This window comes from Poeciliopsis prolifica, unplaced genomic scaffold, assembly GCF_027474105.1.
Source record: "Poeciliopsis prolifica strain line A6 unplaced genomic scaffold, Auburn_PproV2 SCAFFOLD006, whole genome shotgun sequence".
Classification (NCBI taxonomy): Eukaryota; Metazoa; Chordata; class Actinopteri; order Cyprinodontiformes; family Poeciliidae; genus Poeciliopsis; species Poeciliopsis prolifica.
Genome location: NW_026562381.1, coordinates 12,546,545 through 12,762,125, shown reverse-complemented (window position 1 = coordinate 12,762,125; position 215,581 = coordinate 12,546,545). Strand labels below are relative to the sequence as shown.

The 215,581-nt window shown below is 37.2% G+C and overlaps 8 protein-coding genes across 34 annotated transcripts; 3 read left to right on the top strand and 5 right to left on the bottom strand.

The window, feature by feature from the left end:
- The first annotated feature begins 4,806 nt into the window (after positions 1 to 4,806).
- LOC129360684 (testis-expressed protein 11-like) lies at positions 4,807 to 17,929 on the top strand. Of its 2 annotated transcripts, none has more exons than XM_055031032.1 (29): positions 4,807 to 4,924; positions 5,520 to 5,632; positions 6,475 to 6,559; positions 6,706 to 6,785; positions 6,870 to 6,950; positions 7,068 to 7,187; positions 7,386 to 7,466; positions 7,585 to 7,670; positions 7,739 to 7,796; positions 7,876 to 7,971; positions 8,043 to 8,124; positions 8,666 to 8,744; positions 8,863 to 9,014; positions 9,756 to 9,841; positions 9,935 to 10,072; positions 10,832 to 10,934; positions 11,008 to 11,132; positions 11,920 to 12,005; positions 12,463 to 12,516; positions 12,614 to 12,654; positions 13,332 to 13,409; positions 13,505 to 13,575; positions 14,820 to 14,933; positions 15,128 to 15,200; positions 15,279 to 15,428; positions 16,031 to 16,139; positions 16,215 to 16,335; positions 16,817 to 16,984; positions 17,568 to 17,929. In XM_055031032.1, exons 1-29 carry the CDS (start codon positions 4,897 to 4,899, stop codon positions 17,637 to 17,639), a joined length of 2,730 nt encoding a protein of 909 aa, XP_054887007.1. In that variant the 5' UTR covers positions 4,807 to 4,896; the 3' UTR covers positions 17,640 to 17,929. The 2 variants fall into 2 exon arrangements, with proteins under 2 accessions (XP_054887007.1, XP_054887008.1); XM_055031033.1 differs by lacking the exon at positions 4,807 to 4,924 and adding an exon at positions 5,024 to 5,106.
- A 771-nt stretch (positions 17,930 to 18,700) lies between these two features.
- LOC129360682 (disks large homolog 3-like) lies at positions 18,701 to 123,456 on the bottom strand. 18 transcript variants are annotated; one of them, XM_055031017.1, is made up of 24 exons: positions 123,360 to 123,456; positions 119,474 to 119,605; positions 110,765 to 110,850; positions 107,899 to 108,009; positions 69,468 to 69,521; positions 69,065 to 69,115; positions 66,640 to 66,764; positions 65,630 to 65,799; positions 65,405 to 65,541; positions 62,580 to 62,724; positions 60,849 to 61,011; positions 59,993 to 60,118; positions 48,161 to 48,317; positions 46,884 to 46,986; positions 31,376 to 31,490; positions 28,225 to 28,401; positions 28,036 to 28,111; positions 25,946 to 26,048; positions 23,895 to 23,936; positions 22,909 to 22,959; positions 22,466 to 22,824; positions 22,267 to 22,376; positions 22,089 to 22,180; positions 18,701 to 21,457 (listed from the first exon to the last, which is right to left on the bottom strand). In XM_055031017.1, the coding sequence occupies exons 1-24, from the start codon at positions 123,382 to 123,384 to the stop codon at positions 21,351 to 21,353; spliced, it is 2,817 nt and encodes a 938-aa protein (XP_054886992.1). In that variant the 5' UTR covers positions 123,385 to 123,456; the 3' UTR covers positions 18,701 to 21,350. The 18 variants fall into 18 exon arrangements, with proteins under 18 accessions (XP_054886992.1, XP_054886991.1, XP_054886997.1 ...); XM_055031016.1 differs by lacking the exon at positions 123,360 to 123,456 and adding an exon at positions 121,439 to 121,648; XM_055031022.1 differs by lacking the exons at positions 25,946 to 26,048; positions 107,899 to 108,009; positions 110,765 to 110,850; positions 119,474 to 119,605; positions 123,360 to 123,456 and adding exons at positions 24,530 to 24,575; positions 101,925 to 103,281 and having other exon boundaries at positions 22,466 to 22,638; positions 22,723 to 22,824.
- A 292-nt stretch (positions 123,457 to 123,748) lies between these two features.
- LOC129360681 (glycerophosphoinositol inositolphosphodiesterase GDPD2-like) lies at positions 123,749 to 140,031 on the bottom strand. 2 transcript variants are annotated; one of them, XM_055031012.1, is made up of 16 exons: positions 139,493 to 140,031; positions 136,019 to 136,175; positions 133,654 to 133,757; positions 133,454 to 133,547; positions 133,310 to 133,369; positions 133,127 to 133,225; positions 132,055 to 132,145; positions 130,354 to 130,502; positions 129,928 to 130,013; positions 129,637 to 129,778; positions 129,333 to 129,548; positions 129,115 to 129,266; positions 126,568 to 126,715; positions 126,334 to 126,416; positions 126,215 to 126,248; positions 123,749 to 125,453 (listed from the first exon to the last, which is right to left on the bottom strand). In XM_055031012.1, exons 2-16 carry the CDS (start codon positions 136,100 to 136,102, stop codon positions 125,406 to 125,408), a joined length of 1,590 nt encoding a protein of 529 aa, XP_054886987.1. In that variant the 5' UTR covers positions 136,103 to 136,175; positions 139,493 to 140,031; the 3' UTR covers positions 123,749 to 125,405. The 2 variants fall into 2 exon arrangements, with proteins under 2 accessions (XP_054886987.1, XP_054886986.1); XM_055031011.1 differs by having other exon boundaries at positions 126,220 to 126,248.
- A 6,038-nt stretch (positions 140,032 to 146,069) lies between these two features.
- On the top strand, positions 146,070 to 150,971 carry LOC129360679 (PDZ domain-containing protein 11). 2 transcript variants are annotated; one of them, XM_055031009.1, is made up of 6 exons: positions 146,070 to 146,145; positions 146,481 to 146,588; positions 148,681 to 148,821; positions 148,907 to 149,005; positions 149,470 to 149,530; positions 150,036 to 150,970. In XM_055031009.1, exons 2-6 carry the CDS (start codon positions 146,496 to 146,498, stop codon positions 150,068 to 150,070), a joined length of 429 nt encoding a protein of 142 aa, XP_054886984.1. In that variant the 5' UTR covers positions 146,070 to 146,145; positions 146,481 to 146,495; the 3' UTR covers positions 150,071 to 150,970. The 2 variants fall into 2 exon arrangements, with proteins under 2 accessions (XP_054886984.1, XP_054886985.1); XM_055031010.1 differs by having other exon boundaries at positions 146,096 to 146,141; positions 150,036 to 150,971.
- A 991-nt stretch (positions 150,972 to 151,962) lies between these two features.
- LOC129360678 (START domain-containing protein 10-like) lies at positions 151,963 to 156,400 on the bottom strand. The gene is made up of 6 exons (XM_055031008.1): positions 156,112 to 156,400; positions 155,266 to 155,413; positions 154,887 to 154,990; positions 154,681 to 154,798; positions 154,557 to 154,609; positions 151,963 to 153,005 (listed from the first exon to the last, which is right to left on the bottom strand). The coding sequence occupies exons 1-6, from the start codon at positions 156,268 to 156,270 to the stop codon at positions 152,799 to 152,801; spliced, it is 789 nt and encodes a 262-aa protein (XP_054886983.1). The 5' UTR covers positions 156,271 to 156,400; the 3' UTR covers positions 151,963 to 152,798.
- Positions 156,401 to 161,254: 4,854 nt separating this feature from the next.
- LOC129360554 (ras-related protein Rab-6A-like) lies at positions 161,255 to 170,396 on the bottom strand. 5 transcript variants are annotated; one of them, XM_055030868.1, is made up of 8 exons: positions 170,219 to 170,396; positions 168,810 to 168,868; positions 168,401 to 168,454; positions 167,988 to 168,093; positions 167,016 to 167,127; positions 165,652 to 165,745; positions 163,550 to 163,616; positions 161,255 to 163,030 (listed from the first exon to the last, which is right to left on the bottom strand). In XM_055030868.1, the coding sequence occupies exons 1-8, from the start codon at positions 170,295 to 170,297 to the stop codon at positions 162,966 to 162,968; spliced, it is 636 nt and encodes a 211-aa protein (XP_054886843.1). In that variant the 5' UTR covers positions 170,298 to 170,396; the 3' UTR covers positions 161,255 to 162,965. The 5 variants fall into 5 exon arrangements, 4 of the variants coding, with proteins under 4 accessions (XP_054886843.1, XP_054886844.1, XP_054886842.1 ...); XM_055030869.1 differs by lacking the exon at positions 165,652 to 165,745 and adding an exon at positions 165,251 to 165,344; XM_055030867.1 differs by lacking the exon at positions 167,988 to 168,093 and adding an exon at positions 167,450 to 167,555 and having other exon boundaries at positions 170,219 to 170,395.
- Positions 170,397 to 170,850: 454 nt separating this feature from the next.
- Positions 170,851 to 176,263, bottom strand: LOC129360748 (arrestin-C-like). 2 transcript variants are annotated; one of them, XM_055031139.1, is made up of 15 exons: positions 176,141 to 176,263; positions 175,769 to 175,800; positions 174,886 to 174,916; positions 174,682 to 174,742; positions 174,083 to 174,127; positions 173,400 to 173,593; positions 173,252 to 173,311; positions 173,079 to 173,167; positions 172,845 to 172,977; positions 172,681 to 172,765; positions 172,515 to 172,587; positions 171,997 to 172,134; positions 171,756 to 171,833; positions 171,613 to 171,636; positions 170,851 to 171,535 (listed from the first exon to the last, which is right to left on the bottom strand). In XM_055031139.1, the coding sequence occupies exons 2-15, from the start codon at positions 175,774 to 175,776 to the stop codon at positions 171,481 to 171,483; spliced, it is 1,074 nt and encodes a 357-aa protein (XP_054887114.1). In that variant the 5' UTR covers positions 175,777 to 175,800; positions 176,141 to 176,263; the 3' UTR covers positions 170,851 to 171,480. The 2 variants fall into 2 exon arrangements, with proteins under 2 accessions (XP_054887114.1, XP_054887115.1); XM_055031140.1 differs by having other exon boundaries at positions 173,079 to 173,155.
- A 7,807-nt stretch (positions 176,264 to 184,070) lies between these two features.
- Positions 184,071 to 209,590, top strand: LOC129360573 (phosphatidylinositol 3,4,5-trisphosphate 5-phosphatase 2B-like). 2 transcript variants are annotated; one of them, XM_055030895.1, is made up of 27 exons: positions 184,071 to 184,219; positions 186,555 to 186,618; positions 188,120 to 188,258; positions 189,076 to 189,196; positions 191,740 to 191,880; positions 192,560 to 192,623; positions 192,722 to 192,799; positions 193,001 to 193,138; positions 193,857 to 193,971; positions 194,264 to 194,364; positions 194,442 to 194,544; positions 194,629 to 194,825; positions 196,340 to 196,457; positions 196,550 to 196,646; positions 196,737 to 196,875; positions 197,996 to 198,095; positions 198,195 to 198,283; positions 199,070 to 199,151; positions 199,823 to 199,909; positions 199,998 to 200,111; positions 200,192 to 200,280; positions 200,373 to 200,460; positions 201,141 to 201,293; positions 201,705 to 201,786; positions 204,006 to 204,783; positions 204,864 to 204,979; positions 206,740 to 209,590. In XM_055030895.1, exons 1-27 carry the CDS (start codon positions 184,083 to 184,085, stop codon positions 206,831 to 206,833), a joined length of 3,624 nt encoding a protein of 1,207 aa, XP_054886870.1. In that variant the 5' UTR covers positions 184,071 to 184,082; the 3' UTR covers positions 206,834 to 209,590. The 2 variants fall into 2 exon arrangements, with proteins under 2 accessions (XP_054886870.1, XP_054886869.1); XM_055030894.1 differs by having other exon boundaries at positions 192,536 to 192,623.
- The last annotated feature ends 5,991 nt before the right edge of the window (positions 209,591 to 215,581 follow it).

Below are 215,581 nucleotides of genomic sequence, written 5' to 3'. Positions count from 1 at the left end.
GAAGTACAGCACAGTAAAAGTACTCCTAAAAGTACATTTATTCCCAAAAGTTACTGATGTAAATATAACTGAGTAAATGTAATCTCTACCCAACTCTGCAAACCAGTCATTTTATCAGTAATTAGCATTAAAACTTTAACTGACCAGAATTTGAAATTCTTTCATGGATACAAAGTTTGCTTCTGCCACTGATATTGAAGCTTTTCCAGGTGTTTGAAGCTCAAAAAGATTAACTTTCTTAGTAAATCAAGTCAACCAGTGAGTAATTTAGCCTCAGCATAAAGAAGGCTGTTCAGTGAAGGTGGTGGCAGCATCATGCGTTGGGGAGAACATTAGTAAATATATATAAACTACCTTAAACAATCTCCCAGTATTTCCATTTCAGGGTTTAGTTTAAAGCATCAAATGTTAGAATGGCCCAGTCAAAGTCCAGACCTGGATAGAATTGTGTATTCTTTAGCATAATAATAAAAAAATCATGTTGAGTTTGAGCTTTTTTGAAAAGAAGAACGGATTGATTTTTGACAGAGACACATCCCAAAAGACTTGCAGCTGTACAAATATCAAAGTCAGAGATGATTGAAAAGAACTGCATGTTGTTTTTTTTTTATAATTATGCACAATGTTATGTTTTCAATAAAACCAAAGAAAATGAAACAGAAATGTGTAGCAAGCACAGATTCATAGAGCACGTAAAATTTCTATTTTAAAAAGTTTTCAAGAACTTGTATCTTTTCCTTCAACATCACAGCTGCAATCTGCAGAATGTTTTGTATTTACTTCAGTATTTCATTGTACCACAGCAACACAACCTCAGTTTGAGTTGATGATTGTTTTATGATTCATGTTTTGTTGTATTGAAAATATTTTAAAGATTATAAATAAAAAGAGAACCTTTATGAACTCAAAATGTTTAATGCTTTTAGCTTGTGGTTCAAATGTTTTTGTACTTTTTAGTAAAACTGGTTATTAATTGTTTTCTGCAACAAATGTCAAATTGATCAGAAAACATGATTAAAAAACCTTCTAAAGACGTATTATAATTGTGCAGCAGATCAAGACCGAACTTTGATCATTTACTAAGTTGACCTCTGACCTGTGTTAAACAATCAGCCCCCTGTGAAGTTGAGGTTAAAGGTATCATAATGATTTTGTCAAAAGGAGAAAAAAAAACAGTAAAAACCAAACAGCTCTTGTGATTTTGATTCAATCAATCGGCTCAAGCTTTTAGGATAAACATGGGCTGGATTTATTTTTAACTTTGGCAACAGGATACGCTGCTTTTTATATCAAAGTAAATAATCGTCCTTTGTCCAGCAGGACCCTGCAGTGTGTGGATGTGCTGCAGACTGTTTTCTTTTATCACCACAACAATCACTGCAGGTCAGAGTTGGCGACTCTTGAAATAAGAACATCCTTTCCTCGTATTTTCCATCCACATCTGGACTCAGCTGCTTTCTGTGGGAGTGGATGGCGAAACAGTGGACAAGTGCCCCTGCGCCTCTCTTCTATCACTTAACAAGGACAAAAATGTAAAATGTGTCAAGAGAGCATGAGAAACCATTCACCGAATCTCAGCTATGAATCTTTTTTTCTTTCTTTTTTGGGAACATGCAGTCACAACTTAAGTATTTAGATATCCGCACTTCGGTGTTTACAGCACAGATTAATTATCTTTTGACTCATAAAATCCTCTTGAGAAAATCTTGGTGGTTAGGAAAGAGAGTGTACAAACCTCTGCATGGTTTATTTAAATAAAAACAGGAACTAGAGAAGCTACAGTCTGTAGTTGTGGTTATGCAAGAATTGAATACCATTAAATTCACATTTTTTTGGTGAATTAACACACAGACGCTACTATAACTGCAAAATTGACTTAAAATTTTATCAAACCATCAAATCTGTACCTAACCCAATTTTCTCATTTATTTTAGAAACTGAGACGCCTTCTAAAAATATCCCCAAGCAGCATTTTAACTGAGTTTTAATCTTAATGTTTTTGCACAAATGGAAGTATTCGTACCAACATGTCAACACCAGATGATTTATTATTGTTAAGCTACTCTCTGTATGTAACACACCTACTATCAGCATCATTTGTAATTAGCATGCATTATACCAGCGCTATTATCACTATTGATTTTAATCTTACAGGAGTAACAAAATAAAAGAAAATTAAGAAAAAGAAAAGAAGATTTTGAAATTCACAGAAGTTTTTAAGTGTGCCATTTTATTGTAACTATTTGAAAGTAACTGCAGCTGATAAACACAAAATTGAATTGCTTATATTTCCCATCGACAACCATCGACAGGAAGAGGTTATTCATTATATATATAAAAAATGCACAATTTGTTTTTTCATGTGTAATAGCATTTAGATTGCTATATTCAGTGTTATTTAAAATACATGTATATTTGTCTACCGTGTTACTTTGGTGCTCTTAGGGGCTCATAGTGGTGTGGGGGCCCTCAGCAGCCGCTTTGCTTGCACATGCCTTGGGCTGGCCCTGGTTTTAATTGTTTTGTTTTCCCTTGTGTTTAAAGGACAGGTGTCAAACTCCAGTCCTGGAGGGCCACCGCCCTGCAACTTTTAGATGTGCCTCTGCAGAACCTCACCTGAATAGAATAATTAGGTCATTAGCAAGGCTCTGGAGAACCGATCTACACAAGAAGGAGGCAATTAAGCCATTTCATTCCAGTGTCTTGTATCTAAAAACTGCCCTGGAGGACTGGAGTTTGACACTGCTCATTTAAAGCATGTTTTTGTTCGAGAAAATGAGTGAATAAAATAAAAGATGTACTAATTTTTTTTTTTTTGTCTATAAAACTCCAGACTTTGCCGATAATTTTGTATTTTTGTCTGTCTGGTGACAGACAGATAAACAGAGTTGGCTAGTAACTATTTACATTTACTCAATTACATTTACTTAAGTAAAAGAATATTTTTAGTAGTATTTTACTCCACTTTTACTTGAGTGATATGATTATAAAGTATCACTACTTTTACTTCAGTAAATTTCTGGATACTCTTCCCACTTTAAGTAACTTCACTGTAGGAATAAAAAATAAAATGGATGAGATAGTCACACCTAGAATTTAAGTCCAAGTGAGGCTTCTTCTTTATACGCAATCTTTTTTTTATTTTAACGCTATGGTACTGGAAGTACTTTACCTTAATTTGCATTATTGGCTGTTTTAGTTTCATAGGATTGTTTGGTAATTTCATTGGGAAAAGTGTTTCTTCTGGCTGAATCTGTTATTTTGTAATCATTTCATTTAATTATTTAAAATTCCAAAATTTGTAGATAACTTTAAATTTTTCTATCTGATTGCAGTATTTTAATATTAAATAGATGATCTGATAAGTTACTTAAGTACTTAGCCTTGTAATGAAATACGTTTTTTACTCTTTACTTTTTACTTTTACTCCTGAATTAGTGCAACTCTTCCCTGAGAGTTCCTTGATACTCTGCCCACCTCTGCTTTTAAACATTAATATATCAGTATAGAGAACAAACAAGCTTCTCATAAAATTGAAGCTGCATTGCTTGGATGGCTTCTTTTTACTTTTACTTGAAAAAGAATATACTGATGCAGTGCTACTCTTAATTTCTGTCCACTCTGGTTTTGTTTTCTGATTATACAAATATAATTTATTCAGGAGGGAAATTGAATCAGTATGTGAACACATTATACTGAATATTTGTTAAAAATAGTTTAGTGCAATCAAACTGTCGAGTAATGTAAATAAAAATTGGACATTAGGCTACATTTTAAGAGTACAAACAAGCTGGAAAATAATATTTTCAAGTATAAGTAGAATGAAAACAGTAGGCAGATTGTTGAAGCAGAAGAAGAGCAACCAATGAAAGAGTTGAGCTTCATGCTGTTCCTGTGTGTTGTTTTAGAATTAGGCGTCTCGTAAAAGAGAACGAAGGAGCAACAGATAAGTCTCCTTGTGAACAATTGGTGGAAGTTGCTTGCTGAGAGGGTGGATTTGAAGTCATTTATTTTAGATGGTTCTGTTCAAAGCTCGCTATAGGGAACTGACCGGTTCTACACACACAGCATGGATTCTTCCTTTTAGCCCAGATGAACCTGTAGAAACGTTTTTCTCCAGTGGATGGCCCAGTTAAAGCCCCGTAACCAGAACCTCGGCCTTCCAAACAGTTTTATGTCTGGCAGAAGGAGTAAAATGTACATCTGTCATCATCAAAGTTAGGTTTAATATAAAAATTGCTTAGAATGAAATTGAAATATCAAAAGTTGAGTTAATAATGTATCATAGAAATCAAGCTTGTGATCAATCTTTCGTGAGTGAAATGAGTCAACTTTTAGATTATATTTGAATTTATTGACATGCAGTGCCACATCTTATAAAAAAAACATTAAATGTAAGAAACTCACCAAATGTAATCACGTCAAACCATTTTAAACCATCTGATGATGTTTTCACCGAATAGGATACTACTGTCAGTAAAATTAATGGATATATACCATGGGAAAGAACTCGAGGTAATCGCTATAGTAAAAAAGGAGTGAATATTTGGGGTTGTCAATTCCACATAACACTAAATTAATAACACTGATTATGCTCCATTCACTGTTCTTGGCTTGATTCTAGAAATACATCATTTCAAGGTCCAAAAATTTATGGAATCGAAAAACAAAAAAGGCAAGTTATTAAAATTGCTATACTTCAAGACGTTTTATCTTTCTAACTGTAGCAGAAGTATGAAAAATGTTTTTATTGTTGTTATGTTATTGGACTTCCGGAATTCCGAGTGTCTGTGAACGCAGCTTTCCCTTCACACTGATTTTCGCGGCGTTTGAGTTGTCAGTGAAACAGAAACAAGAAACTAACCTGAGGGTTTTCTTTGCTCTGAAACATCAAACATGGAGCATTTTGTATCGACTGTGAAAGGTGAGTCATTTACGACTTGACTTATATTAATTGTAATCAACAAACTTTGTAATAGTGTCATTTCCTGTTGTAACGAACCTAGCTTACATGCTAGCAGGACCGTTAGCCAACAGAGAAGCTAACCTGCGACAACTTGTTGCTTTGGTCGAAAATGTAATTTAATTCCCCCTTGTGCCACTCAGGTTTGTTACCAAATACCTTTTTCGAGCTTTAGATACGCAAGAGAAGACAATGAACAAAGTGATTGGTTTGGATTTTTGTATTTGTAATTAATTTGTAATGTGTGAAACTTTTATTTAACTTACAAAAGCTAAGTAGTAAAGTACCATACTATAGATTAAAAAAAAAAAATCCTGACCACATTAGAACTGGCCCACGTCAAAGACAGCAATATTTAGGCTTTTCAAACGTGGGTGGATTATAAAGAAAATAAAAATACTGAAGCTGGAAAACATATGTGATTAGATAACTTTATTTTCTCAAATCCTCTCTAGAGCTTTTCCTACAGACTCGTTTGCCATCACGCATGTTAAACATAAAATGTATGTCTTTGCTCTCATCCTGTTGACTTGTCCTGTCTTTTTTATTTATTCAGCTCTCACAGACAACCTGCTGCAGACACAGATGCCAGATTTCGATGAGGCCATCGAGAAACTCTTTTCTACTGTGTCTGGATTAGATGTTTTGTCGAAAATACCGCATTCACAGGTAGATTAGATTGTTGGACATGATTTATAGCCAATTTCACTAGTTGACTCTGTTCTAGACAAGTAAATGTTAGAAAACAATCAAAATTTATTAACTATACTTTGTCTTTAGGGAAGGGAAGGGAAGAAGGAAGAGAAAAAAAAGGGGGGAAAAAAAGGAAACACTTGGTATTTTATTCTATGTTGCATGCCTTTGTGTTTTGTGTTTATGATGTAAAGCACTTTGAAATGCCTTGTAGCTGAAATGTGCTATACAAATAAAATTTGATTGATTGATTGATTGATTATACAGTTAGCAATGGGAAACTGGCCCATTTTACAACCAGAGCAACAATTTCAATATTACATTTTTAGAATGGTTCAACCTACATTCAATTGAAAATCTGTGGCAACACATTGTTTTTCAAAGAACGAGGGCGGCCATTTTGGTCTTTTCATATGAAAGCCAGGTAGAAAAATCTCAAAAAGACTTGCAGTTCCATTTCCACCGAAAACAAGGAGAGTTATTTCTAAATGCCACAGTTTTAAGATTTATATTTCTGAAAACAAAAACATTTTCTTTCACCTCACAAGCATAAAATATTGTTTTCATCTATTAAATAAAATTCCAGTTGAGTGGATACAAATCCGTGGCACATTTTCAGACTTTAGTATGTAAAAATGTAAATAACTACACATCCTTTTCCTTCCATTCCTACTCCTACTTTCATGTAAAATATGAAAGTAGTAACTGTAAGACTTTTTTCTATGTTGTTTGATTCTGACTCAGTTGCATGTATTAAATACTTTATAAAGGACTGTATTTGTATGAGTTTCATCATTAATTCTCTGTAACTTTTCCAGCTTGATGAATGTGCCATCCAGTTGTGGAACTGGTCGGTGACCAAGAACGCTGGTGGTGCTCTGAGTAAAGTCCAAAAAGCCAAAGGTACACTTCTAATCTCATGATCTGCCTAAATATAAGCTTTAACAGTATTTATGCTGATAGATGTGAAGTTCAGACTCAGAAGGAAGGCTGTGAAAAGAATCAGTCGCAGTAATGTCGCATCATATTTAAACATTTCCATCACACAGTTCGTCATGCCGCATGCAGTCTGCTTTACTGCTGTGAACCTGAGAATCCAACAGAGGGCGCCATCCGCAAGCAGATCCTGGTGAGCAGCACTGTAGGCCCTCCTCGACCAGCGCTCAGCATTTCATGAGGAGAAGGCCCATTTATCAGTGTCTAATCTTTACAGATGGCCAGCAAAACGGGCAGAACCTGGCTGGACTGCAAAAATCCCCAGATGGCAGATCATTTCTTGAGGCTTGCTGTCAAGGTGAAGAAAAATGAACGCACAGATTGAGAGAGAGAGCTTCAGTCGGTGCAAGTTTAGAGCAAACAGAAACATGGTGTTTTTATGAAAAAAAAAAAGCTTTGTTTGCTACGTCTCTAGAGCCTGGAAATCCTCTACAGCCAACTGATGTCCAGAGGTGACGCAGCAGCCGACGTTACTTCCTCCAAGGCGGATGTGGAGAAGGACCTGCTTCGAATTCTGTCATGCCAGGCAGAGTCGGTGAGCGCATGTGATGTTCAACACCTACGATGTGAATATTTGTTCTTGTGATATTTGGCAGCTCAGCAAGTGCTGTTCTGACAGACTTGCAGTGTGAAGTGTGAGACAGCTGAAATGTGAACTGAGAAACAATGAGAGGGGAAAATCTTTAATATCTGACAGGGAATAATAAAAGTTAAAGTCTGACCTCGGTTGCAGGCCGTATCCCAAGGGAATAACGGAGAAGCCACAGTCTACATGCAACGATGTAAAGACATGCTGCAGCGGATACCGAAAGATGTAAAACAATCCCTCCATTTGCACATTTACAACTCTATTTACTGATTTGTCACATTCACTGTGCATATTGTTGCTGAAAGTGAGGGGGAAGCTAACTGTGAACTCACTCTGAACACAGACGGCGTACCTCTCCCTAATGTGCTACAACTTCGGTGTCGACACCTATAATCTGAAGAAGTTTGAGGACAGTACTTTCTGGTTGAGGTAATTATGATATTTAATGTTTGTGGTTAAAAACAGAACAGAGGACAACAGTAACTCTTCTTTTCCAGCCAAAGCTACGACATCGGTAAAACAAGTGCGAAGTACGGCCCTGGAGCAGACGTTCTGGTGAGACTGAAGTTCAGAGTTCAGAAAAATCTGAAAAATGGTTACAGATTTAAACTTTGTTCCATTTTTATCAAAATAGGCCAAAGATTTGCGTCTGCTTGCTACAGTATATCTAGAGTGGGACTGTCAGAGGTTTCAGGAGAAGGCGCTCGATGCCGTCATCTTAGCCAACAAGGTAAGACACGAGACTGTGATTTAGAGGACAGTCATACTTTGTGTTTGATTGTCTCTGTGTGAATTTGACAGGAGTGTGTGAGCACATCTGGGCTTTATTTAAAGATAAGAATCCTCTTGAGATCCGAGGCCCCAGACAATCACATCAGAGCAGGTTAGTTAATGAATTATTTATACAGAATATTATTAACAATGGACAGTGGGGCGTCGCTACCTCAACATTCAGGGAGTCTTTGAAACTACTGGGAGGTTTAAGATGGAGGGACAAAAGACTTCCTTTGTATTTTTCACTTAAATTTAAGCTACAGCGACATAATTCAATTAAATTTAATCATTACAAAGTGGTGCATAGCAGGGTGGTGGAAGGAAAACTTATCATTTAAGATGCAAATGGATGTACAAAAAATGAGCAAAATGTGAATAAATAAAAAGAATCAGTCTTTCAATTCAAATCTTTATATCCAAAAAATTTGTAGCTGAAATTAATAGAGTTTTGATTTTACTTTCATTGTTGATGCACATCTCAAAGATAAAATTTTTATTTCTAAAAACAAATTCTAAACCAGGTGTAATTTCTTGTGATGCTCAAACCCAAATAAAATATGATTATATTTGTGGTTTTATTGTTACAAAATGTGAAAAAAAGTTCTGCAGATGACTTTGAGATTCTCAGCATTTTGCAAACATTTTTCCAGGACTTGATGAGATGCTGGAATCACAAGTTCCTCTGGAAGTCTGTCTCAGTGCAGTGAAACTTCTCATGTCTGAAGACAGGTAAAAAAAAAAAAGAGTCTTGTTTTCCATCTTTGTTTACACCTAACAATAAATTGACATGTATACATTTATCACCTCCTGTCCAGACTAAAATGGGATGCTTTTGTGATTATTGTAGAGAAATGCTGGCGTTTGACTATCTGAAGCGTGTGTGTCAGCACTTTGGCTCGTCCCCTGACCTGGGCGCTGCTCTTATGCTGCATGTTGAGCTGCTGCTGCAGAGAAACAAAGAGCTGCTGGCCAAACAGAAGATAGAAGACATCATCACCGGTGCTGTTGCAATCAAATTATTTTTAATTATTGCAACTGTGCTGCAGTTTTTTATGCAGATGCTTAAAATTGGAAATAAAGAGTTGTAAACAGATGTTTAAATATATGTATATTTTTTCTCACTGTCTGAAGTTAAATCAGACTAAACTTCTTTTGTTTTTTTTAGAACTACCAAATTTATTTCTATTTGCTAAATGCCGGAGAATTTATCATTGGCAGTATTTTATGTTTGATTATTTATTATTCCTAGTGGCTTCATAACTTACTGATCTGTTTATTTACTAACATAAATGTTGGGTAATGTTTTAAACTTTAAACAAAGTTATTGAAATTGTGGATATTTTTGTTAAATTAGTGTTTTGTTCTCTGACCAATGAAATGAAAGATTTCAAAACATATATTTTTTTATATTCTAGTTAACCGTATCCCTGCTGTAAAATGTAGAATTTATTTCTAAAAACAAATTCTAAACCAGCTACAGTATATCTAGAGTGGGACTGTCAGAGGTTTATTAATTATTACTATTAATAATGTCTCAAGACATTATTAATAGTTAATTAATAATAATGTCTCAAGACATTATTCATAGTAATAAATTATATTATAAAATAGTGAATTGAAACTTATCTTTTTTTTAGTTTATTTGTGTTGAAAAAGTTAAAGTAACTTAACTTTGAAAAGGTTTGAAAAGTTCTTGAATTTCACTGGGAAAACTGTAAAAATCAGTTTTACCTCCCACAGGCCACTACAGTGGTAAACAGCTCACTCCTGATGCGCTGACCAGTTTGCACGTCATACTGTGGGATCGGGCGTCAAAACATTTTGAGGTGCGCTGAACTTATTTTACAAAAGAAAATCTGATTTATTACCATTTGATTAAAAACCTCTTCTGGCTGATTGTCTCTGCGTTGCCATTTCAGGCTGGTGACTATGCAGAGGCTCTACAGTGGTATAACTACTCCTTCAGCTTCTTCAAGGCAGGTCAGATGGAGCCAAATCTAGCTAAGCTGCAGAGGAACAGAGCGTCCTGCCTGCTGCACCTGCAGCAGTTAGAAAAGGTAAAATTACCCAAGCATCAGCTGCTGTGATTGAAACTACTCTGCTGCAGGAGTTAATGCAAATCAAATCAGTCGATTTTTGTTAAATGTGACTTATAATTCTTACTTAAACAGGTTAGGGTAGGTCTATGGATTATACAAAACATGTTCATTAAATTTTTTTGCACAAAATTATTCTTAGGTAATGAGATTTTAGTCTAGTCAGTTCTGCCTGTTTTGAGCTCTTTTCAGAATGACTCATTTTATGGACTCTTGTCACTAAATACAAATTAGCTGCTTTTGGCCAATTTTTACACTTGCACATAAAAGTAGTTGCAAAACGATGCAACCACACATATTTTGAAAAGGAGAAATGGAGCCTTCTGCACAACCAACAAGAATGCATCAAATGGTTTCTGAATGGTAAGTCAAAAACACAACACTTGTCTTTTCTAGCAGCCATTGTACAGCAGATACAGTGGTAAAATTAGCTAACCAAAAGGTGCTGGTGCTCAGTTTTCTGGGTAACGATCTGGGCTTTGCTGGGGTTGCTTCATGATGTTGCATTGTGGAGGTTTTTGAAACGGCTCATTTTCCAGTTTTCCAGACACCAAAAAAACCATTAACTTATTGCCAAAAAAATGGCTGGATGTTTTTTTTTATAAAGCATTTGTTCTATCATTAGAAACAGTAGAGATATAAATGAAAGTATTAAAAAAAGCACAAAATGTTAAACATCAATCGTAATTTTCTGAAAATTGTTTACATTTGTGTCCTCAGGCTAAAGAAGCAATTAAAGAAGCAGAAAGGTCTGATCCTGAGAGTATCTTCACTCAGTTCTGCATTTTCAAGATCGCTGTTCAGGACGACAACGTCCAGAAAGGTATCTACATTAAACTATTGAGACAGTTTTTTTTTTCCTTCAGCAAATGATTTGTGTTGTTTCTTTGCAACAGCTGCAGAGGCGTTGAATGCGATGGGAGCTCTGTCCAAGTCGCCTGTATCCAGCGAAGACAGGCTGCTGCTATCAGAGAGCGCAGCTTCCTGCCTCCTCTGTCTGGCAGCTCAGATTGCTCTGGAGGTAGAATTCATCACGCCGCTCGTTACTCGTTCCAATCACGAGATTAGGTCAAATTGAAAATTCATCACATTTCCCAGGGCCGTGGTGTTATCATGATGATTAGAGCGCCTCATCAGTGCTACTTGCAGTTCGGACACACGTTCAGTTCAACACAAACGAGCGTGTTCATGTGTAGGACGGTGATGAGGAATCACAGTCACTTGGATCACATGTTGTTGGACAGGAGTTGAGAATTGACAGAAAATAACGTTAATCAAATGTTTTAATATCCAGCGGTCTTTAGGTCCATATCATCAAGTATACAAAGACTTTTTCACATTACCAAGACAGACTTTGATAATTATTATGATTATTGAGTAATGACATAAAAAACCTGATCAAATAAAACATTGGTAAATTCTGCTATTTTCAGTATTACTACCGGATCTCAACATTGGCAACTCAAAGGCGGAAGAGAGAACATTACGCAACATAAATAATCCCCCGACCGCAACATGGTACACTAATAATAAAACAGAATTTAATAAACTTCGAGGGGGGCAGTTTTCCTCTACGAATTTTTATAATCGAGGTACTCGAGTCATTCAAGGAATCGGTACATCGTACTTCAATGAATACATATTTTTATTTATATAACACTTCCTTTCACAATTAATTGCTTTTTAACTCATAAAAATTCACAGGATATGAACAGGTTTTTCAGACAGTATCACAGTTAAATAATGTCTGATTGTTCTCAGTATTCATGATGGGAATGTTTGTTTGTTTGTTTGTTTGTTTGTGACAGAATGGAAGACAGGAAACCGCAGTGAAAGCTCTGGAGGTTTTATGTGAGAACTCAAAAGACAAAGCTCACGTTCTGATGGGTCTTAGGTCAGTAAAATATATTTATGAGGAGATTGATGTATTGTTTGCAACTTTTATTGTTGATTTAATGAATACAGCCTTGAATGTTTTTGTAATTATTGAGTAACTTCTTGCTCTCTTTTCACTTTTCATAGTGGATGTTGCAAAGAATGTTATTTTTCTCATTTATTTTCCTTCATGAACTTAAAAGCAACAATTCAATATTAAATAAAAATGATATAAAATGATGTCAGGTATAACATTTCAGTGCTTTGTGGGTCTGTTGCTGGATTTGCATAAATAAAGTAATTATTTTTAGCTGGAGTGCCTTACAAATTGTAGTGATTCTGCTTCTCGGTCACCTCCAATGATCCAGTGACCCATTTTCTCCAGCTTTCCCACAGAAACTGTGTTTCTGTTTAACAATGTTAGTAGGTGAAAGAAAACGAGGTCAGTGTCGGGTTCTTTGTTTTTATTTTCACAGGTGTTTGGTCCGACTCGTGTTCTCCTCAGCAGAAAACTCAGCCGACGGGTTGAGGTGAGGCCAAATGTAAAAAAATAAATAAAAAAAATAAAAAATTTTATAATATAATGTTTGGTGAAGGTTATGCATCTAAAACAATCAAGCCTTGCAGGGATGTGAATCTGGACAAGATCCTGCTGTATCTAAAACAGGGTGAGCAGATTTATAAATAATAAACATCTGAAACCAGATGGGTTTACATTTATATCAATAAATCTGTCCAGTTTTTCACCGAAAAATCCACACAAAATCAAATCCCCATATTTTTCTGCTTTTACTGAAATTCTTTCTTAAAATTGTTCAAAACTTGATGTCAAATTATCAGTCAGTATATGACTGATATGGCGAGTAATAAAAAGTCACATTTTACATGATATCTTAGCGCAAATATCCTGAGAATTCCTCAGGATTATTTCTGAATTAAATTGTCTCTCTAAATTCTCCCTCAGTGTGAGTGTGTCTGTCTCTGTGTTGCCCTGCGACAGACTGGCGACCTGTCCAGGGTGACCCCGCCTCTCGCCCGCAACGTTAGCCCCAGAGGCACCAGAGTCCCAGATGATGGATGGATGGATATTTCTGAATTACCATCACAAAATTTGATTTTGATTACAAAATAAACCACAAGAACAATCACAAAATCCTGCAAGGGCAGCTAATTATTAATATTTTAACAGTTTAATGGGTTTTATCAATACATTGTGGCACAGCTGGACCTTTAAGAACATTTCGTGAGTTTGACCCCTGCTGTATGTAAATATCTGGTTTCAGCCGTTTTACTTCACATTTCCTCTAAAGTCTCTATAACCCTGAAAGTTTTCTCCTCCCAACAGCTCTGCAGACAATTTCACACCAGTCTAATATGACTGCTGAGCGGCGCGCCGAGGACGCTAACTGGTTCAGAAAGATTGGTACCGACTCTTTCTTTCCTTGCCACTTTAATATGACACGCTGTGCTATCACCTAAAATCTTGCGGCAGCCTCATTTAGTGGTGCTTCTGTTCAGCCTGGAACTCGGCTCTGCAGTGCGAGAGCAGACCTGACAGAATGAGGGATTTCTTTGTGCTGTCCTACCAGGTAAGTGTGCCGGTTGACCCCGCCATGGCTGACTCAGGCACAATTAAGGGATTAAATGTTGCTTTGACAAAAGAGACAGTTTTACCATTCACCTCTTCAGCATTATACACAACTTACACCTGTTTGTTTACAATGCATTGTTAACTTAATAAAAAAAAAACTAACATACAGGAGCACCAGCGCTTGGTTCAGTTCCCCCAAAAAACTTTGGAAAAAGAAAAAACTATTGATTGTTAACTGGAGTGTGCAGGCTCCAAACATGTCATTTTCTGCTACAACAACATTGAGAACAGTAATTAAGCCCAAACTGTACAAAATACATATTGAACATTTTACACTTCAGATGAAAGCAACTTTGTAAATATGTTCGACCAAAAACTCTTTCAGTGGTAAAGTTTGAACTTGAACTGGTTCAAATTCACTAAAAGAATGTGAGGTTATTGCATAAGGCAATACATTTTTTATTTTAAAAAAGTAATTGAATTCTGTGTTTATATGCATATTTAAATATATTTCTACTATTGCATTAACAGGGTTAAGTGGTTAAAAGCGGTTTCTACATCATGTCATTATTTAAAGAGACAATAATCTCTTTAAATATGTAAACTTCTGATCTTAAAGACATGAGTAAATAAATCTCTTAGAGATTATTCATCTGAAAACATAAAATTATTTATGTTTCAGCAAAGATAAATAATTGTGGTAGTTAGAACTGACCTAAAACAAGAGAAGGTTGGTCGGATTTGAGAAAAAAAGTTTAATTTTTATCTGGTGTACATAAACTAGGGGTGGACCATTTATTGATGCCAATTTTCTTATTTTTGGTAGATTGGTGACCAGCTGATACTTAGACGTGACGAGGATCTAATCCACCTCAAAGATCTAGAAATTAGCCGCTGTCCTCTTCTGCTCTGCAGTGAAACGTTTGACTGACAGACTGTTTGAAGTCACTCACTGTTGTCAACTCAGCAGCTTTCCTGCTATATTTGGCAACATTTCAGACAAACAAAAAAAAAATCGGGAGATCAGAATCTGCTAGAAAACAACAATCGTTTTACTCCTATTGTAAACCTCCGGTTTCAGCTGGACAGTGGTTTCATTTTCCGTAGTTGCTAAAATAATTTCATCAAAGTATAAATGTTTTCTCTTGAGGTTAAACCCGCAGCCTTTAGTTGAAGCAGTGCATTCCTGTTTTCCTTCAGTTGCCAGAGATAAATAATTTGTTTTTCTGCTTGACCTTAAAGCTCTCCCTGCTGTGCCCTCCTGACCGCGCTCTGCTCATGGGCCAGCGGACGTCTCTGCTGATGGCAGCTGCTGCCTCTTTGGAGCTCTGCAGGAAATCTCCTCACTCCACCCAGGTGTGCCACCCACTCCTCATCCTCTACATTTAGCACGCTCACCATCAAAAAGGATGGAAATTTACCAAGACCAGTGGAGAGGAGGAGAGGTGACTAACCACATTACCGGCGCGGGCGTGGGCGTCTTGCATCGGGAGGAGAGCCGGACACTAGATGGCGCCAGTAAATCCAGAATCCTTGTGTTGGTTTCACAGGCGGAGGATCTCACTCTGGCTCTGGAGCACATTCAGGCCTGTTGGGAGGTCTGCAAAACCCTGAAAGCATCAGGTACAGCAAGCGAAAATAACAGAAACCGACAGGAAGCGGGAGTTAGGTGAACAAATATTTCTCTAAATGGATTTGAAGGCAACCTTCCAGCGGACCCGACGGACTCCCTGCTGCTGCTGTACGAGTTCGAGGCTCGTGCAAAACTGAGCGATCCGAAGGTGGAGACAATACTGGAGTCTGTCCTGGAGCTGGAACACATTGAAACCAAAGTGTTGGAAACCATGGCAGGTTAACAAACACTCATTTAATTACAGAAAACTAACTCTGATTTTATCAATAGGTTTTAAAGATTTAAGTTTTGGAAAATCTTAATTCTTTTTTTTTCATCCATGATTAAATTGATTAAATCTATGAGCATGTTGTGACAGTGTAGTACCAGACAGATAAGCTGTGAGAGGACAGACCTCATCTGCCTCAGCCCTGAACTACCATCGCCGCTCCAGTCCAAAAACAACCAATCAGAGGCAGGAGGCGGGTCTTAGAGCTGTCAATCAATCTTGTGTAGTGTGGAGAAACAACTTACCTCTGCAGAAAAATTGTTTATCTGCCATCATCTGTGACTACGCTAACAAAACTGAGCATACAAACTGACTGTACTAGCTACAGCGTAGCATAAAGCAAGCAATGAGATGATTGACAGCGCTAAGACCCGCCTACTGTCTCTGAATAGTTGTCTCTAGTTAGCACTGGGAGAAGGCAGAAGAGCTGCTTTTTTTCACAGATTTTGTTCCTCATATTCTCACAACAAAGAGAGTTTCAGCAAATATTTCTGATGAAAGTTACATATTGCAGATTAAAGTATTTATTGTTGTTTTTTTTTCTTAATAAAGGCTTAGCCATGGAGCCTCCAGCCCACTTCCCTCAGCTCTGCAAGAAGGCCCTGAGAGCCGCGCTCTCCCTGCACAGGAAGCAACCCCAGGCCGACCCGACGCACTGCAGGCAGCGCTGCGCCGCATGAAAACACGCTGCCTTATTTCTGGAACCATAATTTCTAATTGTGTGTCTCCGTCTTAGTAAGTACGTCCACAGCCTGATCAAGCTGTCCCTGCCGAGCGGTGTGTCCGAGGTGGAGAGCCGCGTGCTGCAGGAGCTGTGGGATTACTTCGAGGACGCTCTGTCCATCATCTCAGCCGCGGTGAGCCAGCGCCAGCAGAACTGCTCCATAATTAACCCCCTCTCCTCCACTCTACCGCTGCCTGCTGTTTCTTGGAAACCTTTTTTTTTTATCAATGGGCTTTCAGCCACACTTCAATTAGCAGATGCTTCCATTCACCACCCCTTCCTGCCAATTTGAATGTTAATGTTCTACAGAACTCGTCCCACTGCCGGTGATCAGCGCCTCTGAAAGAGACGTGGGATTATTGAAACATCACGCTGCCTTTCAGGCGCTGCGTATTTCCCCTTTCAGAGGCAGTTATTACTTGAAAGCTGTTGAAATCTTTGGATCAAAGTAAAGGGACAAGATTAAAAGTGTTAGAGAAAATGAATGAAATTATTAAAACAAGTTAGTAACCGGCAGGATTTGATGAACGTTTCTGATTAAAGGGAACTTTAGTCGCTCAGGTGGCCGCTGCTAAAAAGCCTTTTTTCTCACATCTTCCTGCTTTCCTCCGCAGCCGGACGGTTTTCCAGAGATGGAGACGCTGTGGCTGCTGACTCAGGCGTGGAACGCCGGGATTCTGCTGTACAGCCTTGCCCAGTACCACGAAGCCGAGAAGTGGTGCGGCCTCGCCATGAGCTTCATCCGACACCTGGGGTCTCTGCGGGAGAGCTACGAGATGCAGGTAGAGAGAGGATTGGAGTCCTCTATGGAAAAGGATTAGGTCCAAAAATATGATAAACTTCAAACCTTTTTTTTTCTTAAATTTGTCATTTTATGTCAAAATCAAAATACATAACCAAACGAAGGTATAACTTCCATTTTATTTGGTAATTAGAATCTGGAGGAAGAGTGGAGAAACAGAATCCATGTTGCTCGTTTTTAAAGTCAACGTAGCCGTTTGTGAGGAGGTTTTAGAGCACTTCCTGTTGACAAACCTTAGAGATATGACTTGGTACCGACCCACAGTGTACCAAAAGCTGTTCCAATGCCTGTGATGGTACCTGCCTGACCTTTGACCCCACAGGTAATCTTGAGCCACAGACTGATTGCCTCCATGCCACGCTGCATTAATGCAGTAATTCATGCAAAAGGAGCCTCAACCAAGGCCAACAGTAGTGGGAAAAAAAAAACATTTCTTAGATATTTCTTTGAGAAGTACCTGTGTACTTGTGATGATTAATGAACAGTGAACTTTTTGTGATTTGTTTTCAACTCATGATGCTTTAAGAAATAATAAAAATAAAGTTAAATGTTTGTTTCCACAGATGACTGGGCTCTACAGTAAAATCCTGGACAGACTGGACAAAGCGAAGAAAAGCATCCACACAGAGGAGTAAAACGTTCGGCTCCTCGATGTTCTGTGTCGTGAAGGGGAACCGAGCAAGTTCATCCCATCAGTTTGTTACAGGTAAAAGTTCTTCAGATATCCGGGCTTCCTGGTCGACGACAATATATATTGCAGCCTCAGTTCAAAAAGTTTGCTGACAAGTTTTCATTCATTTTCAAGTGAACTAGTAAACCTTCCTGTTTTTTCCTCTATCTTTGTCTGAATATAAATTCCATAAAAACTTGCTAGATTTTGAATTGTTTTATATGGATACGAATGTTTCCATTTGAAGTTTTTTCTTTGTCCGGTTGACTCATTAAAAAACATTTTTTAAAATTTTCATTCTTTTGGGTTCAAATACGCGACAAATGTCATGCTCCGTTTCCCATCTGGTGGCAAAGGGTGGAGAAATGTCAACTCTTAAAACTTTTTAAACAGTGTTTGCCAATTGCCGGTATATGGAAGGCCAAAAGGGACAAAATTAAATCATGAATTAAATGCAACATTGAAATAAAGGCTTAATGTAATGTTTTACAATTTAAGTATAGAATCCAAACAGACCAGTTTTAGCCCCGCCCCTCGACTTTGATTGGTTTGACAGAAAATTAAATCTCTTCATCCACCATTTTAAGTTTGCATTAACCATTTAATTGCATTTATGAAATGGTAAAATTAAGCATTTGTTTAACTAAATGTATCATGCAATTATTTAAACAATGTATTTCATGGTGCATTTTACTAATGATTTAATTACATATTTGTTTGATTTTGTCCCATTTGTCCTTCCATACACACAGGATGGAAAAAGTGTATCAATACATGTTTCTATGGCATTATTTATAGGAGATTCTCTTTTGTGTCTAAAGGACAATTTCCCCTAAATATTAAAATTGATTGAAGGAAGATGAGTAAAAACAAAACTAATCACTAAAACCATTTACAAATTTGAAAAACATGTTATGTTCGTTAAAGACTTCTGATTTCTATGGCCAAATTGAAACGAACCCCACGGTTTAAAATTTGCACTTGATTGCCCGAGCCACTTAAAGCAGAATAACAAGCACATCAAGATTATAACTGAGTCACATATTTTATTTTCAAACAAATAAACTCTTGTCAAGTCCCAAAATAAAACCCAAACAAAAAAAGTTGCAGGACCGCGTTCCCTCATGACTAGGACAGGGAAGACCATGAGGCCGAGTGTCCTGATAGGCTGTACCACCTGCAGTGACAGGAAGGAAACTACTGTACAATCAAAGGGTTCATGTTTGCAAGCACTTACTGCACAATGTGCCAGAACAGAAACATATCATCACCCCAAAGTACAAACAAAAAGCCTGAGCCCCTTCCCCAACCCCTTCCCCCCATAAAATGAAATAAAATAAAAATAAAACGCATCATGTCTCTCATCAGAACGTCCCTGGCCAGTTATACACACACAGATGCGTTCAGGTACCGTTAACCTCAATGGAAATAGGAGTGATATTGAGTTCTTTGGGCTTTGATGCGGCTGACTGAGGTATGAATACACACGTTATTAACAGTCAGCTGGATGTCCGCTAAACACCAGAGAGGACCGACTTTAAGCGTCTAACGATGGAGGGTTCCGCCTTCCTTTTATTTTACATCGTTTTTGAATCGTTACACCCAGACACGTCGACGGTTCCCTACTCCAGGGAACTGGATCCCCGTCTCGCTAGCTAACCGTTCCCATGAGAAATACTGACGTTACAGCTTGACGCTCAGACTTTTACTTACCTGACGTCTGCGGTCTATAAAACCTGTCTGAGTTTGAGTCACACATGCAAGGAGCACAGGTGAGGAGGGGATCTGTGGGGGAGGGGCTTATTTACATTGTTCAGCTACCACACCGTTTTGAAACAGTCTGCAAGCAGTTTATAAATGGCTCTGTTCCCTTCGGTTATTCCCTGAACTCTGGTTTTGACACAGGTAATGACAGCTGGTTGAGCAGTGGTGCCTGGCAGGTGGGCACACCTGATAGGAAAAAAACGCCTGCAGGTGTATAGGTTCTGTGTGAGCTGGAGAAAGAGAGAAGGGGGATCCCCAGACGTCTAGGTTCCAGTCGAGATAAACGCAGAAGAATTAAAATATAAAAAACTAAAAAGGCTGAGAGGGTTCAGAGGTCACGGTTTCGATCGTTTTCAATGTCGAGCTGCGAGTCCTGCAGGAGAGAAGGCAATGATGTCCAGTTAAAAATGAAGCAGGAGTGGCCCTCTTTTAGAAATCTGGCGTCACCTCTAAGAGCTCAACACAGTGGCTCAGCGTCAAGGTTTATAGATACACAAAGCATAAAAAGATTTACTCAAACCAACTTTAGTGTTTTCTCATTTTGGCAGAGGGGGGGAACAATGCAAAAACAGGTTATACTGACTTTTTAATTGTTAGAACATCCAATACAATTATTGTCTTGTTCTACCCGTTTTTTAAGGCCGCCACACACAGCGACGGCTGATAGGACAGTACCATGTGACCAATCAGAGGTGAATCGTCCTGGAAGGCAGAGAGTGTAATGGGGTCGTCTACTGCTCAACATGAGTCATGAGGCTCTACCTGGCTGGATCGGAAAAAGCCAAATTGTTTGATTACGCAGAAAAAAACTGAAAAAAAAAAAAAAAAGTAAAGGGAGGCAAGACTTGATATTTGATCTATTGCACTTAACGTCTCATCTCCTGGCTCTTTGAGGGCACAAAATGTAAAGATATCGCCCTCTTCGGTTGCTTCCAGCCTCCCTTGCAGACAACAGGTAGTCACAAAACAGAATTTGTATTAGATGTAAGGCAGTTTGGTGTTTTGCAGAGAGCCCGGTTACACTTCTCTACCCCCGTCCTTTACAGAGCAGCTAAAAACCACAAGCCAAAAAGTAAAATCGAATTAAAAAAAAAAAAAAAATCCCACAAGAAAGGAAAAAATCTAAACAGCCCTCCGAACGACAGTTCTAACGAAGTGTAAAATGTGAAGTTTTCAATATGCTGTAAAATCTCAGAAGGACTTAATGATTTATCTTGTGATCTATAATATAAATGTAGATTCACAACACATTTCTTCCTCTTGATCCGCCATCTTTCCCGACGACCAAACAGTGAGCTGGTTCGTGATAAATAGATCACCAGTTTTTTTGTTTTTTTAATAGGCTCCTCCGCCAATTTCCTCCGTCGGTATAAACAAGAGAGACGACTCGAACAGTACCATCAGCAGGGCTCAAATTTGATCCAGTCCGTTTAGAAAAAAACCCAAAAAACTAAAAACAAAACCTAATTGTTCTTCAACCTCCTGTCTTGTCTTTTTAAATGTGATCTGATGAACATTTACAAAGTATTCCAACTTGGTATGATTTGTCTTTATTTCTTCTTTTTGAATCACTACTCCTCCTCCTTCCTGACGCCCAGGCAGTTCCTAGTCCACAAAAGGAAGTTGATCCTTTTCCCTTTCTGCTTTCGTTTGACAAATTCTTTTGGAATGGCGATTCCAGTCTTGAATGGTTTTGTTGAGAAACTCATGCAGGGGTGTGCACAGTCACAGTAATGGTGATAAAGACTTCTTTTTCATTTAGAGAGTAACATAATGATGACACTAAAACTGGATATGAAACATATCTGCAAAAAGGAGGTGAGGAGCGGGGGCGAGGGGTTGGCATGTGGACGTGGGTGGGGTCTGTGGGGGGGGGCAGCTCTGCGCCGCTGCAGGTTGGACGGCCGGGAGCTCAGAGCTTCTCTGGGGAGGGAATCCAGATGTATGGCCCGGACTGCTCCTCGATGATTAGCTTGATTTTGTTGTAGATCTCCTCTAGCGAGTCACCCTGTACAATAGCTGTAAACAAAGAAAGAAAAAAGATTTACTTCCTGATTTTATGTGAAATGAATCAGTGTTCCCATCCATGGTCCTTGAGGAACGCCACAGAGGTTGGTTATCAGGACTGGACGATCCGACTTGAATATAAAATCCCAGATTTCTTTCATAATCTATTTTTTTCTACTTCTCGTAAAGTTGCTTTTATAAAGTATATTTGTCACATACTTATTAAAGTTATCACTATCACCACCACAATTTAAAACAACAGTAGCAGATATTAAAACGTTGTTAATATTTTTACAACACATTTACTAAACGTCTATGTTACCATGCTGCAAAAAGGCAACAGATTCATTTATTGTTTTTGAAGGTTTTGGTGGCACTATTGGCCTTTACTCAATGTGCTCTACCACAGAAGATAAAATCCTTGGTCGTTCTGATTTTTCTACCAATCTTCAACTTTTCTTTTGAATATTTCAGACAGGCTCTTTGGAAAATTCAACCCACTGCACATAGAAAGCATTTTACCCACAAATTAAGACAGTTTACGTAATTTCATTCGATTACTGTATGAAAACAAACATGGAAGGCTTTAAATCTTTCATTTATAACGACTGAGACTAGATAAGTCAAAAAAGCAGCAACTAACCTGTGAAATACTCTCCAAAGTCTTGTTCCAGCTTAACCGCCTTGTCGAAGATTTTATTCGCCTGCTCGTACGTCTGCCGCTTATTCATTTCCCTGAATGGAAACAAGTCAAAGTTACTCCAAAGGGCACAGGAGCTGCTGATAGTTCAGTCGTGTGGTGTTGAAGGCCTGCAGCTTACATTAGCGCTTCAACGGATTTTGGTTTTATAAAGATGGCGATCGGATAAAGTTGTGCTTGCTGCAGTCGTTTTATGGCGTTCCCAGACACATCCAGAATGCAGTGTTTCCCCTGGAGGCACATTAGGACCAATAAATGCCCAAACATCGACACTTTACTGCTTCACATACTGCTGAACGTTATGATTTCTTGACGCCTACCCGCTCTGCCACAGTTCTGACAGACAAGATGCTCGTCCCGTAGAGGTTCTCATTAAACTGGCCAGCCTCAATAAATTTATTATCCTGAATATCTTTCTCCATTTGCTCCCTTGAGCCCACAAAGTGGTAGTCCTGCCCGTCGATCTCGTTCTCTCGCCTTGGACGGGTTGTGTCTGCGGAGGCAAAACAGAACTGGTTGGTTTCTACGTCTGATTCAGAGTTTGCCACGCCGTGCACAACGTTGGGTCCCAACTTACGGGGAACGCACGAGCCAAACTTGTGGGGGAACTCGGAGATGAGGTCGTCGTTTACTCTGTCCTTCATTGGGCCCAAAATGATCACAGGCCTCGTGTAGTGGACTAGAATTGAAAGAAGAAAAGTGACTTGACACGATGATAAAAGACACCGAACATTTCTCTAGAGCACAGAGAGTTTCCACTCACTTTCCTGCCGAATGACTGGCTCGTAGGAGAGGATCGTGTCCTCTTGACCCTCTAAGAAAACAAAGCAAAGGAAATGAAAATATGAAGAATTTTTACTTTCTGAAGATACTGGTGCCTCACATCCTTTTTCTCATGTTACAACCTCAAAATTCAGTTTATTTTTATTGCAGATCAACACAAAACAATGTATAATTATACACTGTGTAGAAATCTAAATATAGAAAAGTGTGTTTTATATTAATATCCCCAAATTAAATCCTGTCCAGTTAATTGCTTTAAACAGAGTGGCTGTTGTTTCAGCACTAGATACATAAATTAAAGACTTAAGAAACAATTAATCGGATTAATTGTAATGAATAGATTAGTGAAATGTTCGTTAGATAATTTAGTAATCGATTGATCATTAACTCAAACACACAGACTCACAAAAGGCGTCTTGCTTAAAGAGCAGGTTCAGATCAGTAACTTAACCAGAACTGTACGAGAAATATGATATTTTGCATTTAAGATAGAAAAACTTTCAAAATAAGCAACCCAGGTCTACGCAGGTGGGATAGTTTTAGTTTTACCCCATTGAAATTGTGTAAAAAAATAAAACTGAAATATATATAACCTGCAAAATTAACCTATAAATGCATACTATGCTAAAAATGTGGAATCGTACACTATAGAAATGATATGTTATTGTATTTAAGCAATAAAATGTTTATTTTCCTATTTATAAGGATTAATTTTTGTGCATCTTTTACTGTATTTCTAATGTATAAAATGGCTGAATAAAAAATGTGCAGAATGTGTTAAATCATGAGCAGAATATCAAAGTTTTGCACACATTTTTATGGAAATGCAGCTGATGTGTGAAGCTGGTTGACTTGCAGATTTCATTTGTGGAAAACATTTTTTCCACAACCACCCCTTAGTGTTGACCTGCCTCATAAACTCCTAAAACACAATGAATCACTTGATATAAAATTAAAGTGACTTACTTGAACTACTTTCACTGTCACTGGTGTTGGATGTCAGGCATTCTGAAAAGCAAAACAATGAAAATCTCACATCCAATTGTCATTTTTAATTCATTTAAAGGTTTAATATGCCTAAATAGCCTTAGCCCACCATGTTTATCAACTGTTGGGCCTTTCAAGAACAAAAAGAAAATAAAAGGGCAGAAGGGAAATAAAGAAAGCAGAAGTTCTATGTGCGACAGTCAAGCTTTTGCAAAACTAGGGAAGTGGTTTTTAGGTGCAAGCAATAGGAAATTAAGTGTTTCCTGTGACTAGAGCCAGTATTCCCAGTCCAAATGCTTTGAATTGGTCGCCTCCAAGCAGACAGAGTTACAACACATCCATCGTAACTCTGTGACCTTAAGAAAGAAAACAGAAAGACCCCCAGGAGACTGAAGAAGTGTCACCCTGGCTCCCATAGGCTCTGTACATACTGAGTCTGAGGGGTGTGTGTGTGTGTGTGTGTGTGTGTGTGTGTGTGTGTGTGTGTGTGTGCGTGCGTGCACGCCCTCTCCACCCTCTAAATGTGTGTGGTTCTCGCATTCCCAGCTGGGTCTGCAGTGACAAAGCGTTCTCTCTGGGGACAGCTGCTTGACACGGTGCAACCACACACTTACTCAAACTCTTTGATCCATAAAAGTCATCGCTTAACCCCGGGAAGTCCTAGGTGTCCCGACAGGTGAGAGCAGAAACCAAGAGAAGAAAAGCAGAGGAAGAAGAAGAGGTTAGTGAGAGTCGGAGTGGGCGAGGTAGAGGAGGAGGAGAGGAAGAGGAGTGTGCCCGCTGACACACGGTGCTGTCATGCTCATTAAGCCTGAGCTCCACTTTGTTCATAGTGAGCCACTGCTTTTCAATTACATAGGCCCAATCCCATTAAAACAGGATTTTGACCTGCTAAGAGTTAAAGCTTCAGCCCAGTAATGAGATTCTCCTTGTTCTGGGTTCAATGACTGACTGGAGAATCGATCAGGACTTAAAGTTGCATCATGTAACCTTTTGTACATAATTGTTCAAAGTGTCACCATGTCGTGACAGTAGAGTGTGAGACAGATAACAGGCCGGCCACAATAACAAATTTAGCTAAATTATCCCAGTAATTGAATAATATTGACACCATTCTCCGGCAATATGTTGATGATATAATTGAAATTCACCCTCTTTAAGATGAACTTTAATTTTGAAAAGGACACTTCACACAGGAACTAAAAATGACTTTGAATATCCCAAATGATCAAAAACAGTAAAGGAAACAGAAAAAACCCACTTAGAACTGAAGACATAAAATTAATTATATCTGTAAACAAACTAACCCTTCAGAAAATATTAGAATGGAAATTATTGACCCTGTTTTAATTGATCTGATGAATAAAAAAAGAAAAATCTAGCCTGTTTTCTCTTGGTGCCAACTCGAAACAAATACTCTAATTGTTGTTAATCATGCTCATGTATCCGGCTTGCTCTAAAACAGTTTCTCCCCATAATGGAGACTTCCTTCTCTGCCATTAGCACATTTAGTAGCGCTTCAACAAGGTTGATTGACAGCGCAGAGACCCTCTTGTGGGCTCTGATTGGTCAGGAGCTGTTAATTTCTTCAGACCGCTATAGGAGCACAGAGAGGAGGTGGAGGAACTCCTTGTTTTCACAAATCATCTGTCTCATATTAAACCGTCAGGACATGGTGACTTTTTTCTAACAAATATGTAAAAAAATTTTTTATTTATTTATTTTAAAAAAAATAAAAGTTACATACTGCAGTTTTAAACAAATAAATACTAACAGCTGGCAGCACAAACGCAGCTTGACACTCCTCTGGAGACTAAGCGGTCACACCAGAGAGGAACCCCACACCTCCTCCTGTGGGGAATCTCTCTGGGAATGAGAGTGGTGCCGCCACACACACCGTCCCTGAAGGTGAGCGGAAAGATGAAAGACGAAAGAAGTGAAGCATGAAAGGGGAGAAAGGACCAAAAAAAAAAAAAAAAAGCAGAGAAACCCCCCATACCCGCCCCTCGATCACACAGCTCCATACTCACGTTCAGTCTCCACCAACTCCTGCACAATATTCTCCTTGCTCTTGTAAAACGGGAACTTGCGTGAGAGGTTGAAGCTTTTTTTGCGCTTCACTTTAACTTGCTGCTGATGTGTAGGTGAGAGAGGGGAGGTGGGCGGCGGGTGAGGAAGGGAGGGCAAAAACAATAACAACAAAAGAAAAACAGACGAGGTTTCAATGAAGGTACTCCACAACCATGCAAAAACAGGGAGGAGGGGTCAAATGAAATGCAACGCAATTCACATCAAATGATGAACATGAGAAACAGGTAATGGGTGAAACCGAATGGAGCATCAATGTGAAGGAGACGGCCGACTGCAGACCAAATCAAACATCTACCGTTTATAAATAAATTACCGTTCATAATCAAATTCATGCTCAAATTCAATTCTGCAAGATAAGCCTTGTTTAGGTGCATCTTATTGACTCAAACCATCAAAAAACATTGATTTATTTCAATAATTCAGTTCAAGAATTAAAACTTCTGATGCATCTTTTACTTTAATCAAACTCTGATTTGCCTGGAAAGTCCAGTTCATTACTCTGATATAGACCAAAAAACCTCAGTCTCTGTTGAAATGAACTCTGGTGTTGCTTTGAATGGATATCTGAACGCCAAGCGGACTGTAGACTCCAAAAGCAGGAAGTGAACTATAGCACAGGGCATTCTGGGTAAATGTAACCAAAACAAATATGCAAAATTATTCGGAGAAATTCTCCATCGGCTAAAATCTGATGCCACTATCTTTTTATTTATATTTTATGTAGGAGAAAGTTGCCCTCAGTGTCGTCTTCTGCGGTTTTTATGTAGTTTCCTTCAGTGGTTCTTGGTGCAGCGCCTCCACAGGCGAGGAGGGGAACAGCTTTGTGCAGTGAAAGCAAAGCACCAGCTAAAAGTGGAACAAACGCTGCAACTTTGGTCCCCAGTCGAACCAAGTCTACTGGACTATCAGCTGTGAAAATATGTTTAATTACACAGTGAGTTTTCACTAAGTATCTTTGTTTGCGTTTGTTAATCCTACAGCTAATGCATTTATAAAACTAAGTCACTCATAAAATGATGGTGGACCTCAAACAACATGGATTCTGTCTTTTCACTTTTCCTTCAATGACGTCAAATTGCTCCAAAGCAGCTGTGGCTACAATCCAGTAGCTTCCCATCATCAATGTGTGAATGAGAACGAAATGATTTTTGAGTGTCCTAATAAAGAGCTATGCAAGTCTGATGTCATTTCATTTCATTTTCTTCAGACCTTTATCTCCAATTTTAAAGAAAAAAATACCTTCATCTGAAAAGAAACCACTGAGGAACCGTTCAGTCCTTTTGTGTGTCTGAAACTTCTTCAAGATGTTAAATACGTCTCTGATGGCTGGAGTTATTTCTTGTGAGCATTTCTCTACAACCATATTTTTTTCTTCAACTCAACTTTAGGAAGCATCTCAATGCAATACTCCCATTTTTGAGAGCAGAATTAGTTTTTTATGAGCTGCTCTTTAACTAAAACTGTGTGTTTTCAAGCTGATCATGTCTAGTTTTATTTGAACTGAATCATTTAACTTAAGCAACCTTTTGATGGTATTCGGTACTTTACAACAAATCTCCCCTTATACATGGGTGGTAATACTTTATAGACATGTTATCCAGTCATTTATACATTTATAAGTAATTAATAACTGTTTATTATGCATTAATTGTCAGATACTATGCCGAAATTTTACATTTACCAAATGACTCAAGATAAAATATAAAGGTGAATAGACTTGCTTCACTCTTTGGCAAACTGGTGGATTTTGTCTCCTTGATAAACAATTATTCATGATTTATAAAGTGTTTATACATGAATTAACATATTTATGACCTATTTATTAGACTTCTGTTGTAAAATGGTTCCTGATATTCTAATTTACAGAAAAGTGCCTGTGAATGTTTTGATTACAAACAAATAGTCTCCAGGGAGATGCTCTGTAATCAATCGGGTAAATTGATCGCTCTCGCTGCGGTAAATAGGTGCTGGTCCCTTTCCCACTCGGCAGGAAGTGGCATGTCTCCCCCGCTGTGGCCTCCACACTTACCCTGTTGGACTCAATCATGCCTGTCCTGGCGTGGAACTTGACAGTTTTTAATCTGGCTCGCTCTTTCTTTTCCACTCTGGGGAAGAAAAATAAATAAATCGTTGGGTTTTTGGACAATATTCCTGAAGCTTTCTGTGGCGCTTTGATGGAAATCAAAACACAAATGGAGGAAACGCAGGAGGAATGTACCTTTTCTTGCTTGGAATGACCCCGATCTGCTCGCTCTCTCCGTGCGGAGTGACGAGCCTCGCCTGCCACCACTCATCGTCAGAAGCGTTGATGACATGAAGGATATCGCCGTAGGAGAAACTCAGGCCTTGGCTGGGCAGACAGCTGTCTCGCGCTCGATCGTAGTCAAAGAGAGCTCTACAAAAATAATAAAAAACAGATTTGAGTTAGTTGAACTCTGATCTATTATATCTGTGCATAAATTCTTGGACGATTGGCTGTTAAAATATTGGGGAATATGTGCACGGTCCATGAGGGCGGATCTATTCTGTCTAATTCTATGCTTTGTGCTCTGAGAGACGTCATAATTTATTATTTATCTTACATTATATTTAGAATTTCTAATTGCATTCTTTAAAACAATTTTAAGAAGTTTATTTTTACATGTTTTACCAAAGCAGTAAACTTTTTACATTGGTTGTTATAGTCCTCATTACATTGACTAAACAAATTAAAGTTTCTTTTACAAATCTTGTGGAGCTATTATGGTGCATTTTAGCGTAGCACACTTTAGCTAGAAACAGCTTTGTGACTTTGTAAAATAACGGCTCAAAGACGTCGGTGAGAGAGTTTTTGGCAGAAATCCTTTGCAGTGGATTAAAACAGAGACTGAGCCAAACCGTCTCATCCAACATCAGTTACTGACCTCGCATAACCGCATGCAATTGAGTGAATACTTTTGCCAGTCTGTGAGATGTGTCATTATGGCAGCACTTTGAAAACCTACTTGTCAAACACAAAGGCGATACTTGCTGGAAAAGCTTACTCTTACTTAAACTTGTATTTGTTAAAAGTATAGAAATAACTTGCTAATTTCAACACATTACAATGCACTATTAGAGCCACAAAGAAAATGCAAAAAATAAATAATGGAAATATTTTATGGCTTTATTTCCACTTAAGTCTGATTATTTTGACTTTTTTCTCTTAATACTATGACTATTCTCAAAATATTATGACTTTATTCTCTGGTATTTGTTTCTATTTTTTCTCAGTAAGACCCTGATACTCTGTCATACATTATGACAATGAATTTTTATTTAATATTTCCCCTCATAATGATTATAAACCGTTTCAACAACCATCATGCTCATATTCCTGCAGGGCCTCACTGCCTTATGTGACACGTAAACCAGCAGGCGTTTCTAACTGGAGTAACGTCTTGTTTTACTGGTTCAGGTTTTCCCAGACCGAGTAGCTAACATTTTGTAGGTCATATGTCACAGGAGACTGTAACCCAACCATCCTGTTAATCGGTTTTTAAGATTTCAACCTGTCTACATAATCCTGCTAACCGAAACTAGAGCCGGGAAGACAAACAACGGTGAAGCGATTATGCTGCAATTCAAGACAAGCTCGACAAGTCTACTGTCAGCACAGGCAAATTCCCAGCGTTATCCGTGTAGCAGGAAAACACGTGGCCTCTTTTCTGTGCACCTTACAGGCTGAAGGCCTCCGCATTCCTGGAGCTGGACAGGGAGGATAAGGCAGCTCCTGCTTCACTCAGCAAACTAGACAGCTTTCCCAACATAACCGTGAGCTTAGTCACCAGCACAGGAACAGGATTGGCTCTACAAGACTCACAGGACGCCATCCGTACGACAGTCATGATTCACACTGGTCAGCACTCCAACAAGATAACATCCACAGGTTTTCATGGAAACTCCTCAGGCATGTACATTAACTTTACAGCATGAAACTAAAATTCACTTTGAATTTATGGCAAGTGGGTATCCAGTGGGATTGGTTAAATATGAAACTTAAAAGAAAAGAGAGGAAGGAAGGAAGATCACAAGGACAGTAGGAGGAGGAAGGAAGCAAGTGCAAAACAGAAAGGAGGTAAGGGCAAAAAGAAGGTGGAGTTACATCCACCCAGGCATTTTGTAAAGCTGAATGGTTGCCAAGGAGGTTAAAGGATTTATCAAACATGCACTGAAAGAATCAAAGCAAATCTCCAGGTGTATTTTTGATGAGGGACTAACATTATAACATGATGTAAAGTCAAAAAAAGTCAAATTTACATGATACTGCCCCTATGAGTGTCTGCAAACTCCCACCTGTAGGGGGCAGTACTTCTTATATCTACTACACTGCTGCTTCAGGTTAACTTGATGTCCAGCTATAGTCCGTGTTTGGTAGGGCGAGTAATAAAAAGCCAAATTTACAGCATAGAAAATTGCTAAATTTCTTACAAACATTTGTAAAGTAACACAGTAAAATCAAATTTTAATTTCAACCCTCCCTTAAAAAAAGCTTAAAACAATTGCAAAACATAATAAGTAATAAAAAACAATGACTGTTCGTTGTCCATTACTTTTACAATATTAGTCATAATGGACACTATGTGATGTACATAAAACTGCATGTTATTTGTTTACATAAACATACATCAATATAAAACAAAAAAGAACAAAAAACCATTCATCTAGTGTTAAATAGTAAGCAAAAACACCAGGATTCATATTTTAATATATGTTTTTGTCCAAACCAGTCCATTAATTGTTAAATAAATTTTTCTTTTAATCCAAAAATACATTCACAACTTTAAAAAGATAAGACCTTTAAGCTGAGGTTAGGAGAAGTGCATCAGAGCTTCAGCAGAAATAAAAGGAAGTACTCTGACTATGGCGTTACATCACATGGCCGTTTCACCTTGAACCTTGTCCAGCCTTTTTCACTGTGGCTGTGCGAACAAAGCGCCGCCACCTGCTTTCATTTCTAAATGAACCTCCATCCAGTTTGGCAACTGGCCCAAAGTGTCATAACGCGAGTCACTTGACAAGCCCCTCTGTCAATCTGCATTAAAGGAAGCCGAGGCAATGTCATCCCAGGCGTCAAAACAACAACACGGGATGTCCGTCAGCTTTTACAAGATGAATGCCGTCAACCCGATGCCCTAAATTAAACGTTCTCTCACTTACAGCACAGCTTAAAATACAAAAAACAAAAAAAAGAGTAAAAAAGAGCCATGTGTGCCTGCTTTTAAGAACACGTGCATTCGGGCTTCTTTCACCCCCCACAGACAAGCCGAGGTTTGTTATGCAAGAGTGGTTATTTTAACAGCAGATCTCTGAATTTGATGTAACGAGTGCAGCTGCGTGTTTGTGTGTACCTGACATAGAGGGAGCGCTTCTCGCTGGTGCGCAGGGAGCCTGATCCTGAACTCATGCTGCTGTTCATCATCTGCTCCCTCAGGTCGTGGATCTTCGACTCAAAGCGACTGTACTCTGCCGTGAAAGAAACAAAAACACAGAAATGTGTCAGCATCATCGCAAAAATAGGAAACGGGGTCTTGAGCAAACAGGCTGCCACTCTGTGTTGCAGTAGTAGGGCTGTCACAATAAGCAATACATCAGTTAATCAGACGACAAATTAAAACGATGTCCATTTTTATGATTTCCTCTTTTCTTTCTATCAGACACTGGATGACAAGAGTCTTGGATCTGGTGTTTTGGCCCATTTTTTGAAGGACAATTTGTTCGTAATTCATCCGTTTAGTTTTTCTATTTTGAAAAAACTATTCTGAATACTTAAAATGTCTTCATGTTTTAAATGTTCATTAAAATTAAAAGTTTATTAATCTTTGAGAATTATTATTATGCCATTAGCATTATATTCCTCAAAAATGGTCTCAGAGCGACAATATTATCGTTTATCACAATAAATCAATCACTTAAGTTTATTTGTGTAGCTCATTTCAGCAACAAGTTCAAAGCGCGTGACATAATAAAAACACGAAAACTCATAAAAACAAAATACAGTCACCAATTGAGGAACCAGTAACAAACTTTACATTTTGTCATGTAATGAAATAAAATTTGTTGGTCATTTTTCCAATAGTTGTTGTTCAGAAGAAACTCTGAACAGATGGGTTTCAGCCTTGATTTAAAGGGTCTCAGTGTTTCGGCTGTTTTGTAGTTTTCTGGAAGTTTGTTCAATAACGTCTGGGTCAAATTTGTTATCGTGACAGACCAATATGGTAGTATTGATCAGTTTATATAAAAGGAGCCCACTGAGTGTTATTTTGCTTTAGCATTACCATAGATTAGAGTTTTGTTTAGCCCAGCAGTTAACTAAAGTGAATAGAGGAAAGGTTCAGAGAATCCTTAAGCTGATTAATGACCCCAGGTGCAGATGGTTTATCACAGATCCGCCTTACACATCCTGTAATGTCTCATGTCAGGTAATTAATTACACTGATTAATTAAGTTCAACATGGGCTCTTTAGTGAGGTTTAAAAAAGGGGGGAAGGCCTCCAAGAATTTCTCGTGCACAGCCATTTGTCAAAAGTGTGTAAATCCAGCAGCATCTCTTTAGCTCAGGGATGATATATGAATCCACCTGGACCTTCTCATTAGGACGGCGCTCATTAGCCTGCTGGGCGCAGCGAGCTTTTCGCCGAGGCTGCTGGAGCAAGTAAGGCCACCTCACCAGAGAGCGATGGCAGATAAACAGATGGGCAGAAACACAAGGAGGTGATCGCACCGGAGACTTAAAAACCCGAAACATTCTCTTTATTAAGCACGCCTTGCTAATAAAGTGCAGGTGGGCTGAAACAATTAATTGGATTAATCGATTATCAAAAATAATTGCCTACTAATTTAGTAATCGATTCATCGTAACTGGAGAATAAAAACTGAAAAATCAACATAATCAGAGCAGTGAGTAAGCTAAAATTGTACAACTTAGTATAAAATGTATTTTATATCTAATGTATTTTAAGTGAAAAATACATACATTTTGCATTTAAGATAAAAAAAAAAACCCTCCTTTATTTGCAAATATGCTCTCCCCAATAGTCCTTAAGAGGCTGTTTTACTTTTTCCTGGTTCAAATTCTGTACAAATCTCCTATTAAGCACTTTGTTCTATTTAACTATTAATTAATTGGTTAAGATTTAGTGGTAAAAAAAAAAAAAAAAGCAGAATTTGATGCATCTTTTTCTACAGATTAATTGATTGTCAGAATAATTAATAGCATAATCTGTTACTAAACAGCCCAGCAGGTGATACAGTTACATAAGTAAACAATACAGATGCACAATTTTTTTTTAAATTGAAACCAATATCTGTCAGTTTTCTCATTCCAAACATCATTAACCAATAGTCGAAAACACAAATAAGGATACGAAAAAAATGTAAGGCTGTGACATTAACACTCTAATCAAGACTAAAACTAGTTGACTTACTGAAAGATTTAAGATTTTAAACCAAAAAAACTTTTCCTTCAACATTTTCCAAAATACATCACAAACTGAAAAAAAAAAGGCCACACCACCAGATATGTTATTGATTCTATTTGTTATGATATTGAACAAATTTTGTCATAATTAATTTTCAGGAAAAACTCAGAGACATTTGACAGTGATTGTGTTAACCTGAATATTTGTATCCACTAAAGTGAAGGCCTACCTATTTATCTATCAGTATGATATAATTTGCATCACGGGAAAAAAAACCAAAAAAAAAACCTGTGTGGATGGGGGACCAAAACTTGCATTAGCCCTGAGGCCCACGACCTTCTAAATCCGCCCCTGGTTGCGACACAGACTGAGGAAGTTAACAAAAACATTCCTGAGGAGATTTTTGGTCCATGTTGACATGATGAGATCACAGCAGGTTTTTATCAGGAGGATCTCATTCCACCAACTTGTGCAAGCCGTTAAAACACAATGAACTATTGGTCATGGTCAACAAGCCAGTTTGAGGCCATTTAGAGATGCACTGATCTGCAGGAAGTAGCAATCAGAAGATGGGTACACTTTAGGGACAAAAGGACAGGCATCACTGGGAAGTTTTAAATGTGCTATTGGTATCAAGAGTCCTGAATAGAGACAGACAACTATAGTATCCTCATTTTATTGGAATTGAGAAATCTGATTTGTCATCAAGACAAACTCGACATGATTACATGATGATGTTTGCTAAAAAATATTGTTACAGTTTTCCCAAGTATTGGTTACACGTGAGAAACAATAAATATCAAAATACGATCAAATTAAGTTATTGTGCACCACTTGGCAATTGTGATTGCATAAGTTTGCAGTGGAATGCAGTCAAAATCATTTAACCTTTATATCATGACTTTTATCATTATAGTAGTAAATGCCACAGAATAGCACAATAAAATTTTAAGCCATACTGCACATCTCATAGAAGGATGCAAGGTTGTTGCAATGTGAGTAAATTTTTTCACAATATTTTGTGGTACTTATTGAATACCAGTAAAATAATAGAAAAAATATTAAAAACTTATTTTCAGTCTTTTTTAGGTGACTAAACTCCCACAAAACCAAATATTGCTCCTTAACTTCATATCCATTTTAAAACTCAGGACACTGAGTGTGTACAGACTGGTCAAACAGGATGGGAATGTAGCAGTTTTTCTAAGAAAACAAAACAAAAAAAATATCTGTATTCACAAAACTGTGAGAGTTGTAATTCGTGTAGGAAACATTTATACCAACAAGCTACTCAAGAACAACTTCCTCTTTTAGGTCTAAGATCCAGTTTTATGAGTTTCAAAAACTCATAAAACTGGATCTTGTGACGGAGACTATTAGTAAATATTGCGATGACGATATCAGCTGCAATAAAACACGTTTAACTCACCCAGTGTATGACAAGCCTGATGGGCCACTAGGCGGAGGATTGTTTGCTTATTGATTTTAGTTCTTTTTTGTACACCAGCAAAAAGAATCTTTTTGGTGAAACGGTTGGAAGCACAACGGAAACGTAGCTTGGTCAGTTTGTGAACTCAAAGGGAGACTGAGGTCAGGTGACTTTTTATTCACCGGCACGCTGTGACCACTTCCTGTCCTTACCGGTCGGCACGCCAACAACTTCAGCTAGCAAAGTGACAAGTCATGGATAAACAATCAAAAAATGTGGACACTTTGAATTAGGATGAAAGATTTATTTTAATTGTATTTTTTTAAAATGTTTGCATTTTTAAGAATTTATAGTAGCCATTTCTGTGTTCATGTTTTCCAATAACAATTATCTAGTGATATTTTACAATTTCCTTCAATGCCCGTTTTTGTTGTTCCTGTTTTATTTATCTGTTCTGGATATTTTAAAATGACTTCCCTTTTCCAGTGTTTAATACTCATTAGAATTTTTATTTTATTGATACTTGCATTGCCATTACCATTATACTACTTGAAAATGGTCTCAAAACAATATTATCATTCATCTTAACTTCTTGGACTGTTTAATGTCCAGTAAAATTTGTTATTATGTCAACCCTGGGGGGGCTGCTGGATGACGCCTCTGGTGCCCCTAAAACCAGGCGGGTTTTCTGGTGGAAACACTCCGGTAATCAGAGCTGCTGCATTACACTTTTCCAGACAAGATTGCCAAAGAGTGTCACATTTTTTAATTGCTAGATTTGATCACAAAACATTGCAACAAGTATATGTCTTAATTGTAATTAGCCGACTACCTTACTGCTTCAATCGCTGAACGCAGGAAATATTTCTTGTAAGCCACTTGAGACCAAAGTCCTTTTACTATCAGGCAAAGACAAAGCAGCCTAATCAAAGCAAACACTCCATGACCACACAGATGACTTAGCTAAAGTTAGTCCCAAGCTCCTGGAAAACACAGAGCAGGTGTAAAAACAAGACCCAAATCACTCCCTGCTGAAAACTACTGCGCTCTCAAAGCAAACACGGATCCACTCCAGGCCTTGCCTCGGCTCTCCACCCTTTTCTCTGCTCAAAGGGTTAACAATGCAACAGAGTGACGCTGCAAGGTGAGGTAACCAGACACTGCCTGAGTGGCTGTAACCAACAGCAACCATCTAGCACTCCTTGAAACGGCGTTGCACAGGCGGAAGCAGCCATTCAGCTGCGTCCAACTGGCTTTCAGGCACAGGAGAGCAGGGAGCAGAGCACGTGAAGCAGCTGCTGGGGAGCAGAGGGACCGCAGAACAAGACAGGGAGTCGCTGAATAAAAGGGAGCTCCTTTAAAAATCCCTCCTTCACAACACCACCAACCTGACAGCTCGTCCTCAGAGCTCTCCCAGCGAGACAGAACAAGTGCAATCAGATGCACAGGTGGTGATTTACGTCCAAATGACTCATCTAAATAGTGGAAATTCAGGAGGAGCAGAAAAGAGCGATGCAATCAGTTTCAAGCCGAAGCAGAAAGTTGAAGCCGTAATCAGAAGATAAGCACAAACAGCCGCCACACCTTTCTGGTAACAGTGACATCAGACCACAGGAGGACTGCAAGAGTTCAGCATAAATACAGAAACTCATCATGTCAGTGTAATGCAGAAGGTAATGGAGGCAACTGAGCATCAGGGCTGAAATGATAAATCTGATAAATCGGTTATTGAAATAATTCTCAAATAATTTAATCATTGATTAGACAAAAAAAAAAATCCCATTTGCTGATAGATCAACATCTTCACATATAATATATGTAATTTAAATGTTTAATTTAAGATAAGAAAAAAACCTGTCAGTAAAAATGTTCTACCCAGAACTCCTTAAGCTGCATTACAATTATTAATTGGTTAATCACATTATTGGAAATGTTTGTTTTGGTGCAGATGCATCCTCAGCTACATACATTAAAGGAATTCCATGCTATTGCATTTAACCAAGATTTTTTAATTTTCTCATATTAAAAAATAATTTATTATTCATTTATTTGTATCTTATTGCATTTCTAATATTGTATAAAAATGGTTTAAGCAGTTAGATGAAAAATCTACTGAGTGTGCCACTTTTTTATCTGATTAAACATCAGAACAGTTTATTAAAAAAAATAATCACACCTTGACAATAATAGGAATACAACACATTACCTCTACCAACTATTTGTCTACATGCAAACATCACAGTAATGCAAACAACTCTCACTGCACTGTAGAAACAAAACAATAGCAATTATTCAAGTTATCTATGCCCCTAAAAATTAGATTAGTGTTTTTTTCCTCAAGTATCAGTCGGCCTTTATCAGCCATGTGACAAACTTCAGCAGGAGTTGTTTTATTTGCAGAATGGTCCTGCACTGTAGTGGGAAGCTTTGATAAGGATGATGCGAGGGTTAAGCTCATGATAGCATTACCGGATGGAAACCTAATCATCACCAAGCGTGAGCTGTGTTAAAAGACAGTTTAATGTTGACAGTGAAAGTCTCTTTCCTGTCTCTATGACTGAGGAATGGACTTTTTAGTTAAAAACATCTTTATGAGCAACGTGTCAGAAGAAAGCTGCAGAGATGTTTGAAAAAATATTAGCAAAAAGATCAGCGGAACAAACAAAGATTTAGTTTTGAAAACGCACTAATCTCGAAGTTATGAAGGCATTAATACAAATAAAGGAGTTGGAAATGTGGTTTAAGCCCTCGTACTGGCTCACTCTGTTTCTTCTCGCCTTGGCTGAATGTGACAGATGGGATTTGTTATTTCTGTTGTTTTATGTATTTATTTTGGATACTTAAATGTTTTCCAGTTCCAGTTTATGAAAATTTGAAGTTCATTTATTATTACCATTATTTTACTTGAAAATGGTCTGAAAACCACTAATATTACTGTTTATCACAATAACTTCTGGGACAATTTATCAAAATTTATTGTGACAAGACTAACTGTAGTGCCTGCATCATACAACATCCCACGTCATAAATGTTTCCCTGACACAGCAATTCCCTCTCACTCTTCTGCAAGACCAAACATAAAATCACACAAGTGCTAAACAAAGTGGGTGGAATGGGCCCAACGAAGTCATGGACGTCCAGTGACACAAGAAAGTTGCACCTTAATCACAAATGAGAGGCAGCTAATATCTTACTCATTGCGAAGAGGAGGATTAAATTATTCTACTTTCAATTTGTCTCATAAATCGAAGCTGGGAATGATATCTAACCCCAGATGAGGAGAAAGGGATTGGATCTCAGCAATAGAATACAGTACCATAATTTTCACCATTTCCTGCTTTCAAATAAATATTTCACATGTGTGCAGTTGGCTTAATGAGGTACAAACTGCCAGCTGTGCTGTGAAACAACCATGCCTCCAAGTTTCACGACACGACTCAGCAGCCATATTGGATACAACTTGGAGTTGCTAGGCAAGGCTCGACTTTCTGAGGCGTTCTTGTACTTTTACCGACTGGGGATTCAGAAAAACAACTAATGGAAAATAGTCTAACATCTGAGAGCAGAGAGAAACATAAATATAACTACAAAATCAATGGCTGCTTGCTAAGAAGTATCTGGTTTTAGTTACAGTAAATTACCGTAAGTAAGTTGCTGGAATGCGTAACTTCTCCTGTCGGAGATGTGAGTGGTGTATCAGGATTCGTGAGCTGCGTCCTACGAAGAACCAGACCAGCCGATCGAGCATGAAGACGTGAGGCGAGCGGCCGCGAAACTGGATAGCCTAGCCTTTAGCTTTCTTAGGTTGCTAGGCGTCACGGTTGCCTAGCATTCATGATTATACATAAACTGGTTAAATGGTGGTTGAAATGTTCCTGAGCATTTTTGCCCAAATTTTATCTTTTATTTTTACAAAAATGATCTTAAAAAGCATGTTTGCAAATTACAAAAGCCAAACACGATGAATTTAACTTACATGTTTGTACTCCTTGATAATAATTACATCTAAAACTGAAATCCCACTCCATTTCTTGTTGCGTCATTACAATAACAAAAACGTCCCGTTCGACCAGCAATGCATCTTGGGATAGGGTGGGCTAAGGAGGATACACCAAACTCGTTCTTCTACAGAAGAGCCTTTGAATTTGGACAGACTTCGTCCAAATTTTGTCCAATCACTGAGATGTAATCACTTTACAGATAATTTCAGAGTAAACAGTAGAAACCCAGAGTTTTATTTTTTAACTGTGAGAGGCAGCCGACATGCCCAGATAAAACTAACACTTTGTAAAACAACAACAACATGCAAATGACACATTTTAGAAAAAATCAAACCCAAAACTTTCTTACTCTAAGAACTGCAACACTGTTCAGCTCACAGTTGTTCATGTTGTTCAAAATAAATTCAAGTCCACAAGCATTGTTTTGTGAACACTGCGATTTCTGTCCAGAAAACCGTTAATGAGGGACGTTAAACATAATTAGCTTTGTACAAAGCAAAGTGTGTTCTTGTGCTTTGCACTGTCCCAAGTTCCTCTAACAGCTTCATGGGAGCATTGCTAGTGTTTATTTAGCAATAAACCCCATGTGGGTACATTCTGTTACATCTGAACTGTGGAAGCATTTTAACCATAAAAAGATGCATGTTTTAAAGATATATTGTCTCACTTGAAGAACCATAGTTTCCCAAATGATCAAACCAGCTTCTGTGACTTCTCTATAAAAACAAACACACTGTTTTGACAACAGTTTTAAAAAGGAGAAGGTTCTTCCCTCCTCAGGTGAAAAACACGTGAAGTACTGCATGATTCTGTTGACTGATGCATTCTTGACAGGTGGTAAGTTCTGCATAAATGATTCATTAAACAGCAACACCTTTGAAGTGCTGCAATCGTGAGTGATTGCATTTATTATGACACTGAAATTCAGGTCCCTTATATCAATTAACACTCTGGAGCTGGTCTGTATTTTTAGGAGTGACCCACAGGAAGAAAAAAAAAGAAAAAGCAAGAAAGACAGCTAATGGAAACTGGGACTAATCTGTATCTCACTCCCACCGTGTGCCCTCATTAGTCGTACAGCTTTTTATTTTATTTTGGGGGACGGAGGCTTCTGGTTTGATCCGGTTAGGCAACACTGGATGGGGGGGGATGTGCTTGTAACGTGAGAAAGTGCAATGTTCTCAGGGACAGTCAAGCTAGTCGATGCTAACGCTCCATGGTATAGTGCATTGCAGACGGCACGTGATCAACTTCGCTTAAATGTGTTTACGAAAGTCTCAGATGCACAGTGCTGTGAGTCTAATGAGGGTGACACATTTCCTCCATAGTACTCCTCCCATTTACAACATCCAGAGACTTGGAGCGATTACATTCTTTCATGGTGTGGCACAACAGCATGCACATATACAACCTGCTTTTTTTATTTTTATCAAATTTAAAGAGCTGATGATGGTTTAATTATAAGTCTGCAACCTGGGGCTTTAGATAAAAATTATAAATAACTGAAGTTTCTAAATATAGGTACATAAACAGAAGCATATTTTAGAAGTTTTTCATTGTTTTTGTTGTCTAAAGGATGTTTATTTTTTCAAGATCAGATATAACATGTATGTACCCTCTCTTTGCAAAAGTTTTCAACTCCTAATGTGTTTTTAAAATAAAGAAATAGAAATAGAATTTTGATTCTTTAAAAATAAACTCATTTCCTACAGTACATATTTAACATTTGCAACTCTAAATTAGTTTTATTTAGCCGGACTAATGTCAAAAATGTTGAACTGTCATTTTCCTGTGACAGTTTGCTATGAGACAGATACTCTGTTAAAAAGTTGAGTTACTCTTCCTTCACCAAGTGCTAACTAGGAACAACCAATCACAGTCAGGAGGCGGGTCTTAATGCCGTCAATCATGGATTAAGACCAGCAGAGCTTGTTGTGAATGCTAAGGCTAGTTAGTATGGCCACCAATGTCTCATGAGTTGTTTCTCCGCCAATAGCACATTTAGCAACCATTAATAAGGGAGATTAACAGTGACACTCTTCCGGGCCCTGATTGGTTGTGTTTGGTCAGGAGCTGCACATTTCTTCAGACGGCAATAGCAGAACATGGAGGAAGAGGAGAAGCTGGATCTTTTTAGATTGTTATAATCCTGTCACAACAATGATGGGAGTTGTAACAAATAAAAAGCATGGTTTTATATGAAGGTTACATAGTGTAGCTTTAATGTTGCAGAAAGCCACCAACACCCAGGCAGGCCTCTTGCTGGAGCCTGTATTTTGCACTGTGGCCCCTCTTAGCGAACTGAGCTGGCCTTCGATCAAAGATCCATGGATGCCCAGTTCCTGGCCTCTGAGGAAACTCTGCAGGCATTTTGCCTGGCATAAACTAGCACTCATCTTCCACTCGCCCCCCTCTGATTGACTCGTCCCTGTACAGCTCATTGGGGGTTCCTTCTGCTCCAAAGTTAAATGAACAGCATGTCACACACTCCCTTTAAGATGCCAGTAGAATTGCTGGGCACAGATCACCAGAGGGAATGCAGGAAGTCAATCATTTGCCAGCACTTGGCATGTTGGTCCAGAGTAGTTAAGGACTGTACACTAGCAGATAAGTCCTTCACTGAATAACAAAGAGGGCACAGAGCTGACAGTAGGATCATTTGGTATGGAAGACAAAGCTGCCCTTTAACAAGCCGCGTAATTATTCAAGATTCTGCCCAACTGATTTGGCATGCAAGACAACATCAACTCTCAGAGCCAAGTGTGAACATGCATTATCTGTTTTAAGACCAGAAAAATTCAAACTGCACTCCTGTCATTTTTAATCTCAGTCAGTGGGGCTTTTAAGCTCAACATGTATATTACTTGACATCTGATGGTAGAGCTTTTATAGAAAGAGTTACAGTGGAAGAGAGAGCATGCTACAACTTATGCCCTTTTGCATTCCTCACATAGTCTAAATCTGAAAGCCTAGCCAAGATGTAAAGCTCACAATATCTTCAGTAGTGTTGCTACAGTATCAGCACAACATGCTTGGATACACAGAACAACAGAAAGAGCCCTGAATGTGTCCAGACAGCTGCAATGCAGGGCAAAGCTGGTGGAGCCATTTTGTTGAATAAACTTTAAAAACAAAAAAAAAAAAAAGAAGAAAGAAAAGTGAGCAGCTCTTGTAATTTATTCAGTCAGCAGATAGTGTGGTAAAGTGGAGAAATAAAAGTCATACAACGTCAAGATGTAAAGTTTACAACCTACAGGTGAGGTCATCAAACACTCACCTGTCTGACCACACCTGTGACCTAAAGGTTAAAGTTACACAAAGACAACTGTTGAATGGCTTCTGCTGCTTATAACAGTAACGTGACTCCACTGTCTTAACCCAATGGGAACAGGTTGTTTTTAAAATCATCAGTTAACTAAAATTAGGTCATAAAATTACCAGGTAATGGGAGGCGCTGACAACTTTAGTAAGGGTGAGGCTGTCAAATACGAGTTTAACCTTCATTTTTATTCTTTCTCTTCTCTACAATAACTCTCAGATACCTGAAATATGAGCTTTTCTTAAGGTGTGCCAGTATTGAAGCTACAGGTTACTGAGAAACGTCCCCAGTGCAGTAACAGGTAAAACGAGCATTTCCACTCACGGAGTTTGTTCCTGAGTCCAGGGCTCGCTGTTCTCGACTCTCTTCCCCCTTCGGCTCACCTCGGCTCAGTCAAAGTGTGGCTATTGTTTCGCTGGGGCAACCGGTGGTTTCTTCATCCAGCCATTAGGGACTTCATGCGGCTCCGGTCGTGCTGCTGCTGCTCCTGCTGTTGTATCCGAGCCCATCCCCCATCCACACCGCCGGGGAGAGACCGATAAAGTTTACCGCTTTCCACCTTCACCGTCAGCACATTCAAACTTTCCTCCGGTGCCTCGGCGGGAGTAGAGCCCGGTTAGAGTCCCCTTCCCATCGCCGCCCCGGGTTTGTGTCCACAAACTTCTCGTCGGGGGCTCGGAGCCTGAACTGGGGCGGACGGGAGGTATTATTTTACCCGCCTTGGATCTGGCTCAACTCTTCAGGCTGCTAATACAGGAGCCCGCCCCTGAACCTGAATACCTTGCAGCCGACCTATCCGAAACACCGCCCCCGTTAGCCGCTTAGCATCACCGGATACACCTCACTGCACGACCACGGCCCGCCGAACCCACCCAGAACCACACTTTAATAAGGTTAGACAACTTCCAGAACATCTCCATCTAAAAAGGAAAGCTGGAGAATGTCTTCTCTGTCAGCTGTGAGCCTGCCATAGTAGATCCTACATTTCCCACAATGCAACGAGGAAGCAAAGCTGTTCACACACATTCTTTGGCTAATTAATAGACGTAGGTAGAGTACCCACAAATTGTACTCGAGTAAAAGTAGCACTTCTTCAACATATTTTACTCAAATAAAAAGTAGCCGTCCAAGAAATTAATCAAGTAAAAAAGTATTTGGTAAAAAGTCTATTCAAGTACTGAGTCACTGATCAAATTATTAACCAATGTTTAAAAAATTACATCAGATTTAAACATGCTTGTTTTTCAAGGGGTAGAGCATCCAGAGAATCTTCTCAAGTAATGCCTGTAGGAGTGATAAAAACACTCTTCAAAGTAAATTTTTCAAAAAGGTTACTCAAGTAAATGTAATTGAATAAACAACTAATATACAAGTAATCATTTCCAAGTTGATAAAGCGATAGTTTTAAAAGATGTTTTGGATCTTTTTTTCTTAAAAAATAAGCGGTATGTGAAAATTACATGAAAAACAACAAGAACAAGCAATTTTAACACAAATGCAGTGGTGTCACTAAGACAGATTGGGGTTTGGGCATGGGGGAACCTTAACATTTTATACTTTTACTCTTTTATTATTTAATACTTGAACTCAAAAGAGAAAATCATAAATTTCCACAGTTGCGACACTCATTTATAATTATAAGCTGTTTATTTTTGTCTTTTCTGTATACCCTAAAAATAATAAATACAGATCGCATATTTATAAAATCAAAGTCACAAAATTAAGATTATTTTTAAAATATAGATCAAATCAGCTTGCTTATTTATTTATTTAGCTTTTTTATTTTCATAGGAATGTGTGTTCAATTGAATAAAATGACACTTTACAATTTAAAAAAAAACATTTTTGCAATGTCTGTCCAAAGTTGGGCTTTTACTTACATGAAAACAGATTATTGCACAAAATTTAAATTGCAAATGCAATGCAGAGACAAAAGCTATCACTGCTTCAGTCCAATGATACAAAACCAAAAATATTCAGCCAGATATTATTTATCTGACTATTTCTAACAATTTCTTACAATTTTCACAGAAGCAGCAGCTCTAAGTGGAACTGAAAGGTTGCTGAACACTCGAGGTGTCGTACCACGTGAACAGTTGAATGTGGTTCTAAAATTTAATGGCATTTTCAAAGTTCATCACATTTGGTTTCTTAAGAAAACGACAGCAATGTGACCCACAAGCCGTCGAATCCAAGATCTTAATCATCTAATTATGTATCATTTTCAGTGATAACCGTAGAGCAAATGAGAAAAAATCAAATGAATGCATGAAAATATTTGCAGCATGAAATGATAAACAAACTCTAATTAGTCTGAAGAAAGAAATGTTTGCCTTTGCAAACTCTACTATATCTATTAAATATCTTAGTAACCTTTAAAAGAGGATCAAAATGACATCAAGATATTTTACTTCTAATTTGTTATAAGTGACAGGGAAAAAATATTTGCCTCCTTCCACATTTTGTCTGGCTTTTGTCTAAACTTTCAGATAATCAAAAATAACATAACTACAATAAATTCAAACGTCAACATTCTTAAATGAGGAATTAATTTATAAAAAGGGAAGAAACCCAATCAGTCCATGTGTGAAAAAGCAATTGCCTCTCAAACCGAATAACTGGTTTTTCCGCTTGTGGAGGCAACAACCAGTATAGAGTGTTTGTGAGTCATTTTTTATTACTATGGAGGAAATTTGGCCCACATTCTTTACATTATTGTTGTAATTCAAACATATGAAAGGGCTTTCAAGCATGAACAACTTATGAGTATCAGTGACATGACTTTTGTTTTCATTATAGAGTAAATCTGCTCTCACATGTTCTGTCCCACTCAGATACAATCCGTTGAGCTGCTGGATTGTTGGTCAATAAACATTAAAAGTTGAGAAATAAGAGCAACTATTCAGCATTGGTGTGGCACAGCTTTGAACTTTAAAACAGAATTTCTGTTTGTATTTCCTCTGGCTTGTCCTTCGTAAACTTCCCATATGTTTATGAGTAAACAAGGGAAAGATGAAAGAACTTTGACAAAATGTGTTTACAAAGGCATTGGTTACTTTACATGATTGTTTCTAAAGCCTGCTAATCTGGATGTTTGGTTTGTCATTTCCTCATATTTTACTGTTTGGTTACGACAAAACGAAGAATTAGCGTGTTTCAACTCAACATCAAATTCTTTGAAAAAATGTTTTTTCTATTTTTGCGTTCTTATTCTAAACAAGGCTGTCCTTTAGAGTCATTTTGAGTAAAATAGTATTTAATATTTGGATTTGTCAGGTTGCTCTGAACAGATCGTAAGCCCAGCTACATTTACAGCTGCATCTGAAAATTGTTTAATATGACTGCAGCCGTTCAGACATCTTGAAAGGTGAGACGTATAGTTTATGTGTGTCGACCTGGTAATTTGGTATTTGACACCTAAACCTTCAGTTGCTACTGGGTCCTCGTCATGCAGTAGATGCATGACGGGAACTTCGCCCACATATGTGAAGGCAGATGTAAAACTTAACTTTGTGGTGTTGTTTCTTTGGTTGAGAGACTTCCAGGATTGGGCAGAGGTCGCAAAAAAATACTCAAGTAAGAGCATAACGACTTTGACATATTTTTACTTAAGTAGAAGTAAAAAGCAGCCTTCTGAAAAATCACTACAGTACGAGAAAAAAAGTCTACTCACATACTGAGTAACTGATCATAGAAAAATGAGTGTCTTTCAGTAAAAATCTTACAAAACTTTAAGAAAAACAGCAGGTGTGTGTCTGTGAAGTTTTGGTTGAAACATTTAATTTTCATTTAGTGGGTAAAAAATCCAGAAATTTTACTAAACAAAAGCAGATACTTTATAATAAAATAACTCAAGTAAAAGTAAAACGTACAGCATAGTAAAAATAATCCTAAAAGTAAATTATTTTCAAAAATAATACTCAAGTAAATGTAATTTACTCAATTTAGTAACTACTGGTAGTTACGTCCCAACTCTGGATACGTTTAACAATAACAGGTTTGTGTTATGCTTGCAGGCAGTCAGACCAGTTTCTGTACTTCTGCTTAACAAACTGCCCTCTAAATGCTGCAACTTTCAAAACCAAGGTCACAGTTATTCTAATTTCAAGGAAATATTCAATACCCTTTTTTTCTTCTGCTCACCAAATATTGCAAAAACCAACAAGTTGCTTTACAAGACTGTGAACAAAGAAGTAGACCTTCAACAAAGTGAAAAACCAGTAAATCGTTCTTATGAGTTTCATTCAAAATTGTAAAAAAAAAAGAATGGTAGCCTTTACTTTACATGGTGGAATGGCAAGTAGCTGTTCTACTAGCCAATTTTGCTAATAAAGCAAAAGACTGTAATTGATTTTTTTGAATTGAGGCCAATCTCTGTGGACTTCTAAAACAGATTAACTTTAAATTAGCTCCAAATAATAGACAATTTCCAGCTCTAATGGGACTAATCTGTTGACACTGCTCACTGTTTTACAAGTGAAATTATAACAAGCACTTAATGAGAACTCAAGCGAAGATCAGTAGGGCTGGAAAATTGTCCACCCTACGACTCATTTTGAAAAAACCAACAGCTGTTAAAATAAAACTCTTCTGCCATTTTCACCAGCAGGATTCATTTAAAAAGTATAAAACTGACACACATTTGTGATAAAGCATATAAATACTTGAAAGATGACAGTAATTGCCTACCTTCAGGCCTGTACTGAGCAATAATGGTGACAGTCTGTCCAGCTCTCTTCAGGGCTGCAGCCGCCTGTTCATGAGTGGCGTTCCTAAGGTTCACTCCATTCACCTGCAAAAAAAAATTAATTAAAATAATTCTGGGAAAAATAGAAATGTTTTCAGCTTTATGGATAATACTCAATTTAGATACAAAGCAAAAGTCCTCAAACTTATTTAATAAAAAATTTATTTTGTTTCAGCCATAAATTTCAGTTTATTTTATTGGGATTTTATGTGACACACCAACACAAAAGTAGGGGATAATCATGACGTGGAAAAACAAAAATAATTAGATTATTTTGCAAAGAATACAAAAGTGCTTTTTAAAAATGTTTAAACATGGTGGAGACACTCCAAAACATCTACAGCTACATAAAGAAGAGAATATCGAGTACAAATGCAGGGCATACTTTCCTGGGATGTTTGGAAAAAAGGTAGCAAACCATGTCTTAATTTCCTTACTATTTACTACTTTGAGTTCTTTGTGGTTGTAATTAGACTACATGTCAAAAAGCTTAAGGAGTATGAATATTTTTGCAAATCAGTTCTTGATTCCAACATTTTAACAGCTTTAATCTTAACCTCTAATATATGATGAGCTCCCAGATTCCTTCATATTTAGATTACATTTCTGATGTCTTAAAGGGGACCTACAATGCAAAACTCACATTTTAACATTTTAAAACTAATTTAAATCCCTACTGCTTCTAAAAGCAGCCTAAGCATAAAAAAACAAAAAACACCCAGCTGTTTTTTTGGCAATAAGTTAATGTGTTTTGGTGTTAGAAATGAGCTGTTTCAATAACCTCTTAACAGCTCAGAATAGGCAGAACTGAGTAGACTCAAATCTCTTTAACTAAGAATGATTTTCTGCATAAAAGAGTGGCAAACATGTTTTGTATTGTCCATGGACTTATTCTAACCTGTTCAAGGTAGGGTAATAGGTCATGTTTAAATATTATACTTAATGTGTTGCTGGACTGAACTAAAAACAGTCATATTTTTAAGCATCATTGGATTTTGTGCAGAGAGCAGCTTGGCTCCCTCAGAGTTGTCATGGATTTAATGTCTTGCTCAAGGACATATCTGCGTGGGCAGGTGTTTGCAGGCTTTCTGAACGCCAGGCCACCTTTAATTCTATCATCATTATTTTGACAGCAGGAGCTGGTTGAAAATCTCACTTCCTCCAGCTTGTTACAGTTGTGGATGAGGGCAGACAGGAAGCTTGGAGTTCAAATACTGACCGACAGGATCCGGTCGCCCCTCCGCAGCTCGCCGCTCAGGTCAGCTGGCCCTCCAGCCAGGATGAAGGAGACAAAAATCCCCTCTCCATCCTCCCCGCCGACAATGTTGAAGCCCAGTCCGGTGGAGCCCTTGTGCAACACCACCTTCCTCGGCTCCCTGCCAAAGAGAAAGAGACGGTGCGAGGGTGAAGGACAGGATAGAGTAAATAGACAGAATATACCACAGGAGATCGATATATGCAGGGTGTTTTCAAACAACAGCCATCTTTGCTTTGACTGTGCATGATACCAAAATGTTTAGAACACTCAATATTGGATCTACTGGCAGATCCCTCAATCTGGAGCCTTTATTTGTATTGGGAATGCTGTAAACAGACCATTTAAGTGATTGGGGTGGAGGGCACCACACACTGAGTAACTCTGAAACACCCATGCAGCTGTCGTTATGCTACAGAGGCATGCAAAGGTCTGCGTGTCCCAAGTCTTTACAGTAGATACTTTTCTCCACCAAAACGCATTAAATACCTGTTTGATTTCTCACAAAAAAGCAAAGTTTGACCAGTGAGCAGCTGAAAATTTCACTGTTCAAAAAACACATTTTTCTTCTATCTTCTGACATTAAATCAGACAAAACTTTTACAGTTTTAGATCAGTTTGCATTGACAAACGCATTTTTATTTTTAGTTGAGGGATTTCTTTATGCTCAAATTATTATATGCATTGATATCACTTGAGTTAAATGGAAGTATTTTCAGGCGACACTTAAAAGTTGCTGCTTCCTTGTGGAACCTCAGGGAGAACTCTAGAAATCAGACAACATTTCAGTAAGACTTTTATGGACCTTCAAATAATCTAGTTAATACAATTTCCAGATGTTGCAGTTCAACAAGTTTTGGACTGAAACACATGAATCTGCTGCAGAACTAAAGCTAAACAGCCTGTAAAGATTCTGGCTGAAGCTGGTGAGAAAGCATCATTATGTACAAAGAAAAGAGTCTGGAAGAAAAAAAAGCCAAAAATGAAAATCATCAAAAAGACAGATTACAGTTTACTGATGGATTTAGGGGAAAACAACCTCATTTTTGAAGACATATTTAGAAAAAATTAGAATGAAAAAAACTGCTTGGAAAGCTAAAAAAAAGTTGGGCGCAATGCTACTAGAGTTGCTATTGGTTGTTGTTTGAAAGCAGCCAATCTAGAAGCTCCTTTCATTTTCCTTGACCCTGATTGGCTGTTTCTCCAAGAGCGGAGATACAGGAGATGTTAGCTTCTAAATTTGTGTTAAGATGCTTTCCGCTGCGCATATTAAGGTATATTTGGTGTTTGAGATATTAAAATTAGCAATGTTTTTAAAGATTTTAGCTATTTATGGTCGCTAACCCATGTGAATCCTGGGAAATATGTTTAGATTTCTAAATTCTAAGAAACCAAACGATGTATCTAAACTTCTCTATTCGCTTTGGCATTCAACTATTAGAAATAGCTAGTCAGGTGATTTAATTCCAGATCATTTAAAACAGAAAGTTTAATCAGATTTAATGTCTGACAGTGAAGAAAAACGTGTTTGTCTTTTCATGAATAGTCTAAGTATTTGGTAGTTCTTTAAGACCGACTTCTTTACAGTTATTATATGAAGAAGCCACTTTGAAAACATATTAAAAAATGTTTTCCAGAAAAAGTAAACTCTTCCTTATATACGTATTGTATATATTGCATTTTCAGATATTTAATAATAATAAAATAAAATAATAATAAAAAGAGAAAAAGATGTTGCCTTTCTGTATCAATAATTAATGCTTACTATCCTACCAGTACTAACATCTGTTTAGTATTGGTACTAAATATCGTCACAAATCTGGACAAATGTAAAAACCAAGCAAATGTCTGACAGAGAATAATACTGAGTGATAATGAAACCATCATGAAAATGTTTTCAGTTTGAAAAATAAAATAAAAAACGTTGAAAAAAAAAACAATATAATACTATTTAAAGGAAGTATTACTTAAAGTTGTCTATGAAAGATGTGTAATTTTTTGATTAAACTATTATTTTCTATTATGTCTTATTAGTGATTTACAGTATATTTGACAGGTTGTACTGTGCACTACATCAGCAGTAACACCACTAGGTCCAAAGAGCTGTTATCTACTGATAGCAGCACTTTCTGCCTATGCATAGAAATATTCACATGCATACACACACAAGCATGCAGTGAAATCAGAGCACGACAATAGGCCACTACCCAAAGCTCTCCTTTAGCCTATGACTCATCCTCCAGCAGGCTGCCTCAGCTTTAAGATGCAGGAGAGGCCAAACCGCCGCTTCAGTACAGCAAAATCACACGCCACACATGAAAATGCAGACTCTGGGAAACCTAACAGTTCCCTCTCTCTCTCTCTCACACACACACACACACACCCACGCGCACACACACACACACACACACACACACACACACACACACACACACACACACACACACACACACACACACACACACTTTCAAAAGATATTAACCACCACAGTGCACAAAAACACACACAATTTCCTCTCAACAGAAAAGACGGCATGTCTCCCATTAGTGGTCTTCCCAGCCTGCGGTCTACAGGAACAATTTCATCTCATTCCCTAATGGCTGCACTAAGACTCCAAGTTAAGGCAGCTTTTCCTGTTGAACGGCGGCTCAGAAAGCAGTTCAGACTCTGAGGTTTATCGTAACAGTGACTGACTGGGAAGAAAAAGAAGTTTGGAAACAAAACATTTTTTTTCCACAAAATTATTCATAGACAATAAAATTTCTGTCTTGTCATTTTAAATTCTAATAAGCTGCTGCTGGTCAAACTTAACGTTTACACTCGACAGATTTGCAATTATACACCCGTATATCTTTGAAAAGCAGAAGTGGAGCCCCTTGTACAACCAGCAAGAATGCAGCACATGGTTTCAGGATGGTAAGTCAACAACAAAACACTTGTTTTTTCCAGTAGTCATACTGGAAAAACAGCAGTAAAACCAGTTGACCAAATGTGATGGAGATCGGAAAACAGTAGACAGTTTTCCGTCAACTGTGACTCAACAATCGGGAGGTTTTTGAAATTTTCCAGATACCAAAAACATCAACTTATTTCCATAAAGTGGCTGAATGGGAATTTTTTAAAGCAGAATTACAAAAATGTGTAAAATGTGAATTTTGCATCCTATGTCCCCTTTAAATAGCTGAACTAGGAGACAAGAGGAGATTATAACAACAACTGTATCTACAACAAGAAGACAAGAGAAATGTGGTAAACAGAGAGAAAAAGCTTTAAAGATGATTTCTGTGGTGCCTTTTAGTTGCCCTAAAGCCAACAGTATGGATGACAGTGTTTAACGCTGGTCTTAAAGTTTTCCACAGCTTCAAAAGAAATATCTGTAAACAAAAAACAGTGAGCAGCTACTGCCATTAAATATGCTAAAACAGCCGACTTGCCTTCGGTTAACTTGGACTTAAAATAACCCCACTTTCCATTTTGAGCTTTTCATCTCAGCTTCAAAGGCACGCAGATCTCCATGGTTACCTTAGGATCCATATCCGGTGTGTGCTTCTGAAAGAGCATTTCCCCGCTGCGCGTTGAGGCAGCCTCTTTACCAGCGACATGGAGGATGAAATGTTCACCGTGAACATCTCGGACACGCCGTTGCTCCGGTGGCCGCTCTCAGACTCTGACCCTCCACACAGAGGAGGTCCACACATTTAGAAGCTCTTTTCTGGGGCCTCCTTCCCCCTATCTCATCCTGGTGTGCTGTGATGAGAAACAGCTCCGAGGCAGGTCGCCATAGTTCACCCCAGTGCTCCACTTCCAGCAGGTTTTTATCCGTTTTGCAGAAACTGGAAGAAGATTCCAGCTCAGATTTAATCTGCTGTGATGCGTTGGTGTCTCCAGGTCTCTGCGGAGCGGCAGACCAGCATTCCTGACTGTCAGCTCGCCCCTCCGGAGACTAGACAGATAGATTCCCAGTAACTCCTGGATAACTTGCAGAAGGTTGAGCGGGCTGAGGTACGCGCGGATGACCTTTCGTCATGTCCAAGCCTTTGATTTGCTGATCTCATAATCAATGACCTGATTGACTGCTGGTCAGCAGCAAAGATTTCCCAACAGCAGGATAATATTTAGACTACTGTGAAATATTTCAGCAGATAAGACCACCTTATCTGAGGAGAATGTGTTTCTGTTTGTCTTGTGTATAACTTTATAATCAGAGTTGTGAATGTTAACATGTTAGTATGCGATTAATCTAAAAAGTTTAACATACTAATATCACACAATGCTACTAAGAAAACATTACAATTCAGAGATTATACATGCTTCTTATTATTGAACATGGGAACCAATATGTAGTTTTATACTTTTACTATTTGTAAACTAATTATTTCGCTCTTGCTTTTCTTTTCTTTTGATTGTACTTTCTTTAACTCATGTAAAGCACTTTCAATGGCCCTGTTGCTGAAAATGTGCTATATAAATAAAAATACCGTACAAGAATCAAGTCATATTACAAAAATAAACTCGTCAGAGAATAAAGGCGATCAATACTACCAGTATAAACTTGTACAAGAATAAAGTCATAATATTAAGAGCATAATCATAGTATTATGAGAATAATGTCAAAATTACACGAGAATAAAGATGTAAAAGTATAAAATTTCATATTTTGAGTATGAAGTCATAATATGACTTAGATCACCTCAATTGATTTGTATTTGATGACGATTTTGACAAAATGTAATATTTGTTGCTTGTTTCATTATTGATGACTGTGCAAACTCGACTTTATTCTCATAATATTATGACTATATTCCCTTACAACTTTATTTATGTAAAATTATGACTTTATCCTTACAATTGTATTTTTTCATTTTCTTAGCTGGTTTAAATACCCCGTCATTTAATTCAGATTAATCACAGTAGCGAAGTTGACCTAAAAGCCTCTCTTCCGTTGAGGGTTACTCAGTTCAAAGCAGCGCGTTACATGGTCTTGTACTCCGTTCAACAAGGTGGTTTTACAAACGTGCCTAAAAAAATGAGTGAGGAGAATCGGACTCGTGTGCTCAGTAGCAAATTTCACTTAAAAACACAGTTATTAAATCAAGCGCCCTGCATGCAGAGAATTATGTCCTGAGTTCAAATCTCGTCCTCAGATCTTTTGCTGCATGTCTCTGTCTACTTCCTGTCATGTTACTGTGAAATAAGATCCACTAGTACCAAACATTCTTACAAAAACAAAACAAAACATGAATGTTTCAATAAAACCAAGGTAGCATACTTAGTGCAGCAGGTAATATGCTTCCTTGCTGCATGCTTACCTGCAGCAAGAAAGTTTGAAAAGGTTAATAAGTAAAATGATGTTTTATTTCCAATATCTATTGATGTTGGAAATAACATTCCTGAATGTGATGCTTGATTTCAGAAAATAAAGCATTTATTTGAAAACGTGCATTTTCACATTGCAGGCATAGTGAGCAATCAGTGTGATTAATCGATTGACGGTGCTATTTTTAGTAGAAAATAGCTGTGAATTCCTACTATTTCAAAAGCAGCATTAGAGCCTCCACCCTGTATCACAAGACCTGCTTCCCCTCCCCTCCGCCTTTTCATCCATGGCAGGAATGTAAACAGTTGTGGAGCGGCAGAACCCTTTTCTCTTTATAATTCAGAGCCCGCCTCCTCCTCTCTCTGAGCCTCAGTGTGCTGGTTGGCTGAGGCTGCGGCGGCTCCGTCCCCAGGCTGTGAATGGATATCTGGGCAGCAGGGTCCGGCAGGTCAGGCTACCCTGGACGCAGCGTAGTAATTGGCTCTGCTTGGCTGATTAATGGCGGACACTGCAGATGGACGCCATTTCCAGACACTTTATCTCTCCCTTCCTCAAACAGATGACGTATGTACTGTACTGTCTGCGCTTCACTGATTTAATTCCCCCCATACAATTTCTCTCTGCTGTTCTTTTCCTCTAACTTGACGGTGACATGTCTGTTCACTAGCAAGGGGAAAATTCAAACACTGTGTCACCGTCTGTGACCGAATAGAAAATCAGTGGAGAATGATTAACACCTGTGATGTGTGAATCTAGTTTAATTAGTTTTATTTCAGTCTCCTTTTTTGCGTTTTTGCAGCCTTTAAATGTGCAAAGCAAACATCAAAGCGACTCTGTTGGGTGAATTCGTTGGCAGTTGGAGGTTTTTGTGTTTGCAGGAAAAGGGAGTTACTGATTAGATCACCTGCTGCTGTGGGACTCAGGCTTGAATCACTGTTGTTCAACTGCTGTGGAAAGGATCTATGCATTCACAGCACCTTGCAAAAATGCTGTGTAGCGTAAGAAATCCCAGTAAAACTCACTCAAGTTTGTGATTGTAATATCACATTGCTGTCAAAGGTAATATGTTTTCAACATGTCTTACTAATGCCTCCTGTTTTATTGGGTATACATTGGCAAAGAGTTGGAAATTATTCTGATGCTGTATGTCCGGTTGTTATTTACAATTATCTTTACTATTATTATTATTATTATTATTATTAGATTTATTTATTTGTTGATTCAGTGCATGATAGAAATATTTCAAAGTTCTTTCAAACTTTAGGAGGATCCACTTCCTGTTATTATAATCCTGGTTTTATATTACGAGTTGCCTCTGTATCACAAACCGAATAGACACAGACCAACGATGCTGCATGAAAACGAGCATTTTGACATTGTTGGAAAATGCACGTTTCCTGGACAGATAAGAGTCCAGGAATCCAAAGTTTCCATAATATTTGTAGACAGAATCTGCCGTGGAGCTCGGAAGTATTTGCAGAGGGGAGCTCCTTGTTTAGCGATAGTTAACAAAGATGCATTTTAAACATGCGTTATCTCCCATCAGCCCAATGTGGACGGAAACCAGAAAGGGGCTAATATCAGATGGAGAACTGCGAGGGGGTTGTGCAGCCAGGAAAAAGGCCGAAACAACCTCCAGGTTCAAAATCCTCAAGTAAAAAATAAAAAAATAAAAACCTAACAGAAAATGTTCTGATTGTTTTTGTTTAGTTTGGTTTGTATTGTAGATAAAGGATGTTCGTCATCATAGATCCAAAACTTTAAAATGATTTTGCTGTGGTAAAACAAAGGCAACTTATTTTGAAATTCTTTTGGGCTGGATTGAATACACACACTTTCTGTTTGTGACTTGAGTCACTTTCTTTCAAAATGCTTCTATATTTAGCCAAGTATAATAAATCAAGTAAAAATTTGGATGTTAATCCTCTCATTAATCATTTATCATGATTCATTTCTTGTCATGATAAGAATTTGGATTTGGGTGCAGCAAAGTTATCTTTTCAGGAAAAGTCTCTGGATAAATGTGTATCTATCTACATTAAGGGTGGGTGATAAGGACTTAAACTTTTATCTCTATAGTTTGTGGTAACAATTAAGATTATGATAAAGAAAAATGTATTTCTTATTTTTTAAGAAACTGTATGATTGTGACAGCAGAACACAGCATTAATAGCACCACGAACACAAAACATTGTTCTTGAAAAGCATTTGTTTTAAATAGGCTTCTTCAGGATGCCAATGAGTTTTTTAAAAAGTGTGATTTATATCACTAAACTGCACACAGTAACAACATTTAATCATATTTTCACATGTACTTATATTTATTGAAGCTCTCGTGGAATAAACAGAGAAAATAGCAAAAACTGTCAGTTTAGTTTTTTCATTCACTATCAATTTATCATGACAACAATAAATTATTATTATTTTTTTTACAATATGATAAAAGCCCACCCCAATTTTACTTATTATGAAGGTTTGGTAATAAAAACATCAATATTTTGCGTCATTTTCCATTGTAATATAATAATATCGGTCATAATTTCACTCTGATTATAAATAAAAAGTCTCTGTCTGCATTAACCGCCTGTGCTGGACACATCTGATTTGTATTAGTCTTGAACTGCAGTCGGGGGCCAGAAAAAAATCACACCAGGGGCCACAAATGGCCCTCGGACCACACGCTGGACACCCCAATCTAAAATAACCTTGCTAGTTGGAGCCAGTGGCTGGTAGAAAGGAAACGCAGTCTGCCTGTTAGTCTGATTCAGCAAAGATGCTCATGTGCTGTGACTTGCTGTCAGACGTGACGTCCTCCGAGACGACGCCATGTTTTGGGGTCTTTTTTCTTGGTTGCGCAAAGGTGTGCGGACGGCGGCTGTGTGGGCCGTTCTCATCTGTGCGGCTTATTTACGAGGTGTGCGGTGCGCCGGGTGTATCCTTCGGCGAGGCATCTCCCGCTGTCACAACGGCGCATTGCGCTTATCTGCGTGTTTGTCCGTTTGTCAGCACGCTATGAGCAAATGTCTCTGTGTACAGTATGCATGTGTGATTGGAGCTGGCAGCATGGGTGATGAGAGGGGTAAGACCGGAGTGCGTGGCCTGATTTTCCCAGTGTGCTGATGAATCATGACAGCTGCAGGATTGTCTGCTACTGCTGTTCGTCTGCTGGTCTGTACCGGATCACAGTTTGCATTCATGGTAGCCTCTAAAGTTTTACCCTCGCGGATCCTAATCAGAACAATCAGATTTTTCTCTCTGGCTGCTGCGCTCTTCTCCATCTCCTCAAACATGCGTACTGGAATCAGAGCATGGACTCCTCGTTACACAATATAGGCTAAATTTAACACAAGCAATGGCTCATATGGAAACATTCTAGCGTTCATCCATGTGGTGATGCACAATGATCAAGGCTGTGAAAAGAAAATCAAAATGCAGGGGGGCCCTTTTGCACATTTAGTGCTGCCAAACAGAAAATAACCCACAAACCGCTGCCATAAATATAACGAGCAGCACCGAAAGCAGCGAGGTCTGCGATATGGGCTCGGTTTTATCAATGCCTCCTGACAGATGGAGTCGGGCAGCTTGTGGGAGCAGGAAGCCCTTTCGGCTGCGCTCCTGTGGAGATGTGTTTGTGAAGAGCAGGTAGGGCTCCATTTTACACTGAAGCAGAAAGTGTTTGAATTTCAAGAAGGTAGATGTATTATCTAAAACTTAAAAGGAAGAGAAAGACAACCATAAAAAAACCCTAACAGAAATAAATAATGATGATGTAACTTTTAATGCTACATAAGGCTGCCCTTTAACATAACATAAACATCAACATATCACAGAGGAAAATGCATTTTCTTTCTCTGTGATATAGAAATAAATGGTTGGCTCTTTAAAATTAAAACAAATTTCAAAGAGATTTTTTTTAAAGATTATACAACATGTGGCTCTAAAGGAATTTTATTTAGCTGAATAAATGGTTCTTTGAAATATAAACATCACAGACTCTTAATAAAGTTTAATATATTCTAATGTAATCGTTTGGTATTATTTCTGTAGCCTCTTAAGTGAGAAAAGTAACTTGTAGTTTGCAGTGCCAGAGAATCTCCCAGTAAATTCTTGCAATTTGGAAGCAGTATGGCATTTTTATATCGTAATTGTACCTTAAATCTAAATCTAAAGTTAGAAGCCTTAGACTTTTCGATACAGAACACTGAGAATTATAACATTTTCTTTGGCTCTTTTATGGAGTTTTCCTCACTTAGAAGAAGTCATTTAGTTAAAATGTTGACATTCCTCTGGCATAATGAACCAAAATGCATGCCAAAAATGTTCTATTTTCACATTTTCAAAATGTATTGAATATTCTAAATTACTAGTAAAATTACTGTGGAAGTTAATAATTTTAAACTTCAATTTTTAAAGGTCGTTAACAATACAAAACTGCTGTTAAATGTAAAAATGCAACCATTTCAACCATGTGACAAAAGACTAGAAGACATGTAAAAATAAAAAGGTGCAACATGCATCCTGTCTCAGTGTGCATACCCCAAACTCAGGCACTTATTAAATCAGTTTCAGTCTTCACCCTGATTAGATACACACCTAACGTTGATTATTGCAGTTATGTTGTGTCCGTAGTTAAGGTAAGCAGTTTCACTGTAATTTTCCAGACATTTTCTCTTTTGAATCATCTAGCAAAAGCCAGAGGCAGAGTGGTTACAAAGGATGATCTCATTGCACACATCAGTGAGGAAGAAGTCAACACCGTGGCACGATCTCCTGCCTGGAAAAATCAGTAGGATTGCAAACCAGCAGGGATTTACCCCCTCAAAAAACATTACAGATAAACAGCAGTGGCAGCATAATGAGTTGGGGTGAGTTATCCTCCAATTGACCAGCTTTTTTCCAAGGTGAAGTAATTTATAATCAGGTCAAATTGAAATATAATCTGACTCAAAAGCTTCATGTGTCTCTTTATGGGTGAAAATGAGGAGGGATTTTATTTTCTAGCACCAAAGTAAGTCCAAACTTACTATACGAGAGGAAAACTAAAGATTTGTAATAGTCAAGCCAGAATACAGAACTAAATCCAACATAAAAAAGAGCCTTGATCTAGAGATGCTACTTATATCAGCTTAACAGTGTGCACACTCATGCAGTCAAGTTTATTTTGACATAATTTTACATGTGATTTTCTGACTTGAGGTGGTGTGCACTTTTGTAAGTCAGTCTTTGTGGAATTGGATCAAAAGTTTGGTTTACTTTATAACTTCTGTGCAGAAAGTCAGTCAATTATCAAACCCAAGCTGTTGCAGGAGCTTCAAAAAGTGTTTGATCAAACAGCAACTATATAAGAAACAACAAATCAAACAGCAGATGTGAGCAGTGCTGGACAATAAATCAATCACAATATACACTGAGATAGAAAGGTGATCCATATCAATATATAACACATCTAATAGAATATTCAATGATTTCACTGAACTCAGAGATAGGACAGGGGAAACCTTTGCTTCTTTCTGCTCCCTTTTTGAACAACTTGCATTTTGTTTTACATAATATTTTGCTGGAAATTTTAAGTTGTTACTAATGTTTTTTTTTCCCGTGTATTTTTTTTTATTGTTCGAAATAACGAGAGAAAGAAGTAAGGAAAGAAAGAACAATCTCCAATCCAAAACATGTAGGCAGAGGAAAGGCTTCAGTCAACCACTCACGGCCAGCGAAGCAAAGTTTGTAGAATCAACTAACTCACTCGCTCTTTGCTTACCTAACAACAACCTGCAGAGGAACTGGTGATTACCTTGCAACTACTTGTTGACTAACTTGCGCTGTGGCAGTTTAAGGTTTCTTCACCGTGCCTCATAACTGCTTAAAATAAAAATTAACAAAGTGGAGTGAAAACTCTGGATAAAACAGGAAAGATCACACCACCAGTTATTCAGATATTTAAAACAAAAAAACTAATAAATAATTATCAATATCGACTGATATTAAATGCTTGCATGGAGATATGTTTTTCAGCCATTTTGTAACTCATTAAAGATGCATCTTCCACTCCAAAAATATGCACCGAAATCCCAAGTCACAATCACAGTGAATGAAACTTTCCGATTGGACTCAAACATCCCGCTGGTCATAGAAAATAAGAGGCACTACCACACGTTGCACCAACATGAAGCTGTCACATACACATGAGGTAGGGAAACATTCACATGCAAACATAAAGAGAACTAAAACAGGAAATCACAAAGGTCACCCTGCAACCCCTTCCAACCCTCCCCTCTCCTTCACATATTTTTGTCGTTCTTATCCTCTGAGTCTGTCTTTGCTTGCATCATTGTGTGTTTTATTACACAGCTGTGGCAGTATTTACTGCTGATCAGGAAACTTTCCTTTTCCCTGGTTCTACTCTGTCTTAGGCCAGATCCAGATGCTGAGGTACAGAGAGGAGGGTTAGCTAAGTAAGGCGTGGTGGACTAGGTTAGTACCTGCCAGAGAAGGGGAGTGGACCTTGGCACAGGGGAGCAGGGGAAGGACAGAAGCCTCTGTAGTGGGCCTGGGGCGCCTTGCTATCCCCAGGTTTGTGGATGACACTGTAAATAGGTTCAGCCCTGCTGTGGGGTACAGGAATCACAGTGAACGGGACAAGTGTAGGACACAAAGAAAGCACACATACCAACAAAGAGCGACAAGTACTCATACGACTCATGTAGACAGATTGTACAAGAACATAACAAGAAAACATAACAAACATTCACCCGGGAAAACACACACGCACGCACACACCAATAAACAGGGGTAATACAACCCTCTCTCCCCAGAGCTCTGGGTTAAGCTGACTCAAAGCCTCGTGGGACAGTCCAATCAGGCCCTTATGAATGCTACTTCTGATCCACTAGCTGGATATGAAGTCAAAGGTTAAAACACAGTCATAACAAGTACGAGAAGTGACAAGGAGCTTCTCTCAGCACACAGCCACCGCACGCTGTCCAGCTATGATGTAGTGTGCACCGCCACGGCCCCAATGAGCTGACATTTGGAAATTAAGCCTGTGTTTCTTTTTCCATCGTCAAGCACTTCATGAGGATATTTAAAACTACTGCTCAAGCATGTATCATCAGACTCCCCATGACGATACATGTGAAGCAAAAACAAAATGGAGGCCACTGGCAACTGAAAAAAACCCAAACGAAACATAAAAATTCTCCCTAGAGACATGAAACAGGTGTTCTCCACAGCCATGTTACACCAGGCAGACACAACTATGATTGGTTCAGTTATTGTTGTGAAAGCATTAAAAAAAAACGAGGGAATCAGCCGTGGTGGGGAAAAACTGGAACTTACCTCGTGAAGTCTTCCTCCCCAAGCATGTGGCGGGGGACGGGCGAGTACCTGGACGGGGTCACCTGGGGAGGCGGATACACCGGCTTTGGCTCCATCGCCCCCATGTAACTGTGGCTGACGTGGTTGTCCACCATGGTGGGAAAGGCTGGAGGGAGGGCCAGGCCAGTAGGGGGAAAGAAAGAATGATTAAAACAAAAGCGCTACAGGAAGTAAAACACTCTGTGAAAAGTCAAGACGTATTTTAAAATAAAAAATACCATCTATTGTTGGTTAGGTAAAGATCATTTCACAAAATTGGCTAAAACTTTATTTGAAGCGGTGTGTGTATGTATGACATGACACTGTCATAAACACGATGGAAAATAATGACACTTTTAATACAAAGTTGCATTAAAAGTGTCTTTATTTACCGAATGATAAGTCATGACAACAGTTAAATATCCATTAAATTAAATGTTTATAGGTATTTGACATTAAGATCTTGGATTTTTATGTGATTGTCATTGTATTATTTGTAAAATGGTCTCAAAACAACATCATCATTTATCGCAATAACTTCTGGGACAATTTAAAATCCAGTAAAATTTGTTATCGTGACAGGCATTGCTATTATTCTAATATTTTTTGGCTATTCCAAGTGTTAAAACTTGTTTTTTATGCTAATTTGTCCAACTGTCTAAAATTTGGACAGATTCTCAAAATAGCCAATGCTCACACAGGACAAAGATAACGTTGCCCAAAATCCCAAAGGTCACAGATAAAAAAAAGATAAAAGAAATAAAAAGGCTCATATCACACCTAATGACATCTTTGCAATATTTACCAATATTATCGCCAATGCAGTCCTAGTGTAAGTAACTCAAGGTCATAAAATAACAGTTTTTATCAGTCAACGTCTCCAGACACACAAAACTTTCTCTAATGTTGTGCTAGAGCAATCTGAATTGAGATTATAAAAGTAACATTGTGAAGCTTCAGAGCAGCTGCTCTTGTGTGCAAAAATCTTGATCTTTACTTATTTACAAATTAATCTAATTCTCTATCAAAAAATTTTTAAGCCATTTCTTCTTGAGGGTTTGAAAAAAAGATACATTATAAGCCTGATGTGTATTTGTGACAGGATTTTTTTTTTACCTTACTCTATTAATATTTTCGTTCTTGCACAACATTTCTTTCTTTATCTGAATACAATCATTTAGAGCAAAGAATGCAACTGTACCAATTTCAAACAAATCTAAGTATTAGGAAGCAGATCTGGTTGCTGCTCTAAACCAAGGCTTTGCTGATTGTATTAAATGCAGTACAACAGGATGATGTGCAATGAAGACAAGACAGGAACATATTAAGAGAAACCACAATCAATGAGAGTCCCACTCTGGTCTCCTGTAACATTAAATCACTGCTCTGCTGAAATCTGAGAAGCTGCAGCTCAAAATCGTGGGCTCTCATGAGCAGGTGGGATGTGAGAAACTATCCACACTCTGTGGGTGGCAGAGAACTGTGCTTGTCGTTGCTGTGGGAGAAACTGTGTGTGTGTGTGTGTGTATACAAGCATTTACTACATGCAGTATGTGGGTGCCTGGGCATTGCAGTTTTAGCAGAGAACAGTGATCAACTAAAAACACAAAAACTTTCATGACAAAGATGGAAAAAGATGCAAGACGTATTGTGAAGGTCTTCTTTTTGGACAGGAGCGGAGGATTCAACCAACAAGTCGATTCAGATACGTACTGCTGGAGTAGTCTGGAGGGGCATACATGTCATTCAGATGCACGGGTCCCGGCTTGGCCACCTTGAGATAAACCATATCAGAGGTGTTCTTCAACGCAGCTACCGCCTCCTCATGACGCACATCCTGCAGCACGATGTTATTCACCTGTATGTGTTGGCCGCCAGAGAATAAGAAAAAATACGAGCTGTGACAACATCACAAAGCCATCAGCAGCTAAGACAGTAATGATTCATAGCTGGTAGGTAATATGAGAGTTCATTTCATCAGCAAACGGAAAATGAAATACATGCTGTGTTCTGTGGCATTGACCTAATTTAAAAGGAGCATTTCTAAAGTATTTCAGATGAGACCAAAGTTTTTCATTTATCCCTCTTATTATAGTTTTGCTATTACTGGAGCAAAAGGGTTAAAGATGCTACGGAGAATGCAGAAGAAGTCCAACAGTTCAGTTTTAAATTTCACATCCATGTGGATTATACTGATGAGACTCTGGGATTTCAGTGGGTAGCACTCAACTTTCTGCATATTCAGAAATTCAATGTACTGCTGGAAATGTTTCTTCAGTAGTTTCAGAATTTTAATCAAATGCATCTGCATGTCGAATGTGTTCATAGAAACAGTAAAGTTTCATGATCTTAATCTGATTTTTGTCTTAGTGAGTTAAAACAACTGATACTTTTTGACAATATAAAAACATAATACATAAAAAGTAAACTTATAAAATGTAAAATAATATATTTTTATAAATACAATGCTGAATAAATGCTTACGATTACTGACAAGAGTCAGTAATATTTGAAGCTGTTTTTCCAGACTGATTTAGCATTTCAATTAAAAAATGAATACTCAACACCGGATCCTAAAATATGATCAACTCCTGACATTTTACTAAATGTGAATGAGTAAAACCTGGAAAGACAGATTTATGAGCTTGTAAAACTGTGTTTGTAATAAACTAATTTGATACCGTATAATTTTTCAAATCCATTTTGAGATGTTTTCAAATATAGTTGTTTGAAAGCATGTGCAAAGAAGTAAAACTTCTATTATATAGATTTATTTTGTATTTGTATTATAAATTCTGGACAATTTTTGACGTATGTCCACAAAAGAAACTTTATTTTAGATTTCTTTAATGAACTCTAAATTACTAATAATAGTCCTCGCAACCATTTCCAGATTGATGAACGCCTGAAACAGTTTCTCTGAAATCACTGCTGACGTGTTTCGTCCTTGGCTATGTGTAACGAATACTCAAATGGTCAAATGCAATAGATCATCTGCATTCGCCTGCTACTTAGAAATATTATTCCAATAAAAGGAGTGAGCAGGGAATGAGCTTTTCATTTATTGCTTTGGGATTTTGTTTAGTTGTTTCGCATAAAATTTGTGATGTCATGAGCGTTTACTTTCACACGACACTCGGCAGTGCAATGAAAAAGTATTCCCCCTCTCAGATCATCAAACAAACTTTGGTATCAAGATAAAGGCAGTTTTTAAATGGAGGGAATTGTGTGAAAATATAACTACCTCCCTTGTTAAGGGAATTAACTGTAATCAACCACAGTTTATTGTATTTTAAGTATCTAACGACACCTGACAACTATCAGATCTGTAGAGTTTAAAACAAAAATGCATAAAACCTCTCTGGTGATATGAAGTGGGCTATAAAATCTCAAAAATGGCAGTTGGGAAAAGGAAACAAAGCCATTCCTAACATTGAGACTCGAGTAAACCACAGTGAGAGCCACTATTCAATAACAAAGAAAAACACAGAGGTCATTCTTCTCGAGAGAGGCAAGTCTACCAAAAATACTCCAAGAGTTCATCTGTGACTCAAGCAGGAGGTCAGAAAACAACCAAGAACATCTTGACCTCAACAAGCCTCACTGGTCTCAGTTAGAATCAGTTAGAGCTTTGATCACCAAGACTTTTGGGAAATAACCTGTGGACTGACAAGACGTAACTGGAGAATTTGTGGATGTCATGTGTTACGTGTGGTGAAAAACCCCCAAATAGTTCAGCAAAAGGGCATCAATGCTGACAATGACAAATGGTGTGGGTAGTGTGCTGGTCGGCAGCTGCTGTGCTGCTTGTGGAGCAGAAACATCTTGCCATATTGGTGGAACTGTAGCTGAAAATCTTGAAAGAAAATGTCTGGCTATCGGTTCCTGACCTGAAGCTCAAACACCACTGAGATATCCAGGAGAACAATGGTCCAAAATCTCCAAACAATTCCACCTCTGAATGCCTGTGAAGTGGCTTCATCAAAATCTGGACCGAAATGCATTTGAAACGCTTTGGCATAAAATTAAACAGTTAGTTTATGCTCAAAACCCTTCCAAAGTGACTGAATTAAGAAATAAATTGAATTCTCATTTGAAGTTTTATTTTACTTCCTAAAAGGAAATTAAATGGAACTAATATTAATTCAAATTTCTTCAAAAGTTATTGTAGGTGAAGATGGATGTGGCCAGGAAAGCTCTCCTTTAGCAGTCTGCATTACATTGAATTTGAAGAAGCCTCTGACTAAAGACACTCTGTTTTTCAAAGACATTCTCATGAAGATAATCCAGAGGTTTGTCTATAATTGTATTAATTTTATCTAAAATACTTTTATTACATTTATATCAAATTGAAAGCAAAAAATAAATAAATCTGTGAGAGTATATTCACCTAAATAAATAAAATCTGGTTAACAGCCAATGAATCTGATTATGTCATAACAGGTAGGAATTTAGATTTAAAACAAGCTAGATTAAAAAATAATAATAAATTAAGTATTTTGGTTTGAAATGCATATGTGTGAAGTGTATTCTCATACAGCTAGCAGTCGGTCTCCAGTCTGCAGTCGTCCATCTTTCTGGGCGGCTCCTCCTTCTATGATCTTGGTGATATAAATGCTATTGTCTCCAGGAATATGCTGGTTCCCAATTCCCCCAGCAATGCTGAATCCCAGTCCTGTTCGGGACACACAAAGCGGGACAGTCACCGCATGTACAAATAATCAGCCTCCCAAGAAAATGTTGTTTATGTTCAAGAGTCTGACCTTTGGGGCCCTTCAGCAGGTTAACCTCCAGGATGGTCTCTGGGGGGGCCTGCCTCCGTCGGACCAGCAGCCGCACCACAGGCCCCGCCTCCTTCAGGGCTTCCACCGCTCGGCTGTGAACCACCTCGGAGACGTCCACTTCGTTCACACGCAGGACGCAGTCGTTGACCCTGAGAGAGGTTCAGATGCACGTCACAAACACCCAGAGGTGGACAAAGTAGCACTAATTTAAAATATTTTTACTCAAGTAAAAGTAGAAAGAAGCCAGCCAAGAAATTACTCATGTAAGAGTAAAAATGTATTTCGTAAAAAGTTTATTTAATATTTCAGAATTACATTATCAGACTGACTAAAATATAAATTTAAGTGGACTTTTTATTTTTTATTTTAAGGATAAAAATGACAATAATTTATATAAGTAACAAAAAAATTACAAAATCAGACAAAAGAAACTTTTTCTAAATCAGTTTCTTTAACAAAAAAACTTATGAAACTTTAACAGAAACTGTCTGGGGAATTACTGGTTAAAACATGTTTGTTTTTCATTCTATCCATAGAAAACTCAGAAATAAAATTATTCAAGTAGAAGTAAAAAGTACAGCACAATTCTAAAAGTTTAAAAAAGTTACTCAAGTAAATGTAATTGAGTAAATGTAACTAATTACTACTGTGTTTGATGCATAAAAGATAGGGAGATCAGAGTAGGGCTCCTATAATCAGAGCACTCCATGTCATAATTATTTACATCTCATAAATTTTCTGTTTTTTTTTTTTTTGCTTTGTTTTTGTTTCTTGCATTGAATCATAACTTTGAGGAAGCACACAGAGCCAAGAGGCAGAGAGCTGAAGAAACTCTGCCTCCCACACAGCGCTGGCTGGCGGGACACGATGTTGGTGAACGCTAAAGATGTGAGCAGAAAGGTTAGAGCAGGAGGAGGATGGAGAGAGCAGCTGAGCTCAAAAAGAGCAAAAAAATATGAACGAGGAGGGGAGGAACGAGGTGAACTCACCCCAGTCGTCCGTCCATAGCAGCTGCTCCTCCAGGGATTATCTTGGTGATGAAAATCCCCGGATCATCGGGAATGTGGGGATTGTCTATTCCTCCAGCAATGCTGAAGCCCAGGCCGGAGTTCCCCTGAACACAAGTTGGGATTGTTTTCATTAGAATGCAGAAGAAGAAACAGCCCACATCATGTTGGCTTGTGTAAAAGTATTCATACCACTATAATTGTTTTCACAGGTTTGTCATATTATGTGGACCCCTGAACGACACTGGGGAAATTTTTGCTTCTGTGTTGCCTCACAATCAATATTGCATTCCACTGCAGAAACACAAAATGTTAACAAGTATTTTGGTCTAGTTTCTAGGACAAATATCTTAGTACACTTCAAATACAACAAAACTAACTTACAAGCAACTTTTCAGCAAAATATTGGGACTTCTTTTAAGTCAAAAGTTTCTTAATTTTGACGTTTCTACTGGCAGATTATTTCCCTTATAAAATGGGGAAAATTTCTTGTCATAAGTGAAATAATCTACCATCAGATCTAGTACTTTTAAAATCTATATTCAACAATTATGGACTTAAACCAACTGGAAAGTTTACTTCTAAGTCAGTTTTTTCTTACTTCAGGTGCACTAAGATAGTTTCTCTAGAAACTTGATCAAAAATACTTGGCAAAATAGATTTATTTTTCTGTTTGCAGTGCTTGCATTCCTTTCCAATTCATTCTCAAATACACCTCAGTCTATTTTGTATGCAGTCACAGTGATGACGAATGTTAATTTAAAATTCTACATACACCTTTAAAAGATCTTCAGTGAAAACATGTTTATATTCTTAACACTTGTACAGAAAACTGATTGAAATTTGATCTTTTAACAGCATTTTGTAGTATCTTTCGATGGAGATGGGATTGCACATGAAAACGTCTCTTTTTCAGATTTTAATATTGCAATGTCAAAATAACTCACAAATAGTCCGAATAGTTTTGATTTCTTTCTTTACTCATTTTCTCCTTTTTAAATTAAATTTTAGCTGCTTTACTTCTGTATTTTGAGCATCAATTTGTTGCATTTATCCAAAAAAAATAAATAAATAGAACTTCAGATAATTTGCAAACAAGATATTAACATATATGACATTATATTGCAACAAAAATACTTTCAATATTCAAGATGTCGCATGAATTGATGACTAAATAAATTATTGCGAGGGATCGTAAAGTCTTGTATGGGAAAAAAGCCACAAATTTAAAGGATTTTAGTGGGAACACAAGCAGTGACAGTGGAAGAAATATTATGAATGCTTTTCAAATATTTTTATCAGTAATAAATTGAAAAGTGTGTTTATTTGTATCCAGCCCCCCCTGAGGCAACACTTTGCAGAATCAACTGCAAGTCTTTTGGGGTATGTCTGTCTACCAGCTTTAGATCAGGAACCTGAATGTTTCCACAGTTTGTGTCTCTAACTAAGGATGCCTTGATGTAACCTTTTCACTTCCAATATGTCAATATTGCAGTTTTGAGCGTTGGCTGATATTGATACTGACCTGACATGATATCAGCCCGGCTCATGCGTAGTTTTATTACTTATTTTGTAGTGTGTAGCATGCATTTTTCTACAAAAGGAGATATTTTAATCTCTTTACACCATACAAATAGCACATATAGCCCAGTTAAAATAATTTCTGTTGCATGACTGAGTGCCTCTAGGTCTCTGAAGTAGACCGACACTGCCACCTCCAGCTATTCTCATCCCTTTGACTACACAGGCCCCATTCGGATCCATGGGGCTGAGGCACAGAGCTTTGTCTTCCAGCCTTGGCCGCAGAGATAGGCAGCAAACAAGACAGCTGAGAAAAGACTTCACTTTATTATTTTCTATAATTAATGAGAAACAGTCGCAACAAATTAGGACAGAGTGGGGCTGAGGCTTCACAGCAGTGCTGCTCCAGAGCAGGAAGGAGAAGCCGTACTGGACCACCGAACGTTGCACAACCACAGACCCTGAAAGCTGCAACTCTGCATGCATGCAGAAACGCCACTTTAAAGTAAACGGGCCAGAAATATGCTGTGCAATTATTCAGAGGTGCATCAACATGGAGGTGGAATAATCAGTCGAAATGTAAAGCTCCCCCACTTCAAGTTGAACCGCTCCTGCTAAGAGCAGCAGATAGGAGAGCACTTTTCATTTCTCCTGTCTGCAGACGGACTATGTAAAAAGACTTGCCTCTTACTCGCACCTAAGAGTCATTTACTGTACTGATGTATGATCAGCAGCTCCACAAACATGGTTTTCTTCTATGTGTACACACACGAAGCTTTATGTGAGTTCTTCAAGTTCATTTGACAAAGAATGAGCTGCGTGCTACCACCTAGTGGGGAGAAATCCCTTATGCAGAAAATGCATCAAAGAATAAAATATAACTTACCCTCTCTAAAATGATTTCCTCATATTTATACATCCCGTCGCTTCCGTTTACCTGTTGAAACAAAAACAAAACCATCACAATAAGGATGATGAATATTTAGATCTTTCAGAAAAATAAAACAGAAGCAAGAAATGTGGGTGAAATCTTTAACAGCATCTGTTTGTAGAAAGAACCAGAAATAATTTATTTACAAATCAGAGTGAATGCATTCTCCAAATGGTGTTACCAACAGACAAAATGGCATATGTGACAATGGAGAACGCGCTTTAAACAGAAGGCATTCACACTATGAGGGGGAGGGCTTTTCATCCACACACAAACATACAAACACATCCATGCAGAACAGAAAGTCAGAGTAAGACGCATCCTTACTGTACAGCAGACAGCGAGAGAAGATACTTACATAAGGGCCTGCATCTAGTGAGTCTGCGTTGACAATGATGGGGGGAGGGTTGGCCTGTGAATATGAAGAGAGGCACATTAGCTCGGTGTGCGAGGCTGTAAGAGGCACAGACATAATGAAGTATGCACAGTAGTGTTTGGGATGCCATAGGAACCGCCAACGAGGCTCGGTGGGACTGCGAACGCAGGAAGGGACGAGTCAGAGGAAGGTGTGAGGACCGAGAATGAGGACTGGGCTGGAGAGACCGCCGTTTATTACCTGCCACAGCCAGATGCGCTGCACACACCTCATAAACAAACCCGCTTGTGTCTCAGCTTACGGTCCGACACGTTTACATGAGTCAGATACATGACTGATATTGTGATTAATTGTGATAAAGTCACCTTTCTCACCACCTGGTCACTAAAACCTTTATCAGTTATGAACAGCAAGCCAAACATATTATTTGCATGTCCCACAAAACAAAACAGATGACCAAATATTCCATTCAAGCACACCTTTATGATCACAGTTCATGTTTAATTGAGCTCTAATGATTCAGTGAGTAAAACAAAATAAAAATATTAGTTTTTATTGATAAACTAATCCTTCAAACTGTCATTTATTGATATTTTATATTGAACAATCCACCATTTATTGAAGCTTTTACTTTTACTGTCGCCTACTTGACAAACATTTTAAGGTTTTTCCACTGAATGACATTTTAAATGTATGGTAATAATTCTGGTGGTGCAAATTCTGGTAATAATTGTAAAGACTTTTAACTGTCTAACAGTGCGTGTAAAGGAAATCTATAGTTGGAAAAAAACGATTTAGTCGGTAATGATTCAGTTGAATTAATATTTATACATACAGTTTCAAACACATATGGAAGTACAGCGCCAGTGTTAATTTGGAAGATGTATTTGTGGATTTAACTTCCTGGCTTGATGTTTTGAGATGTTTCTTTAATATTTCCACTTAATTCTCTTTTCCCTCAAGCAGTAAAACACCCCATAGAATGATGCCTACAACAGAGATAGTGTTCTGAATCGGAGTCTTCCACATTTTCCTCCGACTCTAACAATGGTCGACACTTCAGAGTTTTGTTTCATATTGCTTAGGTTGTTATCCCTGAGCGAATTTCTAAACTGTACATTGTACAGTGCAAACCAGCTGACCAAAAACAGTGAAGCTTTTGAAATGACTCATTTTTCAGACACCAAAAAACATTGACTTAAACAATTTAAACAAATGGGTGGTAGTTTAAGCAGTTGGCCCTTTTTTGTGGAAACCAAAATATACGTATAATAACATGCAAAACGTGAATTTTGCATTGTATGTCCCTTTTAAGACTTGGGAATGGAGAAGAATTAAAAAGTTATTGTTCTCTTTATTTTGGCAGTTGAAATAAACCTAAAAAGTGTCGGTTTAAATAGTGCATGAAACCATCTGTTTTCAACAACATTCAGCTTTTGAACTGGTTGAAGAGTAAAAAAACAAAAGTATTGGGTAATTTTTTTTCAGTCAGGAGGTTGAGACCATTTAATTGTCTCGACTGGATCTTTTAAGGTCATCAATATGTCACACTGTGATGAATCTTTTGCTCTGTTGTTATTGTTGAAACTAACCAAATATCAGATTAATCAACAACCCTCATTCTTAGTCATACCCCTGCTGGTAACCTTTATTTAATTCTGCTCATGAAATTTTAATTTAATGCATAATATGCTGATTTTTTTAATTGTAATTTCTAAACCCTCTGTTAGACTCCTTCCATTTTAGTCTTAAAGATGATTTTGGATGAAGTATAAATGTTAATCAGAGTTTTTGTATTAATTTAAAGGCACCGATTTTTCACTTTCAACACGCAATTTCATCTAAAATCAAGTTCAGAATATAAACTTTAAAAAAAAAACAAAGAAACAATGACGCTATCAGCTTGGCTCCATTGTGCCACCTGGTGTTTGTGTTCCCGTGTGGGGCTGCAGGTTGACCGCAGAGGGAAGCAGCAGAAATGGAAGCAGAGGAGAGTGAGCTGAATACTGGATGATTTAAAAACAGTTTACATCTTCCAACTGGTTAGACTTTTCCTTGACTGATTGGGATGTTGTGCTTAATGAGATGCTGACAGCATTGCCTGGGGATGATGGGTCTCTGGAGGTCCAAACCAGATATGTACCGATCTTTCCTTAAGTTTTCTCCACTGCATTCAATCTTACCCTTCACTTTCAGTAACATTGTAAGTCATTTCTATACATATGGATTCTCCTGGTAAAGATAAGTAAAAATGCTTAAAATAATGTAATCTTACACTGCAGCAGCATACTCAACACGCGGAGCAAAAACGTACATTTATTTACGAGGGAAAAAATATCCCTTCATGAATTTAACAACAATCAGCAGTTCCTCCGTCTTTGCCAACCACAATCTCCCTAAAGACAAATAACTTTTAAAAAGCATATGTATGCAGCTCTGGAAAAAAATTAAGAGGCCACCTAAATTATCAGTTTCTCTGATTTTGCTCTTTATAGGCATATGTTTGAGTAAAATTAACATTGTTCTTTTATTTTATGACATGTCACTAAAAGTCCAAGCAACATTTTTTTATTTATTTGCAGAAAATAAATGGTCAAAATAATGAAAAAGATGCAGTTCTTCCAGATCTTAAGTAATGCAAAGAAAACAAGTTCATATCTATTTATAAACAACAATTCCAGAACAGAAATCAATACTTGTTGGAATAACCAGGAGGTTATCAAAGGGGTTCTGTGCCGTGCCCTCTTCATTTTTTCCAGTTATGTTTTTAAAGTTGATCAAAGGGTCTACAAGATTTTAAGTAGTAATGGACAATATTAATCCACTTTTAGTTTCAGAGAGGTAAAATACGAAGTGACACAGAGGCTCAACGCTTTTTGCCACTCTTCAAATTGTAAAAGACAAGGGAAATTAATTGTTAATTGAATTTATACACACAGTTTGTCCCTTTTTTCCTTCTTCCACTTTGTGCACAAACAAACAATTGTGTATCAAGTTATTTTGCATATTTATTACAACCTTTACATTAAACCTTTTCAACTTTTCAGATCTCTTTTTTGGAAAGGATTATGTCATAAAATAAGATGAATCAGGACCCCTGATCAATCCAAACAACCTTGGAGTGATGTTCTGCTGCCAGATATTATTTGTTCAAGATTCATAATCGTATTTTATTTAGAAACCAAAAAGGACAAAATGACTTTAGAAAACCGCTTCAGGTAACGGCTATAGTCTACTGCTACAAATAAATATGACACAGGTTTCTTATTATTTACAAAGCATTTTATGGACTTCTTCTCTGGCAGTAATTGTGGAAATTTCTTTTTTTCAAACAGTTCAATATAACTTTTTGAATGATCTCATTTTGTTTTCAAGAGATGTTTTCAGTTACACTTAAAGGTCTGCTTTCCTCCATTAATGTCAAATACTCATTAGGTCCAGACAATTAAGCAAAGCAAACTATGCAACATGAGTTTCAGTTGATTGAAATAAAATTTAAAGCACATTTGGGATAACATAAAGTAAACGACAATTCATAACATCTGTCAGTGAAGTTCAGCCAGCTAACATGAACTCAGATATTAAAGCTAAAGACAATTTTGATCAACCAAAGTTCATCACTGTGCTACTTTCTCCCTCTACTCTCCAATTTGCATTATTTGCAGTTTATTAACTTCAAACTTTCTTTTCTCTCTCAGTTTTTTTTCTGCTCAATGACTTGATGCAATCTGCTGGACTTCCTACGACAAAAAACTTTGAAAAATAATTTGAATAATTGGAACGTAAGGCTGATTGAATTGAAAGGACTTTTACGATAATGTTTTGTAAATTGGCGGTGTATAAACAAACTGAAATTAATTTAATCAAAATTTATTTCTAACTCAACCTCTTCCTGCACACACCTGAAAATAAATACACACTTTCTAGATGAAGCACATTTTGCAAAAAAACAAAACAATAAATGTTTTAATAATGTAACTTAGAGACACTGAGAATGTAAAAAATGTTTCTATGCTCAACTAAAGACTGAAAACATTGAATGAGATCAGTGTCATCAGTGTATGCATATTATCTTACAGTGCTTACACTGTGTTCACTACAGGATGATTCACACTATTTACTGACTGGACATGTACAAAAGCCATAGAAAACTTTAAAATAGTTCAAATGGAGCGATAAATTAATTCAGTGACCACTTCTGCCACCCAATCAGCACTAGAAGTTGCATTAAAAGCCAATTAAAAGTGTAAACTTTGCATTATTTGTTCAATAAGGATCCTTTTAATGCAATATGTTAAGATTTGCATTAAAACTCCATTGAAAGTGTCATTATTTGCCGAAAGACACTTCATGACAGCCGTAGTAAACATTCATAAAGATTCCTTCATGATCATGCCTGTTGTTATGCCATGTTTATGACAATGTCACATCAGTCTTATGCACAACCATTCAAATAAAGGGTTACTACTTCAATCGATGGCTGATTAACAGGGTTTTGCTGAATTGTCATCATCTGAATGGTGTGTGCTGAAGCAGAGGAACATGTAAAACATGCAGGTCAGTGTGTCTTGAGGACCAGGGTTGGGAAACACTGCTCTAAGAGATGTCATCAAAGGTTTGCTATAAGATTTTCCTCCATTTCTCCAACCTTTCCCTCCTCTCTGTGTGGAACTTCCTGCTTCTGAAAGTAGCTGTCAATGGAAATGTGGGGTTGTAGGTCTGGCCTGCTCCACTCAGTGGTGAAACGCAAAGATTGCAGACAGCTGCGGATGCCTCCCTCCCCAAGTCAGCACAATCGGGTCTTCGCTGTAATCTGCATATGGACTAACAGATGGTCATGTCTGCAGTTGTGCTTGTACATTTCGGTAAAGACCCCAATCGGATGCCCCCAAAAATCCCAAAGTGATTTTAATCTTGACAACATCTGTAGCAGAAGAGTTTATGACAGCTGGTATTTTAAATCAGAACAATAAAACCAAGTTGATACGGGGAAAAAAAGAGAGATGAAACAACGCCTCAGGGCTACACAGGAAACAAACTGACCACTGTTGTCCCTGAATGACTGACAGAGTAAGCTACTCAGTCCATTACTGAGACAACATGTGACAAAACACACTATTGCAGGATGATGGCTGCGGTGCTTATCCCAGCAATCATACCGGAGCACTGAAGCCCTGTGGGATCACCGCACCTACATGCAGCAGCATTATACCATCCTGGGTTTGCAGCTTAATCCCGCTACCTGATTCCCATGTAACAAGCAAACAAGCAGAGGGGAATAATGCAATGTAATCTCAACAGCAGCAATCACAACATGGGTTTGTTTAATCATTAATGTTCATGTGTCTTCAATCGTACTGGAAAGGTCCTCAATCCCACTGCCCTCATGGCTCTGTAATCCCATAAAGAGCATAAAGATGGCTGACTGACGACCATAACATCTGACCGGTTTATTAGAGAGGCTGTGTTTAAATGTTCGCTCAGAGGACGACAAATTGAAGACAGAATCTGACTGAAATGATCTTAATTTTCCTGCCAATAGGCTGGATCAGGAGAGGATAGGGATGTTTGGAGTGTGTTGCAGGTGAATGTGGGTCAGGTAACATCAAAAAAGCAGTGGCGAAAAATATTACAAATGTAGGTCAACGCCTGAACAGCAAACCTGGACTTTACTGAAGTCTCTGTTATGTAATACTACAGGTTCATCTCATAAATGGGAATTACATATAGACACTAAATAATTTCAGTAATTCAAATCAATAATTAAACTCATTTATTATATGATATATTTTGAAAGTTTATGTTAATTTTGCTGATTTTGGCTTGGAGCTAATGAGAACACAAAATGTTTGTTTATATTTACATTAAACCACTAAAAAGTGATTTTTAATCTGGAGATTTTGTTTGAAGCTTCAGAATCCTGGGGAAATCTAAAACTGTTCAGCAATCAGTCAATGACTCCCTCCAGAAGGCAAAAGATCACAAATGAGGATGGATTCAGAAAGTTTTATCGCTGCATGTTGTAAGTTGAGTGGAGGGAAAAGCTGTGGTAGAAAAAGGCACACTAGAAACAGAAAATCACAGTGTTGAGAGGATTGTAAACAAAAGTTTGTTCATGAGTTTGGGAAAAATTAAGTCTGAAATATTCTGACTTTTCTTTAAAAAAAATATTTTTAATGGTCCTCTGTAATTAGTTGTAGCAAAACTAAGTAGAAATGCTTAAACTGTATCACTTAAATATAAAATAAATCAATATGTCAGTTATACTTAAACTAAATTACTAAAATGAATTTCCTTCTTAATAATATTCTATTTTGGATGATAAACCTAAATTGATTTCCGACTTTTTCAGATTAAACACTTGATATCAAAACAACACATTTGAATTTTTCACCAGTAAGTATTAAGTGAAAATATTAAAAGTGGTTGAGATAAATCCCTGTTTGCCTCAATGAATATAAGAACAATGTCTTTCCTTCGTCAGCAGCTGCTCCTCTCACCAAACTGCTAAAATATTCCTGACTTGACAAAATGTATAAAAGCAACATGTGTCAACCTGAAGAGACATGCTTGAAACACCACCATTGTTGCCACCTTTTTACTGAGACTGTTTATTTGAACACAAATATATCAGCAAATGATCAACTGGACTTCAACACCTGGACTGTCTAATATTCTACAGCAGACTACAAACTAATAGAACTCCAGTTTAGAAGAATAAAGCTGCATTAAACACAACCAACCTGATTGGAAATCTGTTAAGCTACATGTCCCACCTGAGGAGCCAACTTCAGCAGGAACATACTTTCTATATGATTTTAGCAAGCCCTGATATCGCTGTGGAATAGTTCAGGCCCAATCTTCTATAGGGCCTTGGTTCACTTCACTGGGATTTGTTCGCAGACATTTCTGCTGAATTCACACCAGTGTAACTACTATACAAAGTCTTTTGTTTTAGTTCTGGGGGCAATTTGAACATTTTGCACAAAATCATGTTCATCTAGGAGCAGAGACTCTGTCTTTGTCTCCAGCCAAAACTGTCCTCAAGTAAGAGTAGCAATACTTTAACATATTTTTACTCAAGTAAAAGTTAAAAGTAGCTGTGCAAGAAATTACCCAAGTAAGTGTAGAAAAAGAATTTGGTAAAAAGTAGAGTAGTGAGTAGAGTGACAGTAGCCATACTTGATAATGAAATTATTCAAGTACAGTATAGTAAAAAAATACTCCTAACAGTAGATTTTTTAATAGTTAGTATCCAACTTTGTTTTACATTGAAGAGGTTTTTGTGTCTTTTTGTGTTGTGTATGTAAATATAAGCACCAACAATATCACTGTGTACTTTTTCCTTGTCACCAGATCTAAATTTCCACTTTAGTTTGGTGAATTAGTTCACTACAACCACCATGAATCAAATACAGAAACACCATCAGTCTAAGTCCTTCATGTTTGTCTCTTTACAAGAACAAATGCTATGTTGCAGAACGTGATGAAGCAGCGTGACCGCTTTAACTTTCAAGACAGATGTTTTTCTTAATAATGCAACCATAGCAGATGGCAGATGGCAGGAATTTACAGCTGGCTTTGATCCAGTCACAATGCAAGACAGCTGATCCAATCACAATGGATCTTGCGAGCGTTTCTGGCTTAACAATCATTATTTCTTCATCAGATAGCAATCACATGTTAACTGAGAGACGTCCCAAATGATTTAGCATCAAGGATTTGTGAGGGACAAACAGATACTCATTTTTCTAGTTTTTTTTTTTTTTCTTTCCTTCACTTGTAGGATTACAGAAGCTTTGGCACAACATTGTGTAAACACCCTGGGCTGAAAAGCAGCTGAAGCAAGCGAGCATACCAGACGCAGAGACCTCATGTACAGACAATAACAGTAAGTCCAGACTGCTTCCCCAGCGTGAGATTATTACAAGTCCCTGCTGACCAACAGGAGTGATGAAAGCACTCTCTTTCTCCTGCTCCTTAAGTCCAGTCACCCATCTGTCCAACACACTTCTCTATTTATCAATCTCATGTCTCGTTAGCGGGGACCGTCTCTTGTCTTTTGCCGTCTCCGTGTTTGCATACCATGTCCCGCTCACGTTGCATCATGCGGCGCTCGCTTGGCTGCAGACCCTCGGGACAGTAAAGCGACAAAGACTCCCAGTAAACCTTGGCAAGCGCAGGGCAGAGGCTTCATCCAAAACTGTTAAATAATCAATGCGTTCCCATGGCAACCAGCGCTTCTATGGTATTGGCTGGGAAGCCCGTTCAGCCACCGCCCCTTCCTTCATCTCTCCAGCTTCTCGCTGCTGCCTCACTGCAGTTAATGCAGCTCAGACATGAGGCATAAAGTGGATGTTGCTCGTCGTCTTCAGGGCTTCCCTACTAAGATCAGATGCACACATGCAACAAATCCTGAGTCTGTCTGCCCCTCTTTAAAGGAATATGTAGAAATTAGTATGAAAAATCTGGTAATGTAGTGAGGAAAACTGGCTAAATTTGAGTTTTCTGAAGATTTGAATCAAACCATGCGATGCACATATATTTAGATGGTAAACTTAGTAGACATTACTTGCATTGAACAATCAGGATAATCAGTATTAATCTAGAGCTGATTAATACCGTGGATGACACTTATTAAAATAAAAAAAACTTTTTTTTTGCCATCTTGGTTCTATACTGCATAAAAGTTACTCATTGGTGGATCTAAATGAGTTTAAACATCCAACTCACCCAATATTTTAGCAACTGTAATTTGAATACTTCCCCACATTTTGTCAGTTTACAATCAAAAACTTGAGTGAGATTTATTGGGATTTGATGTGGCAGATTTATACAAAGTAATATTAAGTGAAGTGAAAGGATGCATTGTTCTCATTTTTGGATGCATAAAAATCTTAAAAAACAGTGTTTTATTTTATTCACCTAAACTGAGTCTGTACTTTTTTCATTTTTTTTCTCTTTTGACAAGTTTTTCTGTTGCTATTTAAAAAGTAACTCCTCATCATGATCCTGTCACCATCTTGTTTTAAAGAGTGAGTTTGCAGTTAGGCCAAAGAGTGTCAGAAATAGGGCCACATTCTTCAATCTCATTGCTGTGTCCTCTGTATGGTTACATGCAAAATTCAAAATGTTTCATCCAAAGACTAAATTACACAGATAGACTCTATTTATTATTTCTGAAGGTAACTACCTGCCCTGAATTTTATTTAGGGTTGCAGCATAAGTGCATGCTCTATTTTATGTTTATGTTATAATAATTTTTGTATTTATATCCAAAACTATAAAAATGACACAGGTTTAGAATGAAAAAGAGAAACAGAACAATAAACATTTGCGTGTGCCTTCTGTTGTACAGAAGGTACACGCTAGACCCTACTAGTAATAAAACTAATGGTTAATTTTTAATTTTCATTCCATTTTACCACATTTTTTTGGTCTATTCTATCATGTTCCATTAAAACAGATATACGTTTTTCCTTGTAACATATGAAAATGTGAAAAGCTTCATGGCTTGATCTCTTGTTGCATTCCTGAACTAAATGACACTTGAAAAGAGTCAATTCATTAAAGATAAAGCCTCACTTTCTTCTTGAAGACTCAGCATGATTTCTGTCTTCCAGTCTTTGACTTTGTTGCAGATAGAGGGGAGGAAAAACAAGAGTGCAGGATGTGCACACCAATGGCATGCTGACGGGGCAATAACCCTTTCCTTCTTAGGGAAACATTTACATATCAACTCTGTTCCTACCGAGAAGTGATTGGCAGTGCATAATGGAAATTGTTCCTGGATGCTAGTTAGTAACCACTCCTACAGCACAGTAAGACATTTGTATCTAAAAAGGCACTGAATTATGTTTTCCAGCAGAATGTGGGATGAGAGACGCAGTCAGTGCTGCTGCTCCGATCTTCCAGCTCCTATTGGCCGATCATAGGCCACGCTGCAGTCCAATCAATAACTACTAAATTACCATGCACCCAACATCTCATTCACGCTGAAGCCCCCACTCACCCCAAGCCTGCGCCTGGAGGGACGGCAAGTAGTGAGGTGAGCAGAGGCCTGACAGATGGACGGATTTGAGAGCGGGAAACAAATGACAGCAAGAGATGTTCTAAGCGCACAAACTCAATGTCACCGACAAAGACGGCATAACGAGACTTAATAAAGAAAATCCAAAGCTGACAAAGGTCAACTGTTACTTTTTTCTAGCTAAAACACCAGCGTTTATCTGGATGAGAAAATTAATTAGTTCACCCATTAAACAGCAGCGTTAAAGCTTAAAGTTTCCAGATTTGATGGCTGTGATTGAGCATTCTGACTAAGCCCCCCCGCCTCCTCCCAACACGTACATCCATGAAGCTCTAATTAATAGCCCGTCACAGCTGTCAGCAGCGCTCCCTCTTCATCTTTATGTAATATCACAAAAGCATGCTCTGGCTTACCTCTCCGTCATGCTGAGCAGCTCCGAATGGGAGCCAGCTAGTTTGACCTTCACAAGTGCAGCCACACAGGGAAAAGTACTTAGTGTAACGAATATTCATAGCAGCGCTGCTCCAGAAGCACCGTCGACAAGTGTGCAGACAACAAATCAGATCTGAACCCGACTGCATGTATCCATCTTTGACTTACAGCGCTTAATGTGCGCACACTTTGAAAGTCGGGCTGGACGAAATGACTGAAAACGTATCATGATATAAGCGTTTGATAATCAATTAATAGTTTTTTTGTTTTAAAAATGTGAAATACTGGTGACAAGACCTTTCCTCTTTTATCCACAATTTTCATGTCATTCTTTAGTTTAAGTATCGTGAAACTTAAACTGCTGCTGTGCCAGTTACTCAACAGGTTGTTGCTAGGTAACCATTGAGTGACTGAGTTGCTAAGTAACCAAACAGCGGGTGAGTGGGTTGATTCCACCAACCTTGAGAGAGAGTCAAACCTTCAGCAGATAACAGGAAGGTTAAACAAAACAAAGCTAGAGTTTCTGTCCTGTGCCTTTCAGTTTTCAACCTGTTTCTGTCACTACATTTAAAAATGTTAGAGACACACAACATGCTTAGGCTTCACCGCACTAACTGGAAATTTGAATCCATTATGTCACATTTGGCTGATCAAATCACTACAAAAATTGGCCACGAGTTGTGATTTGTGCATTTTTCACATAAAACAAATGGAGTTGCACAATATAAGAAATGTGTGCATTATCAATATTATAGGCATGTGACCTTTACTGACAGCATGTCCGCACATGATATAGTCAAAAAGAATTGTAAAATTTTTAAGATTAGTGGATTTTCAATAAACCAAACAAAAGTATTTGCATTTTGCCAACACAAAATTACAATTAGAGAAGAGCACAAGCATAATATGACTGTTTCTCTATGAATGATCGCATTCCTGATTCCGGCGTATCGCAGTCTGACTTTCTGATCATACGGAGAGATCTAAAGAGGAACGGCAAAAGCCTGTGAGTTGCATTAGCAGAACAATAAACAGCAAAAACATAATTTCTTCCACATTAATTTAACCAAACCTTTTATTTGCAGGTTTTATACCATTTTAGGTTAATCAGGGTTTCAATGATCATCTCATTAGTAATTCAAGCCTTTCTGTTACCCTGTGGTATAAATCTGAAGTGACACAGAGACCTATTTCTTTTAGCCAATGGCCCCAAGGGTGAATACCCATATTTATTTATTTATTTATAAGCGCTTTATCTTGCTAACACTCTCAGTGAGCAGGGCGGTAAAAAATATCCAGAGATCACTATCACAGAACTGCAGCAAAGCGAGGTCACCAAGTCTCAACAGCAACCATTAGACACTGTCTACATGCTCAGAGGTTGTTTGGGGGAAATGTCAAGAACTATTCAGTGAGTATAGCATAGTGGAGGACCTGTGATGCTGTGGGCTTGTTTTGCTTTCAAAGCCCCAAGGTTTTGCTGGAGTATTGGTAAATGGCTCATTTTTTGAGGTTTTTCAGCAAGATAATGATCCAAAACATACATTATCTCCACATCGACATGGCTGGTCAAACATCTCGCTCTACATGCTTCAACTTTGTGAAACAGTAGAAGAGAAGCGATGTCTTAATATCAAAAATAGGATGGTGCAAAGTATTTAGATATAAAAAACATTATGTTCTAACTCTGGATTATTCTTCTAAAGAAAAAAAATAAGTTCAGACATTTTTTTTTATTTTAGATTCTGTACAGTGATATCAGGCTTCTGCAGTAAAAGTTGTGTTGCCACATCTGTTTATCTGCATGTAATAAAAACTGTTGATACTTTGAAGCTGAAATGCCAATTGTGGACCCAATTTTTTTTAGAAACTGCAAAAAAACTGCAGACTGTTGGTTTTATTTTCTGATTTAAATCCATCAAGACATTATTTCAATTCACATTTACACAAAAGGCGAAGCTAATAGTAAACATAACCTGATAAATGGACTTTATCGAAACTGTATGAGATTTGCTATTTCAGTCTAAAAACTGTTCAGTGTGATTTTTTAAATTTGCTATAGCTTACTTCACATGTACACAAGTCAGCATGACAAGTGGTGCCTCAGTGTTATTTTTCTGAGTCATTCCTTTCAAATGCTGCTAACAAGAGGGTGACAGAGTTTCTCCCTGCTCCGCCTCGTGGCAACACCAGAGTTTAAGGTTCTAACATATATCTGTAGCCAGTCCCATGAAAAATACTGACTTTCCCCACATGATGCAATATTAAAATGACCTGCTGCTTCATCCAATTTGCATCAGCAATCAGCGTCTTGGTCACACAGCCAACACCAGGAGGCTCAACAGGCTCGAGTCATGTTGTTTCTGAGGTGAAGCTCCAATCTGCAGGGAAGCCTGTCATGTGTGCCATCAGTATGCTTCACATATTTCCACCCCCTCTTCTTCCTCTACAGCAGAGGTCACTGCAGCATGTCAGCTTTCCGCTCTCAGATAGTTAAAATCCTTTACTTCTTGGCTGAAGGAGCTACTGAACTGACGCCCCACTATTCTCTGATATTTTGGAAAAGGCAGATTGTTGCAACTGTGACGTTAACTGATTAGTCACATCTTTGTACAAAATGTCTCTCTTCAAAATTACATCACATTCTTGGTATGTCTGAGAAAGTATATGCCCCCTTGCAGATTTTTTTTTTCACCTCACACCTAAATGTTGTCAAGTATTATCAGACAAAAGAAGCTTCAACTAAAACAAAATGCAGTTTTTAAACAAAGATTTCTGTTATTAAGGGGAAAAAAACCCTTCAAACCATTTGAAAAAGTTATTGTTTCCCCTAAATCGAATGCAACTGGTCAAAGTATTTGCAATAATTCTTGGGTGAAGCAGTAGTACACTTATTTGCTGAATTTCTTTAATAAAGCCACATAGTAGAGTTTTCAATTGGAATTAGGTTCAGACTTTGACTAGGCTTCTCCAAAACCTTTATTTCTGCTTTTGCAACAGTTGAGTTGCTGGTGTGCTTTGGATCTTTGTTCTGCTGAATAACTCAAGTGTGCTTAAGCTTAAGGTGGCAAACAAAGACTCTTCTTCAGGATTTTATAGCATTCATTTCTTTGAAGTGCTCTTGGAATATTTATTTGGTAAGTTGGCAAACCCTGGGAAGGCTCAACACCGTTCCTCACCGCTCCTCATGTGGATAATCACACTCACTGTGGTTCTCCGGAGTCTCACAGCCTTACAAATGGGTTTAAAAACCTTTATCAACTAGCAAGTATGAATAACTTTGTAATCTGATATTAAATGTAGTAATCTAGGGTATGACCTGTTGCTTTTTAAGATCTTTTAGCCAATTCATGTTGTTCTATTTAAGTGACTTCTCAACTGTTAAGGTCTGGTTAAAAATGTGGTTGATCACAGTTAATTTATGATTTAACAAAGTGGGCAATTACTTTGTCATATAGCTCCAGATTGGTTTAGATAACATTTCTCCTTAATAAATAAAATCATCCTAATCTTTTTTCTGTGTTAAAATGTGTTTAATGACCAGAATCATTTAAATATATAAAAAATATATTTAAATCTTAAAGAGTATTTGCAACTGTACAAGGTGCAAATACTTTTTCACAGCACTACACATTGATAGTGCTTATGGATGTAAATATGGAAAGATGCAGCTAAGTTTTGCAAAAGATAGCGATGGCATTCATGATCCTATTTATAGTTAATCCATCTGAGTTTCAACATTTCAGACAATCAAAAAAACTATCAATCCAAGCTTCTGTTGAGCTTCTGTACAACAAGAGATATTTAAGACTTCCTCACACTGTTGCAGATCTTTCTTGTGTTACTGTACCACATGAAGACACATTAGATAAAGTATCACTTTTTTATGAAGATGAAATTATACCCAACATGATCTCAAATTAAGCCAACATGCAGACATTCCCAATGTCTGCATTTTCTAATTAGTTTAGCTTATAATTACCACTTGCAGTGTACATAGCTTGTTTATTATGTCCTATGACTGAAGACGACTAGGCAGTTCTAAATTATGGGTAGAAAATAAGTATAACATCATCGAAAATATGCATTTTTACACCCATAATTGCAATATGTAGACACTGTACTAACTGTTGGCACATTATGAACGACATATGGACAAATGGCTCCTTAGACCCATGTAGAAACAGGCAATTTACCAATATCAAGCAATATTTTTTAAAACATTACAGCTTTAAAACTGCTAAAACATTTTCCACAGTCTCGTTCCTATGTATTAAAATTATTTTAACAAGATGCCAGTGAAAGTGCCAGAGTAATCAGAGCTAAAAACACATAACTATTGTTTTTTCCCTTAGTTATTTATAAAGAGAAAACAATTTCAGATTTTTGGGAATATTCACAAGAATGTGGCTCTTCACTCTTACTAAAGTAACATACAGTATCATTAATATACCTCAGTTTATACCATGATGCAGTGAAACTGATTTATTTTTATTCAAGGTTTTCATATTAGAATCTCATATTGACTCACATCCAAACCCACGTTGAAAATGTTTTCAAACATGCCAACACACAGGATTAGAAACAGGGTAAGAAGCTTAAACCTCCCAAAATTCAACATAAACTACGATGTTTGATGATAATATAGCTTCTTATTAAGCATTATGTCTTGACTGCACAAGCTGTAACCTAAAACTGGTCTACAAAATATATATAATGTTGATAATGTTTATATTCCAGATAAAACTCTGCTCCAGCAGTAATTCCTTTGCAGAGCACACGAGAACAAACTATTCACTGTCCCAATTTCAAGCCTTTTATAGTCATTTTAAATATTTAACAGCAGTTCTGTTGCAATATCCTCAATAGTGATCTTAAACTGTTGTGGCCTTTTTACACGACTTCCTTCACAAAGGAACACTGTTTGCTTGCTTAGATGTGACTTTGCATTATTTAAGCTGAGATAACCAGCTGTTCAGACGGCGCTTGTCTACAAATCCAAAGCTAGAGACAACAGACAGATAAAAATATCTGAATGCTTGGAGATCCACTTTAATGACATTAAAGTGAAAAATAACAAAGCTAACACTGACCCACTGGCCTGCTCGGGGTTCCACTTATCTCTACTTTCAGCTGCACAGATCGAACCGTTTTGGTTGAGGCTTCATGCTTCGCTATAAGCTCCACTCAGGAACACCCACACATCTCTCCATTCACTTCCCTTACTTGTGAGTTTTGGCTCACAATAAGTGTAGGTGTTGAAAGTGATGAAAAATTACAGTAAGTAGGACAAAACAACAAAACAAGAGCCATGCTTCTAGTTTCCCTCTGATAGTTAAGAATACATGAGCACATTTATCCATATGCTTATGTATTTAGTGCCAAACAACAGAAGGAAAAAAGAACAGGGCATTGTTTTAAACGATTGTAGCACTTTAGCAGTTGCCAAATGATTCAGCCCTATTGTGGAGGGCAAAGACTCAGAGGCCCCTAAAGAGAGCAGCTAAGCCAAGATCAGAGTCGTTGTCTTACTAAACTGGAGAGATGACACACTGATCTGAAAACACTCTGTCCTTTAATACGCTCAGACTTCTAACATCGTTTTTATGTGATTCAACGCTGTATACCTGCTGGCTGTCAAAACACAACAAACTGTCCAACTGTTGGACAGAGACGAAAAATAGTGGACAGTGACAATCCTGACTCAAAATGAACGCAGCAGCGACAAACACAAATGTCCTCAGCTTCAGATTGTGTTGCTGTCAAGATAAAAGTTGGTTTGAAGTGTAAATGTTTATGAAGGCAGGTGAAGAGAATAACTGAACATTTTGAAATCAAAACCCAATTATTTCTGCTTACTGCTGTCATTAGGTGAGGCACACCGTGGACACAGAGATCACACACACACTTAAGATTCAGTTAAGCTAACATCGTGTTTTAGAACTGGAGAGAACCCACAAATTCTCCAGGAGAATATGTAAAATAAAGAAATACTATTTTAAAAAGTTAGATCTTTAAGTATTGTTATATCAGCTGGAAATTCAATGAAGTAATGCATGAATCTTCAGTTCGCTTGCTGTGACTCCCTCTGCTTCATTTTGTTTTCGCAGTATTGTGGTGCGATCATAGTATTATGTCTGCTTTCAAAATACAGACAGGATGTCAAAACTGCAGGGGTGTGGCATATGACATGACACCATCAACTGAGCATGAAATGTGTGTCGTTTGTGATTCACACAACCTTTTTCCCATTTTTAAAAAAATGAGAAAATAATTAAATACAGAATATATACACAGGTAAAACCAGGACAGATTTATTTGACTCTGATTACAGGTTTGTAACGTGTTATGTCTTCTTTAATGGGCTTCATATATTTTTTACATCTTTACAGGCTTAATAAAGCACCAATATAACTGCAATAATTTACAGTTCCATTTCTTAATGCAAAATTTTAATGACCATAAAGAGATTTAGGCGTTAAATCCAAACAGATTTTCTTAATTGTTTTTCTAAATTCCACATGCATGAATTGTTTTTGTCTCTTTTATGTCACACGAGTGGTTTCTCTATTCCCATCCCTGGCTCCCGCCTGTTCAGATGTTCCAGTGAACATATGCAGGCCTTCGGATTTGGCTGATTACATAATTGGACATTTTAACGGTGAATATCAAGCCACAATGGCCCATAGTGGGGTTTTTTAAGCCGGCTGCTCATGATGTGCAGGCTCTTGTTGCACAGCAACGTTCTCGACTAGAAGTGTTTCTTATTTAAACAAGTGGCATGGCTGACACCACTGAGGAACGGAGTCAACGTTGAATAAATCTATTCACATAGCAGTAGCCCATTTTAATTGTTTTATATATAAATTGATGCTTTTATATCCATTGCACATTTTTGTTTTGGTGAAAGAGAAATTCTGCTTTCAGTAGTGCAGCTGTATCAATATGGTGATCAAAAGACGCCTGCAGAAAACCAGAGAGCTTTTGGTTGCCTGCGTATCAGCACTGCAGTCTGTGGTAATTAGCGAGCTGAGCAGCGAAGCTACTGTGCAGCTCTGACTGAGCCTGCACCATGGCAACGCACGGGGCTGTTTCTGAGCACAGCCTCCTCTCCGCTTTCCCTTCCTCCCCCTTCTTTCTCTATTTCCTTTCCTCTTCTTCACTGCTTCATCCCTTTCTTTGCACCAAACCTCTCATTTCTTCACCTCTTCCCCCCATCCCTCCTGCTGCTTCCCCTCTTTTCCTCTGCAAATCCCACTCTAATGCATCCCGTCCTCTCTTGCATCATCACAGCCCAGATCGACACGACATAAAAGGCACTCGCAGAGGGCTCGCCGTTGCTGCTTTCCTCGACGTTCTCGAAAAACAGATTGATATTTTCATGACATATGGCTTCCTGCATGACGTATTTATACATTTTTAATTTATTCTGGACTTTACACTGTACATGTTAATCATAATAGCAAAATGTCGTCGTCTGATGTGTCTGAAGGATGCCAATGTAAGGGCTTAGTCTATTTAGACTGAACAAAATGAAATGCATTTACTGAAGAATAAAGTATGTGTCTTTATGTGCTGAATTTGAAGAAGATGTTGCTTGAAATGAAATTACAGTTTGAAAATACACTCACAGATCTTCATGATAGTGAAAAACAGGAAAGCTTGAAAGTTTTCCAGCCCCTGTCAGCTTCCTCCACTGATATAAGGAAGTGGAAGTATCGTGTTATGGGGATTTTTTACTGCAGGAAGGACTAGTCCACTTTGCAAAATAGATGCTAGTGGACAAATAGGTCGAATTATGCCTGCAAATTCATTTCAAAAAGGCTTAACAACAACAAAATTAAAGTTATTAGACTTGACTTCAATCCCAAAGAAAATTTGTGGTTAGATTTCAAAAGTGTGTAAGTAAGCCAGTTCTGCCAGGAAGAATGGGACAAAATTATAGCAAATATGAATGAAAACTCAAAATGTTTTACTCAAATGGAAGCTTAAATGGCAGATCCTAAAGGGTTGTATAGAAGAAGCCTGTCTGAAAACGGAAACATTTTCTGCCTGATTTAAATCCCATCAAAGTAAGTGAGCAAAAAAGGTTATGTGAATTTTTGAATAATGTATGGAAATCCATTTTAACTGTATTTGTCGAGACACGTTTCTTCACTACAATTTCACCATTGTTTAAATATCACACATAAATCTACTATTGCTTTTTTCTTTACAGTTTCAGCTGTATGACCCGCTTTTCTTTCTTTAATCAGAGTGTCTCGGCTTTTTTAATGTGTACATCGAAGTTGAAACAAATGATGTTAAAAGCAACCATTAAAGCCTAACCCAGCTAACCCTGTTAAAGCTTGAAGGGCAATGTGCTGAAGAAGGGTGCGCTGCAGCTGCAATGTGTTATGAAGAAAGCAAATCCCTCTTCTAAGGCAGAAATTAGTTTGTATTTAATACCTATGTCTTCAGACATAATCCTCACTGCTATGCAAGACACAACAAAGCATTTCCTTTGTTCTCTCCTTGCATGTCTCAACTTGTGTGACATGAGCTTAAGGCAGGAAAAATAGTAAGTGCAAACCTTTCAGACTGTGGTTTTTGATAATCAGAAAGAGTCCTGTGGAATGTTTACAATATTTTAAGATTTCGTGTCCAGATGCAAGTACTATATCTTTTTAAGGAATTGCTTGTTTTCTTCTCCTTAAAACTAAAGAGCTTAATGTTTAGATGTAAGAAGTTGGTACATTAAAATGTTTATATCAGAGTAAAAGAAGAGAAAAAATATCAGGGCTTTAATTTGAACTCAATAGTCGAAAATCTCTTTATCCACAGCCAAACAATTCCTCTACCGATATTGGCTGAAGTGTCGGTAGAGTTTCTAGTAGAGTTTTCTAGAAGAGGCCATTTCTCAAAAGGGAATATAAAAAGCCTAAGTTAGAATTTGCAAATGGACCCGAAAACAAAGATGGAGATATATTTAGTTTGATGAAAACAAAATTAAAGTCTTTAGTTGTTACCACAGTCAAACATTTTAAAAGGACGCTTCAAGCTTGAAACGTGAGATCAGCACCCAAATGTGAAATTAGGAGGTGCATCTAAATGTCTGGTTAGTCAATGCAAAATCACTTCAGTGTTAATAGCCTGGATATTTTCTTTAATAACCATCTACAAACATCTTAGAGGTTTAAAGCTTCACAATGTAGCATTTGGATGAGTTGCTAAAGTGGTTTTGAAATGTTTAATCATTACATGAATCTGCTTTTGACTTGGGCCCGCCCATGCCTCACATTAGCTCCATAATGACAGGAAATCTATGTTAATCCCTTTAAAGGCATTTAAATGATTCAAAAGTTTATTTGTAATTTCTGCGATCTATGATGATTACAGGTTTTATGTGACAGGTTTTATCACTTTGGAATTTTCCATAAAGATGAGCTTTCTTACTGTATCATCCGTAACCATTTTTATTTTATATATTCCTTTATGAACTCATGTCACTATGATAAGTGTCATCCTTAGTACCATCCATGCTCTTGGTATTCTGTAATTACTTTAAAGCAAGCATTCAGTCTTATTTTCAAGAATTTGGACAAATATTTGTATACTTATATTATTAGACTTTTTTATTAGAATTTAGCCTTGAATTTTTAATGTACCACTGGGTCTGTTCACTAAATGCTCATCATTCAAATGCATACTCAAAATGAGTGTCTACAATCAAATCTCACACTTAAAATGGACCACAGCATAAATACATTATCAAAGGACTAGGTTTATGTTGGCTATAAGTAAAGACAACAATATAGGCATATTATTTTTTAATAAAACACTAGATCCTGTTTAAATACAAGTGGAATTTACAATGAAACTTATTTTATTCCCCTGCTCATTAGAATATTACAAAGTAATGGAATGAATTAAAAGTTTGGTTTTCATCTGAGCTGCAAGAAAATGTGCTACATTCTGAAAAAATACTAGAAAAAAATGTAAAGACACACACAGCAAAGTAATGAAATCCCTGAAAACAAGTGCAGAGTAGAGACATTATACCAAAAGTGCAATACAATCTGTGATATTAAGTTGGGACTGCTTGTAGTGTTTATCTCCATGATACACGACCCTTCTTTATCGTTCTGTCTCGGAAACTGGAGATGTGTGCGTTCTGTTTTTGTCGACTCTGGCAAAGTTAGGTCATTGTTTTTTTTAAGAGAAACAACCAGTAAAAGAAGGAGGGACCTGTTTAAAGATGGACTGCTCTGTGAACAGTAGACAGACGTAGCTCTGGATAACATTAGCTGTCTAATCAGAGGGGTGGGGGCAGGAAGTCATGTGAGCCAAATGTGCATGAAGCACTGTGTGTTACTCCTGATATTGTTTCTTTGTAGATAAAAACTTCCATTTGGACAGTGTATATTTATTTTTTTATTTGAAGGATAATGTAAACGCAGCTGTCAGTTAGCAGATGGGTTTTTTTGTCAACTATGTTTGAAACACACAGCTCTGCTTTTTCAAAAACGCCAATCAATTTTCTCTAGTTCTGACTTGCATATTTATGCTGGTTTCCCACCACATACAAGCAAACTGCATGAGAACAGAAGGATGCCACGTTCTGAATTTGGAAAACGATGCTCAACAGAAAAAAAAATTGTATAATGTTTGAAGAAAAAGTAGAGGAAGAGGAAGACGGGAGCAACAGAAATGAAGAATCCTTCAAAACACCATCCACACCCCTCACACAGAAATAAGAGGCCAGACCAAATGGCTGAAGGGTTGCTTGGATAATGCATTAGACAGAGATGGCACTCAGAGCAGCTACACATGGTAAGAAACGCACTGCTTTGCCAAATGTCTTCAACACACACAAAGACAATGAATGATAGAATGAGGAATCGAGAGTCTGAAAGATGAGCTACATGAGAAAATGCTCAAGCTCATCATCAGGCAGTTTGTGAAGAGCAGCTTTTAAATTCTTTCAGCTCAAAACTGAATGAAAACTGGAAATATATTTATTCTCCTGAATGAAAACTGGAAATATATTTATTCTCCATGCACACACAAAAACAAACAGCGTTAGGAAGCACAAGGTGATCTCCATTTAGCACCACCAGGTGCTAGAGGTGTAAGGATTAATCAATCACTCCTGATTTCCTTAAGTTTTGGTGATTGGCGATCGACCGATACGTACATGTGAAACCAATCTTATCCATTGACCTTAGGGAGCATTCACACCAACCATGTTTAGATCCAGTACTTCTCAATTCCAGTCCTCAGACTCTTCTGCTCTGCATGTTTTAGATGTGCCTCTGTTCCAGAATGACTGCACGACCTCTTCTGTAGCGCCATCAAGTACTGCAGAAGTCTGTTAATCACCCCACAGATTCAATCCAAGTGTGGCAGAAGGGAAACATCTAAAACATGCAAGTCAGGGAGGCCTGAGGACCAGAATTGAGAAACACTGGTCTAGTTCAATATTCTAGAAAGTCCAGTTCATTTGGGGACGTATGAATGAACAACCAAACCCTGGTATTCCTATAAACCTCTGTCTCGATTTGAATGCATATGTGAACAGCAAGCGGACCAGAGACTGCACCGAAAACGCGGGGGACTCTGAGCCGGTTGTTGAAGAGTTTTTGTTTGGTAAATTTTCCAAAGACTAAAAAGAAATCCTACCACTGCTAAAATCTAATGCCACTCCATTTTTATTGACATTTGGCGAAGAAGGAAGTTGCGCTCAGAAGTTCAGAGGTTTTTATGTCATTTCCTTCAGTGGATCTTGATGAGAACTTGATTTTCAGTTTGGTTTGTTTGTTTGTTTGACACATTGCAGTGTGAAAATGAACAGCAGCAGCTGAAAATGTAACATATGTTGCAATTTTGTCCCCAATCAAACCAAGTCTACCTATTAGGTGTGAAAACTTATTTACATTTAAATAATGGCTGCATCTGGGCATTTTCATTTCGCACTACAAGGAAAGATTGAACTCAGGTCACTGTATTGGTGGTTTGTTTGTCCTCAACTGACCTCAAATCCTATGATTTAGTAAAAGTCAAAACACCTCTGTACACATTATTTTCAGTAGGAGGCTAACTTGTCGTGCAAGTTTTGTTTGTTTATAAAATGTAAAAAATTAAATACTAAAGAAAATGAATTCTTAATTTACTTCATTTAGTAGGATTTTTAACAGCGGCAGTTCTTAGCAAAGTTAAATATTTTACATTCTTAGAACCAATGGGAATATTTAATATCAATCTAAGTTGAGGGTATGACAAAATAAATGAAAGCAAATTCAATATTTTACTAACCTCTTAAAAAAGAAAAGGTTTTTAGAAAGAATCAAGAACTTAGTAGCTATGGCACAGAAAATAAAAGCTACTTGTTAAATAAAGTAATTATTTGAACTTACAGACAGCTGGAAATTGAAAAGTAAGCCCTATCTGTACATAGTAGCGTCACATTTACAATCATCCTCTATGACGGTTTTATTGAGTTAAAGTACTTTCATTTACCAACGTTTCATCTTTAGGATTTTATCAAATGAAAGTGAATTACTGTAAAATTAACTACACATCGCCCGCAGATGTGCAAGTTATAAGTGAATAATTCCTTAATTTTGATGAAAAAGTGCTTCTTCCATTGGCAGATAAATTAACTTATAGAAAAAATATCTTGCTATAATCTGCAAATGGAATTAGTAGTTTTTTGTCGATATTAAGGAATTATTTTCTTAAAATAAGTGCCTAAATCTTGCTAAAAAGTTACTTTTAAGTTAGTTTGTCTTATTTCAAGTGTACTGAGATATTTGAAATAAAAACTAGACCAAAAATGCTTGGTCAAATTTTCAGCTTTTGCAGTGAAGAATATCTACAATAATACAATTAGTATTGGTAAATATTTCTCATAAAATATAGTGAGTGATGCATGATGTCCAATTTAGTAGAAGAATATAGTTATTGAGCATTTTAGCCCAATATAAAGAATTCCTAAATAATTTAACCGCTACACTAGTCTTTCAAGGTTAGCGACTAATAACCATAAATATTTTAGTTACTTGAAAAGGCCGTATGCTGCTGAAGAATAAGAAATTCATAAGTTGCTCAGCCTATTTCGATTATATGTATCGTTTAAATTTTCTGAATTTAAACGATACATATATGAGAAAACAGCTTTTAAATAATGGCCCACTTCGGTGCCTCGAGAGGCTCAACATGCATTCATTTTGTTTCTTTAATTTCTTAAACAAAACAAAGGTTTAATTAAACTTAAATAAAGATAAGTAGCAACTTTTCAGGTACAATCTGCTATATTTTTTAGTTGTTTCTTTTTAATATTCAGTGCTTGAATTCTGTTTGAAATTGATGTGCCTCTTTCTAAGTGTTACCAAAATAACAGCTGATATGGCAGTGAAATAAAAGCAATAACTGCACAAGCACTGTTGAAAGCACCCACACACCCCCACGAAAATGAAGAGGAGTCAGAAGGCTCCGGGACCAGCTATTCACTGATATTGATTGGATATACACATATTCCATGGTAACATGTGGGTGATGGAGCTGCTACAGTTTGCAAAGGAAGTCGGTGCATTCTTGCAAACAGAGGTTGTAGAAAATAACAAACATCAATTTATACTTCTACATGCTAAAGCGACAATTAACATTTAAAGAATGAAGCGTGAAAGATCCTGGTGTGCCCTCTCTTTTAGCCCCAACAGGAAGTCTCCCGCTGATTCAGGAATCCAGTCTGCCCTGCAGAACGCTGTCAGTTTTCTAGGCCAATTTCTACTGTGATCAGCAAAAACCTCTAAATAAAACAAAGCAGGCAAGCAAACAAACAAACAGCACCGCCTATTCTCCTGTCCTGACTGGCAGTGGGAGCCAGAGTGGGGAGCAAGCAAAATGATATGGGGTTGAGCGCTGGCCAGTCCTCTGACAATGACCATATGGATCACAGGGACATGGCAGCCTCGACTTCCAGCGGGATACACACACTCAGTGTCATCAGCCTCATACTAATTCACCTGCAACACTTGAATAAAATCCTACATAAACCGTAAATCATCAGCTAACATGAAATACATAATGAGCAGACACAGACGTTGGTGTTGACATTTCCTCAGAGTTTTCCAGAAAAGACGTCCACGTTGAAACAAAATGTACAAATTCAGACTAAATGTGTCAACAATGCAACAAAGCCACTGATTTAGTGGAGGCTTTTACATTAAATGTAGGGGGTGGGATTCAACACAGTTCAGCCTCCAGGTCAATATTTAATATCTTTGTTATGAATCAAGACCTCCAGCTTCCACAATGTGAAGGTTTTTGCAGCCCAATGATGTGAATATCTGATTTGCATTTTCTCACGAACGTCTCTTTAACTGCTTGCCTGTCAGTGAACCTTTGTTAACAGTGATAAAACTAAACTGTGTGTGTACACACAAAATTTAACCCACAAACTTCAATTTATTCCCTTTTCTTTCTGCAGATCAAGAATTTTTGATTTGTGTCTAATTTATTAATTTTTTTTTCTATTTTGGCTTCATGTTTTGTTTAATACTGACAAATATAAATCTGCCATGTTTGTTCATACATGTTTACACTTGAGGTTAGATTTAAATAACATTGAAACTCAGTAGAGACCAAAATATGCATTAAAACACTAAATTTCTTATTGCCATGGTTGTAATCGTCTGAATATGATTATTAACTTGAGTTGCTGCCATGTAACTTCTTTTGCAAACAAGATAAACATTACTAGTCCTGTAATTAGATCATAATGGTAAAAACTGTGAACAGAAATGCCATTAGAATCAGATTGAATATTTTCTGCTGTAAGATAAAAAGTGAGATCTTTTTCTGGTTTGTGAATAAAGAAAACTCTAAGAAATGTTTTTCATAAAAAAGTTCCTCACACATTGTATAAGGTGTGTTTACAAAAACACTTCACTGTTGAAGATGTTACTAAAGGTAGTAGACCATAGCAATAAAGATAAAATGAGGCACAAATAAAGAGTTTCAGCCTGTTTTTATGGAGACGAAGAGCAAAACAAGTTCTGAGCTCTGATCTCACAATCACAAATAATGAGATAACAGAGAAACCCTAGATCTCCAGTTTTACATGCCTCAGTTTGAGAGTTAACCATTACTTTATTAGTTTTAGCTTGCTTGGAAGAAATGCAGGAAAGGATTTATTTGATGCTGAAGGACTTGGTATTTTTGAAACATATTGAAGATGATTCAAAGCAGAGAATCAAATTTATGACATATTGTCAGTAGAAGAAGAAAACAAATGCAGCATTGGCCTGCTAAAACGTCTGATTTTATTCCAACCATGAAGAAGTGATAGGAAAAAACAGAAGATAAGTTACTGTTACTAAAAGTGATAGTACAAGCCACTGAATTGAAGGTGAATTAAATTTTTCATACTCTGCTTCTGCATTTCTTAAATTATTAATAACTCATTGGATTATGTCCTATTTAACTAATTATAAGATCTTGTGAGAACCACAAGGCTTCCTTTCGTCTTGTTATTGCAGTTTGTTTGGAGTCAATAATTAAATCAATCAACTTTTTATGAAATGTTTGAAATCTGAGTTATTAATTGAGTTAGTTATTTAATACACAGCCCAAAGTGATGATCTTTAATATTCTGTTTACTCCCAAACATCCCAAAAGCCATATAAAAATGAATTAAATATTTACAACACAAGCATCAGCTTTTAATATTAGACTTTAACAACCTTAAACAACACAACTACCATGAAAACAAGGTAAATGAAAATGATAACTGACAGGAGCATTGACCACCAACAAACAAAGAAAAGGTATTTTAAATTTAAAGCCTCTAAATTTTACAGTATATCTACAATAAGGTATCCAATAAACATTGCACAAATCAATAAAAGTGGGCTTGCGTTATGTTATTAACCATTCGTTTTTAAAATTTACTCATCTTATGTAACTACTCAGTCCAGAAAAGAGTTTGAGTTTAACTTTAAAGAAGGAGGGAAACGGCTTGCATTACCCTTAAACACAGAAATCCAACAATCTTCTTTTGACATAATAAACATGTAACAAACAAAGCAGCTTCTTACAGAAAGCAGCTAACCCGTGTTTCAATAGTTAGGGTCATCTGGCCTGTCTACAAGAAATTTCTATTAAATTATCTTGAAGATCCATCTCTCTTTAATCAAGTTATTTCCCTTTAATTTACTACATTAACTTTCCACTGGATCCTATGACTGTTCCTGATTCAGAATGTCAGTGTTTAATAAAGGTCAAAATTGTATCAATACTTTTTTCTACAACTAAATTGACATGATTTTGTTTTCAGCCATCTGGATTTTGTACATAATTTGCAGGCAATTTATATTAATTATTGCACTGGGGAAACAGAGCTCAAACTCTTCCTATATTAATTTTAATCCTTAAACAATAGTACTTTTTCTTCTTTTTATTTCATATGTACAAGGAATCAGATTAATAATGCACAGAATTACAAATCAGTTTTATTGTAAGAAACTCAAATTAAAAATCTAATTTTGAAAGCGGTAACAGCTGCAAAACATTGCAAAATGATACATTATATGCATGAAAGGTCGTTTTACTTAAGATTCTCCTTCTCGCATATCAAGCGCTTAATAATCAGGGTCCATCATGCATTATTTTATATAGCTTAGCTTATCCTGAGATGTCTCTGTAGTCATATAGATTCACTTGATCTGAAAACTAAATAAAAACTGAATCAACTTCAGCGAACACCAAAATACGTGTTCAGATGAGGATCGCTTGACAGATTAAAGCACAGTTTTGAAAATAATCTTTAAGCAAGCATTAAAAATTTTCATTAATCTTCATCAGAATAACATTTCCCTATTAAAATATTTTGTATTGGTCTGATGTGATATTCTAATCTTAAATGTCATGTTTTCATTGGCAGAAAATCACAATTACCAGAAAAGAAAACATCTGTCTGTTTGTAATTCATTTACATAATGTGGTTCACTTAGTGGAATAAATTTACTTTTCGCTAATGTACATTCTCTAGAGCACATGTGTCAAACTCAAGACCGGGGATCGTAACTTTTTATGCAGCCCTGTTAACTACAAATTACACCAGTAACAACCAAATCTGCAAAATTCACACAAAATCAACAGTTTTTCCTGATTTTACTGCCATTTGTCTCAAAATTGGTCAGAAACACCAGGTCTGCTGCCTCAGCTTTACTTCATGTCCAATTATAGTCTGTGATCAATATGGCGAGTAACAAAAAGTCACATTTAACATCAAACATTAGCGTAATGTATGGTGGGTATGTAATATCGTAAAAATCCCTTAGGAATATTTCTGAATTAGCACCACAAAGTCTGTGATTTTGATTACAAAAAGACACAAAAACAATCAAATTCCTGTAGGGACAGCTATTTATTATTATTTTAATAGGCTAATGGGTTTTATCAATATGTTCTTTAGGAATGTATTAATAAAATTCTTGTGGAACATTCAGATTTTTGATAAACTGAGTTTCATTTATTCCCTGCTCTGGAGAATACACGTGGACCTTAATGACTCTTAATATAGGACACATCAAAATGTTAACTGCATAGTCATTAAGTTTTAAAACATAAAAATAAGTTTTATCAGAGAGCCTTTTACGTGTCATATAAAGTCGCCTCTCCTCCAAATATAAATATGACTCCTCATGACAAGAAGGCCAGAAAAAACTGGGTAGAAATGGAAGAAATGAAGTTACCAATCACACTGTTCATGGTCTAAGTCTTATATTTAGAAAAAAAAACTCCCTTTCTGAGAAGTTCTCAGATAAATCTTTTTATCTCCGAACTGATGAGAATATCCCTGGTTTAGGACGGATCCTTTTAAGATCGCAGTGTGTGATCCAGCTCAAGACATTTGGACGTGTTGCACTTGTAAATCCCATCTGCTAATACTCTACAGGAAAGGCAAATCAAATCCACCCCAGCAAAATCTCATCAGACAGATGTATAGACCAATGACACCAATAAATCAATGTGACTGTAAAAATGCAAGAACACACACACACACACGCACAGGGACACACACGCATTCTGATCAAAGCCTGAAGGCTTTCATGTAGTAATCACCTATGGGAGTGTTAAGCAAGGAACGCCCACTGTGTCTGTGCATTCATTTAATACACTACTACACAGTCTGTTATGAGCAGTACTTCTGGCAGAGCACTTTTTAACTGAATCTTGATGCTAATAAATAAGGTAAACTCCAATTAATATTTAAAGCTAATCATAGCCACAGAGTTGGAGAACAGACAAAGACAGATTGGAGCCCGGCGGGAGAAAGAGGGAGCTTTCTAACGGATGATCCCAGTAGACTGAGGTCTCTACTTTCCTCAGATTTAAATTCTAAAGCTCTTGTTTTAAAAGAATGTTCTGACAATCCCAGCTGAAATCAGCCATAATTAACCTAGCAAGCTCCTAACAAAAGCAGTACAATCATTTTGTAAATAGACGACAAGGGGGGAAAATTAATAAAGCATCATCATGTGCCAGGGTGTTTCCTCACATGTACATGAAATGTTTACTGCTTTAGACTTATTTAGGAGAGGCAGTGATGCTTTACATTTGTCTCTGAATGAATGAGGATGGTTTCAACCTTTCATCATGCTAGATTGCAAAAACATGGGTAGTTAACAGGGAGGGACATTACCAGGGACAGCTGGTATAAGTGGGCTAGTAGGGCTAAGCCCTCCCTGACATTTACAATAAAGTTAAAATAAACAACTTAAAATTAAATACCTAAAAATAAATAAATTTTAGAAATAATGTATCACATTTTGTTACATTTTCAACAAACCTGGTGTCCCAGAAAAGTCGTCAGGTTGAGCTTCTCTTTAAATGAGGTAGGCCTCATTTAAAAACATATTGTGTCTTGTTTCATTTTATCAGTGTGATTTTACAGAAGCACATTGCTATCATGCAGGCAAAATAAATTCAAAGCACTATCACTTTAAAACGTGATATGTATCTTGTTTAAACGTGATAGTTATCTTAAAACAAGATAGTAAGATAACTATCACGTTTAAACAAGATCCTTATCACATTATAACGTGATAGCTCTTGGATTTATACAAAAACATATATATCTATATCTATATATATACCATATAATGATATAAAATGCATATTATATATTATAATATAGAATATGATATTATATATTTATGGAGAAATGAGTGCAATGCATTGCCACAGTGTGAGCTTTGAGTCTTCCTACAGATTTTCAGAAGGATTCAAGTCAAGGCTACTGAATGGAAAAGTCTATCATTTTTGTTTTGAGGTCCGAAACTAATTTATTTCTTTGGCTGTGTGGACTCAATGTCTTAACAAAAATCCATCTTTGTTTCATTTTCACACTTGTGTCAAGACAACATTCAGCCCTCGACTAAAGGCTGACAACCAGCACCACACCATGAGGTTCCTATCTACAAACCGACTTGTTGGTTGGGTGTGTTTGGAATTATTTGCACTTTTACTCCTACTGCAAAAATATGGTGCGTTTAAATTTTGGTCTCATCTAACTTCACTATTTTATTAGCCTATTTCTGCAGCAAACTTTAAGCAAGATCTAACAAGCTTTTTCTTCAGAAGTGAAGTCTTGTGCTGCTGACCAAAAAATCATTAGCCATATCATATAGGCTAATGATATGTTTACTGTAAAACTGTACCCCTGCAGTTCAATGACGTGGTCTCTGGGTTATGGATGTCAAGTCTTTTAATTGTTTTATTCCTCTTTCAGGAATCTTGTAAGAAACACCTGTGATAGATTTATAATGAAATTATGTTCTTTTAACTTGGTTCACTGGAAATACTAATAATAGTTTAGAAATACATCTTTAACCAATAATACCAACAATATCTTTTGTAACAGCAAAGATTGCAAAGGTATTGAGAATTTCAGGTATTTCAGCTAATTTCTTGCCTTTCTTTGCCCTTTTGCAGCTCATTTTCTTTGAGTTTAATAATCACTTCCTGCATCATTTCATTTATATTGTTTATTTTATTTTTATTTGTTTGCATGTGTTAATTACTTGGCTTTTTTTCTGACATATGCTGTAAATTTTATATAAATAGCTCACACAGAAATATTTGATCCACCAGTTAATGACAACTTTAGTAAAATTATTGACTGATAAATGCCCTGTTCTCCAGGAATACTTAGAGAAAAGAAGAGCCAGATTTACGTTTTCCCACACGGATGAGCAACATTGACAGATCGTAGATGTATGTTTCTAGCCATGTCATATTGGACGCAGACAGGAGTGGAGACACAAACTGGACATGTACATGGATGTTATAGAAGACGGAGGGACAGATGTTTTCCCGTAGTGTCAGTGTCTCTCCAGCTCCTCTCTCTGACAGCACCACCAACTGACTCCTCTTACATAACCACACCCCCCCTTTTGGGCTGCCGCCTGCCTTTATTGGCTTATTTCTCCCCTTTTCAGCCTTTACATTTTTACCCCACTTAACCCTGCAACTCATCCCTAACTGCTCATCTGAATTTCAATCTCTTTACGTCACAGATAAACTATAGCTACTGTTGCACTCAAGGCACATGCGCCACGTTAAACAATTCATATACACGAGGTGAAAATTCACATCGTAGAAAGATGCAAAGATCCAGTACAGAGGCGTTTTCCTCTGTGGTGCATTTTCAACCAACTCAAGACCCCTGAATGAAAAACAGCACAACTTAAAGATATTTTATCAATTTCTAGCCAATTTATGCTGTGTGACTTTAGTAATGAATGAATTTCTTGGCTATAAATGATGGAGTCCACTAATGGACATTAAAATGCCCATATAACAATAACTGCTTACATAATCACATTTGTTGTAAGCTTTTAAAATGCCTGATTGGTCTGGATGAAGCTAGAATGTAATGTTACAGAAACTAAAAAACAAGACACATTCACGGCCCTAAAGCTGAAATCCCTCCTATTAGCTTTAATCTGCTAATATCAGCAAGCTTGCGGCTCAGATGAAGGCTCCATTTTCTTCTTGCCTTCCATATTCCAATTTTTCATTCTCAAATCACAATTGAACATAAACGACATCATTGCAATGCAAACAATGCAGATGGCTTCAGTTGCCGCGAATGCAAGACTGCATAAACACATACTCATGCACAGTAAGAGCCATTTCTTGAATCTCATGTTCGCCAAGCTGCCCTTCCCCCCGCCCAAAGATCTCTCTCATGCTCACATACGTGCACCTTGATTAATTAAAGGCTGAGCTTCTGAAACTGTCCTGACCTTTTCTTAACCGTCATTTATGTACATACGTGTAAATAAATTACACTAATGGAAACAAAATGGAGCCCACTGGGGGAAGAAAAAGCTAGTTTCATTCATTCTGTGCAACATGTAAGACGCAACATTTAGAAACAGGCTGATTTCTTTTGTTACAAAACAATCTCATTACGCCGAGGTTGTTTTAATCACAAGGCCTGCCTAATGAAAACGACACTGGTGTCAAACATCGATTTCACTATCAATTTGCTAATGAGACTTTATTCCTTACTTAGCTGATCAGAAACAAATCCATTTTTCCTTCATCTAATTTCGAAAGTTGGACACTAATTTCAGGGTAGAAATCTAAATTTGAAAGCATAAGAAAAAACACAATCCTTTAGCCTATGGCATCGGCATCAGTGTAAGCCTTTGACGACACACAGTAGGTGTGTTAAATCTATAGGCATTAGTCATCTGCATTACTCCCAAACATGCAGATCATCTCCATGTACGTGCACTGAAACCAGATTCATCCTGTTCCAACAGATGAACCCCAGTCAACAAATTTAAGGGGGGGGGGTTGAGGTGACTACTAAATTAGAAGTATCTTTAATTACCTGAAGTAGCTGATTTTATTTGTCACTATTGCAATCACTTCTGTGATATCTACAAAACCCTAACAGAGTGAGGAAAGAGGATTACCTGGTCGTACCACTCCCGGTTGGTGCAGGTGCACTCAGGCCACCATCCTCCTTGTCCACTGGAGTTGTTGCCGTTTACTTTGGGGCCACACTTGGACTGGCCCTTTGGGTTTGGGCCTCCAGGGCCTCCACCAGACATAATCTTGCCCTTACTTCTCCCCAAAGTGCCACCTCCACCACCTCCTCCTCCACCCCCGCCACCTCCTCCTCCTCCCATGCTTCCACCCCCTCCTGAGGCTGGAGGGGGCAAGGTCTGGCCTCCCCCGTACCCAGGTGGGTATCCATAGGGCTCGGCCTGCCAGTCTCCTCCGTACGCTGGGGGGTCCATCCTGCGCAGAGCTGCCATACGGGTCACCTCATAACATTCTGGGCACTTGCAGCAGTGATGGTGTTTGTGCATGCTGGCTGTGCTGGCTGGGCTGACGCTGGGATGAGCGGCGTGGCACTCGGTCTCTGCTGCCTCCTCAGATCTCACACGGCACGCGGCGATCAGCTCGCAGAGCGCTAGCGCCGAAGGAAATAACACCAATCACAGGAATTTGTACAGATTTTCCCCTCTGTCGTGTTTTTTTTTTTCTTTTTCTTTTCTCTCTCTCTTACTCTCTGTTTTGGTCAAATCCGGTTGCTTTATTCCTCGTGGATGTAGAGAACAAAAAAAAAAAAAGAAGCTGAAACTGAGATGGATGGGAAGCAGCAACAGGAAAACAAAAAATACAAAATGGGCACGTAGTCTTTGTCCTCTTGACGTAGAAGATCAAAGGAAATATTTAAGATATTGTATGCCAACACGCAATCAGAGACCAGCCCTGATGATAGAAATTTCTTCTTGCTTCTCTTGGTTCACAGTGATACGCATATAAATTCATAGATATATAGATTCTTTTGTTTATATATCATATATATTTACACACACAAATACATATAAAAATATTAATATAAACAGACGAGCACAAATACAGATATGTACAAGGATAAATGTATATTTATATATATAAATATCTATATGCGTGTGTACAAATATATATATAGATATATAAACAATATGTATAAATAAATGATATCCGCAAATGAAAATCTTCCTTGGTTGATTCTGTATCTTCTTGATGTGTCAAAAAAAAAATTCTCACGTTTTTTTTTTTTTCCTCCTGCGTTGAAAATCGTTGCCTTTTGCTCTCTGTCTCTTTTCTCAGGCTGCAGAGAGGAGCTGAGCGCTGGATCGCCTCTCAGTCAGCTTGCCCTAGATGTGGATTATTCAGAGGGATGCGAGCGAGCAAGAGGGAGGCTGGTGAGAGAGATAGAGAGAGGAGCAGCAGCGAGGGAGGAGGGGGAAGGATACATAGCAGCATCCCTCTAGCAGCTCAGTCCTGACAGCCACAGCCAATCAACTTGCAGCGTCGCCATCAGCAGCAGCAGCACCAACAGGACTGAGCGCTTCACTAGCTGCTCTTAAAGGGGCAGCGACACCGACGCCTCGCTGCTGCCCGCTTTGGGTGAGAAGACACTTCTTCACAAAGTACGCCACAGCAAAAAAGAAAAAAAAAAGGGGGGGAAAAAGCACCGCGTGTGTTTATTTTCTTAACATTTTCAAGAGAAAGAGCAAGGGAGTCCTAATCCGCAATCAGTCAATGACAACCACAGACCGTAATCCATCAAAAGTGAGTCTAATCCATGTTTTTCATCAGGCCAGTGCAGCCAAAATCCAACTTACAATGAGCACCCCTGTCCCTCCAAATGATCACTGGCCACCTCCCCGGTCATCTCCAGTTCAGCTGCAGACTTAAAGCCTGTCCTGTGCTATCACTGGCCATCCTGAGGCTCTGTGCCACGACACACATCTGCATATAATCTCACAGAAGAAGCATAAGCATAAGACAATCACAGAGTTTTTACATTTCAACCATTCTTTGTCTTTTTTGGAATTATTCTGCAAGACGTGGTCAAAAAGAGCACAGTGGGAGAAATCTGCCCTCGTGGATCCTCATTTCAGAACCATAGGGGAATTATTTCACGTTCACAATGATGACATCAACACATGTGTACCAAACCAATAAGATTACACGCTTTGGCTTTCGAGTGGGTGGAGGAAGAGATTGAGAGTGTGAACGTGTGAAGGGAAAAGGAGAGAAGGAGAGCCTATATGGCTTTCATGTTGCTGTGGCAGTTATATTTCAGTAATTGGATAGGACTGCCTGGGAGCCGCTTTACATGCTTATAAATTTGTAGTTTGGTCACAAACTGGATACAAAACATCCTGACACAGAGTGAAAGGTTTGTCTTCACAGGGAGCTGATGGAAAGTGTTACAGTGTCGCCATTAAAGCCCTGTACGTATGCATTATTAATGGGGACCAGAGCTGGGTGTGTCATTGTGTGTTTATATGTAGCCTTGCATGTTACGGCGCCTATATTTGAACATGGTGTGCTTCAGATTCAAATTCAACATCAGAGTAGCATTCTTATCAAACCGAACAGGATCTTAAAACGAGGCCAAAAGTGGCTCACACAGCAGGCTCAGCCACACTTAATTACATGCAACAGTAACTCACTTCATTTTAATGATATTCTTTCACTCTATCCTTGTGCTTCCTTCAAGAAGAAGGAGAGATTTGTGCAATTTTATGCAGAAGCAGGAAACCGCGAACGCCTGGGGATGCAGCCACAAACTCTTCCGAAGTCAACGAGAGCGTCAAGGCGAAGGTTTGAAGCAAAAGATGTCGGCATATCGATCCAGGCACACATGACCACGCACATGTGGCAACTAATCCTTCCCGGTGTTATTCTGTGGTTCACTTTAAAGCCATCAGAAGAGCAAACATAAGCAAACAAAACAGATGTATATTGATTTGCAAAATAAAGAAAAATGAGGCAGTCAGAGAATTATTCAGCAACAAATAAAGATCCACATACAAGATCGTTTTGCTGTGAACGCCAAGCAAAATTCAAGAGAAGAAGAAAACAAACTTATATCTAAAGAAGTTTTTCTGCATTACAGGGAGAGCTGAAAAGACAAAAGGGTGATAACAATTGTCATCTCATAATAATAATAATGACAATAATTATGATTTATAAAAACAAAAATATAAAAACTGTTACTAATATTATGAATTCAGAACTGTCCATTTGTGTTGCCAATAAAACAAAATAAAAACAAAAATTTATTTCAAATTTATAAAAGCATCCAGTTCAGTTAATTGTTAAATATTCATTATTCTTTAAATATTCAAGTACTGCCAAAATGTAGTAGTTTATAGAACCTAAAATTTCACAAAAAAAACTAAAATTGGCATTATTACATAATAATGATCAATGAATAATAAATAATAAACTTAACTAAGATATAATAAAAAAACATTATTTTTAAGCCAAATTCAAAAAGTTCAAATTCATATGAAATTATATACATTCCAGCTTAATCCTGATTAATGTTACTCAAACCAATTTCTTCCTTTATTGTATTTGCAAGTACCAATTATAACTGCATAAATTTATGAATGAACCACTCTATAAATTGATTTCTATTTGAAATAAATGTGCCCTCTAAAAATCTACTGGCAAATGTAAAAGAAGATGCATTAAATTAGGAAATAATTTTCTTCCTTGCAGCCCTTTCAACACTATCAGCTCAGAACCAGGCTGCACAGCCCTTATTACATAAACCCACCTGGACATCCTGTAGCACACACACACATGCACACCCATGCACACACACGCACACATTCATGTAGTCATAACGAGCATTACAAGCCCCAGCCACTGCACAAACCGTGCATTGAGCTTTTCAGTCATTTCTAGGCATTTCTCTGAGAAGCTGTGTGACTGCTCCTTTGTCACCTGACAGGATGTATGACCATAAAAGGACAGTCGGTAGTGAGGCAGTCTTAAAGGGGCAGGTTCTTAATAAAAACACACTAAGCCTCTGCCGGGCCATTCAGTTATTGCAAGAAAGAATGAAGAAGCAAGTTGTATATGTGCAAAAAATACCAGTCTACATGCTACTTTACATTTATTGCATCAAACTTTTGTAATGTGGGGTTATGCATCATTTCATGACGAAATACTGAAAAAGAAGATGGCAAAGACACTATTAATTAGAAAAAAGCAGCTGCTCAGCTATTCAAGCTAAATCCAGCACCACCAATTGATAGAATAATGAGAAAGGGAAATATACCCGCTGTGGGAAGCTAAAATTGATGGTTAATGAGGGAGATTTTATCAGAGCTGCACCACTGAGAATGGTGGATTTTGTGCAAGCATAAAGGGAACGAAGAAGAAAACAGAAGAGCTATGAAAAGGAACGCAAGTAAGAGGTTAGAAAGACCAGCTAAAAACTGACAGGAAGGTGAGGGTATTTGGAATTATATGATGAAGGTGCTGCAGGTCCATGACAGATGCCATGGAAGAGGAGAGATGAAGCTAAGGTGCCCTGTGTGTGGGCAGAAATGCAATGACTAGAGGGGGCTTTACTGAAGCATGGTGCTGAACAGAAGGGGAAGTAAAAATAGAGAGATGCAGAGAATACAACAAAGTGCCTATGCATCTGTGAGTGCAGCGGAATGCTAAATAAACTGTAATTGCCTATTCACCCAGCCACAGAACAGTGCAACGCACCTGAAATCAGTGTGCATGCTGTGTGTGCATCGACGCAAAATGTGCAAAACCGCACGCGCCGGAGAAAGAGAAGAAAGAAAGAGAGAGGAATAAAAAAAAGAAAAAACAGACACAAATTAAAAGAGGAATGAAAAAGACAGCATGAAAAACAGAGAAGCGAGGAGAGAGATAGAGCGGCAGAGCAGTCTGAAGGGATGCAGGCGGGGGAGGAATGTGGTTTCCATGGTAACTAGGGGGATAGGAGGGGAGGCTGAGCTCTGGGTGTCCGTTCCAGCTCCGCACTGCACCGGCCCTCGCCTCTCAGCCGCCTTGCTATCACTCTCCAGCCTCCCCCTCCACATCTTTCTCTCTATGCCCCCCACCACCTCCTCTCCTCTCCTCTCTTCCTCTCGCTCTCTGCCGTTCCCTGCGCCTCACCTCACCTCCCTCCCCCAAAGTGACAGTGGGAGGATCAAACATGCACACAACCTGTGCCGTCACTGGATTCTTATGCAGCCATTATCATCCATGCACACTGAACCCATGTGCTTACCGCCTGCACCCCTCCTGTATTTTGTTTTTTTTAACCCCCTTCAACTCCCCTGATCCTCATGCTTACACCCCCACCTCCACCACCCACTCATTGCACTAGATCTGGGCGCAGCTGAGGAGCAAAGCGCCTGCAGCCACTGTGCTGCCATGTGCCACTGGCCGTGTTGTAATGGGGAACGCATGTGAACACAAGGGCCTGTAAAAGCACTGAGGAAAATGGCAGGCTACTGAGATGCCTCACGAAAGACATGGACCGATCCGATTGCTCATATTGGCCAGCCTCTGAAGAAACTGCCAAACATCTGATTTATCTAGCAAAAAGTTGGTTCATACGAGGCCAAAAGCAGCAGCTGAAGAACCGAGATCCTTTCGTTAAGCAACTAACCGACACTTCAAAAAGTCCGACACTTGAAATCCTAATCCGAAACATTTATTGAATGACAAATTGACATTCTGAACAAAAGTACCCCTTCCTGGTGATATCGATTGGTTATTTTAAATTTTTTAAATACATGCAGTGTCTTGCAAAAATGTTTGTGCCTCTTAAAGGTTTTTATTGTAACACATCACCATAACCTTCAACATGCTGTAAAAGGATGAAATCTAATAACAAGAGCATATGTATGTATTTTGTCCCCTGATTTAATCATTTGTTGAACCACATTCAAACAGATGCATTTTAGGAAAGACACTTAGATTGTTTTTTGATGGCTTGCAGACTCAAATAGTTCAAGATGCTTTCTGCGATTCCTTACAGAATAATATTAAAAGAAGATGTAGGTATTTGTGTTTATTTAGCAAGTTTATTGCGAGTATTTCTGTCATTTCTCCTCTGACCTTTGGCATCTCGACGAGGGAGCGCGCCACAACACCGGAGACTCGCTCCACTTTGAGGGGACTGCTCCTGCTGGTCACTCGAACCCGAGACACACCTTCATCCTCCTGGTCCTGCAGCAAGCACAGATGTTTGGTCTTATATTTCATAAAATAGATCTTTTTGCAATTCTGCATAATAGGAATCCCTCCTGTTCCCTGCCATTGTAAACATGATGAAGTAGGCACTGAAAAGAAGAAGGTTTATAGGGCAACAATAAGATACTTTTTTTAGGATGAAAATACAATATTCTTGCCAATTTCAAAATGATCACTTTAGCGAAACAGCTTAGTGACTAGATAAAACCAGATATTTACACACACTATAAAAAGACAAATAACCTTTGTTTTGCAGTTAACTTTTCATTCTATTTCTCTTTACATTTTTAAAGTTTAATTCTGATTTAAAGTCTACCAGTAAGAAAAGAAAGTTACGTGTCTATTTCTGATGTGCATAAATATTTGGTTTCAGCTGAAATTATTTCACAATTCCATATAAAATGCTAAGTAACACATCAGAAAAAGAAGACGAAATGTGGGTTTAAAAGAAGAAACCGACATTTGCTTTTAACTTGCCTTCACTTTCACAATTTATCATTAAGAAAGTGTGATTTAAAAAAGATGAAATTGGTGAAAAATTATTCAAACCTTTTTTTTTTAAGACAGTTTGAAAAACAACTTCCAAAATGTTGCCACAAACTTTGATTGCAGTGTGAACATAAATTAAAACACTGATTAGTAAGTAAAAATAAGAAGACTACTTGCCTGCTATATAATACTGACATTACTTTGGAAACCGTCACCTGCTTGTGGGGCTCAGGTTGTGAACTGTTTGCTTGATCTCGTCTTGTAGGACAAATTCACATTAGACATCTCAGTACAGCAGAAGACTTAAAGCCAAACAAACTTCCAAAACAAATGCAATGCAGCATACGGGGCTGCATGGTGAGCTTGCATAGTTGGAGTCTTTCGTACCTGAAATGTATGCCCACCAATGCTGCAATTTAGAACACAGTGTCCAGTCAATGACACCAGAAGGCAGCCTTTAGAGCAAGTCATCAATAGTAGTAAGTTTCAAAAGTAATTACTATTAATAACAGCTCTGTATAAATCCCCCTATAGCACCCGAGTGAAACAACATCTACTCTCATTCTCAAGTCACAAAGACAAATGTTTATATAGAAACAGCCCACAGCCATAAGCATGCAGGCTGCAGTACTTTTCCAATAAACAAACAGGAAATAGATACTTCTGTAAATTTATGTTATGTTTGAAGCCTTTTCTCAACAATTTCTTCAAATTTAAAACAAACAGACCTTGTGCTATGTCAGAGATGCTGAGCGCATTTAGCTTTGACAGCTTTGTTTCCTCATGGCAGAGGTGACAGGCAGGTCAAGTGAAAGCAAAAAATGCTCCTCCCAGTTTCCTGCTAAGCTAACAGGTTTTCCATTCTTCATCCAAAGAAGGGGATTCCTCCTCCTCTCTCACCTGCTGCTCTGCACCAAATCATTGAATTTGCACTCATTTAGTTTCCCTCCCATCTTCCACTCATGTGACAACAGGGTTTGAATATAGATGAGCACTTCAGTGGATATACATGAAGTAGCTTGCTTTTTGCCTTTTTAAACTTCCCAACAGGACCACTTCATCTTTCCAACCGGTTCAGGATTGTGTCTGTGCCCTACAGCCAGCTGGTACCAAGGGAGGACAGACCAGGAGCCACACAGCACCGAATTAGAAAGTCAAGAGGGTGGATCACAGGGGTACTGAGAGGAGCTAAATGACGTTCAGAATGTGGTCATAATTTAGGGTTTAGATGTTCAAACTGGGAATGGACATACTCTGAACACGTGGAGCTTGAATTAACCACAAAGTAGCAGTTCATGCTTAACTAATCCAGTAATTCCCAAACAACTGCAAAACACTGAGGAACCGCTTAATAAGGTTTGAAAAAAAGAAAACAAAATAATCAAAAGAGGGAATTTGTTACAGAAAATAAGCACATTTTATAAACTGGTTTAAGAAGAGGCAAAGCCATTCAAAATTTCAAGCTTTAAAAACATCTGACTATCAGTAGTCAAAGATTCACGGAAAGCAGCTGCTAAAAATAAAGAATCAATCCTAAAAACTGAAAAGCCAGAGATTTGAAACTAAATTGGGTCAGTTAACCTACCAGAAGTTTCCAAAGTTATGACATTATCATTTCTTTGTTTAATGAGATGTTGAAGACATTATTAAATATATCTCTGACAGACTCTTTATCTTATTATTGTGGTGCTTAGCAAATAAAAATACTTTTAGTTATTCTAATTGACCTATGACAAGACATGTTTTGTCTGATTTAAGTTCAGACAGTAAAAAAAAGGTGCACGTGTCTTTTTATTCAACATTTGTAAACTTCTGGTCTCAACTGTACATTAGAAAGTTACTTCAGCTGGAAAAATATTATACTGGAGCATCTTTGGTGTGTAAACAACTGTGGGAGTCGTAAAAAATAGCTGTCCATCGCAAATGTGACAATAGTTTAAAAGTTCATAGAGAAGTGTTTGTACCAAACCATTCTCCCTCCATAAACCCCCCAAAATGTCGTAGATGTCAGGAAAAGATTCCTGTGGTTCAAATAGTTATGTGTGCCTTTCGTCACCCACATGAAGCCAAAGCTCCCATGACTCATGGCAAAATGTAGAAATCTTAGGAACGCAGGTAATGACATCGTGTTTCAGCTGCCAAGTAAAAGCAATTCACACACAACACAAGTGGCATCTCATTCAATGTAAACATAAAGCACATTTTCTCTGATCTACAATAAAATGTGAAGCAGTAAAATTACCTCCCACACATCCTGCCCGCTGTCTTCCTTTACAACAGTTTGTTCTGCATTCAACTGCAAGGTCACCTCGTAACACTCTTGAATATCTGCGGGGGGAAAAAAGAAAAACAATAATGATTTTTTTTTTCTCTCTTTACTTGGCAAACATAATCACTTCTCAGTTATATTTTGTTTCTGCTGATAAATTTCAGGAAGCTCGCAGTTTTCATTGGGTAAATTTGGAAGATTGGGATTAAACTGTTTACATGGAAGTTATGTCTTTACATTTCCAAACATACACCATATATTCATTTGCTGAACTATGTGACTCAGGCTCAGTGTATCAATCAGTGTCTGAGAGAATGACATAACAGCTCTACATAAAAAACAACATTGTAATAGATTATCAAAGATCATGACCCCTGCTGACACCAGAGTATGAGTAAAGATTGTCTCGATTACCATGCATTGATGTGCCCCAGAATTTATTCTGTATATTTTAACCACTAGAAGGTCAGTAAAAGCCAACACAATCAGTTATAAAAAAAGTTTTCTGTTTATTATTCCACACACATCACATTTTCTTTCTGATTCCAGACATCTATGATTTATTATTGCTTTTTCCATTACAGATGAGAGAGCTAGAGAATAACTTCATGGTTCTTTCTCATATGGTGCAGTGTTGCTTAGTGTAGGTATGCAGGTAAGCCTCAATAATAGCAAAAACACTCAAAAATGTTATGATTGTGCTTGTAGCCTGGGAATAATACATCTCAAAGTGAATGATCTATTGGTGTAACTCAAATTCTCCTTTTTAATTATATTTCTAGGAAAGTACCAAAAGCAGCTATGGCTCAACACAAGGTTAAGTTCATATTAATGTGATTAGTGAGTAAAAGCAATTAATTAATAGATGGATGGATGCATTTTCAATGATATTTCAGAGCAGAAAGTATAAAGGATTTATGGGCCAAAAGAAAAAATGACTCATATTCTCACCTTTTCTTTAATTGTTGAGCAAAACCAATTAAAAACAAACTTAAAATGCAATTGGCAATTGTGCAGTAGAGTCATGAGCCAAAGTAGATTGTGTATCAAGAGACTCCAAAACGGAGAACATAAATAATAAGCCTGGTTTGAGTGCCAAATAAACTGAAATTATGTCAAAACAAGTGTCACCAAACTCTGAATGATTCTGTTCTTGGATATTAGACCTTTAATATTCAAAAAGTCAAGTTAGGACTGTAACTCTACCAGCAACATGACGGTTGATGGTCATAGCAACAGCAGCTGAAAGGACTTTGTTCCAAGTTTTTAGGATTGAAATTTGCCAGTATAAATAGCAGTCTTAGGATTAAGGCTCAGTCTACGCCTTGGAAAACCAGAAGACAGAGTCGGAGCAAAATGAATCCAAGACTTTCAATGCTATGAAGCAAATTTGCTATCTCAGAACAAAGGTGAAAGATCTGGAAAACTGTGTTTGAAGAAAAACAAAACTGCTACTGATCAGTCTTCGACAGGGAGACAAAGCTGGAAACTGCGGAAGTTTATTTAAAACTGCTACAGCGTTGACAGATTTTGTCTCCTGGAGAGAGCACACCAGTCTCTAGACCCATCAAACCAAACAAGAAAAGGGAAGTTCTTAAGATCATCACTTTGTCTGGGGCTCAACAAGACAGTGGGCCATCACATATGAGAGAAAAAAGTTCTTTCATCTGAAACTACATAGAAAAGCTCTGATTTTAACTCAGCCAAAAAATGAATTTGTTGAGAAATTCTGTGGATTCCAGTAAAACTTTTATAAAGTAGATGAAGTGAGGATGTGGAAAAACACACCTGTTCTGTTTAGAATATATGACATGTACACAGGCATGTTGAAAACTGGGTTATGTAGGTTTAGATGTAGAGAATAAGATGATTTTTTGCTTATATTTGATTGTGCTTTCACATTCAAAGATGTGAAAGCACCTTTGATTATAGGTATGCCACTTTGAAGCTCTCCAGGTCTGAATAGTGTGTGTATGTCAAAATAAAGGGTGTGTGATTTAGTATTCAACTGTGCAGGGACAGGGTATATTGCTTTTGCCAGTGTTTTACATTTATGAATAAACTGATTGAAGGATAATGAAATTAGTTATTTGAGTGGCCTCTTCAGGCCTGATAATTGCATCCATTTCACTTTAATTTTCAACCAGAAAGAATGCAGAGCTGAGTGGAGCATTTGGATCTTGTACTGTGAGATTAGGGGAGGTTTTTATGGGGTTGAGTTGCAGTTGTACCGACTCAATAGCAATGGTGCTCATGTGCAACATTAATGGTATGTGGACTGTAGCAGCTTGGCTTATATGCTGATCAAATGCTATATATATATCCCACAGAGTCAAATGTGTAGGTAGGAAATGCAGGAAGGATGTTTTTGATCCTAATTCATCACGTCTTCCTACGCCTAAGTAATAAAAGGCAGATACACAAAACTGTAACAGGTGAACACAACACCTAATGAGCTACTAATGAAAATTTGCCAAAAATCTGCAGAATATCTCCTTTATAAAAAAAAAATTAAAAGAGGAAATGTTGATTAGGACATATTTTTAGTTAAAAATCAGCATTATGTTTATTCCATGCATTTTTAGAGTGTTTCTTAACTGTGCCACACTTTCTCCTTTCAGGTTCCTTCTGAGTGGCAAGCATTTGATGAGAATATACTGTGACATTTTTGCTGATGCCAAACACAGGACTAGCAACTGCAACATAAGAAAATGACAGGAGAGTTCATCAGCTTTCAAAAAAACAGGTTCACTAAAAGTTCAAGTCAGGTTTCAAAATTCTCTTGAAAAGAAGATCTTGTAATTTTCCAAAATCAAAGATGTCATTTTTGTTATAAAAACTATACAATTCTGGCTTCTGTGTGTGTGCTTGAGACAGAGACATGAGCCAGAATGTCCCAACAAGACAATGTGGGAACAAAAGTGTAAGAATGGAGCATTTGACTCATCTCTGTGTCTGAATGTGGAGGAGTGAAGCCATGTGTGGGAAGAGCAATTTGTTGACCAGCTGACTAAAGAGCAGCCTCACTTAGACAAACTCTCATGTACATGCAAACACACACATACCTAAGCTGAATAGTTCAGATATTGTTCCATGCTAATGTTTTGTTATGTTTGCTGGCATTTATTTAATCTGTGGCAACAAAATTTGAATATTTAAAGTGAGGAACTCAATGTGAAAAAACATCACAGCCTTTTTCTCAGCATCACCAAGAAGTTTTTGGGCTAGCTGGCTAAATCTAGTTGTAGAAGCATATATGTTTAACTGATCAGATAGTAAAGACAATGTTGTCATCTAAACAATATAAAGATGTGTATTAATTCTCACTGTGGTGGAAAGGTGGTAGGGATTGAGCCAATGGTCAAAACCTGACTTCAGCATCTTTGTTAAATATAAACTTTGGCAATACCCAAGAAACAAAAGGCTTAATTTAATATGCATTTTTCCAGGCTAAATAAAGACATACATCCAGTGTTAGGACTTCTGTCATGCCTTCTGCAAAGGCATGACAGAAGTAGTATGTCTCTGCATACTACTTTCTGTTGTTAATAATGCCTTTTATATCTATATTTACTTTTTCATTGCACACAGTTATCCACTACACACAATCCATCCATTTTCTCTACACCCATTCCCCACTGGGGTCGGGAAGAGTGCTGGTGCCTTTCTCCAGCGAATGTTTTGGACGAGAGGCAGGATACACCCTGGACAGGTCGCCAGTCTGTCGCAGCACTACAGACCATGACTTTCTCATCTTTTTCATCTGCTGTAAATAGTTTTTTTGGAATGACACTTTTTGACTGTCCTCTACTCCTCTACATTCCTCATTTTTCTAAAACACAACCAGTGCAATGTGCCGTTCTTGTCAGAAATAAAACTTAACCAAAAAACTGGTGAAAAAGCAGCCAAGAAGCCAACATTTTTAGGAGACTTCGGAAAGCCAAGAGAATATTTACTAAAGATTATCAGAGAGTTTGGCTGATTGGAAGCAAATCTGAAACACATTAGAGGTGGTTTAAAGGTTTCACACAGTTAAATACTTTCAAAGATGGTAATAATCATCTCCAGTCAACAAGGAAGTTCTGCAACAGATGGTGCAGCCTCCACAAAGCCCTGATCGGCATTAAATCGGTCTGGAACACCAAACGACTTGACACAGACTAAATATGTAAAAGTGGAGGCAATTTCTCCAGGATACTTGCCAAGCACCTTAAAATTTGAACAAATATGTCTCTGCATACTACTTGCTGTTGTTAATAATGCCTTTTATATCTATAGTTACTTTTTCAGTGCACTTTTTAGGATGTAATCAAGAAAAACATCATCTTAATAAAACATCCTCCTTCTTTTTAGTGTATCATCAATACATTTAGTCATATGACCTGTTTTTTTAATAACATAAGTGCTATTTCTACTTTAAGTGTAAAAAAAACCCTGCATCTGAGAAGTCTTGCAGGATTTGCTCTATGCCTGCATCTTGGGCACCTCGGTTTCCATTTAACACATCTAATTACTTTTTCTGTTCCTGTAAAAGGTAACAAGCTCTTCGGAAGGTGCTCGATCACCTCTCCTTCAGATGTCAGCGTTCTCATTTTCAGTCACATAAAGTACAGACAGCTTTTCTGTTTGCACATCTTGTGGCCTTCTAAAACAGTCTCAGCAATGCTCCACGTCTGGAAACCACATAAATTCCTGGCCAGGAGACAAAACACACAATTCAAGGCAGAAGCCACTCTGACTGAACTTATTCTAGATTTATATTTAGATGGGAAAAAGTTTGCATTATATTGGTTGGAGTCTGTTTGACACAATTGCACCTTTGACAAATGTCTCAGTGTAGGATCGGGGAGCCACAGACCTCTTCTTTTTGTCATATGTACCTTTTGACTTGGATTGATTCAGCTCTCCACTTCCTGCCAGGGTGAATCACACACACAGACAAAAATGTGCCCCTGGATCTTTACATGATGACGAGCAACCCACACGACACTGATGGAAAACTAGGTCACAATTTCAAAGCAGGGCAAACAATTCACCCCCTTCTCACAGCCTCAATAAAACATTCCTGAGGCATTTAGGGTCCTCTGTAATGTAACGTGTGTCAGTCTCAACTCCCGGTCTCCCCCCCAACCCTGGTGCTCTGCACCATTTGCTTGTGTGCTGGAACAAAAGGACGGATGCACAGTTAAGGCAAGCTTTGTTTGTGACAGTGCAACCATGCAGACATCCAATCAAGTGGCCAATACCCGACCCTCCCACGTTGGATGCAACACCTCGATACACCCACAACAGAGCTTAGAGATATACCTTACCATCATGTTGACACATCAATCCGAAACTAGAGTTAATTATTTTCTTCCTCAGCTTAGACGGCTTTGCTTTTAAGCCACCGGCACAGTGACAAGCACAAAAATGCTGTAACTGAAACCAGCTCGCATGGCCCTGAGCATGTGAAGGTAAACACACTAGGACCGGATAAAAGAATGACTAATGTTTATATTGCGCCGTGTTCTGATTATAGAGCTGTGAAACGACTGCACCTGCAAGCCGCCCTTTCTCCATGAGAACCACATGTTGAACGAGGGTTAAAGCCTCTCCAGCCCTGCACCTGAAACAAAACGACCACAGGCCTCTCTTCACTCTTCTGTTCCCTCCCTTGTACGCTGCTTGGTTGAGCTGGAGAGCTGTGGAGGAGGTTTGGCATGGTAGCCAAGAGCAATTTATTTTCCTGTCTGCCTCAGGCTCGGCCTTGATTGAAGATTCTTTGTGAGGAATGTTTGGAATCCTGATTTGGAAAAGCTAATCCTCTCTGAGTCTACCTCGTTTCTATAAATACGCTGCTGTGTGTCAATGAGCTCGACCAAAATTACAAACATTTTCAGGCTTATGAAATTCACATTAACATTTCATTGAGCTAACTGAGGTCTGTGGAAAGTATTATTACAAGTTTGGACAGGGCTGCACAGTGGGCCAGATGTTGACCGGCACCTTAAAGTGGCTCTCCAAACTCACCCCGGATAAAATACTAGATTTAGTGACAAAACCAATTGTAAGATCCTTAACCCATATACAATTATTAGAAGATCATGGTACCTTGTCTATCTTGGCTATTTCAACTAATTTTTCTTTGACGTCACACAAGAAAGTAGTGTCTTTGAGGCGCTGCCTTGAAATACATCTCCAGATATGCCTTTAGAGGGGACCTATTATGCAAAGTTCACATTTTCAATCTTTCTGTATTTTCATTTGGGTCTGAATTACTTCTAAACACAGCCCAAGTGCTTATAACCCCCCCAGTCCTTTCTTGACAAGTTAATATTTCTTAGTGTCTGAAAAATTAGTTGTTTGAAAAACCTCTCAATTGTTATGTCACACTTGATGCACACTTCGCCGTTACCTAGCAACCCAAACAGCTGGTTTTACCGCTGTTTGCCCTGTATAATGGCTGCTGGAAAAGACAAATGTTTGTTGTCAGCTTATCATCCAAAAACCAATCGCTGCATTTGTGTTGGTTTTGCAGGAGGTTCAACTTCTGATTCTTCAAAGATGTTTTGTTGTATAACTGAGCATCTCTTTGCAACCATTTTCACAAGCAAGTATAAACTCTGAGTGGGGAGGGAGGCTAGTAGCAGCTTATTTGGATTTAAAGTGACAAGAGGCTCTAAAACAGTTCATTCTGAAAGGAGCTCAGAATAAGCAGAACTGAGCAGACTAAAATATCATTATCTAAGAATGCTTTTGTGTAGAAACGGTAATGAACATGTCGTATCCTATTGTAATATGTTCAAGAAAGTTTAATAGGTTACCTTTAATTAACTCAAATATTATGAATTAACCTGATAGACAAACAAATCCACAACATTTGTATGTTTCTACTACAAATGTTGTACTTGTATACAGGCTTATTTAAAGGCAAGGTAATCTAAATAATATTAGCAATGCTAAGTGACTTAAAACAAGAACAATCAATATGATTTTACATCAAATACCAAGAACAAAAGGTGATGTTTATTCACTGTGTCTAAGTGTCTGGTTGCAGTTACATATGATAAACCATCTTAAAGAAGAGTCACGTTTCCCATTTGAAGATTTGAACTAGTACCAGAAATTAGTGGCAAAGTGCAAGCATAGTGGTAATACAATTCAGCCTTAATCTAAAAAATAAATAAATAAAATTAACCTATTTTTTCTTTGTTTTTTGTGTTTGTCTTTTAGTATTATGTTTTCAATCAGGATCAAAGGGATATGAATGTTTTTAACAACTCAGTTTTCAAAGTATGCTGTATTCCAGGGCCAAATGTATCAGATTACAGTTGCTGTAAAATGGAAGATGTCAAAGTTGTTGAAGAGATTTAAAGTCTAAGGAAATAATTATTTTTCTTATAATACACTGAGGCAACCAGCAATCAGAGCATCACATATAACATCTCTGATTTACCAGCATCCCCACCAGGTACAAACAACACTTGATTATTCTGGTTTCTATTACTCATCTCCTACTGTGGCTCTTTGCCTTCTTCTGTGATGAGGAAGATCACCTCCCACAGGCAAAATACCCAAAGCTCTCAAGATAATTCTCAAATATACACAGCAATGAGAACAATCCATGCAATTTATTAAAGGCGATACACCAGCTCCTTGGTCTGCGTTAGTGTTATACTGGAGCTGCACAATCAAGCATTGAGACAAATACAGACATATGCTCTTAAAATCACAGGAAACAGCAACTTAGCCTCCACTACAACTTCCTGTCGTCAAACAAGAAGGGAAAAAATAATTCCCAAGACCTTATGCCTGGAGTTTGCATCAATCTCACACAGGAAACAATATTTTAAATTCCCCTCCATATGCCATCACCAGAAACAACAGTGTGCTATATTTCTTTTAACTGCTGCCTGAGTCATGGCACCCTCCCCCTCAGATCCCCAGCAAAGAAGCAGCAGTGGGTCAGCAGAAGCAATAGCAGAGCCGAGGGCGAGGATCATTATAACATGGCTGTGGTAATTAGAGGGACCACTGAACCATTGGTTAAAAGGATGCAACGTGTTTTATCTGCTCTACAAAAAAAAGAAAGAAAGAAAAAGGAAAGCTAGATTCACTCTGAACCCTCAAGCTCTTTTTCTTTCCAAAAAAACTAGTCATGAAGGTGTAGGTGGTTACAGCAGATCTTTATATGAGAACACTTTAGGATTAGCATTACCAACAATGACAACAGCAATTATGAAAACTTAATGGAAGACTCAAGTGAGTTCAGTTTCACAAAGCATACCGTACAAAAGAGAATATATGGTCAATTCGGTGTGAGAAATGTACCAGAATGTCCTGGATTAATACCAATTAGTGTATATATAAACTGCTTTTGGCTTTCGTAGGGTTTTGTTAAAATCCAAGGATGCTACAAAGTTGGGGGTTGGCACAGAGCAAACCTTTGTGGGGGACACTGAAAGGCCTCTTTCATAAAGCTTAATTGGGAAATGTGTGGACTCAGTTAACGTCCCATAAAAATGAATAAAATGTGACCCTGTTTGCTTCTTTTCGGTTTGCCGACAGCTGCACAAATTAAATAAGTTGTCCACATTTAAAAAGTCCATATTGAGAAACAGCTGTAAGTTCAGCTAAAGAGTAAAGTTTGGAAAGACTTGAATAGTGTCAAAGTACACTGCTTTGTGTTGTTTTCCTTACCGAGAAGAGCTTGGAAAAGCTGGCTGCCCAAGATGGCAGACACTTTGCCCACACTGGTCTTCAAGGCCTGCTCCTCTGGGCTGGTCAGGTTGGCCTGGTATTGTCTGAGGAGCTCCACCGCCCTCTCTGTGTCTGCATCACAAAACATGCATTTCTTAAGAGCACTTTTAAATTGAAGTGTTCATAATTTCTCACAATACAAACACTGTATTTTACTGAGGTTTTATGACAAACGAACAGGAAGGAGGGTATATTTGAAAAAGGAAAAACAATTATGCGTGTGTGGTTCATCACTCTGACTCCATACATTGTAGTACAATTTTTTTTTCTTTTGCAATTATTGGTTTGTCTCTACCAGCATTGCATATCTTTGCTGAATATCTCTGCCACATTGGTTTAAAAATATACATATATTGTACACACAGGATCAGTTTCTGAAGTTTTTATACCGATAAATCAACACAATCTGCCCCTGAGTGTTAAACATGCCAAACCCTAAACTAAAACCTATGCCATCCAATCAAATTGCTTAAAACCTACAACTTCCCCGTAAGAATTAAACATGGAGACAAGAGGTTCATTTAAGTGGAAAGATATACGAGTGGAACTATCTTTAAATTGTGTACTAATGATATAAAGTTAATAAAACACAAGGCAAAGTTGATTGGCAAACATATCAAAGTGAGTATTTGGATACAGTACATTATTTGTTGCAGACTAATGCATTGGTCTTTACTTTCCTATGAAAGCACAAATACGAGTTTTCTCAAATCTTGGTTTTGGTCAGAGGTCTTATAAATAATATTTCTAGTTATATTACACTGAGTTTCCGTGTGGATGAATGGCAAAACACACATCAAAATGTATTTGTTTCCCCAAATATCCAGCGAAGTGTGAACTTGGTGTCAGGCTGGGCAGAGTCCTCCTGCTTTAATATGCTTATTTACAGTGTTAGCTTTTCTCCATAGACAATGTGTTTCAATTAAGTTCAGTTTTGAATTCATCTTATCAAAGCACCTTCTTGCTGGTAGCAAACATAACTTCTTTGTGCTTTCTTCCATAGGTGTTAAGATTTGTAGTGTTCTACCAATAGTTGTCTTCTTGACAGATTCTCCTACCTAATCTTTATATCTGTGCAGCTCCTCCAAAGATACCAGGAGCCTCTTAGAATATCTCTTAGATGACTCTCTGATTATCTTGCCAGGCCTCAGGGCTTATACAGACAGGCATGTTTCTTTAGCTGAGCAGTTGAGCTGAAGTCTTTTCCATTTCCTAATGATGTATTAAGATGCTCAAAATTTGGGAAGCTGTTTTAAATTTTAAAAATCCAGTATTGCGATCACAATATATAATTTAATATTTAAAAATGATATCAGCACAGACAAAAATAAATAATTATGTGCAAATTTTAGCATTTAAAAGACTACAGTTATAAAAAAAAAGTCATACATTTGTATTTATTTTCAAATACACTCCAGCTGTATTCTCCAGTCATATTGTTTTTTGTTTATTGTACTACAATGCGGTAAACTTGCATTTAAGCTGAGGGAAAGAAACCCCGAAAGGGAAACATTTATATTTTTGTCACTGACAGAAATAAGTTGCATATATTTCAGGCAGGCAGCTCTGTGTTGTTGCTGAACTCGGTGGGTGGTGAGGGCAGAGAGATGATGCACATCACGAAGGTAAATCTGCTTGCAATACCTGAGCCTGAACACTGATCGAGACACACACACAAAAAAAACCTCCGTTAGAAATCATTCCCAGTCCGGAAGTGGAAGTCCCCGAGATTTTTTTTTTCTCTCCCTCTTTTTAACCTCTAGGGGCCATAAATAGTAATTCGGGTTGCTCCAGAGATTTCAGCTGAGATTAGAGAGACAAAGACAAAAACGATCGCAATGCGAACCTGAAAAAGTAACACAAACTTACAGGAAACACCAAGTACAGAGATGGAGAAGTACTTACCATATTTATGCACCATGGAGGGCGCGACTTGAAACGTCATTTATACGAAAGATGTTTTGGTTTTAAGATAGAATTGCAAAAATAAACACTGCGCTTTTTTAAATAAAAGTTACATCTCCAGTTCAAAATCCACTCCCAGTTTGCCAAACTGACTTTACCAGTATGATCCACTGACTGAAGCAGGGATGTGCCTGGGTGAGTCTGTTTACTTCATGTTAACTTTCCCAGAAGTTTTGGGCAAATCGGCCCCTAGTCCATGTCACGTCACTCCTCCCATTGGACACATGCCTCGCCACGATGCCGAAGTTCGCCTCTGATTTGTGTTTTTAATTTGAAAGCACAGCTGCCTATGAATCTGAATCATTCATAGTTCTCTAACCTGGACAATATAAATTTACACAAGTAAATGTCCTTTACAATAATGTCAGTGCTTTTGTTGTCACAACAGAATATATCTATATGTAATAGACGAAATTGCAGCTTTCAAATTATTATCATAAAGTAACCTTGAGCAATCAATTATTGATTTTTTTTGAAAGCAGAGTTTACTACCCAAAGCTTGGCCTGAAAATCTGCAGATTCACAGACCACACTGGTGAAACGCAGTTCAAAAGATCTCGAATGCCTTGCTTTAGAAACATTTAAAAACAGAATGAGAAACAAAGTAATTGGCATTTGTCAGCATTGCATCAACAAGTCCAGGAAATCATTGATGGGTTTCAGATGCAACCAATAGAGGCAAAGACACATTAGCCACAACACATCTTAATGACCAAGACTTAAAATATTCAGTGTACTGACAAGACATAAGTTTAACCTTTTAGAAAGTCTGCGTCCTGTTACATCCTCAATAAAACAAGCACAGCATTAAAACACAGTCAAACATGGTGGTGATGCGATGATGGTGTGGGAGTGCTTTGCCATTTCCAGCTGCTATAATTGATAAAACTACAGGTTCTGTTTCTAGCAGAACAGAATTAGTTCAGGCACTCAAGCCAACTTGGAGCAGCAGAACAAATATCTCAAGAACACCATCAAGTCCAACTCTGAATTACCAAACTAGGTGTTAGAGTGGAATAGTTAAAAGTTGTATGTAAAACTGATTTAATTAAAACAAATACAGCAAGGTAAATAATATTTCATATACCTAAAGGCAGATGTTTCCACCATCACTGGGTGTAAGGTCTACTTTTTTCACCCTGTCAGAGCAAATCAAATTTATTCTACACCTAGTAGTACATGTACACACTGAAAACAGATTCAAAGCATAATTTTATTGTATTTTATTGATCGAATGTTTCATGAGTGTAGAGGTGGTGAGGGTGTCAAATATGCATGGATGGCCATTTCAAAATAGAGTAATGCTTTTACAAAAGGATGTCTTAATAAAATATAGTCCAGGTCTTACAAGTCAACTAGTTAGTTTTTAAAACAGGGTTGAGCGTTCTCATATTCCTCTAAATTTGTGAAATAGTCCTTTACTCTGAATCCGAATCAGAAGCTAACTTCAGCGTCGCTGCCTCGCCATCGTGGAAAAGATCCGCTGACTCAGCCGTACGTAAGAGTTTAAAAAACATAGTCAACTCTCTAATTTACATTCTATACCATGTTTTATCCACTATCATCCGCGGTAATTAGCCTTAGGAGGGCTGAGCGGTTTTTATTTTGACCAACATGAAGTCGACTCGTTAACATCTTCTTGAAGTGCGCGCCATCTTGTGGCAGCATAACGTGGTGCTGAAATAAATCACAGTTTAAAGGAGAACTCCACCGACTTTACGAACCTGGCTGGTTAGCTCCAGGAATGAAAACGTTAACTGGTAAAATGGCTCAAGTGATTCAACCGTAGGTGGAATCGTAGACTACTACAGGTTTAAAGTGTCAGATAAAATATGTCAGTAGTTTAAATAAGTTTGCTTACCAGTGCTGTTTAGCCGGTTCCTCATCCCTCTTGGAGGCTAGCGGATGGAGACTACAGTAGCCGCTACCATGGCAGCTACTAGCATAACACACCCAAATCTCCACACAACGGTTGGTAGCAGCGCTGCATTCTGGGTAATGTAGGCACGAGGACTAACATCTCGGATCTTTTGGTTTAATTTAACATTCTAGTCATGCTCTCTATCCCATTTTTAATATTCATGTTGCTTTATAAAATATATATTAAATATAAATACTTTTATTACAACTCTGGAAATATATTTATATACATAGTTGCAATAACATTAATGAACATGTTTGGATTATACTTTTAATAAGCACTATAGCCAGATCTTCAATAAAATTACAAAAAGCAGAAGGTGCATAGCTATATTTCAGAGGATCTGGTTATTGTTTAAAATGGCGTAAGTATTGGTGTCCAATTCACTGTTTTGTGTTTTTTGTATTTTTTATGTTACTTATTTTTCTAACAAAATAGAAATATTTTGTTGCCCCACAGAAGAGCTCAAGAAATCCTAGTGTCACAGCACCAAGTTCAGTGTGAACATTTACATTTACACAAAGGTAAAAAAACAGTATCAACAAAAACAATATTCAATAAGGAAGGACAACATTTACAACATGAGAAAATAATACTGTGCATGAAAAACACCATACTCTGTATACAAAGCTTTAAATCAATTAATTTTCCATTTTATTTTAAATTTGTAAGAGGCTTGTTATGCAAGTACCATATCTTAGAAGTATGTAGAATTCCACATTTAAAAAATATAAACAGCATTTTAAAAAAGCTATTCCACCAAATGTATGGAAATTTTGCACAGTAATTCAGTGTAAAACATGTATTTAAATGAAAATTATACAAATGTTATTTCCCTTTAATATATGGTGCAAAAAATTTGAAAAAAAGACAAAAACAAATTATCTTGTTATTAAACCTTTAAACACTTTAAAAAGGAATGTACATCACAGTTTTCTAGATTCATTATTCTTTCTGAGTTCACTATAAATTTTCAGAAAAAGTCACATCTCTGCAAACTGGTTATATTCAAAGGTTGAAAACGAACACGGTTTATTACAATGTCTTTATTTCTGGTAAATCAGATTCAAAATAAATGAGTCCAGTTTTTCTTTTTTTTTTTGTCTGAATTTTACACAAGAAATGCCACATTGAAAAGTGAAAAAAACATTTTTCAAGTGTTTTATTGTAAGTTTTCTATGTCTGAAAAATCTGGTGAACATTGCATCCAAAAATAATAAACTCCATATTGGAGAAATTTTGCCTGTTCTGTAGTTTTCATACTTTCATAACTCATAAAATGGATCTAGTTTGGGTTGTTGTTTATTCCCTGAGAATAAAGTGTTGGGATTACACACAGAATACAACTCAAACAGCAGGACACTCAAAAAAACAACAAGCATTTTGGTTAATTTGGCTCAGGTTACAGATATGGCAGAGAGGAGCTGTAGTTTAGCTAAAAATGTTCCATACCCATGGTAGATTTAAGTTTAAAGTCGTCTTTTAATTTTACCAGCATGTTTTTTTTTTACTGGCATTAATAATAGTGTTTTAGACTAACCCAGCCAGAATCTCTTATTGAAAATCTGAGAGGGGAATCAGGGTGACAACATGGACATTTTAACTCTAATCCAACAGGTTATGAAACGTTTTAGGCTCATTTGTAGCTTTCCTTAAATTGTACAAAAATATAGTGCAAAGAGAAAGTAGTTCAGATCTTAATACAATCGGAAGGTCAAAGGCACTGTATTTTATTTAGTAAGAAGATAAACTTTAAACGTAACAACCCTTGCAACCAAATGCCATCCAGTGGCATATTCATGATATGTAAAGAAAATCTTTCAAAAATTTCTGTAAAATTATTTCTTGTTTCACAGCTTAATAAAAAATCTGTAGTGATGACACTTTAGTTATTTCTTTAGCCCTGATGAAGCTTTTAGCTGCTGTGGTGGCCCAGAAACAGATCCAAGATGGCTTTAAGGGTTCTGAAATCTGTCAAAGTTCAAACTAAAGGTGCGATTTCGAGCCCATCAGCGACAAAAGCGTTGATTCTCCCTGGCACAGATAAAATAAAACAATCAATCAATACCTGTTATTGACAAGGAGAATTATTTAAAAGTTTCAGCCACAAGAAAAATTAAAATGCTTAAGTACGCTTAAGGTGGGAATATTACCTGGGCTTAAAGATGCAGAATGTAACTAACAAAAATGTGTTTCTTCCATATTTATTAAAATTGTCACCATTTTGAGACAGAATGTTATAAGATAGATAATCTATGAAAAAAAATCAAGCTCCACCTCCTTCCAGTGCTACTTCTGCGGTCTGCAAAAAAGGCGCCGCTCCTTGTTAAAAACAACCAATCAGAGCCAGGAGGAAGGTCTTAGCATGTCAATCAAGCTCAGGTACGCGCTGCTAAGTGTACTGCAACTTACCATTACAGTGAAACCAATTATTATCCCCCGTCATCGGTGGCCATGCTAACTAGCCTTAGCATTTGTAGCAGGCTATGTTGTGGTGAGAAGGCAGCATTCAAAGGGGGGAGAAGAGCATGAGAGTGATTGACAGTGCTAAGTCCCTCCTCCTGGCTCTGATTGGATGTTTCAGACTTAGTGGTGTATTTCTTCAGTTAGTACTGGGAGAACTGGTAGAAGGCAGAAGAGCTCAAGTTTTTCTTAGATTATATTTTTTAATAACTGCAGCTTAATCAGTTGACATTCATTTATTAAAATAAAACAGGCAGTAGATTAGTTGATATTTAAATGAAGTAATGGTTACATATGTAGGATATGAAAATGTGTTGATTTTTTAAACTCACTTTACCTCCTCTTTGGGGGGAACTTTTGTGTTTCCTGCCACACACACAAAAGAGATTAGTTCAAAATAAAAAAAATTTCAATAAAAAAACAAAACAAAAATAAACTGTAGTTAGCTTACCAGTGATAGACAAAGACAACAATCATTATCAAAATGGATGCAGCATCTACTGAAATCCATAATTTTATATAAGTAGAAGGAGCCTGAAACATACAAACCAGGGTCACAGAGTTCAGAAAGAAACAGTACAAAACAGAACCGTGAAAGTCTTCAATGATCAGTTGACAATTAAACCAGTGGAGTGGGAGGAACAAACAAGCAGCCACTGTTACTCTATGTGTGCACATCACTCACCATGATCCAGTCAGGCTGCTCCATTTTGCTTAACACCTGGCAGTTGTTAGTAGTGACTGAACTGGCTCCTGCACACCACAGCAGAGAGAACAGCCAGCGCTCATTCACCACATACAGGTTCACTTTAATGCTTTTATTTCGAAGTTCCCTGTTGGATATAAACGCATCATGAGGTACAAAAGAACATTCAGGACTATGATATTGTAAACACATAAAGGCAGCAGATGGGTTATAACATAAAATGGGAATAAATTCAAAGCAAGAACCATAAATGCCCATACTGTGTGTGTATTGATGTAAATATATGTTTGCAACTGTGTGTAAATGAATGACCCAGCTGCAATATTAAGACCATCTGCTTAACACTGTGTGAGCAGTTTCTTTGCACAGTGACAGTGCTTATTATCCTGCTGTTGCTATGGGGAGGAGTGTTTGGTCTGCAGCACAGTGTAGGTGGATGGTTCGTGTCACAGTAGCATCAGCATGAATAACAGCAGCACCCAAGCTTGTCCTCAACAATAACCCAAATCGGCCCTCGGGTGTTGAATTTTGACAATATTACATTGTTTATTGCAAATGGAATTTAAAAGTGCTGTTAAATACTTTCTCTTAATCTGATATAGGAATCCTGTTGAAAGCGAGCAAAATCCTGTTTTACAGCATTGTGCACTTCCTATTGTCTTTAAAATGCTTCAAATTGGCACGTCTATATGTAATTTGGCCTTTTAGTGTCTCAAAGACTTCTATAAATACATTAGAAAAATGCAAAGAAAACCACCAGGAACTAACCCATAATAGGCATGATTATGTATTTTATTACCACCTTTTGTGAAAATTACCTTTTTTAGATTTTAACACAAACTTGAGGAAACTGTAGAAGAACCTACAAAATTAGCTTATTAATAAAAACATTACATCGTATTGTCGTTTTTGTCGTTTATAGATCAATTCTGAAAGTATAAGTTGATATAATTTGTTGACCTCTCTCAGGTTTAGCCTGCTGCTTTACAAACATGCCTCTTGCACTGTTACCTGGAGTATAAATACAGCATCATCTTAATAACAGTCTTAATTTATGAAACTTAAGCTTCCACCACCCGGCTGTGTTTTCGCAACTATCAATTGCCATAGTTGTCTGACTCATAAGTGAAGAAAGAGTAGCTGCTTTACTCAACGCCGACAGCAATCAGATGTTTGGAATCTCATTAGAAGGACTTATAAACTCTACGTACGCAATACTTAATGATGGAAAATTTATTTTGTAGCTTTGAAGGCATAGCTATTGCTTTAGCATCATAAACAACATTGATGCCAGATAGTGGATTAGTGGCTTTTAACCAAATGTTTCCATCATCAGCTGAATGTGGACGATATCATGCTCAGTGAATTTTGGTTCACAGCATTTTACTTCTGGACTATTGAAACTATGGTTTTCCCTGACATCCAAACTATGGTTTTCCCAGAGTGGATTTGCAGTAGTGGATAGAATCACACTACATGCCGTCCAAGCAATGCGACTCTCATCATCCATTTTATAAAAAAGTTCCTTGCAAACTTTGCATGTATTTAAATCTAAACTTCTTACCAAAAGATTGATCAATATTTTTCAAACTGTTTTGTTTTTGTATCAGTCTTTTCCCAACATTTGATAAAGGTTAAGGATGTACTGATATACTGAACTAACCGTCCTTGGCCAGAAGAGGGCAGTAGCCAGTGTCTCTGTCATGTTTGGTTTAAGTTGGATCCAAATGAAGATTAAATGAATGTGTAGACATTGAGACTTATTATTCCTTGTGATGCTAAAGAATAAAATAAACTGTTTGCATACCCTGAAAGATGAACTTTAGCAAATTCTAAGATTGTGTTAAAGAGATCAGAAATACTCATTTCAGTTCTGTCTGTTCTGAGATAGCTCTTAGTCAGCAGGTGGATTTCCTCAGCCATCAACCACAGTCTGCAAATTCACAAAACATCTAAGCCAAGCAAGTCATGCCTTTAAGAAGAGTGAAGCTCTTTTAGAAATAGTCCTCTCATCAGTGGCAATACTTAAAATTGGCCATATGGGCATTTGCCCAGGGTGTTTATCAACAGGGGTGCACAAGCACAATAAGTACAACTAAATGTAAATGTTTTCAGGCATGACTTCTCACTAGAAATGCAAATGTAAACATGACCATAATAAGTTTTGTTATATAAATGTAAAAATCCAGTGTCACAAAGGAATGCAGCGGTTGATGTTTTTTGCTGCATCAAAACACTTCCAAAAAGTCAGTGAACTGTTCCGATTCGTGAACTCCTTTAAACATGTTGAAACACTGTTTTTCATTCCTTAGTAAATGTTTTATGACTGCTCAAACACCCCAGAAGGTTCGCGACACTATTCGTCTGGATTCCCTTGAGCCAAGTTTCACATGTAACGCACTAGCATCCTGTCCAGACATGCTTCTACTCACTACACTACTGTGCATGCCAACCCCAATAAAAACAGTACCTGCAAACAATCTAAGTGTTTTTTCTGTTGGTTTTGATCTAGTTTTTAGGTCTTACCTGATTTCACGTGTATTCAGGTGACTGTATTTAACATTAAGGTGAGTCACATTTTGTTCATCGATCTCTGATGTGTTTGTAATGTTGTACACCTGGATGAAGTTTGAAGTCTTCTTCACATATTCTCTGTTTTCTGGTGGAAGCCAGTAGATCTAGAATAAGACAAGACTTTAAAATCCTGCGAAATGAAATGTTTTCAAACTCGTAAGGACATTTACCAATTCGTGGCTGATGCTTGAATTCAAGATCTCTTTCACAGTGTCCTCAGTGTCATTACTGCCATCACAACCGTCGGGACGATACAAGTCAAACATAATGGCGATATTGTGCCTTTTGGAAAGCTCTAGAAGCTCCCTCAGTGAGGGAACAGTCTGATTTTCAGCTGTCTCTCTCTGGCTTTTGTTGAGCAGGTCAACAGTTTGAAAAGGATTGTTCTGGAAAGACACCAAATATTTGAGTGTTTTTTGCTTCTTTTAAAAATTCAAACTTCTAGCGAGGCTCACAAACAGAGGCAGCACTCACCTTTATGAACCATTTCCCAGCATTTAAAGACTTCAGCTCACTAATGTTCATCTGATTGCCACAAGAAATATTGTCCGTGTCTGTTGTTCTTTTGAGGAATTTGCCCTTATGGTCGTGCATCAGAAAGGGAATTCTGTCTTTGCTAAATGAACAAGCAATATTTATTGACACCCCTGTAAATGCTTCCTTTTTATCTGTTTACAATCAATTCTCACAAAAGCATTGATGATCAATTACAATAGACATATTAAAGGGCAAAATGAATACAAATGGTAAACAATTTCACCCTACCTGAGCTGCACATCAGTCTCAAATACTTTGACTTTGCACTCGGTTGCACTCCTTTCAAAGGACATCAGGGTGTTCTCTGGGGCCAGCTGAACACAGTCAGAACATATGAGTGAGAAACTGTTTTACAGAAACTACCCTGAGGCTGTGAGAGTACACAAAACTCAGTGCACTATGTTAAATGGAGCTTATTGTTGATCTAGCAGAAGAGCATGCCAACACGGCTACAGATGCAGGCCATATGGGGCCCCTCACATGACTTGCAACGTCGCAACACTTTCGAAAATAAGAAAAAATGCCATGTTGTTACCCAACACGTTAATAGATTTATTCTTAAGTACAAAACATGATTAAATTAAATATTGCTGCACGTATTTCCATACGGGTTGTTTATTTTGAAGTTTTTGTCTTGTTAAACAGGATGCTCACCATTGGTGCTCCTCTGTGGCCCCAGAGGTCTGGTTTAGTCAAATTTATTTCCTTTATGTCGATCAAACAAGGTGAGTCGATGAGCAGGGGACACAGATAGATGAATGCCGACAACAAAAGGAATAATACTGCAATCGGGAACTTTGCTCCTGGAAAGAAAACAAGACAATCAACTGTTTATGCTGAGTAGGTTGGAAGGACTAGCAGCAAGATGTCAGCGTTGATTTCATCTTTGTAATATACTGTCTTCACCACTTTTCACTAAACTCAATTATTAGCAAAAACAATCTTGAGCAACGTCAAGTCGTCATTTTATTATTAGCTGCATTAATCAAAAAGTAGATTGACATATAAACGTTTCCATTTTGGCTTTTACTTTGATAAATTAAGACATTTCTGTTTGTTTAACACTTAACTTTAGCCTGAAACACTTAGAAGGTTGACTATTCAAATGTAAATCACTAAAATTCATAGAGAGTTTTTGTTGTTAATTTTTTTCCCCCAGTCTGTAAATGAATCCACAATCTTTCTAAAAGCTACTTACTTGTTAAATTAAATGTTTAAGTATTTCAATTCAAACAAAATCCATTTCTATATAAAACATAGATGAGTTTAAGTCAACCAATGTTTCCGAATTTTAGAGAAAAAAAAAACGGAAATCCACGTTTGCTAAAGGTTTTTGCGTTTTTTTTTTTAACAGTTAACCTTTTCAGATCTCGAACTGCAGTCAAAGCTTTTCCAGATAATTTTATGGCAGTTTGTTCATCTGCTCCTGAAGACGAGCTTCATTTGTCACTGAGAGGTTAATCGATTGGAAAACCTGCTAAACATGAATAAATGTGGTAGCTGTTCATCAGTTAATCTCCATGACAAAATGTAAAATGTCATGTTTTTTGACAAATGGTAAAAAAACAAACAAAAAAAACACAAACGACTATTTAAAATCTCATCTTACAGGTTGAAGGAGGTGCTGTCCTATGTTGAGCAATGCATCATGTTTACTTTGGCTCCTGCTGTAACTTTTGGCTCAGCATCAGAGTGAAACTGTGACAGATTTCAGTTTTTCACTGTTTACTTTCAACCGACACAAGCAGCCATTACTGTGTTGTTTGAAAAAGGTTTGTCCATTGAAGAGTTTGCTTACTAATGTGCTAGGAAATGAAAACTGCTGGTTCAACTTTCTTTCTCATTCTGATAAAAATAAAGAAATGTAACAATAATAAGTGAGTATAAGCATTGGGATGAAGAATACCTAATTATTGTTGTAAGTTTTTTTTATGACTATACATATGGATTAAGTGGAAAAATAAACTCAAATGTATTTTGAACTGAAATGTATTATTCCTTTAAAAATAAACACCCACATTTGTGCTTCATTTTTTAAAAGAATGACAGAAGTTGTAAAAGATTTGAGTGTTGCTCTTAAAGAACATTAATTTTCTTTTCTTAGTTTCATTTTGAACTAAAAGTTTTGCTCCAATGTGTAATAAAGCAGATCTAAAATGCATTTTCACCTTATCTGGCTCTAAATGTTGCATTTGTCCTCACATTCCCTCACATGCGCAATCACTTCATGATTCATAGCTATTACAAATAATTTAAAGACTAACCCTGTAACTGAATTTATGTGTGATGACATCAGTCTATGCAGTGGTGCAAATGGATCATGGGTTTATATACTGACAGGGATGTGCAACTCACGTTTCTGGTCCCGGTGGAAGGCCCGGAAGACCAGCCAGCTCAGCAGGGTCAAGGCTCCAACAGCACCGAACTGTAAGAAAGGAGCTGTGTACTGCGAAGAGAGAACAAGAAAATAAGATCAACCAAATAAGAAGTTCAGATTGGAATCTGGAGTTAAACCTCGACACTGTGCCTGGCAATAAAAACTATTTCAATAGTTTAGTGAGAAATGGAAAATGTAAGTGATTATAATAAAGGTAGGCTTTAAAATTCAATAAAACACATTACATATGTCCTTTAGGCTTTTTAAAAGGTGGAAAAAAAAACCCCGCAAACTGAAATGTGAAGTCGATTAGAATTTTCCGGTCATACTCAAACATACCTATTTGCATTTTGTACAAATTACAGTAATTTCCTACCATATTTGTTTCAAACTTGGCAGTTTTTTTATCTCTTTTGAACAGTCTTTCAAAATGAAAAACTGCTGCAGTTCCTTCTTTGTTTGTATTGTTTGCTAAACTTCCAAGTTAAAAGTGTAGCATTAAGTTTATAAAGCAGGAAATTTGTTCTTTTATCTGCAAATCATTAACTGTACAAGCCCTGAAATATGTTACAGCTAATTTATCAGGAACTCATAAAAACAGAGAAAACATGCTAGTGTCTGCAGCTTTCATCTGAAGACATAAAACTACTCCAACTAACCGCATATCAGTTCACTGATTTCTATCAAAGAAGATTGTATGCTGGAAATGAATCAAACTTCAATCAAGTTTTAGTTAGGGGTGTGCATATTTATGCAACTAAGTTATTGTAGAGTGTTTATATCCCCGTCAATCAGATTTTTTGTTGACTTTTACAAGATATATGGCACATTAAAATGTGGAAAAAAGTTACGAAACAATCACTGAGCCAATTTTTAAAGTTTCATCAATATAAAATGATAAAAAGGTGCTCAGAGAGTCAAGAGACATTGCATTACTTCTCTCATGTCAATGTAGTAGCAGAAACGACAAGTATTGAAAAAAATGGCAAAGAAAAAGAATAGCTTGATCGGGTGAATCCATAATTTTCACAATCCACATACTCACTGTACCTGGAATGAAAGAGAAACAATATGCCATTCTTCCCGCCGTAATTTGGTGATTAATGAAATCACAGTTATGATGAGTAGCATTCCCAAACTTATCAAAACCTGCATATCAGAAAAGAAAATGTGACAGTTAGTACTGGGATTAAATCCGATACTCTATTTTGAACAAGTGAAAGTTTATTTTACCTTGTGGATCCAGTGCAAGTCAAGTTTTTCTTGTAAGACAACTTGGACCAGTGCAAAAAGCTGCAATCAAGTGAAAATGTTTAAGTTTAGACAGAAACAGTTGACGAAGTCCAGTTTTATTCAATTTGATCCGAGGCTTCTCACCAGCAGCAGAACGCAGTAGCTGGCAGACAGGGCAAAAATGATCATCGCTACCATGAAATAGTTCCCGTGCTTGTGAAGATAGGAGAATAAGAATCTGATAATAGAACATAAGAGATTAGGACTCGGGTAACAGAGTAAACGTCACCACTAAAAACAAAAAAGCAAGAGTGGATGCTTGGTTTCCTGTTGTGATCACTCACGTATTAAAATCATCTCGGTTGTTGTAGATGACCAGCCAAATGTAAACCCAGCAGACAGAAATTAGGGCCCCAACAGTGACTATTATGCACCAGCAGGTTGAGCACTGTGGAAAAAATATGATAAGATCGTTATTTGTTAGGTTTCCAGATGAGAATCATGCAGGTCATTCAAATAAATGTAGTGAAAGATTTCGAACATTCTCTCCTTGATTCTGTGCTCCTTTCTATGACAGCTCAACAAAAACAAACCCTTTGTATTTTCTCAGGTAAACACACCTGCAGTTTTACAATGGAAATCCTACAACATCGTCATCCTCCTTCTCTTTCAACTCCAGATAAATCTATCAAAGCCTGTCAAGGCTTGTAAGTTTATGCATTTTTTTGGCGCAAACTGGAATCATTAATCATCACATCTTCACCACCTTTTTATTAGTGTTTTATCACTCTCTGACAAGCAAAACAGACAGTTTTTAATTTAAAATGTGATAAACAGAAGACAAACTTATTTGTAATCTTTTTTTTTTGAAGATTTCAGCCTTTAATCTGTGATTAGTGGGAATAAAAGTTCTGCTCAACACTATAAGTTAACCTTAATATTAAAGAAACAGCTAAAGTGTGTTAATTTATAGAGGTGCAACTCAATATTTTAGAATATAACTAAAAAGTTTATTTCACTTATATAAAAATTCAAAAGGGGAAAGCCATACAAATCTGACATGCAGATTTTTTATATTTCAAGCTTTTACTTCTGTAGCATTTTTATCTAAATCCCAATGATTTGGTCAGCAAATTATTAGAATATTACCATAAATGAAATAAAATAAAGAAGACTGTTTACAGAGTGCTGTATGAAAGTATATCAATGTAAAATTAAGTGGAAGAAAAAAATGTGGTTAAAAAAAAGACCAATACCAAGGAAGCAAGCAAATTTAAAAAATTATTGATGGAGTTTCAGGACAGATGCATCAGTTATGGACTTTCTAGCTGGATTAAGTGGTTCAAGATCCATTCTTTGAGTTATATCTCTCCTGAGCCAGAGACAACGTCACAAAAGAGAGGTCCAAATGTGAGATTTAAAGAAATCATTGTCCTGGACACAGAATCCAAGCTGCACCATGTTCAATAGGACGTTTCCTACTTAGACGTTTGATCTGCTGACTTTAATCCACTTGTTTTACCAAGACACTTTATGTTTCCATCTTCTGTCAAGCTTTATGCTGATTTTGTTTTCCAGCAGGAGGTGGAAGTTGCCCACACTGCCAAAGATGCCAATGCTTGTTGTAACTATCACTGTCCTTGATCGGCTAGCAATGGAGTATTGTCAGCAGGAAGATGAAACACCAGACCCAACAATGCAGAAAAGCTGCAATAGAAACCACCCTCACTACTCCAGCAGGGCCCCAGGCCTCCATGTTATGTTGCATCAATGCAGTAATCCATGTCAAAAAAGCCTGAAACTGCAGAGTTTTCATTAGCTGTAAGCCATAATCAAATTCAAGAGATACAAGAACATGAAATACATTACTCTGAATTTGACTGCGAGGCAGCTGTTGCTCAATGGGAAGTGTAGCTGTTTGGGTTTTTGAATCTGTGTTTTGATTCCAGCTTCTTTCTTGTGCCACATTTAATGTGGCCCAGGGCAAGAAACTCAAAGCCAAGTTATCCACTGGTCTATGTATTGTGGTAAACATGTCTGGGTTTGTGCATGCAATTAGGTGAAATTGCGTCTCTAGTGTAAAGCACTATGAGTCGTTGGTAGAGAAAGCTAAAATAATAAATACATGTTCAACATTTTATTTTTATTTTACTGAATTACTGTATATTGGTTTTCTCAAGTGACTAACAATGAATTGATAAGAACACTCCTGTTGGTGTCTGAACAAATACACCGCTCCCAACCAAAAGCAACCAATCAGAGCCAGGAGGAGGGTTTTAATGCTGTCAATCAATCTCATTTCATTGCTAAATGTGCTAATGGTGGAGAAACAACTTAATGTAACTGTAAGGAGAGGAGGCAGGGATGAGCAGCGCCACATGTAGGGTGATTGACAGCAATAAGACCTGGCACTGATGGGTTGTTTTTAATTTGCACTGGGAGCGCTGAAACAAGGTGGAGGAGCTTGATTTTTTTCCCCAGGCTGTTTCACACTATATTCAACAAATATGTAAAAAAATATATATTTTTTTTTTACAAAAGTTACATAATGCAGTTTTAAGGATGACCAGCGGCGCCCTCTTCTGGGTCGTGGGAAACTACAACACTAAGAAACGGTAAATTGCTTGGAATTCATTTTAATTTGATAAACCATTGATCGACAGTTTATTAAATGTTTGTATGGACTTGAAATTTTTAATGTATACACACCTTGTTCTCTTTGTCCCTCTGCTCCTCCCAACGGCAGCTAAAGAAAGCTCTGCTGAAATCTCTGCAACATCTGCTCAGGGCCATAGCAGCGCTTTAAATTCACAGTGAGGAGGATGGAGGAACTTTTCTAAGGATGGAGGAACTCTTCTAATCCTTTCTGTGGACACAGAAAAGAAAGGCTAGTTTCATTCATCTCCCCAAGCTCATAGAGCAATGAGGCAGGGGATAGAAAGCAAATGAGGCAGAGGTTCTTTAGATGCGAAGGCAATTTCTCAAAGGAGTCTGTGTACAAAAGAGGGTATAGTCACTAGCCTACAATGGCCAACACCATGGGGTATTGAATGCTGCACAGTCCGGCCTGGGAGAGAACTCCAGCTTTTTGCAGCACAAACAGTCACAGTGACAGGCACAGCCAAGCACCAACAGCCTATGCAGGAAACAAACTGCCAGTGAGTAAAAAGCTGCAAGCAGAGAACAGCTGGACCTGCAAAACAACTAAACGTGTTTAAGGGATTAGGCTGTCCATCATCTGCTTTCCTGAAATGGGTCGTATTACATGATAGTCAACATGTTGGGACTCAGCATCCTTCAGTTGTGCCAGGTTTCGGTGGCCCGCACTCTTAAAGACATGGGAAACGGTCCTGTCACTCCAAGAGGAGTTATTTAGGGCATCAGTTGCAAAAACTACTGCTTTACAACCCATTTCTCGCTAGACCTGCTTTCACCTGAGATTCTGCCAGTTTCCTTTTCACTTGAGTGGTTTTCACAGTTAAAGCCCTCTGGGTCTTCACCCGAGGCGTCAAAGTTAGCTGATAGGATCAAGAGCAGAAAGATACATTTTCATGTTGCATGCCACCCCGAACAAGGTTGAACTGGTGGTCCAGGTGATTTAATTACTTCAAAAGCACATTCCATTCATCACAGCATTGAAAACCGCACATCAACCACTGTAAGAGCTGTATCATTTTAAAACGTTTCCATTTATATACTACTTTAGGTTTATGCCAAGTTAACAGACAGAATACACATTAAGCTGGCATGTTTTCAGCGAACTTACAACAGTGTGATGAAATAAGTCATGCTGCCAAATTGGCATTAGTTATCCATTGGTGACCAGTGAGTGGATAAATAGACAGAAAACGGCCCAAATTTAAATGGCCGGACATTGTTACAATCATTATCAAAGTAATTTTGTTCAAGGTAAGATCATTAGCTCTTAATGAGAAGAGACGAGTTCCTCTAAATAAGACAGACATATTGATGATGAACAACAACAACGGAGTCGGGTTCCTAAAATATAGGTTTTCATTAAAGAAAAAAAAACTGAATTCATATTTAGCTTGTAAAGGACGGATGAACCATCATTTCTTCATGCTTTGGTCACAATTAATTATCATTAACATTAATATCACTGGAAAAATGAAACACATTCAAATTTGCTGTAATAAAAGCACTATGTTCATACTTAACATTATTATTGTTTTGATTTATTTTAAAACGACCTAGACATTAAAAAAACTCTGCTAGAAATAATTTGGAGGAATAGAGTTAATGGGGACGTGTTGTGGCAAGTCTGCATACCAGGTGAAACCAGGAAGTCTTGAGTTTGAGCAGAAAGTAAAGAGCTAGTAATGTAAGACTAACCACTTTGTCAGTTTATGACACGGTGACAAAAGGAGACAAATATGTGATCGTTACATGAGAACAATACACTTCTTTATTAAAACAGTCACACTGAATTCATGAGTTCATTTGTTCTGCAATATTACTTTCTTCCATGCAGTTTATGTTGGGGAAAAAAATAATCACCTTCTGGCAGAGTAAATTATCACATATAGAAACAACTTGCAATTTGTCTCTCAAAGTTTTTTTTTAATGTCTTCATCGCACATCATGCAACATATACTTAAAAAATTGTGGATTTCTAAATGAGCTTAATGAGAGATGTTACAGAGTCAAGTTTATACTGCTGGATAGATGAAACGAGGTTTAACAAAACAACTTCTCCCTTAAAATGACATTTTTCTTTGTTTTTGAATTGCTGCAAATGAGTTTACAGTGAGAAGAATTGTGATAGAAATCTGATAACATAGTTTGGTTTGTTGCTGTTTTGCTTTAAACATTTTTTCCCCCACTATTGATACTTGAGAATGTCAATAAATATAAATATACTTGAAAAATGAATAAATAAAATTCTATTGGTTTGCTTAGAGCAACAAATCCAACTGGTGAAGGGCCTATTTGACAGAGATTGAGTTTTATTTTAAGAGACAAAATGTTAAATTATTTGCCCTGAAGTTTTTTGTTTTGCTTTGTCATTATTATCGTTTTTAAAAAAAGGTTTTGTGGTAGACTTTTTTCCAACAGTAGCTGCGTTGACAGAAGGAGAGCAAAGGAAAAGACATGAAGCAAAAGACGTGTTGAGGATTGTACCCTCTGCATGTATTTGTAATTTTGTGTTTTTAAGATGTAAAGCACTTTAAACTACTTTATTCCTGAATTGTGCCATATAAATAAACTTTGTCAGATTGATATATGATGCACCTGATCTGTCACTGAGCAACATGGCAGCTAAATAAAATAAATAAATAAAGTGTGATGAATTTCTAAACATTTTTTTTATTGTTATCAGAATAAATGGCACAAAATAGATGAAGTATTGTGAGGTTGAGTATTTGATGCCTATGCTCACTCAAGTTGTCAATCTGAGCAGTTTTTCACCAAACATCTAGAAATACTTCATATAGGTCAAAACATTTTAACTCTTCAATACAGACGACCCATTTTTAGATTTCAGAGAAGCTTCTTTGTTAGAAACCTTTTCAAATTCATCCACTGTTAAATTTTAACCTCCAGCAACCATTTCCTTCTTCCCCTTCTCATTGCGTTACTTGGAAAATACTTAACAATAAGGTCACCTTTTATTCATTTGAATTATTAACCATAAAAACTCCTTTTATAATTTTCCATCTAAAAACCCTAAAATATCAATAGAATCTAACATTTTCTTTTGAAATTGATTTTTTCCTCATCATTTTTCTACTTTAATTTCTTTTTTTTAAATTTGAGATTAGAGAACTTTTTTGTGTGTTTTTATGTACAAATTCAAGTTTGTACATAAAATGTATATTTAATGTACAAACTTTACTGAACCCCCTAACTCCTCTTCTTTTTGTACTGTTCACCAGATTTTTTAGAAATGTATTAAACATTGTTCAGAGTTAAGTGTTTTGTGTTCACATAAATACACAGATACATATAAAGGGAAAAATAGAAATGAGAGCGATAAAACCTTTTGGCTTCAGCCTGTTCACTTCATGGCGAACCAATCTGATTAAAGGTCCTCTCCGCTGCATTAAGGAGACAAAACCCTCTAATATAAGCACTTAATCATGCTTCTCAAAGAAAAGCACGCTTAATGTTTCCACCTATTACCTTCATTACCAAAAATGAAACCACGAGTGACACACAGACCTTCAATCCGGCTCACAAACACGCGCTCTCCTTCGGATCCCGTCTGCGGTTTTCTCCTCTACATCTCTGCGTCGCTTCCCGCATCTTTTTGTAGGCGGTCTTGCTGCGTGGGCTGAATGAAAATTGGTCCTGATGAATGAGTGAAGGGGCTCGGGAAGAAGGAGAGACAGATAGAGAGAGAGTGAGAGAGAAGGAGAGGGTGGGAGGATCACGTGTGCGCTTGCGCAGGTAGACGCGCTCAACAACCAATTTAAGCATTTAGGTTTGTGAAAATATAGTGCCGGTGTAAAAAATAAGAAGAATGGAGCCATTTACTTAAAAGCAGCAAGAAAGTCATCGGTTCTAAACCCGACCTGAAGTATTTCTGCATTCAGTGTTAATGCTTGGATTCTCTCCAGGTACTTAAAACATAACGTTAAATTTGTCTGAGGTGTTTCTGAGGTGTGTGTGCTTGGTTGCTTGTCCTGTGCATCTCTTTTTTTGCCCAGTGATGGACTGGAGACCTGTGTGTCCACAACACGCATCCCGCCTTACTAGGAACCTGCATGGAAAAAAGAGGAGCCACACAGTCAAACCCCTGCTGTTCTTCTGTTAGCTGACTGTACTGCAGATAACATCTCTATAAAGTTACTGTGAGTCACTCTCCAAACTAAATAAAGTTTTGAATCATTTGGATTACTCACTCAACTGCTAAAGGAAAAACCTGTTTCATTTTTTTTCTGAATGACACAAAAGTAAATGAGAAGCTCTGAATCACTTGATGTTAGTGGTCATTGTAGAGCACCAGTTGCTCTACAATGCTCTTTGGTGGGTAGGTGATGGGGAGGTCTACTTTTTCCTGACCAATTTAAGCTCGTATTACTTTTTGTCTGTGATCACTGTTTATACCTGCGAATCAATTTGGACACTGATGTTTTGCCTTGGATTTTGATAACACTGATGAAAATAAAACCATCCGAACTGCAGTTTGGATTTACGTTTTGATCAGCTGGTGAGTCGACAACAATCCCCCCTAATCAGCAGCTCAGCAACCTTATTTTACAGTCTTTAATATTCGTCAGCAAGAAATGGACGGAGATTCTCACACAGCTGGAATGCCGACGCCAACCCAAACACCACTGCCACTGCACCAACGAAAGAGGATCGCTTGACAGAGAAGAAGTGGTTTGAAACCTGAATGTTTGGGGCTGCGTATTGCTCTTTTAAAAGCAGGTGGAGCTCATCAGCCTCATCAGAGTAATAGAAGAGCGGCAGAGTCTTCCCTCAGTGCTGGGGGATTAACATTTACAAGTGGTCTCTCTAGCCCTCTCTTGTAGTTCCTGTCCATTTGCCAGAAGTTTTATAGTCCTTTTGTTTGCAGCTTCTAGGTTGTCTCATTGGATTTCCATGAAGAATCAGTTCCATTGTTTCTCCCCCTGTTGATCTACCTGCAATTTACCTGCAGGTAGATCTAAGTAAAATCACCTGTCAAATCTCAGCTGGATGAGTTAATGCACCTGTTCAATGATGCCAGTTTATTGCATGAATCTAATTCTGTTTGATGAGACAGATAAACAAAATGCATGGTTTTCAAGCATCACTAAATACAATAAGGGATTTATTGAGGATGTTTAAATATGGTTTTCTGAAATAAATAAATGCTCCTACTGGCCATCCTCTGATGCATTACGGTCACAGGAAACTCCATTAGAAATGGAAGTTCAAGATCAAATGGAACCTCAATTATCTGCTAGTCTCCAGCATGACATTCATTAGGATGTGTTGCCATCTGACAGTTTCAAATCAAAGAAGCAGGTGAAGCTCCAAAGTATCATCAACTTCATCTGCACATCTCAGGGCAGAGGCTGAAATGGCTGCCTTGCTCACATGTCAAAATATGCTCAAAGAAAAACTGAAGAACAAGAGGACACCAGAGGAAAAAGGAAAGTTTCAACTTGAAGCAGAAATCGCTGCACCTGCTGCAAAAGTAAAAGTGCTGAAAACTGGATCTGCAGTGCAAAGCATTCATTCTGCTCTACACTGCTTGATTCTTCTGCTGGTTTGCTTTTAAACTTATTTAGTTAACTTCAGTTCACATCTCTGGATTTTCAGCCTTGAATGTTGTTTCTGTAAACTACGTTTTGTCTATTAAAGGCCTTTTTTTTTGCTCCTCTTCTGCCTACATTTGGTCTTCCTTTTGAGACAAAGAGAAATGATGAGTTAACTTTTATGATAAAATTATTTTAAAAGATAAAGTTACGCAATTACATATTGTGTAAGTTATCGTTGCGGTAAACTAGCTAGCAAAGGTAGAGAAGAGCCTGGGAATTAATTAATAAGAGGCAATAAATCATAAGTGATTTACGAGTTTTTAACAATTTGATCAAGAGTTGAAAATCACTAAGATTCAAGAGCTGCTTGCAGAAGAAGAGGCTTAATCAGAACTGCATCAAGCCACAAAGATCTGCTTCATATCATAACTTTGGGTGTTTTTAAAAGTCCAGTATTTTGGAATAATTATTCCCAAACTGATTTTATTCCAATGTAGTACATATGCTGGTAAAAGTGGACGTGCTATCAGATTCCACATTGCTGCTCTTCCTGTTTGACGTGTGCCTCTCACAAACTGCTACAAAAACATGGCTGTGCTCTCCAGGGGTGTGCATGTCACTTTCATTGTTTCATCAGGAAACTTTAGCCATAAATCATGTCAGTCTTCGTCTTACTTTACTGTTACCTTAGACTCCACTTGTGCTATTCAAATTAATACCAAAGGTGTTTAATGCCACCCTAGTCACATAATATTTCCTAAGGCAATATCAGTACAAAGTCATATATTTCACCAGGTAGAACTCAGTAAACCAGTTTAAAAAAAAAAAAAAAAAAAATCTCACAGAATTATTCTGTTGTTGTGGTTAAACAACTCTCAACAGACCAAGAACCTAAATGTAGTGGAATCTGAGCTGCTTTCAGTGTTATTCTAAGTTATTTTCTTACTTTCCTGATGAGTCAACTGAACTATGCAGAAGTAATCCACCTGGGAAGGTTAGCATCTCAGACATTTTCTTAATTTCTGCAAAATGACTCTCACTGTGTTTCATTGAAGTTCCAATATCTTAAAGGGTACAAAAAATTCAAAATTCACATTTTTGTACTTCCATATATTCCATATATTTTTTGGTGTCTGGAAAATGAGCCGTTTGAAAAACGTCCAGAATATGGATTCACAAAAAAGCAGGCACTGCCTCTCATCCAGCAACCCCAACAAAACATGCAATGGACATGTTCAAGGAATGTAACTGTAGCGTTCTAAGTTCTTTATTTTTGCGTTTCTAGTTTTTTTTTTAGCTTAGAGATTAGATTACGCCTCCATACACACGAATTAAACCCGTGTAAAATTGAGGCAGTAAGAGTCCGTTAAAGGTTTCTAGGTCATCACCAGTTTCTTGCACAGAAAGACAAGATGTTAAACAGAATAGCTGCAGAAATGAAAAGCAAACTTGAGATCACCTCCATTGTTTCGTTTGGAATCCAGGAACATCTAGCATCATAATGTAAAAGTAAACCAACAACCTTTTTTTCAAAAGGAACATCAATGAAGGTGCATTCAAGACATTGGAATCCACAAACGTAATGAAAACAAAATGAAAAATAAATAAAAAGGCTGATAAGATCCTTCTTCAGGTGTCAAAGCACCAACTTGTCCTTTATGCAATGTTTTTTTTTTATTTCCAGCTCATTTTCCACTGCTGAAAGATGTAGATCAGAGATATTATTTTCCAGCAACACTATTTTAAAACATCATTATAGAATCTTATTTTCCCAGAAATGAGCCCCAAACATTTTAGAGAACAAATGTCAAACCTACCAGCATCCCCACATATCCATTTGACAGCAACTCTTCACACAATCTCCATGAACCCTTTGAACTGCTGACATCCAAGCCACAGAAATAAAAAGGAGAACCACCAGACTTCTGCGAAGCCTCTGCTTAAAGATGTTTAATCTTTTTAACAATGTGCTTTTAACAAAACAACTGGACTGCTTTGAAAGCGCAGTGCACAAGACACAGTCCTATAAAAGCAGTTGAAATAAAAGTTACCCCCATGGCCCGGAAAATAACAATATATATTTTAAAAAAACCACTTTCATAGTACCTGCACCAGCTGCAACATGTAGAAGTGAAGTTTAAGCACAACCCTGCATGTTTAGACCATCTGCTTCGCATCAGAGCTTGTAACAACGAGGGAGGCCAAATATTTTTGTACCTCAGGCATATTTTAGATTTAAATCTATTTATATTTAATTAGGCAGTTTGTTTCTGACAGGAAATGAAAAATATGTCTCCAAACAAGATAAGACAATAAAAGTAGGATATCATATTAGAAAAAATGTATTCACATTTAAATTCTAAATTAAGATATTTCTATCTTTTGTGGAACAATTTAACAAACAATTTATTTAGCCTTTAAACTGATTAAACTCTTCTTTTTAGTGCTGACCAGCGTTTTGCTTGTATCCTCTGGTATTTTGATGATTTATGTTTAATAAACTCCAAGTCTGAGTTTGGTTTATTTACACATTTGTGAAACCAAATAAAATCAATGAATGTATAAATAATTGCTTGTACAGTTGTAATTTTTCTAGTCTCAATATCATCTTTAATTAAAAGTAATTATCTTTAAAAAAAAAAAACCTCAAATGAAGACTGGAATTGTATTTGAGATTATTCCTGAACACCATAATATGGAAACATAGGAATTTGAAATTAATTAATTCTCAATGTAAATGCAAGTAAAATCCCAGACAATAATTAATTTAACAAACATCAAGGACTTACTGAGTTTCCCATGAAGAAAACAAGCAAACTGATATTTAAGGAAACTAAATTATAATAGAACAGGATCCAAACCAAACACATCAGTTAAAATGTTGACAACCAACAGGCACTGAACACGAAGCCGAGGAGTAAAAAAAAAACTATAGAGGTGGAAATAAACTCCTACATGCAGGACAGGTGTAGAGATAAGCTAATCTGAAACAGATGGGAGATTAGAAAGCAAACCAGGACAGGGTCTGAGTTGGTATTGAAAGACAACCAGGCATTAGGCAAGACGACATAAGAAATGGTTCAAATGACTAACAGATACTTACCAAACTAATTCTTATTTCCTGTTAGATTGGCTGAGTAACATGACCGGAAAGCTGGAAGTGAAATATGAGAAGATGAACCAGTCTAGTCTTCACTTATTCCTTTTTTTATCTCATTAAACATCAGAAATGTATATTTTTAAAAGTAAGATGAGACAGAAATTCTTATTTTACAGTTAAAGATTTGCCATTTAGTGATACACATCTGAAACTGTATTAATCAGGATGACTGTAGCTACATTTTATTTCAGAAAATCAAATATAAACAGCAACATTAACCTATGACCAAATTGTTGTGTGGATGAACTGCATCCAAATGTAAGCAAAACATGAGTTGCTGCAGCTGATCCAGAATGCTGCTGCAGGCATTCTCACTGAAACTAAAAAAGTAGTTTCAGGAGTTTTAGAAAAGATCTGTATAAACCTCAAGAATGCTTAAATATAAGGAAATTTAGCTTTTTTTCCTACTTGGTTCTACATAATATTTATCATATTGCATATCTTTACTATGGGAACAAAGAAGCATTGTCTCAGGTCCTTCCTCCCAGCACCTTTATGACTTTGTAACCATCACAGCTCCAATTTCCCTGAATTTCTCAACTATCATTAGACAGGCTTTCATGCAACATTTAATGATGCACATAATCATTATTTAGGCAGTGTATTGGCAAGATGTTGGGAAACAAAACACAGTTGGATTTTCTTAACTGGAATGATGACAATGTGTGGCATTAAACTATGAGGAAACTTAAAGAAGAAAATGTTCTTAAAATGTCAACACTTCATCTCATGTCTGCAAACCGTCCCTCTTGTATTTGTTGCTTTTTCCAAGAAGCTAAACAGAAGAGCAGTTGTCATTGTCAGGAAATGTTTGGCTGAACTTGTGCTGTGCTTCTTGGGAATGTGGGTGGAATAATATGCAAAAACAGAAAAAACAAAAAACCCCAAACAAACACCAAGGCTTGTGTTAAAAAAACAAACAAACAATGACAGATTTATGTGTGTCTTATAAAAAAACCTGGACTGATGAGAGGAAATTAAAAAATCTGTAAAAAAGAGGAGTAAAACTTCCTGGCAGTAAGATATATTACTCTATTAAAAGAAACAGTGAGTATGTCAGAAAATTTAAGGAGAAAGATGAAAGGTGATATTAGTCATGCAAGCTTAAATTGTAGTATGAATCGAACAGTAAGGCATCCTACAAGACTCGGAGTGTGATTAATCACAAAAAACAATAAAGTATGTAATTATTAACATGTCAAGAACACATATTCCCCAGTGTAAGTCTCATTAGCAAACAGTACAACTGAATTACTTAGTTTTAATACTTTTTTTTATATGTGAGGGCGTCTCTTTTCGTTATTTTTAAAATAAGAACTTGTTAGAATAGGTTTTCTTCATATTTTAATAGAAGAAAAAAGTTGATAATGATTCCTGGCAGTAGGTGGCGACAACGAGCTGGATTCCTCTAGTGACGCAGGAGAAGAAGGAGAAGAAGCGCAAACTGTTAGCTTACCAGGCAGGTAACAGAAACTTTCATCTTTCTCTTTTCATATTTTTTCAAAATATGCTATGCAATCATTTAAGAAATTTGGGTAACAATGCTGAGATACAGATTAGAAACTGAAGATGTGGTTGAAACGTGTTGAAAAGTTGGTTTGTCCAGCCGAAGTAGCTTGGGTTAGCATCTATTTTGTAGCAACTGCTAACTGATATGAGTTTTCAGTTGTTTTTAATAAGACATAAAAGATGTTTTACTGAACTCTGCTTAGGTTAATATAGTGCCGATTTCTTACGAGACATTTCTGGTAGAAATGAGCAGTGAATGTTAGATATTGATGAACTTGTGTATCGCTAGGAGTTCAAATGAACGATGGATCAGAAGATTCCTTATGATGACTATCAGCTCCCAGTGGTTTTCCTGCCTTCATATGAAAACCCACCGGCTTGGATTCCTCCTCAGGAGGTAAGACGAGACATAAACTATTGAAATAAATATGCCATTTGTAGTTTATTTTTTTAATTAAAACTATAACTCTTTTACTTTCCAAGTTTGAACCTTGGTTATTCAGTAGTTTCTTCTTGTTTTCTTTGTTTATTTGCATGGAGACAAATGTTAAGTCTAAGCAAAAACTAAACACTAACAGTTATAGCATTAGGTAGTTTGCAATGCATGTCCCTAGATGGACCTTAAATAACATGAAACAGTTTAAAAGAAAACAAAACAACATGTCAGGATAAAATATCACACACAATATAAATCATAACATTAACCTAAAACTAAACACTTATCTTAAATTCAATTTTTAAATCTGTGACACCTTTTCTTCTGTTTGTGAAAATTAATAATAAAATTATGTAACAGAAATATGACTAAATTTAGTAGTAGTTCCCAAGTGCTTATTGTGCAGAATCTTAACTGACTTTGTCTTTTAAGAACATGTCTCGCACACTGCGTGTTTCTGTCATGGAGTGAGACAAGAATATTATGACGATTTTAGGTAGTTAATTAGTCAGCTGTTGGCTAGAGTACTTTATTTAACAGATATGACTAAGTGTAATTTTAAAACTGTGTTGCCTTATAAAGAGTGATGGATGAAGTCTTTAACACAAATACTTGCTGTCTGAAGTATTTGCAAACTACCAAATCTGTCATTCTTGTGAGTAAGAAAAAAGTGTAGGAGCCCATAGGAACAGTGGGATACTGAATTTTTGCCAAGAGCTAAGTTTACAGTACTGGTTTTAAAAAAAATAGCCCTTTGCCCAGCTGCTGAGCCGAAAGAAAATAACTGGTTTCTGATTTTAGCAGGCTACCAGAGCATGGCCAGCTACAATTACAGCCCCTGGGGAATAATTAAGGATCTGAAGATTGGAAAAGGGCATGCAGATTATTTATTGTCCAGGCTACAATTACTTTCCTTGACAGAAAGGTAGTGACATTAACTATTAGCAGTAACTCAACCTATATGATATAGCATAAGGATGTTTTATTGAAGAACCTTTTGATGAATTTATTTAATTTATATGTAAACACATCAAAACTTATTTTTTTTAATTTCCTAAGAGTTTTATTACTTCCTATCTCTTTGTATACAGTGTTGACGTTTTCTTTTGTGTCTAAGGATTTACTAGAAATTACAGAAAATCTTTGTTTTGAAATATAAAAAAGCCTAGAGCTTCACAAATTCAGTCAAACCACTTATTGCATGAGTCCATTTGAAATTTGAAGGAAAATTAGAGTGGAGAAAAGCATGCATTATTAAATTAGTCAAATAAAAATACTGAAATGCACTGAAATAAATAAAGTTGATTCGAACCAGTAGCAGAGAAGCATCTGTTCCTAAAATTCAACAGAATATCATCTAAGACAAGTTTCTCCATCAACGTGGAAATAAACATCAACTTTAAATGGGTCTTCTACCATGAAGACATGTTTAAAACAAAGCTTTCAGTTAGTGAGAAGAAAATATGTCAAAGGACAAGTTGTTGGTTTATAAATTGTTGATAGTTTCAGCTTAGAAAGAAAAAGACAAACTCAAAATGTTCAAATACAGACGGACCAAAGGCAGGAGCGATGTATGACCTGACACACAGGAAACAATATTTGTTTTGCTGCTTCAGTTCAGTATTTAGAAGTCAACTGACTTTCACCTTTTGCTGAAAATATGACGATGTCTTCAAATATTATCGCATCTGAAAGCTGTTGAACTCTGGTAAGGATGTACAGACAGACTTAACGGTTTCTCCTGGTTGAGTAACATTTGGACAAAGACGGTAACGATAACAGATAATAGTAACTGATTATCTTGTGTGTCCTGCTTAGACTTGTTCATTACACTTTTACAGTTAAATCAGTTAACAGGGTTAGTCTTGTAATGCTACCGTTTTAAATAAGGTGTCTGTTTTATTTCATTTTTTTTTGTTAAACTTACATCTCTAAAACATCCAACTTAAATGAGCAATTCTCTTATTATTCTGTCATATAGCAACTGCTTTAGCAGTCACACCATGTAGGTAAGTTTCTGGGCTTCACTGTGTATTTCTTGGTTCCCTGTTAGAGGGTTCATCACCCAGACTACAACAACGAGCTCACCCAGTTCCTCCCTCGCACCATCGTGTTGAAGAAACCTCCAGGAGCCCAGCTGGGTTTTAACATCCGAGGAGGCAAGGCGTCGCAACTAGGGATCTTTATATCCAAGGTGTGTGCAGGCGTAGTGAGCGTGCCTCCTAAACTTTTATTTTGTTGTGGTAATGAATATTATTTTGTGTCTTTTGTGGTGCCAGGTGGTCCCAGATTCAGATGCCCACAGAGCAGGATTGCAGGAAGGAGATCAGGTTCTCTCTGTGAATGATGTGGATTTCCAAGACATAGAGCACTCGAGAGTAAGTCACGGCAGATCCAGTGGAAGTTGAAGTTTCTGAAATGTGTTGTTGTAGTTTTTGTGCATTTTTCTTCATGTTATCTGGTCTGAATTGTCCACTGGTTCAGTTGCAACATATTTGGATTATCATCTCACTGCTTAGGTTTGACAAAAGACAATATTGATATATTTAGTCTAAAATGTAAAGTCTAATGTTTTTAGTTTACGCTTTTTTCATTTTTAGCAGTTGCCAATACAATTGCCCCAATTTGCCCTCATTCAAAACTCCTTCCTAGAGATCTGTGGTGAAATTTTATATGAGATTGTGAGGATAGAAGATCATTATTTGTAAACGTGGATATAAACTGAGCTGTGACAAAGCTTCCATTCTGTTTAAGCACGTTACATTTTAAAAGTTTGAGGAACGAGTCGTGCAAGTCGTGAAGTAAATCACCAGTCACTGAAAACGTTTGTCGCCCTCTTTAGGCGGTAGAGATTCTGAAGACCGCTCGGGAAATTGTGATGAAGGTTCGCTTCTTTCCCTACAGTAAGTGTTTTGTTTCATAAATACAAAGTAAGTTTACAGATTTGGTTTGTCTGGTTTTATTCAGTGAATGTTTTTGCAGGCTACAGGAGGAGTAAAGAATTGACATTATCAGATAAAATGTGTGGAAAACCCTGTTGTAACACTGATCTAAGCTGTGATAACATAAATGTTTTTCTTTGTACTCAAACACATTCAACTAGTAATTTGAACCCTATCCAGTCAACATGCTCTATCTTGTTTGGCTTTGATTAAATCTTCCATTTTCCTAACCTGCCTGAGCTTTATGTACCTTTTTCTGCATTTGAGTATTTTGAAAGAAAAGTATATCTCTCAGGATTTGGATGATCCTCAGCAGATATCATCCTGCTGTAACACCAGCGTATTAAGATCAAAATCTGTTGGATCTTAAAAAGTTTCAAGAAGAAAAACATAAATGCTTTCCTGAATTCTCTCATAATGATTCGTTTTTCAACTGAATAATGGTTTTCTCTGCTCCTCTCATCAGACTACCAGAGACAAAAGGAGAGAACTGTCCACTAGGTGGCAGCAGCGTTCCTAAAACACTTCATTCGACGTCATTTTCTGCTTCTACTGACTCCTAAGCACTTCATCGCAGCTTCAAGATGACAGATTGTTGGTGTCATTCAAACTCCTCCATGTTCTCTGGTGTAGTGGTGAAAGATGGTGAAATATTGTCAGATGTACTGCGATATTTCATCGTTTCTGCCACATTGTGGTCCAATCATATAGTGTTATGCTTTGCATTTGAAAATGTATCATTTTAATCTCCATTATTGTTTTTTTAAAAGAAGTTTTTAATGTAATTTAGTACTGATAACATCTCATCTATGTTTAATAGCATTTTGAAATCCCAAATGGCACAGTTAGTGCACTAATCTTGACATTAGACACTAAAACAAAACATTAAAACACTGACGGAAATAATAAGAGCAAATTGTGCGAGACTTCTGATAAATTTTTTATATTTGTGTTTGCGTCACCTTACAAGTTTTTGAGTATTTATCAAATATTGTAATTGTGTAAGAAATTATAAAAACTGTAAATACGAATACTAATTTTAACATTATGCCATTTTTGTACAGTTTTTCGATTAAATATACATGAACAAACTCAGGAGCCAAAAGGTTAACATGGCTTCATAAGACATTGTTATACATTTATTATGAAATGTTCATAATAAAGAAACATTCTTTAAGAATTTCAGTGCACTGCATGTTTAACTACGTTCATCTTTCAGTATCAATGTCCCTTGTGTTTCTCTGGAGGATGTTGACATAAACTTTGCACCAGGTGTCGTAACAGCCCAGGTAATCATTACATGCCAGGAATTTATGACAAATGAGCCAATTAGATATTTTAACACAGGGAACAAATATTGTAACTTATTTAGTACTTAGTAGAAAGCCTCATTTCCTCTTTGGGATGATATAAAGTAAAATTCTCTTCCAAACAAGGTGTACACTGACCTCCAAAGAGTTAATCTGATCTTATCTGATCAAACTACACATTCCTAGTACTTTTTTTTTCCTGGCTTGTCTAAATTTTCAGCTATATCCCTTAAAGCAGGGGAGTCAAACTCCAGTCCTCAAGAGCTGCTGTCCTGCAGTTTTAAGATGTGCCACAGGTACAAAACACTGGAATTAATTAGCTCCTTCTTGTGCAGATCAGTTTTCCAGAGCCTTGCTAGTGACCTGATTATTCTATTGAGCAGAGGCACATCTAAACATTGCGGGGCAGTTGCCCTCCAGGGCTCGAGTTTCACACCTGTACCTTAAAGCATACTTCTACATGCTTTTTCTTCAGCAGAGGAGTCTTTTGCAGTGCGGCCACAGAAATTAAGTGATACTTTCAGGTTCAGAAGTACACTTTAAAAAAATTGTATTATGTGTTGCAACAATAAGGCTGCAAAGATGTTGAGAAAGCCCTTAGTTGTTACCAAATATTACATGCTTCATGTGCCAAAGTAAGGTGCAGAATTGATTTAAATACTTGAAAACGGTTGCACACAGTTTGTGGAATAATTTCTGGTTTCTTTGTAGATTAATTGGATTGATACCAGTATTTGTTAATATCAAAAGAAAAGTACAAACAAAAATGTTTGCCACTCTGCACTAAGAAACATTCTGTGCATTACATAAAAATACAAAAGTTTGCCAAGCATTTGCACAAACTTTTATTAAAACTGTAATTTTGGGTTCATCATTTAAACTTGACTCATTATGATTTGCAACGTGGCATGTAAAACATGAATGACCAGGGCAGGAAGCTTTTCTGTGCACTGGAAGAACCGGCACTAGATCTGAAAACGAACTGGTTTGTTCCAGAATGAGTCGCAGAACTCGCTCCACTCGGTCTGCAGAGAAACCGGCCTTATCAGAGGAATCCAGTCAATAGAAATGATCACTGTGGTATGTCGAGCATTTTTAGTTTATTTTTAAAAAGTCAACCTGAAATATTCTGAAAACATAAAAAAAAAACTTCAGCCAAACAGGCATCATTACAATCGTGGCTTCATCAGTTTAGTGTAATAAATAAATACAATAAAATTCCAATCATGGCTTCAACCACACTCAAACTGTTAACCGACATTGCTATTTACATAAAATGTTTCTCTTTGAGGGAATGACTTTGGCATATGTTACTCCATTGCACTTCATTACATATTGAAAGGGACAAATCTAACCATCAATAATGAAATAGTACATGGTATTTTCCTGAAAAACTGGCAAATTTCTGTCAACATACTAACACAAAACCTGCGTTGTATCATTTTAACTGGCCATGAGTTTCGAAAATAAAGAAAGTCTCAGGTTCTAATAGAAAGTTGCACTTTAGGAATTAAGCATGGTCTAATCTTTAGTTTACAGACACCAACAATATGCCAACATTTAACAGTCATACTCCATTTCCCTTCACATTAAACTTTGTGATTTTTTTCATAGGTAGAAAATAAATACCCTGGCCACAGACCCGTTGTGTTGTACTTCTTTAAAAATATCCACCACCTCTGTTCCTGCACACAAGCTTAGACTCAAAGAGGTGAATGGTACCTTGATCAGAGCTCTTTTCTGCATTAAGACTTTTGTAAACACTTCATACTCCTACAAGGCACACTGATATAAAGCTGAAGGATCTCGGTGATATCGCAGAAAGCTGGGAGTCTTAAAGTCTCTTTTAAAAAACATTATATACAGGTCACCCCCAATCTCTCTTTTCGGCCACCTTTCCGTTTTCACTTGTGCGACTTTTAGCTGCTGTCTTCAGCGTCCTGATCGTCCAGTTTGGAGCTTTCATCCACGTTTTCGAGAGAGTCCGCTCTCTGTATGGACAGCAAGGCAGAGTTAATGTAGGGGAGCTTGTTCTGCTCCGGGTTGAGCCAGGCCTTCACGTCCGGAGAGTTCTTCTTTTTCCATGCTGGGTAGTTCTTTCCCGCCTGGTGCACGCTACTCAACACCTGGAAAGATAAGAGATGACGATCAGAACGGCTGCTTTATGACGGAAAAGATTTCTGCCACACCTCCACTCTCAGCAAACATTGCTGAAGGTAAAAGGTTTACGTATCACTGCGACAGATTATATTGAAGGTGGCTTAGTCAAACGAGAAAGACTGAGAAACTCACTCTTTCACCAAGTGGAAAAACAATTACACATATTCTAACTGGCTTTAAAACTGCGCAAAAGGCAAAAATGAATCTCATTAAGCACCCAGCATTTATATATTTGGCTGCTTTGTAACATTGTCTCTTTTTGATCAAAGACATAAAAAAGCAAATAATGGTTTTATGTGTGATTCAACACTCATAAAACCTTTACCTCACATAAACTTTACCAAAGATTTCACTAGCCAACTAGAAAGACACACGATCCAAAAACTTAATGCATATACTTTTATTTTGGAACTTGTTTTCATTGTTTATGGTTCTGATCCCATAAGCAATGATCTGATCCCCCATTTATCAGATCAGGTTAATGATCAGATCCATATGAAAGATACAAAACTATGACCTCTGATCACACCAAAATAACTGAGCAGCAGCAGTAAACCATGTTTCCTTGCAGCACAGTTAACATACAGCAAATTAAATTAAAGAACCTGAATCAGTTTTCAAATGAAGTTGTGAATATCCACATTACAAGCAAGAACTGAAGCGAGGTCATTATATTTACATACGCAACTTTTTGGTAGACCAAAACTTTAAAATAAAGAACTGCAAACAGGACAAGGACTCGTTTGAGGGTTTGCAGAAGTATAACTTATGGTTGGTACTAAATGTCCAGTTTCTCTGGCAAAAGCTTTAGAAGTTCAAAATTGTCATGGGACAGAATGACCAGAATGTGATGCAGTCATTAGAAAATGTCTTGGTTTCATACATAAAATGATTAACACTCCCAATGAATCGAGTGTTGAAGTGCATAAATGTTTTCTGATTTATCTTTCTACTGATTTTGTTTTGTTTCTGCTAGAATTACAACGAGGCTGAAGTTGACATCCTTTTTGTTTTTCATGCTAGCTATGACGCCAAAGCTCACAAAATGCATTGTTTTCTCATTTTATGATTTTATTGTGCCAAGATTTTTTATCAGCTCCTATTCAAAGTATAATGCCTCCCGTCCTCAGAAAGGGGGACGCTTGTAGCTCTGCATTTCTGCTTCGCTCCAGGCCATAAGCAGCTCCAAGAACTTTTAAACGTGTCTAAATAATTTCAACAGATGCAAGATCTGAAACCTGGGGAACGGGTTCTGCTGGGCGACCAGGAAACATCTTGAGCTGAGATTCTCCTTTGTCAGCAGCAGGTTTTACCTGGACCAGGCCCTTCAGTTGTGTTTCTATGGCTACCATTGTTGCTGGAGACACATGAGACACGAACTCAGACCTCTCACACGTGTACGTTTTATGTTCTCGTAAGGGACACACACCCACATCTGCAGGAACGCCGATACGCGTTTTGCGAGCCGATTTAAGCTGTTGCGGTCTTGACCCGTTTAAATTTGTGGCAGAACTCACCCGAGGAGCGAGGACCTGGGATGCTTTGTTCACCACCCATTTCGGTAGAGAACCTTCAAGAAAAACACAAAAATGAGATACAAATGTCTAAGGATTTTCAGGGTCTGGCTTGGTGTTTCCGTACCTTTTGGGTCAGCTTGTGAAAGATAAATGAAAATACAGCTGTTTGGTCCTGTGGCTTTGACATAATAACCGGTCAGGATGGACACTGCTCTTACAAATTTGCTTTTTATCGGGAAGTCCTGCAAGCAAGACACACAAAGTTGCAAAAATAGTGAGAAAAACAGATGTGTGAACATTAGATTAAGTTGTTTGGAGGAAGATGCATACCGGGTGTTTGACAGAGAAGTTCATAACAATGTACTCATCCCCCTTCACCTGCCATGAACGCAGAGTCACCACGTCTCTGTTCTTTATCGGCTTTGGACAGCGCCCTGCATATGGAGGCGAAAAAGTAAAAACATAATATTTATCATTAGTTTTTCGCTTTCATGTGTTGTGACAATAAATAGGCTGGTGAGACAAGAAGCCACTCAGTCAGTCTTCATGGGAAAGTCTGAACAGGAGCAACAGGTTTGTGGAAAGAGGAAACGCAGTGGCGATGTCTCACACAGGAGGCTACAAGTGGTGGTTTTAACTAAGGAAATCAAGAAATTGTAAAACTGTAAAGCAAAGCCTTCACGTTAAACGAACAGCAAGGAGTACTCACATGAGTAGTAGCCCACATCCGCGTTGCCAGAGAGCCGGCCGATGTCGTAACTCTCTATCATGTTGGTGTCCCATTCCTTACGGTACTGACCGTCATGAATAACGTCGTACATGGTGGCAGCCGGCACATCATCGATGTTTATTCTACACTGAAACGGGAACGGCATTTATTAAAACGTATACTATGAAACATCTTTCTAATCTTTTCATCTTCCACCTCACAAAGAAGCAGAGTAAACATTACTAATAAATCAATAAACTAGTAAAGACATCTTTTTGTGCCATAAATGTGTCTGTTCTCTTATCTATTGCATTGCATATTACGGCTTGTGTTTTAATGAAACTCTAGAGGTTACGTTCTGCAACTTGAAGACGCTTTTGTGGAACTTGCATGACATGCTCAAAAATCTTGCTTGTTTTTTATCAAGATAAATTCTTGGAAGTTTTCTGTACCTTTCATGTAAACAGCAAGCAGCTTTCCTGGAACTTACATGAACTTAAACTGATCTCACGTTGAGCTTATCTGCTACATACCTATCATTTCTTTGCAGCTATTATTAAACTTACCTGTAATTTAGGATGCTGAAAAGTAGTAATAAGTCCCATGGAAACGCCAGGTGAGTTTCATGACAATTACAGATGCATTTTAGAAAAGCTTCTGGCAAAGTGTCAGTAGAGCTCCTGGACACTGGACCATGTTTTTTATTCACTGCTGCCCATTTTTGCAGTGCACTTCATTTCTGAAGAGGATCTCAAAAGTTTGCTGATTTGAGAACCACTGGGGCGCATTAGCTAACAATCTGGCTTAAAAAGGAGCAACAGGTAATCAGCATTTAAAGTAACTTACCTTGATTTTATGGACTTTGGGTGAGTTGATCCCCCTGTCTGGAAGAACTTCGATCCAAACTTGCTTTCCATTACTGTCATATTTACTCAGCCAGTTCTCGGAGGCCAAACATTGCCTCTTGAAGTCCTCAAATGCCTCCTCCTTGGGTAAAATACTCATTTTATAATAAAGTAAATCTCAGCTCCGTTCAGTCCAGTAAGAGATCCTTCGCCAGTCGGTCAGGGTTGCTCTGCGGCTGCCTGTCTCTGCCTTGATGGATTTATAGGCACCGATCGAGTCGGGCAGGATTCCTGAGCCATTCCTCTGAACAATGACAGCCTCTCCCTCTGACGCGAGCGCGCTTCCGGAATCCAGGTGTGCGTAAAAGGAGAGAAAAAGGGCCAGGCCCCGCCCTAATACACAGGTCTAAGCAAAGTGGCAACAGGCGCCATTAGTTAAACAATAAAAGAGATTTTCTGCAGGGGGGAGAAACTAAGAGCTGGATTCTTTAATTGTGGGAGGCTTTACACAGTGGGTGTGTGAGGATTACTCAAGGTTGATGTAGCCACATCACGACTTTTTAAAAAGGTAGGCGTACACTGAAAAAACAAACTGTTAGAACCAACCAGTAAATCAAAGGAAGTGTCTTTAAATTATATTTTCACAAATCAAATCAGGCATAATTAAAGTCTAATAAGCTGTAATAACACCAGGATTGTGTTATAAAGACTTATTTTCCCCTCCAGTTTGGCTAAAAAACCTCATTTAGAGCCGACTTAATTTTTGTGATAAATATCTACTGTAGTAATTTGTTATTGTTTAACAAAAACACATTTATATCTATTTTTAGGTTTTTGGAATAAAAAAAGGGACGGAAAAAAGTAGTTAATTTCCAACCAAGGGATAAGAAAAATAAATCTAAAAAACTTTTCCTGGTACTTTTAGTGATGTTTTATTATGGAAATTCAATGCAATTATTCCAGGAAAAACTTCTAAGTATTATTTTATCTGTATTTAAAAATATTAGCTGTTTATCATTTTTGTCAAGGTTATTAAGCGTCAAGGTTTTACACTCCTCCACTAAGATTAGGAGCATACTTATTATTTCCAAGTCAGAATAAACATTATTCAAATATTTTAAACCTACAAGTTAGAGCAGTCAATACAAGATACATTTGATTAATATAAATACTTTCATAACTACAGCAGTAGAACCAATCATCTTTATATTTTCTTCTATCTGTTGTCTGTTTAAAAGAAACGTTACGTAAATAGTAAAACTGCCTGATTTCAGGAAGATAAATAACTGAACTACTACAGCTGCAATAATGATATTTATTACAACTGACCCACATTTGTCTGACTCTTTTCTTTGTTTAGCATTAAGCAAAGTCCCCACAACAACATTCTGACTGTAGACAGTGAGGACAGAGTCGGTCCAGCTGGCCGAGTTTATAACCATCATTAATGCATGATTCATGAAATATGATGCACCGCATCTAAACATTATTTTCTGATTACAATATTATTGACACTGCGATGCAATTTGATATATGTTGTGCAGCTTCATCAAAGGGCAATGGATTTATTTAATTAATTTTAATGTTGTGTCATGTAAACGTTTTCCTCCTGCCTGCCAATATCTGCCGTTTACCCTGAGGCAAAAACTTCCTCTGGGTGAAAAAGATCAGCAACTTGATTTCTTCTGCACAAGAACTTTTTAAGTTCTTCCCAGTTCCAAATGTTCCTCTATAAACATGTCAGCACATGAAATGAAAATATCAGCTGACTGAAGCAACATATTCAGTTACATTTTAATCAAAATAAAGGAGTTAATTCTATAGAATAGAACCTCTGGTGGATATAATGTTGGGTTAGTTATTTTTGTTGTATTTTATTGACTTATAATTGACATTCCTGCAAAATCTGTTTTTATTGTGTAAATTGGGCTGGAACTGTAAATAAAGCAAGGTCATTCCTCTGTCTTCTGTTGTACAATGAATCAGAAAAACTCCCAAATTACTAATCTGAACAACTTTTCTCTGGCTGCTTAAGAGTTATTCTAACAGATGGTAAATCATGGCTTCAGTTGTTGACAGTCTCTAAAGACTCTGGAGAACCTGAGCCTTTTATATGCGTCAGCTGACTGCAAGCTCACAAGATAATTTACCCATTTCTTCTTTTGATACAGGTACACACATCAGCTTATAAAGTAACTAAAAGCATCTCCAGCTTGATTCTGACACCTTTGTTGTCATTACTCTTAGAAAAATGCACATTTTAAGATGACTTTCCATAGATTAAACTACTCACTATGTGTTTTTCAAAAATAAATTAAATATAATGTGTGATTTTATTTCAGATTATATTGTTTAGCCAAAATTCACATTTTCATTTTGCAAGGCATGCTATTAAACATTTCCCAAAAGTTAGAACTAATGTACTGAAAGGAAATGTGCTATTCAACTGTGGACTTTAATGATAGTAAAAAAAATTAAGGGAAAGATTAAACAATATTTCTGTAAAAGTGCAAACAATGTAAATTTCTGGTTGTGATTTGAATATAACACTACAGTCAATTATGCATTCAGCCTAAAGTTACATATGTTCTGCCACATTTTCTTCCATGTCTTGTTTTACATTTATTTCATTTGTAAAAACTGTTCTAGTGACGTAAATCACACAATGTGTGGACAACACCTTCACCCTATCAGAACAGCGGGCGCATTGCTTCAGCTAAATGCGGATCTGAATTAAACTAAACCGTCTTTCATTATGGAAATGAAACATGGTTGATTTTGACCTTTTTCCTCCATGGTTTGTGTGCAAACTGCAAACATGCTTCCTTCTTACCTCTCCTCTATAACGGCCAGATTAGTGGAGTTCATGACTAATAGTCTTGCTTTCAGCTGCATTGCACATCGTCACGGTCCCACGCTTCCACACAGCTCTGAGAACAACCCATTCTTTCACAAATGTTTGTAGAAGTCAGAATGTCAAGGAGCTGCATTTTATCCACACGCGGTTGTGGAAATGATCACCTGATTTAGGTGGTGTGGAATGGTGACTCAGCATATTGTTGAATCACACATAAGAATCCTTGATTTTCCAATCATTTGAGGAAAACCTCCCTTTGCATCTTCTAGGTGTGCTTTCTTGAGGCACACCTATAAGATGCAAAGGAGGTCAGAATAGGTCTACAGGCCATACAAAACAAGTCCATTACATCAGAAAATTTGATTTTAGTTTGCTCAGTTCTGGCTGTTTTGAGCTCATTTCAGAATGAACTGTTTTTAGGGCGTCTTGTCTAATCGCAATTAAAAACACACCTGTTTAGAATTGTTTTTGAAATGTAATATGTAACAATGTATTGTCTATTATATGTTGCATGATTTTGTGTTCTTGTGTTTATGATGTAAAGCACTTTGAAATGCCTTGCTGAAATGTGCTATACAAATAAAATTTGATTGATTGATTTAAATCCGCTGCTGGCCACGCCGACCAACTCAACGTTTACACTCGCATGTGAAAATGGCTTCAAACTGATGCACAGTTGTACAATTTCCATCTGTGAAAAGCATTAGTAGAGCCTCCTCCACAACCAAAAAGAAAACAGAAGGTGGTTCTGAATAATAAGTTAACATCAAAGCACCTGTCTTTTCCAGCAGCCATTGTACAGCCCATACGGCAGTAAAACCAGTTCACCAGCGCTGGAAGTCAGGGTGGGTTTCTGGGGAACAGGCAAATCTCAGCTTGGGTTGCTACGTAACGGGTTGGGATTCATTGAGCTTGTTAGGTGAGAACCAGTTTAGGTACCAAAGGAAAAAAAACATAAACTTATTTCCAAAAACTGTCCAGATGGAATTTTTTAGCTCTTATTTACTTATACTTACGATATTTGTCGTGGCCATTTATGTTAAATTTTGTGAATTCTAATTTGTAACAATTTAGTTTTCTTTTTTGGGTAGTTAGAATATATGTAAGTTGATTTAGAATTGACATTTGTAATATCTTCTGCATTTGGAATTGTTTAGAGTAAGACTATGTTAATTGTTAGACCCTCCCATTAATTTGTTTGGTGCGAGAGAAAATTTGTTTGGTAAATGTCTGGTGTGTTGAGGGGAGGTTGTAAAATGATTTTTTGATCACTTTTCTGGAGCATTTTGTTGGACACCTTTTTAAGAGTATTTTTCATTTTGACTACGTTTTAAGACACTTTAATTATGTACTTTTTTGTCACTATTTTTTCCAAGAAATAAATTATATTTTTTACAAACATTGAAGAAGTGCGTTCAAATCACTGCCTCTTAACACCCACAGCCTTGAATGGAAATTTAGATTTTTTTGGAAAATAGAAGGCCGTGACAATATTTAAGTGAGATAATGATACAATATTAGAGCTCTACTAAAAGATGCATATAATTAATTTTGAAATGAAACATTCTAATGCTAAAAATGCAATAACAGCTTTTCTTTAGTGAATGCTTGATCATTTGTAGCTTAAATTAACATTTCATCAGTGTTAAGTCAGCATGTGCTTAACATGGTGACTTTTTTAAAATCAGTTAATTAATAATTGGATAACCAAAGGTACTTGACAGGATACTGTTTAATTAATAAAAGATTAACTAAATTAGCTGATGATTGATTAGTCACTATTGATTGTTGTAGCCCTACCGGAAATGGAAATAATTTTGACACTCCTGGTTTATGTCGTAGTGAACATGGGTCGTAATTAGGTCACCTTTGAAGCCAGTTTTATTTTAGGGTATCAGAGTAAATGAGAATCCTGATCTGAATTGAGATGAGTCCTCCATTGAATTTAAAGTATAAACAATGACATTAAACTGAATGGCTGTCCACTGGTTCCTGTGTTGGTGTACTGATTCTGAAAAACACACACTTCAAATTTATTCAGAAGAATTAAAGCAAGTTCATGTTGGTATTTAGCCACTCCCCTCTGTTGTAAAACTTCATACCATTGACATAATGAGTGGTTTCAGTCACACACCCACACAGGACAGGTTTTTCACATTCAGTTCAGGTGCCGCAATTTGTTCTTGGGAACAGAAGCCAGGAAATAATAAAGCTGGTTATGACCAGTAGTTTACTGGTTATGACAGCTGTTTAGTTTTTTTTTTAATACCAACAAGAACATGACAAATTTTACATTTTGGTGAAATATCTTTATTTTATTCCATGTGATAGGCCTACACTTGTGTTTCAGTAACTCTCCTTTTTATACATAAGATAAGTAATAGTACATTATTCACACAAACGTTGCTAAACACGAGTAGACATCATATCTCAAATAGACAGACACAATTCAGAATAGCACAAAGCTGAGTATTTAGTCAGTGACAAGTAATAGAAGAGCTGCTCAAGATAAACTGTTTGTTCGTGAATTAAATAAATACCTAAACCTTCGAGTCCGTTTCAAAACGCCCACAACCCCAGACAAGCATCATCAAATGACCATTGTCTTTTGTTGTGGTCCTGCTAGTTAATCTTGCTAATAGACTGTGTGTGTGTGTGTGTGTGTGTGTGTGTGTGTGTGCGCGTGTCGAAGCGATGCCACCTTTACCCGGAGCTCTAGCGGAGACACAATAAATAAAGCAAACCTCCAACATGCGTGGCAGCGTACTTTTGGTCAAGCTCAAGAAGGTCATCTGTAAGTCCAAGTTACAAAATAAATAAATGCATAAAACCAAAAGGGTCCCACGCAGGCAATAGCAACACAATAAAGGATGCTGCAACTAACTTCTGTGCACCGTGTATTTTTTTTTTCTTCTTTTTTAACAGCGAGGGTGTTAGTAAGCCGTATCTGAGGACATCTACCTAACTATCAACTCTACAAAAACATCTAGTGAAGCCATGAACCAGTCAACAGGCTCCTCTGATAATTTACAATATTGTGGCTTGATTCAGTGCACAACATGGTGAACAAACAAGCAAGGCATCTGTGTTCTTATCCATAGAAATCCTGCATGGTGAGCATGCTGCATGTTCTTACAATAGTGTGATCAGCACAACACAAACTGTTGGTGACGTGGCAGCTACCTCACATCGCGACCAGACTCTCCACCAGTAGCTTCCTCAGATGTGTTACGTTAGTAAGCGGGCAGCAAATTGAACAACACTGAAAGCTGATAAGAGTTTTAACGCGCAGCTTTGGGTTAATAACCAAATAATTCCCTTTGATAGAACTCTCTCATTACTTTTTAACTCGTCCTTTTAAATTTGACTAATTTGGTCACAACTGGTGAATTTGGCAGCTTTGACAGAGAGATAACTGCTCCACTTGTCTTTACTGTGAAAGCCTAAGTTTAGTCAGATATATCATCATGGCTTGAAATGATGTACATTTATGTTTGTACTTCCTCAAAATGTGACAGGAAATATGAAAAATGAGCTGTCCGAGAGATGAAACGTTTCTTTCTCAAATAAAAATAATAAAAAGGGGCGGAGAATTAAACCTCAGTCATTTACATATTCCAAAGCAAGTTAACTTTACAACAACGAGAGAAACAGCACTAACATCCTGGACTGTGCATAAAGTCAAGAGCAGTTAACTGCAGTCCTATATAATGCCATGCAACTGGATGAAAATCTGAACAGATTTAACTTATTTGCCGTTTTTAAATATTTGTTTCTGAACTACATTTCCCAAGGTAATCAAATTCATTACAGTAATGCACATCCACACGGTTACTCTGAAAAGTCACTGAGTTGAGAAGGGGAGGAAAACAAAAACCAATAAAAAAAAATAAAAAGATAGGTCCTCCATCCCAGTGGCAGAGTGCCAGGGGTGGAGAGTGGCCACTGAGAGACAAGCTGTTGGTGGGGAGGAAACAGGCTGGGTGGGGCGAGGTGTACTAGCATGAGCAGCTGCTCTCGGTCACAGTCATCTCTGGCTGTTTCTCCAATTTGATGTCGATCACTGGGAGAAGCCGAGTTAAGCAACCATGACTCAGATTCTCAAGAGCACACTTTATCAGAACAGAGTTATCTGACCCGACCTCTGGGTTTTAAACGCTGCCCATTGGGTTGGATCGATGCAGATTGGGTAATTTTGCTTGTGTCCTAATTTTGTCAAAAAGCCACTTTGAGATTAAAGCTTCCCAATACTCTTCAAAATAAAAGTCCTCTTTTAAAGCTGCAATATAAGATAATCTATAGGGGAATAAAAGGTTTCTCTGCCTAGAAACAACCAATGATAGCCAGGAGGAGGACGTTAGCGCCGTTAATCAGCTTGTGTATGCACTGTGAATGCTAAGGCTAGTTAGCGCAAACTGAAATTTTAAATATCAGCCTAAAGCTGCTGCAGTGAATTACTCCTGGATTGGTTTATGGGAAGGAACTTTTTTGTTTTGTCAAAAAAGTTTCTTATTGCCACTTTTTCTGGAAAATATGTGTTGAATAATGATTTTTTTTGTGGAAAGTAGCATGAAAAGGATACTGTCCTCTTTACTTTTCTCTGGTGTGCTGTCCATCCCAGGCAAAGCAGCAGCGACACGTCGGAACAGCTGTAAAACAAGATTAAAACTAGTTTAATAATGATAAATATACTCATCTTTCAAAATTCAATAAAATTCAGCTTGCTTAATGAGTCTCAAAATGATTATATTTCTGGTGATTTTGTACAAATGACAACACTTCTATAGACTCCGGGAAAACTACTTTAGGGAAATTTCACACAACTTTCCTAAATTTTTAGAGAATCTGCTATTAAATAAAAGTTTTTTAGCCATCACATTAAAATTAACATGCAAACCAAACTAGAAGGATGAAAGAAGAACATTAGAAGATATATTCACTCCAGAAATTGAGAGTATTTCACCTTATATCCAAATATAACAAACTACTGAGCAAACATTACATGCAGGGATTTCCTAACAGTGTCAAACAGCAGATTTCCCAGAAGTACAGTAACAAATCTTACACTGTTTTACCACAAACTCTTTATAAACTGTTCATAATTTATTTTGGCAGCAATGAACACAAAACAAAATTATGTATTTATTTAAGAGATATAGGGTTCTAAAATCTGAACACTAATAAGGTTTTTTTTATATTTCTTTGCTACAAATTCCCCAAAACATAAAAAAAATGTTTTAACTTTACAGAAATGCAGTTAGAACCTCATATTTACATATGAAAAAAAAAACTTTTTTCTCTTTTTGACATTAAATCAGACTGTTGACCGTTTCTCATTACTCCAGCAAATGCTGGAGCAATGAGAAAAATCTATATCACGGCTTTGTATACGTGCATTTAATTCACAACATTTAAGTTGTGTGACTTGAAAAGGAAAATACACCAGCCAACACAGAAAACCTCCAGATGCCTGAATTTGTGACGTTGATCTCTTAAAATAATTATACATTGAAGCCATTACTCCAAATAGCCTGATTACAGGTTACAACTTTATTTTTGGACACCTTTTCTATGTATTAAGTTAAAAATATATTGTTCGGCCTTCGTAGCTATTGCTACATTTAAAGGAGGAGAGTGGAAGATTGAGAACATGGTCTGTGTTGTGTGGTGATCATCAGTGTCCTGATCGCAGTCACTTAAGAAAGAGATGAAGAGTTGTGTGAACCTAGAAACCTGACTGAGTTACACCAGTTCTGTCAGGAGGAATGGGTCAAAACTCCAGAAAACTATTGTGAGAGGCTTCTGGAAAAACACCTAAAATGTTTAACTCAATTTTATGGAAATGGATGTAAACTTTTGAATTAGAGAATAGAAATTGCTTTAGAATTTAGTTAGCTGAAATAATTTTGATAATCCTAAATAGTAACCTAAAACAGGATTAGCTTAGTCTGATTTAAGGTCAGGTTTTGTTTATTTATACTTAAATATATGGCTCTAGGTGTTTTTAGAGCGATGACTTCTTTCTGGAAAATCAAACAAGCAAAAATACCACTGCATCAGTGCACCTGCGTGGAAGAGAGAAAATGATAGTAGAAAAGAGAAAAAATGATAGTAGAACCTCTAAAAACAAAATATGCTGAAGTGGAAAGGAAACAGATACGATCACAAGTTTTGCACGACAAGACAAGCACAAGCCAAGCTGTGGCGTCAGAGGAAACGGTGATGGGAGGAGTTACATGTTGATTGTGAAAGCACAACTAGCCCGAGGAAACAGATATGCTACCTGTTTGACATTGTAGCCAGTCTTTGCGCTGGTTTCAATGAACATGACATTCAGTTCTTTAGCTCTCTGCTCGCCCTCCTCCGTGGTGATCTGTCTGCTCCGGCAGAAGCAGAGGTGGGGAGATGAACGAAAAGAAAGATATGGAAAGAAACATCGCAAAGAGGAAGAACCAAAAGGAGAAGAAACGAAGAAACAAGAAGAGCTCAACATAAGGGATTAGTTCACAACTGGGACAGAAACAGACAAAAAGAGGTGAAGCTGAAAATTGAAGTCCAATAATTAAAGGAAAACATGGAGGGCTTTACATCCTGAAAATCACAGGCGGGTGCCACTGCCCTACGATACATTATGATCCATTCAGAACCGTTTCAGGATTGCACCTGCAGCTGCTGAACACCAACCTGTTTGACGTTATAGCCCGCCTTGGCACTGGTTTCTATGTACATCACATTGAGCTCACGTGCTTTCCTCTCTGCCGCCTCAACAGAAACTTGCCTGCCATGGGCCCAGGGAGGAAAAAGCGGGGAGCAAAAATATGGTGGAGAGGAGTGTTGAGGGATAATCATGCATGAAAACAAAAGAAAAAAAAAAAACTAAATCAAAATGAGGATCAAAACTAAACATAACAGACATGAAAATCATAAATATGGCAGTGAAAAAAGACATAAAATCAAATGGGGAGAACAGAAATGTGTTCAAAATATACAAAATAAAAATACTTGAACCAGTAATAAAAAGGTAAAACAATGAAGCCAAAACTGGGTGAGGACGCACTGATGGGATCGCAGGCTTTGGCAAACTTCATTTACTGATAAACAACTGGCTCTTAATAAATACAACCGAATTACATTATACTTGAGTTTAATGAGTGAAACTGAAATATTAGATCTAAACAACACACAGAGTAGGGCTGGAAAATATGGCTTAAAAACAAAATAAATCTACAATATTTTTAATAGTTTTTCTTGCTTTGTTTTCTAAATTAGAAATAGCAAATGAAAATATTTTCAAAAAGTGTTTTTATTTCAATCATCTCTTCTGTGAGTTTTTTATGACAAAATATTAAAGCCAGGCTACAAGGATTTATGTTTAATTATGAGAATATTGGCATACTATCAGCAGCATAAAGATGCAATTTTACCAGAAAAAAGTCTTAAAATTATGAGAAAAAGTTGTCTTAGTGAGAAAAAAGATTTGATAAAGTTATCAAGATCAACATGACCAACTCAGTAAATCCATGATCATTTCAAAGTCAAAGTATTTCTATTAAATTTAATCTGTAAAACCTAACTTCACAAGATGTATCATTTATTTTTTCCCATGTAGGAGTTCTCATAAAATTACCACTTTATTCTCCTGATATTTATTCAACCTTTCTTGTAATTTTAACCTTATTCTCATATTGTTATGATTTTTGTCGTATTCTTTATTCTCTTAATATTTCAACTGTATCTGGTAAAATTACTACTTCATTTTTATAACAAAAGAAAAAAGAAGAGCCTTAGCCTGGTCCAAATACTCCGTCGTAGAGTTGACCATAATTTAAAGTCCAAATAAACAGAAGCTGAATAACAAATGGTGCATCCAATGAATGTCAAATAAGACAGCGAGCCTTAGGAGTGAATTAGTGAGAAAACGCCCACATTTTCTAAAAATTATATCTTTAAAATGCAAAAATCACTGATTCAGAGTTGCTTCAGCAAAATTACCTGATGCAAATATAATGAACAGCTAATAAAATACTAATTTTGTCATGACTGTGTACCTTTTATCTGCCAAGTCTGTTTTGTTTCCAACAAGCATAATAATTACATCACTTCCCCTCTCTGTCCTCACATCATCAATCCATTTGGAGGTTTGCTGGAAAGAATTAAGATCTGCAAATAAAAACAAAACAAATTTACTGTTCACATTAGCTCCTGCAAATCCAAGTCACAAAACATGTTCTTCTACATATATTTAAACGTAAGCATTGGTTGTTGTTTCACCTCAGGACAAAAGCTAGATTGTTTTTATGCAAGCTGGAAGTCATGTTAATAAGCAAAAATATTTTAAAGAGAAGCTTAAAGATGGAATATAAACACACAGAGAAAAAGTTCTGAAAATATTGCAGAAATTAGAATAGATAAGACACTAAACAGTTTCCTTCTAATTGCTCTCGGCCCCAACAGGAAAGTTATAAGCACAGCCCTGACTCACTGGTGATGTCATAAACAACCACAGCAATGGTAGAGTCACGGATGTAGCTGGGAATTAGGCTACGAAAGCGCTCCTGTCCAGCAGTGTCCCAAAGCTGGAGCCGGACCTGAAGATTGGATCGTCGGGAGAAGAGGACAATAAGAGCAAAGAATAAAGAAAGCCCAGGAAAGAACAACAAGGTGAAGAACGGGACAGATATCAAGAGTCTGCTAGCGAAGCGGCAAAGAAAAACTTTATGAAGCGTGGAATCATTTAGGTGCAGAAAGCTTAGAGATGACGACTGTTATGCATATAAGACATGCGAAAGAAAACCCGGCTGGATTATTCTTTATCTGAGCACATGAAGTGATGCTGATAGATGCTTATTCTATCAGCCAGGTTTAAAACAGCTGTCAGAGGCTTTACTTTATAATCACAGCTGATGCAAACAGTCTTATCATGCTGCCTGAAAATGATTTGTTACTTCAAATGCTGGGATGTTTTGCCCTTCCACGTCATAAGCGAAGGACAATGAAAGAGGCAAGGCCATGATACCTACTGGCTATGTCATAAACCACCACAGCAGCCGCAGAGTCGCGGATGTAACTGGGGATGAGGCTGCGGAAACGTTCTTGTCCGGCTGTATCCCAGAGCTGCAGCCGAATCTGTGGCCAGCCGTGATACAAACGCGGCACCGTGTGTGGGTGAATTTCATGAGCAAGCCAAGGGATGGAAAGGAAACAAAAATGTTTTGAAACGTAACGATGGGAACTAAAATATGTGATCACAAATTTGTATTTTTTTTCACAAATAAAAATGAATAACAAAAATCTCGGACAGTGTAATAACAAAATGTGAAATGATGAAATGGAAATAAATGGTGGCTACTGAACAGAGAGCAGATGCATGCTTTTCTAGGAGTTTAAGAACTCTACCAGTGGGAATGATGAGAGCAGAAAACACAGGGCTTACCGTGCGATCTTCTAGGTACATGGTTTTTGACAAAAAGTCAATACCAATTGTTGCCTGTAAGAGAAGAATGGTGTAAATTAGCTCAATCAACATTTCTCATCCAACATTGTAGACAGGAAAGTGTTATATTTTATTAAAATGTGTCAGCATGAGTACTAGTTTTCTACAACGTAAATATGTTCTCTCTCTCTTTACTACTCAACCAACCGTAAGAATAATCAATATAAGAGTACTAGATTACTAAAATATTCTTTTACAACAGCCCTACTTCATCTTGATGTTCAATTTGAGTTTTTGTATTTGGGTTTAATTTGCCTGCTGTGTGAATATAGACTTAGATTACCATTTTTTACGCAGAAAGTCAGATAATCAGGAAAACATTCAAATTATGCATAGTTTTTCCATTTACCTGGTAAGTGTTGTCGAAACTGTCATACATAAACCTGGTGATGAGTGAGGTCTTCCCAACTGTACAGATAAACACACAATTTAGTGATAGTTGAAAAATACAGACAAAACAACAAAGCTCAAGTCGTGGTGTTAAAATAGAGACCAGACATATATTTTTGTTCCGTCATTATTAAAGAAGACAGGACCTTTTTGAACCTGAAGTTGCTAAATTGGGCTTGGTTTTCTTTCTGACTGAAACCCAGTGATTCTCTCCCAATAAAGCAAAACATGATTGCTAGTTTGTCCTCGCAAAGAGTTAACTCAGCACACCCCCAACACACTGACACCAGTGTTTTGCATAATTTTGCTGTTGCTTAAGTGCAAAGCCACTATAAATGCATGCATTGATGTTGCTTAGAAGCGGCCTCTGTTTTCCACAGCATATCGGGCTTTTCCGGGCTTGTTTTCACAGAGCTGGCTGGTTGTTTTTCTCGCGAGATGTAACAAAATCGGCGACAGCATTTGGTGAGTAAATTCAGGAGTGAACCGCTGAACCCACACGCTGAGTTGGCAATAAGGGTGGAGCCACAAAATTTAGAAAATTTAAATGGCTAAACTTGGGATAAACGGCCCGCAGTACGCCACTCTACAGATAAAGCAATCAAAAATATTTCAAATATTAATATTGCGGTTGAGGTGTCTCCCCCAAAGGACGGAGGATAACCGCCGGGAAAGAGGCCGACTAGTTAGCAACTGGGCGACGTGGCTCTGGCAAAAGCTACCAGCTAATTACTAGTAGCTATGTGGTAATGTGGCCAATACATATACCAAAAAAAATTTACTTGATCTTACTGAATTATAGAGACATTATTGGAAACATTAAGTATTCCTCAAATAGCTGTGAAACTCAAAACTCTGACGGGGGCAGTGAACGTCATTATTAAATAACGTTTCTAGCACAGTTAGCTAAGATACTGCTTCTTACAGTGCTGTGCTAGCTACCATTAAACTGGTGAAATAGTGCACAAGGAATTAACTACATGTTTGATTTAGTTAGACGACAGGGCATTAATTATTTCCCAGTTAATTGACACAGCAAATCTGTTTCCATTATATTTTATTATTATTTTGTCCAACTGTAAGGTGTTTGGCTAGCTTAGCAGGACAACTTAGCTACTCAATGACATCACCAATGTCGAAAAAACAAATGTTTATCATCCTTTTTACCATTTCTACTTGCGAGCATTTTAAAAACGCATTTTCCTACTTATTTAAAAATAACATATCACTGTTACTTTGCGATGCTGATGTGCAACTTTGTCAGCGAGTGACGAGCTAACGCGAAGCTAGCTGGTGAGCTAATCTTGACACTTTTTTCTACCTTTCCTTAAATCTGACATTAACAGTTAATTAAAGAGTCTCGCTTACCACTCTGTTCACCCAGAAAGACCAACTTAAATTTCCGCAGAGGGTTGCCAAACTCTCCGCCACCGGTAGTGGTTGACATTTTGTTAAAAAAAAATATATAGAGCTGAAGTAGCAGAGTCGGCTAGTGATGTGATGTCTAGACTGGGGACCAAACCGAGGATCTTTATCCTGCACTAACCGAAGCTTTTGTTTTCTTAAACTCAGAACAGTGAAACAGCGCCACCAAGTGGCAACCGGGGAGACAGCAAAATGGTAACATTCAGAATATATATATATATTTTTAACATATTTTAAATATTAACTAAGTTTAAAATGTTAAATATGTGCTTTAGTTAGTTAGTAAGTCGTGGATCTTACAAAAAGAGATTTTGATATATGTAGAAATACTTGTTTTTCCAGATGCATAATTATTCTAAGTATACCACCAATTTTAATTTCCATAAATTAAGAGTTTTTTTTAATACAATTTAAATCAAATAACACCAGATTAAAATAAAATGGAACAGTTTTTTTGAGTATATTTGTTTATTGTAAACATAACACATTTATCTCACACCTGCAAGTTTATTCTTTGCTCTAATGACAGAAAAATCCACATTAATAACAAATTAAGGTCTACATTTTTCTTTCAGAGAGTCTGTAGACTCTATACTAAGGGACAATTAACAATTTTCCAGGTAGATATATTGACATTCAGAAAAAAGTTACACATACTTTTTCCAGAATTGAATGTACATGTAATTTACAGTAAAAAATTATATGTACATGGAAAATAGGAACATTGCTTTGCTTGCATGAAACAGTGCTGTCTGTGTTCTTCATTGGTGAGGAGTTCCTTGGTTTTCCCTGTTGATTTTTCTTTTTTTTTATGCTTCCACGGCATCAACTGCGACATCCGTTCTGTAAATAAAGTGGATACCAAATTTATATGTAGAATATGTGCAAAAATATTTACAAAAAAAAACAAAACAAACAACAACAAAACTTTTGGTATTTTCACAATAAAATGCATGTTTCTTTTCCATTACTATGGTGTTTTTTAATGCATTTAGTTTTAGGGGTACTTTCTTTAAGTATGCAAATTTGCTTTCAAACATGTAATTGCATCATAGATGTTTTTTATTCATAATTTGGGGTTGAAATGAGACTTACATTTCTGCTCGATGAACCACAACAACATGCAGTAAATGGGACAAAAAGTGGAGAATGATCAGGTTAGTTGTCACTAAACATTTAATTTTCTAGTTCATGTAAAAAATTCACTAACCTGCAGGTTTTGGGGACATCAGAGTTAAAGGAAGTTCCACAACAACATCACTGAAATTGGAGCGCTTTGTTAGAAAAATACTGAAATGTGAATTATTAGAAGACAATAAATGAGGGAAACTATTTACCTTCCAGTCAGGCCGCCGAGCAATCTTTTTAAGAGAGAAAGAATGAAGGAGAGAGAGCAACAAAGAAACGGTTATGGTTTAACATTTTTTTTTCAAAGCATAAAACCATATTTGTTCCTATTCAGTGCTCAGAGATGCCTTACCCTCCTCCAGACGCTGTTACGGTAACTTTGACTTTGTAGTGGATGATGATTCCCTGCATCTCCTTGTCCCCTTGGCTCCTGCCAGGAGACAGGAATAGTTTACCTTTTTAGAGCTTGAGGATTTATGTTAAGTGGATGACACAGTGTATATCTGCATCAGTGCCACTCATTAAGAGGATGAAAACCTGTCCTAGACACACACTAAGCTCCTTGGTTCAGTGAGAAAGTAGATTTGTCTTACAGCGTTGTGGATGCAAGGTTGGTGTCCTCATCTTTCAGCTTCCCATCGACGGCAAGCCCTCGTTTTTCCTTATTGTTCGACAGCAGGGGGGTAATTTGATAGGCCTTCTCAAATGTAGAGTTTGCAGTTATGTTCTCTCTGTAAGAGAAAGAGGAAATAAATCAGTTGCATTGCAAATGGAACTTTTTTGGTAAATATAACATGGAAAATCCAAATTATTTCATCTATCACAGCATGTCACATATAGTAAATAACATAGAAGTGAATGTAATTAGCTTGGCTATTCTAAACAAATACATCTTTCCAATTGACATAATAAACCACATTTGATTGTTCAAGAATTTAAAAATGTCTATATTGCTGGATTATATTGGATTTGAACATATTTCTGCTTGTCTTACAAAGTACCCTAGGCAACACTGTAGGTAATCTGCTCTATATAAATACATTGAACTGAACAATAGTATTTATTGATTTGCTTATATTTTTATATGTTTGAACATGGGTTAAAATCTTACCCAAACTCCTCAGAGCAGACCTCCTTGGTGTAGGTGTCAGATGAGTAGAGGACAACGCTTGTTAGCTGATCCACTAAAAACAAACATTTTCACTGTCATTTATTTACTTCTTTTAATTTCTTCATCCTGCACCAGTTACAAATATCAGCTTTGTGGTGTTTCTCACCTGCGACTTTGATTTTTTTGACAGTCTTTGGGGTTTCGTTGTTGATTTTCACAGTGACAGTGATTGCGTCTCCATGGTAGTAAATCTTAAACACAACAATGGTGTTTTCTTAGAATTATTTACTCCAGAATTCTAAACATCTTAGCATAAAAATGTAAGTGTACCTCTTTTTCAAGAGAGGCCTCAATATGAATTGGTTTGTCGCTCATCATAAACTGTTTGGAGAGCTCGACCTTCGGTCCGGCTTTGTTCGTCGGCGCGAACTGTATTTTGCGAATCATCAAGCGGCAGGTATCCCTGAGGGAAGGGCAGGTGCATTAAATGGCAAGCATGGACCAATGCATGTGTTCTGTTGCACTTCTGGATGAAATGATAGAATCACCAGACAGAAAACTCACTTTTTGTCAATGACTTCATCTGCATTGCTAGCTTCTTTGGCAATGTATGCTTTGACCTCAAAATCCACTCCACAAGCCTGTGACAGAAACTAGTCAGTTTAAATCATAAGCAGAAGAATTGCCTGGGTAAGTAATACATTTAAAATATTACAAGAGAAAACTGGTTATAGTACCTTGCCATTATCGTTCGGCCCTGGATGTAAAGAGACTGAGCATGGAAGATTTGTTGGCATCTGAAAAATGCAGGGATTGTTGCAGATCAGATTCTGAACACTGAAAATAATGAAAAGATATAAAATTTTGCATAGTAAATTTTACTACCTGGAAAGAGAAAGGACATCCTTGCTCTCCAACTTTTTTCAGGAGGGATTCCTGCATTGGCGTCTTTGTCGGGTTTCCATCGGCAGCCGGATACACCTGGACCTTCTTCATCCAGATGTCTCTCCTGAAGGAGAGTCCGATAACATCCAGGTCGTCACTTCCATAGCGGAAGGCACAGGCGAGGTAGACAAATACTGCAATGGAAAATGAAGATCAGTCCATCTTCATTAAATGCATTGATTATAAACCGCATTTGCATTGTTTGAGGTCTGAAAGCATTGCTGCATCTTCTTCATTATTTTGACCATTTCTCATTTTCTGCAAATAAATACTGAATTTTTGCTTAAAATTTCAGAGACATGTTGTCAGTAGTTCATAAAATAAAAGAACAATGTTCATTTTCCTCAAACATATACCTATAAAAAGTAAAATTGGAGAAACTGATCATTTTAAGTGGTCTCTTGATCTTTTTTCCATGGGTGTGTATTATATGTGACAAATTTACTAGGTAAGGTAGCTTGTAATTAGGCTGAAGATATTCTATACATATATAGATAAATATATATAATTATATCTAATTTTCCCAGGCACCATATCTTGCTGTATTATATTTAAACATCACTTGGCTTTATTCTATTCTATTCTATTCTATTCTATTCTATTCTATTCTATTCTAAGATTACCTTTTCTTCCATCTAAACCAGAGGGGTCCACCTTAACAATCCCATCTGCAAAAAGAAAAATTATTTTCATTTCATTTCAAAAAAATGTGTTGATGTACATAAGCCCAAAATCCTGGCAGATTTAGGTGTAAAATAATGTTTAATTTTACAAACATTTCTCTTCTGAATGGAGGTAATATTAAAGACTGTGATTGGCCCAGTCAGAGTCCATGAAAAACTGAGAAAGAAGCAAAAGATGAGGGTGATGGCAGTGAGGCTTTCCAACCCCAACGAGTTGGAGGTCATTGGTGAAAGCTAAAAAATCTACATACCAGTAGAAACATGCAAAAAGTTGGTCAGAAATTATAAGAGCAGAATGACTGGTGTAATGCTCATAAAGATTTTTTCCACTGATTGTTGAGGAGGATTTATATTGGCTTCATGCTGCGATTTTCAAAACTAACACGACTTTAACTTGTTTTATTGTCTTTTAAGCGACGTATGTCTCATTCACTACCCGAAACAAACTTCTTGACAGATTGAGAATAATTTTATATCTGATTTTCCCAGGCATATGAGTTTAACTGCAGAGTGTATATTTCATTAGCCACAAAACACACCAACTACGTCGACACGATCCACATGGTCCACAAAGTCTCTCTTCCCCAAGTATAAGGCGATCTAGGAGAAACAAATAAAAACAGTCAGTTCTCTGCCAATATTCCTAAATATTGAAAATTTTAACTGTGGGAGGTGGAAAAACAAGATAAAAACGATGTTATTATTAGCCCCAAAGTGGCCTCGTTATTTTTAAAACCACTTACGGTTCCATTCCCGCTGGTCTTCTTAAACACTCTGAAAGGAAAAACAAAAGGAAAAAACATTGAATCAAACTAATTCTGTAAGCTTTAATCATGATTAGGCTTGTTTAAATATTTAAGAAAAAGGGTCAGACTGTCCAAACCCACACAAGTTATGCTGTTTTTATTTAAACGACTTTGCAAGTTGGTAGTCTGTTGCATTATAATTTTGAAATGCTTAATTCTGACTTTCTTCTGACTATTGTGTTATATCTCACATGAGGCAATAAAAAATGAAACAATTACAAATCCCTGAAGTTTGATATCACTTTGCGGTCCTACCCTAAAACTTTTCTGCATTAAAATTGATCTCTGTGCGTATGCTGTAAACAACAACGTAATCCTTAAGTTGGGTTTGCCACTTTCTTGTATTTGCCAAGTAATCCAGTTTAATCCCTCCATTTGTCTCGTAAATCTCTCTTCCAAGATTAAATCTACGTAATCCACCTTAATAAGGGTTTATCTATATCCCGGACAAATGATTACAAAATTGTAAAATAACGAAAGTGTTGCAAGAGCGAATTAGATGTCAGTATGTTGCAGTTAAGCCAATTATCGAGGTTCTTGTATATTTAATCCTGCATTAGCTGCTTTTTCTGACTTTGAGTGAACAACAAAACAACAGAATATAATCTAGTTTCAACTTCTGCTTAAAAATAGAACAAAAACAATTCAATCATTTTGTTTTTGTTTAAAAAATACACCCAACTAATTTTTAACTGTCACTTGAGCACATAAATATTAACAAACGATTTTTCTCGAAAGCTTTGTGTTTATATCTAAAGTACATATCTGCATTTCAGAGCTTTTGTGTAATTTTCAGCAGATTAATAAATAACTGACTTACTTTGACATGACTGCACCAGATATAGATCCTTTCTGCAAAGAATAAAGATACAGCAGTTTGGTTATAAAGATGTGTGACAAAAGATCTTGAAGGAGCAACAGAAATTTGAGGACATTTGTGGTTCAGTAAAAAAATCTTGAGCTTTTATTAGTCATTACATCCTCTAAAACGTCACTGCAGAGTCACTTTCCTTTTAAGTTGTACAATTCAGTCATATAAAATAACCCTGAAAGCTTCACTTCAGCTTTCCGTGACCTTAAATATTGTCTTGTCTTGTAAAGATCTTCAGGTATTCTCTTCTCATAACATAAAATACATTTGGACTTCTTTGTGTCTCAGTCTTTGTCTTGAAAGTTGCAGAAGTTGACTCACCGTGTCTTTGGCTCCACCAGCAGCTCTTCTCTGCTTCCTTCTCTAATCCGTCACAGTTGATGGAGTGCGATTGCCAATCACTGCCGTGCGCTTTGCTTTTATACAGTGACCCCCGCCAACCTTGGAACCCTCTCTTCAGCTTACCCAGCGGTTGTTTTGGAGCAAATCTGATTAATTTGTTACAACACTACTGTTTTAGTCTGCTGCAGAGTTAAAAATAATCATTGTGTGTGCAAGTCAAAGAGAATAGGCTCAGGGCCTGAGCCTATTCTCAGCCTCTTTGGTAGAAAGAGGTCATTTTCTACTGTAAAAGTAGTTCAAAAATATTTTTAGATTATTTGTTTTTAAACTATATATACTTTCTATCGACTCTGAAATGGTTAAATATGCTAATAGATAAACAAATGGGCATGCCAAAGTCATTTAAGCTTTTTAATAATGACTGCTAAAGTGGTAACCATCCAGAGGATGAATTTTATTTGGTCGAACAAGAATCAATCAATCAATCAACTGAATTTGTATGGCACATTTTGGCAACAAGGAGGTTCAAGGTGCTTTACATAATAAAAACACAAAATTACAAAGTAATAAAAAAAAAACATGCAGTCAGAAAAGAAGAGGAATGTGGAAGGTGCATACTGCAGAATTTATTTCCAATATTTTCTGAAAGAGTTTTTTACATGAGTAATTTGGCTTGCGCTTCAGATTCTTATTTTACTAATTCACTTTTAAATCCAATGCCTTATGTACGAGAATCTTAAATCATGTTCAACATTTTGATGCAAATACCTTCAACCCATTTCCAAGGCAAAAAAAATCAAGAGATTATTTTCAGAAATGCCTTTCAAGACGTTTAAACCTGAGTGTGGACTGAGATAAAAGACATCCCTGTGAATGGGTTCCAAGGATTTCTCTTCCTCATAGCTTAGACAGAGTGGTATTAGTTGGATTTGAGTTGTTGTGGAAGGCAGGACAACAGATGGCTCTTCTCTCCAGCTCGATGCAATCTGGGCAAATGGACGGTTTACAGAAATGACCTCCTGACTTAATGCCGTGCCATAAGTCATAAGGATTTACAGATAACAATAGTGGTTCTACAAAATCTTTAACATACGGTTATGAAGAAGGTTAGCTAATTCACAACATCCTGTGAAAATGATTTTTGGTCTTTGGCAACCAATGCAAAAAATGAGAAAGGATAAAGGAAGAGTTTTGGAGTTACATCATAAAAAGGTTACAACAAGAGACAAATACATGATGTCCTCTTATTAGTTTGGTACCTTAAGTTACCTTGATAACTTTCATCTTTATTTGAATTAAAGAGACGTGTTAGTTTGATTAGGAAGTGCACTTTTTTATTTTATTGAGATAACTTTTAATAATAAATAAAAGTGAACAAGATGGCCTTTTGTCGTGTAAGGTCAAGCAGGGCACAACATAGGTGATGACGCAAATATTTTAATCCACGAATCCGCCTGTCTACCAGCAGTTTGTTTGTACAGACTTACAGATGGACGACACAGAAACAGACTGAGGCAATTAGGAAGAATTTCTTAACTAATAATAGATAAATTTCCACTGAGAATTCAGAATGATATACACAACTATTGCCATATTTTTTTTAGCAAATAGTAAAATTGATACTCAGTTCAAATTGTTTTTGAAATCTTGAGAAAGATTCAGCTTTAAATGGTTAAGTGTAAATAATTTTGTATCAAAATCTCTCATTGGTTTCAATCAGTTTGAGCATTACTGTTAGATTTTTTTGGAACCAGATGACCAGATATTGTTTTAATTTTTTATTTGACTTGCTTTTTATTTCAGCAAAATCTTCCTCAGTAGAAAATAGAAAGGAAAAGGACATAAACAGCCTTTATTGTGCTGCAAAGGGAACAATTCAGATATGACAGCAGCAACAGATATAAAGGTTCACACAAAAAGTTTTTAAAGTGACAGTGTTATGTAAAATGAACATTTTTGAAAATTGTATCATGTTGTGATGTTATTCCCTCATCACAAACATACCTGGATGGATGTTTGAATTCTTTCGTGCATGTTTGAGAAATCCTTTATTCACCATGCCAACCATTCAGCTGTGCAAAACGCCTGGGTGGACCTAGCCCCGCCTCCAAAACAAAACTCCTCCTCGGAGCTGCAGTTTCCAAGCCCTTCTCCACTCAGCTCCTTCAGACTAGCCAGCAGCAGTTAGCAAATACCTGGTGGAACTGCTGAGCTCATCACAGAAGCTACTTCTCAGTAAAACACTAGTAAAAATAGAGGTGTTAATAGAGGTGCGATGTTGTGAAAGTGGAGTGTCTGAAAGTGGAGTGTCAGAGAGAACAGAAGTTTTTAAGGAGACAGAGGACCAAAGTGAAGTAAAATTGACATATATCATGCTTGATATATGTAGCATTTTATGTGCCTGAGAAATACATAATACTGCCCCTTTAAAGACTTAAACGCAATACATAAAAAAGAGTAACAGTAATGATAATATGCTGTATAAGACTACGACAAAAAGATACTGTGAAGTTATTAGAAATAGATTAATTGGACTCATAATCCAATATGGAATTGAGTTGGATCGCTTTTTAGAATTGTACTTAATGAGCATGTGTGTTGAACCTGAGTCTTTCATGATATGACAAAAGCTGCCTGAATGTGACTGGCTGCTTGGTTTTGCGACGTCGACACGGGTTTAACCCAGCTTTAAGTTGGGTTAAACCAAAGCACCCACATTTATCTCCATTGATCTTCAGAAGCTGAACTCTCTCAACTGTCAACAAATCCATGGGGGGATTGATGGAGGATCCTTGAGTTTTCTTAGCCAAGAGTAATTGATTGATTAATGAGGGGTGGTGGATGATTGGTATTTTGAATGGATTGTCTCACCTTGCCAGCAGGGGATAATGAATCAGATTGGTTTATGTTTACACTGTCCTCACTGTAAAGTGTCATATGGGGTCAGGGTTTGAGATCTCTTTAAAGCTCCCCAGACCAGGCAGCACCGACGTGAACGGCATCACCGGATCATCAATCGCAGAATCATCTTCACCATCAGATTTAGGTTCTCCAGATCAGTCAATGTTTGTGTAAAACCTGCAGGTGGGATGCAGATTTTTGTAGTCATGAACAATGAGAAGCAAATTTAGTAAACTACTCAGTTTCCAGAATCAATGATGTTAAAGATTTAATTAGATTTTCTCTTTATACAAGTAAGAAAAAGATCTGCAGCTGCCTTTTGCATAGCTGTTCATTCCCTTTATACACAAGTGGCAATGTCAGACTCCAGCCTTTCAGGTATTTAAGTCGATTTTGTTTGAATGGCACAAAACTGAATCCCATTTGCACTTTTTTGCAAAAGCACACATTTTCCACCAAATGCTATGTGTCATATTTTTGTGGGAGTGCAATATAGAACAGAACAAAATCACTATAGAGTCTGTGAAACTGAAGGTTTTTTTCAGAAAATGTTGAGCTTGGATTTCCCTTTCTACTGGAACAATTAGATATTTGCAAATTGACTTAGTTTATACATCGTATCATGTTACAAACACGTTTTTTATTTATTTATTTGATAAGAAACTGGTGCGGTAGACCAACTCAAAGTTGTGCCAAATTGTGAAGTTGAAGAAAAATTATGGCGTTTAAAGAAATTCAGAAATAAGTCTTAAAAATGATCCGCATGTACCTTAAAACTTCTTTACTCTGAACCCTCTAAATAGCAAATATTACAAATAATTGCCTTCAGATGTAACCTAATTTGTCATTTAGCCCTCTTGTGTTTAGTATAATCTTACAAACAATTCATTCTTTGCATGAATAGAAATGTTCTGCTAAAGCATCAGAGATTGAATAGTTTGCATTACACTTGAAACCATTACTTATGAACCATTTTTAAAAAGACCTTTGAATGTCACTTAGTCACATTTGTGGAAGTAGATGGTAATAATTTAATAAACTATGGAGAGAAGGTGTTAGTTTATTTCACAATAACTCATTGTTAGAAAATGATGCAATTTAGTGGGAGTGCAGATTTGTTAAATATCACTGGCCTCTTAATGTCCAGATGGGCTTTATATAATAGTCAGTTCAGAAAAACAAAGAAATTAAAAAGATAATAATAATAATGAACAAAACTTTCATATCCATTTCAAAAGGAAGAAGACAAGTCTGATTTAATCCTTCCCACAATTGTCTCATCCCACATTATCCATATTTACACATCTAATTTTTACAGTTTCTAATCTTCCCAAATTATTGGAGTACAATTAATTTATGTTATTCTCTTAACTTTAAAGAGAATATCTTTAAAACATGCTGTTTATGTTCTAAAAACATGATAATATCCCTTCAAAAAGAGAAAAATCAAAAGACAAATGAGCAAAAATGACCTATAATTTGCGGCATTTTGTCACTCAAATGTTGCTTTTGTCTGGGACTTTAATCCTGTGGTTATAAGTAGGACTTTTTGTGAGTTGAGTTTCCATTACAAAGATGTTGTGTGCCAATTTTTTTTATCAGCCTGGAACAACTACCCAAACAAAAGAGCCTTGAATAATGCTGTGGCCTGGTCTCCTTATGGTGAACTCCCTATTTTGCCCGTTTCATCTCTGCAGGCCAATGCGGAGTCATGTAAGCCCCTTACAGCTAAGCTGCTGCCATTTTAGGCAGGCGATTTGTATAGACAGCCAGAATTGTCTCAGTGAATTAGAGCTCCATTGTATTACAGCCTCTTAACAACACAGCCTCTAGATTGTGGCTAAATCGAGACAGAGAAGCAATATCCTCTATTTAAGGGAACCGGCGAGTCCTGATATGTTGATGTGTAGTATAAGACTTCTGAAAATGACAACAGGGCCGAGTTTAGTTATTAACTCAAACTTGAACTCTGATGAATTTCAAGGCAACCATGTGCTTGTTTAGTGTTTTGCCGTCTGTATTCTGCTCCTCCTGTTTGACCTTTACTGAGTTGTGTTTTTAGCTGGGTTTCCACAAACCGATTCAAGCCACATGAGGCTGCAACATTTGGGTCAACAACCTCAAATGTTAACTTTAATGAAGAATGTTTCTTAGTCATTATTGTACAAAGTCTTACTAAGTAATTTTGATCTAGTTTCTCATGCAACCATGTTAGTTGCCTTGAAATAAAACAAAACTAACTTACAAACAAGACATAGGAGCTAGTTTTAAGTCAATAACTCCTCTATATTAATGAAAAAGTACTTATTCTATTAGTAGGTTATTGCACTTGTAACTAGATGTGTTTCTTATGTTATAAGTAAAATAATTTGCCTATGGAACAAGTGCCTTTGTATCAATATTAAGTAATTATTGACTTAAGACAAGCTCCTATATCTTGCTGAGAAGCCACTTGTATGTTAATTTTATCTTATTTCAAGCACACTAAGATACTTGCACTAGAAACTAAACCAAAATTACTTGATGAGATTTTGTGGTTTTGCAGCACAATACTAAATTGAGATGCAAAATGATCTAATATGAATTTTTTTTGGTGTAAATGTGTATAAGGTTATTTGTGCTGGCGTCTCAGTGTTTTCCTGTTCTGGACTGGCGACCAGGACACATCACACCGTCACTAAAGTCCTTTTACTGGATCCTTGAAGCTGAGGAAATGAATGTTAAAATAATTTTGTTTGTTCAGAAATCAGAGAATAACTTACTTCAAAATACATTAAAGATCTGTTTTTATTTAAACTTTTCAGACAGGTCGTCTGGTGCTGGTATAGTTTGCATTTCCGGAACCAGAACCAAACTAGTAGAAGCAACATTCAGCTTCTTTGCACCACAAATCTGGAACAAACTTCCAAAAAACTGCAAAACAGTTAAAACCCATTTGTTTAGAGTTACATTTGGTTAATTGATCTATTTGATGTATTGATGATTTTGATGAAGGCAATTGGCAAAATGTAATGTTTATTTTACAATTGGTGATTATAATGTAAAAAAAAAAAAAATTAAAAGCCATATTTACACAGACTTTGCCATATAAATACAATAAAAATTTCCTGTAAATTTCTCCTATACAACAAACATCTGAGAACGGCAACTACTGGCATTTTACTGCAAATTGGACACATTTATATTACAGAGTATGCTTTTTTTCATGATGTAAAACATTTTTAATCGTTTTTAGGGGTTCTATACAAATAAACTTGACTTGACCCAGTAAGCTAATGACTGCTGGAGATAAACTACAAACTATTTTTGGTTAATTTATTCTATAAATTGTTGCGTTCCTTTATGAAAAAAGTTAAAGGTTTTATGATTGTGTCTGCAAGGTGATGTCTGTTTGTCTGGCATTTTCGGTCATGCCCAAATGTGTAAAAAGCTAATTTCCACCACAACCGTCTCTTTGAAACAACTGATCCTAAAATGAGGGGTAAGAAGATGCGTCAGATTGGGATGGACTTGTTTCTGTTTGTTCTCTGGAGTCTGTGGTTGGTGGTCGGTGAATTTCTGCTGAGTAGTGCAAGACAGAGCAGCAAATGTGAGCTCAAATAGCTTCCAACACGGTTTTCTGCTCCTGCTAATGGAGTGGGAGGGACGTAGGAGGAGTGAATAATGGGCAATGCATGAGGAGGGCCAAAATAAGAAAGCAAGGGATGATCATAACCATATGGAGAGGGTGTTTGCTGAGAGGGAAAGACTGAGCAACAGCAGAAAGAAAAGGAGGGAGACACAAAGAAAAAGATTGAATTTTAAGAAAGACAATGTGTTGTCAGAGGATAAAGACGTTTATAAGCTAAGGCTCAACCAGATGTGAGAGGACTTGATTGAGGAAAGCAGTGTTTTGCTTTGGAAACAATAGTAAAGAGTCAGGAAGAAAACAGACAGGAGGCAGAAGAAGGAAGTAGTTTGCTGTTTCACGCGCTGATGGTGTAGCTGAGCCCCTCACAAGAATGCTCCTGGCTCTGCCTGCCATCTGGAATGTCGAGTCACTTCCTCTGTCTGTCCTGCGCTTTAACAGGGTTGTCCTCTGTGTCTCTGCTCCCACCCTCTGCTCTGACAGCAGTCTGAAGAAGACCACACCACTTCGGAAAGGACTATCCTTGTAGCAGCTCACACACATTAACTCTGAAAGTCAGACCCCTGCACCAGCCCACATCCTTCCAGACTCACTCTTAATGGAACCAGGACTTGTGGGGGGGAAACAGAGAAGACTGCAGCCATCAACTGAACGTATAGTGAGGGAGTTTCTTTTCCTTATATGGCAGCAAAGCTGGGAAGTCATTTGAATTAGTCTGGTTTCTGTCTAGTTTTAATGCTGACTGAGTTCCATCTGGTGCTTATGTGTGTGGGTGGCGTGTGTGCAGCTTAATTTGTTTGTTTTGCCATTCTTGGTTCCTCTTTTCCAATTGTTTGCATGCAGGCTTTTGTTTTGGCATAAGAAGGAGGGCTTGTGTTTGTGGTTTAGCTCAAGGCAACGTCATCGCTTCAGGAGTGGCTGCTTCATTCAGACTTCTTCTCTTCCTTGCTCCACCGTGATAGTCTGTGTTTGTTGGATCAACACACGACGCATACACACAACTGGGTGGAGCAGCTCACAACTTAAATCAGCAACTGGGGCTCCATAGAGAAGGATACTACCAGGATGGAGGACTGCAGCTTTCGCTGAGAAGTGGAGGGCGTGTTGGAGTGGAATAACCTGGAGATAACATTTTTTCACATCTGCTTCCTTCAGACCAACAGGATGGGTGACCCAGAAGCAACCAGAAAGGACCCAGGAAGTGCTAGAATCATGGGGAGGCTTTAAATACTCAAGCAGACCACAGCGGTTTTCTGATGCTGCTGACTTGCAAGAGAGACCTCTGGTGCGAAGAAATCTCTGCAAGTGTAAAGCAGCTGGAAATGCAACCTCTGCTGCGTTCATAACCTCATGTGGATTATTCTCTGAGCATTTCTCTCCTCATCGATTGCCATGGCTTCAGCATCATGGTACCATCGTGACATCAGCCGTGTGAGAGCGGAGGACTTGCTGGCGCGGGCGGGGAGGGATGGCAGCTACCTGGTGAGAGACAGTGAGTCAGTGCCTGGAGCCTATGCATTGTGCCTGCTGTGAGTATAAACACACATTACCGGGTCCAACACACAGCATGTTCAAAACTGTTATGGTAAACTCATATGTCTATGGACAGTCATGTCTAATGTCTAATCTTGTAAAATATAAAACTTCACTCTATGTAGTTTATGTGGAAATGTGTCTATTTGTACATTTAATGTGGCATGTCCATTATCATTTGCCACCTGGCTCCAAGGAAGTCATCAAGTCAGAAGGTTCTGTCCAGAGCCATTAACTTCAGCAAATCAAACCCAAACGCATGACTACTTGTTTCCCCTATTTAACCCCCCTTTTCAATTCTTGGGCCCCTAAAAGTGGGCTGGAGCTCCGGCAACCACACTACGCTGCCTGCTCATCGGGCTGAAGCCAGAAACATTCCTGAGAGCTGAGCCTGGCTGCTTCCAGCGCAGCCTCTTTCCTTTCATTCTTTTCTTGGTATATCATCCTCTCTTCTAATGTCCTCCACATAATTTACATTTGTCAACCTTTATTCTTATGTTCAGAACAAATTTGATATTAGAGTAACTTGAGTAAAGACAAAAATGCAGATTTTAACTGGTGATTTCATTTATTTTGACTAAAAGCTTGCATACCAACCTGCATCCTGAATCATGATTCATTTCAAGCATTGTTTTTGTAAATTTAACTTTAATTTCACAAACCTGCTAACCAGCAAATCACTTAAATAGAACCCAGCTGATGAAGCAGGCAACAAAATCTCAAGAAGTAACACCGCAAGTGCGAAATTAAGTCAATACAGATGAGAAACGACGTCACGAATCAGTCTGGATCGAGCTACTGAGCCTTTTCTAAGAAAATGAGACATTTTTCAACAAGTGGAGAAAACAGAGGACAGGTGTGAGTCTTTAAATTACATCAAAGAATCATCCACAAGATAAAAAAAACAAAACAGAGTAACATTTAAAACAGTTTTCTTAGTCAGAGATTTTGATTTAATAAAAAAAGCCTCTATTGGAGAATTCCTAGGTGAAATTATTTCTTATTAAAACAATAATCTTATACACTTGACTGATTCCCGAGGCATTAGGGATAACAAGTGTGTTCATGTCTGTCTTTAAGCAAAAACAGCATTTTAGTCAAAGAACATCAGACTGACGGTCAAACTCGGCGGTGGTGGTGTGATGGTCTGGGCTGTTTAAGCACCTGGATGAATTTCTATAAGTCCTGCTTTGCAGTTGGTAACTTGAAACTCATGAACGTTTGAGTTTTGCAGCAGGACACACAGAAATTATGCAAATTGGCCTCATCAATGCTTGGAAAATTATAAATTAAACATGTTTTAAAACAGATAAAAATGTAAAAAGGTGAATGTTTAATTGTAATCAGCCCTCCTGAGTCGCAGTTTTTTTAAAACCATGTTTGAAGCAGGTCCAGTTGCAGTTGTGTTGTGTTACTTCACCCCCATTTTATTTGGGGGGAGAAGCGAAGTAGCTCAAGCTCGTTCAGGATTTTCTTTTACAGTTTTCCATGCTCCACTAATCTGAAACAAACTTTCAGAAAACTGCAAAACTGCCAAAACACAGTTTCTTTAAATCAAGGCTGAAAATCCGCTTGCTTCAAGCTGCTTTAGATTCATAATAACTGGTAATTTCAGTCATTTCCAAAACATTGTATCGTTGTTATGATCGAATGGTTGCTCAGTCTCTGTCTAACATTTAGGAAGTCTGAACTAGTTGATTCAGACTTTTAATTTTGTTTGTGTCTTAAGGAATACAATTATGTCTTTTTTATAATGTTTGTAAGGAATTTTTATTTTATTCTTTATCCCTCGAGGACGAGGGATCTTTAAATAAACAAATTTACTTTTTAGCATTTGAGTATTTCCTCAGACAGCTACTTTTTACTTTTATTTGAGTAAAAATATATTGAAGCAATGGTACTTTTAGCTGAGAATTTTTTTTTGGTGACAGAAAAGTTTAGTTTTTAGACATATTTTAAAGCACATAAAATTTGTTTAAACTTCTCTATAACTTCCTCCCTGACCTGCTGTGTTCCTTGATCTTCAACAGGATGTGGAAGATAAATGGTGTTAAGTAATGCTCTCTAATAAACACCTGAGGCTTTATCAGAACAGTGTTAAATTACGTACTGGTTGCACTGGACTTTTATTTAAGGTAATGATGGAAAAGATGTTCTTCCAATTGATAATCAGGTGCTGCTTTGTGTTAGTTAGTCACATAAGGTCGAGGTTTGTGGTTGTACAACAACAAAATCTGAAAAGGTCACTGTACTGCCTAATGAATGCCAATCTCATTTTTCCTTTGAGTGTTTGTTTTTTGTTGAAATCACTGATTTTTGTCTTCCAAACAGGTTTCAACGTCATGTCCACACGTATCGCATTCTTCCTGACCCGGATGGTCTTCTGGCAGTTCAGGTAAAAATATCACTGCCTTGCTAAAAATAGAGCTTTCACAAACAAACAGACACCGGTAAAAAGGAAAACTACAAAATATGCCTGAAGCCTTGACAGAGCTTAAACAGCTAGACAGAAACCTCTCTGGGCAGATGGAGTTAGAAAACATCAAACAATGGTTTGTTATTCCACGTTGCACCGAGAACAGGAACCTGTTTGTGTTTCTCCTCTCTGCAGACTCTGCAGCCACTTTGTTGTTTGAATGGCATCCCTGCCATGTGGCTGCATGTTTGCAGCACAGAGGAGAAATTGTTGTCATGTCTCGGAGAATCCTACTCACTCACTAATTCAATGGGTGTGTTTGTTTGTTGCACACATCTACAGAGGAGTTTGCATTGAATCGTAAGGGATGTAAAGCTGTTTGAGACAGAGATGTGTTTTCATGAAGGTGTGGACTTGTTTATTGAAGTCTAATGCATGCAACAGCAGCACATAAAGTGAGCTTATATACATGTATTTATTTTTTTCTTTCACGGTGTTTTAAAGAGCAGTTTAATGCTAATTATCTGGCAGTAGCTTTTAAGGCTTTGACTTGGAAAACGCCTCCGTTTTCCAATGAGGACATTTAGCTCTGTTGCTATTTCAGTTGTTTTTTCCACTGCCATCAGTACAAACCTCCAGTATGTGTTTTCCCCCAGACTGGATTTGCTCCACTAACTCACAAGTCGCATGCTCGCCCTTTTTTGTTTTTCCAAGAAGGCCGAGGAGATATTTTTGGGGCGCTGCCTCGTATGCTATTCATTTCTTTTAAATGACTTTTCAAGAGATATTTGTGGTTAAAACAAAATACTATTTAAAGGGTTTTTGGCAGAACGATCAAGCAGCCAAAGCCAAAAAACTGGTTTCTCTCACCACAAAATGAAAGTGAAAAAAATATAAAAAGAAGGCACAGGAAGGAGCTGTTCGCTCTGCAGTTGTGGTCTAATGTACCATGCTAAGCTGGGCCATGTGAATAGTAGCAGTGTGAGCATGTAAGCTTATTTTCTGTCTCCTTTAATGTATCAAGTTTGATTAAAGGGACGTTTGGTTGGCGTGAGAACATTCAATATGTGAATAAAAAGCAAAAATGTTTCTCAGAGTCATTTTTTTAACATGCTCAAAGAGCAACCAATGATGTCACCGCTTATCATCCCTTATGATCTGTGTGTGTGTGTGTGTGGAGGGGTGCGTGTGTGTGTGTGTGTGTGTCCTGTCATACAAATACATATGCTCTATTAAAAGAGAGACTGTCAAACATCTGTGAAAATAGATCTGTTTTTAAAAAAGTTATAAAGCTTATAAATGTTTCTGCTCATACTTTTGGTAGCAGCTTTGGTGCCATTTATTATTTAAAAAAATGAAAGTGACTTATCTAAAGCTGCTTGTAATAGTACGCTTTGCTGCTATTTTCTGTAAACGTAATGAAAGCTTCTGTGCAGTTTCCAGTTTTCACATGCAATAAATCTGTTGTGTTTGCATGCAGACAACCCAAGGCGTGCAGGTGAACTGTTTTCGGACACTGGAGGACTTGGTGTTGGGATACCAGCAACCCCACAAAGGCTTAGTCATCCCTCTTCTCTACGCTGTTCCTTGTGACACAGACGCAGGGGATGAGAGCTCAGGTGGGTCACAAGCTGCCATCATTTCAAAACATCTTGAACTGAAACTATTTTCTAAATGGACAGACATGTTTCTCAAGGTTTGGAGTTGTTTCAAACTGTAAATGCTCTGTAAGATGTTTATCCCTCATCTTTTGGCTGTTTCTTGGATTTTGTGTTAATGATGCTGTTTTTCCACTTGTGCTCCCTTTACTAAAAACACACTGCAAAAACACAAATCCTACCAAGTATTTTGGTATAGTTTTTTCTTGCAACTATCATATTGCACCTGAAATAAGACAAAACTATCTTATAAGTAACTTTTCAGCAAGACATAGGCACTTCATTTGAGTGAGTAATTCCTTAATATTGATGAAAAGTGGGATTTCCACTGGTGGATTATTTCACTTATAACATGGGGAAAAAAAAAATCTTGTGATAAGTATATGTATACTAAAAACTAGACCAGAAATACTTGATATGACTTATATGTTTGTTTTGCAGTGGACTGGATCTTATTGATGGTGACAGTATAAAGTTAGTTGAATTCAAATTACTGCCACTATTTAAATTTTATTTAAAATAAAACCATGTATAATTATCCTTCCACTTCCCAGTCATGTGTCAGTTTGTGTTTTTTTTTGGTCTGTCACAAAAAAATCCTCACATTTTGAAATTGAATGTTTCAATTTCAGATAGATGGATGTGAAAAAGTGAAACATATGCAAAAGTATGCAAACATAGTTAAACTGCTCTGTAATTTTACTCAGAATGAATTGTCAACAATTACAAATTCTTCTAGTGATACTGAGTTTAATTTTTGTTTCATATTTATACACAGACGATGAGAAGCCGTCTCTCATCCAAGCCCCGGTCAACACAGTGTCACCCGTGGGAACACCAACAAAACCAGCCCCTCATGCCTTGTTCCTGGAGAAGCTGCTTGAGATGAACACATCTAAGTAAATAATTTATGACCTAAGGCGACGTTTAGATTCTTAACCACATTAAAACTTTGTATACCCTTCCATTCATGTTAAACAACCACTGATACCTAAAGTCAGTTTAGAAAAACAAATGAAATAGTTTTTCTTCTATGAAAAACCCATTGTTATGAAAACAAATGGCATCGGAATATATTATGGAAGCGATAAAATCCCAGTGAGCATAAAACAAAATCACATCAGAGATGCAGAAGAGAAGTCCATGAACAGTTAACTTATTTAGTAACTAATTACATTTACTTGAGTAACTTTTTGGAAAACAGTTTACATTTAGAAATATTTTTACTACTGTTACACTATAGGTCATATTTTTGGGCTGAGAGGAAGCCGGGGTTCCCGGTGAGAACTCATTCATGCACAAGGAAAAAATGCAAACTCTATTAATGAAGAACCCATGTTAAGATTTGAACCCATGACTTTTTTGCTGTAAAAACAACAAACTCTTTAAGTTCCTTCTACAACCTGGACAATCCCTTTTAAAATCAACTTGTTGGATTTAACTTCTTCTGATTAATCATTTTACATTTGTTGGCCACTAATACTTTTGTCTGAAAATACTTTTAACAAATAGATAAAACAAATTGGATATGATACACACCAAGGCCAATAGGGATAATGGCTTAAAAACGTAAGACTACAAGCTTCACTACTACTGATGAACACAGTATTAGAAAATCTATTCTGGGTAAGTGTTATATGTTCCTTGCTAAATTTGCTAAACAAAAGGACATGGGCTCTTGGGGATGAAGTAGGACCAAACTTTGACCCCAAAATGGTTGATTTTTCTTCAGAAGGTTATAGGATATACCAAAAAAAGAGTCCCTAAATAGGTGGTATATAAAATAGGTCACAGATCATGGTGACATACTTTTCTAAATTAACACTCATAGCTTCCCTGCATGGTTTGTGTTGGATCTGCCTTTAGCTGAGAGCACAACCACAAACCCCAACCTCTTAACGTTTCGGTCGGATGGGCTGCATTTACAGCCAACTAAACCGTTCAGTTAACGAACAGAAAAACAACTTCCTGTGCGTCAGTTTTTGATGATTTACTCATAGTTTAGAATGTGTGACAATGGGAGTCATGTGAAACAGAACAAATATAATATCATATAGGTTGCTTTTCTACTGATACAAATTTAACTTAATAATTAATTTAAATAAAAACTGTGATGATACATAAGCACTTAGTGTTTAAAAAGATCTGTAGCCTTACTTAGCTTTTTCCCCTAAGCTTTTGATTTCAGTAAAATCTTTTAGGTTTCCTTTCAGTTTGCTGGGATTCTGGCCCATTTCTCCTGACAGAACCACTGTAACTCAGTCAGATTTGAGGCCTGCCTTTCTCACTCTTGTTTGCTATTAGGACTTTCTGATAAATACTCCAAAAAACCCTGACTTTGTTGCAGCAAAACACCTGCACACCATGATGCTGCCATCCATCCTTCACAGTTGGAGTGATGGCCTTTGACCCTGTGTGCATTTTCAATCTTACCTCTTGGTTTTTGTGCTGCTTTAGGAGAATATTAGCGACTTATAGATGGTAATTTTCTCTTAAAAGTTTCAGTCAGTGTCATCACCAGTTCTTTACAGAGAAGAATGTGTTTTGTATCAAAACCTGGGCATTATGCATTCATATGATTGTTTAAATAGACGAAAGTGGCAAAAAACCTCCAGATCTATTCTTATACTGACATTGTTTTTAAAAAAACTTTTATTTTTCCATGAGATCATGCAGCAAAGCGATGTGTTTTGAGGTTTAGATCTAAAGTTGTGGCGCAAATGGACTCAGATGTTGTGAATTAACCCAGTTTACAGTTTACAAAGCCGCGATATTAGCTTCTGGTGTTCCAACACCGTTTAATGGAATAGTAATATTCTAACTTTGAGAAAGGCTAACAAAGATAAACAACTATAAATAATTCATATTAATTTTATAAAAACTAAATTAACTAACACTGCAAATGTTTAGCCTGATTTAATGTCAGATAGCGTGAAAAAATGGTTATATAAGCATCTAATTTCAGTCATATAAATGTTCTGGTCTTGTTAAAACCTAAAATGAAGTGCACAAAACCACATGACAGATTCCCACTAAGTCATTATTTCATAAAGAAACATTTGTAAGCTTCAAATGAGTACAATAAATCCTCGAATGTAACAGCGGTTTCAGTTTCGTCTCACCAAATCATTAAAACTTTTACTTTAATCACATTACAGAAGGAAGTTTGTTTCCACGGCATCCTGTTTTCCATTTATTCATTTTTATAGATACATGCACCTGCTGGCAATCAAGCATTGCAGCTTTAGTGGCCTGTTCCAAGTGGCTGTTCAGGTCCTAATAATAAACAGTGCTGTTCTGCTCAACTACCCACAAGTTTCAGAAAGTGTTTTTTTTTTTTCTCTTCTGAGGCAACGTCTAACTTCCAGCAGCAGTAATAGTCAGAAAACCAAAACAATGGGGGTCAATTACATTATCTGTGTTTTATTGTATGTTTTTATAGCATTGCAGGTGAAGTGATTGGCCTGCTCAATGACTACCTCTTCATTGATTTGCCCCTGGACTTGGAGAATGTGCATAAAGGGGCAACAACTTTATATCACCTCAAGCGCACTTTGGCTACAGCCTGCCAAGGCCTCAACAGGTTAGCGTCCCTCTTAACAACAAACAGTAGATGCAGTTTTACATATTTTTGATTTTGTCATGTAACAAAAACGAGTCTCAGTTAATTTTGTATAGATTTTATAAAAATGGTGTGAAGTGGAAGGAAAATATTACTTGGTTTTCAATAGTTTTAATGTAAGAAAAAACATGGACTCATCTCCCCTCGTCAGCTCTTATTACAACCAACTTATAATTAAAATTCAACAGGAAGTGTTCTGGGATTTGTTTATACCAAATTTGCAGACTGAAGATTTTGCAAATCAGTTTGACTTTGGTCTGGTCTTTGACTTTGACTATTTGTATTTCCTCTCCAGTTACAATTGGCCTTTCAGCAGCTTTTCTGATTAATACTCCTCCAAATTGTTTAGGTGAAGAGCCATGGTTTGCAAAAATTAAAGTAAATCCATGTATTTATCTTTAGACTTTACAATTATGTCCTGTTTTCTGTTGGTCTGTGACACATAAAAAGGCAATTATATTAAACATTTGTGACTGTAACATGACAAAATCTGTAAAAGGTAAAGAGATATTCAAACTTTGACTGCATATTAGCTAATTTTTATTACAGTTTTGATTGAATTTTTTATGTTGAACGGTGACAATAAGATGAAGTGATGCCTTTATTGCTTTTACAGTGAGATAGATCTCACTCTTTCCAGTCTAGAAACCTTGGCTAAAGTCTTCGACCATCCCAGCTGCTCTTTAACTCCTAGCAAGGCACAGGTACTAAAATAAACCATGAACTACACTTGGAAATGTATCACTGTAGTTTGAGGATTCATACACTCATCATGGCTTTTATCTTGTGTTTTGGGAACGAGGGTCCAGAGAAGGAGATTGATAGCTTGTTGTGTAAAATCTCAGCTTTGATCAGCCTCCTTTCTTCGTTGGAGAAAAAGGTGTGTTCTCAGAGTTAATAAACTGAAAAACTGTTGAAATCAATACATTGTGCTTGCAAATTGCTATTTGGAATAAAGCAACATAGTTCATCTTTAGCAATGGTTTGCAGTTCCCATCTGAATATGCAGCTAGACAAATGAGGAATAAACATTTCTTGCTTGTGATGTAAATGTAACAGTGCTTTATTTTTCCACATCTAGGTTCTGCAAGCATTACAAGATGCTGTGACAAACCATAACCTGGCAGTGCAGCCCAGCCCGCCGCCTCCTGATCCAGCGCCCACCATTGTAACACCTGCAAAGACCAACACAAGGCAGCTGTCTGTGCACTCCTTTCAGGTGAATCTGTTTTAAAAAGAACCCTCTTGTTATGTTTAGCCATAATTTTTACATGAATGGTAAAGCAAAATCAAGAAAAACTTGCCAGTCTGTTAGGATTTCAGATGGAAAACAGCAGCAATGTTCTTTCAAGAAAGTGCACTCAGTAGTAAACCACCAGCAGGTTCAACTATTCGCAATTTTTTCTCTGCAGCGCGACTCTAAATTCTATAATATTAAAATATTTGAAAGGGAATTTAGTTTTTGGAAATTGAAGCAACTAAGCTCATACTACCTTACACGTTATTGGCTGATGTTCGTATCGCAGCCAATCCAGGAGAGCCATTAATTTTCCTTGGCGCTGATTGGCTGTATCCCGGAGCTAAGGAAGAGTGTGGATGCTAGCTTCTAAAGCTAAAGCGGTTTCTGTTGTACGTTTTGATAAATATGAAGTTATGTATTAACTATTAAAATAGTTAATGCCAGACAGTAAAATAGAAGATTGTTTATTTTACAATAGTTACATTTCTGGTTTCACTTGTATGCTTGATCTCTTAAAAAGGGAATAATCAAGTTGAGGAAATGGCCCAGTCAAAGTCCAGACCTCAATCTGATGGAATGCTTTGTTAAGAGCATAAAAGATTTGTGCCTAAATCAGACTCTGAAAAGCTGTTGTATCACTAAATAGATTTGATCATTTTTGGGATCACACAGAACAATGAATGATGTTTTGTTTCAGGTGAAGATGGTGAGGTACGGCAGACAAATTGTCTCTGTGGATGTGGACGCTGGAGTCCTGCTGTTTGACAGGAAGTCGAGTGCATTTGGTATCGAGAAAGTATCTCAAAACAGGAGTAAGAAAATTATTCTTTTTAGAGCTTGGAACATTTCTTTTACATTTCATGCCATTATGTTGGAATAAGTGTCATTTTCAGCAATAGATGGTTTAATGGTGCTTAAAGGAGATTAAACATGCTCAGATTTTACTGGGCACTTTCATGTAGGGAGGATGTTTCACTTGTAAATTTCTAAGTATAATCAAAACATCTATAAACATGTGTTTGTTAGATTCCTATGTACCTGCCTTTTAGAAGGATGTTCTTTACCAATACTCTGCAGAAAATGTGATATTTCCCCTTATATCAGTTCTTCAGATTGTTAAGTTCCAAAATCACCCAGCCAAGATCCGGATGGTTGTTGACAGCTACCACAGCACACCGCGGGAGATGACATTTGAGAGTGCACGGGTAAGGCAGGATGATAAGATTAACCTTTCAATTAAATTAGCTGCTTCCCTTACATGTTTTCGTTTCATCTCTGTCAGAAATGCGACTCGTTCTGCCAGCTCCTCCTGCTGATGAAGTCCAGGCACTCTCAGCTGGAGGAACCTGACATGGTCTCTGTGTTTGTTGGCACCTGGAATATGGGTAATATTGTGTGCTGACACTGATTTTCACTGTTTCTGAGAGAAAACTGAGCAGGAGCCAAACTTCCTGTTTTTGTGTCTGCAGGTGGTTCCCCTCCTCCTCGGACCTTGCAGTCGTGGGTGACCTGTTGTGGTTTGGGACACACTCCTGATGAGTCGACCGCTTTGCTTCCTCACGACATCTATGCATTAGGCACTCAGGAAAACCCTCAGGGGGAGAGAGAGTGGACAGAGCAAATCAAATCAACTCTTCGCAGCTACACTCAAATCGACTTCAAACTCGTAATTATCTCCACACCTGGTTTATGAATTTGTATTAAGAGTGCTATCTACTTCATTTTTTAAATAGCTGGTTATAAACCACGTGCATAACCATTAAATGTTAGGACACGTCTGTAAATACTTCCCCTTTAAATGCAATCATAAATCTAGGTGTATTTTAAGGCTTTTCAAGATGTCAGATTAATCAAACACCATGAGAATGTCTTCATACTGTTCAAGGTGAAACAGTATGAAACTTCTTTGCAACTCCAAGATAAAAACAAAACATTTTGCGAAGATGCTATCCAAAACGTGTAAGAAATTGTCATTGTCAATAGAAAAGTCCTGTGCTGACATGGGCTGAAAAGTCACGCAGAGAGGAAGAAGCCAATACACCAAAAGTAACAGAAAAAGACAGATTACAGTCTGTAAATGTCCTGCGGTCTGATGAAACTAAAATGGAAGCGCTTGGCCTTACTGGTATGAGATGAGGAGAAAAAAAAAACACATTTGGAACATAATCTAAACATGTATTTACAACATTTTGTTGCGTTTGGATGCAGTAGGCACTAGCGCACTTCACAAGGTAAGACTTCAAATTCAGTTACTGAAGCAGCTAAAGAAAATAGAGTAAAGTACACAGGAATAAACAGAAAACAGGTTTCATTGAATGAAAAGGATGGTATAAATAAGAATATAAATGCAGTGCGACCAGCTTATGCATGTAGATGACGTCACAGGATTCTTACAGTAGGCAAGGAGCCTAAGCCCACTGCCAAATTAGTTACAAAAGGGCTAAAGGTTAGCCAATAAAACAGTCAATACTTTAGAGCAATGGTTCCCAAAGATTTTCTGGGCCCTTCTATGGATTACAGGAAAATCCCCCCCAAAAATCAACGTGGCACACACATCGTTCAACCAGACCTAAACTGAGACACATATTTTGTTTTCAAACTCCACAAAGTTTATTTCACTGTTCAGGTTGCAACAAAACACACTACAAACCATCTTTACAGTGAAATGCTTCCCCCCCCCATTCATCTATACCGCTTCCTGCGCCCCCCTGCAATGGCATGGCAGGCCCCACAGGGGGCGCGCCCCACACTTTGGGAACCACTGCTTTAGTGTAATATTAAGGATATCTATGGAAATTTTTAAATAAAAAGGAAAATTAAATAAAATAATAATTTTTCTCATTCTTGTGGCATTTCAGAAATAGGAATAATTATGGTAATTTTAGCTGATCAAAAACAGAATAAACCTTTGTCAAAACAAAATGTTATGTATCTTCTCATTCAGTATATGTTAATCTCTGTTGTCAAATACATGGCCCACGGTGTTGAAAAACGCACGTTGGGTTTATCAGGTTGAAATATTTTTTATACATATTCATGTATAAAAAAAATTATGAAAATTATTTCTCACATCGAAGATAAGATCACAGCATGCATAAAAACACAGAGCCTTAGAAAACAGATAAACGTGTTTTTATACTTGTAGAAATATGTGTTGTAATGCAACCTCTTGTCCTCCAGGTGGCAGTGCAGTCCCTCTGGAATATGAGGCTGGCTGTGTTTGTAAATCCGGAGCATGAGAGTCGAGTCAGCCATGTGAACACAGCCAGTGTAAAAACTGGTCTTGGAAACACCCTGGGTAGGATTTGTGCATTTTCTCTCCATCACACAAATCAAATGGGAAAAAATAAAAACATTTAAATTGAGGTGTGATTGTTTGTGTTGATTCAGGAAACAAGGGAGGAGTTGGAGTCTCCTTCCTCTTCAATGGGACTTCTTTTGGGTTTGTGAACTGCCACCTGACCTCTGGAAGTGACAAAGTGCTAAGGTTCAGAAATCAAATGTCTTGGAGAAGGTTTAGTTCACTTGATGTTGTTTCTGTTATTTATTTATGTATTTTTCTATATTATAACACCAGGAGGAATCAGAGCTTTGTGGACATCCTCAGACTGCTTTCCCTGGGTAACAAACATCTCTCTGCCTTTGACATCAGCCTTCGTTTCACTCATCTCTTCTGGTGTGGAGACCTCAACTACAGGCTTGACCTGGATGTACAGGTCAGACTGACTTATTACAGCAAATATTGACATTCTCTAGTACAAAAGAACACAATCCCATATAGAGCAGAAACAGTAAAACAGACAACAAATGTAAAAGAAATCCCCCAGTTCATTAACAGGGATCCTAACCAGCTGTTTCAGATCGTTTAGTAAAAATCTTCAAGGGAATATAAGTTGCTTATTTACAGGCCTTTTTTTTCTGACTCTGGAGAAAAGATGAATTGTAAAATACAGGAAAAGTTACACTTGTAAATAACCCAGGTAAAAAAAAATCTAAACTTAATTTTATTTACAGAAAAAAACATCTGATGTCTGCAGACAGCGAATATAAAAAGTATCCGTTCCGCTTAAATTTCTCTATATTTTACTGCATTATTTTACACAAGGTTTTTTTCCAACAGTGCCATTCTCAGCTTTTTTTATTTTTATTTTGACAAAGAAGCCTCATTTTGTTAATCATGAATGATTTATAAAACCAGTAAAAACCCTTCGTATTTATTTCCATGTGTCATGTTCAGCTGAAATGTTTTCTCACGTACAGTTTGAATTTCTTCTAAAAAGGGAACCAAAGTTTAAGTTTCAGTTTGGAAAAAAGACTTTCATTATGAGTCTAAATACAAATTCTCTTTGATAATGATATTTAGGGGTTAGGGTAAGGTCAGGGTTAGGGTTAGGCTTGACAGACTGTTTCAATTTGACCTGAGGACTTTTTGAAAACCAATTTTTTCCCATTTAAAATATTATAACCTTTGATTATCCTTTATTAAAACAAAGGAAGTCTGGCACACTGTACAACATCTATTTTCCAGAGTAAAGAAATTGAGCTGAAACATAATAAATTGTGTCATCTGAATAAATGATCACAACGATGTTGTATGTACTGAGAAAAAAGAGCAGGCATCTTAATATGAATCTCTGGTGAACTCCTTTAAATACTGTGGAATAAAGTACAAGCGTGCAACATTGTGGACACACTGATATTAAACTAAAGAGTAATTCTTAGAAATCATGTAATTGATTCTGAGAAATCAAATACATCACACAGGTTGTTACACACAGCCTGTGTGATGTAACATTAGGGAATATCCTGCATCTTCATGGTCTATATCATCTGCAGGACATCCTGAAACATGTTTCCAAAAGAGAATTTGAGGAGCTCATGTTTGCAGACCAGCTGACTCGAGAAAGACAGAAAAGGAAAGCATTTTTCAATTTCAGTAAGTTCCAAGCAAAACAGATTCAACATTTCGTTTTACTTAGGTATAATTGTAAAATATTTGACTTTTCTTTCTTTGTGTTTGTTTTTTGTGATTAAGAGGAAGAAAAGATTGCATTTCCACCCACCTACCGGTATGAGAGAGGCTCCAGAGACTGCTATCTTTGGCAGAAGTACAAGACGTCAGGAGTGAGTTTTTTCCCAGTCAAATAAAAAGCACATCAAAAAAATTGATGGATAAAACAAATAGATAGGCATAAAAATATAGGTAACAATTGCTAGAACAGATGCAAAAACAGAGGACCATTAGAAGAACTATTCTACGAAAGTAAAGTTATGAAAAACACCAATCTATTTTATTTAACAATTTAGAAGAATATACAGTCTGTGGTACTGTGAACAAGAAAGATAGATTAATGTGTAGAGTTTGGTTCCAAAATCCACAGATTGAAACTTATTAGGAAACTGTGATGTGAGAACAGGATAAGCCAAAGTAAGATGTCCCAGCAGCAGATAAGCTTCGAAAGCTCACTAGAATGCCAAAACACCAGGAGCTCGAAAGAACTGATTGTTGATCCCCTGACCTTCAGATCAGTAAGCCAGAGTCCAGACGATTGAAGCACCACTGCTCAGTTCCAAGTGTATACTTCTTAAGATCATTTATTTGTAACTTAATCCTATTTCAGGAATTTGTGGGGATAAGTGACAGCAGCTCTCGAATCGCTAAAAATAGACAGTTAAGAATTAACTTTCTGTCTTAAAGAGGAATGCCTGTTGTGAATGGAAGGACACACACACACACGCATATATATGTGTGTGTGTGTAGGTGTGCACATATACAATGCAATAGACATGCATCCAATTACTCCTCTGGGTCATTGGTCAGTAAAGGCGTTAAAAGCTGAAAAACTGATGGCATTCAAGACAGAGAAGGCCATGTTGGTGTTTCTGAAACTTTGCATTCTTTGACTCCAGGTGCGAGTTAATGTTCCATCGTGGTGCGACCGGATTCTGTGGAAGTCCTACCCAGAAACGCACATCATCTGCACGGCCTATGGTGAGAATGTGGTTGGGAATTTCTTGGAAGAATAAACTTTGGGAAAAACCTTCAAATGGGTAAAACATAAATATGAGCTGCAAAACATTTACAAATGGTCAAATGTCGACGTGGACATAAGTTTTTATGAAGCAATTATAAGGTTGAGTAGATGCTTCCAAGTATTTCTTTTAAATTGTAAAAATGAAAGTAACATGAGCAGCACGAATGGCATTCAACCTGGGCTGTGGTCCACAAATGCAGAGTAATTTCCTCAAATTTATATGTAACTTGTGTTTCTGTACAGATAGACAAGTTTCCTTTTTGTAAAAAAATTGGTGTGTTGATATATGGTGATTTGCAAAAGCATTTATACCCTTCAAAGTAACTCAAGCTCTATCAGATGGGGGGGAAAAAGCACCTATACACATATTTTCAAATCCTTACTGCAAAAATACAAAATTCTACTTAGTGTTTAGTTTTTAGTGCAGCTATGAACTTGCAAGTAACTTTTGAGGAAGATAAGGGTGTGTATGAATTATGAAACATTTAAGGGATATTAATAGTGTTGCAAGACCCTGTCACACTGACAGCTCTTCTTCTTCATCATGCTGTCAGTCACAACATATATAAGGTGTTTTTGTAGTGATAATAATAATAATAATGCTAAGAAAGCTTTTTGTTGTTACCAGGTTGCACTGATGACATCTTCACAAGTGATCATTCACCTGTTTTTGCCACTTTCCAAGTGGGAGTGACGTCTCCGTGCAGCAAATCAGGTGCATCTGTAACTGTAAACCTTTGGTTATAAATGGTTAGAATATGCTCTAACCATTCTTCTTGTGTTTTTTATTTTTTATTAAACAGATTCAAACTCCAGTGTGGAGAGAGCCTGGATTGAGCTGGAAGAAATTGACACCATAGTAAAGACTGCAAGCAAGTCCAAGTTCTTCATCGAGTTTCATTCCTCATGCCTTGAAGGTGCAGAATGGTGTCAAAACGACCCTGTAAACCAAGATGCGACTCGGTTTTCAGAAATTAACTCCTGAATTTACCTGCAGAGACACAACGATCCAGTGAGAATAATTTACAAAGCTGTGATGTTCCTGGGTTTCTCAAACTGGGCTGGACCTGCAAACAGCTCCCGAAGGTCAGCAGCGGCTACAACCAATTGAAAAATGGTTCTAAAAAAGCATTTATTGTTGTTTTTCCTAACATTATTTTTGTTTACATCTGCTAAAGCTCATTCCAGTCGTGTCTGACCTGGAGTATCTCCAGGATCAGCACTTGCTGCTGTCTGTGAAGTCCTGCGATGGATATGAATCTTACGGTAATCTGTGCCGTCACAAACATCACATCCAAAGAAACCTCACCCATAAGTCATTTTTGCACTTTACTCTCATCACAGCAATAAGTTCAGAGTATTATGCTTTAACTTGATAAACAAGGCCTACAGCTCTGAGATAAACTAGTCTCTGCACAAATGAATCAGCATAATTAATGGAGACATGCAGTGCTTATGCTTACACTTTATTTAAAAAGTCAATGTCAAATGGTGGTTCAAAATTTTCTTAGAAAGAAAAAGCAGCTGGAGAGATCAACACATTCTTCAAAATATGAACTGCAAAGTCAGTTACATCACAGTTAAATGTCTCAGGGAAAAAAATATGCCAAAAAAGATTCTGATTGAGATTTCTGTATTCGTCTGTAGCTGAAGCTGCAAAATGCTGAAGTTGTTTCAGGATTGAAGGCTGGTGTTTTAAAGCTCTACTCATAGACATAAAAAGTAAATTTTCCCATTATTGATTTCTTTTATTTTTCTATTTTCTCAGGTTTAAACGATATGGATCATCGAAAAAAGATAACTTACAACAGGCATGCATTAGATGAATATGTGTAACTGAATAACATTTCAGGAAAAATTAAGCTTTGTTTGCATGAGATGTGGGGTTACCAACAACAACAAAAAAAACACTTTTGGGTAGTTTTTGACTGAAATGATTTCCGTAGGTGAATGTTGTGTTGCTCTGCGGTCGGTGATGGGCTCGTCGCAGAAATTTGAGACATTTTTGACTCATCGTGGTGAGGAGATGGGCTCCATACGAGGACGGGTCAGAGTTCACGTATCCAAGGACAGGCGAGGCGCACGGAAGAAGATTTATGGTGGGTCAGCTGACACTCTTCCATTGTGAATCTTTGCCTTGGTTGCACTATCACTTCCTGCTAAACCTTCATCTCCACTGTCACTGTGCCCTTCGACTCTTCTGTGAGCCTCACATCGCTTCCTCTATTTGGTTCCTCAATGATCCCCTGGCTTGGCTTTACACACTTGTATCTCTCGACTGCTTCCTCTTTTGGCTCCTGACTGACTGACCCTGACCAGATGCATCCTGAGACACTGAAACAGGACATTTGGGTTTTAGGCCACCAGGTCAGGCACAACACACAAACACAACTTTGCTGTTTTACTGCAAACTGGCAGCAGTCTTTTGCATGCAAGGAACACACAAACTTAGAAGAAGTTTTGACGATTGCAGAATTAGGTTTTCATTTCTGTTAACTTTGCTTTTTCAGACTTGTTCTGTTTTGAGAAAGACGATAAAGGTCCTGGAAGGGGACACGTGTCTCATGCAGCAGCACGGATCACAGTGACTCGGTATGAATGTCTCATTGTTTAAATGCAATGCTGTAAATGAACAGGAAGGCTTTAACACTCAAGTGCAAAATGTTCAAATTAATGGAAGCAGTGAAAAATTGCATTTAATTTAAGAGTTCAACCTTTTTGAATCGTTTCCTGAATGTTAAAAGCAGCTGTAGTTGCAGGTAAGCAATAAAAGAAGAGGAGAAATCTGCATTTGTGATGACAAAGCAGGTCACATTACATACAGTTTACCCAGAACATTTGTTGTACAGAGTTACTGAGTAGTGTTATATCTTACAAAGAAAGGACAGATAAATTAAAATTAAAATTTTGTTACATTGGCTCTGTATGAGTGGCTGAATAAGTTAATTCTGTTTTTACTCAGAATTTTCGATTTTCCATTTCAAAGTTTGAAAATGAGAAGAAATGGAAATTTGGAGGTTTTGTACTAATCTCAAATTCCAGTATGGCTGCCTTGCATATAATGCACTATGAAAACAAATTTGTCCCTTTCAGATTATTCTGTTTCTTTTTTTTTATATGTTCATTTTTATCACACTGAAATGCTGCTGATCAAAAACAAAACTAACTTGATCACATGTGAAAATGTAATTCCCCCTTAAAATTGAACAACTTTTTCAGTCTTTGTTGCAAAATGTGTTAATTAAACAGCAGAGACATGGAGAAGGGTGACTCCATCAGACTTAAGTCTGAACTTTAACTAGGCCGCCTCTATGTAATTGGGATTATTCTCCTCTTAGGTTCCACTTTATTCGTGTCAGTCCAGAGAATATTTCACCAAAAGCAAACCTTTTTTCAACAGGAATTTTCACCTTAGAAGCCATTTTTGCCCTCTATTCCTTATGTTATGGCCTCTTTCAGCCTACTTCATGTCACCTAGCAGGTTCTATTTAGGTGATTTCTTGCAAACTACAAATCTGGCAGTAATCAGGAATGGGTCTGGCTACACGAATTAAAATATGTCCCAAAAAATGTGGTAGATATAAGTTATTTTATGAGTTTCATGATTTGAAAACTGTAGTTTGTATTTATGTCCAAAACCATTAAGGAGAGGAAGGGCAGTAAAAACGAATTTATTGTCTTGGTTTTTCATATACAAACTCCTTTAGTAGCAATGCTGCTGTGATGCATAATACAGATAAGTATTGCAACTGTGTTACTAAGAGTAAGTTTTGTTTCTCTAACTTGAAACAGGAACATGATAAAGTTGATTTTTGTCGTTTTCAGATAAGTTTCTCCTTTATTGTAAATGAAACCACTTTTTACCACCACGTTTTTGTTTTAAGATCTATCTGAGGTGGCAACACTCAATGTGATTGTACAGCTTCTCTTTTTAGCAGTCGTGTTTAGTAGCGTTACATCACTGCTGATTTGTCCACGTTTAGTATGAAAATAAATCGGACAAACTTGTGTCTGATTATTTAATTCTGCTACCACTTGGTTTAATTTAACTACAGCACTTGGTTTATTACTACACAGCTGAAAGTATCTAGAATCCCATACAAATGTTTAACAATTGAATATTTTAGTACATGGAAGTTTTTATTGATGTTTTATTCAGTTCCTTTGTGTTTGGGAGGAATGTAACATGTCAGTAAGTCTTAGAAAGCAAAATCGCCAGGACTGAAATTGCCTTTGATTAATTAAAAAGATCCAAAGTGTTTAGTTGCTTAAAGTGTTTTTAACACAGCAGGTTAGTTTAATAAGAAACATTTTCTTCTTTGAAAAGCAGTTGTTCTGTTCCTGTTTTTGATTAGGTAAACCAACAAGAAAGTAGTTTCAAAAGAAAACCACCTGCTAAATCCAAGATGCTTAGCAGTAGACTGTTACTTTCACCATCACCAACCTCTGACAAATGCATTAAGTATCTAAAAATTGGTCACTGAAGCTCTAATTTGATGGTGCAATTAAAGGTGTTAAGCCTGTTCCTGTAGAAACAGAAACATGAAAGAAACAGATTGAAATAGACTGAAAAACACAAAATATTAGAACGTATTTTTGTTTTGGTTCTAGTTTAATATCTAAAAGCAAACTCATATCTATATCTTGCTGGAAAGTTACCTAGAAGTTAGTTTTGTCTTATTTCAACTGTACAAAGACACTTGCGCTAGAAATAAGACTCCAACTGCAAACTTGCATTTTTGATTCAAGCCATTCTGACTAGTTGCAGTGAAACCTGCTGTTCATGTGATAAACTGTTTTATTTAATGTAGGCCATCAGGAGTGCCTGTTAAACCTACAGTGAGCAGCTACACCAATCCTGCCTACTTCATCTTTGAAGGCGTATCAGTTCCACACAGGGTGGAGGAGGCCCTTCCTCAGCGAAGGGACCCCCAGGTCATCTGGTCTGGAAACGAAGCCCTGCAGCTTCCAAAAGTGTCAGTGCGGCAGGGCTTCGACAGGAGACCCTGTCACAGATCAGACTTTACCGAAATTGAAATCCCAGCCATCTTGTCCCAGTGCAACCTAACCAAAGACCTTCATCCGTCCCAAACCAACTCGTCCTATCAGCTCTTTCCAGCCCAAAACCAGGCTCCAGTGTCTCCTTCCCCAAGAAATCATGTCCCTCAATTCCAGGAACCGACGTCACAAATCGGAGAAAAATACCAAGGAAAACTAAATGTTCATGACTCCATGCAGCCTGAAGGCAACATTTGCATCAACCACTCTGATATCACACATAAAAATGCCATAAGAGATAAACGCCAGCTTCAACCAAGGAGGAGAAATGCCATGCAGCCAAAGTCCCCGTCCCTTCTGCCTTACACCCCCACCTCTTTGACACATTGTCAGCACTCTGTTTCCTGGATCGTTGAGAAGCAACCCCCGACAGGAGACAACTCCCTCACCGCTTTGCAGATTGCCAAGTCCCTCAGTGAGGTCGACTTCTTCCCCTCAAAGGAAAGAGGCCCGTCTGTAGTCAGACAGAGGGCGAGTTATGGAAACGGCCCGTCCATGCATGGAGACCGAGGCTACGTCTGGGATAAAGAGGTAAAAAACGCAGACATTTAGTGATGCCACGTTTATTGATTCCTTGTTAAATAAAGTTTTTCTACTGAATCTCAATGCAGGTGTCTGTCCTGAAAGGTGCACCAGAAACTGTGCAGGAGCTTCTCAGTACTTTAGGTCTTCAAAAGTACACCCTGGGACTCAGCCTCAGTGGTTGGGACGACCTGGATTACTTCAGGTAAACAATTGAGCCCCATTCGAGTAGGAATTAGTTACATTTATCTAGGGCTGGACAATAAATCAATAACGATAAACGCGGAATCAATGTCGATAGATAATGCGTCTGATACTAACTTGTAAATACATTTTCAGCTTGTTTTAAGTGAATAATTGCTTAATATTAATAAAGGAGAACTAGATCCACTAGCAAATTATTTAACTGGTATTTAGATTATTAGAAGTAAAGTAATCTGACAGTGTGACTAGTTATTTTTTATTAATCGTAAAGAATTATTTTCTGAAAACAAGTTGCTATATTTAGCCTAAAAGTTACTTGTAAGTTAGCTTTGTCTAATTTTAAATGTGCTATTTGCGGTAGAAACTCGACCAGATTTCAGCGGTGAATATTTTGACCTCATATTTTTCAATATTCGATGTGTAGAAAATGATCTGAACTGTGATGCAGAACCGCGCAACATTCTGGGGCATGTAGGCAGAGAAAATGCTTTAGCTTAGCGTTTCTCAACAGGGCGTTCGGAGCTGTGATTCACTTGTCTGGTGTCTGATTTTGAAATATTCTATGTTTTATTCAGGATTTTTGTTCATATGTCTTGGAACTGCTGTGATCATGTCAAAGCAGCAACTTATATTAAAGTGTTTTATTGACTGTGTGGATGCTGTCCACTGCCATGGGAGGACTACAGCATATCGCTCTTATAAACATGCAATGACTAAAATCACGTTACTCTCACTGTGTATCCCTCTGAAAAGTGAACCCATTTAAATAAAGAAGTCCTTCCACGCAACAAATACCAGGAACACCAGAAGTTGTGATTCTAAATTTTTCTGTCGCTAATAGAACTGTATTTTATTAGTTTTTATTGTATTTCTATTAAATTATGCATAATTTAACATGGTGGTTACATTGCAAATATTCCTCTGACACATTAAAAAGTTCCCAAGTGATTGATGGGACTTTTGCTTGGGAAGGTTTTACTGTGTGAAATGAAATGTAACACACTAAGAGAAATGTCTCTCAATCATTGTAGACAATTTGCCTCCAACCTCCTTGTTCTCCATCGTGTTTCTCCACCAAGGAGGGAAACGATCACAGAGGAAGTTTTGTACTGAGGGTGAAGACACAACAAACTAAAGACTGTAATGGTTATAAAGCAGGAGAGCCAGGCTGTAAAACAGTCATTAAAGCAGATGAAAATTGTAAAAAAAAAAAAAAAAAAAAGCGTAATAAAACAAATGTAGAATTTTTTACACATTAAAACTGTTTTTTTCTTTTAACATTTGCAGTAGTTTAAATTTTGACTGGGCTTCCACAATGATTTTTCTTAAAATTATTATGTTGCATCATATTATTTTTTGCTGTTTTGTGACATTTCTCTTCTTAAATGACTGGTATTGTTAGTATTGTTTTTGTCTACCATCCTTTTGTCCTAAAGGATTTTGAGGGAAACTTTTTTTTTTTTTATGAATAATTCAGACACAACAGTCTCTGAGTGCCTTCAGATAAAGTTTAGTTCACATGACAGATCAGAGAGAAGGTGGATTGTTTCAGGGCCACAGAGCAAGAAATCTGTACAGGAAAGAAAACATTTTTGGTTTTTGGTACATTTTGTTTTAGATGTGTAACACTTTGTTAGGTAAATTGTTCTACTTTGTAGATTTATGAAACTCCAAAGTTACTTGGGATGTAAGTTCAAGTTTACTTCAATGCTGCGATTTTCTTTTTTTCTTATTTTCTTTGCTCCTATTGTTCTTGTGCAGTGGGATCACAGAGGAGGATCTGTGTGCAGCAGGTGTAACAAACCCGTCACACCGGCGCAGGATCCTGGAAAACCTTCCCAGGAACTGGAACTGACAGAAAGCCAGTGCTGCAAACTCCTGAACTGTCTGCTCTTAACCTGAACTGGAAAAACTTTCAGAACAGATCTCTCTCTGATCTGAAGCGTCACATTTGCTGGACACCCGTCGTCTTTTAATCTGCTCTATTAAAACTGTAACACAAGGTTATTTGTGCCAAAACAGAGAAGGAAACATAATGCATGAAGTACTTATTGCACATTATATGTTGTTCATCTGGAGCTTAGATAACTGACCAAGAAGTGGAAGAAATGATAATGACATTAAAGCCTCTGTGAATTGATATAAAAACATAACTCTCTTATTTTCCACAGCTCATTTGAAGTCCAGGTTTACCATCTGTTTTCCACTATGTACTATTTTTTTTTTACATTGCTACTATTGAGCCACAGTGATCAGTGTTATAATAAATCAAAAGAGCATAAACTCCAACCATATCTACAGGAAGCCTGCCTGGAAACCTCTCTAGAAACCATCCCATCTCTTTTTTATTGTTTACTCTGTCCTAATGTTGCTATCAAGTCACGTAATCAGTAGCTGCATCTACTGCACATGTTTATAAAGTTGATAAAGCAACACTTGAATGCCACCAAGCAATGATGTGTCTTCTCATGCTTTCAAGCAACAGCGAGGAAGATATATCTCCCATTTATGACCTCTAGTTTCCATTTCAGGGCTCTGCTAATGTCCTGTATTATCCTGCTCATACGTTGTTTGATTACGCTAACTTGGTGATGTAGTGCTGCTAAGCCACATGCGAGATTGACCAAAAATGTCAATATTTACAAGTCAATTAGGAGATTTAGACTGAGGTTTGGAGAGAATGACTGTAGTTTTTTTTTCCATCTGTAAGATTCCTACAATGATATGGTGGTGTCTTCTGTCAGAGTCCTCCAGATGTTGGTGAGGTGATGCTTCAGCAATGAGACTCTGCATGCATGACTTTGATTAGCAAAGTTTTGTGACAAACTGCAGCACAACTAAATCGTGAGGAAATCTTGGCCCAATCATAGTGAAGTCCCCTTGATCGCGAGACCGTTCTGGTCAACACAAAGTAGATGTTATCACATATATGTTCCAGATATAGGCATGTTTGGGTGATGGCAGTGGATCGTTTGCTACTGGAGTCCATAGATTTGACTTGTTTTTCAAACTCTGTGTCTCTTGGTGGATCTTCTCCTTCCAAGTCCTCCTGTACAATCAGACATTACAATGTCCATGTCCATAACATCACCTTATGTTTTCCATCTCATCTCACTTCTATGTAATGACAGACTGCAGCAGGGAAAATCCAGTTCCTAAAAATAACCCCTGGATATTGTCTGAGTCTGGCTGTGTTTTGTGTGCAGCATTCAGTGGAGGTAGTTACTTATTAAGGCAGCACCAAACAACTCAGCTGACTGCAGGTCTGTGTCAGTGACCGCTAAGTCACTGACCCGCTAACCATGAGTATATCATCTGTGGGAGTGTTGTCAAGTTTTGGCCAAGTTAGAATCAAATGAAGAAGACCTAAATCCTTCAACGGAGTTAATTTGGATTTTTGCACTTGCTGTTGCATTGTTTTTATAAGCTGTAATGTTGCATGATTTATTTCCATCCAGTTTCACATTAAGTTTTGTTGAAATTTCATAAAGTAACTTCATGTCAAAGCAGTTGTATAAGAACAAAAGGAGAAGCTGTGAAAGGGTGAAATGATTTGTGATTAATTTTCTTCTTGTGTTGGCAATGGTTACCTGAAATAGCTGTTCACTTGCAGTGAACAGGGCTTCTTTATGTCCAAACTTTACAAGCAAACTCCAGGACAAAACCGGCAGAAGGTGACTAAGCCTATCTGAATGCACAATGAGGAGCAAAGGCTTTTGGGTGACAGTTTTGTGAGGAAGATTTCACACAAGCTGCATCTGTCCAAGAAAAAAACATCAAGACCAAACAAAATTTCTGCAGGAGCAATGACAATGGATGTGATAATCCTGATTCTGATTGTTTTTGAATAAGTTGCAGAGAAGAAACGGTGATGATACTGAAGCATCCTGACACAATCAGAACAGTTAATTGGATGCTTCTGATCCAAGAGAGTAACTTCATATTAAGAGTATCAAATCATGATATAAAAGTACTTTCTCAAGAATTCAAACAGAATTTGGTGAAAGCAAAACATAAACGGATCAACCTCAAGGGCGTTGAAGCCAGGAGTGGGTCACTACTGGTCAAGATTGTCCCAGTACTTACAAAGATTTCTGTTATACCAGAATGAGTAGCAGAAATTGAGAAGGTGAAGGGTCAACTCTGTAAATACTGACTATCCACTTTCATTTAGTATCTTGCAGTAAAAGCTTTTGACAAAATATATTTGATCTTTATCCAATTTACCATGAGAACCAGCTGCCATATTGTTTGACTAGAACAGCAGTTTGGCCAGTGTTGCGTAGTAACGAGTTACTCAATTACATTTGCTTGAGTAACTTTATTAAAAAAAATATATACTTTTAGTATTTTTACTTCTTCTTTTACTCGAATAATTGTATTATGAAGTATTGCTCCTCTTACTTGAGTAAAATTTCTGAATTTTCTACCCACTGAATGAAAAACAAACTTGTTTAAACCAAAAACCACCAGACACACACCTGCAGTTTCTATTAAAGTTTCATAAGTTTTTTATTGAAAGAAACTGATTTGGAAAAATTATTTTGCCTGATTTTGTAATTTTTGTTAAATATATGAATTATTGACATTTTTGTTCTTAAAATGGCAAAAGTTCCACTCATCTTTATATTTTGATCTGTATGATGATGTAATTTTTAAATATTAAATCATTGGTAATTTAATTGATAAGTTACTCAGTCTTTGAAGTAGATGCTTTTTTATTATTTTTTTTTAACTAATGCTTTTTTACTCTTTCTTGAGTCATTATTTTTACTTTTTCGTGGGTAAATATATGTTCAAGTGCTACTCTAACTAAGTACAGTTTTTGGGAACTCTATGCAGCACCGAGTTTGGCAGTAACACCATGATTGGCTACACTTGTTAGCTGAGTTTTGATCAAAATGAATGAATTAAAATCTACTGAATCAATACAAATGAGAAGCCTTTATAGTTGTAGCACTGATAACCTGTCCCTTCAAAATGCTGACAGTTTCTGGGCCACCCACTTTGCTCCAGAAGACATGCAAACACCTAGCATGGCTTCTTTAACAATGCAGGGAAGTGTGTGGATGAATCAGTTGAAGAAACACTGAAGAGCTTTGCAGAGACGCCAAGGTTAAAGCTGCTATATAACTGCAAATCATTAAATTAACATAAGCCAACGCAGGTCATGTGTAAAAATGTCACCAGTTCACATGAAAACGCTCTTCGTCTTCGAGCAGAGCAGTGTTTACAGGGAAGCAATTGTGCTTCTATTATAGAGGTGAAAGAATCGAGCACTTTTCATTTCTTTCTTCAATGTTTTTCTTGAGGTTACCTTCCACTTGAGTGATTTATTCTTTCTATTCCTCCTGATGAATGTTACAACTTCTGTATCAACTTGTGAACTGTACGTAAAGCAAAAGGCTGTTTTCACATCAACTCCAAACAGAAAGATTTGCAAACGGCGTTTGCATTAAAACGCCGTTTTACTCCTTGTGTTAATTAATGCTTGAAGTGACAATTTGAGTCTAACTGGCTATCTTCACAATCCTAACTTTTCTTTCTTACAAATGAAAATATGAGTGTAGTGTTCATTCTGTATTTTACAAATCTCTTGATGAACCTATAGCTGCACATACTAATATTAAATGATACACAACAGTACTCTATCTCATTAAGAAGTAATTTATGGAGGCAGTTGGTTGCGCTGGTGTGGTGTCGTCTGTCAGAGTCCTCCAGATCTTGGTGTGGTGATGCTTCAAGAGTGAGACTCTGCATGCATGACTTTGATTGGACAGCAAAGTTTTATTACAAACTGCAGCACAACCGAATTGTGAGGAAATCTTGGCCCAATCAGAGTGAAATCCCCCGATCGTCAGTCAGCATCTCTTTTTTAGGGTTCCAGTCAACACAAAGTACACGTTATCACATCACAGTGTTTCTTATTTCACAATATGTGAAACAGTGGTGTATCAATAAATCACAGTAAAGATGGCAGAATCTAGCAATAAAAAATTCAGCATCAACACTTTCATTTGGAGTGGGGACATTTTACGATTAAGGCTGGAGAGTTTCGAGATTGGCAGTCAAAAATAGGAGGCACTGTCCAACAGAAATTTCCAAAGGAACATTTTTAGAAAACAGAGAGACATTATTCTAGAAGCCTGTTCATTGGATGCAGTTTCCAGTGTTCATTTTTTAGATGACTGTGGTCAGTGAAATAAGAGTAAAAATAGTTTTAACTTACGAATCTGTTGCAGTGCAGAGGCTCATACAGTTTCTCTGTCTCACATTTTTAATTGACAAGATTCTAAATATTCTGTCAATATAGTCAAATGTTTAAATTCTTAATGGTTTTACATGTTTTGACACATTTTTTTTCTTTTTTTGCAGATGGTGCTGAAAAGGTTTTCAAATTTGTGAAGATAAATATTTTCCCACAAAACGCTCAACTCACTGATGATTCAGCTCCTACAGTTTTACAACTTTTTATTATTTTTTATTAATGCAAGTCAAATGGGATACAAACTAATAAATCAATTAGTTTGTGGCACAAAATTGAGCTGATGTCAGATCAAAAATATTTCAGAGAATTTTGGGAGATAGAATGAGAATATTTTTTTACTTTATAGATCAGTCAATCAATAAATCTGTCTTAGTTTCAAAAACTCTTTTCATACATCGAACAAAAACCCGCCGCCCAAAGAGACGTCCCATGAGCACCCGCTAAACTGCAACCATGGCAACAGAGGAAAGCATTATAAACACTGGCGATATAAAAAGCCACAAAGAAATAAGTAAGCAAGAAAGAAAACAGCAAACTAAGTTGGCAAAACTGGCAAAAGCAAAAACGTTCAATATATTAGCAAAAAATAAGTCAAAAATAATCGTCAACTGACACCGAAAAGAAATAAATGGTTAAAAAAAATAGTAAAGATCAATTACAAAAACACTCAGTGGTAGACTTTGCTTTAAAGACGTCTTCTTTTGGAGGTTCCCTAAGGAAGATGGTTCCACATGCTGATAGCTGTAAAACAATACACCTCTCTACAGGGGCTTGTTTTGATTTTCAGGGATTAATGAAAGAGCTTCTGGGGATCAAAACCAATTTGTTGACCCCTGTGTGGCTTGGACATCAGTCAGCAGCAAAATTAGACAAATATTTTAGACTCAAACCATACAAAGCTCAACCCACCCTCATCCCCCCATTCATGATAATATAATTTAAATAAATCCTGAAAGGCACTGGAAGCCAAAGCGGAGACCTTCCCACCCAATTCCTGCCCATTTCCACGCCCACATAGTGAGGAACACATTACCGAAGGAGACACTTGCAATTTAGCTAGAACTGAAACAGAAATCATCGGTTAGAATGAGACGGTAGTGGAGAAGTGGCTTTAATGATGAAAGTGTGGGTCTCTGGCTTGAGAGAGAAACTGTCTCGCTCCTGAAATGGTTTTTCAGGTCAAAGAATGATACTTTTGTTTCATTTCTGTGTGATTTTAAATTTAAGATAACACCAAGGTCCTTCACAACCCCAGAGGGGGTGGTGTCAGAACCAACGCTGACTAATAACTTGTGAATTTGCTTTTTTCAGGCTGAGCTGTAGAAAGTCTTCCACTAACCACCTGCTGATGTCAAAGATGCAGTTGGAAATGGGATCTAAGGGTCTTGTGGCATCAGGACACACAGTAATATAAAACTGTATCATCTGTATAACTATGGGCATGTGTCTCTTGATGACATCCCCAAGAGACCGGGTGTGCAGTGGAAAAGAAATGGAGCCGTATATTGAGCCTTGGGGAACACAGCATTTAATTAACAGCTAATGAATTGTAATTATGCAATTATCTTCCTCTGGTTCTGTTTGGTTGGTCTCAAACGAGACTGAAACTTATTCATTGACTCACTCGATCAAAAACAAGTTTCTCTAAAATCCTCCTTGAAAAAAATATAAAGTAGACTCGATATTTTTTTTCTTTAGACAGAACTTAACCATTTACATCCATATGGAACTAACAGAACAACACTATTAAAATGGGTCGACTTTATTCCCACTGTGGTTCATATTTTGTATCTTCTTTATGAAAGTTATAAATCTGTCAATTGTCATTACAATATAATCATTACTATGAATGTGATTTCTGATTTACTGCCTTATTGTTGATATGTAGCCAAAGATTCTAACAATATAACACTTTTATCACATATAATGCTAATGTAAATGGTTTGAATGCTTTACTGTTAATAACATCAGTATAAAACAACGTAAATAAATGACTATTATTATTATTATTATTATTATTATTATTAAAATGAGTGAGTATTTTCTGCTCTTGTCAGCATAGGTTATTCCTACACTATGTAAAACCTTTAAGGTTCATTGCATATAGGTCACTGACATTTTAGTAACTTATTAATTAAACCTTCAGAGTTAATCTGAGTTTATTGTCTTTGGCTGCAGTGCACATCCGGCTGGATTTTATTTCTTTATGACTAGACTTTATCATCCCACGCCTTGTTGTGTGAATCTTCAATAAAAACCTAAGATCTAGTAAATAACGCAGATACAAGTCAAAGTGGCACAACTAAGTAAATGTTTATTCATATTCAGCTCAGGCTGTTTTTTGGGGGTAACATTTCTGTAGTATCAATTTAAGAAAGTTTTCATTGCAAATTGTTTCACCCTGTAGCAAATGACACCAATGATGAACTCTTTTTCCACTGGTTCACTCAAAGAAGAAGAATCACAAGACAAAGCACAAGCATTACCCAATAGAGTTGTGAAAGTTTTAAAATTAGCAGTAAAATGTGCTGAGTATGTGATGTAAGAAAAATATGTTAACTTAAACTATGGGGCTTTGTTTATATGCTTCTAGCAATTTTGTTGGTTTGGATCTCTTCAGAGCTAAACTTCATTGTACATATTTGAGATATTTCCTTTTTTTTTTATATTTCACAACTTTCTCCTGGAAAGTTTTGTTTTTCACCTCGCTTCAGCTAACCAGCTGGATTTTATCATGTGGACACAATGTACTCCCAGTTTAGCCAAAATGAAAAATCTGTCTCAAAGTAACAAGTTATTCTGTAAAAAGTATAAATGTTTTTGACATACCAAACGGTTGTTGTACTTTAGCGCTTATAAGAAAATCGTCTGCATTGGACAAAACAAGAGAGCTTTGGTAACTTTAGGTTCCCTTTCGCTCATTGGTTGTGCAACGTTGCGTGACTCTTTCATTATCTAAATATCTGATTGTAATCAGGTGCCCATCTATGTCGTTGCGTTTCACATCAAAAGGTTTGTTTGATGTGAAACAAAACTCCCACTCCAGCCGGAAACTGGACCCGACTGAATCACATGATGGATGTTTGAATTTTGTGTATTTCTTTGTGTAAACTTCCTGATAATAGTTTTTATTTTCTCTCAGCATCGTTCAGTCATTTTTTGCAAACATCTCGCTCAGATTAATAAGAAATACATTTTTTCCCACTGGGCTCTAAGTGATAAGTTTACAAGCATTTTCCCGGGTATTTAGAATTTCTTTTTAAACTTCATTACTTGGACCAAAAATGTTGAGAGTATTTCCATAAGCCCATCTATTTGGTGAACAGTATAATGAATGGACAGCCCAATGGTATTTATACTTGCACATAATTTCTTGAACAGATTAAATAAATCTTTAGAGGCCAATAATTCTATTTCTGATATCTTGTTTGATATTTTTTATTCTTCCATGATGTCACACAAGGAATAATACAATAATATTTTTTTTTTCAGGTGTTGCCTAAAGTATGGACACAGGTATGCCTCTATGTAACTCAAGTTTTGATTAATTGATTTAATGTCAGCTTGTTTAAAAAAGTAATTTGCAGTTTTGTACAGTTTATATACATGAATGGTTTCAGATGTTGTAACTTTTTTGATTTTTGAACATTTCCTCCAGAATGTTTTGTAAACTGTTACATTACCCAAATTTATTATTTTAATAAATATTAAAATGATAAAATAAATCAATAAATAAATAAAAACATCTTCACATTCTTTGCAATTTTAACTCCTGGGAAAATTCAGACATCATTGTCAGATAAACTATATTCATTTATAAGTTATAAGATTACTTGAATGCATGTGAAGTCATTCGTAGTTGCTGCAACTTTAACAAAACTTTCCCTGTGCTGGTTTTCAGAAAACACTCCCAGAATTGAGTTGGCATTATTTTATTTTAACAGCAATATATTGTTGCAGTCTGCTTCAGTAACAACATCTATTATTTTTAGATTTATGCTGCAGCATCTGGCAGCAGTATAGTGATTTGGTAAGATCCCCAGATGATTAAACATTTGAGCATTTCTACCTTGAATAATTGTATGAGTTATTTTCCCTGATCAAAATGTGGTTCTGATTTGCAAAAAGCACATTTAGGCAAATGTGTAGTCCTCTTTGAAAACTGGAATGATTTAAAACTTGACAGAATGGATTGTGAAAGACAAAATTCTGGGAATGCAAGATTGTTGTATCATCCTAACTAAAAAAAAAGAGAAATAAAATGTGTTTTCTGTTAGATATTCAAATTAAAATGTGCTTTTCCCAAACTGATGCAGAAATATGTAAAACTGGTCA

Excerpts from the sequence above, each read along its gene's own strand:
- LOC129360684 (XM_055031032.1), top strand. The coding sequence starts at position 4,897 with ATGGAGCATTTTGTATCGACTGTGAAAG. Across the intron at positions 8,125-8,665 it reads AGACAATCACATCAGAGCAG|GACTTGATGAGATGCTGGAA; the intron begins GTTAGTTAATGA and ends ACATTTTTCCAG. Across the intron at positions 10,935-11,007 it reads GGACGACAACGTCCAGAAAG|CTGCAGAGGCGTTGAATGCG; the intron begins GTATCTACATTA and ends TCTTTGCAACAG.
- LOC129360682 (XM_055031013.1), bottom strand. The coding sequence starts at position 102,323 with ATGCACAAACACCATCACTGCTGCAAGTGCCCAGAATGTTATGAGGTG. Across the intron at positions 69,116-69,467 it reads CACTAGATGCAGGCCCTTAT|GTAAACGGAAGCGACGGGAT; the intron begins GTAAGTATCTTC and ends TTGTTTCAACAG. Across the intron at positions 66,765-69,064 it reads AGGAAATCATTTTAGAGAGG|GGGAACTCCGGCCTGGGCTT; the intron begins GTAAGTTATATT and ends ACTTGTGTTCAG.
- LOC129360681 (XM_055031012.1), bottom strand. The coding sequence starts at position 136,102 with ATGGCCCTGAGCAGATGTTGCAGAGATTTCAGCAGAGCTTTCTTTAGC. Across the intron at positions 130,503-132,054 it reads CTTCCACCGGGACCAGAAAC|GAGCAAAGTTCCCGATTGCA; the intron begins GTGAGTTGCACA and ends TTTTCTTTCCAG. Across the intron at positions 129,549-129,636 it reads CTGGGAAATGGTTCATAAAG|AACAATCCTTTTCAAACTGT; the intron begins GTGAGTGCTGCC and ends GTGTCTTTCCAG.
- LOC129360679 (XM_055031010.1), top strand. The coding sequence starts at position 146,496 with ATGGATCAGAAGATTCCTTATGATGACTATCAGCTCCCAGTGGTTTTC. Across the intron at positions 148,822-148,906 it reads TAGGGATCTTTATATCCAAG|GTGGTCCCAGATTCAGATGC; the intron begins GTGTGTGCAGGC and ends TTGTGGTGCCAG. Across the intron at positions 149,531-150,035 it reads GGTTCGCTTCTTTCCCTACA|ACTACCAGAGACAAAAGGAG; the intron begins GTAAGTGTTTTG and ends TCCTCTCATCAG.
- LOC129360678 (XM_055031008.1), bottom strand. The coding sequence starts at position 156,270 with ATGAGTATTTTACCCAAGGAGGAGGCATTTGAGGACTTCAAGAGGCAA. Across the intron at positions 154,610-154,680 it reads TTCACAAGCTGACCCAAAAG|GTTCTCTACCGAAATGGGTG; the intron begins GTACGGAAACAC and ends TTTTTCTTGAAG. Across the intron at positions 153,006-154,556 it reads CCCAGGTCCTCGCTCCTCGG|GTGTTGAGTAGCGTGCACCA; the intron begins GTGAGTTCTGCC and ends TTATCTTTCCAG.
- LOC129360554 (XM_055030868.1), bottom strand. The coding sequence starts at position 170,297 with ATGTCAACCACTACCGGTGGCGGAGAGTTTGGCAACCCTCTGCGGAAA. Across the intron at positions 168,869-170,218 it reads CTTTCTGGGTGAACAGAGTG|TTGGGAAGACCTCACTCATC; the intron begins GTAAGCGAGACT and ends TTATCTGTACAG. Across the intron at positions 168,094-168,400 it reads TGTACCTAGAAGATCGCACG|ATTCGGCTGCAGCTCTGGGA; the intron begins GTAAGCCCTGTG and ends GGCTGGCCACAG.
- LOC129360748 (XM_055031139.1), bottom strand. Across the intron at positions 173,312-173,399 it reads GATGTCCTTTCTCTTTCCAG|ATGCCAACAAATCTTCCATG; the intron begins GTAGTAAAATTT and ends TGCATTTTTCAG. Across the intron at positions 172,588-172,680 it reads CAAAAAAATCAAAGTCGCAG|TGGATCAGCTAACAAGCGTT; the intron begins GTGAGAAACACC and ends GTTTGTTTTTAG.
- LOC129360573 (XM_055030894.1), top strand. The coding sequence starts at position 184,083 with ATGGCTTCAGCATCATGGTACCATCGTGACATCAGCCGTGTGAGAGCG. Across the intron at positions 194,365-194,441 it reads TGACATTTGAGAGTGCACGG|AAATGCGACTCGTTCTGCCA; the intron begins GTAAGGCAGGAT and ends CATCTCTGTCAG. Across the intron at positions 200,281-200,372 it reads CCTGCAAACAGCTCCCGAAG|CTCATTCCAGTCGTGTCTGA; the intron begins GTCAGCAGCGGC and ends CATCTGCTAAAG.